General features: G+C 37.4%; 56 protein-coding genes across 56 annotated transcripts; 28 read left to right on the top strand and 28 right to left on the bottom strand.

Moving 5' to 3' along the window:
• Window positions 1-10555: 10555 nt before the first annotated feature.
• Window positions 10556-11149, bottom strand: K444DRAFT_197019 (uncharacterized protein). Its single transcript, XM_024870978.1, has one exon. It carries the CDS (start codon window positions 10950-10952, stop codon window positions 10599-10601), a length of 354 nt encoding a protein of 117 aa, XP_024729940.1. The 5' UTR covers window positions 10953-11149; the 3' UTR covers window positions 10556-10598.
• Window positions 11150-13061: 1912 nt separating this feature from the next.
• Window positions 13062-14015, bottom strand: K444DRAFT_635945 (uncharacterized protein; the record flags this gene model as incomplete). Its single annotated transcript, XM_024883936.1, has 4 exons — window positions 13062-13372; window positions 13444-13595; window positions 13658-13814; window positions 13889-14015. 4 exons carry the CDS (start codon window positions 14013-14015, stop codon window positions 13062-13064), a joined length of 747 nt encoding a protein of 248 aa, XP_024729941.1.
• A 9534-nt stretch (window positions 14016-23549) lies between these two features.
• Window positions 23550-24206, top strand: K444DRAFT_197029 (uncharacterized protein). The gene is made up of 2 exons (XM_024870979.1): window positions 23550-23607; window positions 23712-24206. Exon 2 carries the CDS (start codon window positions 23777-23779, stop codon window positions 24074-24076), a length of 300 nt encoding a protein of 99 aa, XP_024729942.1. The 5' UTR covers window positions 23550-23607; window positions 23712-23776; the 3' UTR covers window positions 24077-24206.
• Window positions 24207-41827: 17621 nt separating this feature from the next.
• Window positions 41828-43776, bottom strand: K444DRAFT_704666 (ClpP/crotonase; the record flags this gene model as incomplete). The annotated part of the gene is made up of 2 exons (XM_024888089.1): window positions 41828-43508; window positions 43602-43776. The coding sequence occupies 2 exons, from the start codon at window positions 43774-43776 to the stop codon at window positions 42052-42054; spliced, it is 1632 nt and encodes a 543-aa protein (XP_024729943.1). The 3' UTR covers window positions 41828-42051.
• Window positions 43777-43962: 186 nt separating this feature from the next.
• On the top strand, window positions 43963-46277 carry K444DRAFT_600420 (uncharacterized protein). Its single transcript, XM_024878618.1, has 3 exons — window positions 43963-44110; window positions 44167-44911; window positions 44959-46277. The coding sequence occupies exons 1-3, from the start codon at window positions 44061-44063 to the stop codon at window positions 46138-46140; spliced, it is 1977 nt and encodes a 658-aa protein (XP_024729944.1). The 5' UTR covers window positions 43963-44060; the 3' UTR covers window positions 46141-46277.
• Window positions 46278-48783: 2506 nt separating this feature from the next.
• Window positions 48784-51240, top strand: K444DRAFT_542827 (glycoside hydrolase family 55 protein; the record flags this gene model as incomplete). The annotated part of the gene is made up of 4 exons (XM_024875907.1): window positions 48784-49427; window positions 49481-49547; window positions 49599-50984; window positions 51055-51240. The coding sequence occupies 4 exons, from the start codon at window positions 48784-48786 to the stop codon at window positions 51238-51240; spliced, it is 2283 nt and encodes a 760-aa protein (XP_024729945.1).
• Window positions 51241-53405: 2165 nt separating this feature from the next.
• K444DRAFT_619714 (uncharacterized protein) lies at window positions 53406-55517 on the top strand. The gene is made up of 2 exons (XM_024881561.1): window positions 53406-54159; window positions 54234-55517. The coding sequence occupies exons 1-2, from the start codon at window positions 53763-53765 to the stop codon at window positions 55295-55297; spliced, it is 1461 nt and encodes a 486-aa protein (XP_024729946.1). The 5' UTR covers window positions 53406-53762; the 3' UTR covers window positions 55298-55517.
• A 1102-nt stretch (window positions 55518-56619) lies between these two features.
• Window positions 56620-57012, bottom strand: K444DRAFT_513865 (uncharacterized protein; the record flags this gene model as incomplete). The annotated part of the gene is given in 2 exon segments (XM_024873523.1): window positions 56620-56852; window positions 56868-57012. Coding segments are annotated over 2 exon segments (378 nt in total), but the record flags the coding sequence as incomplete, so codon positions are not given.
• Window positions 57013-59177: 2165 nt separating this feature from the next.
• K444DRAFT_542188 (HET-domain-containing protein) lies at window positions 59178-61370 on the bottom strand (the record flags this gene model as incomplete). The annotated part of the gene is made up of 2 exons (XM_024875857.1): window positions 59178-60212; window positions 60825-61370. 2 exons carry the CDS (start codon window positions 61368-61370, stop codon window positions 59178-59180), a joined length of 1581 nt encoding a protein of 526 aa, XP_024729948.1.
• Window positions 61371-63059: 1689 nt separating this feature from the next.
• On the top strand, window positions 63060-65891 carry K444DRAFT_197178 (uncharacterized protein). The gene is made up of 6 exons (XM_024870980.1): window positions 63060-63222; window positions 63279-63557; window positions 63619-63720; window positions 63766-63967; window positions 64017-65629; window positions 65681-65891. The coding sequence occupies exons 1-6, from the start codon at window positions 63099-63101 to the stop codon at window positions 65701-65703; spliced, it is 2343 nt and encodes a 780-aa protein (XP_024729949.1). The 5' UTR covers window positions 63060-63098; the 3' UTR covers window positions 65704-65891.
• Window positions 65892-65957: 66 nt separating this feature from the next.
• On the top strand, window positions 65958-68079 carry K444DRAFT_619716 (uncharacterized protein). Its single transcript, XM_024881562.1, has one exon. It carries the CDS (start codon window positions 66065-66067, stop codon window positions 67931-67933), a length of 1869 nt encoding a protein of 622 aa, XP_024729950.1. The 5' UTR covers window positions 65958-66064; the 3' UTR covers window positions 67934-68079.
• A 2551-nt stretch (window positions 68080-70630) lies between these two features.
• K444DRAFT_483956 (HET-domain-containing protein) lies at window positions 70631-71422 on the bottom strand (the record flags this gene model as incomplete). Its single annotated transcript, XM_024873063.1, has 1 exon — window positions 70631-71422. A coding segment is annotated over one exon (792 nt), but the record flags the coding sequence as incomplete, so codon positions are not given.
• A 450-nt stretch (window positions 71423-71872) lies between these two features.
• K444DRAFT_668621 (uncharacterized protein) lies at window positions 71873-74083 on the bottom strand. The gene is made up of 2 exons (XM_024887428.1): window positions 73301-74083; window positions 71873-73250 (listed from the first exon to the last, which is right to left on the bottom strand). The coding sequence occupies exons 1-2, from the start codon at window positions 73965-73967 to the stop codon at window positions 72211-72213; spliced, it is 1707 nt and encodes a 568-aa protein (XP_024729952.1). The 5' UTR covers window positions 73968-74083; the 3' UTR covers window positions 71873-72210.
• A 3988-nt stretch (window positions 74084-78071) lies between these two features.
• Window positions 78072-79218, bottom strand: K444DRAFT_197243 (uncharacterized protein). The gene is made up of 2 exons (XM_024870981.1): window positions 78561-79218; window positions 78072-78504 (listed from the first exon to the last, which is right to left on the bottom strand). Exons 1-2 carry the CDS (start codon window positions 78776-78778, stop codon window positions 78105-78107), a joined length of 618 nt encoding a protein of 205 aa, XP_024729953.1. The 5' UTR covers window positions 78779-79218; the 3' UTR covers window positions 78072-78104.
• An 893-nt stretch (window positions 79219-80111) lies between these two features.
• On the bottom strand, window positions 80112-81080 carry K444DRAFT_668623 (uncharacterized protein). Its single transcript, XM_024887429.1, has 3 exons — window positions 80884-81080; window positions 80531-80811; window positions 80112-80337 (listed from the first exon to the last, which is right to left on the bottom strand). The coding sequence occupies exons 1-3, from the start codon at window positions 81035-81037 to the stop codon at window positions 80221-80223; spliced, it is 552 nt and encodes a 183-aa protein (XP_024729954.1). The 5' UTR covers window positions 81038-81080; the 3' UTR covers window positions 80112-80220.
• A 1578-nt stretch (window positions 81081-82658) lies between these two features.
• On the bottom strand, window positions 82659-86727 carry K444DRAFT_542671 (vacuolar ATP synthase catalytic subunit A; the record flags this gene model as incomplete). Its single annotated transcript, XM_024875895.1, has 7 exons — window positions 82659-82715; window positions 82764-83548; window positions 85545-86318; window positions 86368-86452; window positions 86501-86549; window positions 86600-86629; window positions 86672-86727. The coding sequence occupies 7 exons, from the start codon at window positions 86725-86727 to the stop codon at window positions 82659-82661; spliced, it is 1836 nt and encodes a 611-aa protein (XP_024729955.1).
• Window positions 86728-88098: 1371 nt separating this feature from the next.
• On the top strand, window positions 88099-90126 carry K444DRAFT_647098 (WD domain-containing protein; the record flags this gene model as incomplete). The annotated part of the gene is made up of 6 exons (XM_024885291.1): window positions 88099-88688; window positions 88741-88838; window positions 88883-89286; window positions 89338-89821; window positions 89870-90014; window positions 90063-90126. 6 exons carry the CDS (start codon window positions 88099-88101, stop codon window positions 90124-90126), a joined length of 1785 nt encoding a protein of 594 aa, XP_024729956.1.
• A 616-nt stretch (window positions 90127-90742) lies between these two features.
• On the bottom strand, window positions 90743-91832 carry K444DRAFT_600437 (ribokinase-like protein; the record flags this gene model as incomplete). Its single annotated transcript, XM_024878619.1, has 2 exons — window positions 90743-91598; window positions 91696-91832. The coding sequence occupies 2 exons, from the start codon at window positions 91830-91832 to the stop codon at window positions 90743-90745; spliced, it is 993 nt and encodes a 330-aa protein (XP_024729957.1).
• Window positions 91833-92281: 449 nt separating this feature from the next.
• Window positions 92282-95393, top strand: K444DRAFT_656293 (dynamin-1-like protein-like protein). Its single transcript, XM_024886074.1, has 6 exons — window positions 92282-92650; window positions 92706-92840; window positions 92893-94288; window positions 94336-94606; window positions 94654-94738; window positions 94789-95393. The coding sequence occupies exons 1-6, from the start codon at window positions 92601-92603 to the stop codon at window positions 94955-94957; spliced, it is 2106 nt and encodes a 701-aa protein (XP_024729958.1). The 5' UTR covers window positions 92282-92600; the 3' UTR covers window positions 94958-95393.
• Window positions 95394-97327: 1934 nt separating this feature from the next.
• Window positions 97328-98604, bottom strand: K444DRAFT_647101 (CoA-transferase family III; the record flags this gene model as incomplete). The annotated part of the gene is made up of 2 exons (XM_024885292.1): window positions 97328-98490; window positions 98544-98604. The coding sequence occupies 2 exons, from the start codon at window positions 98602-98604 to the stop codon at window positions 97328-97330; spliced, it is 1224 nt and encodes a 407-aa protein (XP_024729959.1).
• A 667-nt stretch (window positions 98605-99271) lies between these two features.
• Window positions 99272-100646, top strand: K444DRAFT_197524 (uncharacterized protein). Its single transcript, XM_024870982.1, has 2 exons — window positions 99272-99329; window positions 99383-100646. The coding sequence occupies exon 2, from the start codon at window positions 99441-99443 to the stop codon at window positions 100266-100268; it is 828 nt and encodes a 275-aa protein (XP_024729960.1). The 5' UTR covers window positions 99272-99329; window positions 99383-99440; the 3' UTR covers window positions 100269-100646.
• Window positions 100647-103200: 2554 nt separating this feature from the next.
• Window positions 103201-106140, bottom strand: K444DRAFT_619728 (P-loop containing nucleoside triphosphate hydrolase protein). The gene has a single exon (XM_024881563.1). It carries the CDS (start codon window positions 106079-106081, stop codon window positions 103547-103549), a length of 2535 nt encoding a protein of 844 aa, XP_024729961.1. The 5' UTR covers window positions 106082-106140; the 3' UTR covers window positions 103201-103546.
• Window positions 106141-106792: 652 nt separating this feature from the next.
• K444DRAFT_635965 (uncharacterized protein) lies at window positions 106793-108736 on the top strand (the record flags this gene model as incomplete). Its single annotated transcript, XM_024883937.1, has 4 exons — window positions 106793-106869; window positions 106918-107268; window positions 107323-108226; window positions 108323-108736. The coding sequence occupies 4 exons, from the start codon at window positions 106793-106795 to the stop codon at window positions 108734-108736; spliced, it is 1746 nt and encodes a 581-aa protein (XP_024729962.1).
• A 574-nt stretch (window positions 108737-109310) lies between these two features.
• K444DRAFT_647102 (glycosyltransferase family 2 protein) lies at window positions 109311-112476 on the top strand (the record flags this gene model as incomplete). Its single annotated transcript, XM_024885293.1, has 6 exons — window positions 109311-109456; window positions 109519-109762; window positions 109805-109903; window positions 110051-110162; window positions 110198-110416; window positions 112433-112476. The coding sequence occupies 6 exons, from the start codon at window positions 109311-109313 to the stop codon at window positions 112474-112476; spliced, it is 864 nt and encodes a 287-aa protein (XP_024729963.1).
• A 1875-nt stretch (window positions 112477-114351) lies between these two features.
• Window positions 114352-115805, bottom strand: K444DRAFT_668635 (short-chain dehydrogenase/reductase-like protein). Its single transcript, XM_024887430.1, has 3 exons — window positions 115696-115805; window positions 115079-115592; window positions 114352-115028 (listed from the first exon to the last, which is right to left on the bottom strand). Exons 1-3 carry the CDS (start codon window positions 115722-115724, stop codon window positions 114567-114569), a joined length of 1005 nt encoding a protein of 334 aa, XP_024729964.1. The 5' UTR covers window positions 115725-115805; the 3' UTR covers window positions 114352-114566.
• Window positions 115806-120957: 5152 nt separating this feature from the next.
• Window positions 120958-124045, top strand: K444DRAFT_619733 (uncharacterized protein). Its single transcript, XM_024881564.1, has one exon. The coding sequence runs from the start codon at window positions 121203-121205 to the stop codon at window positions 123888-123890; it is 2688 nt and encodes an 895-aa protein (XP_024729965.1). The 5' UTR covers window positions 120958-121202; the 3' UTR covers window positions 123891-124045.
• Window positions 124046-124546: 501 nt separating this feature from the next.
• On the bottom strand, window positions 124547-126772 carry K444DRAFT_600454 (general substrate transporter). Its single transcript, XM_024878620.1, has 7 exons — window positions 126461-126772; window positions 126010-126414; window positions 125587-125957; window positions 125437-125541; window positions 125189-125380; window positions 125036-125136; window positions 124547-124975 (listed from the first exon to the last, which is right to left on the bottom strand). Exons 1-7 carry the CDS (start codon window positions 126505-126507, stop codon window positions 124676-124678), a joined length of 1521 nt encoding a protein of 506 aa, XP_024729966.1. The 5' UTR covers window positions 126508-126772; the 3' UTR covers window positions 124547-124675.
• A 9798-nt stretch (window positions 126773-136570) lies between these two features.
• K444DRAFT_656301 (beta-lactamase/transpeptidase-like protein) lies at window positions 136571-138234 on the top strand (the record flags this gene model as incomplete). Its single annotated transcript, XM_024886075.1, has 6 exons — window positions 136571-136595; window positions 136695-136959; window positions 137010-137184; window positions 137239-137313; window positions 137366-137857; window positions 137904-138234. The coding sequence occupies 6 exons, from the start codon at window positions 136571-136573 to the stop codon at window positions 138039-138041; spliced, it is 1170 nt and encodes a 389-aa protein (XP_024729967.1). The 3' UTR covers window positions 138042-138234.
• A 4380-nt stretch (window positions 138235-142614) lies between these two features.
• K444DRAFT_668639 (uncharacterized protein) lies at window positions 142615-143306 on the top strand (the record flags this gene model as incomplete). Its single annotated transcript, XM_024887431.1, has 4 exons — window positions 142615-143080; window positions 143135-143163; window positions 143225-143246; window positions 143281-143306. Exons 1-4 carry the CDS (start codon window positions 142657-142659, stop codon window positions 143304-143306), a joined length of 501 nt encoding a protein of 166 aa, XP_024729968.1. The 5' UTR covers window positions 142615-142656.
• A 1086-nt stretch (window positions 143307-144392) lies between these two features.
• On the top strand, window positions 144393-144976 carry K444DRAFT_635974 (uncharacterized protein; the record flags this gene model as incomplete). The annotated part of the gene is made up of 2 exons (XM_024883938.1): window positions 144393-144771; window positions 144837-144976. The coding sequence occupies 2 exons, from the start codon at window positions 144393-144395 to the stop codon at window positions 144974-144976; spliced, it is 519 nt and encodes a 172-aa protein (XP_024729969.1).
• Window positions 144977-146148: 1172 nt separating this feature from the next.
• Window positions 146149-147494, top strand: K444DRAFT_635975 (uncharacterized protein; the record flags this gene model as incomplete). The annotated part of the gene is made up of 7 exons (XM_024883939.1): window positions 146149-146197; window positions 146229-146266; window positions 146306-146411; window positions 146451-146517; window positions 146573-146716; window positions 147188-147273; window positions 147484-147494. The coding sequence occupies 7 exons, from the start codon at window positions 146149-146151 to the stop codon at window positions 147492-147494; spliced, it is 501 nt and encodes a 166-aa protein (XP_024729970.1).
• Window positions 147495-148955: 1461 nt separating this feature from the next.
• On the bottom strand, window positions 148956-150786 carry K444DRAFT_647107 (uncharacterized protein; the record flags this gene model as incomplete). The annotated part of the gene is made up of 3 exons (XM_024885294.1): window positions 148956-149799; window positions 149879-150472; window positions 150548-150786. 3 exons carry the CDS (start codon window positions 150784-150786, stop codon window positions 148956-148958), a joined length of 1677 nt encoding a protein of 558 aa, XP_024729971.1.
• Window positions 150787-165369: 14583 nt separating this feature from the next.
• Window positions 165370-166244, top strand: K444DRAFT_704748 (uncharacterized protein). The gene is made up of 4 exons (XM_024888090.1): window positions 165370-165621; window positions 165726-165803; window positions 165984-166039; window positions 166086-166244. Exons 1-4 carry the CDS (start codon window positions 165459-165461, stop codon window positions 166149-166151), a joined length of 363 nt encoding a protein of 120 aa, XP_024729972.1. The 5' UTR covers window positions 165370-165458; the 3' UTR covers window positions 166152-166244.
• Window positions 166245-173767: 7523 nt separating this feature from the next.
• K444DRAFT_572670 (uncharacterized protein) lies at window positions 173768-174786 on the bottom strand (the record flags this gene model as incomplete). The annotated part of the gene is made up of 2 exons (XM_024877363.1): window positions 174476-174786; window positions 173768-174423 (listed from the first exon to the last, which is right to left on the bottom strand). Coding segments are annotated over exons 1-2 (927 nt in total), but the record flags the coding sequence as incomplete, so codon positions are not given.
• On the bottom strand, window positions 174695-176212 carry K444DRAFT_197810 (uncharacterized protein). The gene is made up of 3 exons (XM_024870983.1): window positions 175641-176212; window positions 175353-175567; window positions 174695-175300 (listed from the first exon to the last, which is right to left on the bottom strand). Exons 1-3 carry the CDS (start codon window positions 176039-176041, stop codon window positions 175083-175085), a joined length of 834 nt encoding a protein of 277 aa, XP_024729974.1. The 5' UTR covers window positions 176042-176212; the 3' UTR covers window positions 174695-175082.
• A 162-nt stretch (window positions 176213-176374) lies between these two features.
• Window positions 176375-176712, top strand: K444DRAFT_197813 (uncharacterized protein). Its single transcript, XM_024870984.1, has one exon. The coding sequence runs from the start codon at window positions 176411-176413 to the stop codon at window positions 176660-176662; it is 252 nt and encodes an 83-aa protein (XP_024729975.1). The 5' UTR covers window positions 176375-176410; the 3' UTR covers window positions 176663-176712.
• A 7514-nt stretch (window positions 176713-184226) lies between these two features.
• On the bottom strand, window positions 184227-185181 carry K444DRAFT_197819 (uncharacterized protein). Its single transcript, XM_024870985.1, has one exon. It carries the CDS (start codon window positions 185132-185134, stop codon window positions 184349-184351), a length of 786 nt encoding a protein of 261 aa, XP_024729976.1. The 5' UTR covers window positions 185135-185181; the 3' UTR covers window positions 184227-184348.
• Window positions 185182-186762: 1581 nt separating this feature from the next.
• Window positions 186763-187556, bottom strand: K444DRAFT_197825 (uncharacterized protein). Its single transcript, XM_024870986.1, has 2 exons — window positions 187359-187556; window positions 186763-187306 (listed from the first exon to the last, which is right to left on the bottom strand). The coding sequence occupies exons 1-2, from the start codon at window positions 187454-187456 to the stop codon at window positions 186850-186852; spliced, it is 555 nt and encodes a 184-aa protein (XP_024729977.1). The 5' UTR covers window positions 187457-187556; the 3' UTR covers window positions 186763-186849.
• Window positions 187557-188302: 746 nt separating this feature from the next.
• On the bottom strand, window positions 188303-189126 carry K444DRAFT_619740 (uncharacterized protein). The gene is made up of 2 exons (XM_024881565.1): window positions 188724-189126; window positions 188303-188605 (listed from the first exon to the last, which is right to left on the bottom strand). The coding sequence occupies exons 1-2, from the start codon at window positions 189085-189087 to the stop codon at window positions 188538-188540; spliced, it is 432 nt and encodes a 143-aa protein (XP_024729978.1). The 5' UTR covers window positions 189088-189126; the 3' UTR covers window positions 188303-188537.
• A 2078-nt stretch (window positions 189127-191204) lies between these two features.
• On the top strand, window positions 191205-193508 carry K444DRAFT_600463 (HET-domain-containing protein; the record flags this gene model as incomplete). Its single annotated transcript, XM_024878621.1, has 3 exons — window positions 191205-191306; window positions 191391-191748; window positions 191923-193508. The coding sequence occupies 3 exons, from the start codon at window positions 191205-191207 to the stop codon at window positions 193431-193433; spliced, it is 1971 nt and encodes a 656-aa protein (XP_024729979.1). The 3' UTR covers window positions 193434-193508.
• A 7287-nt stretch (window positions 193509-200795) lies between these two features.
• K444DRAFT_619742 (uncharacterized protein) lies at window positions 200796-201820 on the bottom strand (the record flags this gene model as incomplete). The annotated part of the gene is made up of 3 exons (XM_024881566.1): window positions 200796-201364; window positions 201410-201576; window positions 201739-201820. Coding segments are annotated over 3 exons (603 nt in total), but the record flags the coding sequence as incomplete, so codon positions are not given.
• Window positions 201821-203761: 1941 nt separating this feature from the next.
• Window positions 203762-206774, bottom strand: K444DRAFT_619743 (uncharacterized protein). Its single transcript, XM_024881567.1, has 8 exons — window positions 205582-206774; window positions 205408-205522; window positions 205100-205358; window positions 204955-205054; window positions 204771-204892; window positions 204497-204704; window positions 204269-204419; window positions 203762-204210 (listed from the first exon to the last, which is right to left on the bottom strand). The coding sequence occupies exons 1-8, from the start codon at window positions 206548-206550 to the stop codon at window positions 203927-203929; spliced, it is 2208 nt and encodes a 735-aa protein (XP_024729981.1). The 5' UTR covers window positions 206551-206774; the 3' UTR covers window positions 203762-203926.
• Window positions 206775-206975: 201 nt separating this feature from the next.
• Window positions 206976-208071, top strand: K444DRAFT_197864 (uncharacterized protein). Its single transcript, XM_024870987.1, has one exon. The coding sequence runs from the start codon at window positions 207133-207135 to the stop codon at window positions 207985-207987; it is 855 nt and encodes a 284-aa protein (XP_024729982.1). The 5' UTR covers window positions 206976-207132; the 3' UTR covers window positions 207988-208071.
• A 1544-nt stretch (window positions 208072-209615) lies between these two features.
• Window positions 209616-212489, top strand: K444DRAFT_197935 (uncharacterized protein). The gene is made up of 4 exons (XM_024870988.1): window positions 209616-210236; window positions 210289-210441; window positions 210493-210922; window positions 210979-212489. Exons 1-4 carry the CDS (start codon window positions 209902-209904, stop codon window positions 212389-212391), a joined length of 2331 nt encoding a protein of 776 aa, XP_024729983.1. The 5' UTR covers window positions 209616-209901; the 3' UTR covers window positions 212392-212489.
• Window positions 212490-213904: 1415 nt separating this feature from the next.
• K444DRAFT_572677 (mst3-like protein kinase-like protein) lies at window positions 213905-216755 on the bottom strand. The gene is made up of 5 exons (XM_024877364.1): window positions 216362-216755; window positions 216256-216304; window positions 216040-216207; window positions 215392-215993; window positions 213905-215344 (listed from the first exon to the last, which is right to left on the bottom strand). Exons 1-5 carry the CDS (start codon window positions 216433-216435, stop codon window positions 214393-214395), a joined length of 1845 nt encoding a protein of 614 aa, XP_024729984.1. The 5' UTR covers window positions 216436-216755; the 3' UTR covers window positions 213905-214392.
• A 198-nt stretch (window positions 216756-216953) lies between these two features.
• Window positions 216954-221044, top strand: K444DRAFT_572681 (uncharacterized protein). The gene is made up of 2 exons (XM_024877365.1): window positions 216954-217205; window positions 217263-221044. Exons 1-2 carry the CDS (start codon window positions 217134-217136, stop codon window positions 220725-220727), a joined length of 3537 nt encoding a protein of 1178 aa, XP_024729985.1. The 5' UTR covers window positions 216954-217133; the 3' UTR covers window positions 220728-221044.
• Window positions 221045-221912: 868 nt separating this feature from the next.
• Window positions 221913-224489, top strand: K444DRAFT_198043 (uncharacterized protein). Its single transcript, XM_024870989.1, has 4 exons — window positions 221913-222020; window positions 222075-222118; window positions 222163-222407; window positions 222455-224489. The coding sequence occupies exons 3-4, from the start codon at window positions 222300-222302 to the stop codon at window positions 224267-224269; spliced, it is 1923 nt and encodes a 640-aa protein (XP_024729986.1). The 5' UTR covers window positions 221913-222020; window positions 222075-222118; window positions 222163-222299; the 3' UTR covers window positions 224270-224489.
• Window positions 224490-227202: 2713 nt separating this feature from the next.
• Window positions 227203-228193, bottom strand: K444DRAFT_572685 (uncharacterized protein). Its single transcript, XM_024877366.1, has 2 exons — window positions 227545-228193; window positions 227203-227490 (listed from the first exon to the last, which is right to left on the bottom strand). The coding sequence occupies exons 1-2, from the start codon at window positions 228166-228168 to the stop codon at window positions 227443-227445; spliced, it is 672 nt and encodes a 223-aa protein (XP_024729987.1). The 5' UTR covers window positions 228169-228193; the 3' UTR covers window positions 227203-227442.
• Window positions 228194-228894: 701 nt separating this feature from the next.
• Window positions 228895-230278, top strand: K444DRAFT_635988 (uncharacterized protein; the record flags this gene model as incomplete). The annotated part of the gene is made up of 5 exons (XM_024883940.1): window positions 228895-229210; window positions 229275-229304; window positions 229388-229559; window positions 229640-229967; window positions 230153-230278. 5 exons carry the CDS (start codon window positions 228895-228897, stop codon window positions 230276-230278), a joined length of 972 nt encoding a protein of 323 aa, XP_024729988.1.
• Window positions 230279-231104: 826 nt separating this feature from the next.
• Window positions 231105-232235, top strand: K444DRAFT_704762 (NAD(P)-binding protein; the record flags this gene model as incomplete). Its single annotated transcript, XM_024888091.1, has 3 exons — window positions 231105-231700; window positions 231755-232042; window positions 232106-232235. The coding sequence occupies 3 exons, from the start codon at window positions 231105-231107 to the stop codon at window positions 232233-232235; spliced, it is 1014 nt and encodes a 337-aa protein (XP_024729989.1).
• A 2032-nt stretch (window positions 232236-234267) lies between these two features.
• Window positions 234268-235818, top strand: K444DRAFT_647114 (uncharacterized protein; the record flags this gene model as incomplete). Its single annotated transcript, XM_024885295.1, has 2 exons — window positions 234268-235243; window positions 235295-235818. 2 exons carry the CDS (start codon window positions 234268-234270, stop codon window positions 235816-235818), a joined length of 1500 nt encoding a protein of 499 aa, XP_024729990.1.
• Window positions 235819-236500: 682 nt separating this feature from the next.
• Window positions 236501-237735, bottom strand: K444DRAFT_542905 (malate dehydrogenase; the record flags this gene model as incomplete). The annotated part of the gene is made up of 6 exons (XM_024875918.1): window positions 236501-236777; window positions 236827-236911; window positions 236961-237314; window positions 237364-237396; window positions 237449-237614; window positions 237667-237735. The coding sequence occupies 6 exons, from the start codon at window positions 237733-237735 to the stop codon at window positions 236501-236503; spliced, it is 984 nt and encodes a 327-aa protein (XP_024729991.1).
• K444DRAFT_704791 (uncharacterized protein) lies at window positions 237724-239314 on the bottom strand (the record flags this gene model as incomplete). Its single annotated transcript, XM_024888092.1, has 3 exons — window positions 237724-238942; window positions 238999-239074; window positions 239126-239314. 3 exons carry the CDS (start codon window positions 239309-239311, stop codon window positions 238188-238190), a joined length of 1017 nt encoding a protein of 338 aa, XP_024729992.1. The 3' UTR covers window positions 237724-238187.
• Window positions 239315-239558: 244 nt separating this feature from the next.
• K444DRAFT_635993 (uncharacterized protein) lies at window positions 239559-240772 on the top strand (the record flags this gene model as incomplete). Its single annotated transcript, XM_024883941.1, has 5 exons — window positions 239559-239607; window positions 239696-239777; window positions 239899-239961; window positions 240008-240273; window positions 240330-240772. The coding sequence occupies 5 exons, from the start codon at window positions 239559-239561 to the stop codon at window positions 240770-240772; spliced, it is 903 nt and encodes a 300-aa protein (XP_024729993.1).
• A 570-nt stretch (window positions 240773-241342) lies between these two features.
• On the top strand, window positions 241343-242510 carry K444DRAFT_543020 (putative isocitrate/isopropylmalate family dehydrogenase; the record flags this gene model as incomplete). The annotated part of the gene is made up of 2 exons (XM_024875930.1): window positions 241343-241610; window positions 241663-242510. 2 exons carry the CDS (start codon window positions 241343-241345, stop codon window positions 242508-242510), a joined length of 1116 nt encoding a protein of 371 aa, XP_024729994.1.
• Window positions 242511-242888: 378 nt separating this feature from the next.
• Window positions 242889-244678, bottom strand: K444DRAFT_635995 (sugar transporter; the record flags this gene model as incomplete). The annotated part of the gene is made up of 3 exons (XM_024883942.1): window positions 242889-243571; window positions 243627-244267; window positions 244593-244678. 3 exons carry the CDS (start codon window positions 244676-244678, stop codon window positions 242889-242891), a joined length of 1410 nt encoding a protein of 469 aa, XP_024729995.1.
• Window positions 244679-280794: the final 36116 nt, after the last annotated feature.

Raw genomic sequence — 280794 nt, forward strand, 5'->3', positions numbered from 1 at the left:
CTTTTACTAAAGCTTTAGAAATCGATATATATATATATTATAATAATTCTTTTATTAATATTACTTGCTTTATTTAATATTATATTATTAATAATTAGTAAATTAAAGCTATATATAAAAAGACTAAGAAATATAAGAAAATAGAAGCTAGTCTAGCCAAGTTTATTTCTATTATTATATTTTCTTATATTTTCAAGAAGGAATTCAAAAAGCCTATTTTTATTATTTTTATTAAATATATATCTTTTTATAAATATAAGTAATATTTTATAAAGACTAAAAATCTCTTAATTATTAAGTATTTTAACTATAACGAGTTCGATTATTATATTAAGTATTATCTATTTATATATAATAAGGAAATTAAGATAGCTTTCTCTAGAATTAAATAAGACTTAATTTCTATTTTATTAAAATATTTAGTTTTTATTTTAGTAAAGTATTTAAAGAATTTAGGCTCTAATTCTAATATAGAATTAAAAAACAAGTATTTTTAAAGAAAGCCTTTATTTTAGGGACTTATAATATAAATTTAATAGAGATTAATTTAATTTATCTAATAAGAAGAAATACTTTATATTATTAATATAAATAAATTAGAAATTAAATCTTTTTCTTTTATTAATACTAAAGTAAATAGTTATACTTTTATTAATATAAGCTTATTTAGCTAGTAAAACAATTCTTAAAAATAAAACTATAACCTCTTTTTTTACTCTATATTATATATAGTTTTAATAAAAAGCTAGCTAAGTTTACTAAGAAATATATAAAAGTTTTACTTTTAATTAATAAATAAAGTATTAATATATTTATAATTATAGAAGATATAGGCTTATATAGCCAAAAATAAAACAAGCCCAAATCTATATAATTCGGTTATATTATTAGTATTTTCTAATATTAATTAATAAAATATTATTATAAGCTATTTCTAGAAATCTATTATTTTCAAGTAATTCTTTTTTATTTAACCTAATTAAAGAAAATTATATAATATTATAGAAAAGAAGCTTTTATAGTCTAATTAAAATATAATACTTAAGTAAAAGCCAAAGAAGTAAAAAGAGATCTTTAATAAAAAATAAATACTAGATCTAGCTATTTTTATTTTTATAGTATTTAATTATATATCTAAAAGAAAAAAGAATATTATTAGTTAAATCTCTATTTATAAGATTAATAAAAAGCTTAAAGCTTAAAAAAGAAAAGCTATTTCTGGCCTAAAGAATTAATAACTAAAAGAAATAAAGCTTTAATAACTTTAGAAAGTATTACTTTTAAAATTTAAGAAATATGCCTTTATTTTCTTTAAAAAGAAATCTAATATTCTTTCTTTTTATAAACTATATAATTATAAGATTTAGATTAAAGGCTTAAAAGAAACTAAAAATATTAAATATTAATTTTTCCGGTAATAATCTATTTAAAAGCTTCTGAAAATCAAGTATTTCTTAAAAAATAATTAACTAAGGGCTTTATTAAAGCTAGCTAAGCATTTTTTATTTTACTAATTCTTTTTATAAAGAAAGTAAATAGAAATTTATACTTTTATATTAATTTCTATTATTTAAATAATATTATTTAAAAGAACTTATACTTGCTTTTACTAATTAATAAGACTTTAAATTAATTATCTAAAGCTAAAATTTATAATAAACTAGATATTTACTAAGCTTTCTATTATATAGCTATAAATCCAAACTTTTAGAAACTAATAATATTTTATATTTACTATAGAATATATAAATATAATATTTTCTAAAAAGGCCTTATAAATAGCCCTGCTATATATTAATACTATATAAATAATTTTTATATAATATATTTATATAATATTCTTATTTATTTAAAGAATTTAATAAAATATAAATAATATATATAAAAGTACTAAATTACTTATATTTGCTAGCCTTTAAATAAATATTAAGAAATCGTAATTCAAGATTATATATATAAAGTACTTGAGCTTTATTATCTTTATATTTAATATTAAAATAAATTCTAATAAAATTAAAGTAATATATAATTAGTAATTTCTAAAAATATTTAAGAATATATAGTTCTTTCTTAACTTCTATAACTTTTATAAATACTTTATTAGAAAATATAAACAAATTATTAGATTTCTTATTTTGCTTATAAAAAATAGTATTTCCTTTAAAGAAACTAAGTAATATTAAAAGGCCTTTAATTATTTAAAGAAAGCTATAATTTTTATTTTAGTTCTATAATACTATAATTTAGATTTATTTATAATAATAGAAATAAATATATTTAAAAAAGTAATTATTAGCCTATCTTTTTAATAAGATTTAGAGATAATTATTTAGTATTTTATAGCTTACTTTTCTAAACTATATTTTTAATAAAGCTTAATTATAATCTATATAATAAAAAGATACTTATTATAATATGGGTACTGGGGGGGTAGGGGGCTAGGCTAAGGGGCCTTTGGGATGCTTTCTTTAGGGTCTATTCTGGTTATTAGATTTTAAAGTATTTTATAATTATTAAGAAGCTTTTTTTTTAATAAACTAAATAGGCTAAGCTCTTATTTTACTATTATTTTAAGCTTATATATTATTCTAGAAAATTAAATAAATAATAAATATTTTATTATAAAAATATAATAAAATAAATATTTAAGGTTAAATTAAAAAAAAGCTATAAACGTAAGTATTTCTTTCCAGAAATAAAATTAATTCAGAAATTATTTATAACTTATAGCTTATAATAATATTTTATAAAGTCGGCTTATTTAATTCGAAATTCGGTTCTAAAAATCAAGTATATATTAAAGACTTTCCGGAAGAATATATTCTTATTAGAGATATAATTTTATTAAAAAAAAGATATTTTTTAAAAGCTTTAATAATAACTCTTATTATAATTATTCTTATAAAAGCATTATTAGAAGCTTTTACTAAATATAATAGCTTATAACTAGTAAATAAAATCTTGCAAAATAATTATATATTATTAAATTTAATAAAGCTATATATAATAGCTTAAATTAAAAGTAATATTTAAATACTATAAAATAGTCTTCTTTTATATTATAGAAAATGAAATATATAATAAAAATCTTTCTAAATATTCTAGATATATAAAGCTTTATTAATTATTTAAAAAGCAATATTACTAGCTATTCATAAATAAAAATATTAATTAATACTATAGTAATTACTATATTTATAAGAGATTATATATATTAAAGAATAAGAAGCCTAATTTGCTTTATTTTCTTTTAGTTTTTAATTACTTCTAGTAATATATTACTATAAACTTTAAAAGTTATTTAAAAAGTAAAGCAAGCTATAATATAATTATAGCCAAATAGCTAATATTTTTATTTTTATTTTATATAATATATTAAATAAATATTCTAGAAATAATTATATTAGATTAGAGACCCCAATTTATATTAGATTTTTAAAGCGATTTTTATATAAGAATTAATATTAAGCTCAAGATTTTAATAGCTAATTACCTTTAAATAAATAAATAAATAGAGATTATATTTATATATTAATTATTATTAAAATAACTGAAATAAATAAGTAACTATAATTAATTATTAATAAGCCTTTCTTTAATATAAAACTATTAGCTAGTTTCTATTTATAACTAAAAAAAGGCTATAAGTCTTATATTTCTCTAAACTAGAATTTCTTTATTAAAGCTAAATAGAAATAAAACTAAAGTATTAGTAAATTAATTATATGAATTATAATAACTTGCTTAAGATTATATAAAGTAAATATAGAAATAACATATAGTATAAGCTAATAAATACTATTATTTAATTAATTTTAAAGTCGGAAATAAAATATAAATTACTATTAAATACTAGAAATCTAATTATTTGAACTAGAAGTTAGAGAACTAAATAAAGAATTTATTCGAGATTTTAGAAAAGTATAATTACTTATTTCTTTTAAAGCTATTAGAAACTATAAAGATATATCTAGTTTTCTATATAGAGAAGTTATAAAAGAACTCTTAGAATTCTTTATTAAATTAAGTAAATCCGGAACTGCTTTTATTAATACTAGAAAATAATAAATAAAAATATAATATTAAATAAATTATTATAGTTAAGCTAATAAGAAATAATATAAAATATAAAATTCATTAAATTAATTAAAATAAAGATCTAGTATAATATCTAGCTTTAGTATTAAATAATAGTTCTCTAATTTTATAGTATTTTTATAATAATAATATTAGTTAGATTATATAAAAAATAATACTTATTTGAAATTATAAAAAATAATAATAAATCTTTTTAAATTATATATTAAAAATACTTGCCTTTTATATATAATATCTATATATAAAATACTAGTTTATTTAAGAATTAGAAAGAAAAATAGTATGAAATTAAATAAATTAATAGCTTTTATAAAGCTCGGAAATAAGCTTATTTTAAAAGAGAAAATAATATTATAATTTAGCTTTTAACTTTATTAACTAATATAGTTATTTAATTATTACCCATATTTTATTATCTATATCTTATTATTTATATTCTATTGCCTTCTAAATATATATAATATAGCTATTTTACTAGAGAAATATACTTGAAATATATTAGAAATATTTAGAAAGCTAAGCTTTTTATAAACTAATATATTATAAAATATATATACTTTCTTATAATTTTTTATATTTTAGTTTTCTTTTTCTTAGCTTTAAATTATTTTTTAAAAAAACCTTTTATCTTACTTTTTAAGCCCTAAATACCGTATTTATAATAAAGCTATAAAAATTAATATATATATCTATTATAATAATTCTTTTATTAATATTATTTGCTTTATTTAATATTATATTATTAATAATTAATAAATTTAAGTTATATATAAAAAAGCTAAAAAAATATTTAAAAAAATTAGTTTAGCTAAATTTCTTACTAATAATATATTATTATATTTTCTAAAAAAGCTTAAAAAACTTATATTTATTACTTTAATTAAATATTATAATTATAATATATTTAATTATTTTACTAATAGCTATTTACTTAAATATAATATAAAAATTAAAATAAAAAATAAGAATAATTTAAGTTTTAATTCTTAAAATAAAACTATATTCTTTTTATTAATTTATATTATATATAATTTTAATAAAAAGCTAGCTAAGTTTATTAAAAAAATATATAAAAGTATTACTTTTAATTAATAAATAAAGTATTAAAATACTTATAATTATTTTAAATCTTGAAAATTATAATATTATTCTTAGTAAAAAATAAGTTATATATATTAATATTTTAGTTAATTATAATAAATATAAGCCTAAAATTATATAATATAATATAATTATTAGTATTTTTTAATAAAACTAAAGAAATAGCTTAATAAAAAATATTAAAAAACTTTAATTAATAAAATACTATTATAAGTTATTTTTAAAAAGTTATTATTTTTAAGTAATTTTTTATTTTTAAATAAATAAATTAAAGAAAATTATATAAAATTATAAAAAAAGTTATTATAATTTAATTAAAGAATAATATTTAAGTAAAAGCCAAAGAAATAAAAAATACTTTTAATAAAAAGCAAATATTAAATTTAAATATTTTTATTTATAAGATTAATAAAAAACTTAAAGCTTAAAAAAAAAATTAAATTAAAGAACTAGTAATTAGAAAAAATAAAGCTTTAATAATATTAAAAAATATTACTTTTAAAATTTAAAAAATATACTTTTATTTTATAAATAATATATATTTATAAAATCTAAATTAAGAATTTAAAAAAACTAAAAGTATTAAATACTAATTTCTCTAATAATAATTTATTTAAAAGTTTTAAGAAATTAACTATTTCTTAAAAAAATAACTTAAAAAAGCTTTATTAAAGCTAAATAAACTTTCTTTATTTTATTAATATTCTTTATAATAAAAGCAAATATAAATTTATATTTTTATATTAATTTTTATTATTAATTTTTACTTATTAATAAAACTTTAAGCTAATTATTTAAAGTCAAGATTTATATTAAGCCATTTATTATATAAATATAAATTCGAATTTTAAGAAATTAATAATATTTTCTAAGAAAGCCTTATTAATAACTTAATTATATATTAATATAATATATCTTTTAAATATTTAAATAACTTTTATATTATATATTTTAATAATATTTTTATTTATTTAAAAGATTTAATAAAATATAAAAAGTATTAAATTATTTTTATTACTAATATTAAAATAAATCTCACTAAAATTAAAGTAATATATAATTAGTAACTTTAGAAAAAGTAATTAAAAATACATAATTCTTTTTAAGCTTTTATAACTTTTATAAATTCTTTATTAAAAAATATAAATAAATTATTAGATTTTTTATTCTATTTATAAAAAAGATATTTATCTTAAATAAATTAAATAATATTAAAAAAGACTATAATTTTTTGCTTTAGTTTTATAATATTATAATATGAATTTACTTATAATAATAAATATAAATATATTTAAAGAAATAATTACTAGTTTATTTTCTTAATAATACTTAAAAATTAGCTTTTATTACCTTATAGTTTACTTTTTCAAAATTATATTATTAGTAAAGCTTAATTATAATATATATATTAAAAAATAAAGCTAAAAAGCTTTTAAAATATTTTTTTAGGTTTATTTTAATTATTATATTTTAAAGTACTTTATAATAACTAAAATGCATTCTTTTAAATAAGTTAAATAAGCTAAGCTTTTATTTTATTATTATTTTAAGCTTATATGTTATTATAAAAAGTTTAAATAAATAAGTAAATACTTTATTATAAATATTTTAAATATAGTATTTAAAGCTTGAAAAGTAAAATAAAAGGTTCTTTATAAAAATAATTTAAAGCTAAAAAAGGGAAAACTAGAATATAGAAAGCTATAAGGGAATATATATATCTTATAGTATACTAGTTTATAAGAGGCTTAGTTTTCTAAATATCTCTAGAATATTTCAAATATATTTCTCTAATAAAGCAGCTATATTATATATATTTAGGAAGTAATAAGACATGAATAATAATTAAGTAATTATATTAGCTAATAAGATTAAAAGCTAAATTATAATATTATTTCCTCTTTTAAAATAAGCTTATTCTTAAGCTTTATAAAAGCTATTAATTCATTTAATTTTATACTAGTTTCTTTTCTAATTCTTAAATAAACTAATATATTATATACAAATATTATATATAAAAGGCAATTATCTTTAATATATAACTTAAGAAGATTTATTATTATTTTTTATATAATCTAGCTAATATTACAAATTTTATAAAAGTCTTAATATATTAATATTATTATTATAAAAGTATTATAAAATTAGAAGGCTATTATTTAATACTAAAGCTAGATATTATACTAGATCTTTATTTTAATTGATTTACTGGATTTTATACTTTAGCTTATTTCTTACTAGCTTAATTATAATAATTCATTTAATACTATATTCTTATTATTTTCTAATACTAATAAAAGTAGTTCCGGATTTACTTAACTTAATAAAGAATTCTAAAAGTTCTTTTATAACTTCTTTATATAAAAAACTAGATATATCTTTATAGCTTCTAATAGCTTTAAGAGAAATAAGTAGCTATGCTTTTCTAAAATCTCAAATGAATTCTTTATTTAGTTTTCTAGCTTTTAGTTCAAATAATTAGATTTCTAGTACTTTATAATAACTTATACTTTGTTTCCGACTTTGAAATTAATTAAATAGTAATATTTATTAGCTTATATCGCATATTATTTCTATATTTACTTTATATAATCTTAAGTAAATTACTATAATTCATATAATTAATTTACTAATATTTTAGTTTTATTCTTATTTAGCTTTTCCTTAAATAAACTAGCTTTAGTAAAGAAGTTCTAATTCAGAGAAATATAAGGCTTATAGCCCTTTTTAGTTATAAATAGAAACTAGCTAATAGTTATATACTAAAGAAAGGCTTATTAGTAATTAATTATAGTAATTTATTTATTCTAGTTATTTTAGTAATAATTAATATATAAATATAATCTCTAATTAAAGTACTAATAAATAATCTTTATTTATTTATTTAAAAGTAATTAGCTATTAAAAGCTTGAGTTTAATACTAATTCTTATATAAAGTTTACTTTAAAAATTAAATATAAATTAGGGTTTCTAATCTAAGATAATTATTTCTCAAATATTTATTTAATATATTATATAAAATAGAAATAAAAGTATTAGCGATTTAATTATAATTATATTTTATACGGAAATTATAACTAGGTATTTAAATAAGTAATTTATAAGTATAGTAATTATATTATAACCTATTTTATTTTTTAGATAACTCTTAAAGTCTATAATAATATATTATTAAAAGTAATTAGAAATTGAAAAAAAATAAAAAATCAGGCTTTTTATTTCTTAATATATGCGATTTTTTATAAGTATAATAATTATTATAATATTAAATAATATTCTTGCCTATAAATAACTAATAATATTATTCTTTAAGTAATTAATAGAGCTTTATATATTTAAAATATTCAGAAAGAAATTTATTATATACTTTATAAAAATAATCCGGGAATTATTTTATTTTTTATAATATAAAGTTTTCTATAATATAAAAAAAAGCTATTTTATAATATTTAGATATTACTTTTAGTTTAAGCTATTATATATAGCTTTTCTAAATTCAATAATAAATAATTATTTTATAGAATTTTATTAATTAATTATAAACTATTATATTTAATAAAAGTTTTTAATAATACTTTTATAAGAGTAATTATAATAAAAGCTATTAGTAAAGTTATTAAGAAAATATTTTCTTTTAAGAAAATTATATTTTTAATAAAAATATATTTCTTTAAAAAGTCTTTAATATATATTTGATTTTTAGAACTAAATTTCGAATTAAATAAACCGATTTTATAAAGTATTACTATAAGCTATACGTTATAGATAATTTTTAAATTAATCTTATTTTAGGAAAAAGTATTTAAGTTTATAGCTTTTCTTTAATTTAGCCTTAAATATTTATTTTATTTTATTTTTATAATAAAGTATTTACTTGCTTATTTAATTTTCCGAAATAATATATAAGCTTAAAATAATAATAAAATAAAAGCTTAGCTTATCTAATTTATTAAGAAGAAAGTTTTTTAATAATTATAAAATATTCTAAAATATAATAATTAGAATAAACCTTAAAGAAAATATCTTAAAAGCCTTTTAGCTTAGTTTTTTATTTCTTTAAAACTTATATTATAATAAATATTTCTTTATTATATATATTATAATTAAGTTCTATTAAAAGTATAATTTTAAAAAAATAAGCTATAAAATATTAAAGGCCTATTTTTAGATTTTATTAAAAGAATAAGCCTATAATTACTTTTTTAGATATATTTATTTCTATTATTATAGGCAAATTTAAATTATAATATTATAGAACTAAAATAGAAATTATAGCTTTTTTTTAAATAATTAAAAATCTTTCAATATTACTTAAATTACTTAAAAAAATATTCTTTTTAATAAATTAAAATAAAAGATTTATCTAATAATCTATTTATATTCTTTAATAAAGTATTTATAAAAATTATAAAAACTAAGAAAAAACTATATATTCTTAATTATTTTTGGGAATTACTAATTATATATTATTTTAATATTAGATATAAAAATAATAAAGCCTAAATACTTTATATATATATTTTTAATTTTTAATTTTTTTAATATTTATTTAAGGCTAATAAAATATAAATAATCTAGTACTTTTTATATATATTATTTATATTTTATTAAATTTTTTAAATAAATTAAAATATTATATAAAAGTTATTTAAAAAATATATTATTTATATAATATTAATATATAATTAAGCTATTTATAAAGCCTTTCTAAAAAAATTATATATATATACTTTATAGTAAATATAAAATATTATTAGTTTTTAAGATTTTGGATCTATAATTATATAATAAAAAGTTTAATAAATATCTAATTTAATATAAATTTTAATTTTAGATAATTAATTTAAAGTCTTATTAATAAATAAAAAGAAATATTTTTTTAAATAATAAAAATTAATATGAAAGTATTAATTTTTATTTACTTTTTTTATAAAAAGAACTAATAAAGTAAAGAAAGTTTAATTAGCTTTAATAAAATTTTTAGCTAGATTATCTTTTAAGAAATACTTAATTTTTAGAAACTTTTAAATAGATTATTACTAGAGAAATTAATATCTAATACTTTTAGTTCTTTTTAGGCCTTTAATCTAAATCTTATAATTATATAATTTATAAAAAAGAAAAGTATTAGATTCTTTTTTAAAAAAAATAAAAATATATTTCTTGAATTTTGGGAATAATATTTTTTAGAATTACTAAAGCTTTATTTCTTTTAATTATTAATTTTTTAGGCTAGAAATAGCTTCTTTTTCTTAAGCATTAAGCTTTTTATTAATTTTATAAATAAAGATTTAACTAATAATATTCTTTTCTTTTTTAGCTATATAATTAAATATTATAAAAATAAAAAAAGCTAGATTTAGTATTTAGTTCTTATTAAGAATCTCTTCCCGCCTTTTTAGCTTTTATATCTGCTGAACCACTTGAACGATCTGTTGTATTTGGGTATCTGTAAGGCATCCTTTTGGTTGAATCGCTGAGGGGGTTTAAATCGTGAAATAAGAGAAGTGCAAATCCCAGAGACAGGAACGGACGAGAGGAGACGACGTTCCAGGGGTGTAAGCTCAGTGGAGTACCAGAAGAGAGCAGTACCACGAAGGCAGAGGGGAAAGGCTGTACGAATATCGTCTTGCTGAGTCTCTGCCAAGTATAAGAGCATGTGCGTAAATGCGAAAACGTCTATATAAACCACCGTCTTTCCGGTCGTAGCCACACCTTCTGGATCAAAATATCCAATATGATTGGGGGCCATTCTGGAGGATAGCGTAAATGGGGTCGAGTACTCAATTAAGAGCTCGCAAGGTATCGATAGAGGTCGAGATCTTATAGGTGGGGTATCGATTTGGAGGTCGATTAATTGTAGGATACTAAGGTATCGATATGGAGGTCGAAATCTTAGGGCATTGCTACCATGTCACGTCCTGGACAAGCTGTGGAAGTGGAATGTGGGTGTGTTTGTGTAAATATATGTATGAATGATCGTGCCCTAAGGGCGGTGAAGAAGCTATATATACGCCTGTGCGTAGCACGTGACAGAAATCAACTAACCTTTATTTTCTAATTTCACGCCTCACTCTCATATGCTATAATCCCATACTATAGAAGCCTATTCTATACTTTATATTACTCCGTATTTTATATCCCTATTATACTAGCTAATCTGATATTTATATCTACTTTACTAAACTATTATTAATTAAATAATTCGCCTAATACTATTACCTATTTACCTTTTAACTCTATATAATCTTATAATAAATAATAACTATCCTATAAAATAATATATCTTAAGATAAAGCAATATCTATTCTTATTATATATATATTCTCTAAAGCTATAGATTTATCTAGTAGTAAAGAAATATCTTATTTCCTTTTCGGAATAATTAAGAGTTCCTTTTCCTGAATTACTACTTTAGAGAAGAAAAATAGTACAAGCTAGCCTATTAATAAGTATTATATAAATATTAATAGGATATTATATAAGATTCAAACTCTGAGGCCTATATATTTTTTAGAAGCAGAGCTTTAAAAGGTTATTTTAGTAATAATAGGTTATTATTTAAAGATATTCTTAAGGTTTATAAATAAGGCTCTTAGTATTTTATATAAAGTTCTAATTAAAGAAGACCTAGATATTTAATATATTATATAGCTATATTACTACGGAAATATTACCTTAATAAACCTCCTTATAAGCCTAATCTCCTCGACTATTAACCCGAGTATCCTTTCCCTCCTTACTATATATCCTATCTCCGGCAAAAAGCAGTGGCAAGTAATAATTGGAATAGGTAAACAAATAATATAGCTAATACCAGGTTTAATAGCTAATTCCGTCTACCTATATATATTATATGAGAAGAAATTAGTATTTGTCCGAAATATAGCCCTTGTATTACAGGCTACCTGATATATCTCCCTCTCTAAAGAGTGCCTTATTAGCAAACTCTATATTACCCAAGCCAGTAATTGTATTATCTTTAATATTAGTCCAGACTAGTAATATAGCCTTGGCAGGCCTTTTGCCTCTGTCTGTAATTATCTTTATACCTATATTAGCTCCTCCCTAAGTGCCTTCAAATAGTAATAGGATATTAATAAGTATAAAGTACGATTCTTATAACAAGTTACAGGCTTTATAAAAAATAGTATATATAATATTCCTATAATTATTAAAAATATTCCTATAGTAGCTATCTACTCCGATATAGGGCCTTATAATATCATTTTATTACCTACTATACCTACTAGTATTAAGGCAATTATTGACTGGAAGTTTGTTACTAGTACTCTTTATACCTTACTCTACTATATTATCGAGATGCTTTTTAGGGAATCTGTACCTAACGGGTTTAGTACTAAGTATACTTATACTAATAAGCTATATAATGCTTTTTGGGGTGCAATCCTGGAATAGAGGATATGGAATGGGAGTAAAGTAATAAGGGTGTTTTTAGAGTGGTTCCGGTTTGGGCTATTTATGAAGGCAGAGTGGAGACCGGATGGTTTGGACAAGGAAGCGAAGGAGGGGTACTAGAAGGAAAATGTGAGAGTGGTAAAAGGGTTGTTAGGGAAGTATGGATCTCATGGAGCATCTTGAGTCACAGGACAAATTAGGATGTTAGATTGTATTAGACGTTATATCCACGAGTTATTTCTATCTAGGTTTGAAGGCACTTGAGCTGGCCACGAAGACTTGTATAATCGATTGATGTTAATAGCAAATAATATGGCCAGGGACTGTCCAAATGCTTTATTTTGGAACATTTTCAAGACGGAATATTTCATGACGATAATTTTGACTGTAGAATCCTTCTCATGCTGTGTCTTCCCTCACTCCCTGGCACGGGTACCACGCTCTATCTCTCATCACTCTCAAGCTCATATAGTGGATACGGAGACCATCTCGACTCTGAGGTTCCTGCCTGTGACTTTGAAACCGGATTATATCTTGGTACTGCTTCCAACGCGGTGGCCTTTGCCCTGCGACGTCCAATCCAGAACCCGAAGACACCGAGAGCAATTGTAATAGCGAGGGGTCCGATAACTGCACCTGCTACCCAGGCTTTGCTTGAGGAATGGGGGGTTGGAGTGGGTGTTGGTGTTGCAGCTGGGGAGGAACCCTTTGAGAAGGGAGTTGTTGATGTGACCGAAGAAGCTGTAGGAGTACCTGGTTGCGGGTTAGTATACGAGTGTACGTATTACTTGATCCAATTTTTGGAAACGAAGAATTATACATACTTGACGAACTAGTCGAAGTTGTGGTAGGAAGGTCTTGGAATATTGTATATGCTGACCAGCCGGTAGCGCATACGACGTTTGTTATAGGTATCTGGCCTCCCACTGGTGAAGTTTGGAATATATCTATGGTAGCACAAGAATATGAGGATCCACTGTGTCAACGTATTTGATTAGTGCCTAGTTCACATTGGAGAGTGAGATTTGTAGTACTTACCAGTTGGACGTGGAACCTCCTTGTTTCGTCAAGATGTGTCCTAGACATTCTGTAGCTGGTAGACATAGTCCTGTTGCTACAAGTGCAGTGTCACAACATGTTGCATAGTGAAGGTAGGTGAGGAACGTCTCGCTGGTAGCACAGCTTAATGTAGAAGCTATAAAGCGTTAATCAAGATTCATGAGAGCGGGTTCAATGTAGAAGTGTTTTAGTTGGTAAATAACTACATACTTGTGAGATCATTTTCTATCCAATATCCCTGGAACCACGGAGGTTGAGTAGTGATCGACAGTGCATTGGCACCTGACATAAGAACGGCTGCTGCTATTAGGCGTGTTAGAACTCGAAAGGTATCCATAGTTAAATTTTTCATGCGGTCAGTTTTGACGAGTGTGTTTTTATGGGTGAGAAAGAGTTTAGATTTGGACAGGGCATCCAACATGGAACGAAGTATCTTAAGGGATGAAGGAGGAAAGGCCGCTCGGAAGGCCGCTTGCATCGCGGTTTCCTTTGGGGTCTAGAAGCCTAGAACCGGCCCCTCCCTTTTCGCGGGCTTCGAAGGATTTATATCCCTGTCAAGGTTATTTTTGAAGGATTCTTAGGGACTGGAAAAAGGGCTGACAGCCAGTGAGGCTCTACTATCCCCTCTTCCTTGAACAAAACGCTATCACAATTGATAACGCCACGCCAAGATCTCGTCAATGGCCCCGAATTAGGAAACGTCTAGTGATTTAGAGAGTCCGGACTGGCCAGACGCCCCTGCCTTATTCTGTACCCGTGTGGTGTTATCCAACTAGTGATGAGCGCTTTGTTCAAGGAGGGGAGGAGAACAATAGGGTCTAGCACCATTTCCACCTATCACCATAACCGAAGAACACCAATATTACCAACACCAACTTTATTCGCCCAATTACGGCTCCGACCTTCTGGCGCTTCATCAAACAGCACCCGAGAAGACGAAAAACTTAACCAAATCAGAGGAAGAATGTTGGAAGCTTTCGAAACGAAAATCTATTTCCCATCATGGTAGCGAACCGTCGTCGCAGTTGATACAGCCGCATGCGAAACTAGCTTTAAAATCGATTTTTTAGCGAACACCAAAAATCGTGTGGGGAGCCGCATCGTAAATGAACCAAATATTACTGAATCGCGAATTACTCAACAACCACGACTCCTGATTAAGAAGTAAATTAATCGAATTATAGATAGCCTAGGTATCTATTTATTACTAACAGCATTAATACCCAAGCCCGGTAGTCGTTTACTACTATAAGTAATTGGGTAAATTGATAGTTTTCTACTAAATTCCATTAAAATCACTAACTATACTCCCAAAAATAATTCAAATCATAAACCCTTTCTAAATATTAAAATTAGATATAATATAATTAATTTAAGCTATATGGCTCTTACTCCAAATAAGTTATTAAAAAGTTATTAAGAAAAGGGCGATTTTCCTATATATTTTTATGTGATTTTTACTAAAAATACTAATTATATTCTTAAAAATAATTCAAATTATAAATCCTCTCTGAATATTAAAATTAGATACAATATAGTTAATTTGAGCTATATGGCTTTTATTAAAAATAAGTAATTAAAAATTATTAAGAAAAAGGTAATTTTATTATAAATTTTCTATGGGAATTTCATTAAACCTATTAACTATACTCTCAAAAATAATATATAATATAAAAGCTCTTCAGATATTAAATTCTGTGAGGCACTAATTAATTTAAGGTATATAGCTTATGGTCTAGATTAATAAGTAGAAAGTTATTAGTAAAAATAGTGGTTTTTGTACTTTGACTTGGAAAATCGAGGAGGCGGGGTTATTGAACTGGGATCGATTTATCAGTGGAAAATCGATATATTAGAGATTGACAATCTATAGAATGACTAGTTTTGACTAGATACAGGAGAGTGATTCCATAAAAAACAGAGGGAATGGGTTCCCTAGCTATATTCCTGATTTCCACCCTACCATATAATTTACCCCGCACTTACTTGGTGGTGGGAACGATTTACTAATCTAATTCCTGAATACACGTTTAAGAAACGTAATCGAATGGCAATACTAATAAACAATTAGTGTGTTCGTACATAAGTAATACCCAATAATCGGACGAACTAAATTAGTGGTTGAACCTGGAGTGGAAAGAAAGAATACTAGCCAAGCTAGCTAGTTCAATACGCCTCCTCCTTACAGTCGAGGTTTAATATCAATAAGGCTAATAATACCTAGCTTTAAACATAGCAATTTAAAAGCGGGTCTAGCCAATAGTTTGGTGAGAATATCGGCCGTCATTTCCTATATAGGAACATGCTTGAGCTCAATATCCTTAGTATTAATGTGGTCCCTAATAAAATAATATCTGATATTAATATACTTGGTTTTCTGAGAAAATCATACGTTCGTAGCTAAATCAAGAGCTCCCTGAGCGTCCGTTTTTAGCTCGATTAGTCCCATAAGAATCAATATTTCTTCAAACAATTACTTTAGCCATAGGGCTTCTTTAACTACCGGAATAAGGGCGATATACTCCGCTTCCATAGTAGTAGTTACTATAGTTTTCTATTTAGTACTAGCCCAGCTAATTACTCCACCAAATAGGGTAAAAACCATACCGGAGATTAATTTACGGTCCTATAAATCGCCTCCATAATCGGTATCTAAGTATCTAATAAGTCCTTCTTTAGATAAAGCATCATATAGAATACCCATATTAAGCGATCCCTTAATATATCGCATTATACGCTTCTGTACAGAGCTATAGGAGGCTTTAGGACAGGAATTAGAACGTCCCAAATACCCAGCGGCATAGCAAAAATCGGGTCTTAATACTAGGGATAGCCATATAAGTAATCCCGTATGACTCTAATATTCTATAATATTAATATCTTCCCCTTTTAGAACCGTAGCTTAAGCTATTAGTATGGAAATAGGGGTAGAACCTTCTATTTAATACCTTTAAAGCATATCTATAAGATATCGGTTTTAGTACAGGAACACAGAACCGTCCTAAAAATAAACGATTTCCATGCCTAGGAGCATTTTAATTTCTCCCAAATCAGTTATATCGAATTTCTAATAGAGTTGCTCCTTGATTTTATTAATTTGAGCCATACTTTTACTAATAATAATCATATTGTCTACGTAAATAACAATCAGAAAAAATAGCTAATTAACCTCGTACTCTTGGAATATATATAGGGCTAGATTATAAAGCGATCTCAGGAAACCAATAATACGGAAAAAACCATCGATTACCTAATTCCAAACCCTAGGGGCTTGTTTTAACCCGTAAATACTCTTTCGTAAGTAGCAAATCAGGTTAGTACCTTTAATAAAACCAGGAGATTATTTCATATAATACTCCTCTTCTAATTCCCTATAAAGGAAGGCTATTTAGACGTCTATTTACTAAATATAGAGCCCATATTTAGCCGCTAAGGCTAATATAATACATATAGTAGAAAGCCTAGCTACTAGAGCAAAGGTTTCAAAGTAATCTATACCATATTATTAGATATAGCCTTGTACTACTAGCCTTAATTTATAGTACCCATTAGCCTTAATTTTGAATAACTAGTAATACCTAATAGTTTTTTAGTATTTTCTAATTACTAGATCCCATATATAATTATATATATAGGATTATAACTTCTTCCTAATAGAAAGTTTCCAAAGATAGGCATTAGGACCGGTAAAAGCTTTATTAATTAATATTAGAATTTTGGAAGCTTTGGTATTCTGGTTAATAACTAGCAAAGCACAAGGATTAGGCTATTTCTCGGCAATTCTAGTCAATTTCGGATATCTAGGGATTAATTTACTCCTGACTAGAACTATTTCGGGAGGTATAGGCGCCTCCTAAATCATAGAACCTGAATTAGAACTACTTATAGGCGGTTCTGGTTCTTGGTTATTATTCCCTAATAGGGGTTCAGGAGCTTTGCTTAGACTAGAAGTATCCTTAATTTGGTCACGTGACGCGCTTTGAGTAGTATTCCCTTTAATATTAGAATAATTTTCTTGATTATCTTCTAATAAAATATTAAGCTATTAATTTCTAGTATTAATAATAATAATATCTCTATAAATTATATCGGGATTATACGTATTATTACTAGAAGTATTATCATAATCTTTAGTAGTACTAACTAGTCTTCTATATAGCTAGGACGCTAGATTTAGGAGATATACTCCCTTAACATGTTCTTTAATAGTATAATAGTTAGAAATAACAAATATCTACTTGTGCGGGTTCCAAATACAATATCCGGAACCACTATAGCTAGTAAAAATACCCCTAAAGGCCTTGGCCATATGCTTGTACCATGAGGCTATTTCCTTGGGGATATAGACATACGCCAAGGAACCGAATATCCGTAGGTTAGAAACGTCCGGTTTAACCCTATAGAACGCTTTATATAGAGTCATACCAATTTTAGGCAAGTGGCATTAATTATAGGCATAAATCCCATATATAGCTACTTCCTCCCAAAACTCGTATAGTAAGCCTAATTATTCTAGCTTCATATGCTCCGCTTTAATAATCATATGCATACTACGTTCAGAAACACTATTCTATTTAGGTATATAAGTAGTTATTAGTTCCAGACAAATACTCTTTAATTTATACTAGTTCTTGACTTGACCTAATACAAATTCTGGAGTATTATTAAGGTATAGGCGCTTGACTTTATTCCTAGTTTAGGTTTTAGAGAAGGTTACTTAATACTAAAGATCTGTAAAGTAGCCCTTTCTATCCGAATTATATACTACCATATAATATTTAGTACTCTTACAAGTAGTAAAAAGTATATAGGAGTTCTTACTAAGGGATAGAACCCTTAATAGCCCCTATAAGTTAATTGTAATATACTTCCCTGGGAGTAGTTTTTCAGGGTATAGCTTAGTTATACTAGCCCTAGTAATCTTACTCATATTATATAAATTATAATTAAATAGGTTTTAGTTCTTGAATTAAAGCCCATAAACGTGATTTACTAATTCCAGGATATACTTTATATTCAGATATCTATATTACTAGTACTATGTTTCTAGAGAGGCTAAAGCTTCCGATTTTAACGCTTTTAGGGCATGCCCTAAACCAAATTAGTCAAGCTAATATAGCCCTATAGAGGGGCTAAAAGTACTAGTTATAATAGTTATTCCTTTATTAATAATTCAAATATTTCCTTAAGAAAATATAATATTACCTCTAGCTTATATAATTTTGGGAATTAATAATAAGGAGGTATTCCGGAATTAGGGGCTATAAAGTATATTATTAAGCTATATTTTTAGCTCTAGTTAGGTAGCTAAAAGAATAGTTCCTTTGCCCCTAATAAGAATTATTAATTTGTTACTAAGAATAATTAGAAATAGATTAATCTCTTTATAAGTAATAAAGGAGCTTTTACTCCTTATAAAATAGTTCATAGCACCCGAATTAATATATTAGATATTTGTGGAATTATTATTATATAACTATCTACTAAAAAAAGTACTAATTATTGACTTTATAGCAGTATATGCTTTAGGGTATACAGGTACTTTGGGATTAGAAGACACCTCCTTACTAATAAAATTAGTATCTTTTCCTTTAGAATTATAGAATTCCTGAACTAATTTATAGCTCACATAGTCCTTAATATCGTGCCCTTTATACTTATAGAACATATAGTAGGCATTTGGATCCTTGGGATACTTCGGTTTTTTATTCTTATTTTTGAACTAATTTCCTAATTAATTTCCTTAAGTAGCTAGTGCTTTTAGAGTAAAATTAGAAGTGAAATTAGGGGTTTTACTCCTAAGTTTGTCCTCCTTAGTAAAAGCGTCTGCTTTAAGTAATTCCAGCTTTAGTTTATTAATATTAGCTCTAATAGAATTCAGGAAGGGTTTATAAAGGTCATATTTCTTTAGAAGGCCACAAATCAGATATCCGGATATAGAAACGTCCGAAATCGACCCGTTTATACCCTTGATTTCAGCTACTTTGCGGCTAATATAGTTAATAAAGTCGTCCATTCCCTTATTAGAATTAAACGTAATAGTTTCTAACTATTAAAAATATAGAGCTTCTTTCTGAGCTTTTAGCTAGTTCGCTTTAGCTTAAATCTAGGTCCAGATCTGGTATATAAGCTTAATTTCCTTAAATTATTACCAGGTATTATGGGTAATAAGTAGATTTAGTACTATACGAGCAATTACTACTTAACGAGCAATTATTTTATTATCCTTTTGGGCCAATTCCACAAGAGCAGGAGCTTAATCTGGGTTAATATACTATTATAGATCTTTAATAATAAAGATATTTATGGCATTGTCTATCCAGGAGTAAATATTACTATCTGAGAGAGGTTCGATTTTTGTTCCCTTATAGGTAATATATACTGATTTTTTGCTATCTGGCATAGCGGATTTTGCGGAGAACTTTTACCCAAAAATGGCTATGTTTTTGGTAAATTCTGCTAATACAAGGCTAATGTAATAGGTACAATTCAATAGAATTAATAATTTTAATAAAATCGGAAATAGACAGGTAAATACTAAGTGAGGTCACGTGACCTGAGGATTATGTGAAAGCACTTAGTAGGCGCTATCCGGGCTTATAACCTATTGAACTGGGATTGATTTATCGGTGGAAAATCGATATATTAGAGATTAACAATCTATAGAATGACTAGTTTTGACTAGATACAGGAGAGTAATTCCATAAAAAACAGAGGGAATGGGTTCCCTAGCTATATTCCTGATTTCCACCCCACCATGTAATTTACCCCGCACTTACTTGGTGGTGGGAACGATTTACCAATCTGATTCCTGAACGCACGTTTAAGGAACGTAATCGAATGGCGATACTAATAAACGATTGGTGTATTCGTACGTAAGTAATACCCAATAATCGGACGAACTGAATTAGTGGTTGAACCTGGAGTGGAAGGAAAGGATGCTAGCCAAGCTAGCTAGTTCAACAGGGGTTCTCACGGCCTTAAAAATAAGGCAAAATTACTTTCTTAAATAACTCTACTATTACTTATTTAAAAATAGAGCTATTAGGCTCAAATTAATCGCAATATATCAAACTTTGATATTCTAAGAGCTCTTATAGTTTAGACAATATTTGGTGTCGTGGCCAAAGGGTGGTGGAATCGCGATTTCGCTCCCCACACGATTTTTGGTGTTCGCTAAAAAATCGATTTTAAAGCTAGTTTCGCATGCGGCTGTACTCTGCTCTTCTGGTCGCTTCGCTTCGCTTAACCTGGACGGCCTCAGCCCTCACTTGCTTCGCGAGGCTTGTCCTCACTGAGTCGGCAGAATCCACACAGACAGCGCCACCTACTTGCTTCTGTAACATGCAGACATTCCTTCAGACATGCACTGCACGGTCAGGCGCCTTTCGTCGTCTTGTCCACCCTACCTCCGTGTTCTCAGCCTCATGCAAGTAGGCCCAAAATAGCTTATCCGTCAACGCCAAGGCGGTTCACGAGCGAGTGATCGACGGATTCGGTGCGCCTTGACATTGGTTGTAGTATTGAAGGAAGGAAAAAAGTTGGCCGGCTCCGAGTTGATCTGTTCAGGTAGCAGAGCGACGACGTGGCAATCTTCTCTCATAATTCCATGCTATTGTCACATCTTCGGGCGGGATGATTTAAAGATTTTTGAAAGTGGAAGGGAGCCGTTTTAATTGCAGAGCGATTCGCTCGATGCTTTGCTCTGCTTGCACGTATGGATGGATTATCGAAACCTACGACGAATCTAAGCTTGTGTCCCATGAAAATATTCATTGGTAGTCAATTCACTACTTAAGAGGTAGCTGGAGTCTCGCCAAAATCAAGTCATACATATAAAGGATGCAGATGTCACTCGTACGGGGATCCACAACTTTGGTCAAGCTCTCCATCGAGCTGTTTTCTTTCTTCCTTTTGATCGATCGGTTAGTGCAGGCTGGTCAGCCTTGGCCGGGAGACATCTTCACTGATTTTAAAAAGGACAATTCTAGCCGCCATACGTGCAGACACAAAACGGAAACGTATGCGCAATCCAGGGTGGGCTCCGATAGGCTCGATAATAGATAATAGATCGATCGCACGATAGTGATTAGTTATCGATTATCATGGGCGATAATTTATCGGAGCCCACCCTGGCGCAATCCCTTTTCCAAATCTCAGCGACTCTTGATCCCCCCCCTCTTCCCGCAGCGCTACAGTACATACATTGACAGCTGGGGGCGCAATGCAGATCGCGGTGCTGAAGTCTGTAATTTCGGGAAGCCGTAGTTCTATTAAAGTGTTCGCTTCCACCACACTTTCCACCGGAAACGTCTATTCCCGAACCACGCTTATATATATTATAAGTTCTTATAGAACACTCTATCCTATATATTATTATATTAGTAAAAACTTAAAACTATAAGTCTTTAACTAAAGGTAGTTATTACTAAATATTTACTATTACTAAAAGCTAATATAATCTTCTTCTCTAAGAATAATTATATAAGGCTTAGAAATAAATATATATAATACTCTCTTATATCTAGTATATTAATAAAGAAATAAGAGTATATAAATAAAGCTTATCTTAATATTATAAATAATATAAAGGGCTTTATTTATATATTAAATTAAATAATAAGAAATTAAAATTATATACTTTTATATAAAAGTAATTATTACTAAAAAAAAAAGACTTAAATATATAAATATTAACTTATATATATATTTAATATTTTAGTATAAACCTTAAAAAGTAAATAATAAGATTTATAAATATATTATATTATTTTAATAAAGTTTAGAATATTATATATTTAATATAAATATAATCGTTATTATAAGTAATTAAGTATATTAAAATATAGACTTAATAATTTATATAAGCTCTTAATATAACTTATAAAAATTATATTATATAATTTAAGAATATCTTAAATTATTTTAATAATAATTAAGACTTTATAATTCTAAGATAAAGATTATTATTATTAAAGGTAATCGAGTATACTAAGATTTAATTTAATAATAATATATATAAGCTTTTAATATAGCTCTTAAAAACTTAATTTAAAGATTTAAGAGTATTTTATAATATTTAAATAAAGATTAAGATACTATACTTCCTCTTTACTTAAATCTCTTAATAATAATTAAAATAAAGATCTTTATTTAATTATATATATAGTCTTCTAATATATATCTTATAAAATAAATTATAGAATTTAATAGTATCTTATATTATTTTAGCGAATATTAATATACTATATTCCTTATTTACTAATTTCTTTTTATAAATAATTAATATTCTATTACTCTCATAACTCTTGTATTATTTATAATAATATACTTATATAGACCTTGAGTATTAGCTTATAGAATATTAATACCTGTCCCGTTCGTTTGGGAAATAATTACGAGCAGTGCTCCTCGCCCTTTCAACTAATAATTCTTGCCGGGAGAGCCTATGTATTAGCGAGCGTCATCCAGCATCTAATGGCTTCTGCTTGTGAATTGTTCCTACCTTGGTGGAATGCATAACCGAAGTGTCTTGATCCAGTATTTGAAGTATTGGAGTGTGCACTCGTTGAACTGGGGGCCTTTGCACCTGCCGGAGATAACTTCGCCATCGGTGGGGCAGTCCGCTTAGCTGATCTCTAAGTGCACCACTGCATTCTCACCTACGACTAAATTAAATCTTTATATATGGATTATCATAGTGATTGAAAAGATCGGTATGTATGCACTATACTTGTTGAGGCGGTGGCTAACCACGATTTCAAGGCTTTCTAAGATTTCAATTATGATTGTTTCAACTAGACAAGGATGTTCAAGTACTTTACTCTGCTTCTTAAGGTATTCAGTTGATGCTCGTATGGTGAGGTAGCCGGTAGAATCACACGCACAAAATTCAAGATCATATAAGCTGTTGTACCACCATTTTGAAGGCATGAACCTCTGACTTTCATTGCAATACTTGCTTATATGAGGAGGAGACGTGATAATAGCTCCTACAAGAAGAAGGCTAAGATATTAACAAGTCCTAAAACAGTTATTCCATTGCGTGTGTGCTGTGAACAACACATCAATCACGAGACCTAACGGATTGATGTACGCATGAGCATCCTAGCGTTGGTGCTGCAGGATCAAGGGAAGTACGAGACTGCAGAGGGGATGAGCCGGCAAGCGTTGGAGGTGAGAGAGAAGGCGTTGGGGAACGAGCACCCCTCTTCGCTGACCAGAGTGAGCAACCTGGTTGCAGTGCTGCGGGATCAAGGGAAGTACGAGGCGGCGGAGGAGATGGATCGGCGAGCGGTGGAGGGGGGTCTCAGCATGCAGGTCCTGGTGCCCCCGTTTCCTGCCCCGCTTCCCTGCATCAGGATCGCCGCTCCGTGCCCGGCCTGGTGGAGGCAGTAGATTGACTTCGAGGGGTTCTTGGAGCATGGCAGTGCTCGTCGTTGACCAGAGTCGCTAGATGCTTGGGATGGGCCTCAGACTCTGCTAGGCTCAGGGGGTCTGTAGAAGACACTGTTTAAGATATATTCCGTCAGCAATCAGTTCCTCAAATTTTCCAAAAACGGGGACGCTCGTGGCGTAATTACTTATCTTTAAGCCCAGTAAGTAATATAGAACTGAGTGAGATTCTCAGTTAATCTTCAATAATCCATATAGAGAGCTTATCGACCAAGTACTCGAAAATCTTCTTGTATTTGCTATACCTGCTAGAGCGTCTATAGTAAACACATATAATGTCTCTTTCTACCTATAGGACCAAGTCTTGAGAGGATCGCTTGCAAGGCAGCTATAGCATTAATATCTATATATTGTCTTTATTAACCCAAGAATCAGAGCTATTTGGCTGTTCCCCCATATAACTTAGTACTGGGTTATCTTTATCTGGTATCCAATAAGCTGCCAGATATATATCCCATATAGTCAAAAATAGCAATAGTCAATCTCTAGTTATATAGCTGGCAAAGCCTCAATAACCTCCTTATCTATAGGATCGGTTATATTATCTACTTCTACCTGATTCTGATAATTATCTATAGTTTGCTGCCCTATAAGCTTCCCCTATTGCTATATCTCTAACGCTCCCGCTTCTTCTACTAGCGCTTCCTTATTAAGTTCCCTTCTTTCAAGTAATTCTATAGTTACCTAAGTCTTCTGCTGCTTTTACTCAAGGTCCTGAGCTGAAATACTATATTAATAAGTATCTTGTAGCTTTTCTGGTTAACTACTAGTGGTTTTGCTGTATTCTCGACTCTAGATCTCGTTCTATAGTGCCTCGGCTAATAAAAACTTGGGGAAGTAAATATATAGGCCAATAATAACTCTATTTATATTCTTCCAAAGCCAACCCTAGTTCTTTTTCTAATTCAGCCATATTCTTATCTGTTTATTCATTATTACTGCTATCGGAAAACTTGAGAAGGGAATAGAGTATAGATTCCACTAATATACTTCGAATAATACTGCCGATATCTTACTAGTAGGCCTAAACTTGCAATAGTTAGACTTATATAGAAGCAAAAGGCATACTATACTACTTATAAGACCCAAGTTCCGGGGCTATCTTATTAATATAGTAGCCTTTCACAATGTTATATAATAGACTAAATATATTAATAGACTCTATTAGTACTAAGGCAAGTTCTGAGATTAGAAAAGAGTTATATAGACTTGTATCCAGTTTAATATATCCGGTATTAACTTTACCGGAAATGCCTTTAGCCTGACTTCTAATATATATCTTATTTAAGTTATTATTATTATTAAGAATTACTAGTTAATCTATATATAATTAATAGACTACTTCTATATATAAGAATAGCTAGTATATTTACCTTAACTCTTACCCTAATATTTATCTAATCCTAATTATATTCGGTTAACTTATAGTCTAGCCCTATAAAGAGCTAGCTATTTCAGGTACTAAAGAATAAATCTGATCTTTGAGGCCTTAGTTAAGATCTTCGAACTTAAAGCTATCTGCTTCTCGAAAGATTAAAGATTTCTATTTAATTTACTATTATTATTATTAAGATTATACTTATAATCTAAAGTAATAAATTAGAATAATTTACTTTTAATATAGGCTTTTAATATATCTTTAGCCCTTATTATTATATTTCTATTTGCCTTAATTTAATATCTAAAACAGAAAAGAATAGCCGCAAGCCTATATATCTTCTGGCTATTACTAGAGTTAAATAATAGATTAAATGACTGGATTTAGTAATCCAGAAAGTGTTTTACTTAAAAAGTAATAGATTTAATAGAGAAAATGCAAATAAAACAAATCTTGTACTTTTAAGGATAATTAAAAAGCAAACCAGTTAAATATATATATATATATATATATAATATTTAGTAAGGGAAATTTGGTGGCTTAAGTATAGCCCGTATATATCTTTTTATTAGAACTAGGCTATTGTTATTTATATATTAGCTTTACTATTTATAACTATTATAAGTTATTCTAAAATCAAATAATTCGGTATTATATATAAAATCTTAGCCTCTTTAGGCTTTTGCCAGAACTCATTTATTATACTAATTTCTAGTCTTTCTCGACTTTACTAATAATTAAGAAATCGGCCTATAATTAGTTTAATTCTACTCGAAATCCAATTCATAATACCTATTCTATAAAGCTAAGCCTAAATAGACCTTTCCTTTATAGAATTAAGATATTATAATATAGCTTATACTATACTAATTCTAGTAATAATTATAGTTCTACTAAGATAATATTCTAGAGCTAAATAATTCTCGGAATAGCCTTTAATTACTAGATTTATTATTTCAATATATAATAATTACTAATTAAGCTTTTTCCAAAGTTATATAATATGCCTCTATATTATCTTTTATATTAGTTTGCTATAAGAAGGAAACTATAATAAGACAAAAACCCACATAAAGTATATTAGAATATAAAACATAACTTAATAGTAAAATAATAAATTAGAAGCATAAATAGTAAAGTATAAATAGTATATAGTATATAAAAGCTTAATTAATTAAATACTTATAAGGGATTATTCTCTAAGACTATAGAAAAACTAGCTTTCTTATATAATTTTCGCAAGTTATATATAAAAGGCCATAGCCTTTACTATATAATCTAAACCTTAAAACTACTAAAATAATATGATTTTTAAAGAATATGGCCTGCTATACTATATCCGATCCCCTATTTATTTGTACTTGTTCCCTAAATACTAAAAATAATAGAAAAATCCTATTTAGAGTCTGAAATAATAAAATAATTAGAATTCTTTTTTATTAGCTAATCTAATTTCTTTTTTATATACCTAAAATATAACTTATTACCCTTAAATAGTCTTATTTCATACTCCCAAACTTGCTTAAAGGTAATCCGAACTCGCTTAACCGTATTCTTATATTAAATCTAATATAGTTCTCTATATTAATTAGTATTTGCCTTTAACTATTATTTAATTTCCGCCTTTACTACTAGGTATTAAGGAGGCTTATTATAGTAAATCATATTATAAATTATACTAATATATTCTAAATAAATAGCTCTTTCGAATTTCGTATTATTTATATTATTCTTAAATTAATTTTTAATAAAAGAGAAAAGCTCTAGATAAGAGGCTTTAATAATTTTATAAGAGACTCTATTTTCGTATATTCTATTTTTAATAGTAACTAGGCTTATTAGAATTATAATAAAAGGCCTATTAAGTAGTAAATTATTATTAAGCTATTCTTTAACTTACTTACTATTCGAGAATTATTACTTGTTTATAATTCCAGACTTATAGATTACCTAGTTAAAGGTATTTATTTATCTAGTTAAATATATTATACTCGAAGTCTTTTCTTTTATTATTTTTAGTAAATACTTGCTTATTTTCTTAGCTATTTCTGGCTTAAATTTATCGGAAATAGAGAAATAATTAATGTCTTTAAAGAATCTCTTACTAAAAACAGTAGCCTTCTTACGGTTTATAAAGAAAATATAATTAATATTTTAATACTCTTTACTAAGGTAAAATTTGCTATTTAAAGCTTTAGTAGTAACTAGATCTTTAGTATTTCCTTTATACTAATTATAATTAATATTTCTAGGAATATAGTATCTAGCTAGCTAAAAATAAGTAATTAGGTAAATAGGATACTTATTTAATACCTCGTGAAATCCAAGCTATATTAATAGATCTGCTATTAAGAATTAAAAGACTAAGGTAAAGTAGCTATTATCTAGATCTCTATACTTTAATATATTATTTTTTCGGAAATAGAACTATAATATTTCTATTTCCTTTATTAAGAGCTCTCGAATACTAAGCTTCTTAATCTACTTTAGGTAATCTTTCTTATAAATATAATTATTTATATCTAAATTAGTAATATTAGATTTAGGAATAAGAATTATAGTATTAAATTAGAACTATAAATTTGGGCAGAATTAATTAGAAATATAGTACTTATATTTATATTTCTTAATTTCCTAGATCTTAAAAAAGAAATCTCGTATATTAATAGAGAAAGTATTAGTAAGCTACTAAATATATACTATATAGGAAGCTTTAAGGAATTTATTAGTAATTTTATAGTATTCTCGCTTATAAATAGATTCTAAAATACTACTATATATCCCTTTAAAAATATACTTATCTTACTAAGTAAGTATTAACTTTTATTTAGCTAGTATCTTATAAGTATATTAGATATTTTCTTTAAGTTCCCCGGACTTAATATCCTTAGTTTTCTGCTTCTTAGTTCTGGGTATAAATGCGGGAGTTTTTCTAGATAGTATTTTTCTCTTTAGAGTAAAGAATTTCTTCTTACTTTTGTCTTTATTTTCTCTTATTTTACTAGTCTTATATTTAGACTAGTACTCAGATTTTTATTATTTTTTAGGAGTCTTAGGCTTAGCTTGCTTTCCTTTCTTGCCAGGTTCTTCTTATCTAGTTATACTAGTTCTACTAGTCTTACTAGTAGTTTTCTTACTAGGCTTTATTAAATTAGCTTTATTTTTATTAGCTAAATACGACTGAATTAAAGCTAAAATTATAATAGGAGCCTAAAGAATAAGCTTATCTCGGAAAGCAGGAAAAGGCTTATTACTATAAACTTTCTTAATTAGAATTCCGGAAGTATTAAAAATATACTATCTAGCCTTGAGATTATTAGCTAATAATAGCTTAAAAACTAATTCTCTAGGTTCCGAAATAGCTTTAGTATACTTAAGTACCTTAGTAATATCTGATTTAGTAAATATACTAGTATTCTAATACTTCTTATTCTTAATATACTCTAAAGTAGCTTTATTAATTAACTAAATAGCTTTATATACTAAAGCTTTTATCTTAAAAAGGAAATATAATTTCTTATAAACGTTTTTATTAAGGTTATTATAGATATTATTAATATATTAGCTAAAAGCTTTACTATATAGTATAATTCTATTCTAATTCTTGGTTTCTAGACTATTTACTATAGTCTTAATCTTATTAAGCTTTTCTTATCTGCTTTTAGAAATGCCTTTAATAATATTCTCGAATTCCCTATTATTAGCTTAGTAGTTCTTTAGCTTCTCTTTAGTTAATCTTAGTTTAGTTTTGTCTTTAATAAAGGTTTTCTACTTTAAGAGCTTATTATATATATTACTTAGCTTACTTAGCTTATTTAGGATATTCGTATTAAATTTAGTAATTATAGCTATCTTTTCTAGTATTAGTAAGCCTTCTATAACTACTTATACTTCTTTAATATTCTAAACTTTAATACTATTAATTTATAGGCTTTTAATAATACTATAGTTTATAAGAACTAGCTATTATACTTTACTAGCTTAAGGAATCTATTCTTTAGCTATTTTATTATTTTTAAAGGAATTATAAAGGTATTATTAGTATAATAGTTATAGGTTATAGAATTAAAAGTTCTTAAAATTATAAGAATTTCTTTTAAGTATTTTCTAAAATAAAGAATAAATTAGAATAAACTTGAATTATATAAAGGTATTATATATATTCGAGTTTTTTCTTTCTTTCTAGTAAGAAAATAAAACTAAAATAGTAATATATATAATAGAGAAAATAAATATAATAATTAGGTATATTTAAGGTAATATAATTAAGAATTAGGAATAATTATAAAAGGTAAAATGTGGGATTAGGCTTTTATTATAGAAAATAATATAAATATATATATTTAAAGAAATATAATCTAGGAAATAATTAAGATAGATTAAACTAAATAGTAATAATAGGAAAATAAAAAGATAATATAATAGAAGTATAAATATAGTAATAATATCTAAAGTATTAGAATATAGGAGAAAATAATAAAAATTTCATAATATAGGCATGCCCCGATTTTTTATTTATTTAGAGATATTTCTATTAACTTAAAAAATAGTATAAAAGAAGGAAAATAATATAAGAAATATATAAAAAATAAAATATATAAATATACTAAAGATATTAGGAAATATAAAATAAATATTAATAAAAAAGAAATTAGAATAATAGAATTAAGAAATAACTTAGAATAAGATATTATTTCTTTTAAAACTAATTTATATCTTTTCCGAAAACTAATTATATTTATTTAGTATTTACTAAAGTTAACTTTATATAATATAAAACTATTTAGTTAGTTAGGACTTTAAAATAATATTTATATTTATAAAAGTAATATTAAAAATATTAGGATTCGTAAAAAGAAGAACTATAAAATAATATAAATAAGATTTATAATACTATTATTAAGTTTGAAATAATTAATATTAAAGTTAATATAAAATATAGAAAATTAGATATTTCGAATTAGTATTAAGAATATAATATTAAATGTATTTTCTTAATTATCTAAATAATATTTAATAGTAAGAAATAGATTAATAGCAAGAACTAGTAAATTATATTAGCTTTTTAAAGAAGTAATTAGTTTCTGGTAATGAAATAGTATTATAGTTAAAGAAAGAGTTCTATATAGAAGAAGTTCTCTTTATATAAAAGTAGGAATATATAATATACTAACTAAGCCTTAGTATTAGTTTTAAGTATAACTATAATTATATAGAAAGAAAGGTGAGTTTCTTAATACGAGATAGGCTTTAAATAAGTAGTTCTAGTTTATTTAATATCTAAGAGATTTCCAGAATTATATATTATTAAGTATTTTCGGAAATAACTATTAGGTTTAATAAGGTTTCCCTTTTCTTTTATAAGGCTTCTAGTTCGGCTTTTCTGTCTATATATAACCTCTAATTAGGAAGTTTATTTAGATATTATAAGTAAACTTATAATAGTAATTCAAGTTAAAGTCGAGATTTATAAATATTATAATTAAGTTTTAGACTAGTATAAGCCGCGAGAATAGCTAGTTAAAAAAGTAATTAGAGCTTCTAAAAGATTTCTAGCTTAATAAAAAAAATATATATAAAAGGCTTTTTTTCCTCTTTTTTTCTTTTCCTAATTCCGTATATAATTACTATCTATTATTATAGTTTGGAATTAAGAGTTTATAAGGTAATCTCTTAATTCCTTATTTATTTTTATACTAAAAGAAATACTTTATATTCGATTTCTGAGATCTAGTAATAGAATCTCATATGTTAAGAATACTATTTAGTAATAATAATTAGATAATAATAATTAGATAATAATAATTAGATAATAATAAGAAATAAGTAATAATAAAGTTTATCTAATCTCTAGAATAGTAATCTAATAATAATATTCTCTAAAAGTTATAAATAATAGTTAGAAGGAAAATTTAAAAGATATATAAGAAATTAAAGGTAATAAGCTTTATTCTAGATTAAGAAAAGTTCTTATTATTAAATACTTTCTTTTAGTTTTCTATAAAAGAGATATATTTTACTTTCTCTAATTCTAATAACTTTAGAATATATATAATAATACTAGTAGTTTTCTTGATTTCCTAAATACTATTTCGCTTATAATACTTTATAATTACTTTCTTTTCTAGTTTTATATCTGTTTTAAAATATTTATTTATAGCTATATACTTATTATTAACTTTATCTTTAGGGAAGTACCAGAATTTATTTCTTTTAATAAACTATTTAAGTTAATTCCCGGTATATGTTTTTTAGAATATAGTACTATTAAGCTCTTTTAGTATATAGTATCTTTTTAGTTAATCTATATACCTTATTTTATACGGGTCAAGCTAATAGTATAATAGCTTTATATTTCTTGACTTGTCTTAATTTATTAATTTAATATTATATATAAGAACTAGATCTTTTTTAGAAATAGATTTTAAATAAATCTAGTAAGTAGTATTAAATTATTTCTTTCTTTCTTGGCGTTTTCTATTCTTTTTTATTCTGGCTTCTTTAATATCTTTATCTCTTATTTATATTTGCTTTATATATATCTCCAGAAATATTTCTTTATTATAAACTTTATTTTATCTAAATATTCTTTAGGTTAGAAAGCGTATTTCTATAAGTAATATAGCTTTCTTACTATAGATTATATAAAAGGAAGTAAATCTAGTTAGTTTATATATAATAACTTAGTTAGTAAATAAAACATATAATAGTAAATAAAACATATAATAGTAAATAAAACATATAATAGTAAATAAAACATATAATAGTAAATCTATTTAAGGCTTCTTTTTACTTATTATAAATATAATAAGTACTTAAATAATTAGTTAATACCCTCTTTTAATTATACTATTTCCTTTAGAATTATAGGCTAAAATAATAATTTAATTAATCTCTAGCTTATTAAGTTCCTGAATTATTATTCTTTTAAATTCCGATCTGCTATTTACTTTAAGCTACCTAAATAAACTATATCTATAAATAATTTCTTTCTAGATAAACTTAATAATCTTCTTACTAGTTAGGTTCTTTAAAGGCTTAGCTTTAATCTATCCTAAGAAATCGTTTCTAGTAGTAACTAATAAGTTATATTCCTTATAATTTAGTAGTTTAATTATATTAATTCTAATATAATAAAAAGGAAATATAGCTTTTATTAGATATAAAACTTCTTCTTATTTTCTTTTACTCTTATACTAATAAACTTTATAGGTACTAATATACTTTCGTATATAGTTATAGTAACCTTTCTAATAATAATAGCTAGCTACTAAGTAAAAGGTACTCTTTTTTCTAATATATCTAATTTTATTATATAATTCTTTAATAATAATTTCTTTTTACTTTTAATTATTAATAATAAATTAAGATAAGTATATTTTAGATATAATTCTCTATAGTAATTAATTTCTTATACTATAATTTAAAGCTTCTTTACTTAACTTTCGAAACTCGGCTTTAGATATTTCTTTTAGTCTAGAGAATATTATAAGATATTATATAATATTCTAGTATTATTCGGAATAGCTATTATCTAGGAAATCTAATAAAAATATTAGATTATTAAGTAAAATATAAGAGTTAGTATTATTATTTACTATTTTACTAGAAGTTATATATAAAAGACTATAGCCTTTATTATATAACTTCCGGATATTATTATTTTTTAATATTATTAATTCGCTTTTAGATATAATAAGGCTTTAATTATTAATCTCTAGTAACTAGATACCATTATCTAAATATCTAGTAAATGTCTTAGAAGTCTGATTTCTCAAAATAATATTATATAACTAAACCAGAACTGCTTTCTTTAATTGAACTTTCCGTCTAATAAGTATTATTCTAATAGTATTAAGCCCTATTACTAACTATTTATTAATATCCTCGTTATCTTTAGTATTATCTTCTTACTATAGATATCTTAATAATTTATTAGTAGTAATATATTTAGTTCCTTTAATATACTTGACTTTAAAATCAAATAGTTAAATTTATACTAGCTAGTAAATAACTAGAGCTCTAGGAAAATCCGTAGCTACTTATTTTACTTAGTTATATAACGAGTATATTAGTATCTAGTTTAAGGATAAAGTAAACTTTATATAGCTAGAATTATACTTTTTATAAATACTTTACTAGCCCTTAGTATTCTCTCTTAGTAATATTATATTTCTATTTAGTATTATTTTAGATTCTAGACTTATATTATATAATTTTCTTTTCTCCTTTATTATTATATTAACTAAGAGTTCTGCCTTATTTATTTAGGCTAGTATTTACTATTAATATAATTATTCCCTAATTTTCTAATGAATTATAATATAACTTATAGAATATTAGAATAATAGTAAGCTTTTCTTAAAAAATTTATATAGCTTATACTTATTTATTACTCTAGTTCTATATTATATCTTTTCTTATTAAGTAATAAATAGGTTTAGTAATAATTATAAAGCTTTTAATCTAAATATAATAGTAAATAATAATTCTAATAAATATCTTGCCTTTAGTTATATTATTATAATATTTCTATTTCAAGATCTTAATAATTCCTGAGCTTAAAAAACTTCTTCTAAATACTTTATAAATAAAGCCAATAATAATTATACTATTATAATAGAATTATAATTTTTCTCTAATACTAGCTCTAGTTCTTTTAACTTTATCTAAGGTTATATATAGATTTTAAAGATATTTAAATATAAAATACTAAATACTAGGTAAAATAAGCTATTTATTATAGTTTATATAAGGTCTCTTGACTCTAATATTATTAATAAATAATATAGTAATTTTGGGAAATAAATTCTCTAGAATAGTTATAATAACTCATATAAACTATATAACGGAATTAGTAGTTCCTTGAGGTAATATAGTTATTCTTAGTAGTTCCAGAAGTATTATAAATATAATTAAATTCCTATTACAAGTATCTAATATAAGTTAATTATATTTAGAAAAGAAATTAACTAGAAAGATATAAATATATCTAGTAAATTTCTCTGAGATCTTATTAGTAAATAAAAATAGATTAGTATCTTATAAGATTACTAAATTTATTTTTATAATAGTATTAATTAGTTTATAAGTCCTAGTAATCTTTTTTATAACCAAGAACTATAAATTCCGGTAAGAACTATTATATTTTTTAAGGATTCTATAATTTAGATATTCTAATAGTATTTTTATTATTACTAGTATTAGAGTTTTGGGATATAAGAAATTCTTCTCTTACTAGGCTTTATACTTAATAGTCTTAATTAGAATAAATAAACTAATATTCTTATAAACTTTTCCTATTTCTTTCTAATTAAATATAATTATATTTTCTTAATTAATTATTAATTCTCGAAATATAGCTGGTTTCTTTTCCTAGAACTAGTTACTAATATTTAATTATTTAAGATATTCCGAAATAAGCTATAAATCTCTTAAAATAACTAATATTTTTAATAAAAGATAATTCTTATATTTCCTAGTATATTCCTATAAATATTCTCTAGTTTTAGATTTCTTAAACTAGTTCGGATATTTACTAGAGCCTTTTCTAGTTCTATTATTAGTATTTACTAGTTAAATCTTCTTGTCTTTTATTTTATATACTTTTATAACTAGAAATAGACTATAGTTATTACCTTTTTCTTTAAGAGCTATAGTTATTTTCTCTAGTATTCTTTTTATCTAATTTCCGAAGTTTATAATTTTCTTACTTAGCTTTTTCCTATTTAAGTATAGAAAGTATCTTTTTATCTAGTATTTTAATATATTTTCCTTAAACTCTTATATATTCTAGAATTCTTTCTAGTCTTAAGTTCTATATTTCTTAGCTTCGGGAATATATTTCTTTATTATTAGGAGATATTACTTTATCTTTTTTTTAGAAATATCTTTACTTAATATCCTTTTTACCTCTTTTTCTATTAAATCCGGAACTATTCTTAATAATACTCTAATTAGAGCCTTTTTTATTTTAGTTTCTTTAAAAATATTATTAATTTCCTAAATTCCTAAACCTAAAATGAAACAATTAGTAAGAAATCCCAATATCTTTCTATTTTCCCTAATATTATTACCGGTTATAATATTAGGCTCTATTTTTCTTCTTTATTTTTAGTTTCCTGCTTTATATTACTTAATTCCTTAATTCTAGAAGCTTAATACTCTTAAACTATTACCTTTTTCTATTTCCTAATATTTTTTAAAAATGAAATAATTATAATAATATAGGTATTATAGTTATTTTTAAGATTAGTAAACTTTCTATCTTATAAATTATTATTTCTATATATAATATATATCTTTATCTTTACTAAGAATAGTTAATTAAGCAGGATCTTTAAAGCTTCTTTAACTAGGAAAAATATATCTTTATATTTTACTTTATTTATAACTTTAGCTTTAAGCTTTACTATTTCTGCAAATTCAAATTTTGCTCTAGTAATAGTAAATATTTAATAATCTATAGTATTATATACTACTTTACTAATATTTCTAGAGATCTTTTTAGGAAGAATATTAATTTTAGTTCTAGTATTAATTATTTCTTTATATTTAATACTTTCTTAAGGTTCTCAAAATATAAATTAGAGGTATAAAGATTATATAATATATTTATAAGCTAGTAATATCCGAATATTAATACTATTACTTTTAAATTAAATAATTCTATTAGTATTAGATATCTGAGCTAGTATTTCTAATTTCTTAATTATTCTATTTATTATATAAGCCATAGCCGCTAGCTCTATAAATCTTCTAGTATTTTTAAGATATTAATAAGTATTCTTATTTCTTTCTAAGTCTTTAAAAATAAAATAATTATTTTCTTTAGTAGCCTTATTAGAATATTATTAATTTTAGGAGTCCTATACTTATTATAATTAAGAATATACTAGATTCCTAATTTATTCTATTTATTTCCGGAAGTATTAATATTTATATTCTTAGCTAGGCTATTTCCTTATTTATTACTTCTTAAAATAGTATTTTTCTGGCCTCTTATATAAGGTAGCTTTTCTTTTACTTTAGCTTGTTTTTAGAAAACCTTTTTAGCTATTTCTATTTCTTTTTCCTTTTTTCTTAATAAGAAACCTATTATAATATTAATAGAAATACTATTTATAGCTAAATTTTAATACTATTTATTAATTCCAGAACCTAAAGTATTAGTAATTCTAATATAATTTCCTCTAAAGTAAAGCAGCTATTTAGATTTCCTAGATATAACTTACTTGCTTTTATATATAGATCCCGGTTAGCTAGTTTTCTTTTCTTTTTCTTGCCTAGTAAACTAGATATTCCCTATTAATCTCTGGATATTTTTAGGTCTAGTATTTAAGTTATAATTAAATTTTCTTTTTCGGACTTAGGAAATAATTTAGTTAAACTACTAATACTTACTAGTAAGGAAAAAGGAAATGCTTTCTTACTTAGGCTTAAATAGCCCTTTATATTATCTTCTATTAAATTAGTAAATATATCTATAATTTATAAGCTTCTTTATTAATAAGTAATAGAACTAAGAAATATAAATATATTCTGAATTAATATTATTATTCTTATTCCTATTATAATATCTATAGTAAATTCGTTCTCTCAATTCTAGGTCTATATTATAGGCTATATTAACTTAAGTAATATTCTCTAATTATACTTAAGACTAACTTTTTTTAGAATATAATTATTTAGACTTTTTATTTATTCTAGCTTAATTACTATAGCTATTATAATATTCTTTATAACCTTTATTATAATTTCTAGTATATTTTCCCTAAAGACCCGAATTATACTTACTAGGTTATTAATATTATTATACTTATTATAATTAGCTAGATTATATAAACAGGCTATAAATATCTTCCCGAATTATAATAGTAGCTATATTAAGTTATTTCTATAGGTTTTCTTAAGTTATAATAGTAATAAATAGTTTTTCTAGACTTTTTACTAGCTAATTAATATTATTTTCCTTGGGTTTACTATTTTTAGTAGGTTTTATATAATTAGCTATAGGTTAGATTCTTTTCTTATTTATATCTATAATAGCTTTAGGAAATATAATAAGAGGAACTAATAAAAAATAATTATTTTCTGGCTTAAGAACTATATTATAGACTATTATATTTAAGTATTCTTATCTAAATCTAGATATATTTGGGTTATTAGTAATATTAAAATAGTATTTCTTCTCTTTATACTAATAGGATATTATTATCTTCTTATATATCTTACTATATTTATAAGTAGAAATATCTATAAACTCGAAATTTATATTCTTAAGAATATAATTTCTTATTAGAATAAATAATTCCCTTATAAATTCTTAGTATTAAGTAATTTCTTTTTTTTCTTTAATAACTTCTTTAATACTTTATTAAATATATTAATATAAGACTTGGAAAAGATTTCTTTATTCTGGGCTTATATAATAATCTAATTAAGAAAGTTATAGCTAATTTTAAGTATTTCCTAGTTATACTCTCGGAATTCCTTTAGTAAGACCTTAAAGAACTTAGTCTCCTAGTAATCTCTAAGATTATTAGTATAATACTTTAGTATAGCTTTAATCTAGTTCTTATAAATAGGAGAAATATAATAAATAATTCTCTTTCTTTTAATATTATCGGGAATATAATAGTTCTTATATATATTTATATACTATTTCAAGAATATAGAGATATTATTTCCCTGAAACTATAGTACTTTAGGAGCTCCTATAAATAGCAGGTTTAAACCCGGTACTAGTATATATTTATTTTTAGCTATATTAATCTTAATAATTTCTTCTATAATTAATTATAGAATTTCTATACCTGAGACTTTTACTAATAAGGTTCTTAAAGAGCTAACTTCTCGTTTAAATATGTCTTTTAGTTTAAGAACCGGAATTTGGGAGAAACTAGTTAATAATAATAAATATAGTCTAGGTTCGAGTTTTAGTATTAGTAATAATAATATAATAGCTTTTCTAGTTTTATTCTTATTACTTATACTTTCTTTTCTGTTTTATTAGCTTAATACCTATAGTATTTCTCCTTATTTTTACTAAACTAGATATATTTAATAGTATTATTAAAGGTAATAATAAAAATAATAAATATAATTTCGCTAATTTATTTAATTTTTCTGAATTCTCTTTTTTTTTCTTTATTTAGTATTCTTTCTTTTCTCTAAAAGCTTTTCTAGATTATTTATATAATTTCTTATTTCCGATTTCTTTTTAATTTTTATTTCTAATTCCTATTTATTATTTTATTTGAAATTAAGGGTATTTCCTAATTCGGGTATTCCTTTTAGACTTAGGAATAAGCTTTATTACTAAAATTAAAGCTATTTTAATTCCGGCTTTTATTATAACTAAAAATAATATATAAATTAATAATATAATTTTATTTCCGAGTACTAAAGTCTATTTCTAACTAAGATCTAACTCGTATTATCTTAATATAATTTTTCTTATTTTATTTCCTTTATTTCTTTTTCTTTTATAGTTAGCCTTAGTATATTAAAGAATTATTTAAGTTATTTAAGTTATTTATAAATATTTATAAATAACTTAAATAAAATATAAGTAACGAGTAGCTTAAATAAGTTAAGTAAAATAGAATAATTATATATAAGTTATATAATTATAATAAATTAATATATATTTAAATTTTTAAAAAAGAACTAAGATCCCTATTAAGTAGCCTTATATAAGCTAAGCTAGTACTTATATAAGAGTACTTAAATACTAATTTTCTATAATAATAAACTAGAAATATTACTAAAGTTCAAGTCGCTTACTAAGTACTATTACTATCTAATTAGGTAGTGAAATAGTACTAGATATATGCCCTTCCGGAGCTTTACCTAACTAGGCTAGCTTAATTACGTATATAGATCACGTATATTATTTAAGTTATTTATAAATATTTATAAATAACTTAAATAATATATAAATAAAATAAAAGTAATAGATTTTATATTTAACTAAAATAAGAATAATAGCTATTATTTTATTTTATTCTATTTATTTAATATACTAGTTAGCCTTTATTTCTATTATTCCTATATATTATACTAGTAATTATATCTTATAGCTAACTCGTATTTAAGTTATTAGATATATCGGAAATTAATATAAGATATTAAAATTAATACTTATATATTCTTAATATTTTAGCCTTAGGCTTAAGGTATTATAATAATTCTTTTCTTCCCTAACTTACTAAGCTAATAATCCGCCTTATAGATATCTTTTAGAACTTTATAGAAGTATTACCTTAATTACGAAGTTTTAATTTTTCCTGTATTATTTATTATAAAATATATAAAAGGAAAACTATAATAAGACAAAAACTCATATAAAGTATACTAGAGTATAAAACGTAACTTAATAGTAAAATAATAAATTAAAAGTAGAAATAATAAAGGATAAATAATATTTAGTATATAAAAGCTTAATTAATTAAATATTTATAAGGAATTATTTTCTAAGACTATAAAAAAACTAGCTTTCTTATATAATTTCTGCAAGTTATATATAAAAGGCCGCGGCCTTTATTATATAATCTAAATCTTAAAATTACTAAAATAATATAATTTTTAGAAAGTATAGCCTGCTATACTATATTACCTATTTATAACTTATTTCCCTATTACTAGTATTCTATATTTAGTTTATAGAATACTTAGTAAAAGCTTTAATAATACTATTATTATATAAATTATTATTTACTATAGCTATATTAGATAGAAATTAGTTTTACTTATTATATATTAGTATATATTATTATCTTTACTAGCCTAAGAAAGCTTATTAAGATCCTTTTTATTATAGATTAGCCTAGATTTAGATATATAATATATATTATTTTCTTTATAATATAAAGGAATATACTGAGATTCTTCCTTTAATATAAAATACTATAATATAGTTAGACAGAAATTAGCTATATTATTATAAGATATTACTTCTATTAGCTAAATTATATTATATAAAAGATGCTTCTACTATTATATTTATTAAAAGAGTATTACTAGAAGAATTATAATAGTATAATAGTAATAGTATATTAAATAAATAGAGTAAAATAGAATAATAGTTATTACTCTTATTTTAATTAAATATAAAACCCATTACTTTTATTTTATTTATATATTATTTAAGTTATTTATAAATATTTATAAATAACTTAAATAACGCACGTGATCTATATACGTAATTGAGCTAGCCTAATTAGGTAAGGCTCCGGGAAAGTATATATCTAATACTATCTTGCTATTTAATTAGGTAATAATAATACTTAGTAAGCAAATTAAACCTTAGTAATACTTCTAGTTTATTATTATAGAAAATTAGTATTTAAGTATCCTTATATAAGTACTAGCTTAGCTTATATAAGGCTGCTTAATAGGGATCTTAGTTCTTTTTTAAAAATTTAAATATATATTAATTTATTATAATTACGTGACTTATACGTGATTATTTATAGTTATTTATAGTTATTTATAAATAATTATTCTATTTTACTTAACTTATTTAAGCTACTCGTTACTCATATTTTATTTAAGTTATTTATAAATATTTATAAATAACTTAAATAACTTGAATAATTCTTTAATATACTAAATAGTAAGAAGAGGGAGATAAGCTGAACTTATACTTATACTATAGTTAATATAATACCTTTTAGAGAAATAATTATTATTGCAATAGTTAAGAGAATCAAATTCAGAGTAATAGATTAAGGGTTCTGGCTTTAAACTAGCTATACTATTAAGGCTTTCACTATAGTAAGGCTAGCAAACCAGCTATTATAACCCTTAATATAACTGCTATATCATATCTTATTATATAAGCTTATATAAATAATACTTTACTTTAGGAAAGTATCTGGTAGCATTATATAATAGATAGTATACTTATAAGGAGTATTAAATATTGACTTCCCAGAATTTGTATTATTGTCTTTTAGACCCTTTTGAAACTATATAGAAGTATTGATTCGATTCCTATTGAGGTATAGTATTATATATATTTGAGTACAATGTCTTGTGGCAGATAGTAGTTGAATAAGTGCTAAATAGATCGGTATATGCTTGCATATATTAATATTGGAATTTGTGAGGTTCGGTAAGTTATTTGGTACGGCTCTTTGCAAATAGGGATCTCAAATCGGCCCCGAAAGAACCCCTTGCCTTACTCTTTCCAATTTTAGCCGGCAGCAGTCGTAGCCGAGAAGCCCAAATAGGTCGCCCCTGTCCACCGTGGGCTCACCTCCTTGGCTCGCTTGCTCAGCCTGGCTCAGGTCTGGCTCACCCACAGCTCAGGCTATAGCAGCAACAGCTCAGGTCCAAAGACGGAAATGGAAAATGCTCATGTCGAGATTCCGATATCGAATAAGCTGTTCCAGAATATGATATTCTCGGGTTTGTCCGCAGCTATGCGGACGTTTTCTCGGTTGTGAAGGTTGGGAAGGATATGCCGCACGCAAATGCAACCCTTTTCCAAGCGATCCAAGAACAAATCCAGTGGTCACCAGATTTCTGCTTTTCAATAAAAAATCGGATGGATCTTCCCATTTGCTCGATCCAACAGCCTCATTGGCAAAAGTTCCTCATACACATGCTTCAGCCACTCGGCAACGATCCGCCTGGTCATGGCTGGATCGATGATTTCCTCAACCCCAAATGCGTTCGCTGTACGCACTGGGTTCATGAGTCGGGTATATTCCTCCTCCAGCTCTTTGTATCTCGCTTCACGTTGCCCCATGTCTTTGATCGCTTTCAGCTCCGCCGCGTGGCCAACTTCTATCCCACCATCGAGTGGGAGGCTACCCCATTCGCCACTTGGCCACGCTACCCTCATTCGTGGGTCTCGGCAGTCCAGCATTATCCCGCCAGCAACGCCATATACTCGTCTTGTAACAACACTGAATACCGGTGCTGTAGTAGAGAAATATGTTGTGGCCAGTGCAACTCCATGTCTCATCGTTGCAGTTCGCTCCGCAATCGTGCCTATAGCATATCCTGGCACATCGACAAATTGGAGTATTGGGATATTGAAAACATCACAAAACTTCAAATGCCGAGTGATCTTCTGGCTGCCTGCCGCGTCTAGAGCACCAGCATTTACTTCGCAGTTCAGAGATATTATGCCCACCGAGCGGCCACCAAGTCTTGCGAGACCGATAATGGCTGTCGTTCCCCAGAGTGCACCAATCTCGAACCAACTTCCATTATCCACAACTGTTGTGATGATCTTCCTTGGGTCATACATTCTCGCTTTTCGTCTTGGTATTATGGTTCGCAGCTCCTCGCAGAGTCTGTCTGGGGGGTCTTCAGATGAAAAAACTGGAGGCAGAGAACTTCCCGAGTTTGGTAGATAACTCAAAATATTCCGTAGCTGCTCGAAACACTCTTGTTCGTTCGCGGCGAGGTTGTCAATCGTCCCATTCGTGCAGTGCATACTCGGTCCACCGAGATCTGTAAAGCTCAAGCCCTCCTCAAACGTAGCACCAGCAACGACCTTCGGGCCAGCATTAAACAAAGCTCCAACGTCTGCTGCCATTACCGAGAAATGGCAAGCCACAACCCGTGCTGCTCCAAGCCCAATAGCTGGTCCTAGAACAGCTCCCAAGTTCGGAATTCCAAGATTCAACTGCGCCGTCACTATCTTGAACGACGGCATTGGAGGAATATACGAGAATCCCGCCGTCTTGATCGTCGTTACCGAGCCCCCACCAGAACTTCCGTCCACCAGTTTAACAATCGGAAGCCTCAAGGAAATAGCCAATTTCTCCATGTATAATGTCTTCTCCATCAGGGCGCCATCTGCGTGTCCCGCTCGAATCGAAAAATCATCTGCGGTAAACACCACCCTCCTCCCCCGCAGCGTTCCAAATCCTTGCACATTGTTGCTGGGTATGTATAATATAGGTTCTTCCCGTGTACCTTCAAGCTTCTTCCATTCCACTGTGCCGGAGACGGAGCCTATTTCGTGGAAACTTCCTGGGTCTAGAAGCTCCAGAACGCGTTCTCGGACCCAAAGCTTCCCGGCTTATTTTTGGCGGACGTAGCCTTTGTTGCTCGTGTCTGGTGTACTTGCTATCGTTCGTAGGGAGTCAAGTTGCCCGAGAATGTCGGAGTAATCTGGTGGGAGCTCGTCTTTCGTTCTGGAAGCTCGGCGTCTTTTTGGTGGAGCAACGTGGTTAGCTACTTGGGACAGTCGCCCTGCAGGACTCGTTTTCGAGGAATTGTTCCCATTGTCGTCTGCCATTGTGACATATGGAAGAATGGATGTACGAGGGTGTGTTGGAGGGAAAGGGAAGAATCTGATTCCATCTTGAGATATGTTAGAACTGAGTTGCGGTTGTCAAGTTGCCTCGGCTAGATTACCCCACGTTTTGGCGGGGAAAGTGCCGACAAGGGCCAGCAATATCTCAACCATTCCCCTTTTCAAGTACGCATTTCAAAATTAAAGATTACCAACATGTTGTTTTACTCATTTCGTTAAATGGTGAAACGTGCGGAACAGATCTTACACCTGTTTTTATAGACTCAATGTCTCCCCCACATCAGAGACCCATAAGGCGCCTTCTCGTGGCCAATCGGTGAGCGCGAATCATTATATGTCTCTCTAAATCAGAAGGCAACTTACAATTGCTAGGGGAGAAATTGCTACACGAATCATATCAACAGCCAGGGAATTAGATATTGAGACAATTTCAATCTACACCTCATCTGATGCATCTCACACTTTCGGCTCCTCTCATTCCGTACAGCTCACTTCCCCAGCATCATTTCTAGACATTTCAGAACTCATCACAATTGTCAAGAAGCATAGAATAGACACTGTTCATCCAGGCTACGGTTTCCTCTCGGAATCGCCTGAGTTCGCTAGACGGATGTGGGATGAGGCTGGCGCTCTCGTTATCGGACCTGGGCCTCGTATTCTATCGAGAACGGGTGACAAACTACAGGCCAGAATCCTCGCAGAAGAATGCCACGTCCCAGTACTCCCCGCTCTCAGAATGCCCACTAATGAGATATCTGAGCTTTGGAAATTTGCTTCTTCAGTTGGGTACCCTATTATTATCAAGGCTGTCGACGGCGGCGGCGGACGAGGGATCAGGATTGTTCAGAGAGATGAAGATTTGACTTCGCTGGCAAAGAGAGCGTTGCAAGAAAGTCCAAGTGGGAAAGTCTTTGCTGAGAAAGCTGCCGTTGATGGATATAGGCATGTTGAGGTGCAGATTATCGGCGATGGGAGGGGAAATGTGAGGCATCTTTGGGAGAGGGAGTGCAGCATTCAAAGACGATTTCAAAAAGTCGTGGAATTTGCCCCGAGCTCGATACCAGATCGAAAATTGGTCGGGGAGGTGATCCATGCAGCTTTGAGCATGGCGAAGAAGGTTTGTGTTGTTGTGGCCCACCTTCCATTTCATGCTGACAGAAGCAGGTCAACCATTCGTCCCTTGGAACTTTTGAATTCCTCGTACGAGCATCACCCCCAGAATTTTACTTTCTAGAAGTCAACCCCAGGCTCCAAGTCGAGCACACCATAACTGAGTCCATTGCCATGGGCATCAACCTCGTGAAAATGCAGCTTCTCCTCGCTCAAGGACAGTCCCTATCAGAAATGGGCATCTCCCACCTTTCTGAAAGCCCCGAGACACCTGCGCCAATATACTCTCTCGAACTCAGGGTGACCGCCGAAGACGCATCCAATGATTGGACGTTAAGCGTTGGCAAGATCAACTCAATTCGATTCCCGGCTGGAAATGGCATCAGGGTCGATAGCCATCTTCTCCTTTCACAAGCAACAGTCATTGGAACGGATTTCGACAGTTTGATCGCGAAGATCATCATCACTGCGCCAACTTGGGACGATGTTGTCCGAAAAGCAAAGCGAGCTCTGGCAGATACTCACATTGAAGGTGTCAAGACAAGCCTGGATGTCCTCCGAGGCATCGTTGCTAGCGATGCTTTCGCCGTTCAGGGCTGTGATACACAGTGGCTGGAAGCAAATCTCCAGTCTGCCGTAGAATCAGGAAAACGGATTTCTTCTCAACTAACCAATACTTCTACCGCCACATTGAATAAACCAAGTACTTCAGTACCAGTATCATCAAATGTCCTCTTCCGCAAAGGAGACGCCTGGTCCATCTCCCTCACTCCTGAAGCGTCCCAATCAGAAACAACACTAACACCAGCACCCTCCCATCTCCAACTAACCCGCATCCACCGCAACGAATTCCCAACCTCTCTCACAGCGTCGATCCTCTATACCACCCCTTCCCAACAAACTCCGATCCCGTACACCCTCACCCTCACCCTCGCCTCAACAACCGCATCTTTCGGCTCTCTCTCCAACGCTGCCACACACCGGCGCGGCGACCCGGGGAATCAGAACCATGTCATTACCCCGTTTGCAGGGAGGTTGATGGAGATTTTGGTCGATGTGGGAGATGAGGTGAAGAAGGGGGAGACGGTGGCGGTTGTGAGGCAGATGAAGATGGAGTTGGAGATTAGGGCGAGTAAAGGGGGGCGATTGGGTTGGGTTTACGAGGGAGAAGCGGGGGATGAGGTTGGTGAAGGGGTGTTGTTGGCTGAGATTGAAGGGGGAGGTGCGAAGTTGTGAAGGGTGCGGCATACTTGAAGCTAGATGGCGGGCTTTAGACTCCAAACACCAGGAAATGTTCTAAATAAAGACATCCAATCGATATCGTTATACTGGATACAGTCGAGTCTCCACAATGGAAGATCTTCCTTGACTCCATCCAACACTTAGAGGTTAAAAGCTGTGAACAATTCGGAACGCAACATCAGAGGAGTGTTGAACAGAATGCCACTGTATATGTGGGGTTCTAAGACCTCCATTTGGCGCACAACCAACCACCTTCCCACTAAGAAAGAAGCTTCCAGATTCAGGTGCAATATTGCCAGGCCCTACTCATTTCGGGGAGGGAAACTTCGGCCGACAACTCCAGAGAACAACCCCGGCCACTTCCAAACTTCACTCACGACACATGCAAAGCTCTACGCGACCACTAGGTCAAAAATTAAGACGAGGCGCAGAAATAAAGTTGAACGCTATCAATCACGTTACTACACGTCGGGCACAAGATTGAGTTGATATCCGGAGATTTTCGGAGTGCATTTGAGAGCAAGCGAAACTGTCCAAGAAGTCAAAGGCCGCATGAAGAAGGACATTCTATTTTGCACGGAGTGTTTTTGAATTGTTAGCATTCGATCGAGACTAAAATCGAGGTTTAAAGTTTAATCTCGTCTTTCCGAAAGGGGATGGATATAGGGGAGGCTGCGGGGTTCGGGGGGTGGCGCAGGGCTGGGCTGTGGCTTATAGATCAGAACACACTGATTCAAACCTTATTGGAGCCCTGTCGCCAACAGTACCACATGATGCACATCCCTTGAGATTGCTTCTGCTTGTCATTTACCAACAGAACTCTCAGAATCTTTTCAACAACATGAAAAGCGTAGGCTAAAGTACAAATCGAAACCATAGGGGAAGTAGAAGCAAAAGCTCATTTGGCGAGGTGCCCACTCGTAATTAATATATGTGCTGGAGTGGCACAACCGCTGGGCATTGCGGCTAAGCAGCAATGGCATGGCACAGACCTTGGTGAGAAAAGAAGTCGCGATGCTGGACTCACGACGCGCCTTGAGTCTTCAATTCACTTCTGAGGGCTCTGCTCTCAGCTCAGCCGTGTTAATTCCGTTATTTATGTTAGTGGTTTTAGTGATGAGCTGAAGACCATGACTCGAAGATCTACCGCCACAGTCCCCACTTGGGAAGAAGAAAACAATAACGCGCTGAGAAGCGCAACCAACCTGAAACCCCAATCACTTTAAAAACAAACAAATTGGAACGATGGAACTCTCGACGGCAGCAACTGAAAGCGCTCATCTCGCCACTTGCTTGATATATTTCCAGATGTCAAATTATGCAGGACCCGTCGGCGCGGTCGTTCCTGACGAACGACAGGGGGGCTCGCTTGGGTAGGGGTAAAATCGTCAGTCGGCGGATTATTGGCGCGGGCTGACGGCAAAATCGCAAACCTCAGAAACACGAACAGCCAAGCCAATCTAATCTTAATTTGCACCTCACTTTGAAGAGGGCGTGCCGCAAGCACCCCCCTTGTTGCCCCAGTTGATTGGCGCATCACCTGCTTCCAAACTCTCTCCCCGCAATTCAGGATGCAGAACACTCGGCGGAAGACTCGGATGACTCAAATGAGCCCAGCACAGCTCGAGCAGGAAAAGCCACAGCGGCGCCAACTGCCCTCACGGCTGCGCAAGGACGCAGACGGCGCTTTTTTCGGACATGGCTTGCCATGGCATGACCGAGTAGCCAGCTGTGGTAGGCGCAAACGGCTGTTTTTGGATAGGCAGCGTTTGCAGCTCGTTCTGTAGAAATAGTAGGCCTGCACCCCACCCCCCCAAAGTTTAGCAAGAGGTAGGGTGTGGATTCTTCTATTCTGTGCTTTCTTTCACACACTCGTTCAAGATGCTTCGGCCCTCACTCCAGTCACTCTTTGCTGTTTGCGCTTTCTTTTCTGTGGCCTTTGCCAATGCCTTGCCTAACAATGGCCCGGTCAAGTACGAGACCATGGTTGTGTACGAGACTATAACAACTTGCATCACCACGTCTTCTGTCTATACGATTTCTGCTCCCGCCACGACCTGCAGTCTCAGCTCCAGCGGTGTCATAATTCCTTCTCCTCCCCCTCCCCCTCCCAAAAGTACGAGCGCCCCGAGCCAAGAATACACCACCTCGACTGTCTATATCACCACTGTGAAAACTATCACGAGCTGTGCTTCAACCGTTCAAAGCTGCCCGGCGACCGAAGCAACACACACGTACGTCGTCACGGATACTATCTCCTCGTACGTTACAATCTGCCCGGTCACGGCAACCCAAACGCCTACTGGACCAAGCTCCTCGTCTTATCCAGTCTCTCCTTCTCTAAGCCCGTCAAGATCTGTCTCAAAGTCATATTCAGAGACCAAATCCTATGGCCCGACGGGTCCATCCTCCTCGGCCTCTGCCGGCCCGACCTACCCAGTCAGCACACCAACCGTATCATCAGCCTCCTCCGTGTCTACATATCAGCCAACATCCGGTAGCACGCTTTCTCCAAGCACATCTAGCTCAGTGACCGCATCCGCTTCAAACACGAGTGTCAGCAGTTCGTCGACTGTATCAAGTTCATATTCAGTTAGCAGCCCATCCACCCCGACTCCTACAGCTTGTTCTTATTGGATGGAAAACATCAAACATCAAGGAATCGCACCATTTGCTGGCAGCGGATATCAAGTCTTCCGTAATGTGAAAGATGCAGCTTATGGGGCAAAAGGAGATGGCGTTACTGATGACACTGCTGCAATTCAAAAAGCCATCAGCACTGGCTCGAATTGTCCGCCCGACGGTACCTGTCAGTCTTCAAGCACGACTCCAGCACTGATTTACTTCCCACCGGGTACCTATATTATTTCAACGCCGATCCTCATGCATTATGGGAGTTCGCTCATTGGCAATCCAAACTGTCCGCCAGTCCTCAAGGCCAAGAGCACTTTCCCAATTCCCGGCAATCCCAACTATTCTACATATATCGTGGATGGAAACGCTTACGGCACTACCGGAAACTTGGCGTATGGGGCAACCAATACTTTCTGGCGACAATTCCGCAATTTCGTTCTTGATACAACTGCAGTGCGCGCTAACGCTAATATCCTCGGGCTTCACTGGCCAACAGCTCAAGCAACGTCGGTGGAAAATGTAGTTTTCAAGGCGTCCGACGCTCCTGGCACCACGCAGGGGGGTATGCTCTCTGAACAAGGATCGGGAGGCTTCATGGGCAATTTGACATTCTATGGGGGATCACGTGGGCTCGATGTTGCCAACCAGTACGTACCTGCTGGCACGATATTTGTAGGATTTGGACGGCTGACATCTGCAGGCAATTCACCATGAGAAACCTCAATTTCTACAACGCAGGTGTTGCAATCAAACAGAACTTTAATTGGGTATGGAATGCCACCCGTCAAAAAGGCCTTTAAGCTAATCGTGAACTCTAGGGATGGGTTTACAAAGGAATTTCGATCACCAATTGCTCGGTTGGAATCCAATTTGAAGCAAGTACGGATGGTCAAGTTGGAGTTTCGTCCTTGACCCTCATCGACAGCAGTATTGTAAATACCCCCGTCGGGATCTCGTTGCAACGAGCAAACGAAGACACAACCACACCTAGTGTTGAAAGCCTGATCATTGAGAATCTCTCTCTCACCAATGTTCCAACTGCGATCGGGATATTAGGAGGGACGACTTTACTTGCGGGAACGACTGGAACAAGCAACATTGCTGGTTGGGGACGAGGCCCTTCATATACTGCAACCGGGCATACTAGAATCCAAGGGAATATCACACCCGCAACCAGACCAAGCGTACTCAAAACATCGACCGGCGAGTTTTACCAACGCTCAAAACCTCAGTATGAGACTTCTCAAGCTTCGTCCTTCGTCAGCGTTCGTAGCTTTGGTGCAAACGGTGACGGGGTGACTGATGACACCGCTGCACTCACCTCCGCTATAAACTCTGCACTCAGTTCTGGGTCAATCCTTTTCGTCGATGCCGGCTACTATGTTGTTTCAAGCACCATTTACATTCCTCCCGGAAGCAAGATCACTGGTGAAGGATACCCAGTTATTCTAGCCAGTGGGCCCGTCTTTGCAGATATCAACAACCCAACCGCTGTTGTCAAGGTTGGAAAGTCTGGTGGGGAAAAAGGGACTGTTGAATGGTCCAACATGATGGTTAGTACGAAGGGGGCCGCAGCTGGTGCTATCCTCATCGAGTGGAACCTGGATGCAACAGGGCTCGCACCGGCAGGCATGTGGGATGTCCATACCCGTATTGGAGGCTTTACCGGCTCTGATCTCCAGCTTGCCCAATGTCCAACTGGGACTTTTGATAGCCGGAACGGGAACGTAACCATGACCTCAACCAACCTCCCCCAAAAATGCATCGCCGCCTTCATGTCCATGCACGTTACGAAATATGCTGCAGGCCTTTACATGGAGAATGTCTGGCTCTGGGTTGCTGACCACGATGTCGACGATGCAACGGTGACTCAGATCACCATCTTCGCCGGCCGTGGTCTACTTGTCGAAAGCACAGCCGGTTCAATCTGGATGTATGGAACAGCAGTCGAGCATCATGCTCTGTACCAATACCAGTTAGCCAACACCGCGAATATCTACATGGGTGAGATTCAAACGGAGACGCCATATTATCAGCCTAACCCGAATACGGCAATTCCTTTCCCAGCGGTCGCCAGTCTGAACGATCCTGCTACTGCAAGCGATGCAGTTGGTCTTCGTATTTTGAGCAGCAACAATATCTTGGTTTACGGTGCTGGATTGTACAGCTTCTTCTACAACTATAATGTTCACTGTTCCGACGCTGTACGTTTGCTCAAATCCTCTCTGATGTCCAAGCAACTTTTTATCAAGCAATTACTAACTCTCTCCACAGGGTAATGGCGAATGGTGCCAGCCACGCATCTTCAGCGTCGAGAAGAGCAGCGACATCACAGTGTACGGTCTGCAAACTGTTGGGACGCAAAACATGATTACTGTGGATGGGATGGATGTTGCTTCCTCTGCGGATAATGTTGGGGGACAACACTTTGTTGACACTATTGTCAAATTCACGCAGTAGAAGAGAGGGGGTTATGTTGAGGAATTCTTGTAAGGAGTTGCATCCTTTTAATTCTAATCAATAAATTTTAAGAGTGGAGACTATCTGTGGTTTGCAAGCAGGATGTGAGCTCTTGATCGGATTGAGCGGTTTGGGACGTGGCGTCGACAATTTCAAGCTTTGAAGCCAAGCAGACGCCCAGTAGGCGGCTACATAGTATTAAAAACAATTATACGGATCGGCTAGCTTAAAAATGGAAGCTGACGCAAGGGTATCAATAATGCCAATCTATGAGAGTGTAATCCAAGAATTCTCCACGGCGGAAGGGCGCGCTAGTTGCTTCCTCTGCAAAGCCCCAACTCAGCCCAGCAGCCCCTGTAAACTTAAGCGAGCCACGCCCAAGCCACTTCCAATTACCCCCCCATCCCTTCTTCCTCTCCTCCCCAAACCTCGAAACAACTCTCGTCTCCATCACTTTTTCGCACTCCAAATCAACCCCTTCAAAACCTCTGCTAAACTCACTCCTCCAAAAAGCCACTCGTCTGAATGTCTCCCGCACTCGGTGTGTACATTCGTGTGATCTGGGCTGGCGTGGTGGAGGTGCGTCACCCCATCCTCGTCCACCGTTGTGAAGGTCTGGCTTCTCGCCGGGCTTCCAGGTAGCGATCTCTGAGAAGACCTCAGAGTACGAGTAGGCGAGACGCGTCTTGGTGATAAGGAGCGCAATGGTACGGGAGCTGGTGTTGTGCTCTCACTCGTCTGAGATTGAGTGCTTGATTGAGTGCTCGATCGAGATACTGTTGTTGATTGTGGCTGTGCCATCTTTTTCTTGCCTCTAGGACGTTGGAATAGACTTGAAGTTGATCATGGCCTGTTGCTTTTGGCTTACGATGTAGAAGGAGATCAGGAGATATTTATCTACTTCATTTCATGACGTGAAGGGTTGGTGGGTATCTGGTGCCTACACCGTATACAGAGAAAGCGCGCACTTGGGGCTGGGGTGGAGTGAGGCGAGCGAGCGAGTGCTTTCTTTGGCTGCCCACAAAATGCCGCATATGCGCGAGCCTGCAGCCCTGCTACTGCGCCTTTTATGGGGCCTTTACGGGGGTGGCATGTAGTCACTGGAGGCGTTTCATAGGGCATCGCGGGGTAAATCGGGAGGCTCTGGGTCACCGTTCCTTCGAAATCGTGGCATTGTTCCTGATTGAGAGTTTGAGTTTGTCCGTCTTACGTGTCTTCAGACGTGCTTGACAAGATTTTTGAGTGCCCTGAGTGAAGTTTGTCACCTTTACTACCCCCCATGAATAATTTGCAGTAGGCCCTAGGATAAAACCACTCCTGCACTGGCCAACTCAGGGTGTACAGCCAATAGTGATTCTAGAAAGCACCTGATATCTCCTACCGTAGTTTGGGGATATTAGGGATGGACGAATTTATTTAATTTATGTAAATAATAGTGGTCTAGCGCTAACTTAAATAATATTGGTCTAGCCAGTAATAAATGCAGAATATTTATGCAGAATTTATGGTGTTTATGCATTATTAGTATAAAAATCACGAAGAACAGGGATGAAAACAGAGATACTTAATTGATATTAAGAGAAGTTTAGATAATTGTGCGAAATTCTGTCCGCACGTGACAGCAATTGCAGTAATTCTACGAAGTATTGGTTCAGAGTGGGTTCTAGCCTATTTGGGAAGAATACCTATAAATAGTATCATTTATTATATATTATTGGTCTAAACCCCATAAATTTATCGATAATAATATTGGTCTTCCCAAATCCTTACATATGCCACCCCTGGCGGATATTAACGAGGTTTCCGGGTGACGTTACCCAAGGGCCTACTATCCCTTCGTCCGGTGAGACATGGTCCGTACTAGCGGCCGCACTCGATTATCCCTTGTTAGGTAAGAATACAACCGTCTCCTCCAATCAGGCTATCCGCATGATGCGGCCGCTAGTACGGACCATGTCTCACCGGACGAAGGGATAATCATTTACGGGGTGGAAGTAATACCCATGTATCAGTCAGCATTTTCAGGATCCACTAACCGCTTCCTCGCTGCAGATAATTAGGGGAAAGGATGATGATCAATTGATGAGGTGTGCGAGGAGTGAAAAGTACAGCTACAGTACAGTAGTTCTCCTCACTTCAGGAAGGCACGGCTGCCTGCTCGGCTTCAACTTGATACTTGATACTTGGCGGACCCACGGCACTAATCCCTAAAGCCTCACCTTTTTCTACGAAGTAGAAGCACTTGAGAAGGCCCACGCGGGTGCTGATCGATCTGGTGGATCTTGTTTATTTTTGGTGACAGGTCCCGATCTTCCGGTTTTTGGTTTCAGGACTCAGACGCACGGGCTTCCCGAGGGCTCCCCGATGTTTTGCCGTGAGGAGTCCGGCACGCCGATTCTCCCGTTTACAGCTGGATATGGAGCAATTAATTATTTTATTTTATTCTTAACTGCTAGCTTTTTCGTCTGGTTCTTCTTTCTGCGAGCGAGCATCTCGAACTGCGATCTTTTTTATTCTATGCTATGTCCGCTGGCGATGCAGTCGCGATTCAAGAATCATCTTCTCAAGATGTCTCTTCCCAATCCGACGAGAAGCCACCCATAATGATAGAGAAATCACAGGCACCAAGTACTTTGGATTCACCCTCTAGCGAGCAAGACGGTGCCTCCAATGGGACGGGAGTGACGACGTTGAAAACACCAAGTTTCATGGACTCTCCTTCACCCACCTTTGGGTCGCAATCGAGCTTTCTGGACACTACCTTTGTCCGTCAGAAGAACGGCTGGATACCAAAGGAACAGTACAGGCTCAAGAATAATCTGCTTATTGGCGTAGGACTGCTGGAGCTAGGCAACGCGGGGGATTTCGCGGCCAATGTTTGGAATCAGATTCCCATTCCTCACTTTGCAATGGCGTTGAGTACGTTTCCAACGTTTCTTGGATGCACTAAACCGTAATGTTGTACAAACAAACAAGCTAATTCCTGCTTCCAGTGGCACTTGGTGGCACCCTAGCCCTCACAATATCCATCTTCGCATTCCGCGATGCCTTCCTGAGCCGAGAGAACATTCGAAACCTCCGAAAAGAACGGCGATTCTTGTGGGCACAAAAGGCAGATCTGGGAGCAGAGATCTCTCGAGATTTGGACAGTCAGCTCAATATGAATTTCCGGGAACTGGGCACAGAATATGTGGAACGTCTGGGAATGGACATTGCGATGGGATTCGGAGCCATCATGGTTGGCATTGGTACCTTCCTCGCAATTGGAGGCGCGAACCCGAGGATCTTCAGCGCGAGTAATCTGCTATCTGGATACATTGGCAATGCACCCGTTGCAATTTTTGGTCTGTGCAACACTGGGTTCTCTGTCTATGTTTGGAGGCGAGCTCATCGACACGGCAGGGCAGCGACCAAAGAAGTGAGGTCTGTGGTGTTTCTCCGTCGGATTCGCAGAGTCAAGACACATGCTGCTATATATGCCATCACGGGAGTCACAGCTGGTGCGGCTTCACTGGTTACTGCTACACATTGGGAAGGCTATCCCGTTCTCATTCCCTGCATTATCTCATCTATAGTTTGCAATTACCTGTGGCGGAATAGAATCGGCTACGAACGCCCCTTGATTCAACAAAGGCTTGATATGGACGAGGCGTCTCTCATCAGAGAACTGGAACACACAACTTTGACCCGGGAAATTTTCAGGACAAGAGATCCATCGGAATGGTTGTTGAAGCTCATCCCTGATCCCGACTCTCTCCCCTCGATCTTAGAGTTCCTCAGCGCCAACGATCTATTCGACGATTTCTGTCTGCGCCTTTTGAAAGATAACGCCTTGGCTAGATCGATTTTCGGTCCGCTAGGACGAGAAGTTACGATTGATGAGCAGATGAGTTTGACAGCTGATAAAGAGCTGCATGCGAAGATGGTGAAGGCTGCAGAAGAGACAATGAAGGAAATGGGGCCGTTGCGGTTCAAGTATCGGGAGCGGTATTGTCTGGAAGCTTTAGGGTGTTATTTATGCTCTAAAGGGGTTGTGATAGCGAAAGCAAAGTGTTGAGGTGACTTTCGCATTTGAATTTCAATTTCAAAACAGAGAAGAGAGGAATGTTAGAGTTATTCCAACCTGGAACCAGCTAAATTATGTGCTCTGTTTCTGGGCTGCTTCTCGAGGTCATATTTTCCCCGAAAAGGCCCACAATGAGAATGATATCGTGCTTCCTTTAGTCCCAAATTCGTTCAAACTCAATGAAATTTACTGCCGAGTCGGCAGATACAGCAGCATGGATATCGCAATAGTATATTCATAATATATATAGATCTTAAGACGATATAAACGCTCAAGCGTGGATCTTCCCCTCCCCGACATTCATTGGTTACTTCCTAAACTTCCTTAATTTGCGCCTCATAAAAACTTTCTGTATGGAGTTACAATCTACTATAAGCCAATCAAGGTTTCCAGAGTGGTTAGAATCAACCTCTGCCGAGTTTTCGCATATACACCCCTCCGCCAGTACAACAATCCTTCCCCGAGGTGAGGCAACCCACATACAAACAAAATTTATCCGAAATACACTCTGCGAAGAGCAAAGAGTCAGCCTTCTGCCCATTTCTCTCTCTCCCTCTCTCTTTTTGTAGACAGGTGTACAAAGAGAAAAAAAATCACCAAAAAACATTGAGCCTAAGTTCGTGTTGCATCTCCAACATTTTGGTGATCTAGTAGGCACTGAGTCTGGAGGCCCTCCGTAATCATGCCGTTCCTGCTTCTGTGACCAATGGGCGTGTCCTCCAGAGCAATATACACCTGGGAGTGGCCCGCAATCCGAGCAAAGTCTGAAAGGCTCCATGAAGACTCTGCAGTCCGAATGGGGACACTCTGAGCCGCAAATTAGTTCTTTTGGCCAAAGTACCTGCGGAAGAGTATTGAAGGGAATCAGTCTCACCAATATACGACTCGTCTTCTAATAACTTGTCACAGTGACCGCAAATCTCCAAATAGGAAATAATAGTCCCTCCGAGCAGTTCGTATTTGTGGGCTCGGCAAACGGTCTTGTAGTCGAGGCGAAACTGTGTGTAATCGAGTCTTTTCTGCTCTCTCTTTCTCTCATTTTCTCTTTGTTCTGCTTCCTGGATTCGGATACGGCGCATCTGCTCCTCGAGTTCCTTCATCTCCTTCTCACGCTTAACTTGTGCTTCACGTTGTGCTTGCAAGATCCTTTGTTTTTCTGCTTCTTGTTCCCTGAGCATGAGATCATGCTGTCGCCTCGCTTTTTCTTGCTCTGCTCTGGCTTTCTCCTCTCGTCCACGCTGTAATCTCAGAAAAATTTCTTCTTCCTGGAGCCTAATCCTTTCATTCGCAGCCTTGGCCTTCTCCAGCTCTTCATTGATGGTCTTAGTAGCCGACACCTCATCCAGAGAAAGGCCCATTGTGCTCATCTCTAGTTGTGAGTTGAGGAAGGCAGGGTCTTTCGACGTCAAGTGGAAGATTACATCTCGAGCTGAGTCCTGCTCCCTGGGAATTCGGACGATCTCGGAACCTTTTTGCAACAACGCATGCCAGAATCCTCCTTTCTCTCTCAACTGAGTTTCTCGCTCTTCTCCAATTGTCGTCGCATCTACCAAGTCTCAACAGGTGGTTCCAAGCATAATATTCTTGTAGAACTCTTCCCCGCATAACTGCTTGAAGGTCCCGAAATTCCGAAGCGCAGAGCCTTGCATCCTAGGTGCATCAATTCTATGGATGTAGAGCAGGCTTGGCAAAAATTCCTTAATTTCCGGTATCGATAGGTATCGATGCCAGAATCGTCAGCTATCGAGGGGAATGTCAACCAGAATTTGGTGTTTCAATACTTTCCGACATCCCATCGATTCCATATCGTGCTCACCTCATCCCGGGAAGGAGAGCTTATGCTCTTAGCACGTGATCGGCTCGCTTGAACCCCTTCCCCCCCTTTCACACGGACCGACCCATTGAGAAGAAAGTATTCACCGAGCTAGGGTAGAGGTACGCGTAATCATTTCATTGTTTACGTCTGGGTGTTGTTCTTCCTACTTTTTACCTGCATGTGTTGTGCTCGCTGAGATTGGAGCTGGGATTTAATCATTCCCACTTAAGTTTTCTTCGTCCTTTCCTGTACATCCCGTTTTCAAAGCACCACTTTCTACCAAAGATTAAGACAGACAATTGTGGTCTGTGAGAGAAACATGTCGACCACGTTCTCAACAATTTGTACAGAACTGACAAGCCATGGACTACTGACGACTGCGCTGTTGCACAGAAGATGAATTCGTACTGGGCGAATTTTGCAAAGACTGCAAACCCGAATTTAGGAGGCTCGTATCCAGCCTCTTTGGGAAACTTGACTTACTTTCCCAAGACGACCTCAGCGAGGAATGTGACGTTTCGAGTGGGAAATGGCGTTGATGAGAAGCCGATTGCTCAACCTGCTCAGACTAAGTTGATTGAAGAGTCTTTTGCTGCTCAGGTCCCGTACTAAGAGCGGAGTGGACTGGAAATTTGAGGTGCGACGGATTCATCCCACTTCTCAAGTAGTTCTTGTTATACAAAGAAAGAAAAATTGCTGTTTATAGAAAGATTTGGATGCAAATCAATTGTTCCTCATGAACCCCACAAAATGAAGGAGCCCTTATTATACTTTACATGGCCAGGCAACCTGAAGTTTCGGGGGCTGCGCTGCCTGTGCCATCTCTGCCGAAGCTTGCTGCCATGCCACGCCAGGCGGCAACTCCATCAAGGTCAATCTCACCCATCTCTCGTCATCAAGAACAAAATCATTTATGGCAGAAAGTTCTGTCACGGTTGCGTATGTTCTGTTATAAGTACGAGGTATGCTCCTGATTTCATTGCGCACTGAGGGGTCCGAGGAGGCTCTGGCAGTTTTGGATACTGGAGAGCAGTACCTAGCCTCTGACAAGACTCCTCGCTCCTAGAATCGGGATATAGAATGCATCTCCAATTATCGCATTTTCAAATACCTCCTTAAAATATTTTGTGTCCGCCCAAAAAGCAAAGCAGATCCATGATCTGAGTGTTGGTGTGCTGCCAGAAGAAGTGAGCGACCTCGGGCTGGCGGCGTTCACGCCAACGAAAGGTGAAAGAACAGATGTAATTCATGGCCCAATATCAGTTTACAAACCGATACCACCGGTCGCGCATTAAGTAGAGAATGCAAAGCCTGCTTCCAAACTTAGCATGAGGTTGATTGTTGAAACCCGGGCAAGCATAAGAGCTGTCACAAGAGAGGGTCAATGCGATGTTCAGAATGCATTCCGAACAGAAAGCCTTCAATGAGAATGACTTGATAAAATAATCTTTTACCAAGGGAACCAGCATTGAGTCGCATTACCCCCGACCCTCCCCGACCATGTCCTGTTTGATCCCTATCTTAAACCTCGTTTGTTGAGGCGATAGTCATGAGTCGGAAATCGATCCACGTATCAAGTCAGAAAGGCTCGAGTTCGAGACTTCCTCGATTTTATTGCTCTTTATATTCAATACAGCAATATCAGATGGATGAGACTGTCTACTGTACTGTGAGAATATTGTCAAGCAACCACATGTCATGTGATGACATACATCAAAGACTTTTTCATTCGTCCCGAGACTACTCTCCTTATCCTTGCACGTGCATCACACGCGACGAATTGCCATGAGCTCAGCCCATTCAAAGCGCCTTCTGCAGCTCGAAGAACCTCTGAGAATTGAGGCCATGGCCTGATAGAGGCAGGGAAGGGGAGTGCTAGTGATCTGACCAGCCCAGGCCAAGATTGAGCAGACTGGTCTCACCGTCCCAAGTAACACTTGAAATCCGAGTGAGTATGAGCATGGAAGTGTAGTCAGGATATTCGACTTCGCCATTGGACATGACGATGGTCGAGAAACTCTCAAGCCTTCTGAGAATACAACGTCTTTCGATGTTTCAAACGATTGTTATGGCACATTCCTCTCGCCGCGATTCGAACATCCGGTAGAAGTCATTGCCGTCAACCGCAAGCGTCATCACCCCAATCCTCTCGAACGTCCCAATCATACCACGTTTCCTCCTCAGCACGAGAAAATCATCTAAGCTATTCTCTCTCCTCGGACTATCCGTAGCGATCCGCAAGCAAAAAACGCAGTCTCCATCTTGGACACGGGAGTCATCATCAGTATCCAACCTATAATCCGGGAAGAAACTCATTTCGTATCCCCCCTTGGCGATGCAATGCGACTCATAGCTGCGCGGCTTGAATCTGAAATATCCTGCCAACACCGAACCCCTTAAAACCGCATACCCACTAGAAAGCTCTCCCGTGATGTCGTCTCCAGCTGGAATACAGTTAACATCGAGGACGTCTATGCATGAAGTCATCCTTGGCTCGTCATCATTCCCATAATTGTGTGAAGTGCCTCTAGTCATAACTGCCGAGTCAATAGATGCCCACGACCAAGTAGGCGCTCTCCACTTCTCTAGCCGCGGTCGAAGGCTCTTCTTCAAAATCCCATAGGATTCTGCATGCCAAAGCAGATCGTACACAAAAGAGGACTCCCACAACCCAGCTAGATATATATCTTCAGGGCGAAGTCCTATAAATTTCTTCGTGATGCCGGAAAGTGCTGGCAGCGTGTCTTTGGCATGACTTAAATTAAGTTCCGTATAAGCGTGGACCACATCTCGCCAAGCGACTTGTACGCGATAGGGAGAAGCTGTAAAAGCTTCCAGATAATAGGACTTGAAGGCATTGAAATAGCCAACGGGGTCGCTATCTGTGGTCTCCAAAAGTTTGTTTTCGTTGCATTCACAGCCCATACCTTCTCTGCATTCCCAGATCAGTTCATTGGATGCGAAATGCAGAAAGCGAGGTGACAGGTAGCGTTCCTGGAAGATCCAGCCCCGTTTGTATAATGGCTCGTATTGCATCAAGTGGGGGAGTTGGCGTTGTGCGTACACGATGTATCTTTTTCCTTTTGAAGTCTTACCACGAAGTTCAATGGGATCGTGGATCGATAAGCTTGATGTGAAGAGTCCTTCTGCGTCGGATGCGGATCAGGCTCGGCAAAAATACCTGAGGCATCGATACCGGTATTAATAGTATTAGGTATTTTTCAGGTATCGTAAGAATCGATATATATCGATATCTTATCGATTCTTACCCCTAAAAATTATCTCTTTATTTTATTATTTTATTTATATAAGAATATATTTATATAAAATTTCTTTTATTTCTAGTCTTTCTAGTCTTTCTATTAAAATTTTTATTTACTATTATTAATAAAATTTAATAATATCTTAAATTTAAAATACCTCTCGTATTTAGAGAATTAAGCCCCGTATTTGTATTTCTTATTAAGGTACTAAATATATAAGCGAGCCTTACAAAAATCTCAAAAGCTTATTTTTACTTAAATAGCTATATTGAGATTAGTTTTAGCCTAAAGTATAAAATAAGTAGCTAGATAGAAAGCCTAAATTAAGGAGAATATTTATACTACCAAAAGCTTTCTTATAAGAGAAGTAGTTCGAAAGTTAATTGTAATTAAAGGGGAAAATTAGGTTGAGGGAATCGATACACTATCGATACCTTACGATTCTGGCATCGATACGTATCAATACCGGAAATTTAGGTATTTTTGCCGAGCCTGATGCGGATGCCGTGGCGCCGAGAGTCAAGACGGCGTTTTCGTAAATGTTGGCCATGAGACTTGCTTCGTGGCGCCAGTCGTCTTGATCATCCTGAATGATGCAGAGAGAGTCGATCCATAAGTATTTCAGACCTAGCTTTCTCGTGAATATGATTGCGTCTATAAATGTTCTTGGGAGTGAGGTAAAATCAATATTCTCTAGGCTTGAACTGAGGTTCTCCCGAGTGATTTTGAAAGTCCGTTTTGCAGTAGTCGAGTCTCGATCCCCCCAGCAGTGACTGAGGGAAACGTAGCGGTTATGCATGCCCTTCGTCTCCACGAGACGTAATCCAAATTCAACGTCGATAAGTCGTGTGGGAAGAGAAACATCGAGGCCGATGCTCCCATATTTTGAGTGGGTTGCACTGCAGCGTCGCAACCATCTCTGGACTTGGAGAACAGACAAGACAGATGCCGTGTCGCCTGGAACATGACAAGCCGTCCTAATCATCCTCGGGAAAGGGTTAAAGCTACCTAGAGAAGGTTGTTAGAACACTGACCAACAGCATATGCAAGTAACTAGCTGATACCCAGCTGTCGAGAACATTTACCGGGAGGTACATATGACTCATAAGTTCTATTTCCGGCCACACGAGTATGGATCAACATCCCATTCGGATCCCAAATGAAGCAGTTCCCTCCCTTCTCCACGCCCGTAGCCGACCTGTTCAAATCCAACAAAGGAAGACATTTGAAAATTCGCTGGAGAATCAAAGTGCATACTTCACAGCCTCCACTCGCGGATCTTTGAAGTTTGCGTTGTAAGATATAGAACCCTATCTTGCGTGGTTTGGTACCGTAGCGACACGCTGTGCAAATCGCCTTCTTGGCTTTCGGGGCCATGGAAGCTCGGCACAGGGCTGTTATGCAGGATAGACGTGATGATTGACATTGAGTCCGAATGGAATGAATTTATTAGTGGTCATGTCAGGCTGCGATTGAAAGGAATAATTGGCGTTGACTCAACGGGCCAAGTGCGTGGGGCTGGGTTCAGCTGCTCAGCCTCAAGCGGCCCGCCACTTGGGCAGGTTTTTAGGCGGTAACCTTAAAGGATCAAAAGTTCTAAACGAGAAAAACTGTGAAATACGAAATTACAAAAGCACCTGAATTTGGCACGTAACCATGCCTAAAATCAAGTACTTTGGCAAAGAATTATTTTCGAAATATCTCTATATAGAAAAAAAACCCCCCCCCCTAAATTTTGCTCAAAAACAGTTTGCGACAGGCTTTCCTTTCATGAAAAAGAAATACAAAGAAGAAATCGACGAGAAGATTTTTTTTTCATCTGTGCTCTCGTCAACTGGCTTAAATTTGTACTTTGATAGCTCTTAATAGGTAGATCTTAAGGTAGACCCACTTTATCTGCGCGAGCTAGCTAGCGAGGATTAAGCTGGCCAAGCGACCGGGCACATAAAAAGTTTCTTTGCTTCACATACTCCTTCTTTCTTCTTCATTTTTTTAGTCAAAAGCGATTATTTAATTGGAGAAGTAAAAGAAATCATTCTTTATAAGATACTTAGCTTGCACGTGATTTCGTACTTGAATTTAGGCGTGATTGCGCGCCAAATTCAGGTACTTTTGCATTTCCATTTAGAATTTTGATTCTTTACCGCCTACGAATATTGCGGCATAAAGTCATGCGACTTCAGCGTATGTGCCCTGTAGTGGCTGTGGCTATAGCGCCACGCTGTTGGCCCAGTGACTATAGCGCTCAGACACTGGAACTTTGAGGTCTTATAGGGCCCTTTAGCGATCAAGCCCCTATACTTGCAGGGGCACACCCTAGAATTATCTTTTGATCCCTGAAACTCCTTACATGGCTTAAGCCTATGGCCTTAGTAAACCTCGCTTTACAGGGGCAGGTAGCCTAATTTAGGTACGGACCCACTAAGCTACAGGTGCTTCCAGGGCACTTTAGCGGTGGTGGCTTTACAGGCTAGTTTCACTGATTACAGCGTGTGATTAGTGGCTGGGACATCATGTGCCCTGTAGTCGCATGACTTTATGCCACAATATTCGTAAAAGCCTGCCCTACATTGCAGCAGGTCCCTGCAATCGTGATTTGTTCGCTAGCACATCTTCAGCGCTGTCGGGCGTCACTGACAGGCAAGCCCATCTATAAGAGTGCGGCCGTATCCTTCTCATCAAATCTGTGTTTTGTGATTTGCGAATCATTTCAATGTCTTCAGAATACTCTCGCAGAGAAGGGCGGTCGAAGGTCGAGCGGCTTCCTAAGCGGTGGAGCGAGTGGGAGTGGAGTGAGGAGAGAGAGTGTCATCATCGATATCGCCTCGACAAAAATGGTTAGGGGTTTCGCGTTTGATATTCCCTTCGGTGGAGCTTGCTAACATTCCACAAGGAGAATATGAGTACGAATCTAGCACAGGAGAAACAAGCGAATCCACGGCAACATCCGGTTACCAAGGCTCTGTAGAGCGAGAAATTCCTCGCTATGCTCCAGCCCAAGATACAGCATATGGAAAATCGAGCCAAGCCGTCTCTAACATTCATGGCTCTCAGTCTACTCAGAATCCCGTTACGCTGCCTTACGGGAAGCCTTACTACTCTGAGCAACATCCTCAGAACAAATTTTCATCGTCAATCCAGTATCCAATTTATGATACTCAACCATTTCAAAGTTCGTACGGCCTATTGGTCGGTCCTCCCCATTGCCAACGCTGATGTCCGTATGCTCATAGGCAATGCAAACAAATACCCTACCCAACAAAGTTCGACGGCTCAAATGGCCGAAAACCACATCGGTCTGGGAAGATATGGACTAGAAAATCCACTAGACTTTCGTAAGTTTTTGCAAAATTAACCAGACCAAAGCCTGATTATTCTAGAATTCGAAGTCTTCTCTGGGTCGCACTTTCAAGTTGGACGACTTTTCAAGACCTTGTGGGCAGAGCCAACAGGTATCAATAGAACCCAGTTCTCAGATTCAGAAGCTATAACATCTATTTCCTACAAATTCGGAGAACAATTCTTGCACAAAATTCGGCACTTCGTAGTGGTAAAAACTTTTTCTGCTCATTGTCTTTGCCTGTAAGCTACCCTTGACTGAGGAGACGAACGTTTACTAATAGATGAGAAGGCCAATCCACACTTACAGACGCCAAGATCCACAAAATCCAAGGGCCCAAGCGCACCACTACGCACCCATCTATTCCGATAAGAGAGTTGAGTACAAGGGCGAGAATCCAGCAATCCGGGTTGAAGTGACGTCCCCGAGAGAAAAGCTTCCCGAAGCATCCCGTATCAACTACGGGAAGGTTTATACTATCGAGTATAACGCAAAAGTGTTTTTTATTGGCCAAGTTTACGACAAACATCGACCTCAATTCATTGCTGGCTACCAAAACACAATGACGCGGGATGATGATTCAGCCCCTGTCGATCAATATTCCCCCTCTGAGTCCTCTGCTCACTCTCATAATAATTTAGAGCCACTCTACAATGATCCCGCCTCATCAATATCTTCTCCGATCGAGGGGTTTGAGCTTGCTGATGGATCATCTACTCCACTCACGGGTCTGTCAAATCTGGACCCTATATCCAAAACGCAGAAGCAATCACCCACAATGAATGCCATTGATCCCGTACTACACCCAGCTGGATTCAATGTTGAATCGGCATTCGCACCACCCCCAGGAAGTGACCTCGAGCGTCCCCAACCTTTATTTGAACTGAAATTCTGCTCACAGCCCGTTGTCTCTGAGACCGCCAATGAATCTTCTAGTCCACTACACCAGGCTAAGTCGGACACCATATCAGATGCTAGAAGCTCGGGTCCTTCTCGACGCAGGTCATGTGATTCCATCATAAGCAATGTCGAAAGCGCGATCTTCAGTTATGCCATGTCCACCACTACTACCCCATCTATTGATAGTGGATCCAGTGAAACCCAAAGGTTATGCGGTTTTCTTCTTGATCAGGATTGGTTGCAAACTTTGTCAAAAGAAGCATTGCAAAAAGTCTCGCCAGGTAAGTTCGAGGATAATTTACGGCGGACCCTTATTCAATTCGCTATTCATCTGAATACCGAGGCAACATCAACATCATCGACAATGGCACATATAGCGTGTGTAGTCCGCGGATGTGCAATAAATGTAGCAAGCCTTACACGGAAGTCTCTGGAACTTGTAGCAAACTCTAGGCTTGAAGACAATGGCCTGCAGGGAAATTCACATCAGACCATCAAATCGGAAAACGGCGAGCTGGAAGAGCTTGCTGAAGAAGGCGAAGATGGTGGTGAGGACTGTTTGCTCGAAAATAAAGAGGAAGGAGAAGAAGACAATGATGGTGATGATGACGGTTTGCTCGGATATAAAGGGGAAGTAGAAGAAGACTCAAAGGATCTGGAACTTCTAATGTCAAATTCGATGGCGCTACAGATGCTGAAAGAAAACCTGCACTTATTCGTCCATCCGGATCCTATCAAGAAGGCACTGTTCCAAGTCTGGCCAATCACACACCCAAGGGATTCCACACTTGAGATTACTTATTCTTTGGAATGGGAGGTGCCACATTTTCTTGCGACTTACTTCGCAAAGGGGCAAGAAGTTGGCAAAATTCTAACTATCACTGGAGGGGCAATTAATGCGCAGGCGAAGAGCTGCGGTGATTATCTAGTCCAAACCTGGCCCAAGGTAGGGCCAGCTCTGTTAGCGTCGTTGCAACATGACTTATCGTCCCTCGATACTCAAGGTAAGCCCCCCCCAAACCAAATTTCGGTATAAACATCAATTAAATTTCAAGCCAGGGACTGCAGACACCAATGAAGACATATCTTTCAATATGAAGTTTCGATCGAACCCATATCAGTCTACTCCTATCTCGGATACAGCCGTCGTGGTGTCTGCAAGCCATGCTATCCATGAGCAAATAATATTAGCCCTTTCGTGGATCGCCGCTTCACTTCGGCACTCGCCCACCACTAGCCTTGCTTATTCCTCCGCATCTGTATCGGCGAGTAAATTGCCAAGTTCGCCACGAACTATCGCTATTCGCATTGCAGAACTCGAGGAAATACAGACAGATCAGCTATGCTGGCATCCTTTGCTTCCGCATGCTGTAATAGCAAAAGGATTTCCGATTCGAGATCGAACTGCTGGAAAAGGTCTTGAGATTTCATTTCCAGATATGGCCATGTTGAGTCAAAGCATGAGTTTCACCGAATATGATAATGGTTTAATTGTAGAAGGACTTAGGTCCGTTCTGATACCAATGGAAGCTCTCTCGCAAGATAAAGCCATCCAATGGCATATGGAGCACAAGAGGCAAACAGAGCCACCAGAGTTAAGAACCATATCCGAAATCTTCGCCATGATACCAAATTCCAAGTGGTATAAGTCCCAACAGCCCGACGAATTGTTCCAGAAAAGGTGTTTCCTTGGTTGGGCAGAAGAGGTTGCTGTTATGATTGGGGCCGAGCAATTCTCAACAACAGAGGTATTCCCGTCTCGAGCGAAAAAATGTTCCAAAAAGTACCACATTACAAAATCGCACGCCTTTTCGATAGGTACATCTGGGGTAGGAATTGTTGCCAATGCCAGCATGGCTTGGCAAACTTCTCAACCTTCAAAGATGACATGGAACAGATTCAAAAGTACCCGTGCCACACTGGCTGATGAACATCGATTTAGCCTCCTTATCTACGACACCGATCAACAAATCGGGTGGCTATTACCCCGGTTAAGCGTAATACTCTACTCGGCCTATAAGATTTTCACAAGACGCGAGCAGATCGGGCACCGATTAATTTCAGAAGGCAAGGAGACAGCTTTCAAGCATGCAAAACCTGATGCCGATGGAGCCAGTGCAGCTTTCTCGGCTCTAGATGAACTTATGCTGCTTGAAGCGAGAACATCTCAAGTATCTGACGACAAGGAGAAATTTTCTGATACCATTGAGCAAGTCATTTTTGGGATGGATAAGGTGCGTGATGGGCTGGATTTTGCGAACACAGAGTCTGAACGAATTGGATCTGATTTGTATGGTGTCGAGCTCAACGACTTTCTTGAGTTGGAGCCCCCTATTGATATCAAACACGTACGTGTGAGCCAGCCCTGGACTCGGATGGCGAGATCCAGAAACTGTGGCATGGTTCTTTTCTGCCGCGGATTCGGTCAACCGATCATTCCAACGTCACCACAAAGGTTATGCCCGTCCTATCAGAGCGTTCCGCCTAAACGCTGTCTATTGGCTACCACAGGGACAGTATTGCATACCTTTATGAAGACGCATCATAATGGACCGGAAGGCACAACACTAGGAGACACAGTAGAATGGATGTGCAAAGGAGCGTGCCTGGTCCAATCGCATATGCATGGGCAAAATAGCCCTATTTATCACGAACAAAGCCTTCGCGACGTCAAAAACTGCAGTCCGAATCGTGTACTGCTCGAGTCAGTCAGTCGCTTCATGTCAGGTGGCTTTATATTTACAGACCGCTCCCGAAAGGCTTGTTCGGAGGTTATCGCTCCATTGCAATCAGGATTCCTTGACGCCGTCAGGCCACGATCTTGGGAGAATAGCAAACCTATTCCCCAAGTGCCCGAAGACGATTCTAGCAGCCACATTTCAAACGACAGCGAAACTGGACTTACCACCGAACATTTGCAAACGAGTTCAATCTCAAGTGATGAATCTCCCCGAGTAGAGGAGGAGAATGGCCAGCTAGTCATACAACGCTTGACAAGTAGCACAGCAATCGAGGCTCAGGACATACTAGACAGTCGACAAGATGCTGAGTACGTTACCGATGGTTCACCTTCAAACCAACCATATCCAGCGCCTTTCTCGTCATCGAGCACCCCAAGGGAATTGAAGAAAGATGACTATCTGAAACTGGGAGATTTGATGGACAGAGGCAACAGTCAAGCTCGTGTGAAGACGGTATGTGATGAGCGCGTTCGAGAGATGCCAGCCGATAGTAACATAACACAAACGGTAACCACAAGCCCCAGCGGGCAAGCGCAAAAGAAAGGCAAGCGGAGAGAAATATTGTAGCATGATGTTAGTAAGTAGGCGAAAATTGTTGCATTGCCTTTGGCGGGGAGCCATCTCGTACATTTCTTGACATTCTCGCGCTAGGCGTTTTAGTATTTAACCACTTTATTTAGCTTGCAAATAATTCTCACCAGATTAAAATAAAACGAGCAAAATATCCCATTTCAAGATCAGAACGTATCATTTGAATTGGACCCTGCTAACTTGGCATCAAACAAATAATTCGGCCAAGTAGTACAAGGACCAGCAATATTGCTCGGAGGCATGTGACCAATACCAAAACCCTAATAATTATAGGCATATTAGGAGAACAGCAGCATTACAAGGTAATTATACAGCCGTCTTTTCTCCTTGACTATCTTCTTTATATCTATAATTCCGGCTATACTCCTGCCTTTATAAATGAATAAAACCCTCTTTTATTTAAAGAAGATATTTGTTAGTAAAAGCCTCGACTTATATTAAATTTTATTTCTTATTTTAAAGTTAATAAAATAGTAATATTTATTATATTATATTATATATTATATATTATATTTATATCTTTTTTAATATAACTTTAAATAAGCTATTAAAATTTATATAACTAGTTTATTAATACTTTAGTCTTATTTTATTTTATTTTTTTCTTTAATAAACTGGCTTTAATAAAGGAGTTTTAATTTAAAGAAATATAAGATTTGTAATTCTTTTTTTATTATAAAAAGGTTTATTAATAATTAATATAAGAATATAGTCTTTATTTATAGTATTAATTAAGAATTTTATTTTAGTTATCTATATAAAAGTAATTAGCTATAAAAAGCTTAAATTTAATATTAATTTTTATATAAAACTTGCTTTAAAAACTCGAATATTAATTAAAGTCCCTAATTTAATAGTATTATTTATAAAATACTTAATATATTATATATAAAAATAAAAATAAAGAGTATTAATTACTTAATTATAATAATATTTTAAATGCTTTAATAATAAATTTATAAATATTACTATTATATTATAGCTCGCCTTTTTTTTAAAGGTAATTCTTAAAGTCTATAATAATATATTATTAAGGGCAATTAATATTGCGATATCGGTTTTAACATTCTAATTACTTAGTGATTTAATTTATCGAACCAGCCCCCAGGTGGAAACTTCGACCACTTCCCTCACCGCCTGAACGCATTATCTCTCTCTTCGCCTCAGATAAGTGGCACATAAATGTCGAATATGCTTAGTAGTAAGTACGCCTTGCCTTCTTTGCGTGTAGTATAGCGATTTTCTGCCCACAACAATCACTCACAAATTCCGAATTGAGACAGAGGGGTTCCTTGAAGCGCTGAAACAGCAATCCTCGTTATCCAATGAACTTGCCGCTCTAGCGTTCTCCTACCGCCTAGCCGCTTGCCTCTTTGGGTGAAGAACCCAACCGAACATAGGGAAAGGAGCTCTTGAAGGGTATAATCCGCGTAAACCACCTACTTGCTCGAAAAACCAACTCCCAAGTAAACTCAGAGAACTGATCGTTCGTTTTCCGCTTAGTTTATCGAATCATCCGGCAGATAGACGTAGCAATTAACCGCATCCTGATACTAGCGAAACATAGAGTGAATAGCCTTCTGAAGCTTGACGCTGTTCGATTTGTCGATGCAATATGGGATTGATCCGGCACTGTTGTCCTCAGATGACTCAATGGTTGATATCGTGCTCCAAGTTCGAGAAGAAGACATGGGCTACTACACACTGATACTTTGTGCATATGGAATTGCCCATGTCCTGTTCGCCCTCATAACACTCATCCCCTAGGAAAACAAAATGGCCGTCGATATGGTCACTTTTCCTCCAGTCCATAATCCGGGCAGTCTCCGACGTAGAGCGAGTCTTTAGCTCTTCCCGACCAATTTCGTTTATGTGGAGAATTCTACAAGTCCACCTCTGGGCGTGTCCTTTTTCATCAAGCTGGACAGCAAATAGTAACCCAAGATCAGGAGACATTTCACCTTTGTCGTGACGAAATCGTAGAATTCCATGGGCTACTCCTCCAATATCTTTCTCTATGTGAAGGTCGAATGCGAGCCTCTGAGTGCGAGAAGGGTAGGAGCTAGCGAGATTATAGGAATGTTTTCCACAAGGAAAGGTGACCACAACACCGAGCTTCCCAGCGTTGTTGGCGTTTAACCGAGGAAATTTGTTAAACTCATTATTATAACCGAGAAATATGTCTTGCCCATTGCCGGATTGTTCGCTGATATCAATAAAAATTTTCGAGATATTGACAGCCACTTCATCGACATTTCTGCCCGTGTGCTGGCGACCTAATCTTAACAGCTCTCTCCGGACTTTTACCATGGATTTCGGAAATAGAAGACGGGTGTAATGATGTGCTCTGGCCGTATATCGTCTCAGCGGAATCCAGATATCATTGTCTTCGCTGTCCACACACATTAATATCGCAAACATGAAATGTCTGCTCATAGTTTCCACCAATGAAAAGGAACCGCATAATCCCAGACTAGTAATGGAGTGAGGTTCTGGGATTTCCATGGTTGGCCTCGACCACACCATGTCATCGAAAACATCGGAACTCCGCACGAAGGCTGCGGGGCTGCGTGCCAGGCTTGTACAAGCAACGCCAAGTGAGTCATCGGACGCGTCTTCGTAAGTGAAAAGAGGGGAGACGTTTTCACTGAGGATATAGGGCAATTCGACATCCCAAGCTAATAGGCTCTGATCTGCGCTACGCTTTATAATCTCGCCCTGAAGTCGCAGGAAGGCGTTCTCGCCTTCGCCGTAGAGAAGGGTCATGTGCACATTGAGGATCCCGAGCAAAGAGTATGCACTGTCCTCAATGCGAGTAGTCCTCCGTTTTGACGCCCACGAGAGTTTTGCTGCGATGGAATGGCGCCGAGATTGGAATGGATTAGAGCCTAGACACGAAGTCGGTACTCCTGTGACGGATTTCACGCATTGCGCCAATGACTCTCTCGAGGCGATGAAATTCCAGTCTAAAGAGTAGAAATCTAGATATGCCGGTGCTATCAGCTCTTGCAACGTCCATCCTCTGGTGAACCAGCGGCTACTGCGAAAGGCGCTTTGCCGTGATGTTGCAACTTGCTCGTTCATGCTCGGGACGTCAGCAAGATAGGCATAGCAAACTTTGGCTTTCTGATACCAATTGAACATGGAATTGATGGCTTCCGACATCTCGGATGAGCTACTCTTATCGATGCAGTTTGTGTCCACCCAGATCCATTGGTGGCTGGCGGATCGAGCCTGCTGGCAGGCATTCAAGATTTTCTTGTACCCGGATTTGGCTTTGATACGATCAACTTCCTCTTCAATCCTAACCCAGCCCCATCTCGCAATGCCTTGATTATGGGCATAAATCCACTCCTGATAGGAGACCTCTTCGGCCCCCCAAGTATGGGAAAGGATAGCGTAATTGGGAGTGTTGTCGCCGAAGAATTCCTCGAGAAAGTAAGACGTTGTGTTTATGAGACGCATATTTGCCGAAAGAGAATTAGGCTGTGCCGGGTCTCGCTCAGATTAAGGGGCTGTTGAAGACGAGGTTGTAATGAAACTTCGACGACGTTGGCACTGAGAGTGGGGTTGATTTGTGGCGTCGAATGGATACCGTAATGCCTGAGGATGAAGTTGCAGGACTCTCAGCCACTGTGCGGCTGTAACCTCATGGTTCTAACGAGCCTAGTATCAATAGTCCGTGTTTTTAGCTACATTTTCAGGCATCGCCTAACCAAAGTTCCTCACTTCACTCGACAACTATGCCACAACTATTAATTATATCCTATTATAATTTATGCACACGCGATTAAAGAAGCTAGAGTGTGTTTTAACACTCTTTTAAAGCGATTTAGAAAATAAGATAAAATGTACGAAATTGTGTTTGGCAGTCGCTTCTTAGCGAAATGCCCTAAAAACACAGACTTATGCTAGGCCCGTTACTCGTTAAGTGATAATAGGGATTAGCTAAATAAACGAGCTTATGCAGAGTTTGAAAGTAGGGGACAGCTTAAGCGAGAGTAGGGAACAACCAAAACCTCAGCCTCGCCTCGTCTCAAATTAGGATTCGGGTTTAACAACGATTTATTGTGCTTCGTCAATTCCAAAAATAGCTAGTGTAGAAGAGTCACTATCTCCTACGAACTTGTCCTTCGCGCATTTACAGTATCGTTATTGGTTAGTTTCATATTAAAGTGGTTCCGGATATCGTATTATAGATTAGCAATACGACATTACGCAGTCCTTCATCGCACCGGGGGCAAGTAGGCTCCTTATGCATTCTTCTTCCTCTTTGTGCGTTTTGGTGAACGTTGCGATGACGACGATTCTGAGCCCACGGTCGACGAGAAACTCGCCAGCGAAGCTTTCGGTAGTTGTGAATCGACTGGCGGGATGGGAGACGATCGTTGTGAGAATTGTGGAGCATCTGATGGAACCGGAGGGTCCATTTGGAACACCCCGCTACTGGTGGTCTGAAAACTTTGTGCTGGACCAAATGAGGAGTCTAAGTCGCTTCCAACATCGACTGCGCTACTCAACTTCCGTTTTTTTTCTTGCCTTGTCTGTGGACGCTCGAGGACATCTCCATGAAGTCCTGCATCTTGCAAGTGCGAGTGAATTTCTCCTGTACCTGAAGAGGGTTGGAAACTTGAGTTGTCTTGTTCATGTCCATACAAGATCAATATCTCTCGCGCCTTTTTCTCTGCGATCCGGATCTGCTGCTTCTCGAGGGCCGGGTCAAAGCAAGCTTTCAAAAGATCAAACGGCAGAGCGATGTTTTCTTTCTTGTTGCCAATAGGTATGTCGAGATCATTCGTGGTCACGAATCCTTCCGAAGATGTCCAATTTTTAAACCCGCTCCTCTCATCGAAGATAACAAACTTGGCATCTTGATTAATCGCTTTGGGATTCCCTGGCTTGTGCCGGTACAGATATAGGCTAACATGCATGAGCTTGGCAAGTGCTGTCTTGTCGTCGTACCAATTGTATATCTTCGATGCTATCTCTTTAACCTTGAGGCTCTCAAGGTCTCGCTTGGTGATCCCGTATGGTGGAGCTTCTTGAGACCCTAGTGTGGAAGAAGTCGAGCTCGTAAAAGAACTGGGAAATTCTCCCTTCCCGAGAGTGGTGATATCAATATCAACTAGTATTACCAGTCGTGCGGGGCCTTTCAAGAGCCATTTTTGTGCCTTTTCTACCTGCTTGGCAAAAGGTTGCGAAACTCCCACCTCGATTGCGACAATAGGACCCTCAGTTTCGACTGAAATATATCCATCGGGAGTTAGACTTGATCCGTTCTCGAGAGTATAGTCTGCCACGAAACAAGTCAGCCAAGATCAGCTTCAATTGTGTACAACAGACCTTCGTTGTGTGTGAAGTGCATTCTATCTTCTTGCTGAAAAGTCTCTTGGACCTTCCCAAACCACTTACTGAAAGCTTCGGCAACTCTTTCGTGTATGACCCCTGGTAGAGTCAAGATTTTCAGCTCTTTCCGAGTTGGATCGTATTCGTAACCTCCGAGGTCAGCGAAGTTCTGACTCCACTCCTCGAAAGCTTCTGGTTCAACCTCAAAAGGCAATAGAGTATCACCATCGATAGCTGCTCTCAATCTAGTGAACGTCTCTTCTGTCAAGGGTTTCAACCTCTCGCGGGTATTAAAACCGGACTTTAGACTCTCAAGGATCACTTCAGCCCGATCGAATACAAAGGAAGGACTTGGCATCCGTTTGGGCTTCTCTGGTGGTGCATCTCCAGGCGTGGGAGGAAATTGAGGCCCAAAGGTATGGCCTGCAGGACTCTTCCTTAGATCAGGCGTTTTTGGTTCTGTTTCGTGGGAAGCAAGAGGTGTCGGAATCAAAGACTTCAGGTCTGTTTTCTTCTGCGGGATCGAGATGGGAGGCGAGCTGGAAGGCCCCGAGGCTGTACTCTGGCTCGAAGGCTTGCTGTTCTGGCTTGAGCCCGAAGCCATTGTCTTTGGTGTGAAATAGCAATACGCCGTTGATGGTTCACTTCCGTAAACGAGCGCCATTTCTCATCGGCAAAGAAGTGGTGGCATTTGTTGCCACTTAGGTGAACGCAATCTGTCGCCTCGATGCTGTTCTCTCTCTTTTTTCGGTATGGGCTTGGAGGATGATTTGACTAAAGACTCCATGGCTTTCCCAGTAGTTATCAGCTCCCAAAATAATGTATAGTGCTGTACAGCCAGGTCATTGTGTTACACCTCTCGGGCCGATTCTGGTCATTACTGCGGGGTTACGGCCAACAACTGATGCAACCTCGCCGATAACGGGAATGGCAGCAAGACTATCTTGGGAAGTGATCCTCGCTGTTCGGCTCGCTCGGTGATTCCCATATAATGACCATCCGTCGAAAAAGTTGTCCTAACCATCCGCTAAGATAGAACCAGTACCACCCATTCTCCTAATATAGTGTCAAATCTGTATAAACCAAACCTGCTATCGGAAAACCTTGGCGTCTTGTCTTTGATAAGCAGAACAAAACCTAAGAGGGGGTGGGGGCAAATATACGAGGAAAGTATAGTATTAAGAAATTCGAAGCAAAGAAAAACGCGTGTTATTAAAATTTATATTATATTAAATCGCTTATATAAGTATTAAGGAAATATTATGAATTGGACTTAGTTACTTATTATGTTTAAAATTATTCGAAATTAATAAATAATATAAAGTAATAAAAATAATTTATTAAGTTTTATTAGAAATTAGTCAAGTAAAGTAAGTAAACTTATTTATATATATATATACTAATTTGCTATATAATATATTTGCACTATTATATTAGTTGTAATATCCTTATTACAATTTTAAATTTAATAAATTCCTGTAATTCTTATAATTCGTATTATTTAGAATATTAATTACTTTCTTTCTTGAGCTAGAAACTAAAATAAGCTAATAAAAACTATATATTATAAAATTCCTATATATTTATATAGTAACCCTTCTTTCTTGTATTATATTCCTTTATCTTTTTATACTCTTTCTAATATTGTATTATATAACTCTCCGGTTTGTAAATGAACTAAGCTCTCATCTTCCGAAGCGACGGCGATTCTTTGCTACACCCAGCAATCCAATCCCCAATCTCCAGCAAACGGAAACTAGGCGTTCACGTCATATCTGTGCTCAGGATATTAAACTGTCAGGCTAGTAGCGTCTATCCTTGAGAAATGCAGCTTTTGAGGTCATCAGAATGATATTGTAATACTGTAGAACTAGCCTTAGAAACCTTAACTCCTCGAGCGTATCGCACAAATAATGTTCTAATAAACAGAGAAACCGTACCCTGCGTGTGGGTCCTCTTCTTGCCCAATGTGAAATGAATCTTGAGTTCCCGTGTGTCCCAAACCAAGGTACGCTGCTAAAATCCAATACCGCTCCTGCAATGTCCCAATCTGACGCAAGGCAGAGGGATTAGACGTCTGCCGCAGGGCTACTATAAAGTACATTTTGTTAGCAATAAAACGCCGTGGCCAGCTATCTCTTAGACATACCTTCTAGAAACATGACGACAACTGCAAATATGGCTCCAGCTACCAAGAGTAGTACCACCGGCTCAAAAGAGGACGTATCAGTCTTCATGCTGTCGAAAATATTGCTTGGATTGAGGTGTTGGAGAGGGGTTGCCTCTAGTTGCGATGAGCTCTTAGCCCCCGGATTTCGGTGATCTGAAAACCTGTGTGGAACGTCTTCAATAGGAATCTGGCCAGTTTTAGGCCAACCTTGGTGATAGTGCTCTGACCTCCTGTCACGAGATGCTTCGAAACCGAGTAGATCATTTGCGCGGCCGACCAGAGTTGACGCGAGCTCCTGAAAACGGATCAGGGTATCCTCATCCATGCGTCCTCGTTCTCTTGAGGTGGATTCGTTATACACAACACCCCACATCAAATTCAATGCTTCTTCATAGGCCTCAAGATCCTCCGCATTGTTGAAAAGCTGTCCCCACCGACCTAGATCCTGCTCGAAATCTTCAAGGTAGTCGCAATTCTTCCTGTCCCGCAGCGTCTCCACGATAGCCCTCCCAAGTGAAAGAAATGCGACTGTTTCATAGACACCTCGAGGTGTTTCGCCTCTACTAAGTTCTCGCATTGTTTCGATTCCAGCCCTCCAAGCCTCTCGATAATTGTGAAATTGTCGAGGAAGGTCTCGTAGTCTCGTTTGCGAGTTTTGCGCGGATTTCGTCATCAACATATATTGGTCGACGAACTTGAGGCGGAGATGTCGATTGTTTTCGGACGCATCTGAATCGGTGCTCTGCCAATTTTTCTTTTTGCCAACATTTGTAGCACCGGATGAGGCCCAAGCCACTTTTAACAGCCATTGCATATGGTTCCCACCTTCCCCCTGAAGGTAAAGTGCAGCAGCTTGTACATCTGCTCCTTCTCTGATCAACAATCTGACAAAGTTCACATTCCGCTGCTTCACTGCCATAATCAAAGCTGTGCCAGAGGCTAAGGCATTGATCTTAGCCTCATAAAGCAGCTGCGCTATGCCTTCATGACCCGCCTCTGTTGCTAGGAGTAGTGGTGGATTTCCCAAACCATCTGCTCTAATCACATCAGCCCCACGGTCAAGAAGCAACCGCACGATCCCTTCATGACCCGCCCTTACTGCTAGGGATAGTGGTGGATTTCCAAAATAATCCACATTATTCACATTGGCCCCGCGGTCAAGAAGCAGCCGTATTATCCCTTCATGACCCGCCTCTGTTGCTAGGAGTAGTGGTAGAGTTCCAAAGAAATTTTCTCTATTCACATCAGCCCCACGGTCAAGAAGCAACCGCACGATCCCTTCATGACCCGTCCTTGCTGCTATTGATAGTGGTGGAACTCCCAAGAAATTTTCTCTATTCACATCAGCCCCATAGTCAAGAAGCAGCCGCACGATCCCTCCATGACCCGCCCCTGCTGCTAGGGATAGTGGTGGATTTCCCAAGCAATTTACTCTATTCACATTCGGCCCACGGTCAAGAAGCAGCCGCACGATCCCTTCATGACCCGCCCTTGCTGCTAGGGGTAGTGGTGGATCTTTCCATCGATATGCCTTATTCATATCAGCCCCACGGTCAAGAAGCAATTGCACTATCTCTTTATGACCCGCCTCTATTGCCAGGCATAGTGGTAGATCTTCCGAATAATCTTTATTCACATTGGCCCCGCGGTCAAGAAACAGCCGCACCCTCCCTTCATCGGCCGCCCGTACTGCTAGGTATAGCTCTTTGTTCAACAAGGTTTGTTCCAGGCCTGTTCGCAATTTGCCAGATATCGGTGGACAGAGCGACGCTAGAACATTTTCGTCGCTTTGGTGCGAGGCTCCTGATAGTTGGTTAAAATCGCTAATAGCGCTTGGATGTGAGTATCCATGCGCATCCGGTCCATCTGTCATATGCAAGGCGGTCGAGATGTAGACTTCAGGATTGTCAGTGCCGGCTGGTCGCGAAAATGGCCCTTGTGTCTCATCGATATCTAGTAGAGGCTCCGTCAGGTCTTCGACAGCTCCATCTGCCATTGCTTCTTCCACAAGCGTGGTTGTTGACCTAGACTCAGACTCAGAGGTCGATAACGCTTCCTCATCATCAATTGCACAGAAACTATCATCAAGCTCCGTGATATCCTTGTCGAGTTTCTGCTTCTGGAAGTATTTCCAAAGCTGGTAGTCCATGAATCCGAGTTTGTAAAGGTTCTCATAACCGAAGCTTTGGAAAACCTGACCGTCCCCAAGGAACCCATTCACAAGAAGATCCATCTCCAGAGCCAAAGATTGGTTGGCAGGGTTGTCGCAAAGTGTCGAGCGGAGATCCTTGAGCAGTCTCATCAAGGTATGATAGTGTCTGAGGAGGGCTAGCCCGTTGACTATTCTCGCCGGACAACCCAAACCACTCTCAACATTGCCCAAGGGTATATGAGTAGCCAGTTTGTCATACAAAGAATGACTATAGATGGTGATGTGCATTTGATTCACGGACTTGTAAACCTCGAATGTGAAGGCTTCTTGCAAATGGTGTTTCCGGCAGAAGCAATGAAAAGTGCATGGTCTTTCCTCGTCAACATTGATGTACGAGCCGTATCCGAAAGAGTCCCCTTGATAGATCGTATCACTGCGAGGGGTCAGCCAAGTATACATAGTACTTCTGTAAGGGCAGGCTACTCAGGATATGTCTCAGAAAAGCGAAACTTCTTCGCCCACGGTCGATAAGGGCAGTCCTGCTCATAGGAGCCACCGTCAGGCAGCATATTATGGGGGTCTGGATATGTGTCTGAAACATCCAAAAGCTCGCTGGGTGACGTAGGTGTGGTAGACGTGCTATCGCCAGAGGTGGACAGATTCTGCATTGGTGATATGGGATTGAGAGGAGCCCATGCTTTCCTCCTGAGATATTTTTTGAGTCGTCGCTCGTCTACAGGCCTTCCATGAGGACCCAAAATTGTTGGGCGCCCCGTCGCATCCGATATCGTTTTCTGATCAAGGAGGGGGCATGCAGTCTTGATGGTGAGATTTTTAGCAAAATTCCACAGTTTGAATTTGTCTTTAAACATTTTAGACCTTTCCAAAATTTAGCTAAATGTCCGCAGTGACAAGGGTAGTAGAAATGTGCTGACGTAGGATGGAAATCGTGCTCCTTTGAGAGCATTTCCATAAGCTGGCGCAGCGACTTATTGTCATCGATATAGAACTTCTTAATGAGGGGTTTCATGGCATCCCATGCTTGGGTACTGTATCGCCGACAGCGACTGGGATTATTTTGGCATACAGAGAAGTTGGACCCAGCTACGGGAGGTAGCGCGAGTTCTGACGCTCGACTATGAGAGTCATCCATTGTCGCTTGAACAGGTCAGTCTTGAAAGGCCGCAGGAATGGATGCTTGGAGAGGAATCAAGGGACAGGGCGCAGTTGAAAATGCGAGCAAAGGAAAAGGTGCTTATCAGTAGCTCTGGGGTCGAAAAAAGCCGAAGCTGAGCTTGTACAGGATGGGAAAAAGTGAAGATAAGATGCGCCTCTTGAGCTGGACAAAATCCGAAGTTGTGATGGGTAAGGCTGCCATGACATGAAATATATAAGGTTGTCGGAGAACGCATTACCAGGAAGGATGCTCCATATTTTTCCTCGCAGGGCTGTCGGGCGGAGGACAGGGGCCCAAAAGTCCTTTGCGTCTGGACGGATCAGCTGCTGGCAGGGGTGTGCACGGGTTATGCATGGGCTTTTTGGACTGGGCACTAGTACATTTGGAGCTTTTGGTCGAGATTCAATCAATCAGCAACAAAACCAATGACTCAAACAGTCGACCCAAAGCGCACTTTATCAATGAGATTCGTGAAAATAACTGGGTAGATGATTCCTGCTGCTGCACTGCCCGTTTCTGCGATACCGACTGCCAGCCACTGCCAGCCAACAGGGGTGCTGAAGTACCCTGCATGACTGCAAAGATGGGACGAATAGGAAGCCGCTTTCGATACCGACGACGACGCGATGGAGCATCATGTGCCCGAACAGGATGCAGAAGGCTCCGGTGAGGAGAAAGCGTAGATAGCCGTTGTCGTAGATCCGGCCTATGACGCAGCTGACTGTGAAGACTAGGAGGGCTTGCAGACTGTCGATCCAGGAGATGTTGGAGGATGTTTGGGTGAACAGCTTCCCGAATTCGTAAAAGGTTTGGTTGTCGCCGAAGATCATGACGATTCCTGGTTTGTGTTAGTGGGAGAGGTGGTTTGTGAGATTTATTTTGGGAAGGGGATGCCCAAAGTGTTGAATATCAACATCCAACTTCCTAGCACCTGCAGCCATGCTTTGGCTCCTCCATTTGGGGGAGGGTTACTTGGAGGAGGAGGAAGTGGAGATGCTGCTAACTTAGCCTCGATGTCCTTGGAGATTGAATGGCTATGCCTAGCTTCCAGTTTCTCTGCATCCCTCAACGAGATTGTTGGCAAACGGCTGACTGTTTGATGATCAGAATCCATTATTGAAGGAAATGAATGATCTGGATCAAGTAGAAGTAGGCATGGGAGACGACTAATAATAATTGCGGCAGAAAAGTTTGTGGCAAAATATGAAAGCAGCTTTTTCTGAGTATAAACGAAATACTCGAGACGTAGTAACAACCGATATTCTTACTTAACCATCCTTCAATAGATGTTATATAGCATTGGAATTCGGCGGAGTTAAGAAAGGAAACACTGATCACGATGTTTGGCAGGCAGACAGTAAGATCGTGGTATTAAAAAGCCCCCTTTCTGTCCGCTTACTGTAGTCATTCCTACCTCCCTAACTCGAACCCGAATGCGAACCCATGATCAACGACAAGGGCTTTCGTTCCTCGTTCTTCGCACCCTCGTTCAATTTCTCCTCCCTTCCACACATCTTGTGACACATGCAGCAGCCCTACCGATGAATAGAGCCTCACTTTCCTCCTGCAGACAAAGCCACGAACATCTCCCTGCGGCCATCCTTCACCAGAAAAAAGCAGTTTACAATCTCTAATACCCATTATAGTAATATGAACAGAAAGCTGCGTTCCAATTCCCGCCCATCAAACATCCCAATCATCAAACCCCCTCACCAATCCCCGACAAACCGGACAGCGAACCTCCACTTTCAAATCGCTCTGCAGGAACCCGAACCAATGAACCAAACACTCCACATCCAAAAGATGTCCACAAGGCTGCACGACCCTCGCCTCGCCTCTCCCCTCGCGAAACCCTTCAAGACAGATATAGCATTCTTGCGTTGCTGAAATGTCAGAGCCGAAGAGGCTGTCTTTTTCGGCATCGGCATCGGGATTGGGATCGGCGTCGCTTTTGTCGATGTCATTGTCTTCTTGGTTTAATCGTTGCTCTTGTTCTTGATCCTGATGACCTAGTTAAGCACGGTTAGCAGTCTGTTCTATATCCCAAAGCGAACAAAACGCGATGCGAGAGTACTACTCACCATCAATCTCAATCTCTTTGTCATCGTTATCTCCTGTCTTGACTCGTTTCGGCAGAGAAGGATTTTTCGTCTTCGTATCGGGAGAAGGAGTATCGGAGTCTCGGTCGCGTTTTGTCCCCGTCGGTGGCTGCTGGTCAATGGTTTCCTCATCCATCGTGGCAGATTTCGAGGCGATTTGGTGGGAGGTTGGATAGGGCACGAGATCGAAAGCAGAACTTTGCGAGCCGAGCGGGTTTTCCTTTTCCTTCCACTAGACATTAGAGCGATATAAAGGGGTGAGGGGAAGTAATTTAAATAGAACATGTTGCTAGAATTCACCAGGCCGGGTGAATTTGTTAAGCAACATAGATGGCAAAAGGAGCTTATACGAGGAGAATAGCACACCAAGTTGAGTACACTCAAAGGTTCTAGTCTTGTAAGAGCAATGGACATTTAGGGCTATAGAATGTTCTATGTGAACCAGGTACAATGAAAACCAAGGACTGCAACTATACCCATCAAGCAAGTGCAAGGAAAATCGAAGACTGCATGAGGTTGAATATGAACGAAGTAGAATGAGAATTAAGTCCTGGGCAAGTTTGATGAATTGTAAGTACAATTCAACTCAAACCTTGTCACGTTATCCCTTCGAAATCGGAGGCTCTCAAATGTTCCATGTTAAGCAAGTACAATCAATAGACAGACCGCCAAAGAGGAAAGCGAGAAGAAGATCGCGATTGTTGGGAGTCGGTCGAATTTAACCTAAAAATGAAGCTAGATCCCGAGATCCACCACCTAGAGGCAAGATTGAGTGATAGATTTCGGTGCTCAAGGGCCTCGAGGTGGCAGCAGGGCAGAGGCAAGAAGATCGTCGAGCTACACAGATTGCGGAGGGGGTTACCTGGAGCTCCGAGAGGAAATGAGACGGCTTCATAACCGCGAGGTCAAGTTTCTAAAAGAAAGGTTGAGGGTTTGACAAGCCGGGCCTCGACAGGAGCTGTGGACAGGTTACAACGGGACACCTTTGGGCTTTATCTTTTTCTCTCAGGCGCTCATACTGCCCTTGAACTCAACTCCCAGCCAGGGAGTGACGAGTCCAATGAGATGGCAGGGCAATAGAGGTCTTTAGAGCAATCAGGGTAGCACTGGTCGAGAGCAAGACATGCAGAAGAAACCGGGCCCTTATGGGTAGGCTAAAGTGCTCTATTCCCGGATGCAATGTTGCGTGCTTGGACACGGACGCGGGTAAGCTGGCATTTGTCCAACACGCCCTCTCCAGCCACGCAGGTCAGATGGCCTCCACTAGAAGCAAGAGGAACCGTCCACTGCCCGGTTACAAGCATGTGTCCACCCAGCACGTGATCCCATCCCCCTCCGCAAGGCATTTCGATAGGGTTCGACGACTTTGCCAAAGAGTCAGAGTTGTGGAGGGGAACACAGTCTCACACCAGGGTTGATTACCCTACAGTAGTCTTGAGTGAGCAGAATTGCTCGGATTCGAGAAAACACTACAAGTCTTGGGAGATGATAGAGATACACATCGCTTTGAACCACCCGGCTCAGTGGGACATGATCTATGTGCAGCAGGCACAATGAAAAGCAAGGGCTTTCAAGAATACAATACACGGTAAATACATTGCGGAAATGGGGATCAAAGGGTGCAGGAATGTAGTGAGGATAAACTCATCCTAAGAAATATATACTACATCCACCCATTTCTATCAGCAACAGTACTCATCGACAGCCCGAGCAAGCAATGCAATCACCAATCTTCTTCTCCTCGTCCCTTTCCATATCTACTCATCAGTGACAGAGGCAAACTTGTCAGTCATAGCTTGGACCAAATCCTCATACTATAGCCTGTCAGCGGAATTTCAATCATGGAAAGTGATTAGACATACCTTCTTCGTGATCACCTCCTCACCCTCGCTAGGAACCTCGAATTTCATGCTTCGGAGCTGCGATTGGAGCTCACCAGTAGCTTCTCGAACCTTGTTCCAGTTGGCACCTTGAGCAACAGCCTTCTGTGCCTCATCGTGGAAACCCATCATTGCCTTCATCATCCATTCAGTCTTCCAGATGGGACAGAATTGGTCGTAATCACTATAACCATTCTGTTGCAAGAAATCTTCCTTGATCAAAGCAGCCACATCGAGAGTGATCTTGTCGGGATCGGACAAAGCGGACTTTCCGACCAATTGCACGACCTGGTCCAATTCCTCAGAATCGGAGAGCAGCTGCTTGATACGGTCTCGAAGTCGAGGGAATTCGGGGTAATCCTTCTCATAGTACTTGTCGAGAACGTTGGTGTACTTGCTGTAGCTGACTGAGGTGTTTATTGAGGGGAAATGTTTTCGTTGAGCGAGCTTCTTGTCGAGACCCCAGAAGACCTGCACGATACCAAGCGTACTACTAGTCACGGGATCTGAGAAATCACCACCAGGAGGACTGACGGCACCGACAATGCTGACACTTCCTTCACGATTGGGGCTACCAAGAGCTTGGACTTTTCCAGCACGTTCGTAGAAAGAAGCAAGCTTAGCACCCAAGTATGCAGGGAAACCTTGATCAGCAGGCATTTCTCCCAAACGACCAGAAATTTCTCGAAGAGCCTCAGCCCATCGAGACGTAGAATCAGCCATCATGGCAACGTCCTTGCCTTGATCACGGAAGTACTCGGCGACAGCTTATGAAACGCAATGATTAGTATGTGTAAGGATGAACAGTATGATGCTGAAGCGAAGGTGCAAGGAGGGGGGAGGAGTATCTTACTTATTCCTACATGAAAAACAATGATTAGCTCGTGTAATAAAAGATTAGCGTGTGTTGAGGATGAACAGAATGAAATGTGTGATGAGACAGCGGCCAGAAGCAGATGCCTGATGATACAGCAGCCAGTATGCGATGTAAATGAACAGTGTCGATTGTGCGATGTTTGATGGACGGCGTCGGAACGATGGCAAAACCCAAAATAGCAGGAAATCGAGGCTCCCGATTTGTAGTGATATGCGATAAGAATAAGCAGCAGCACTGAGAGACTTATTGAGAAGCCTGAGCTTCTCGGGCCGCCTTCTTGTGGGATGGAGTGTTCTTGTGACGATTCAAGTCCCACTCAGTCCCGAAGCCTTTGTTGCAGGTGTGGCAATGGTGTTTGCCCTTGGCTTTAGCTTTGGCGCGCTTTGTTTTCCTATTGATGGAGTATTGGGATGTCTCGGACTTCTCGGTTCCGGCCGCCCGATTCGCATGGCTTTCACTCGCCAGATGTTTGTCCAGTGCGGCCTGACTCTGCAAGGGCATCTCGCAGACACCACAATAGAAGCGTTGCTCGGTTTTGGCTTTGGTTTTGACTTTTTTTGCAGTCTTGTTGACTTTGTCTCTGTGCTTCGCAGCCCAAGCATTCTTCTGTACCCGGCCATGTGCACGGAAGGCATCTGGGTCTTTTGCTTTCTTTGCTAGCCGCCACTGTGAAATGCGTTTGGCATCGTGCTCTTTCCTGAGGTGTGCGATAATCTCAAGTTTATCTGGACTCAAGTCTAAATTCCCGAGAATCTTTTCGCGGAGAGGCAGATGTGTGCCGAGAGGCTCCCACTCTACCGTCTGTCGTTCCCAGAGCAGCACATCTTGGTACAACACATCTGAAGTAGATGCACGCGAGGCGTGAAACAGACATGTAAAGATTGCTTCAAGTAGTAGAAACCGAGCTCGAACCCGGGGAACAAGGCCTGCAGACGGTAACGGTGTCCAGCAAAGTGGACCTTGATGTGAAATGTGGTAGCCTTGACGAAATGCTTCACGCACGAGCCGAGGAAGCATGGCGTGACCGGGTCCATAGTTCTTAAGCCTATCCGAAACTCCAAGAGTGGCATCGGTACCAGAGCCAACATACAGCTTGGGGTTGCAGCCAAACTTCTCCATAGTGATGCCATAGATTGCCCACACTTTACAAACAGGCTTCGGCAAAGACTTAAAGAAGCTGATTCCAGGAGGCTCAGAGCGGGTGAGAACGTCTTGCATGTCTGGTGGGAATTCAAGAGGTGAGCATGCGGCTATGCTGTCGTATGCGGAGCGTGTGTCGAACAGAACTTTGAAGCTCGGGTTGAGATACCAATCGGGTGCAGTTATTTGTACAAGCTTCCATGTCATGTCTTCGACCATCCGTTGAACAGCATCGAGGTTGAGGAGATCGCCTTCGTCGATGTCCAGATCGTCGAACTCTTCAGAGCTGTCATCGGTGTTGGAACCGAGGTCCTCGATTTGGACGCCGTCCGAGTCAATTGACTCGGTCTGCTCCGAGGCTTGCTTCATGTCTTCAACCCGTAGGAATCAGGGCTACCGATTCTTGCCACTCGGTGCTGTTAGCGAGAGTGCAGCGATGGGAGCAATCTCGGAGAACTTACCTCTTTGTATAACCTCTTTTAAACGAGACTTCAATGAGCTCAGGTGAAGGCAGCTGGGGAGATCTACAACAAGATACTCCTCCAATGATCTTCTTGCACACAGAGACGTCGTTGAGGTCGATGGTCTGATGCTCGGCGGATGATGATGAAGAACATCTTCTGGGAGGAGGACGACATATCGTCGTCGTATTGAGAAGGCAGGTGCAAACCACTAGGTCTGAAGGCAGGCGCTATATGCAGAAGGACGGTGCTGAAGGGAAGGTGCAGAGAGAGGGATTATCATACCAGTGTAAATAGAAGCTTCTCGAGCAGCAACAGGCATATTCGAGGTATTGGCAATGAGCGTGGTACGCTTCATGATTGGCTCCTTTCGTCCATTAACATCAATGGATAGCTCCGGGAAATCCATCAAGACTTCAGCCATTTCATTGCCACGTTCTCCGCATCCTACGTAGATGATGATATCGCTGTTCGAGAATTTGGATACGGATTGTGAAATGACGGTTTTACCGCAGCCGAAAGCTCCGGGAATGGCGACGGTCCCTCCTTGAACACTGGGGAAGAGAGCATCCAACACACGCTGACCGACAACGAAGGGCTTGTCCGCTGCAAGTTTCTCGGTGGTAGGGCGAGGAACGCGCACCGGCCACTCATGCATCATGCTGAACTCGGTCTTTTTGCCATCGAATTCAACCTCCAAAATCTTCTCGTCGACCTTGTAGCTCCCCTTTTCCGCAATTCGAGTGATTGTACCTCTGGCTCTGGGTGGAAGCAGGATCCTGTGGTCGTCCAGTAGAGAGTTTTCGTAAACAGTACCCCAGATGTCTCCACCAGTGATATGATCTCCGACCTTCATCAAAGGCTTGAAATCCCAGCTCTTTTCTCTGTTCAAAGCTGGCGCAGAAATACCCTTAGGGATGTAAATGCTCTTCGACTTGTCCGCAATGTCTTTGAGAGGCCGCTGAATACCATCATAAATAGTTTCCATCAAACCAGGTCCCAATTCGACAGACAAGGGCTTTCCGGTTCGAACGACAGGGTCTCCGACAGTAACACCAGCTATATTTAATCAGCACTATCCTACACATTTTCCAGAGATATCCCATACCCGTCTCCTCGTATACTTGGATTGTAGCTCTGTCCGCTTCGATTCGAATGACTTCGCCGACGAGGTTATCGTGACCGACTTGAACCTGGGAGATGTTAGCCTTGTGCCACTGACCTCGAAGTTTCGTCCGTACCAATTCGTACATAGCAACACCAATCATGTTCTCTGCCACCACGACGGGCCTGCACACAGTCAACATCGGGGTATCAACTTGCATAAGAGCATAGCATACCCAGAAACCGAGTAAATCGAGCCTGCATAGCTACCATTAGCTTGAGTTTGCACTGCTGGGGGATACTGAGACATGCCATATTGCTCCTCTCCATCTGCATCTCTGGCTACTTCCTTCTTTGGGGCCATCTTGGCCGGTTCCTCTGCAGGTTCTGGATAGATCGAAAGAACCGGAGTAGGAGGGGTTGAGAGGTTCTTGTCGGGGGACAAGGGCAATGGGGGGAGCTCTGCAGGCAGCTCTTCAACGAAGCTTCGAAATGGCTGGACCGAGAGCTGGTCGATGTTGCGATTGCGGACGAGGTCGTATAAGGAAGGACGAGCTTTCAGACGGGGTCTAAGGCCAACGTTCATCAACCCGCACGATTAGGACGTTTATCAATTGGCCAGCAGTGTCGAGCTGGAGCTACGGGGAGGTCGTGCAGGTGCAGGAAGATAGCAGGCAGGATAGGTGCGGGCTTGGCTGGGGACCTTGGCGAGAGCTTTAGCGAGGAGAAGAAGGACCTTCGATTCAAAGCCCCCACCACAGAGCGCGGGCAGTCAGTCAGTGAACATGAATTGTTGACATTTAAGTTTTGGCGAATTCTCCGATCAGAAGTTAGCATGTTCCGAGTGATAGTGAATATCATGTTAGTGAAAGTCAGTCCTGCATAAATAAACACAAACAACACACCTGCACGCCTCCCTCCGAACTTTTCAATCCGCATCATCACATGGCAAGGCAAGGACCGCCTGGCTGTGATAACTCAGCACCTCGAGTTGCCCTGCAGCCAATGAGCACACTGTGCCGTCGGGAGATCTGACCCGCACGGTTAGCCCAAACCTGGACCTTGATAGCTTATGTTATGGCCAGCCCAGCGTTGACGACCTGGCTCAACTGCTGGCACAGACTCGAATGTCCTCGAGAATGACAGCATTCACCACCATCGCGACACGAGTATCGAAGAATATATTACCCGGGATCCACGCACCCATCGACTGACCTATTTGCCTGCCTAGCGCCCACGCTCGAGCTTAAATCGGGTAAATCCAAGACAACGACTGACTGCATCACGACCACCACCACAAGCCGGGTTTCTGCCATCACGTCTCCAGAGACGCCATCCCAGCGAGCTCTCTCCCGGCGGCACTCCCGCAGAAGTCGTCCTGGCTGACGATCGCTCCCAACCTTCTATATCATCCCCATCCACTTCCGACGACCCATCCACCCCGACAACCCCCTCTTTACCTTCCAGCACAGCAATCTCAGCCCCACTCCCCAACAACCAGCTATCACAACAACAACCCACAGCACAAGAAACAGCAAGCTCCGCCGCCAGCACCTCTCGAGAACAGTCCGAGGAGGCCCGACCGTCCCAGAACCAGATCCTCGGTCGCAGACGTCGAGACCCCTCGCCCGATTCCGAGGAGCAGGAAGACATTCACGCGAGTCCCAGGGACTCAGTGGATGTGCAGTCGGCCGAGAACGAGCATCGTCGAAAGCGACAGCGTCAGGGTTCTAGAATGAGATTAGAGGGAGAAAGCAGCAACTCAAACGGTACCTCGAGACCATTCGCAAATGGATCCGGGGTTTCCCCTCTGCATAAAGCTGCCTTGTCGAACTCGGCAAATGGCACGAGACGGTCCTCGGTAGTCATGAACGGGTCATCGACTACAAATGGGCATTCGAATTCGGGTGGCAAGCAGCGGATGTCTTATTTTGGCCACGACCGGGAAGAAGTGACGAGGATATTGATACAGGCTTTGACGGACTTGGGATACAATGGTGCTGCGGGAAGCCTAAGCCAAGAAAGTGGATATGACCTCGAGAGTCCAACTGTTGCAGCATTCAGAAATGCTGTTCTGCAAGGAGAATGGACAGAAGCAGAAGAACTGCTGTTTGGCGGGTCCACGGAGGAAGGAGGCGTCAGTATCAACGGACCTGGGCTGGTCCTGCAACCTGGTGTTGACAAGAACGTAATGCGGTTCTGGTTAAGACAGCAAAAGTTCTTGGAATTATTAGAACAACGTGATACTGGGAGAGCTTTGATGGTTCTTCGCTCAGAGTTGACCCCGTTGGACCAGGATACCGGAAAACTTCACTTTCTTTCAAGGTAAGGATTTGCCAGTCCCCAAAATTTGATCTTGTCTAACATCTCGAATCAGCTTATTAATGTCACAATCAATCGATGACCTCAAAGCTAAAGCAGACTGGGATGGCGCGGAAGGAGCTTCACGGCATCAACTGTTATCTAACTTGTCAAGTGAGTTGTGAAACTTTCTCCAAAAACACAAGCTGACCATTCAGAATGCATATCCCCTTCGGTCATGTTACCAGAACGCCGACTCGCCATTCTTCTGCAACAAGTAAAAAGAAATCAAATTTCGAATTGTCTTTATCATAACACCTCAACGTCGCCATCATTATATCAAGACCACGCTTGCCAACCGGATCACTTTCCCAGGTATCCTTCGAAAGATCTCACCAAGCATACTGGTGAGGTGTGGCAAGTCCAATTCTCACATGATGGGAAACGCCTTGCAAGTTGTGGTGGCGATGGCACAGTCATAATTTATGATGTCGAGTCATGGGATGTCCTTCAAAGTCTTACAAACTCCGAAGGCGGGATATGCTCATTAGCTTGGAGTCCTGATGATACGATGATGGTTACGGTTGCGATGGATAAAGATGCCATTTTATGGAACACGCTGGTGAGTTCAACTCGTCATTTGTAGGGGCATGATGCTGACATCTAATTTTAGACCGGAAACGTCAAAGTAAGACTACCTCGGTTTGGCCAGCCAGTCAGCAGCGTTGCGTGGGCACCAGACGGGCAATCGTTCATCACAGGGTGTCTCGACAAGGAAAAGAATCTTTGCCAATGGAATATCAGAGGCGAGCTCACCTACGACTGGAGAAGAGCACACCGAATACAGGATCTTGCCGTGTCTCCTGATGGACACTTCCTGGTTGCCATGGAATGTGAAACCCACATCTACGTGTACAACTTCGTTACTCGCGAGCTCGAATATGAGCTTGATCTGACGACGAAACTGGCTTCTGTGAGCATAAGTCAGAATTCTCGGTATCTACTCGCCCACAACGTGGCGGGCGATGCTCGAATGATAGATTTGGATACTCGGGAAACGGTTCGAACTTTCAGGTCTGGTGAAAAGGCTGGGCATTTTGTCATCAGAGCTGCGTATGGTGGTGCAAATGAGAGCTTCGTTGTTATTGGAAGCGAAGGTAGGTCCCAACGCCCTTGAATTCTTTGTTCTTTGCTAATATGGTTAGATGGCCACGTCTTCATCTGGCACAAGGAAACCGGTCAGCTGATCGAGAAGCTCGAAGCCCACAAGGGGTGCTGCAACGCAATAGCGTGGAGTCCCACCAACCCATCCATGTTCGCCTCCGCAGGCGACGACCACAAAGTTCGAATGTATGTCCCCTCCGCTCATATTTAACTCCAAAACTAACAAGCTTCCAGATGGACAGACATGGCAGACAAACCATTCAAGACATTCCCCTTCTCGGAGTCCAAGTTCCGGTAACCGGGACGTAACCAAGCACAGCATTCATGTCATGCATAGGTCGGCGCACGGGTACAGACTGGATATTCAGTATTTTCAAGAAATCGAGTTGCAAGCATTCAAGCATTGCTCATACAATACATCAATTAGTTGGTGAATTACATATCAGAATCAATCAGCGATCAATAAGATGAATGAGAAGATCATTTGAACGATCATGGAATCGCACGCATTTGTATAGGAGTATGGGCTCTCACGCACGTCACGGCACGGCAGTGGTGTTTCTCTCTAGCGGAGTGGAGTTTGAATGGGTTGCAATTGGTTCCGGTTGGTTCCAGCATGCATGCACGCGCTGCGTTGTTTTAGACGATAGATTGTCGTGATTGTGGGTTGGTTGGTGGGTGTAATGGATTCGGTGATTTTGGCTGTAGGCCGGGGGCGGGCATGGGATTGGGAGTAGATGACTTGAGATGCGAGTGCAGACATGAAATGGAGTGCAGGCCGTAGCAAGAAGGCCCTTTGTAGGTAACCATTTGATGCGCCGATTCTCAACTCGCCTTGACTCGTACCCTCGGTTCCATTCGCGTGGCTCCTTTTGTTTTTTCCCAAAAAGATATCTTCTACATCTTCACCTATTTTACCTTAGATGTAGCCCGCCAACTTCATCACCCCACGGAATCGCACTTTGCGCACCGCTCTTCTCACATGTCTTTCCGGCTGCTTTACACGCCAGCTTAACCACTTCCCCCATGTCTTCCTTTCCATTAACAACTTGTACACCGTAAGCGCCCACAAACGTGTCCCCTGCAGCAGTAGTATCAACGACTTTTATCTTCTCTGCTTTAATAAATCCGCTCTTACCACCTCCAACAGAAGAAGCGTAGTAAGCTCCCTTGGATCCCAGAGTTACGATCAGGTTCTTCACTCCTCGCTTCAAGAACTCGCGCGCGACGACGTCCCACTGGAAGTCCTCGGCTTCTACTTCTTCCACAGCCCTTCCTGTCAAGATGGCTGCTTCGGATTCGTTGACGATTAAGTGATTTAGACCTTGGAATACCTCCTCCGACAACGGGACAGCGGGAGCTGGGTTCAGAAGCACCGGCACACCTGCTCCGTTCGCGGTGTGAATAATCTGCAGCACAGTCGGCAAGGGGATCTCCAGCTGCAAAATCACTAAATCCGGCAGCGGACTGCCCAGACTCTCTGCACTCATGAAATCATCAGGTTGCAGGGTACCGTTCGCGCCGGGTGAGAGTAGGATGCGGTTTTCGCCGGAGGAGGACTCGACGAGGATTACTGCTACGCCGGTGGACTGGTTAGGGATGATGGAGATGGAGGTGGTGTCGATGAATGATTCTTGCAGGCTGGTGATGAGGACGGGTCCAAATGCGTCTGCGCCTACTGCTCCGATCATCTTCACGGCGATGGAGACGGGTTGAGGACCGGAGGTTGAGGAGGGGTTGGGCCGGGAGAGGCGGGCGGTGGCTACTGCTCTGTGAGAGAAGAGGGGGAGTTAGTTGTTATTGGGGGGGGGGAGTGGAGTTGCCGTTCGGGACAGTCTGGGCTATGGAGTAGAGAGAGGGAACTCACTGGTTTGCTCCTTTTCCTCCCGAACCGGTTGAGAAGGAAGAGGCTGTGAGGGTTTCACCTCCTGATGGGACTCGAGGAGTGACGGTAACGAGATCCGTGTTGAGGGAGCCGATGATGGTGATGGTTTTGGGTGCCATTTTGAGGATGGAATGGGTCGGGAGACAAGGAGAGGCAGTTCTTTGTAGTTGAAAAGAGACCCTGAATGTCCAGCAGCACTTCGGGAGAAGGTGTTTCTTGAGATTGAAAGTAAACAGTAGATTTTCTAGTGCTGGAAAGGGGTTCTCGCTACCACAATTCCTCGAGTCTGCTCACATGGGAAGTATTATCTGGTTGCCTGGTGGCGGAACGGGACGCGTCGTACCCACCCCGTAAGCCCGGGTCCTGATTCTGAGACTTTCAGAGACGAACGGTATGAGGTTTATCTAGTGAGCGTTTAGCCTATGAACGGATCATGCTCAAAAATGAAATAAAAAGTCTTTGTGAAAAGCATAGAAGAAGTGACTTCTGAGACTGACTGCAGTCACGAGATTTTTGATTCTGGGTGTGAATCGCTAAACAGATATTCGGGACCTAAAGTGCAACATACGGAATTCCCAGAGACGTTAATGTACTATGTGCTTTTGGTGACTTTCGATAAAGGGTCAAATTTTTCATCAAAAGCGGAAGGAAGTCGAAGTCCTCCTGATTTGGGTGTGGCAGTGCAAAGCTGTCACAGGCGAGGCAAGCCACACGTTGAAACCCTGCTGGTCCACTCGCGCCAACTTGCGTATGCATCGTCAACAACCACGAATTTCAGCGAGGCAACGGCGAAACGATTCCCATAAACCCTCACCTTTGCTCCACCATCACCCTCACGATATACACACCCGCACCAAACACTGCAACATCCCTCGCACTCTTCCGCCATGGCCCAAGTTCCCGCAGCCGGCGGTATCTCAGACCCTGGTCTCATAACGTCAGAACCCCCCGAAATCCTCCGTTCTGCGCCTCGAAACTAACTCCCTCTGCAGGCTGGTGAACAAGCTCCAGGACGTCTTCACGACCGTTGGCGTACAGAACCCTATCGATCTCCCTCAAATAGTCGTGGTAGGCAGTCAGTCGAGTGGAAAGAGCTCCGTGCTGGAGAACATAGTAGGCCGAGACTTGTAAGCTGCCACATGTCCTGGGTCGATGGCAATATTTAACATGTCTACACAGCTTACCTCGAGGTACCGGTATCGTGACTCGACGGCCGCTCGTCCTTCAACTCATCAACCGTCAGCCTGGAGAAGTAAAGACAAATGGAGTCAAGCAAGAGAGCATATCGGCAGGGCAAGATAAGGAAGCAAATGTAGATGAATGGGGCGAGTTCCTGCATATTCCAGGCCAAAAGTTCCACGACTTCAACAAGATCCGAGATGAGATTGTCAAGGAGACAGAAGCTAAGACTGGCCGCAATGCCGGCATCTCACCCGCACCCATCAACCTGCGAATATATTCTCCCAACGTCCTTACACTCACACTTGTAGATTTGCCTGGCTTAACAAAGGTCCCGGTCGGTGATCAGCCAAGAGATATCGAGAGGCAGATTAAGGAGATGGTGCTCAAGCAGATCAGCAAGCCAAACGCCATCATTCTAGCCGTCACGGGAGCAAATACCGATTTAGCCAATTCGGATGGCCTGAAACTCGCGAGAGAAGTTGACCCCGAGGGCCAAAGAACTATTGGTGTTCTGACGAAGGTGGATTTGATGGACGAAGGAACCGATGTTGTGGATATCTTGGCTGGACGAATTATCCCCTTGAGATTAGGATATGTACCAGTGGTGAACAGAGGACAGAGGGATATCGACAACAAGAAGGCGATCACGGCGGCATTGGAAAACGAGAAGAATTTCTTCGAAAACCACAAAGCATACCGAAACAAGAGCTCATACTGTGGAACCCCATACTTGGCGAGGAAGCTTAATCTGATCTTGATGATGCACATCAAGCAAACCCTGCCAGATATCAAGGCCCGTATCCAGGCTTCGCTGCAGAAATATACCACGGAACTTCAGGGCTTGGGAGACTCGATGCTGGGCAACAGCGGGAACATCGTTCTCAACATCATCACTGAGTTCACGAACGAATGGCGAACAGTGCTGGAAGGAAATAATACCGAATTGTCAAGCGTGGAGCTATCAGGAGGTGCCAGAATCAGTTTCGTTTTCCATGAACTGTACGCAAATGGCGTCAAGGCTGTGGATCCATTCGATCAGGTCAAGGATATCGATATCAGAACCATTCTTTACAACTCTTCCGGCTCTTCGCCAGCTCTCTTCGTTAACACAGCCGCATTCGAACTTATTGTCAAGCAACAGATCAAGCGCTTAGAGGAGCCAAGTTTGAAGTGTGTGTCACTGGTCTATGACGAACTTGTCAGAATCCTCACACAATTATTGGGCAAGCAACTCTTCCGAAGATATCCGCAGTTGAAAGAGAAATTCCACCAAGTAGTCATCAGCTTCTTTAAGAAGACTATGGACCCTACAAACAAGTTGGTGAAGGATTTGGTAGCTATGGAATCATGTTACATCAACACAGGACATCCGGATTTTTTGAATGGTCACAGGGTATGTTTCTTATCTCTATTTTCCTCCACAAATCTAACTCTCAGCAGGCTATGGCCCTTGTCAACGATAAGCATAATGCAGCGAAGCCCATTCAAGTTGATCCCAAGACTGGTAAGCCAATGCCGGCATCAGCTACGCCAGTCCGAGCATCAAGTCCAACCCTCGCTGGCATGTCCGATGATCCAAACGGTGGCTTCTTTGGCAGTTTCTTTGCCTCGAAGAACAAGAAGAAGATGGCCGCTATGGAAGCCCCACCACCAACTCTCAAGGCATCAGGTACTTTGTCCGAGAGGGAAGGGGTTGAAGTTGAAGTCATTAGTAAGTTGAGATTCTGGCCAATAAGAGCCTTCGACTAACAATCGTAGAACTTCTCATCAACTCTTACTACAACATTGTCAAGAGGACGATGATTGATATGGTGCCAAAGGCAATCATGCTCAACCTTGTGCAGTAAGCACAACCCCTCCTTCTTTCCCGATGGCCCAGCTGACCTTCCATAGATTCACAAAAGACGAGATGCAACGCGAACTCCTTGAGAACATGTACCGCACGGACACACTCGATGACCTCTTGAAGGAGAGCGATTACACCATCCGTCGGAGAAAGGAGTGCCAACAAATGGTTGAATCCCTATCACGTGCCAGCGAGATCGTCAGCCAAGTGCAATAGACGCGCCTTCAATAGTACTCGGATCGAAACTGACCGTAAGGACCCATCCAACCGGATGACGGAGGTTGGCTGGCGAGGGAAGGGAGGTGGCATATCCGACCGGATGGTATAGAAACTTTTCACTAGCAAGATAATATGCTTGCACCCTAGACTCTTTCTTCCTAGCATTATCAATTGATACGATACCTCTTCTGGCGCACGACCCTAAGTAATGAATGACGTGGAGGATGGGACACGATAGGTTGGTTGGGTTGATTGGGTGATTTGGGACATTTAGCACGCAAGACAAGGCGAATGGGTACAATGAATGGGGAGAAGAGGCGAGAAGATTGTGATTGTATGGAAGCTTCTGTTTATTTCCGTTTCTCTGCTACCTTTACATTAGATAGTGCGAGCATGAGATTCATTACCTGCCAATCCACTCAACTCGAACGTGAACCTTAGACATATTTTGCTTTACACAGCTCGGCGACCTCGAAAGGCGAGTTCAGATCACAGCATGACGATGAATCATAGGGAGGTAACGTATGCTTTATCTGGTTTTGTGGAGACGGAGGGCATGGCTGGTTGGCATGTTTCATTCTTATTATCTTCCGTGAGGCGACCGAACGGCTCGATACGATGGAGTGAGGAGTGAGCTGTCACAGCGCACAGCGATCTAGATCGGACACAGAGATCTCGTTTCTGCAGCGGCCCTACCTATGCCCTTGCTGCCACAGCCTTGCAGCAAGCCTTGCCGCAGAAGTAAAGGTGGAGGATAGACAGGCCGCCTGAACTTAATCTCCACCGCCTGTGTCCTACTCAGTAACTAACTAACCAATTGGTCTACAGCTTGAAGTCAAGAAAGAGGGAGGAAGCTGGACTGTGTTCTGAACGAGTGACAGGGCTTTGGGGATCGTCCGCAGATCGATCAGCCATTGACTCGCTGGCGTGAGGGTGGTGTTTCCCGGCAAGCAATCTTACGTGGCACTGGAGACGCCTCCCCTTCCATTGGATTGCACGCCTTTCAGGTCCCGTCAAAAAAATAAAGTAGGGTGAGACAGCAGGGAAACGAAACATAAACGGCAGCGAACCGGCTTCCCGGATCCGCACTGCCTGCGCCGGGGCGCGCCCACGTTTGTGGCACATAAGCTTAGCGGCCAAACATGCGGGCTGCCGACGGCAGGAAAGATCTCGAAGCTGTGGAAGCGCGGAGAGAACACCTCCGACGGAGGGCTCTGCAGGTGGAAGTGGAACAGGGGTGACAAGGCAAAGCAATTACCAGGTGCTCGCAGGCTCGGGCCAAGCTGAGAGGTGGAGAAGGGGATGAAACAGAGACGGGTATTGCCTTGGGCGAGGCGTAGGCGTTCGTTCCCTCCCTTCCGCTCGGGAGGCAGAGGCCAGCTGTTTGCTGTGCGACGCTTGTCAATCGACTTGGCTGCTGCGTTGTTCCATCTCCAGTCGAATTACTGGTGTAGAGAAGCGGGAGGCAGGTGGGATGCAATTCCAAGGCTGGAGAAAGAAAGGGGTGGGAACCGTGGGATGCCTTAGGGCTGGGACGGAGCATGGGTATTTAAGTCCTTGAATGGTCGATCGTTTTCCCACTCGAAATTCGAGAGCTCAGCCGCAAAAAGCAGAGTTGCAGGGACGCAGATCCATCGACAGCTGAGAGACATACTGTTATTCCCCGAGTGGCGCCCGCTTAGTTGCTGCTTGCTTTTTCTCTGGGATTTCGGCAAACGGAAACCGAGACGTTTTTTGATTTCTTATTTTTCTGGAAGAGAGAAGGGAAGAATATAAATTGTCGGGTCGTTCCTGCTCTGCTGGGGAAGATGGCTGTTGTTGTACAGGACCTTTTGTCTGTTCGTCCATTGAGACTTCAGAGCGCTGTCGCTGTCCGACGTCAAATTTCGAATTCAACTTCGAATCAGCAACTCACTTTCGTTACCTCGGCCTCAAATTCGGTCGCAAACATGCCTGATGCATCGAGAGGTGACCCTCCTTCTCCTCCTCCCAACCCGCCTCCAAGTCCTTCGAGGACTATTGACAATATCCATAATGATGGATATTTGGGTTGAGGCATGTTAGTCATTTTCAGCCGCATAATGAGCCGAGCTGACATTTTGAGCAGTCATCCCTCCAGCCTTGCCGGCAGCCTCGTTCGGTCATCCATCTTCGCGAATACAACGATATGATTTGGACGACACTTTACGCCCGGCATGGCCTTGAGAAATGAGAGTGCGAACAGATGGGATATAATGGCATGATGGGGCCCGCACGGGAAGGGTGGACACTCGTTTAATTTGGTGAAATGTAGACTGGGTTTGAGGCGTTCCTTAGAAGGCTGGCCAGAGGGATGGGGGGAAAAGTATTGATAGTAAGAACAGCCAATCATAATTTGGAAGATGGTTTCCTTACCAGGCCTCCGTTCTCCACTTCGAAGTCTTTACCTCTTTTCCATCCCAGCCACTCCTTCAGCGTGTCTTCACCACCTTCGCCGGGGGAAAGTACGACACCGCTAAAACTTCCCCCTTCGATTCCAGGGCCTTGCCCTGTAGCAGGGTCTCTCGATAGTGGGCCTTCCGATAAAGCCAAGCCGGGAGTGTCTCGCAGAGTGACTGCCGGCCTTTGATCTCCCTCTCTGGTTGGGTCTGTTTCTAATTCTCGATAGTCGAGAACCGGCGTGCAGCAGGCATCGGTACCGTCGAACACCTTCTCCCACTCCGATCTCGATTTCTGCAGGAAAAGCCTCGTGAAGGCGGCTTTCAGCCCAGGCCACGTGTTTCTGTCGTTTCTTGTCTTCTCAATACCCCGACCAGCCAATCCCAATCCCTTGATCAACTCCGCAAAGAACTGTGGCTCGAGCGCCCCAACAGCCATATATTGGCCGTCTTTCGTCTCATATGTGTCGTAGTATGGGCACCCACTATCCAAGGTGTTCTCTCCTCTTGGTCTATCCCACATCGGCGTCTTCATTAGCATTCTGGGAAGCGTAACAAGATAGGCGCTCCCATCCACCATATTGGCTTCTACCACCTGACCCTTTCCGCTCTTCTCTCTTGCCAATAGCGCAAGTAAGATGCCTTGGAACAATGTCGCTCCTCCACCAGCAAAGTCTCCAAGGATGTTCGCAGGTGGGAGAGGTTTGTCTCCTTTGCGTCCCAGCATTGCCAATGCCCCTGAGACGGCGATGTAGTTTATATCGTGCCCGGCCATATCTTTGTACCTGCCGTCGCGTCTGAATCCCGTCATGCGCCCGAGTATTATCCTCGGATTGAGACTGAGAAAGACACCGGGCCCGAGTCCCAGCTTCTCAAGGACCCCGGGTCTGAAGGGGTCGATAACGATATCTGTGTGTGGGATGAGAAACTTGATGAGGGCGATCCCAGAAGCGGATTTAAGGTCGACAGCGATCGAGGATTTGTGCCGCGTGAGGAGGTCGTTGGTTGGTGGAGGGAGCTCAGAGGAGGATGAATGCGTGAGATTGGTGATCGCACGATCGATACGGAGGACGGAAGCTCCATTGTCCGCGAGGAGGAGGCCAGCGAAGGGTCCTATGGAAGAGCTTAGCTGCATCTTTATTAAGGGGGTGAGGGGCTGAACTTACCTGGAGCTAGGCCAGCGAATTCCAAGACATGAAGACCTGTCAATGGAGGTGGCCCCGTCATCGCAGTGGTTCATGAAGCTGTCTGCAGGTTAATTGGAAGAAAATAGGGGAGCAAATATCATGGCCTGGAGGAGGGCGTGCCATCATGTTTTTAAAACATGTCCTGTGGTGTTGATCTCCAGAGGGGAGAAGGTTGAACCGAGGTCAAGTTCGGCGGCAGGGGTTGAGACCAGTCACGTGCAGATGTCCACGGGAGATGCACATCTAGCTAACTAGATCAAAATGACCTTGATCAATCACAAAATAAGAAATGGGTAGTCTTCTCAGTCCATAAATAACTTGGAAGGCGGCCTCGAGTCTTGGTGCTAGCCTCTTAAATGTTCAATCTTAGCTCATCTCGTCATTAAGGTTAAGCGAGCTGCTCAGGATCTTCATCAAACAACACATCACAAGGCCAAATCGTCGTCATCAACCTCAACCACAGCCGAGCGACGCCACAGAAAGTAACGAGAGGATATAACTCTCAATCCGGCGCTGCGGGAGCCAAACGCGGCCGTTGACGCCAGAAGTTCATCTCCGAGATTTGAGCATCCACTTCGAGCTGGAAGATATTTCAACCTTTCAAGCCATCTATTCATGCTTTCACCACGCCAGTCAAGTTAGCATCGCCGCTCTATGTAATCGGTCTTGGATATATCCTTAAGACTCTTTTGACACTCTGCTTGCAGAAGCTGATCTGTTCCTTTGAACACGACGCGTCCAGGTTCATCACTCAACCACTCTTCGGTATGGCCCTCTCGAATAGAACACGAGAACGAAAAATTAATTATAAATGCTAGGAATTTCCAATTGGTATCCCGTGGCAGGCTTCCTTCGAGCAGTCCAAACATATCCACTATGCTTCAGTCCTCGAGTCGACGGATTAGCGCAACATCGCCCCAAAATCTGATCACGTGGTCTATGTGGATTCCAGGGTACAGGTACCACCGTAGATTCCGTAATGACCCACGGTTTCACCCGAATCTATACCATCCCAGCTTCTCTGTTGGATTCCAGGTGCAAACTTCACCAGACGACACAATCAATATGCTTCGTCAAAAATACGTCCAACCTGGACAACACGTAGATCGCTGGGAACGTTTGAGGGCATTTTCAGCCTTTCCAATGAATTGTCAAGAGTTCTGCGAATACATACTAGCTGAGGTGGCGTCCAAGCAGGACCAATTCAGTCTGACCATTGGGCGTCCTTTCTATTGGAGGCCAACACAACAGGATCATCCCTCTATCATTCGCTTTGCTATAGCTCCATCACCCATTCTCCTGGAGCTGTACGACTTGCTGAGTGATAAGTTTCTCCAGATCCAAAAGCGAATGCTCAAAGGTGGTACTCATCATGACCCTTCGAAGTTACCTTTCCGAACCCTAAATCCATCTCCATGGCGAGCAGGCACATACCTCCCTAGCGTTCGCATTTGCAAGCTTCCGGAAAGGATCCTTTTCAAGGGCCTCAAAGAAATAAAGGAGCAGTACCCAGATGGCGTTGGGGAGGTGAAGATCACTGGATTTGTTCTTAGCCGAGATGCAAGGAAAGAACACTTCCAAAACCTTGGGGATGGAAACGTGCCTTTCAAGTTCTTCCCATTTCGAGAGACCTTGGAAAGAGAGAAAGATAGTAAAATTGCTACCGATCCACAAGTTGGCACCCAGTCCGCGGATGTCGAGTGAGATGCTAGTTGCTTACACAATCGTTCGGTTCGATCACATCACTGCTCGTTCCTCCGCTCAATAAATGTGCGGCTTTCGATTCGCGCACGGTACGCAGGATTGTAGATGACTTTGCATCCCACCCGAAGAGACTCGAGATTCAGCACAAACTCCCCTGATTGGGTCGGCATTTGCTTGCCCTTCCTTCGTGGAAGATGATTCCACCACCTATCATGGGACCAAAGGTGTCAATGGAAATTAATAATCCAAGATTCTGCATCAAACTGGCACCTTAATTTTGTAATTATTGTGAAAAATCCGTTCGCAGAAACCTACCAGGAAGGCTCTCTCTCAGCTTGCTTTAGCTTGGAAGAATTGTTCCGCGGCCTAAAGTGCTGGTGGCAAACCACGCCTGGGCCTCGCGCTGAAGGCATTCAGCGACTTTACTTTTTCTCGAGCCCCGCCACCACAACCTCACCCGATCTCCAGCAATTTGATCCAACTGACGCCATTCAACATCTTCGGACCTGTTCTTGCGTGTGAAGATTGAACCTCCCGGATCCGAGAGAACACTGTTATGACAAGGCGTTCCCGCCTCCTCGAACATCGACGGCTTGTGAGCAGAAACCATTACCACAGATTTGTCTCATACATTTCGAGACGCAATTGCTTTCACTCTTTCATTGGGTCCTGGTGATATATGTATTGATTTCGCTTTGCATCATTCAAGATTCTGAGGACGACTGGCGTGTTGAAGCCGCAAGGATGGGAGACGTCTACAAATATGCTTGGGCAACATTGCCGCAACCGAGGTTCAGGATGACAAGTGGGGACTTTTTACGGATCGTAATCAGAGCCAAGTTGAAGTTATGTTGCCAAAAGTCTTCTGGGTAGAGCCGAAATCGCCCAAAGAAAAGGTAAAGACCACTATGTGGGATATTCGTCATCCCAACCCAAGCCAGCAGAGAGCACGCTTCAAGTTGGCTGTCTCCGAGAAGCTGAACCGGCTTTGACAGTACCCTCTGGGAGCTCAACATCACACACTCCAATCTCCTTCGAAGACGTTGGGTCTTGCAAGAACGCATTCTTTCAGCAAGAGTACTCTACTTCACAGGTTCTCATGCCTTCTACGATTATTAGCAATTTCCAGCCTGCGAATCTTTCCCGAAAGGAACCCCACGCGGGATGCATTCCGCAGCTTTCAATGGACGGGTTGGTCCGCCAACGAAAACAATATCAGGTGCTGATCCATGGCCAAGCGCTTTCATAGCATAGGAGATTATTTAGGGTGGATACATCGAGTTCATACGATACTTGAAAGGGACGAACTGATTGCTATCTCTGGTCTGGCTAGCTGGGTGAAAGAGTTCACGCGTCGATATCTAGCGGGCCTTTGGGAAACCAATCTCATACACCAGCTCCTGTGGACGTTGTAGACCGAGAATGTACGCCCTAGCACATTTCAAGCACCATCTAAGTCATGGGCTTCAACCGTTGGTCCGGTCTTGCTAGGACTTATAGCACTTCAAAGCAACTGGAAGGAATACAGACCTGTAGCTGGCATCCTACATGTCAGCGTGACGACGACCGGTGGAACTGAAATGGGATTTGTGATTGATGGATATGTTCGACTGAAGTCACGAATTATTCCAGGCTTTTTCATTACCTACTTGGACATCCTACGTGGCCCAAAATTCAAGTAAGGGTAGAAAGAGGTAACCCTGACTGTCATATTGTGCACTGGCTAGATATCGAGAAGGATGACACTTCGGGCGCTTCCTACTTGAGTCCAATCCTTTCCCACAACGTCAAACCTGGGGAACGTTCTGTGCATGGCCTTATCTTGAAGCCGGCTGACCGGAGGAGCGGAGAGTTTTAGGGCAGTGAAGTTTTTATCGTCCGTGACAAGGCTGCCATTTATGCCTTTCTTGGAAAAGCTGGCGAGGAAGAAAGAAGTCAGATCAGAGCGCAGGACTTACTGTACGAATCCGCCACTGTTCCTAAACTTGGTGTATCAGACTCCCTTCCGCTAAGATTTTACGACGTCGAGGACGATACGTATACGATCACGATTGCATGAGTTTACCTGGCAACCAATAGGAGATTGAACTCCTGAGAGACTTGGGTTAGAGGACAAATTTTCAGGAGTATTTCAGTAGGTTCGATCAGCAGCCATTCGAATATCTCAATACTTACCCAAAGGTCCCCGTCAACAACGTAATCTTCATGGCTGCCCAGCCAGCCAACTTTATGCAAGCGGATTTCGACGAGCACTGGAGGCATTCACCATTAGTTGGATATCTACGGCACATCCTTTCACCCAGTCTTTCCTCCGTCGCTTGCGAGGAGCTGAAGCCAGTCAAACATCTTCCCCTGCTGTAGTCGACACCCTGAACACCGTCTGCGCCTACTCTCGGCGTTCCCACGTTCTCTTCTTACGGTGCTAGAAAAGCTGTCTCTACACGTTGGTATGAATTCGTCCCCGACAACGTTCCAGAGAGCTTCACCTCCATCCACACTGGAGCAATCAAGACCTCATGGGCCTCAAGTCCGGGCTTGATGGTGTCTTCCCCGGCACAGACTGCAAAATCGGTGGAGACTTTGCGGTATGCCCGGGTATGTGCTGCATTTGAGGAAGCGAATTTCTTGTTTGTATGTCCTACGTGGGGCAACCGGAATATGGTGAGCTGGTTGAGACAGGAGACGAGATTCTCATCGAGGATTTGTATAGAACGTCGTTGACTATTCTTGCTTAAACACGGAGTTGTGCAAGACCTTTTTTAATCTGGAAAAAGGATGAAAAACAATTTTCAAATGCCCATTTGATTTCTTGACAAGACATTCGTGCTCTAAGACTTATAAAGTACAGACGCGTGGACGAATCTACGGCTATAAGTCAATCCGAGTTCGCCGCGCTCCCCCTTAATCCTATCTATTACTTTCCTTCATTTCGGATACTCAAACACATCTCGAATCCCGCTCTACCCTGATCATTCCAGAATATTATTCAACACCTCGGCTTCTCTCCATCGTAAAGTTGCTAATCGAACCCGAGGCAATGGACAGGGCGGAAGTAAGCCCGTTTCCCAAGTGGTATCTGTTGGGAGAATATCCAAACTCCGTTGCAGGAGAAGCGAGAGCAGGCTGCGTCAGTTCGTGGACTGAGACCGGGTTGCTCGACGGTCTCCCCTGAGGCGGGAAACGATTACCGAAGAGGTAGGCTACCGTCCCTGCGTGCTTCCAAAGGCTCAAGTGAGTCAGGCGACTGCGCAAGTGACCAACATTTAGTTGCAAAGGATTCAGAACAGATTCGACTGAAGGAACCTCTGTGAAAGCGGGACCTGCTTCCCCTCTCCCCCATCTTGCTCTTTATCGTCGTGCTCTTCCTGATCGTTCCCTTCCAGATCGCTCTCTTCATATCCATTCGCACTTTCAGCGTCCAAAGCTGCCTGCATCCCGCCCGTCCACATCTCATCCTCCTGACTGACAACCTTCAATGCCCTCGAGTTAGACAAGGTTGAATCTTGCTCTTGAGCCAATAGAACCTTCTCAAGCCTAGTCAGCTCAATGTTTTCCCTATCCTGTACAAGTCGGTCAGCCTCGCCAGCCACCAAGCCATTGCGGTCACAAAAGTCCAAGAAAGCTCTCCAATCCGGATCGAGGAGCAATATCTCCCTCCTCCCAATGACAATCAACCCAAACTTTGCCCTCGTAAGTGCGACGTTCATCGCGTTTGGCATGCCGATGAGACCCCAGTTGGCTTTCTGGTCACTTTCTACAAAGCGCGGCTTGGACCGAGTCGTGCAGATGATGACGACGCCACGCTCGAGGCCTTGGAAGGCTTCCGTGGGCCCGATGTCGACGTCCCAGAGAGAGCCAAACCGCGCCTCCCGGATAGTGCGACGCAGACATGCGACTTGAGCTTTGAAAGGAGACATGATGCACACCTCTTTCTGCGCTACTAGCCCGCTTTGGACCAGACGAGCAGCATAGGCACAGGCAAGTTGGGCTTCGCCAACATTATACCACCCTCCGTTGTTTAAGTCCATATCATCTTCTGAATCGCTGATGTGAAGAAGCACTGGCCATTTTCTTCCCCGCCATTCAGACCAAGACGTCAGACGATCGGTGTCATCAGCCTCGGGCTCAAGGGTATCGAAGTAGAACAACGATGACGGGACGGCGAGAATTGCAGGATGCGACCTGTAGTTGCGGATCAGGTTTGCAAAAGCCGGGCGGGCGATGGGAAGCATGGATTTATTGAGAACCTGTGGCGCTCGCTCTCCGGTCTTCCCCCGTGCAAGTGGGTGGTCAGCATATACCGGTCGGGCGAAGAGTCGTGCGAAGAGCGAGGTCTTTAGCGGCGATGAAGGAAGTGAAGTGCGTGGGCCGAGTTGGTGCTCGTCGCCAGCCATGATAAACAAGGGCTTGAATGCGAGCTTGACAGGTCCCGAGGGAGGTGCCACGATGGAAAGTGGAATCAGAGCCTCTGGCTCCATGGCTTGAGCGGCTTCGTCGATGATGAGTGCTGTCCAATGCAAGTCGACCTGCGAAGGCGGAGCAGCGTATGGATTGATGACCGTGCGTAGCCCATATTCGGCAGCGAAGAGGTCAGCGTTCGTCACTCGCGAGTGAAGGAGCAGCGAGGCGTCGCGGCATGTGGTGATAACGAGTTTACATGACATAAGCTGCTCGAATTTTGGCAGGTCGAATTTATCTTGTGCAATGCAGCAGAAGGGCAGAACTGCACCAGGTACTTCAGCAAATGTACGCGATGGCCTATTTAACCTCAATAGTTCGGTCGAGTTAAAGTGAGAGCTGATGCGTTGAACAATCATATCTGCTGCCGGGTCTGATGGTGCGCAGAACAGAACGTGAGAGACCCCGTCGACGCTTTTAACGAGTTGGAGCGCAACTTCGACTAGAGTCTTTGTCTTGCCAGTGCCGGGAGGTCCAGATACCAAAAACGGAAGAGTCCCATAGTTGTGCGAGCAAATACTCCCGATAGCTTTCATCTGCTCCCAGTTGAGCTGCTGATCGAAGAACGCTTGCTTGAAAGACCCGCGGTTGAGCATTGTCTGCACATCGCAGTCGGCTTCGACAGGGAAAAGCATTGATTGAAGCCAAGGGGTGTTGGGAGGACCTCCGAGGTTGAGGGGCCCACCAGAGCCCGAAGACGGGTTGGAAGAGGAGGCTTGTGACTGGTTGGGGACTCCATTCGTAAGTTGATATCTGGTTATATAGGCATGTCTAAGAGCTTCCTGGATGATGGGCAAAACATGCTTCATTGGCAGGTATCGGTTGCTCGGAACGGGAAACTGAACGTTGAATTTCAACCCATCCGGCCGCGAAAATGAGTATCGCATGTCAGGGCTCCCGTCTATTTTGACCACCAACCTGCTTTCTTTCCGCCGGACAGCCAGAACCCGAGCATTATAAATAATTCCTGTCCACCCAGGTGCTGGTTCGCCTCTCCATCGACCTCCTGGTGCTGGAAAGCCCTGCGGCTGAAGCTGACTCCGATTGAACAGAATAGGTTGAGTCATCCAAAGCTCCATTCCAAGTAGCCTTCCCGCGTGGTCATAAATCAGCTCGCGAAGCTGGATAATATCGTCTCCCTCGACATACGGGCTGTTTTCTCGGAGGCCAGGAACGAGGAAAGAACATGTTGTCTCACTAGTGTCGTGAGTCAATGTGGTTATGTCATGCCCAAATAGCGAGTAAGACTCGTTCTCCAGCTTCTGGGACTGGATCTCGGCCTCAAGGTGATATCGGAAGTACGACTCGTATCCTGTATTGACGGTGTTGTCCACCAGGCTGCAGAATGCATTCATGGGAGGAGGTCCTATAGGACGAGGTATCACCGGTAGAAAATCCCAGCCGATACAACGGCCAACGTATGCTCCAAAATCGATCTGTTTGATCCCTGGAGTATTGACCTCGTGTCCATTCAGCTGGTTTAGGATAGAAAAAGCTTCTGGGACAAAAGGGCGCGCATAGATATCGAAATTATGGCCATGGCCACTGCTTTCTTCTGGAGATTTCCGTTCTGTTCCTGGTAGTGGAGGGAATTCTTGCCTATTTGCAAATGCTGGTGGTGTATTGAGCGGAAGTTGAGCATCCTTCGTGGTAGGGTGAGGTGCAGGCGGTACAATTCTGGCTGGCTGCTCCTTTTGCGAGACGGGAGTAGGACGAGGCTCGCCAGATTCAGGGTGTACAATCAATACTGCTTTCGACTGGGGTTGCCGGGCGAACAGGGGCTGTGTCTGTCGCCTCATGGTGTTAGCATTGTAAAGGCAACGTACAAGGTTTCGCAGCAGGTCGGGCGAGTACAGGTACAAGGCAGCGTAGTCGGAATCGCATGTTGGAAGTGCTTTCTAAAAATAAGACAAGGCTGAGACTCCGTGGCGATATCACGTGCCCTCTCGGTACAGTGCTCCCGTTTAAGCCTAGCCGGCTCAGTGTCTCAACCCCACTTTAAAAAAGGGGATGTCGCGAAATCCACCTCTTCATCTTTAGCAGAAACATTACCGCCCCGCAAAACAATGCTAGACCTCATCCCCCGCGAGATTTTGAGTGCAATTATTGATCAGGTCTTACATCTCACTGCACGCGGTTCTCTGTATGTTTTCTGATGACTCTAGATTCCGCACAACCAAGACCGCAGCAGGATCAGTCGGGTTTCCAAGAAACTCTATGCTCTTGTTCTTCCCACCTTGTACGAGTCAATTACAATAACCTCTAGAGATGAGTCTAATTTGGAGCAAACGGATATTGATAAATTTCTACGTACTGCCAATCGAGACTACTTCAAAACTATGAAAAGTATCTCGTTCCTCGCACCGATACAAACAAACGACCAGTTTCGTTGTATCCACTTCAAACTCCTCGAGACAGATCGAGAGGCTCTAGATGACAGAGATGACTCACTTATGTCGAAAATTGATAGCCTTGGGGACTTGATGCCCCAGATCAGGCCTCTGTTTCAAGGTTTACAAGACAACCTTCTAAGAAGCTTTCAGTATGTTAAGTGACGCAACAAATATCCATTATTACTTCTGATCCATGATGCTAGTTGGCATCTTGGTACTTGCATCCCTAAGGATATCCTTGGCCCAGGTGGATACTTGCCCACAAGGCAACGCGGAATCGAAGACTTGTCCTTGATAACAGGTGATCCCTGCATCCTACCGAAGAAAGATTGGGAGTATCAAATAACTCTCACCGAATTCAAGTCGCTAAAGAAATTCTCCTGGTCTGGTGGGCTTTCGAGGGAATACTTTACTGCCCTTCGAGATATGTTACGCTCTCAATCAACCAACCTCGAAGTTCTCAAAATTGATCTCATTGACTGGTGGGATGCGCAATGGAACTGGTGTGCTGATGACTACGAGTTGCAACTTTGGATCAGAGATCACAACTTCTTCGGAGAAAGAGTGTTGGGACTTGCTCCAGGCGAAACGCCATTGCCATTCTCTACTCTGAAGTCCCTATCATTTTCCTCTGTCAATTTCCACGATGTGGGTCTGGAAATAGCACAACTGTTTAATATAGGCAGGCTGCATTCTCTAAACTTACGGGATTGTCCTCATTCTGGGTCACTGCTCAGGAAGGTAGTGGAGTCGGGCGAACCTATAAATCTTCGTTCCCTCGAGCTGGTAATACAACACAACAGCAATGATTCATATCGTAAAGAAGTGGACGAAGACTGGATTGCTCCCTTCCTCGATTCATTCGAAGGTCTCAGGAAACTTCATCTTCTTGTTTTGAATGGCAAGGGCGTTGCGACCACGCATCGATACTGGCCTTCCATATTCCACCACAAGAAAACTTTGACAAGGCTTGTCTATCACGAGCAACGCATTGATTTCGATTTGTTGGATTGCAACACAGATATGGACAACGATAAGATTCTAGATCTTTTTACGCAGATGAATCTTGCGTGTATCGGACTCTGCCTTTCTCCTCTTATACCGACGGTAACCAATCTCGAATGTCGTCTAATCCCGTGTTTTACATCCAGAAGTAATTGGCTAACTTTGTGCATCACTACATAGGATGAAACCTTCTCGCAGGTTACACTGGAGCAACTCAGCACTCTTAAATTCCTCTGCCTTCGAACCACTTTGAACTCAGAGCTCGAACACCCTGTCGAGTCTATCGTTGATGAAACTAGCACCATTTATGCATTTGCAACATGGGCATTTCATACGTTCCCTAACCTTCTCTTTATCGCATTCGGCGATTTTTCCTATGGCCGTCGATCTGCATTGAATCAAGAGATTCTTCACAGATACCCTTTCCCTGGTGTGGAAAGCAATAGCGAATCTTCTAACCTCCGGCCAGTCGAATCTCAGAATCAAACTCGGTTCCTCGATGGGTTCCGGCAATTGCATCCCAGGGACTTTAGATATTCGGGCCATCTTGAGCAATTCCGAGATGTGCTGGAGGCTTGCCCAGCAGATCCTCTTTATAGGAAAGATTTCTAATAGAAATGATAGGTGGTTTGGAGCAGAACGGCTGGGGCGTGGCCCAGCTTTCTTGACACTGCTCTACTATGGCCCTGGACTGCTAGTTTGAAAGGAGAGAAATTGAAATGGAAGTGCAGATTGATAATTTAAAGAAATGAGAGTCGATAATGAGTCAAAGATTGACCATTTGAGGGTGAGAAGTCGAAAGCGAATCAAAGATCCATATTTTAGGTATGATTCTCTCCAACTTACATCTGGTCTTTCCCTCTATATCAACACTATCCCAAGAGTATCAACACCACAAAATACATAAACATACTTGCTCTCTTCAAAACCGACTTCTAAACGCCAAGTTGACTTTGCAGTTGAAACAAGCTGAAGTATCAACACTACCAACAACCCAAAAATTGTTGCATTGCCTTGAAGGGGGCAAGGGAATTCACTTTAGGAGTGACTCCGACCTTTCGTTTTGACCTTCAATGTCAACTTTGAACCGGGATCTAAGATCTTCGACAACTTCGTTCTTAACGAACAATTCGAACCGGCGGGGCTGTATCCACACACCCCTTCCGCAATGGACACACTCACGACTATGTCTGTAGCAGCCTTTATCTTGGGGATTTTTTGGCTCTGGGGACGCGTGGAAAAGGCCTCCGACGAACGCAAGCTGGCTCTACATCAGCACATGCCCATTCCATCCGAATGCACCTACTCATCGGACCAGGCCAGCGTGATTGTGTGCACGCTTGACACGCTTCTAGCTCGCTGCCTGCACACCTGGCTCGCCAACAACCCCTCAGGGTCCCCACCGTGACAATCCCAGAGCACAAGGACCGAGTCCTCCCCGCCGTGGCCAACACTTCGCTATCGGCTGCCGATTTCGCCAAAGTCACAGTCCTTGAATCGACCCCGAAGGGCAAGAGGGCTCAGCTGAGCTTGGGCATCCGACACGCCAAGGGTACCACCCTCGCTACCTCTGATGACCACATCTCTTACGATCGAAATTTTCTGAATGGAATGCTGCCTTGCCCCGATGATGAGACTGTGGGCGCCGCGGGTCCGACCATCAAGCCTGTTATTTCAAAGGACAGGCAAAGCAGAGACGTTATCACCCCGTGGGAAGTTGCAGCCATGCGCGTCGCCGTCGCCTGGCATCGCAGCTCTCAACTCAAAGCCATGTATGCGGTGGCACGGTAGTGCTAGGTCTTCGCCGACGCGACAGGGGTCTTCCGGGCACGTATTCTACAAGACCCTCTCTTAGAGGGGTACACCAACGACAGCTGGAAGGGGAAGAAGCTGGATGTCGGCAAGGACACTTTCATCTCGCGCTAGCTGCAGTCGCACCGCTGGACAATTGCCATCCAGGCGCTGCCCGAGACGGAAGTGCGCCGTACAGTGAAGATCTCGTCTGATCTTCTCAAGCAGATATTCCGTTGGGAGCGTAGTGCTATCCAGTCGCATATATGCACTGTGCTTGAGGTGCCACATATATACGACAGTGTTTCGTGGTTCGAAAGACGTGGGGACGGCTGTTGCGTCTCGTGCTGACTACCTGCCACATCCTCGCCTGGGTCTTTGCCTTTTTGTCTGGAGATCGGGCTTGCGGCTTTGCGTCGTTGTTGATCGCTTGGTACATTTTCAAGTCGTATCCGAGTTATCGAAACTTCTTTGCTAAATATCCCTATACGCGTCGCACTGGTCGGCCGCCGTGGGTCAGGACTTCTTCTCTGTTGTCCAGGACTATGTGTGCTGGGTGACGCAACGCACGCTACATGATATGCGGTGGCATGCGCGTGAGGTGTCTGTTGAGGATTAACACAAACGATATTAAAGTGATCGATCTGGAACTCTCGTTGCTTGAAGGTTAGATAGAAATGTTGACCGAGCAGTGAAATAACACTGACCAATGAACCCTGGTTTTCCCCACAGGCGACTCCTTTTAACCTCCTTTCCCTCTCTACATTTCTTGAAACCTATAAGATCATCTGGGATACTTACTTCAGACCGTAATGCAAGTAAACAAGCTCTTTTGAACGTGTTGGCGGGTTCTCTGGCTTCTATTGAAGGGAGAAAGACTACTTCGGTCGTACAGATATTCTCATTGAATCACATGATGTACAGAACTTAGAGCGAGGAGTTGGATGACGAAAGAACGCTTTTGAGCTGGCATTGGTCTGATTTAATCTCTGTCCTTCGACCTCAAATCTCTCCATCCACCGATCCCATATGTGAAACTATCAAGTTCTCTATGTCTGGATTCCCGGCTCTTACAGCAATCTCAAACGCAGTCTCCCCATCATTATTCTTGACATCCACATCTATCCCGGACTGCAGAAGCTGCTGCGCGCAATCTATTCGATTCCGTGCAGCTGCTACATGAAGAGACGTATTGCCTTGTGTGTCGAGTGCTGCGAGGTTCGGACCAAGTTCTAAGAAAACCCCAAGTGCGTTAGGAGCATTTCTCGATACCAGCTTGTGCATAGGAGGGGACTCTGACGCTTCAGTCGGATTCAACATATCATTAATTGCGGCTGTGGAGCCGAAGATGGCGGTCTTCAAGATTCCTCGCGCTTGTTGCTCAATGTGGACTCCAGCGAGTACATCAAGAATGAGTTCGACTCCTCTGCCACTGTCGTCCTCATCCAGGAAATCATGCAACTCCTCACGCTCGAATGGGCGCAAGATCTGATTTAAGACTGGCTTTCCTGATGAGGGTTTTTTATCTCTTGTGGAGAGTGCTTTCCCTATGAGTTTGGAGACCATGTCTAAACCCTCATATCTCTCATATTGTCCAACCAAGGCGATAGAGCATAATAAAGAGTGCATATGAGGGTGCATATAGTTATCCAGACAAAGAGTTTCGAGACACTTCTCATGAAGTTCTTGGTCTGAGGCGCGGAAAACAATCCTCAGTACCCGAGTATTGCCAAACACAGTTGCGCCTCTTCTGGTCAACAGCCGTACAATGTCATCATGCCCATTTTCTGCAGCAACATCAAGGGGCGTTTGGTCCGATTCCGCTGGTCCGTTAGGGTCTGCCCCTGCGTTGAGTAAGGCGTCCACGGTACGATAATGACCAGCGCTGATGGCAAAATGAAGAGCTGATTCGTCGAGGTTCGCCCATTCTCCCACTCGACCCTCAATATTCAAGATATCACTGAATGAAGTATCCGGACGAAAGGTCGCATTTTCGAAATGATTTCCAAGTTTCTGGATGAGAGTGGAGTTTCCGAGACGGGCCGCATCGCACAGAAGACCATACATTTCGAAAGAGTGAATGATCTTAACATTTAAAAAGGCTTGGCGATGGTCTGATCGTTCGAGCTCCCACAAAGACACTTCTGCCAATACCGCCCCCAGCTCGTCTAGATTCTGGAGGGGGCCATTGAGCAGCCTAGTGTTGTCGAATTTGGATTGACCTTTCGCAGGAGAGGCGCCATCGCTTGGTTCCAAGCATGGTTCACGCTCGACAGCAGGCGCTGCTGAGGGTTCAAGTCGGTATGGATTCTCAAAAAGTTGTTCAAGGCTGGATTTGATGGCATTCGAGCCAGGAAAATGCTCACTGACAGTGTTCCCTATGAAGATCTTTGCCCTGTAGATCGCTCCCCACATGCCAGAAAGGACCGAAATGAATGTTGCCATCCAAAAGTATGAAGACCCATCAGCGGACTCGGGGCCGTGGTCCAAGATTAATTCAAGAAATGACTCAAATAGCTCGTGCTCTGGCCAGTCGTCTACACTACACTCAACTCGATTAGTGATGGCCAATAGTATGCTCCAGACATTCCGTGGCGAGTCTCGCACTTTATTGTCTCGGATTGACAGTGTAGACAACTGATGGGACGAAGTGTCCAGATATTGGGCTCGAGATGAGCCTTGAAGCCACGCACATCGCACCGGCTCAGCGGAATCTGGCAACTCCAGCAAGCCAGAAATGAGATCGGGCGCCTTCCCGGTCGGTACCTTGTGTAAGGTCAACAACATGATCCGTAGAAGCAGACTATAAGTCGAGCCTGCCCGACATCCCCAATTTTCGTAGAGAAGGAACAACTTGACTCTGAAATGAAATGCTCCACGATGCTCTTCCCCAAAACGCCCTTCGGTAACAGCTATGGCCTCGAGGAGAACTCGTTCGGATTCAACTTTCGCCGCCATGTCATTATTCCCGATGACTTTCAAAGCCATACAGACATGACATTGAGGGAGAAGCGCCGGATCTTCTTGAACAATGACTTGACTCTTTGATTGATCTGAAGTGATAAGGTCGTACACCAGAGAGTTAACTTCAGACATCGCACCCACGTAGTCGGATATTTCGGTCTCCTCCGTTTTTCGGACCGATTCGATCAGTCGTTCATACTTGATTTTGCAGACGTTCGAATCATCTGTGGCTGTGGTAGCTTCACTATCCTCAATAATTCCGTCCATAGGCCCCGTGTTCCATAACGATTCCGGAGATTGAAGCATGCCAGGTGGGGTTTGGAAGGAAGTAGATGCCAGTGGGGTACTAGGTCCATGCCAAACTACTGGAAGAGGGGTAGCGGGTAGGTACCCAGGGGACACCAAAAATGCTTGATTCTGCCATTCGGACGCATTCCATGTTGATTGAATGGGAGCGTGGTTGGCTGATGCATCGATGGATGGGACTGAAGATTGTGCTACCATCTGTTGAACATATGGGGATCGTGGATCGACAGCCGAAGGGGTATCATAGCTTATATCCGATGGTGTGGCTAACCCAAAAATTAGGCCTCAGACCTGAAGATATATCCACAAACAATTAGAAATACTTACGGACATCGGGAATGGCAACAAGATCCTCGTCTGACAGTTTCAGCCGTTTCTCAGCGCGAGCTATCTTCTCAGGAGCGACGTCGCGGCCTCTGACGCGAAAATCGGTGTCCTTGTCCTCGAGAGCACGCTTTGCTTGCTTTTGGGCCATGAATTCATACTCAAGGCCTTTGATATTCTTGTCCAGATGCCACTCGGATATCTTGATCTTGTATTGGCGTTGACTATGAAAATATCAGCTCAACATGACCCTACTCGAAATTCTAGGTTGAGATATCCATACGTAGCTACAAAGCTATGTTCCATTTCCATCAAACCCATCACTTCGCCCAGTGATTTATTTTGCACCGAGTAAAGTTGCGTGATCTGGTCTCGAAGACTTTCCCAGACGAAGGAGGAATGCTCACGGGTTTGTGGGGCGAAGCCCTGCCTTGGAGGAACAGCAAACTCCTCAAACTGCTCCATGGTGCAGGAGATAACCCAGACAACAGTATGTCTTGAGAAGTGAGAGGAATACAAAAGATAGAGATTGCGGGGTTGGAAATGAGAACAGAAATGTTCATCAGCCTCGTCTGGGCCAGGCGGCCTCGCGATTATATGGATCTCGAAGCCGTTGTGTAACCTCCGTTTCGGGTTAGTGTGGTGACCCGGTAGTCTTATCTGTGGTTCTTTTGTTTGTCCAACCAGAAAGAGGGGCTGGCTGCGTGGCTGACGCCACGCTACCAGATTGGGCGGTGCAAAAGTCCACGGTCTTAGAAGGCTGCGCTGCCTGGGACTGGGACCAATCCGATTTAGACCTTAGGCTCTGATGAGTGTGGCAGCGCTCGATACGCCGAAGTGCTTGGAGCCGAAACTCTAACATGGAATGATTGGGACTCGCCTGGAGAAAACCGAACCTGGAATGAGGTGAAGGGAGTAGTTAGGGAACGGACAGGGAAGTTCGGGCGAGAAGGAGCAGCCTTTGTAGGGAAGAAGACCTGGAGGAGAAGTGGATGAGAAAATCTATCGGAGCTTCATTCTTGCCGGATAATTATACACGTACCTTCCCTCCCGACCATCAAATATTTTTTGTTACACCGGGCTCGATCTCTTCCAATATCATGAGCAGTTCTTTATAAACTCTCTGCTGTGCCTCCTTCCCCTCCTCACTCCTAACCCACTTACTCGGCTCACGTACCAAGCAATCCGTCATGTACTTACCGTGGCTCTCTTCACCCGCACTCGCGGCAGTCACCAAGGTCCGGCTTCCCATCTCCGTCGACCTTCCAATCAACCTCTTTCCGACCCAAGCAAGCAGATTCAGCGGGAAAACAGTATGTCTCATTAACTCTGAATAGCAGAATCCAGGCGTTAACGTATTCAATATCACTTTCGGCTTTCTGGAGGCTGTCATGGCGGGAGCAAGCTCGCGGATCGTGAGGATCTCGAGGAGTTTGGAGGTATTGTATTTGTCGAATTGGTACCTGGGGGACTTGAGGGCATTGAAGATGTGAGGTGCCGATTGCTCTCTGAAGACGGCCTAGATGTCTTTAATTAGCATAGGTCATTCGAAGATGGGATGAATGATACCTGTTCATGAGCATCTGAAGCCACGATAGTGAGCCGTGGCAAGATGTTGTGCTTGATGGCATCAGCTCGTAGCTTCGGGAGTAATAACAATGCCATCAAGAATGTTGAGACCACATTGACAGTGATCGTGCTCTCCATTCCCTCCACCTCTTCGTATTTTGGTGTAGCAAGTCCAGCATTCTCGGTCACTATATCCAGCCTCTCCAACTTCTGTGCTCGACTACAGAACTGCTTGACGCTCTCGTACGAACTGAGGTCGACCTGCCAAACCTCCACCACCCCGCTCCGCTTCGTGCTCCCTTCGATGTCTTTCTTTGCAACTTCTCCCTTCTCAACACTTCGACAGCCGATGATCACTTTGGAAGCTCCGAGTCGTACGAAGTGTCGTGCAGCCTCGAGTCCAAGACCTGTGTTCGCTCCGGTTACGATGAGTGTCTTGCCGCTGAAGTCTGTTTCGGGGTAGGGCAGGGTCGTGAATTGGGAGACGAGGAACGCGCCGATGAAGTCTTGAGGACTGGCAGATGGTCAGCGGAAGGTATAGAGGGGTCGCACGGTGGGCTCGGTTCCATCGAGAGATTGAGGGGCCATCAGAGGAGCAGAGATGCAACTGGACTCACAGATTGAAATACGCGAATGAATTCCACATAGCTGAAGATTGGGCAAGGCAATTGCCTAAGGTGCCTAGATGGTTAATTACTTGCTGTTAATTAGTGGTCTGGGGCAATTGTAGAGCAAAAGAAGGCGCGACGACGTTGGTCGCTGTGGCTTGTTTGCTGAAACGCCATCCGAAGTGCGATGACATCTCGACACCTTGTGCGCGGCAGAGCTTTTGCCGTTCGTCAATTCCGCGATTCCCGTGGGATTGAGCGCAACCTGCACTTATTACGGTGAAAATCATACCGCGCGGGCGGAGACGCTGAAGCCACCAAGGTTGTAGTGGAAGTGAAGTTTAGCGAAGCTGACAGGTGGAAACGCGTGAGCCCAGCGAAGGAGCCACCCTTAGTTTAAGTGCCTTTTCTGCCACGATCTCTTATTCAAATCCATTCCGTATCACCGACCCTAATAGGTCGACCTAGTTGCCTTCTGTAATGGTGCATTATGTTTTCTCTTCTGCCTCTTCATTTCCTCCAACAGACGTGTTTGGCTGGGCCTTTTTCACATGGTTCGGGGCAACTTCCTACGCGTCATATCGTGACATTCGTGACATCTTCCTCGCTTCCGATTGTTGATCTTTGCAGATATTTTCTATGGGATGTCAAGATGGATCCAATTTTTTAATATTTTTTTTACCTAGAGAAAGGATGGTCACCATCTGGTTGCTGTATCGCCCCATCCACGTGTTGGCAGCTGTTACCTTGAGTTTAGCGGTTTCCGTTGATTCCCTTCGTTTGCCTCCAATACACTGCCCATTTGAGTCTCGTTGTTTACCTTCTCAGATAACAAGGAACCGTTATTGGAAGGCTTGCATCTGACTCAACCGTTCAATGTCAAGCGATACATGATCCTACTGGTCTCAGCAAGGTACGGCTCGAGAATATGACTCGCGGCTTTGACTTTTCCAGCTGCGGACTTCTCGAAACTCTGATATGCACGAGAAATATTGCATTGTTCCGATGGCGGATACTTTGCGACTTTGCCAACAGCATTTCAATGACCTTATCATTTTTACTCCCTTCCCTTTGTCTTAATTTTCCTCCCTGTTAGTTTTGTCGTCTGCCATGATTATGGAGAAGTGCTTCTGTAAAAGCTTTACACTGGACCGTGCGAGAACCTCGCCACTAAGTGGAATCCAGGAACGGCCTGCTGAATTCTCCTATTGGAGTTAGGGTAAGTCTGTGCTACAGATTTGCAGTTAGGGAATCCGGAGGTGTGCTGTGTTCCATCCACTACAGATGATAAACCGCCGTCTCAACTAAACAAGCTTCAGATCAACTCTTGGCACAATTCAAAAAACAATCTAAAATATAGCGAGATGGATCATTTTAAGGTCTAGCCGCAGCCCTGCCCGCCAGTTTAGTACCTATCCTGTCAGTTGCCATTCACGTGATCTCATCCATTAGGCTAGCTCAGCTGCAGAAGCATAAACGGTCATGTGGGTAAATTTCTGCGGCAGGTCAACATGAGTGGCTTGCAGTATGGGCGATGACGCATTGAATCCCAGGATGCAGGCACCAGAACGACCAAGGGGAGTGCAGAATGGGCCGCCGATTCCGAGAGGGATTCTAGCTACTGTGAAGCAAAGGTGGTAAGACTTCCTGACAGAACTCAAAGTGTGGTATTGGATAACGGCTGAAGGCCATGAAGCGTTGCCAAGGGAGTCCGACTTGATGGCCTGCACTACGATACCATATACTGTTAACCACTTGCAAGGCACCAGTCGCTAAATTTGACCAATTGTACTGCTAAACTCTGGAAGATTCAGGCCTAGCAGCATTGGTGGGAGGTGCCTTCCGTAAATGCGATTATAGTGCAGATATGCACTTAACTGCGCTATCGGAGGTGGCAATCTAAGATAGTTACGACCAACGACAAACGAGCTATCAATGTCTGCGATACCACCGCCAGGATGAAGTTCACCAAGTACTATCAGTCTCTCTAAAGTCCTTTCTCCATTAGTTGGCCATTTCGCTCTCCTCGTGTACGTGACCTCCAGTATTCAATCCCTTTACTTTTCTCCATAACGTAACACTGCACTCCACATTGTGTAATCCAGCACCAGTATACGACTTCCTCATTCGGAATTCGGAAGCCTCCAACTATAGTTCCAGACCTGCCCTAATCCTTTCTTTCCGCAGCATATCCTCCTCCCTAGTGTGAGTGCTTCAGTCCTTCCACAGCGCTCCTCCCCCCTAGTAGATTGCTCCTCCTCCCAATAACCCACCACTTTGTACTCTCTTGGTGTCCGGTGCTCCCAAGGTCCACTCCGACCCCAAGCTTGTAAAATTGTACGTCCGGCTCATGGCGAGAGTGCGTTCTAGGGCATCTTCCCATGGAGAATCTAATGGCTTCCAAATATAGCGAGCTGTTCTCGTCAGGTTAATAATACCAGTCATGAATGAAGGGGTGCCCGCCGCTAGGAACCCATATTTGGAGGGCTGAGAATCTGTCTGGTAGCCCATAATATCATGCGTCGCAGCTCGGTGGTGGATGGTCATTCTGAAGTTGACCCCTTTGCCTGCATCCAAAATAAAGTACAGCAAGTACAAAATTCCGGAGGCAAAACTAAATTCACTAAGTTGACCATATGCCGCGGATGGAGTGAAAGCAAGTAGCCTTTCTTATGTAGTTTTCAGGGCAAAATGTGCTGAGCGGGCCACTAGCCTCATTTGGACTGCGCACGAAAGGGGGGAGATCGCGTAACACTTCGGGCAAAGAGTATCAAGGGGGGACTGGCTGTTCACCGCTTTTAAGTCTTGCTACTGTGGTCGATGCTTTACGGAGAGGTGGCGATGATCGCTTCGATTACCGCATTAGGAAATATTATCGAACCCCTATTCACAACCTCTAACAAAATCGAACAATATTGACGAAAGTGCGCCCCTCGCTTTGGAATTAATTAGGATATATGGAAGCGCACGTTAGCTTGCCGTGCCGTCTGTTCTATCTGCAATTCGCCATTGTGTAGCTCGCTTTGATGTTCCTTGTGTGGTTCATGCTAGCGGACTTGTAATGTGAGAGAGGAGGAACACTTCAAAGAAAAGAAGCAACAAAGCTCATCTAGGTCTTCCAAATATATTGCCGATTAAACTATAGCGTTGCTTTGAGATAGTTTAATAACGTTTTCCCTTTGCCGTTCCTGATTTCGTGATTGGTGGAGCAGTGTCGGCAGTTGGAGGATGGACGCGCACCTGGACTAGCACTCGGTTGCATAGCGAAATAATTTCTGTATCTGGCAAATTCCAGTGCCATGAGCTCCTTCTCCTTCAATTAGCCTGATACGCGCCTCAAAAGGTATGCTGTGCCTCTATTGTTCCCTCCCTTCCCGGTCAATGAAACTAATGAAGTGCCAGCATTATCAAACAACCAAAACAAAGCTTTTCTCCAGCATAGCAACTCCCTCAAACAAAGCAATTGTACGACACTGCTCTAGAATATGGCGTCAAACGGCCCATCAGGCTCTGGTCAGTTCATTGTACACCAGCCAGCGTACTCGTACAATCTCGCTGACATTCTTATACTATAGGCTCCGGCGACGACTCCCAGGGCAACGGTCGCGCTCTTCCTCCCCCATTGCCTCCGAATATTACACTCAGAATCTAACTCGAGATGGCACTCCATGCCCCCTCTCACTCGACCCAGGCCCATGTCTATCGCGTCTATTGCACCTTCGCGGCTCAGCACCCCAATATCCACCCGTACCTGGTATGCCTGCAGTTTATGGATGAGACTGGACTTGGCCGCCTTCCTCTCCCTTGGTTCTTCGCTCCTCCTCTTTTTCCTCCTCCGCCTCCTCAACCGCCAACCTAGAACTAGAATTGGCCATGCGGAAGAGAACCTCGCTGAGTCTGATTTTACAGAGCACGGTTGGGACATTCTATTCTCAATGGTCATACAAACTCGGTGCGGAAAGGGGCGCAGGAGAGGTTCTCTGGGTTTGACTGTACTTTAGGGAAAGGGGCGTCTAGATGCAGGCGAACAAAGATGATATGAGCCCACTTCTCCATTCCGTTGATACCCCCCGAGTTACGAAAGCTACGAACCAGACAGGCTATCCTCCTTTTCAGTGTAAGCCTACCTGAAACTGCAGGGAAACCCTTCCCTCCTCCCTCAATTGCACTACAATTCCTCAGAGAGTAGGATCCAGATAATATTGTTTCACCCCTTCTCTCCAACCTCTCCCCACTCCACTGGATATTAGAAGAGCACTGGGACAAAGCCGAAGTATAGGTAGAAAGAGAGAGAAAAGGTCATAGGGTAGCTGGGCACAGGCTTTCCCGGTAGCGAACACTGGGACATAATCGAAGAGTATAGCAAGCCCGACGATTGCAAAAGACTTGAAGAACGCCATGGTAATAATGATGTCAATATCCACACCCTTGAGGTCATTTTGTTGGTTCCCACCGCGTCTTCACAAGAGATTGATGAAATAATGTAAGATCAAATCGATCAATCCATGAAAGATGCATTACAAAGATTTGGCGAGCGCTCAAGTGAGCTAAATGGAAGGGTCATTGGAAGGATAAAGAGAATTGGAATGAGAAAATAGCAAGCTCCCTCTACAAATATGTATTTTGTCGCCCACGAATATTTGACGAATTCCAAATGTTGCCAACACCTCGTGAGGTGGGAACCTACTCTGGCTTTGACATGTAGGATTTGATTTGTACTGATACTGGTGCCAGTCTAATTCTCGACTGAAAGCATTAGGGGTATCAAGCCACTCTCGAAATTGGGTGATTAGGGAGGAATTCTACCCCAAGATTCTCTACGCTCAGCTTGGGGACCGTTTATTCGACTCGTTAAGGAACGAGCCGTTATTAATACTCGCGTAGGATGCTGTTAGCCTTAAGGAAAGATTATATTGACGCCCTTATACTTGTGTCTTGGCACTCTCACGTCGTCTAATACTTGTGACCGTTCTTATCGCTGGCGCTTTTTCAGACATGATACATGTACAGTACCTACTGGTTTGCTCGAGTTCACGCTTAAATTCTTACTTACCCCAGTGTCACAGTGTCACGCGGTACCCAAATTAGCAAGGCGTAACTTCCATCCAGTCGAGTATCCCACAATTGAGCTGAGTAGGAATCTGCTTGCATGCCTAGAGGTGGGGAACGCTCACACGTGACAAGAACTGATTTTGGTCACGTGGTGGCTGCTGCTGCCTTGAATCTCACGAGTTCCAGCTCCTTCCTTCTGTTTCACTTCATTTCCCTCGACTCCCCTTCCTAACTATTATCCGAATGAGTCTTGCCTACCTATTCAATTGACAAGGAGATGTTGATTTAAGGGCGTGCAAGTGACTCATGTGCCAAATGTCAACTATTATATATGTCTGCCCATCTCCTCAGAGTTTCCAACTGAGCATGCCTATTTTAATTCTTCTCAGCGATCGCCACTCGTTGTTCTTCCGGATCTGAGCCCATAAATCCAATTCTTGCCCACCTTCTAAGAGTTCTCAAAAATGTCTTCTTCCACCGCAGCCCTTTCGAGGACCCTGAAGAACATCACCCTCACCAAAATCCGCGAGCTTGAGAAGCAGCGCAAAACATACGCTCAATCCAAGAATTCTGTTCTCGAAGCTGCTAAGAAAGTTGACGACGATCCTCGAGCAAAGATCGCTCTCTTGCTCAAAGGCGTTGAAGATTTGAACCCATCCTCCTCATCCGAAGTCGACCTCTCGAACATTCGCCGCTGGCTGGAACAATCACGCTTCGACTCTACGATCCCGGAGACAATGATACACCAGTTTGAGGAACAACTTCGCTCGCAGCTGCATGTTCAAACTCGACGATTGGATCTGGGTGCTCTATACTCTCGTCTGTTGACCGAATGGTTGAATCCTACCGAGTCTAGTGACGAGCAGGTTTCCTTTGAGGACCCTGAAGCACTCGACGGGTCCTTTGAGGTTGTTGAGAAAGACAGGCTCAAGCAGCTGAAGGACAAATTTTCCGCCGTGGTCTTTACACCACTGGAGACCGACGAAGTGGAAATCTCTCATCATCTCGAGAGACTTTTTGTTGGAGATGTTGGTGCTAAGGCACTTGAAAGATTGCGTCGCAATATCGAATCGATGGGAACTTATAGGAAGAAGAACAAGGCTCCATTTGACGATCGAACCATCAGATGGTGTTTGAAAGGGTTGCTTGTCAATGATTTGCTGCGGGACGACAAGAAAGCCATCTTGCAAGACTTCCTCCGCGATGAAGTCGCCCGAACGGAAATTTGCGATGTGTTGAATATGAAGATAGCGGACCTTAAGAATTGGGAATGGGATGCGGGAGAGGAGGGCTTGCCTGTCGAGCCTCGTCGACAACTGAATGGGAAGTATAGAATCATGATGGACGAGGATATACTGGACGCGATCTTTCTCCATTACATCGGCATGACTTGGAATGTCGGAATGAAGACTGTGCTTTGTGACGTGGCTCGGGATACCGGTATCTGGAAGCACAATGTCAATGTTCCAGAGGATGTGAAGGATCGCCGGAGATATTTTCTCGGCGATCACAGGTCAAGAAGGGAGACCGGCACGGGAGTCGAAATGGGAAGATTGGAAACGTTCCGTGATGACTTCTTCTTGTCACAGCTTCCTTCGAAGGTCTGGCAAGGAGCTGGAGGTTATGATGACGACGACGAGGTGGACTCGGATGATGAGGCCAATGGAATGAAGTCGCCGAAAGAGGTCAAACAGCAGCTCCTGAGACTGCTGGCGACAGAAGTGCAGCTTCAGAAAACTTTGCATGGTCAAGTTGCTGTTGTGCAGTCTGACTTCCAATGGTTCGCTACCGGCCTTTCGCACAGTACCCTCTTCGCTGTGTTGAGATTTTGCGGAGTTGATGAAGACTGGATTTCCTTCTTCAAGAAGTTTCTTGAAGCACCATTGAATATGGGCCCTGTTTCAGAAGGGGAGCCGGATTCGGATCGACTTCAAATAAGAAAGAGAGGTGTTCCGATGGCGCACGCTCTGGAGAAGTTCTTCGGCGAACTAGTCTTGTACTTCATGGATCTTACTGTCAATCAGGAGGCTAGCATGCTTCTCTACCGGTTCCACGATGATTTGTATCTCGTCGGAGAACCGGAAAAGTGTGCCGTTGCCTGGCAGAGCATGGAGAGATACTCAACACTGATGGGTCTGGAGCTTAACAAATCGAAGACTGGTTCTGTGCTCTTGACCGGGGACGACTTCACCTACGAAGATTCCGAGATCGCCGCAAAACTGCCAACTGGGTCCGTCTCAATTGGATTCTTGACTCTTGACCCTGATTCAGGAAATTGGGTCATCAATCAGAAAGATGTCTTCGCACATGTCTTGCAGTTGTCCAAGCAGCTCGCTGCTGCCCCGAGCATTCTCTCTTGGGTCCATACCTGGAACAGCTGTATCGGTCGATTCTTCAGCCACACCTTTGGTGTGCCCGCCAATTGCTTCGGAAAGGCACACGTTGATGCAATCCTGGAGACATACAAGCATATGCAAGAGTTCCTTTTCCCCGGAAACAATGTCTGCGCATACCTGAAAGGTCTGATCGAAGAGCGATTCGGCGTCTCTGATGTCCCAGACGCGTTTATCTTCCTTCCTGAAGCCCTCGGTGGTCTCGGTGTGCGAAACCCATTCATCGACCCGTTTCTCGTCCGTGACAAGGTGTGCGAGAGCCCAGCCGCGAGAATGAAGAAGTTTCTCAAGGATGAAGACGACATGTACAATAACGCGAAAGCTGAATTTGAGGAACTGACCGAGCAAGACAGGAAGCGCCGCAAACGAGCTATCTACACAGACTCCTACGGCGAGTCTTCCATCTCCTCTGATTTGGAGAAATCTCTCGAGGCATTCATGACCAAGGAAGAGTTCATCGCGTACCGGGAGTCGACGTCCCCAGAGCTGGCGGCGCTGTACCAGGAGCTGATGGAGGTCCCCCAAAAGAAGCGAATTGTTACGTCAATGAGGGTCAGCAACACTGTTCAAAAGCTTGAGGAGAGCATGAACGAGGAAGGGCAGGAGAGCAAGGGAGAACTGGAGTGGTTGCTGCAGTTGTATGAGAGGGAGTTGCTAGAGAAATGCGGGGGGATGAGTATTGTGGAGAAGAATTTGCTGCCGTTGGGGATACTGACGATCTTGAGGAAGAAAAGGGTTGCTTGGCAGATGGTTCTGTGAGGGGTAATTGGTATTATAGGTAGCCATCAAAAAGTTTTCAGTGGGAGAATCGAGAAATGTCCACGCCTGGTTGGTACCTTATTCTGAGAAGTCGTCCAACTTTGCAGCAATGCATCAAGTCTTCACCATGCATTTTCTCCTAATTTCAAGACAAGACACTGGATCTGGTTAACGGCTAGACTCCTTACTTTTCTGATGTTAAATCCCGTTGTCACTCGAGCTCCATGGTGGAGTTCGTCCCGGCTTCTGAATATCCGTTTCCCACATGTATGTGCGGCAATGATCTTTCCCCCGCCCCCCACTTATTAGGATCCCAGCCCCAAGGTTACTTTGCACGCGAACACGGGCATGTCTATCAACGGTGTCCCTCTGTCCCTTCTACCTCTTGCATGTTGACCCGAACGGTAGTACTGTTTCTTCGTATGCATATCAGTCTGGAACTCCCGATATGGCGAAGATCGACCGTATAAATAACTGTAGTAGTATTTTAGCTGTACCTCGAACAAACCATAGCCTGTCAAGACCTGAATTTTCGATAATCGTTCTCAGTGATGTGGCTCTGTCTTTATCTTAGCTAAACTAAATTCAATGTTGAACTTGTACTTTGTTCTCTTTTAGGTATATGAGAATTTGTTGTAGTATTCTTTAGTACTTTACTTAGAAAGGTGGGTCTGTAATTAGATTATATATAACTAGCGGGCTGTATCTTAAGGGTATCTGTCAACCAGAAAGAACTGAACACATGCCGCTGGATTCTCTAAGCCCACATGCCTGGGAAAGCAGCGTCACACAGCCTCCCCTTCAACCTTCGGCTTGGCCTCCGTATCCGTGGCCACAGGACTCGGTTCCATCTCATTGAGAGGCTCAGTAATCGGAGCCTTATGCAAATCATCCGGCAGCGTACCCAACGCCCTCTCCCCAAACAAAAGATCGATATCCTCTAAACTAATCTGTTTCGTCTCTTTAAAGAAGAAGAAGACGATGGGGAAGGTCACGGCGATGTTCCAAGCAACGAACAGGAAGTAAAATTTCCAAGTCAATGCTTTGAGAGCGGTTGGCGAAACTTGTGCCCAGAAGGTGGAAACCTGGGTATTGTTAGGAGATATAGGGAAATGAAGGGGAGGGGAGGGGAGGGGAGGACGTACAAGCCAGTTCCCGATTCCGGTTGCGAAGGCATTCCCGCGGGCGCGGATTTGCATGGGCATTACCTCTGCCATGTAGACCCAGGATATCGGTCCCCAAGAGACTATAAGAGTTATAGTCATTCCGCTTTCGAAGGGTACCCAGGGAGAACTTACGAGAAAATATGACCGTCACACAGAAGAGGAAGAAGACACCGGCAATCGAGAGTCCGTTTTGGGGAGCTTCGGTGTTAATCTGACTGTTGACGATGGCTTCGCAGATCAACGCAATTGTGATGCCGATCGTTCCCCAGAGCAGTGGCTTGCGTCGCCCGACCCGGTCGATGAGGAAGATAATGAAGATGAGATCTGGAAGGATCATGTTAGCGCGATTGACTTGGAAATCACGGATATACAAAACTTACTTGCGAGAGGACCCATGCAATTGTAGATTCCGGCGACCAGCAAATTCCTGTTTCCTACGATACCCAAGGCTTTATACATGCTGGTTTGATAGTATCCGATGACATCTGAAAGGCGTTAGCGGTGATTTTGATTTGGAGTTGAGAACGTACTGATCCCAGTAAACTGGGTGAAAACTTGCACTGCAACACCATGCATCAATCGGGTTCTCCACTGGGGGACCGTAAACATGACGCTCCACCCTGGTACAGTAATTGCCTTCTCTGCAGCAATAGTCGTTTTGATTTCGTGGTATTCGCGTTGGATATACTCCTCATTTGAGCCATTGTAGTGGAGTTTGCGGAGGACTTTCAATGCTTCGTCCTCTCTATCCGTTTCCATGAGATGACGTGGAGATTCTGGGAAGAACATGATTCCCAAAGCTAGAATGGAGCAAGGCAAGACTTGGAATGCGAGAGGTAGACGCCATTGGATGCTGCTGTCAGCCGAGGCAGTTCCAGAACCGTAACCGACCCAGGTTGAACTATGTCTTCGTCAGAAAGGTTACCGAAATGCTGGAAACATAATAATCTTACACGATGAACCCAATGCCGATCATTTGCTGCGAGAGTCCAACGATAAATCCTCGGATCTTGGGATCCGCGCACTCCGAGTTGTACACCGGTACCGCCATGGACAGAAGACCGACAGCCCATCCGGTGAAAATCCGACCAACGAGAATCATGGCAAGATTCTGAGCTGTGCATTGAAGAATAGCTCCAACGAGACAGATGAGGGCTCCCATGAGAATTGTTAATTTTCTTCCGAACCGATCCATCGTGAGGCCCCCTTGAAGCGCTCCAAAAACCGCGCCTCCATTGAAGGTAGAGTTGATAGCTCCGATAATATCAGAATCTGAAGTCGTGTGGAAGAAGGCCAAAAAGTTCTTCGAGGCAATAACATCTGTCATTACACCTGCATCGTATCCGAACAAGAATGATCTAAAGACTGTGAGTATTGGCAGCTCATGGTGGGAAGGTAACTTACCCCGTGCTGGCAAAAATTGCTAGCGAGATCATAAAAACTTTCCCCATATTTCCAAGTTCAAGTTTTCAATGCAGATGTAAAAGCTTGCTGCAAAATGATAACGGTTGAAAAAAGGACATTCAGCCTGTTATTTATAGTCGAATTTTTCGCCGGGGGCAAGAATCTGGGGTCGTCCCGCTCTGGGTTACCCTGGCCTGCAACAGCTGACAGTTTCAAAAACTGGCTGGGGAGGAAAAATTTTGACCCCGCTTTTGGAAATAACGATTTCTCCATGGCTAGAAAACCTCGGAAATCCATAATTGTTCCGCAGAGACCTTTATCGCCCCATCATTTTGCAGAGTACTGGTGAACGCAAGGGGGAATGGGCCGGAAGCCGTAACACATGACACAAGCATAGAAAGATCCAGGAAACAATTAGAGCGCTTGAACCACGATATATTTCTTTGAGGAAGGCCCGCAGGACCAATCCTGCAGTCAAAAAGATCACCTGCTTTTGAGGTTGGTAGCTGACGAGATCAAAATAGACCGCCGAAGGCATGCGCCACTGACGAATGAGCTTCGAACCTGGATCAGCCACTGCTGGCCCGGACGGCTGCCCCATGCCAGCCAGGTTACATACTCACTAGGCGCAGCTGTCGAGGTCTTCTCGCTCCCTTCTAACCCAGTAGGCCGACTCTCCAGCTTGAAACTATGCGCATCAGCGATTCAGCAGCCACGGGTTGCAAAATCAGCTCTATGAGCTACGCGTGTAAACGACTTTCCGATTCGATGTCTAAGCTGTTTGAATCCTTCATATTCTTTAGGCGAGATGCATTTCTGAAGTAATAGTCGGACTTCACGTCGCGACTAGTACCAGCTTCACGGAAAACCCGGGGGAAGCGTCTGTTAGCGCTAGACTATTTCTAGCCTAGACAAGTTCTGGCAATGGCCCGATATTCTACCGAGAAAATAGGGGCAGATAGGGGCAAACAGAGGGTGAAGCGAGCTGGTCTCTCCCAAGCGAGCGGCGCAGTCGATCATCAACATCTCGAGGGCCGTCAACGCGACATCACTTCTCTCAATCCATCAACAGTCAACCTTGATCCTCCAACTCCAACGCATCGCATTGCCTTAACAATGAATTCCCTCGAGCGCGAACTGCGTGTAGCGACCGTACTGAGGCCCACAGCTAGCTAGCGGACAAATCCGAGAAGCGAAAAGTGATTTTCTGATTTTCTGATTTTCGCACTGGCGCCCCCGCACACCCCCCCCCCCCCCTCCTCCCCAAGGCAGAATTCCTAATTAGGGGTATAGCACCCATACGTGACTTTCGGCTTGGATAACGCAATAATAGTAAGGCTGCTTGCTTGTCTAATTAACGAAGTAAGAGCCCATACTACCGCGTAAAATCGTACCAAAATTAGACCGGATAGTATAATATAAAATTAAGTATTTATTACAAATTACTATAGTCAGGTAACCACAGGCTATAAGCCCTTCTAGGATAATGCTATTAACAGGGTCTAATAACTTCCTTAATATTCCCGAGGTTAGAAATAAGAAAATTAAACTATTAAAATAACTAAGAAGCTAGCTAATTACTTTTTTTTAGTAATTAATTAATAAAATCATATAGAAATAATATTACTCGAGTTTTTTAGTACTTATATTACTAGAAAGTATATCATAATAGTAAAGCATATCCTGAACTTAACCTTTATTAAAATAACTTAGTAGATTTTATTAAAATAATACTACGACTTTTAATAAATCTATTACTATATTACAAAGCTATTACTAAATAAGCTTATATAAATATTAATTAAGAAGAAATTGCAAATAGATTAAAAGATTTATATGAAATCTTAGTTAATCTATATATGGTCTAATAGTAACTATAAGAATAAAATATCTAAATATATACTTAAATAGTAAATATGCCTTTTCTTCGTATATAGATTATAATCCTGTATTATCTGGGAGATATAGATAAGGAAATACTTAAGGATCTTGAGGATTATGGTTATATAGCTTTAATTACTAGAGTTATTCATATATATAAGAAGCTTGGTCTTATTTGCTATATAACTATAATAGATAGGCAAGTAGTAGACAAGTAACTATTTATAATACTATAGAGTAAGCTAAATAATAGGCAGATTACAGGTTATAAACGGCAGTATTTATATATATACTTCTATTAATAAGATTTACTAGTAACCCGGTTAGTCTTTCTATACTTTACTATTTTGCCCTAGCTTAGAAAATTAGGGCCTTATTTACTAATATATTTTATTATTTATAGAGAGAGCTTATATATAATATTATAACTTCTAGATCCCGAGGTAATTATACTATAAATATAATAGATATAGTCTAAGAAAAGAGAATATATTATACCTGGGCCAGACTAGATTTAGTTAATTAATAGATATAATAAGCTATTACTATTTGGGATCGAGATATATGTTTATATTAATACTTATTTACGTAATATTATCTAGGTATATATTAGAATCTCTAATTAGACTACTTATTTAGTTATATAATAGTATCTTTAGATTTATACTCAAATAAGCTACTACCCTTACTTCTTTAGGGCTAATTAAGGCTCTAAACTCTCTCTTATTACCGAAACATACTTTATATTCTTATAAATAGCCGATCTATTAGTTATATATATAGAGAACTATTTTATTTCTAGGAAAAGTACTAAGAATTAGCGGATTAAATCCTAGTAGCAAGAGCTTTAAAAGAGCTAGCTATACTAGTAATACGTAAGTAATTCTATTTCCCTATATCTGCCCCTTATTCTTTCTATTATTAGAAGGAAGTATTAGGTACTAATAATTATACTGCTTTTTATTAAGGCTATTAGGTCTAATATTATAGTACTAGATTATATAACTAATTCTAATTAGTATATATAGAACTACTTTCAGGAACTGGCTTATATTAGGGGTTATAATTACTAATACTTATAGGACCGGATTATTTTACTAGTACTTTATATATAGCAGATCCAAAATGAGATATATAAGTTTATAGATTTATAAAATATTTATAGAATTAGAAAAGATAGATCTAGGCCTAATATAGTAGCTAGTAAGTTATTTAAACTATATATGAGGCCCCTAGGCGGGATATAATACTAGGGTTACCCTATAAATATAAAGCTTTATAATATAATCCTTAATAATTACTTAGTTTAAGATAAGTAATATAATCTTATATAGCTCTATATAAATAGTTTACTTATATACTAATATAGATATTAATGAGTTTTTACCGAGAGAAATACTAGAATAGTACTATTAGAAGCTTATATCTTATAATATAAATATAGCTAATATTTATATAAAAGATACTAATAGAAACGGTAACTAACTATATATTTAAGCTTACTACTAGCTCTAATATATAGTCCGGATACATATAGCCTTAGGGTAGCTACTAATATTAAGAAAGTCCGAAAAGCCGACTAGTAGATATAATACTACTATTATATAAAATAGAATCCTCAAGTAAGTTATTCTAATAAATATAGAGTATATAAATAATATATAGGCCAGAAAAATACCCGTATAGTTCCTAATAGTCTAGGACTTTACCTAGAAATAGCCCTTTATTAGTAATACTTCTAATAATATAGGGTAATTAAATAAGCCGGTTATAAAATAACTAGATATATTAAGATAGATATTATTTATTATTAAATATATTATTTTCGAAACTTTCTTTTTACTTTTGAGAGTAGTATTAATAGAATTATTAAGTTTATCTATTATATAAATATTCTATATCCTCAAATTCTTATCTCTTAAAATAGTACTACTATTTCTCAAAACCTGCCCTAATATTATATGTTCTATAGCCAAATACTAATATAATAATATCTAATATTATAAGTTCTATTAATTTACTAATAATAAATATAATATAGAGGCTATTGCTTTACTTACCCAGAGTAGTAATACTAGTAAACTTAAACCTTATAGCTCTAAAATTCCGTTCGTATCTATCTTCCTTTTTATACCTAAAATACTTTAGATCCCTAGCTCTTTTTAGTATCCTTATCCTATATCTTTTCTTCTAGAAATATCTACTATACCTATTCTTCTAGTTATTATTACTATATAGTTACCAGGTACTAGTTCTATTTTATCTCAGGCTCCTCTTGCTCTAATAGCCCTATAACTACTCCCTTCTGTATTTCCTTTTATTATAAGCTATATTACTTGACCTAATTACTTTTCTAGTAATACTTATATTACTATATAAGCTTAACGGGCTATAAATATAAGAGTTATTCAGGCTACTACCCAGGCTATAGCTCCTTATACTAGTAATAGGCTACCTAAAGTCCTTTAAGATCTTATAAATTAAAATATAGCCGGATCTAGTTTTATAGAATTACAAACCGTAATTTTATAGCTAGTTCTCTATAAGTAGGCATTTAATAATATAAAGAATTAGAGAGCTAAGTAAAGAACTATCTAACTTTCTAAAGAAATTAGTAGTAAGTTTTCTTTTATTTCTTTTACTAGATTCTCTATATGAATTCTAATAGATATTTTTTAATAGATAGTTTTTAATTTAAAATAAATAATTAAGTCTTTTCTACTCTTTCTAATATAGTTTCTTAGTAGCTACTCCCTTACTTCTTTCTCTATATTAGTAGACCTACCCGCTATTATTAATTTATTAATAATATAAATAAACTAGTATTCTATACTAGTTCTAATAATAAAAGAGCCCAGGAACTTATAGTCTTACCAGGTTCTATTTAAATTATTTTTAATCTTTCCTACTATAGTATATATCTAGATCCTAAGGGTATCTGGATAATTTTCCTTATTTTATACTAGGATAAAACTTTATATAAAAATATTTATCTTAAAATTACTTATAAAGAGCTAGAAAATACTTAGAAAAAGACTTTATATAAAGATCTCTATCTTAAAATTATTTATAAAGAGCTAGAAAATACTTAGAAAATATAGTAATTTAAGGAGATTAAATAATAAACTAAGGAGGCCCAGAGAGCCCAGGAAAGTATTACCCGCTAGTATAGGTATAAGACTTTAAGAGTAAGAAGAAATCTAATAAACCGGTAAGCAAATAAAGATATATATATAATTCTCTCCTTTAATTCTGGCTCCTATTCTTTATTTCTTTTATAGATTCTTTTTTGTTTTTAGGTTTAATTAACTTATATATACCAGGATTCTTCTCTATTTACTAATTTCTAGGAGCTATAAGATAATATAGAAAGTACTACTAAAAGTATTACTAAAGCTAATCCTAATAATAATAATAATAATAATAATAGTAATAGGCTATTAGATCCTTCTTTAATTTTATTATTCTCTCTTCTAATAAAAGAAACTATAATTAATCTCATAGATTATATAAGTATTACTCTATAATAATAAACATATTAGAGATATAAATATACTATTCCTCTTTCTTATTAGATATAGAGAATTAATAGATATAATATCTTTAGCTTTATAGATAAAACCCAAGGTACCCGGGCTACTACTAGTACTTTACTTATTACCCCGGATAGAAGTCTAACTATTATTATTAAACTCCCTAGGCTAATTAACCTTACTTCTCCTAAGTAAACTCATTATATAAGGTCTAATAAATTATATATAAATATTCGCCGAGGTTAAGATAATTAAGAAAAAATAGGCCTAATATCTAATATATTTTTTCCTATATCTTATAATTAGCTTAGTACTATTTTAGGTCTTATTTCCTTATAAATATATATATACTTGGAATTTATAATTAATACTTTAAAGTAATACTTTTTAATTAGTTCTTATATAATTTAAAAGTCAGGCTACTAAATTTAATACTTTTATAATACTCAAATTTACCCAAGTTTATAAAGTCTTATAATTATTAGGGCCTTTATAATTCTTTACTTTTTGAGTTTAATACCCAAATAGTATTATATACTTTACCTTTAGTATAGAAAAGGCTTCTAAAAGTCTAGGGTTATAAAGGAATTTTTATATTAAGGATATATTAAAGATATATTATATTATAATAATGAAATTATAGGTATTTATATATAGATATATAATATATTAGACTAGCTATACTAAAAACCATACTATATCTATATATAAAGTTACTAATTACTTTATATTAATACCGGACCCGCGTGGTCACGTGACTTCATATAATTAGCTAGCTATAGAAAAGCCCTAAAGCCCGAAACTCACGAAAAGTCTCAAGGGCTTTAGGGCTTCCGGACTATTACTAGTACCCGGTACTTTTTAGGAAAAGAATATAATATATTTCATAATAGGCAATCTATTATAAACTACTTAATCTTTAAGTTAAGCGGGAAATCTGAGGGCCGGGCTCGTAATTCAAGTCTTATTAAGGTTATTAAAGTCTTTACTAGCTAGTACTATAGATTTAATAAAAATATTACGGAAATCCTATAGGTTCTATTCTAATTTATCTAGAAAGCATATATAGTATATCTCTTTATTTATTCCGATATTTAATATAATTCCTAAAAACTAAACTATTATCTAAAAAAGAAATAAAAAGGCTAGACTAATATTTTTAAAAACCAAGGCCTTAATAAGTCTATCTAGAAAAGCTTACTAATTCTTCTAAAAATAACCCAAGAAAAGTTTGAGTTTATTATATATTATAACTCATATAATTAGGGATAGGAATTACTCTAATAGGCCAGAAAGAGTTTCTTATATAGCTTACTTATATAACTAGGGATAAGAACTTAAGTTTATTATATGAAATTACCTATATATAAAGACTCCTACTATAAATTTCTTATTTAGATTAATTAGTTAAATCTATTTTTAATACTAAGTCTTTATTAAGGTAACTTCCTATTCCCAGAGGCTTTAGATAAAGTAGCTAATAAGTTTCTTAGCTATTAGCTAAGACTTATTAGCTAGAAAATCTATAAGTAGTAAATAAGATTATAAAGCAGAACTTTCCTAATTATAATACTAAGATATTTTATTATAGTATAAAGTAATTAGATATAAAAGCCCTATTAAATATAATATATCTCGAACTATAAGTTTATAAGATAAGTATAGGAAGTCTTAGTACTTAACTAGTACTATAGTCTAGCCTAAAGATGCCTGCTATTCTTTATATCTAATTTAATAGAAATAAGAAATGCCTATACTTTAATTCGAGAAATAATTAGGACTTTTATATAGACTTAGAATAATAGTTTACTTTATAGAAAGAGAATAGACCAGAAATATCTATACTATATTAATCTTTAGGAAAGGTTATAATAAATATTATAATTCCTAAAATACTCTCGAGAAAGCTTCCCTAAACTAAAATAGGCTAGTTTATAATCCCGAAAAATCTATAGAAGTCTTATATACCCGAGAATATAAGTACTTAAGGTAAATACTATTTGAGTTCTAACCTATAATAAAAGAAAAATAAAGTATATAAAATAAAATACATAAAATAAAAGTAAAATAAAATACCCGGATATTTAATAAATAGAAAGCCTAATTATAAGTTATAAGAACTAATACTAATTAGGTATATATATAGTAATATTAAAAGAGAAATAAGGCAAGAGAAACTAAAAAATAAGTTAGTATATATTTCATAAAAGTAAACGGAAAGATATCTAAATAGCCTAAAGATAAGAAATATATATTAAAGAAATCGAGATTAGAGAAAGAAAGGCTATTTCCTATAAGAATAAATTAGTATATATTTCAAGATAAAGAATAAGAGTACTTAGTAGCGGCCCAAAGGCTTTTATAAGTATTAAAGAAGAAGAGGAGATATTAAAATTCGGAGAAATCTAAATAGGAGTTAGCCTCTTTTTTGGAAATTCGAGAGAAAGTACTCCTAAAGGGCCTAAAGATATAAAAGATATTAGAAAAGAAGAAAAAAAGATATTAGAGAAAAGAAAAAGAAATCTAAAATTTAGCTTTCTAAGAAGTAAGTAAGTTAAAGACTTATAATATAGAAGTTCTAGATAAAAGTAATCCGGAAATAGTAATTAGATACTAGCTTTTAGTATTATTAGTAGAAGTATTAAAGAAAAAAGGGTTCGGAGAAGGGATTTAGAGGAGTTCAGAGAAGAAGAGAAAGATTATAAGGTAATTAGATACTAGCTCTTAATATTAATAGAAGAAGTATTAAAGGAAAAGAGGTTTAGAAAAGAAATTCGGAAAAGGAATTCAGAGAAGGAGTAAGGAAAAATAAGGAGAAAAAGAGGAAGGTTATAAGATAATTAGATACTAGTTCTTGGTATTAATAAAGGTATTAATAAAAGTATTAATAAAAGTATTAATAGAGAAGGTATTAATAGAAAATAGAAGCTCTTGGTATTAATAGTAAAATCAAAAAAATATAGAAGAAGAATAAAGATTTTAGAATAAAAATAAAATAGAATTATAGTTTTATAAAAAATAAAGTTACTAGTATAAGGTAATTATATTATTATATAATTTCATATTTACTTTTACTATTTATTAAAAATATATATCTCTTAGGAGAAAGTATTATTTAGAATTCTTAAGCCTCTCTAATTTAATAACTATATATTCGAAAAATAAGAAATAAATATAATTATATATACTAGAATAAGGGAATTCTTCTTATCTAAAAATTATAATTATAGTATTACTAAATATAGAAATATAAAAGTTTATATAATAAGCTATATATAAAAATTTAAGGAAATTTAAATTATCTCGAATTATTTATAATTAGCAAAATAAATTAGCTAACTATATAGGTCAAGTATAGTTTAATTATTATTAGTATGTTTTAGCTTTTGCAAATTAGTAAGAAAAAGAATATTTATATCTTTATCTTTATAACTATAATACCTAAAATTATAATTTTTTTAATATTTAAATATACTTAACCTAGGACTATTAAGTACTAATATTTTCATTTTCAGGTATTATTTATTATAAATTTATTTGAATTTAAATAATTATATTAAATATATATCTTTATACCCCAAAAGTAAATAATAAAAATATAGCTATACTAGCTTTAATCTTAGCCTTAACCTTAACCTTAACCTCCTTCCGAAAATAACTTTAATTCCGATATATAATACTATTATTAAAGCTTTTCTTTATTAAAGATATATTAAATATAGCTTTAGGCAATAGTTTTAGTAAAGGCAAAAGTAATAGAAAAGGTAATAAAGCTATAAATAAGCAGAAAGATAATATTTATAATATATCCTCTAATAATCTAGACTCAGTCTATAATATCCTCTCTCGTTAATATATTTAACTAATAAACCCCTTTATTTCTTAACCTCCTTTTCTTCCTCTATAATAATACTTTAATCTCCTTATATTACTTAATACTACTACTAAAGTAGTAAAGCGAATTAATAATAAGGCTAAAATTAGAGAGATAGAGCTATGCTAAGATAGGGAGCTAAAGGAATTAGAGAAAGGTAAGATAAATCTGGAGGCAAGCTTAGTATATACTTGCGAAACCGAATTCTCTTAAGCTTATATTACTTATAGTAATAAGAAGAGACCGAGAGGCCCTTTTAAATACTATATAGTTATGGAAGGCGAATTTAATAATATTTATATAAATTATAAATATAATAATAATAGTAAAGTTTATACTTTCTATTAACTTAATACTAATCTTATCAAGTCTGAAAAGCCTCGCTCCGTATCTGTAAAACCCTTTATACTAAAGCCTCGACTACCTATAAGATATAAAAAGCAAGTATAAAGACAGATATAAGGTCAGAAGGTAATAGGGAAAAAGGTTATAGTAAAGGAGGGTAAGGATACTAGAGGAGAAGGGAACAAAAGAGATATAGATAATTCGAGTAATATAGGTAGTACGGAGGATATAGAGAATAAGGGAGATAGAGATATACCTCGTAATCTATGGGATTTGCCTTACGGACCACGCAAGCTAAGGGGGGGTTAGGAGTAGTCGAGAATAAGGCGTATATGCTGTACTTTTTTTTTTTTAGTGAGGGTGTGGGGGGGGGGGGGGGTGGGCGCGAAAATCAGAAAATCACTTTTCGCTTCTCGGATTTGTCCGCTAGCCCGCTAATGGCCTCAGTAGACCGGGAAGAACAATCTCCCCGGTGTCATGCTCGCAGCTACGAATTATGATGGTATGTCGATGTCGTCTCCCTTCACGCAATCAGAGTCCCCTCTCTGTCGAGATCTTTCGATAAGGCTTTCGCATGCGTAACAAGCTGACTGATCATGAGGAACGTTCAAATATACCAGCTACTTCGGCAACACAGGCCTGAAGCCCGATGCGAAACAAGTATCAGAATCGACGACCTTCTGTATCGCTTCATCCACCAAGCTCGCAACTTCCGTCGCAGTGATGCAATGCGTCGAGCGTGGCCTCATTAGTCTAGATGACGATGTCTCTGTTTTCTTGCCCGAATTGAAAGGTGCCCAGATCTTCACCAAAATTGAGGATGGGAAGCCAGTCATGAAGAAAGCTCAGAATACAATCACATTGAGGTAGGCGCTTCGATGACTATTGTCCACATACTAAAGGATTGGTAATAAAGTCAAATGCTTTCGCATACCAGCGGGCTTTCATCTCTCGAAGACGAGGAGATCATGGGATATTACCAAGCTATTGGGGATTCCAGAGGAACTCTACTCATGCGGTATTTCATGTCCGAGGACGAGGACGTGAGAGCGAAAGCACTCCCCGAAGTCCAACATGTTATGAACAGTCTAGTAACCTCCCCATTCTTAATGGTCAGCCAGGCATCGATTCACTGACCATATCAGGAAGTTGAGCCGCTCCTTTTCGAGCCTGGAACGGGTTGGACTTATGGTCAAGGTACAGATTGGGCTGGACAGTTGGTAGGCGATTAGGACTCAATACATTCCTCATAACTCTTACTGACCGCTGCAGGTGGAAAGGTTGACCCATCAGTCCATCGAGCCCTACTGCCAAGCCAACATTTTTGCCCCCCTCTCGATGAAAAGCACAACCTTTCGCCCAGCAGACCACCCTCACATCCGCGAAAACCTCATGGAAATGGCTTTCCGCCACAAAGATGGCACCATCAAAAATGAAGCCAGCATATATCCCATCACTCCAACGATTGAACTGGGTGGTAGCGGTCTCTACACTTCAGCTCCAGACTATCTTGTATTCCTCACATCTCTTCTTCGCAACGATGGCAAAGTATTGAAGCAAGAGACTGTAAATCTTATGTTCAACTACAAGATCCCCGACAAGGATATCATGAAAAGCGAGAAAGTGATGGAGTTCTTTGAGGACCCGGCGGAGCCTGATATGGCATATGATCATTGCCTTTGCGGGCTGGTAAATTTGAAGCAAGAGAGTACGGGACGAAAGGTTGGCAGTGTTCGTTGGGGAGGAGGGACAAAGAGCTTTTGGGTAAGACATCTTTGCCATTCGAGAGTGGAGAGCTAATACGAGATAGTGGATTGATAGGGCTGCTGGAGTCTGTGGCTTCTATGGCACCCAGATTCTTGGTCCTGCTGAGAAGCTATCTGGTGAGATGTATAGGAAGTTTCAGAGTGCGGTGTATGACGAACATGCTCGCGTTGAAGCCTTGTAGTAGACGTGCACCTGAAGGGTTGAGCTGAAGTTGGATGTGCCAGTGGGAAGCAGCAGAGTTGCACTCCACAAATTTCATTATCTAGTGTCTTTCAAAGAAATATATGTTGTCATGTAATCTCTAATTACTTGTTTCCAATAGCTTGCAAGCCCTCAATTTTGAAACGGATAAAGTTTGGAGGGATAGCACCCCCTGGCAATTATCTCAAAGCTCTCCCGAAGTGAATCCTTTTACTGTAAAGAGAGAAGTTTCGCCAAAAAGAAGATGATATGTCTACACACTGAGAGCAGCTAGCGTACGGGGATTTTTGAGGCCTGAATATTTTGCCCCAACGCTTGACTAACCTTGTGTCTCTTATTAAAGAGCGCACTCAAATGGCAATGACTATTAATAGATATTAAAGCGTGATTTCCACCGTGGAACTGCCATTATGCCTTCGAAGCCCGACTTCACGAGCTAAGATATAAAGATAAATCTCTGCTTTTGGTTTTAGTTGAACAAAGGTTCATGGCACCCTTGCCATAGAGTACAGATTATTTTCGAAAGCTCCCTAACCACCTGCTATAAGTTGTAATTTCATATGAAATTTGGATGTGACTACCCGATGCCGCGCTCTGCTGTCAATGCCTGATTTTGTCGGCATTGATACAATAGCTAACGAAGTTTCCTATGTCTGGAAAGAGCTTATGTTCTCTTGTGAGACAAGTACATCCGCAACTCTTCGAAGGCTATCAGGGCTGTAAATATCTGCACAAAACAAACTCCCTTCACTTCCCCCTAAGAGCGGCACTTCTATTCCAGGGAGATCTACGGGCACTACACACCGTTCTTGACAAACCCCTTCCTCGGCTTCCGCATACTGCATACACTGTAAACTCTGCGGCATTCATCTCAAGACTGGCACAGAGCACTAACCTACAGCAGTATGCCCTTATCCGTCGTCCCGCTAAGGAACTCGTGTGCCGACGCAACTTTCAAGGTTGCGAGCGTGGCTCTTTCCATGTCTCTCAGAGCCACACGACCTGCACACTTCCCAAGCTTTTGCTCATCACCACTTCGTTCCCGCCAATTACTCAGCACCAGAGAGCTAATTGCATGATATAGAACCTCCTACGAAGCACCAGCGCGCTCTCTGCTTCCCTCAATGCCTTCTATACTGGCTCTTTCCTCCTTCTTTACGAGAGCCAATCCCATCTTTACTCGCTGTCGACCCTTCCTTTCCCTTGGGGCCCCGATGACATTCCAACATTCTTTGATATTCTACTTCGAAACCACTTCGAAACCACTCGAGAAGAACACGTCCTATGTTTCCTTGGCACTGCTACGCAAGACTGATGGCGATACAAACCTCAATACTATATTTATATTTACTTCTTGGTAGAGCTAGAGTTCCGGATGGCCATCATCTCGGAGAACTGACGACGGACCTCGACAACGACATTGTTGCAAGGGCTCTCCCTAGAAAGGCGAGCCGGAGGAGCCTCACGGTTCCAGTTGACAAGTAATTGGATAGCGTCGAGGGGTAAGAATTTGCTGACAACTGCAAGCTTGTGAGCATACTCCCAATATAATGCGAAGACAAAAATACACGCTAACCTCATCGTAAGCGCCTATCCTAGGAGGCCCCCGCAGTCCTTCCAGACCAGATTTCACCTCCCAAAACTAGTACTGCCACTTGATTCTAGTAGTTGGATACACGCAAGGTATAGGCTGAGCTGGGATTACTAGGCAAAGAGCTTTGGTTTTAGATCCCTGAGTTCGCTCTAGCGGAATTTCTGAAGAAAGTTCGTGGAGGGATAAGTGCTCTGTGCACAAGAGAATGGACGAAAAAAAAGGATAAGATCAACAACATCGCTTCGAATTCTTGATGGAAATGAAAGCAACCTGCAAAGGGAATGTCGGCAGCAAATAGGGGCCTTCTACATATTAGGATCTTGTCACAACATCACAATCCCCAAGCCCCTTTCACCAGACTTTGTTGCACATCTCTTCTGTCCCGTCTCGCTGGCGAAGCGAAAGGTACTTTGTTAGAGAATAATTCTCGCTTGGCATAGACAATTGCTAACCGCAAATAGAAAAGAAGAAAGAAACTGCCGTATATTACAATGAAAAGAGAAATCATAATGTATCCGCTTATTCTCAAAACTTGCCTTTATATACAAAATGCCAGTTCGAACTTTGTCCAGTATACCCCAGCTGAAGTAGAAGAGTACTACTAATAAAAGCAATAATTTATGACTTACTTGCTTTGCATGAATTTCCTGCGGTTCCCGAGGAGTCACAGGCGCCTTCGATTTCGACACATCTCTCCGACCCTCACTGCTCTAGTGAGTGCCGATGAATTAAGACAACAATAAAGGTCGCTATGCAAACCCATAAACGTGGAAAACCCTTCTATTTAGAGATTCAAACAAATACCTCTGTGGTCCTGCCGTTGCCAGCACATCTCCCCAAACCCTAGACGCTCTCAACTGGTCTGCGCCGCTGTCCAGGCGCGCCTTCTCTCTCATCCGCCAGTAAAAAAACTTCTACTATCCTCCAGGGCAATTTCTTTAATCTACAATCGCAAGTAAGCATGACAATACTTTGCTCCTGCTTTCCATCTCAAGCGCTTCTTCTGCCTACAACATTAGAGAGGAAAATAGCTAATCGATTAATCCAGATCTTTCATCTCATACCAAATCACGTTTCGCCTTTCTCGAGTCCTTCCGAGCCCCATCCTTCCTCAATTGCCACGAAACCCAAATGACCCGATCTCTCCTCACGTCAGTCCCTCCTTCCCTCCGCGTTCGGTTCACCTCTCGGTTTCACCAACATTTCCTTCCCTGGCCTTCCCTCCGATCTCCGCACCCACATATGTATCGCATTCTCTGGGCCAAGCGGAACACACTCTTCTCGTCCATCTAGTTTTCAAATTTCTACATCGCTCCTTCTTCAAGGTCTCAAAGCCAGCTGCAGATTGCTTTCCCGCCAAGGACGTCCATGCACGCTTGGATGCGAGGACGGTGCTGCTTTGAGAGAGATATCGCGAAACTTGCTGTCAAGTATTCCAAAAAGCAGGCGATTCTTCACAACTCTTCTTGTGGACACGTACCTTCTTCTGAGGTATCTACAGGTTACTGATTTCTCCTCTATGGCTCAGAAACGACCACCCGGTGAAAGAGAAGCACGAACCAAGCCAAAAGAGCAGTTGAAGCTGTTCAACTGAGCGCGAATTTTTTTTTTCGCACTCGCATCGAAAACGTCACCCACAAGTATGACTCCCCCACGGGACTTTGACGTAGACTTCGCGGCTAACGATACCTAAAAGGTACAGTGGATTAGAAAACAGTAGACACCGAAAAGTTGCCTCAACGAGCATTATGTGGTCCTCGTCTTGAGAATCAAACCTTACGGATTTGAACATTTGCATTCGAAATTATCATTGCTGCTTCTTTCTCTCAATGGCTGGCATTGAACGCAGTTTTTCAGAGACTTCAGACGCTGGTACACTGAGCACCTTTGAGAGCATGAGCCACGTCGACTCCACGGGGCGGCTCATCGAGCATCCAGGAGTTCAATACAAGGGACAATAAGATGGTCGAAATGAATCAAGGAAAAACACTTTTCATGCTCCCGACAAAGGCCTTTACAAAAATGAATGGAGACCCGGCAAATTGGACGAGGAACAACCCAACCCTGCCGTCTCGAGAGCAAATGGAAAAAGACATCGAGCCACTGATGATCTGGTTGAGAGACGAGCGTTGAATGTGGGCCGTATGGTAGCAATACCCGAATACGGCCAGCACAGGAACATGCATAGCATTTGGTCCCGGGAACACAACCAGCAGCCGACTTCCTCACCTGCTGCTGCAATGCATATCGTTTCTTCAATCACCATCAACTCAGCGAGTGGCTCATCTGCTTCCTAGACATCGAGGGTTGCAAGTACAACAGGCTCAATCTTATGGATGCCAATACCGAGACCTTCGGATAGCTTTCAAAGGAGTATGGCTATACCCTGGTCTCCAAAGAAGACATAAAACTACATTCTGAACAAAGGTCGACGGCATGGTTAACCTCACGATCTCCGCTGCTGCTCCGAACCCGATCCTCAGGATTTCTCCGGTGTTCTCTGAGGGTTCCGACTTAGCTAATGTCGGATCGTTCGTCTTTGAATCTCGAATCTGCGATTACGATGATAACTACTTCGGTGGTGCAACTCAGGGCGGAACAAATCGTGAACCTCCACGTGATGAGAAGGCCATGTCCAACTCGAACGATGTGTTTACTTCAATCTATTCCGTACAGCAATCGATGCAAATCCTGCCCTTACCGCAACCTCCTCTCCTTGCAATCTTCTCTTCGAGACTCTTTGGGCCTCAGGTGCAAGCTTAACGGGTCCTGTCACGACCACAATTACCCTTCCGGCCTTAATTCCAACCATTGACATGTGCTGCTCGGGTATTTATCAGCCACATTTCAACTCTCGAACATCACAGTACTCGATGCATTTGCCAGATCACAAGAGGTATCGCTGTTTCCACCTCGGCCTCCACTTCTGTCTCTCCTTCTGTCTCAACTTCCGTCCCTGCTTCCGCTCACCCAATTACAACATTACTACCCGAAGCGCTGCATGCAACTAGGAGGAGTTCCCCTCGCTTGCGATGATACCGTTCTCGCTCCGCCAACAGTCACCACATTGATTAACGGTAGCGTCATTGACGCCACAAAGAAGAGTGCTGCGATCCTACTTGGTGTAAACAACCTGTTCAAGCCAATTGTTGCTGGTCTCAACTCAGTGCTCTTGCTTGGCAACACATATAACTCGGGAATCAACTTCAATAACATATCAAGCAAGTCAGATACCGGACGTTCTGTGACTGTCTCATCGCCACGTATGCTCTTGTTCTGCACCAAGCCAAGTCCTCCAAAGATTCAGGAAGAAGAGCTGAAGCTTAAGGGACCCTCTCAATCTGATAGTGTGGCAGGCTCCGATCTTCTTTCGGAAACCATATTGCAACGATTCCCGCTTAATCCCTCTAATCTGCGAGTTCTCCGTACGACGAAGGAGAAATGATATCACCTTGAGAATAGAACTGAGAAAAATACAGCGATATCGGAGAAGGGGAAGCTTGGCTGGGTACATCGGAGTATCTTCGCCGCCAGGCGTTGGTGAAAACTTGCTGTGAAGATTGATGCAGTGGGATACGGACCAATACGCTCGTAAGTCAACTCGCCCTGGAACTCTTGGCTTCAGCTAAAGCCACAGACAAGTACCTGTAAAAAGGGCCTCCATCGATCCACCTTCTTTCTATCCTACTCTTTACCGATCTTGCGGTCGCGTGCTTGTCCTCCCCTGCGGACTTCATTGCAAGTCATAGAACAATGCAAAGTCCAAATGCCACCACGCAATCATGACCCCCACCTCATCCATCTTGGATCCGGTCCAGGAGATCAAGTCTTTGCTCGCCCTCCTCACACTCAGAAAGTCCCGCGCCGAAATTTGCCGTTTTCTTCGACCGATCATTTATATCATACAGGATTTCAGCAGAACGAAATATCTTTTCCCCTGTGAGGGCTCGGAGAAAAGACAATAAAGCATTCACCAAGCAGAGCCTTCCAATACTTGATCTTCTCACCTCCCATGCGATTTCCATCTTCGTCTGCCAACGCCAGTTCCTGAATTTCAACTGTCCAGGGCTTTACTCAGACCGAGGAATGGCACCAAATGATCAAAGACAGCTGGATTCAGAAGGACTAATCAGCGCTTTGCACGATACCATCCTTCTTTGACAGAATACGCTTCCTCTGGGGTGAAGCAAGAGCAGAACCCACAGGTTATTATGAAGGTCGCCATCTTCAATGTGGAAAATGTGGAAAGGCAGGAAACGAAGTCTGGGATTTGTTGAGATTGTAAAGGCACCAGAGCTGCTCGTTGGCACTTTGATCCCACTACATCTTTCGCTGCGACTGCTGGATATGCCGAAGTCTGGGTCTGTGACAAAACTTTCAGCAAGTCATTCTTGGACTCTTTGGTAGCTACGAAAGTTGTGGACTTCCATAACGAGAATGCAAAGAAGGCAGGGGATGAAGTTTGGGACAAGCTTGACAACGCATCAGTTGGCTGTGGGTTCTCAAGTCCATCGAGTGGTCTGCGTGTCCGCCGTCCTAACAGCGCCCACAAATTTCGCCTCAGAACCCATGATCGGAATGATACCAACCATGTAAGTGTAAATACACCTTACTGCCTGCTTTGCAGTATCGTCTTGGGCGCAAATCATAATTGCTAATCAGGACCCACAGTCAAAGGCAGCTCTAATCAAGCAAAAGACTTGACCTCACTTATTGCGAATACTCAGGCGCAGATTGATGCCATTGTGGCTGTTCGTCCCGTTGGTCCCGTTGCCCCTCCACCGCTGCTTACAAGTGCTGGAAGGGTTTCAAGAAGTGCACTTTGATGACGGGAAGAAGAGTCCAGCTCCCGAGAACCAGAACGGTGATGCTTCCGATCCCGAGCTGCGAAAGGACTTCGGATTCAGCCTCGAGGATGACGAGTCTGATGAATATGAGGAGAACGACGTTGAAGCCGGTGGCAAGTGGATCCACGAAGGTACCTGCGCTTTAACCCGGATGGGGTGTAAATACCGCCACGAGATGCCGATGGATCGTGAGACCCAGCTCTCCCTCAATCGAAACCATGGTCTGCCGAACTGGTACCATCGGGAGAATGGTATCTTTCATCCTGGAGGTACGTTATTGCAGACGCCGTTGGCTGTGGAAAGGTTGTGATTGAAGAGATACACATGTTGACAGGATTAACTTTAGTAAACCGAAGAGTAGCAACAATATCCATCGCGGATGACGTGGAGAGAGCGAGTATGTTCAGCCACCGCCTCCAACCCGACTTTCCCAGTCTGCAAAGTCCCGGCCGAGCGACCGATCTCTACCAATGAAAACTGCCACAGCTGTGAGAGAGTCCTAAGTAAAATGTCGGCTTCGATTCTGTCCGGTGCTAGAGGTTTGGGCTTATAATAGCCAGCGAAGGATGAAGCAAAGCTGGATTGATGTGGAGGCATCAAGAGCCGTCCACACAAGGTTCTTTTGGAGGTCATCCTAGGATCAAGAGATCCCACACCGACCCTGCTGCCCCTGGCTCCTTCCAGTGAATGAGGTTGTAGAGGTGACATTTGGTGATGGAAGGAAGAGACCGACTATGAAGAGGGCGAGGAGGGAGATGCCAAGAAGGAAGACGGTGAACTGAACAGACCTTGAAATCGTAAATCGCTAGACAAATTCCCAGTGGGAAGCTATTGGCCCAGATCATCCATCGGTCCCACAGTCCGCCAACAACATGGAGAGATATTTGTTGAGAACACCGCGGGGCGAATTTAGGCCAGAGCCACACCCAAAGCATCTTCTCTTCCACCCAGCCCCTTTCCTGGAAGGAGGCCAGATAGTCCTGCTGACTCTGATGAAACAACCTCTTTGCAAACTCTACCGATTGTCAGGATTGGGCATCTTGCAATGTCTCCGAGGTTTTGCGTCTTGAGCCAACTTTCAAATCGAAAGCTTGATCGTGCTGCCTGCCAAGGCTCCAGAAATGCCAAACCCAAAGCCGTCTGGAATCCATTCAACCCGGTCGCGCAAAATCCATATAATCCGGTTGCCCAAGGTCCATTCAACCGGGCGTGGGTGCCACGAATTCAGATGAGGACCTCAGCAGGAGATAATGAGGAGGGCGTTGACAATTGAGGAATGGAACATGATGTGTGTAAGTATTTGAGATTCAGCAAATGGATGAAATTTACCTAATTGTTTACAGACACTGCTTCAACGAGTCTTGCACAATTTTGTAATATTGGTGGAGAAGAGGGGGTCTTGTACTGTACTGTAATAGAATAGAATGCTTCTCCTAAATCAAGATCTTGCCTTTACGGTAACAGAAGCCTTTTGAGTAACCCTCAAACGCCTTCTTCGCAACCCTGCACGTGAACGTTGGTCCGGTACGTAGAATTACTCCCCATTAGCGTGGTTTTGCTCTCGCTTGCCGATTCCGGAGGCAGTATATCCAATAGATGTTGCTTTCCTCGATCCCTTTTCTCCAAGCAAACCAAGAAACTTCAGTATGCCACCACCACCACCACCACCACCACCACCATTTACCCTTCCACCTGGTAATAGCAGTGCTAATTCAAATGAAAATAGACTCCATCTCCACACAAACAAACCTCATCAATCACCTCGTAAGTTTTCTAGATCTTCCAGATGAAAAGGGGTAACAGCTACCACCACCACCACCACCATTTACCCTTCCACCTGGTAATAGCAGTGCTAATTCAAATGAAAATAGACTCCATCTCCACACAAACAAACCTCATCAATCACCTCGTAAGTTTTCTAGATCTTCCAGATGAAAAGGGGTAACAGCTGACTGGAGATCGGTTGAAAGCACCACCACCACCACCAACACCATCATCACCATCACAATGGTTCGGTATGTTTTCATATGCTCTCTGTCATCTGAATATCAAGCTAACGTTCATATAAAGTCCGAATACGGCACGCAACCGCGCCCGGGCTCGCGCTCGGAAGATGATCTTGGAGTCCCCGAACTGCCCCCCGGCGGTTCAAAACGCTGGCCGCGTCACCGCCGCAATGGAGACTGCGCTCCGGGGCGTCATTGACCCCATGTAGTATGTTGAATTTGGCCTTTTTTCTTTGAGATTGTTTGGGGAGTTGGAGGTGGAGGTGGAACCGTTGTCAGGCTTGGCGATGATCCTGGAACGATCCGTATCGTTCCTAAGCGAGATTGTACCTTAGGCCTTAAACTGCCCTATAATTATAGGGAGCTTATAGCGTACTTCCACTTAGACTTATAAATAACTTTATAACTACTAATCGTATAAAAAAACTTTTAGTTACGTAATTACTCTATTTAATCCTAGCTTTCTATTTATATTATATATAGGAAATTTAGATTTAAGCTTATCTCGATGCGGCAAAAAGAAGTGTTTTGAGTTTTCGTGAGGCTCGTTTAATTAGGAAGTACCTCCTATACAAATTTACTATGTAAGGTACTTTGCCCTGGATCGTTCCAACCGTTCCAGGATTATCGCCAAGCCTGACCGTTGTTGATTGCAAGTTGACCGACTAACCCCTTTTAGCGCGGGCAACATTGCCAACACGACGGTCCGGGGTGCTGCTCTCGCGGGAGCACAGGCTGCTGCTGCAACCTGGCCTCCAAATGGCTGTGAGTCTCATCCTTACTCTTCTGTTTGCTCGGGACGAAATCCTGGCTCTCATCATACCCTCTGCCTTTCGTTTGGTGGCTGAATCCTGGTTCTCGTCTCACCTCGCTCTTCCCGTTTCTCCTTGACAAAGATCTCTGTTTTTCGTCCTAACTTTTCCTTTCCCGCAAGGAGAGCTCACTGGTTTTCATCCCATACTGACAGTTTTCTAGTCCAGCTCTGAGACGACGACCTCCCTCGACAATTCTCGGTCTCGTCCCTCCCCGCCCTCTCGTCCGGTCGATCGTCCACGGGACGTTAAACGAATGTTAGATTAGTTTAGTGAATGGAGATTTCTTTCGGGCTTTCGTCTCATACTCTCCTTGGAACATGGTGATTCTGAACCGTGGTTGTTATGCTGAAATCAAACAGGGAAGAATGTGAGGATGGGCGGGAAGAGATAAGTTTCCTTGTCCTGAAACCGTCTGGTTCTCTCGCGGCTCAATGCTTTGCTAACTATTCAATCTCTCAAGATTGCAGTGTTGCAAATTTATGCCAAGAAAGAGTGCAGGAATCCGTTCGGAAAGAAGAGAAGAGGTTGTTGCTTTGAACTGAAGCAGACACAAAGACACGAAGTTGAGGCAGCAATGTAATGAATGGAAAGTGCAAGGTATGGCTATCGGAACTGCGTCTCGGAGAGGGCTGTGCTAACATTCAATCCTCAGGAACTTGCCATTCAAAGGGTTTCCAACCATTAAACTGTTTCCCTTGGAGGAAGTTGTGTGGTTAGCAGCTGCTGCAGCACTTCACAGTGAATGGGGTACAAAGCCAAGGAATGTCAAGTCACTGAAAGAGAGGATGAGGCTGGCTGGGCCGTGGATTGAGGGATGAATCGACATAAAGAAATATTGGAGCGTCAAAAATAAAACATGGAACAAAGGAGGTATGTCAGACAAGGACTACTTTTTGCAACGGGCTGTGCTAACTTTGTAAGTTAGCAGGACCGCCTTGGTGGTTTGAATCTTGATACCTCAAGGCTATGGTTACATTTGGGGAGCAGATACGAACTAGGCGGGACTCCAGACTGGGGAGAACCAACAGGAGGAGGGTTTGATCACGTGGGGCATGGATCGAAGAAGGTACCACAGGCAAAGACTGAATTTGAGAGATGGCCGCGCTAATTTGTCGACCTTCCAGGATCGAGATTAACAAAGGGTGACTCGAAATGACAAAATGGACTGCCTCGAGAGGAGACAAGGGCTGATAGGTGGGAAATGAGACATGGGAGCTAGGTAAGAAGAACTGGAGAATGGGATCTGAGAAACGGGAACTGGGAAACGGGAATTGAGAATTGAGAAATAATGTCGAGGAATAAATACTTCATTAGAGGTACTAAAGACCGAAAAGAATCATTGTATCATATCGATTGAAAACGAAATGTCATCCATAACGCATATATCCATCAAACATAAACCTCAACCCCTCCCTTCCATTCACGACCCCCTCCGCCTCGACTCACGCGTCATAATAATCGGGCTCTTCTTGCTAAAAGTATACGTTGAAGCAGGTGTATACGGCTCTGAAACCGGGCTTCCATGGGTCGTACCCACATTCCGCGCCCTCTTGCGTTTGCAGAAGAATCTGTTTCTCGTTAGCACCCCTCCATTAACTCCCGAACGGAAGTCAAGTGAGGGAAGTAGAGAGCTTACACAAACCCAACAACAACCGCAATCAACACCGGCACACCAACACCAACACTCACTCCAATAATAAGCTTATTATTCACACCCCCTGTCTTGCCGTTTAGAACGCCGACGATCCCGGGACTGGTGGGCGAAGAAGTCGGCACGAAGGATACAGGACTCCCACTCGTGGAGCTAAGGGCTTTCACATTCGTCCCGAAGGCAATGGTGGTCACGGCTGTATTACTCGCTGCAGTGAGGAATGTCGCTTTTGAACCCGAAGGCAGAACGGATACCAGTGTCTTGGTCACGGTGTTATGGGACGTGGATTGGAGAGAGTTAGGGCAGTTTAGCAGTCCGGTTGAGAGGCATAGGATTGCTGTGTTCGTGTATGTTACTTTTGTGCTTGTTGTTGTTGACGATACTGAATTCGGAGCTGGATTGCGGGCTGCTATTGTTGCTCCGGTGGCTGTTGCGCTCACGGTTCCTGTCACGGCGCACGCAGCGGCGAGGGTAGTGAAGAAGAGCGGGACCTGCGTGTTGGGCGTGGGACCCCATGTGTGGCCTCCTAGCGCGAGAGTGGCACCAGCGTTCGCTCCGAGAAGCATGGTGTACTCTTCGACAATGTGAAGATCACACTCGGAACCGCTTCCTGCCGGGGCAACAGTTACGTTGGTGATGAATTGTGCTACGTCCGCAAAAACGGCTGCTACGACGCCGGCGCTGAAGTCGAGAGTGATGTCCGCGATGGTGTCGCTGGGTGTGCTGATGTCGACACCGGCTGTGATGCCGACGCGGAGGAGGGCTGTGAGGACGACGCCGGAGGTTTGGATTGTGACGGGGAGGAACTCGAAATTGCCTCCGTTGCTGGGGGGTGGGTATTAGCTATTGTCAAACGAACGAATTGGGAGGGAAAGATTGGGTTAACGGGAAGGGAGCAGCTCACAAGTTTATACTCGAGACGTCCTGGTCAAACATGGGGATATTGATCGCGATTCCATCGTGCAGTTGGATGTGGAAGCCGGTGCTGATGTCGATTTCAGACTCAACGCTGAGGATCAGATCAATGCCGAAGACGACGCCGACCAAGAGATCGTTGGCAACTGCAAAGCCGATTGCAGTCTCTGATGTGTACAAGTTCAAGGTATAGGTTGCCCCGCTTGATAGGATGGTGTCGATTTCCATATATAGTTCTAATCCGTCGAATTGAAACTTGAGATCGGATGCTGGGACCGCGGGGACATCGACGTCGAAGTCTAATTCGAGTGGCGGGAAATCAATGTCATTGACGTTAAATCCGGCGCTCAAAATTGAGCTTGTAAAATTCTCGGCGAAATTCTTAACATCTTTAACTGCTGTCGTGGTGATGTTGCTGAACTCTGTCTCGATCGAGGAGGTAACGTTGTGAATTGCCTGGCTGGCATTGAGGTTACCATTGATTGTGAATTGCGCCGTCGCTGTGCCTTTAATGTAGCAAGTTGTGCAGACAATTTCTACGCTCGCGGAGACAGAGGTGTTGCCCTTCTGTTTCTCACCTGCGCTGGAAGAAAGTTAGCCACCCAGAATGCCTTCGCCTCGTCTGGTCTGAGCAGTGATACAGGGACAGTGTACATACATGCTGAATAACGTCACACCATCCCAACTGGAATTTATAGATGTGCTGTTCTTGAAAACGGTGTCCCTTTTCGTTGCTGCCGAAGCCAGAGATCGACGAACAGCTCGTAGTGTGTCTGACGATGATGTTCCAGCAGCATTACGAAATTCAATGTTGCTATTCAAAGGAGCAATACCAGCAGCGACAAGGCTGAGGCTCCCTGCCCAACTAAGGATCAACAAGAGATGAGAGAACTGCATCTTGCAAACTATAGCTGAGAAATCCTCAATATCTAATGCGCGGGCTCAATTGAGGCGAAGAAAAGGTCCTGGCTATCCATCACCAACATCCAATGCATGGACGGGATGCTCGTTGTTATACACAGCGAAGGATCGCGGTGCGCGAGACTCCACAAAGTTTCGAGGAGCGACATGCTTGCCTCAAGCACGCCTTCGTGCAACGTGAACATGCAGGAAGGCGATCATACGTTTTTGAGAAAGATCCCGGCCGTCGTTCCCCGAAGTGTCAAATATTCCGTGGCTTGCCGCGATCGACAAGCAGCCGAAACCTTCAAGCCTTGTGCTAGCCATTGATAAAGAGATTATTTTGTTGGTCCTTTGGAAGAATTGGGGGTCATTTCGGACGGCTTGCCATAATGGTACTAACCTTACTGCTTACTGGTGAGTACTTTATCCACGGCTGAGTGGCAGAACTTTCGATGCAGGAAGCACATGCAGCGTGATAGCAAGGGTGTATCTCTCGTACCAGAGCTTTTCGAGGCTTCGAGGTTCGAAGTTTGCGTGCGTGCGGGAGGAGTGCAGTGGTGGGCAGGACAAGAAAGACGAACGTTGCTGGTGAAACACTATCATCTGCACGTCAGGCAAGCTCCCCCGACGCCAGCCCGTTGCTGGCGGCGGCCAAACCCCATGAGCAGGGGATGTTGGCGTTTGAAGGGGCCGTCTGGGGGCCGTCTGGGGGCCAGAGGCTGAGCCGAAATCAAGGAAGGATGAAGCTGAGGGAGGTCGGGAGGAACGACGGTTTGAGTTGGGGGACAAAGCGCGCAGCCGCTGAAGCGAACGGCTCCTTGCCGACTTCGGCTTCGGATGCCCCTGAACCCGAAAATGACCGAGAAATAGGGAGCTCGAGTCATGTGACTTGAGTGAACACTTCTTCTGGCTTGACTGCCACTCGTTTTCTCTTGCAGAACCTAGAGCGTTGTTTTGAAAATGGCAGGCACAAATATATCATAACTGAATTTCACAAGCATAATCTAAATAAGCAATGAAGCAATGAAGCAATGACTTCCTACCAACTCAAACCAGTGCGCCAAATCGGGAAGGGGAATTCCTGTTAAACTGAATTCTTGATTGTGGTGTTTTTCTAGGAAAGCTCCAGCTTCCTTAAAACTCTGGAAATTACGTCCCCACTTAAAAGTGGACCACAGAGCGCACAGCCCCTGATTTTCGACAATTCCAACGCCTCACTTCTCTTTTACATATCTCAAAAGCTAAATTCCTTCTTTTTCTTACATCCCGTCATGACAAACCACATCTATTACATTCCTCCGCATGTGCTACTGAGGCCCACAGCTAGCTAGCGGACAAATCCGAGAAGCGAAAAGTGATTTTCTGATTTTCTGATTTTCGCACTGGCGCCCCGCACACCCCCCCCCCCCCCCCCCCCAAGGCAGAATTCCTAATTAGGGGTATAGCACCCATACGTAACTTTCGGCTTGGATAACGCAATAATAGTAAGGCTACTTGCTTATCTAATTAATGAAGTAAGAGCCCATACTATTATATGAAATCGTGCCAAAATTAGGCCGGATAGTATAATATAAAATTAAGTATTTATTACAAATTACTATGGTCAGGTAACTACAGGCTATAAGCCCTTCTAGAATAATACTATTAATAGGATCTAATAACTTCCTTAATATTCCCGAGATTAGAAATGAGAAAATTAAATTATTAAAATAACTAAGAAGCTAGCTAATTACTTTTTTTTAGTAATTAATTAATAAAATTATATAGAAATAATATTACTCGAGTTTTTTAGTACTTATATTACTAAAAAGTATATTATAATAGTAAAGCGTACCCTGAACTTAACCCTTATTAAAATAATACTATAACTTTTAATAAATCTATTACTATATTATAAAGCTATTACTAAATAGGCTTGTATAAATATTAATTAAGAAGAAATTACAAATAGATTAAAAGATTTATATAAAATCTCAGTTAATCCGTATATAGTCTAATAGTAACTATAAGAATAAAATATCTAAATATATACTTAAATAGTAGATATGCCTTTCTTTTATATATAGATTATAATCCTGTATTATTTGGGAGATATAAATAAGGAAATACTTAAGGATCTTAAGGATTACGGTTATATAGCTTTAATTACTAGAATTATTCGTATATATAAGAAGCTTGGTCTTATTTGCCATATAACTATAATAGACAGATAAGCGGCAGACGAGTAATTATTTATAATATTATAGAGTAAGCTAAATAATAGGCGGGTTATAGGTTATAAACGGCGGTATTTATATATATACTTCCGTTAATAAGATTTACTAGTAACCCGGTTAGTCTTTTTATACTTTACTATTTTGCCCTAGCTTGGAAAGTTAGGGCCTTATTTACTAATATATTTTATTATCTATAGGGAAAGCTTATATATAATATTATAACTCCTGGATCCCGAAATAATTATATTATAAATATAACGGATATAGTCCAAGAAAAAAGAATATATTATATCTGGGCCGGACTAGATTTGGTTAATTAATAGATATAATAAGCTATTACTATTTGGGATCGAGATATATACTTATATTAATACTTATTTATATAATATTATCTAGATATATATCGGAATCTCTAATTAAACTACCTATTCGGTTATATAATAATATTTTTAGATTTATATTTAAATAGGCTATTACCTTTATTTCTTTAGGGCTAATTAAGGCTCTAAACTCTTTCTTATTACCAAAGTATACTTTATATTCTTATAGATAGCTAATCTATTAGTTATATATATAGAGAACTACTTTATTTCTAAGAAAAGTACCGAGAATTAGCGGGTTAAATCCTGGTAGTAGGAGCTTTAGAAGAGCTAGCTATACTAGTAGTATATAAATAATTCCGTTTCCCTATATTTATCTTTTATTCTTTTTATTATTAGAAGGAAGTATTAGGTACTAATAATTATACTACTTTTTATTAAGGCTATTAGGTCTAATATTATAGTACCGGATTATATAACTAATTCCGATTAGTATATATAAAATTACTTTTAGGAACTGGCCTATATCAGGGGTTATAATTACTAATACCTATAGAACCGGATTACTCTATTAGTACTTTATATATAGCAGATCCAAAACAAGATATATAGGTTTATAAACTTGTAAAATATTTATAAGATTAGAAAAGACAGATCTAGGCCTAATATAATAGCTAGTAAGCTATTTAGACTATATATAAGGCCCCTAGGCGGGATATAGTACTAGGGTCGCCCTATAAATATAGAGCTTTATAATATAATTCTTAATAATTATTTAGTTTAGAGTAAGTAATATAACCTTATATAGCTCTATATAAATAGTTTACTTATATATTAATATAGATATTAACGAGTTTCTATTAAGAGAAATACTAGAGTAGTATTATTAAAAGCTTATATCTTATAATATAAATATAGCTAATATTTATATAAGAGATATTAATAGAAATAGTAACTAACTATATATTTAAGCTTACTACTAGCTCTAATATATAGTCTGAATACATATAGCCTCAGGGCAGCTACTAATATTAGGAGAGTTTAAGAAGCTAATTAGTAAATATAATACTACTATTATATAAAATAGGATTTTTAAGTAAGTTATTCTAATAAATACAAAATATATAAATAATATATAGGCCGGAAAAATACCCGTATAGTTCCTAATAGTCCAGGACTTTACTCAGAAATAGCCCTTTATTAGTAATACTTCTAATAATATAGGGTAATTAAATAAGCTAGTTATGAAATAACTAGATATATTAAGATAGGTATTATTTATTATTAAATATATTATTTTCGAAATCCCTTTCTTACTTTTAAGAATAATACTAATAGAATTATTAAGTTTATCTATTATATAAATATTCTATATCCTTAAATTCTTACTTTTTAAAATAGTATTATTATTTCTCAAAACCTATCCTAATACTATATATCCTATAGCCAAATACTAGTATAGTAATATCTAATATTATAAGTTCTATTAATTTACTAATAATAAATATAATATAAAAGCTACTACTTTACTTATTTAGAATAATAATACTAGTAAACTTAAACCTTATAGCTCTAGAATTCCGTCTATATCTGCCCCTCTTTTTATATCTAGAATACTTTAGATTTCTAGCTTTTCTTAGTATTCTTATCCTATATCTTTTCTTCTAGAAATATCTATTATATCTATTCCTCTAGTTATTATTACTATATAACTACCAGGTACTAGTTCTGCTTTATTTCAGGCTCCTCCTATTCTAATAACCCTATAACTATTTCTTTCCGTATTTCCTTTTATTATAAGCCATATTACTTAACCTAACTACTTTTCTAGTAATACTTATATTACTATATAAGCTTAACGGACTATAAATGCGAGAGTTACTTAGGCCGCTACCTAGGCTATAGCTTCTTATACCGGTAATAAGTTACCTAGAGCCCTTTAAGGTCTTATAAATTAAAATATAGCCGGATCTAGTCTTATGAAATTATAGACTATAGTTTTATAGCTAGTTCTCTATAAGTAAGTATTTAATAATATAAAGAATTAGAGAGTTAAGTAAAGAACTATCTAACTTTCTAAAGAAGTCAGTAATAAGTTTTCTCTTATTTCTTTTACTAGATTCTCTATATAAATTCTAATAAATATTTTTTAATAAGTGGCTTTTAATTTAAAATAAATAATTAAATCTTTTCTACTTTTTCTAATATAGTTTCTTAGTAGCTATTTCTTTATTTCTCTTTCTATATTAGCGGACCTATTTACTATTATTAATTTATTAATAATATAAATAAACTAGTATTCTATACTAGTCCTAATAGTAAAAGAGTCCAGGAACTTATAGTCTTACTAGGTTCTATTTAAACTATTTTTAATCTTTTTTACTATAGTATATATCTGGGCCCTAAAAATATCTGAATAATTTTCCTTATTTTATATTAGGATAAGATTTTATATAAAGATATCTATCTTAAAATTACTTATAAAGAGCTAGAAAATATTTAGAAAGAAATTCTATATAAAAATCTCTATCTTAAAATTACTTATAAAAAGCTAGAAAATACTTAAAAAATATAATAATTTAAGAAGATTAAATAATAGATTAAGGAAACCCAGAGAGCCCAGGAAAGTATTACCCGCTAGTATAGGTATAAGACTTTAAGAGTAAGGAGGAATCTAATAAACCAGTAAGTAAATAAAGGTATATATATAATTCTTTCTTTTAATTCTGGCTCCTATTTTTTATTCTTTCTATAAACCCTTTTTTGTTTTTAGGTTTAATTAATTTATATATACCAGGATTCTTCTTTACTTACCGATTTCTAGAAGCCGTAAGATAATATAGAAAGTACTATTAAAAGTACTACTAAAGCTAATTCTAATAATAATAATAATAATAATAATAGTAATAGGCTATTAGATTCTTCTTTAATTTTACTATTTTCTTTTCTAGTAAAGGGAACTATAGTTAATCTCATGGACTATATAAGTATTACTCTATAGTAACGGGTATATTAGAGGTATAAATATACTATCTCTTTTCCTTATTAGATATAGAGAATTAACGGGTATAATATCTTTAGCTTTATGGGTAAAACCTAAGGTATTCGGGCTATTACTAGTATTCTGCCTATTACTCCGGACAGAAGTCTAACTATTATTATTAAACTTCCTAGACTAATTAACCTTATTTCTCCTAAGTAAACCTATTATATAAGGTCTAATAAATTACATATAAATATCTGCCGAGATTAAGGTAATTAAGAAAAAATAGGCCTAATATCTAATATACTTTTTCCTATATTTTATAATTAGCTTAATACTATTTTAGGTCTTATTTCCTTATAGATATATATATATTTGGAATTTATAATTAATACTTTAAAGTAATATTCTTTAATTAGTTCTTATATAATTTAAAAGTTAGGCTACTAAATTTAATACTTTTATAATACTTAAATCTATTTAAGTTTATAAAGTCTTATAATTATTAGGGCCTTTATAATCCTTTGCCTTTTAAGTTTAATACTCAAATAATATTATATACTTTACCTTTAGTATAGAGGAGGCTTCTAAAAGTCTAGGATTATAAAGGGATTTTTATATTAAGAATATATTATATTATAATAATAAAATTATAGGTATTTATATATAAATACATAATATATTAGACTAGCTATACTAAAAACCATACTATATCTATATATAAAGTTACTAATTACTTTATATTAATACCGGACCTGTATAGTCACGTGATTTTATATAATTAGCTAGTTATAGAAAAGCCCTAAAGCCCGAAACTTATAAAGAATCTTAAGGGCTTTAGGGCTTCCGGACTATTACTAGTACCTGGTACTTTTTAGGAAAAGAGTATAATATATTTTATAATAAGTAACCTATTATAGACTACTTAATCTTTAAATTAAGCGGGAAATCTGAGGGCTAGGCTTATAATTCAAGTCTTATTAAGGTTATTAAAGTCTTTACTAGCTAGTATTATAGATTTAATAAAAATATTACAGGAATTCTATAGGTTCTATCCTAATTTATCCAGAAAATATATATAATATATCTCCTTATTTATTCTAATATTTATATATAATTCCTGAAAGCCAAACTATTACCTAAAAGAAAAATAAGAAGGCTAGACTAATATCTTTAAAAATTAAGGCCTTAATAAGTCTATTTAGAAAAGCTTACTAATTCTTCTAAAAATAACCTAAGAAAAGTTTGAGTTTATTATATATTATAACTCGTATAACTAGGAATAGAAATTACTCTAATAGGCCAGAAAAAGTTTCTTATATAGCTTATTTATATAACCAGGAATAGGAACTTGAATTTATTATATAAAATTACTTATATATAGAGATTTCTATTATAAACTCCTTGTTTAGATTAATTAATTAAACCTATTTTTAATACTAAGTCTTTATTAAGGTAACTTCCTGCTTCTAGAGGCTTTAGATAAAGTAGCTAATAAGTTTCTTAGTTATTAGCCAAGACTTATTAGCTAGAAAATCTATAAGTAGTAGATAAGATTATAAAGCAGAATTCCTCTAATTATAATACCAAGACGTTTTATTATAGTATAAAGTAATTAAATATAGAAGCTCTATTAAATATAATATATCTCGAACTATAAGTTTATAAGATAAATATAGGGAGTCTTAGTACTTAACTAGTACTATAATCTAGCCCAAAAGCGCCTACTATCTTTTATATCTAATTTAATAGGAATAAAAAGTACCTATATTTTAATTCAAGAGATAATTAGAACTTTTATATAAACTTAGGGTAATAGTTTGCTTTATAGAGAGAGAATAGACCAGAAATACCTATACTATATTAATTTTTGAGAGAAATTATAGTAAATATTATAATTCCTGAAATACTTTTAAAGAAGCTTTCCCGAACTAAAATAGGCTAGTTTATAATCCCGAAAGATCTATAAAAGTCTTATATACCCGAGAGTATAAGTACTTAAGGTAAATACTATTTGAGTTCTAATCTATAATAAAAGAAAAGTAAAATATATAAAATAAAATATATAAAGTAAAAGTAAAATAAAATATCCGGGTATTTAATAAATAGAAAGCCTAACTATAAGTTATAAGAACTAGTACTAACTAGGCATATATATAGTAATATTAAAAGAGAGATAAGATAAGGGGAACTAAAAAGTAAGTTAGTATATATTCCGTAAAAGTAAACGGGAAGATATCTAAATAGCCTAAAGGCAAGAAGTATATATTAAAGAAGTCAAGATTAGAGGAAAAAGAGCTATTTCCTATAAAAATAAGTTAGTATATATTCCAAGATAAAGAATAGGGGTATTTAGTAGCGGCCTAAAGGCTTTTATAAGTATTAAAAGAGGAAAGAAGATATTAAAGTTTAAAGGAATCTAAATAGAAGTTAGCTTCTTTTTTAGAAGTTTGAGAGAAGATATTTCCAAAGGGCCCAAAGATATAAGAGATATTAGAAAAAGGGAAAAGAAGATATTAGAGAAGGAAAGAAGGAATCTAAAATTTAGCTTTCTAAGAAGTAAGTAAGTTAAAGACTTATAGTATAGGAGTTCTAAATAAAAGTAATCCGGAAGTAGTAATTAGGTACTAGCTTTTAGTATTATTAGTAAAAGTATTAAAGAAGGAAGGGTTTAAAGAAAGGATTTAGAGGAGGAGTTTAGAAGAATTCGGAAAAGGAAAGGAAAGTTATAAGATAGTTAGATACTAGCTTTTAGTATTAATAAAAAAAATATTAAAAAAGAAAGAGTAAGAAAGAGGGATTCGGAGAAGGAATAAGGAGAAGTTTAGAGAAGGAAAGAAAGGTTATAAGGTAATTAGATACTAGCTCTTGGTATTAATAAAAATATTAATAAAGGTATTAATAAAGGTATTAATAAAGGTATTAATAAAGGTATTAATAAAGGTATTAATAAAGGTATTAATAGAGAAGGTATTAGTAAAGAGTAGAAGCTCTTAGTATTAATAGTAAAGTTAAAAAAATATAGAAGAAAAATAGAGGTTTTAGAGTAAAGATAAAATAAAGTTATAGTTTTATAGAAAATAAAGTTAGTAATACGGGATAATTATATTATTATATAATTCCATATTTATTTTTATTATTTATTAAGGATATATATCTTTTAGGAGAAAGTATTATTTAGAATTCTTGAGTCTTTCTAATTTAATAACTATATATTCGAAAAATAAGAAATAAATATAATTATATATACTAGAATAAAGGAATTCTTCTTATCTAAAAATTATAATTATAGTATTACTAAATATAAAGATATAGAAGTTTATATAATAAGCTATATATAGAGATTTAAAAAGATTTAAATTACCTTGAATTATTTATAATTAGTAAAGTAAATTAGCTAATTATATGAGTTAAGTATAATTTAATTATTATTAGTATATTTTAGCTTTTGCAAGTTAGTAAAAAAAAGAATATTTATATCTTTATTTTTATAACTATAATACCTAAAATTATAATTTTTTTAATATTTAAATATATTTAACCTAGGGCTATTAAGTACTAATATTTCTATTTTTAGGTATTATTTATTATAAATTTATTCGAATTTAAATAATTATATTAAATATATATCTTTATATTTTAAAAGTAAATAATAAAAATATAGTTATACTAGCTTTAACCTTAGCCTTAACCTTAATCTTAACCTTCTTCCGAAAATAACTTTAATTCCGATATATAATACTATTATTAAAGCTTTCCTTTATTAAAGATATATTAAATATAGCTTTAGGTAATAGCTCTAGTAAAGGCAAAAGTAGTAGAAAAGGTAATAAAGCTATAAATAAGCAGAAAGATAATATTTATAATATATCCTCTAATAATCCAGACTTAGTCTATAATATCCTCTTCTATTAATATATTTAATTAATAAATCCCTCTACTTTTTAAACCTTTTCCTTATATATAACCTTTTTTTCTTCTTCTATAATAATACTTTAATCTCCTTATATTATCTAATAATATTACTAAAGTAGTAAAGCGAATTAATAATAAGGCTAAAGTTAGAGAGATAGAGCTATACTAGGGCAGGAAGCTAAAGGAATTAGAGAAAGGCAAGGCAAATCTAGAGGCAAGCTTAATATATACTTACGGAACCGAATTCTCTCAAGCTTATATTACTTATAGTAATAAGAAGAGACCGAGAGGCCTTTTTAAATACTATATAGTTATGGAAGGCGAATTTAATAGTACTTATATAAATTACAAATATAATAATAATAGTAAAATCTATACTTTCTATTAACTTAATACTAATCCTACTAAGTCTGGAAAGCCTCGCTCTATATCTGCAAAACCCTTTATACCAAAGCCTTAATTACCTATAAGATATAGAAAGCAAGTATAAAGACAGATATAAGATTAGAAGGTAATAGGGAAGAAGGTTATAGTAGAGAAGGGTGAGGATACTAGAGGAGAAGGGGACAAAGGAGATATAGATAATTCGAGTAATATAGGCAGTACGGAGGATATAGAGAGTAAGGGAGATAGAGATGTGCCTCGTAATCCATGGGATTTGCCTTACGGACCATGCAAGCTAAGGGGGGGTTAGGAGTAGTCGAGAATAAGGCGTATATACTATACTTTTTTTTTACCCAAAACGATTAGCAAATTTAAACTTTCTTATTCGGTAGAGGTCTTTGAAACTTTTGGGCGACGTTCCCTTTTTACCCTAATCCCTAGCTCTTCCCCGTAAAACACGTCGCCGAAGCGTTTGGAAGTTTTCGCCAGCTTAGCCGGGAGTCGGCCCTTGTTCCGCCCTTATGAAGCCTTGGTAACAGCACGAAATAACCTCCTTTCGTTGCTCCCGGGTAAACCTTGCAGGCCTGCATTTACTATAGGAGCGAGCCTCAGGCTTTCATATGCCCTAAACCGTGCCCCCCTCAAAACCATATTCGGGACATGATCGTTCCTCCTGCCTTCTACTCCGTCCTCTTCTGCGGCTCCTCACGTCAGCCCTGGGCTATCCACCCCAACAAACCGAGGGTGTTCCAGACTCAATGACCGTTGTATGACTCCGGTAATCGCCCGGATTCGCCCTGGTTTAGGGGCTCTTCGGCTTTTTCACTAAAAGACTAAAAGACTAAAAGCGCCGGGTATTGGTGGGGTGGGTGGTGGAGTGGTTAAAAAAAAAAAAAAAAAAAAAAAAAATATAAAGATTTGAGAAGATTTAAATTACCTCGAATTATTTATAATTAGTAAAGTAAATTAGTTAACTATATAGATTAAGTATAGTTTAATTATTATTAGTATATTTTAGCTTTTACGAATTAGTAAGAGAAAGAATATTTTTATTTTTATTTTTATAACTATAATACCTAAAATTATAATTTTTTTAATATTTAAATATACTTAACCTAGGGCTATTAAGTACTAATATTTCTATTTTCAGGTATTATTTATTATAAATTTATTCGAATTTAAATAATTATATTAAATATATATCTTTATATCCCAAAGATAAATAATAAAGATATAGCTATACTAACTTTAATCTTAGCCTTAACCTTAACCTTAACCTTCTTCCGAAAATAACTTCGATTCCGATATATAATACTATTATTAAAGCTTTTCTTTATTAAAGATATATCAAATATGGCTTCAGGTAGCGACTCTAGTAAAGGCAAAAGTAATAGAAAAGGCAATAAAGCTATAAATAAGCGAAAAAATAATATTTATAATATATCCTCTAATAATCTAGACTCAGTCTATAATATTCTCTCTCATTAATATATTTAACTAATAAACCCCTCTGCTTCTTAACCTTCTCCTTATATATAATCTCCTCTTTCTTCTCTATAATAATACTTTAATCTCCTTATACTATCTAATAATACTACTAAAGTAATAAAGCAAATTAATAATAAGACTAAAGTTAGAGAGATAGAGCTATACTAGGGCAGGGAGCTAAAGGGATTAGAGAAAGGCAAGGCAAATCTGGAGGCAAGCTTGGTATATACTTGCGGAACCGAATCCTCTCAAGCTTATACTACTTATAGTAATAAGAAGAGACCGAGGGGCCCTTTTAAATACTATATAGTTATAAAAGGCGAATTCGATAGTACTTATACAAATTATAGATATAATAATAACGGTAAAGTCTATACTTTCTATTAACTCAATACTAATCCTACTAAGTCTAGAAAGCCTCGCTCCGTATCTGCAAAACCCTTTATACCAAAGCCTTGACCGCCTATAAGATATAGAAAGCAAGTACAAAGATAGATACAAGGTCAGAAGGTAATGGGGAAGAAGGTTATAGTAGAGGAGAGTGAGGATACTAGAGGAGAAGGGGACAAAGGAGATATAGATAATTCGAGTAATATAGGCAGTATGGAGGATACAGAAAGTAAGGGAGATAGAGATGTGCCTCGTAATCCATGGGATTTGCCTTACGGACCACGCAAGCTAAGGGGGGGTTAGGAGTAGTCGAGAATAAGGCGTATATGCTATACTTTTTTTTTTTGGTGAGGTGTGGGTGCGAAAATCAGAAAATCAGAAAATCACTTTTCGCTTCTCGGATTTGTCCGCTAGCCCGCTAATGGCCTCAGTATGTGCCAGTACTCAGACCTGTGAGCCAACAACCCCACTATCGTCCGACTCACTCCTCGGCGTCTTCTCCTGCTCCATCTCCGTCCTCCTTGCTAGTACAGGCTTATACCAAACTCCCCCGCGTGCAGAATCCCGTATACTTCGACTCCGAGCGAGATATCATTTACGCCGACGTCAATGCCCTCGTTGCTTTCTCAATAAAGCACGACAATGTTCCGAAGTATTCCCGCTTGTCGCTGAGCCGATTCGACGCTTGAGGTTTCGAAGCCTGACAAATGCCTTCTCGATCCTAATCCCATTTCCTTGCAGCGGTTCAAAGTTCTGGAGATGGCTATTCTTCAATTAAACGATAGCAAAACCATTGGCGCGTTTCGGGCCACGCAACAGCTGGTGACAAAGGAATGCAGATGAGAATTCAAGGAGAGGGCAGATCCTAAATGGCTTTTCGTGTCCGGAAACCAGATGAAGAGGCTATCACATCGACCGAGGGATTTGCAGCAAGCGTAAGTTCTCAGCTGCCTTCTCTGAGTTTGGTAATACTCTTGTTAATGCATTGACAGATGTGAGACCTTGACGGCCTAAGTGATGGAGTTATTCACGAAGTTCGGAGGCGGAAGCGAGACAATGAGAAGATGAATCCTGTTGTCAGAGCAAACACGAAAAGGGTAACGAATGATACGATGGCAGCGAGCGGGGACCTAGATCATTGGCTCTCCTCAGCTGGGCTAAAAGGAAACAGTTGAATACAATAGAGCCGGTAGTATTGTACATTTCATGGGATGGTGATATCTATAAAATATTGGCAGGCGCGGGGCGAGATCGTCCTGCCATTCAAGAAAGAACACGTGCGTGCTCTTGGAAGATCTAGTTGACCTCAGCTTTGCCTTAGAGCTCCATCCTTCTCCTGTCACCACCGTAGAACTATATTGAAAAGTGATCGATTTATTGATGGAAAATCGATATATTGGAGGTTGACAATCTGTAGAATGACTAGATACAGGAGAGTGAAGAGTAAAAAAAAGGAGAGGAAGGAATCTAAAGTACAGTTCTTATATACCCACTAGTGGGTGGCGATTTCCTCTAGTATATTATAAATCAGATGACTCATATATATTAGTGAGCGTTCCCTGAGCTTCCATAGTGAGCTATTCCATAGGCTTCCATAGTAAACCATTATAAATGAGAGTGGCGAAGCTAATATTAGTAGTTGAACCTGGTACTGGAAGGACTAGTAAGCTAGTACCAATTCAACAAACTATATCTCAAAGTGAATAAAAGGACCAAGTCAAATAGTGTCTTTGCTCGAACATGCCCTGAGGTTTTAGGCACGCGAAAGCCCCGGATGCTCAGACAACATCTGCATTCTGAGCCTATATCCTGCGCAATCTCAAGCCGACCCCCTTGAGTCTGACTTGGGGTGCAGAGCCCGAGTGCGGAAACTTGAGATTGGTCACTCTGTTTTCTGAGCCGGTTAAGTTTTGCGCTTTGGTATAGTGCCAGGGGGCGTGAACTATCCTAGTAAATAGGATTCTCTAGAATAGATATCTTTCGAATCCTGGGAAGCGTAAGTGCGCTTGCACGCGTCCGTCTTCGTAGAAAATTCTTTAGGTGTTTCCAGCAAACACTTCACTACCACTTATCCCTTTAATAAAGGTTACTCTGAATACTTATTGGGCGAACTTTTGAAATAGATCTTCTAAGCAGCTGAAGACTATCAGACTCTTGGCGATTTCCCATTGGCGATAGAGAGTTCAAGCCCTAGCAGAGTCCTAGAAGTCAAAGAAGAGTGACGTATTTACTGGTTGCATAGGTATCCTAATTGGGCCTTTGCAACTTTTTCAAATAGATGCCAGCCCCCCAGCCATTGTTTGCTGCTTCGCAGAAGTTTTTGCATTTCATTAGAATTTTTGTAAGCTAGTCAATATCAGGTTTCGCTAGAATCGCGGGGTCTAATGTCTCAAGGTCTAATTAGCCGGTTCCCCTCTCCTATCTCGCATCGCTAAAGTGACCCAAGAAGGTGGACTGACAATTAGTTGCACGTGTTATAATAAAGAATTCCAATTCGCTTTAAAAGAACAAACTTTCCTTATCTATGGCCTTTTGTAATAAGGAGGGATCTATTCGCTGAATTTTCTGCGCTATAATATCTTAGTAGTAGTATATACCTTGTAAGAAGACTGTGAATGCCTAACCCTGTAAGTAATAAGACAGATTTTATAGCGAATAGAGCAGAAAGTAACTAAAATACCTTTCTAAATATTTATTTTGACCACATTTCTATACGGGCCATCAAGCACGTTGTTCGTCTTTAAGTCTCTATTGATGGACTTTTCAAATGAATACCTCCTTCCGACGGAAAAATAGGAGAACCCCCACATGGTACTTGTTGCACCTTCCGTCGTGCTAGTAAGCTGGGTTATAATTCTATCATTATAAATAAGAGACCAGCTTTGGGTTTGCTCCAGATTCTATTTGATATTAAATATCCATTATAAATCCATCGACCATTCAAAATCTCTTTAAACGATATCTATCAAAATGCAATTCAACGTCGCAGCCTGCCTCATCTTGCCAATGGTCATGTCCACGGCAATTGCAATCCCCGTTTCTGGCGAAAGCCTTCCCCTTAAGGCTGGAACTTCGGCTGCCGTCGATGACTTGGCGGCCTGGCAAGCCATTGTAGATGAGTACTATTCTGGTGGTAAGTATTTCCCGCCAGATTAAACAAGACGTGGCATTTCTTTGATGTATTCCTTTTGACCTTGTTTTGGGCGTTTTCGAATCACAATTTCTAATAAGTCGTAGATTCATCCGTTGAAAATAGAGGACTTGAGAAGAGATCAAATGTGCCAGGCATGCATTGCGGCTTTGCACGATTCCTACGTATGTACCAATTCGAGCGGAGGCTTAGGTGGGATTGGATTCAATTCTGATTTCGTTACCAGGATGCGCCGGAACCCAGGGTTCCATCATCGTTAGCTGTGGCTTTGCAGCTGCTGCTTTTGGCTCAGGCAAGTATAGAAACCCTACTATTCTACATAATTAATTAATAACCTAATGCAGACATAAAAGAAGATGCGAAATGCGCTGCTGCTATTGAAGTCGAAGTTGTCAACCCGGTAGGTCCCTTTTGATTAGACATAGTCAAGTTTACATTTCTGATAGGAGATAGAGCTCGGATTGCAAGCTGTGCATCTATGGCCACCTTTGAGTAATATGCGGCCTTTGTAATATCGCAATGCTTTTATTTATCGAGAGCGAAGTTCGTGCTATTAGGAGATATTTTGAGAGGTTGCCTTTGCTTGTTCCTTTGTACGATCCGACTACTTGATTCAACATCAGTAGTCTTGATATATTTCAATATTCAATTTGAACAATTTGAACTTCACAATTACGGGTTTATTAGGCTATACGCTATTAAATATTCTCTTTCTCCTCCCAATTACTTGTATTTATAGGGTCATATTCCCTTAATACATATAACTTCTATATTCTAATTTTTATAAAAGCTTCTTATATCTAATATTTATTATATACTATATTATTTTAAAGTCTACTTTATAAACCTCGAGTTCTTTTAAAGAATTTTTCGAAAATAAAAAGCAAATTAAATTATATATATTAAAATAATAAAGAATAATTTATTTTTTAGAAACCCAAAATTTTAATTTAATAATAATTATAAACTATTAGTAAATTAACTTTTATTATTATCTTATAAGTATTATAAATTAAAGGCAATTCTTATTAAAGCTTATTTTATTATTAAAAAAATACAAATTCAAGAATTTATTTTAATTAAATAAAATTAAAAGTTTATTAAAAGTAATATAGCTATTTTTATTATTTTTATTAATAAAGAATTTCATATATTTTTATTAGAAATTATTTAATATAATACTTTATTTAAAGTATTATATATATAAACTTTTTAAATATTTATTATATATATAAGAAAACGCGTGAAAAGATTTAAAAGAAAATTATTTATATAATAATTAAATTAATAAATCGAGCTTAAAATATTATAATAAAGAAACTTTTTAATTCATTAAAATACAAAATTAATTAACTTACTAGTTTTTATTTATTTATTATATATAATACTTAAATAATCTTAAACTTTATAATATATTACTTAAAATATTATTTATATTTTTATTATTTTTATTAATAAAATTATTACTTTTATAAAACTATTAAATATTAGAATTAAAAAATATATAAATAGAATCTTTAATTTTTTATTAAGTTAATAATATTTGAGCTTATATAAAATATAATTATATTAAATAAGTAACTAAATATAAAATAAAAAAGATTATTCTAGAAAATTAAAGTAACTAGATTTACTAATTATAAATAAAATAAAATTATTAAAGCAAATAAAGAATTAGTAATTATTTATATTAAAATATATTTATATAAAAAGAAAAAAAGTAATTAATATAAAAAGAAGAAAATAAGAAAATAAGTAAATTTAATTAATATAAATTATTAAATTAATAGCTAATTATAACTTTTTAATAATTATAATATAAAAAAAACTTAAGAGCTTAAAATATATATTAGTAAATAATAAAAACATTAGACTTTATAGCTTATTTTATAAGAAATATTTATAATATTTAAATATTTAATAAGGTATTATTTTTCGAATTATATTTCGGTTATAATAAAATTTCTATTAAATAATTAGTTAAATCTTTAAAATATAAGTATTATTTCTTTTTTTAATTTTTTTAATTTAGGAAATTAGTAAAGTTTTATTAGCTTTATAGACTAATTCTTTTATTTATTTATTAAATAATTTAATACTTCTATAATAAAGAAAATTAATATTATTATAATATTATAGTTTTTAATAATTAAAATATTAAATGAATCTAAAAAACTTAATTATAATTATTTGAAATTATATATAAATTCAAATAAATAAATAAGCTATTTATTAGTACTCGATTTTATTATAAAATAATATATTATTTTATTAATTTAATAATAACTAGAATTAAAAGTAATAAATATTAATATTAAAATAATATTTTTATTTTTATTTAAAGCTAAAAGTAATTTGTATTTTATTTTATAAATAGCTTAAAGTTTATATTAAAAGTTATAATTATTATATATTAGTTATAAAAATAAAATATTAAAAAAGTATTAATATATTAATATATTAAAAGTTAATAATATATAAAATTACTAGATATAATAAAATAAAGTTTAAAAAATAAAAAATAAAAAATAAAGATTTTTATTTCTATTATTTATTAGTAATATTAATAATATTAAGCCTGCTTTTTTTAATATATTATAAATTAATTATAATAATAAATAAATTATAATAATAAATAAATTATAATAATAAATAAATTATAATAATAAATAAATCATAATAATAAATAAATTATAATAATAAATTAATTTAATATAAAATATTATTAATAAAAGTACTTAATATTAAAAATACTTGAAATTTAAATTAGTTATATTTTTTAAAAATAAAAATAAAAATAAAAATTATTTTATTTTACTATTAAAATAAAATTATATTATTCTCTAATATATAATAATTAATATAATAAAATAAAGTTTAATAAATAGCTAAATATATTTCAAAATATTATTTTAATTACTTAAAAACTTAATATATAATATTTATAAATTAATTTGATTTATATAATTTAGTATTATAATTTTTTTTAAAAATTTAAGTTTTAAAAAATAGAAATTATATTTGCTTTAGCTTATTATAAAATCATAATTACTTTTATTAAAAAATTCCTTATTCTTTAATTAATTAAATAGCTTATTAAATTTAAAAATAATAAGAATAATTAGCTTTATATTTATATTAATAAAATAAGCAAATTGTTTTTATTATATAAAAAAAATTAGTAGATCTAAATATTATAAAAGTAAGCTTTATTATTTTAAGTTATTTATTTTATTATAAAATAAATATATTAGAAGCATAAAACTTTTTTCTATAACTTATATTTTATATTTTTGAATACTTTATTTAATTTCTTATATATTCTAATATTTTATCTAAATTATTTAAGTAATTTAATAAAACAAGATTTATAAATATATTAAATAGCTTTTATTTTCTAATATTACTTTTAATATTTCAAGATTTTTTATATTTAAAATACTTTTATTAAATATTTAAAGCTTATTATTATAAACTTAATAAATAATAAATAAAAATTAAAGTAAATATATTAGCTAGCTTTAAAAAAATATAAAGTATAAAAGAACTAAGAAATATATAATATTTAAGCTTTCTTTCTGAATTATATAATTATAAGTAAAACTAGTTTTAAAACCTAATTTCTCTAAAAGAAAAATATAAAAGCTTTTTAAGAAGAAACTATAACTTTATTATTTATTAATTTCTTAATAATTATATCTTTAAAATAAAAGTATTATAGTTTAAATTAATTATAAATAATTATATTTTAAGTTTTATAAAAGTCTTATATTTTAATTAAGTTTTAAAATTATAATTAATATTAAATAAAAAATCCATTTCTTTTTAAATTAATAAAAGCTTAATACTTCTTTAATTTTATAACTTTAATAGGCTATAATTAATTTAAAATATTTAGCTTATAATAAATATAAAGTTATAAGTAAAATAGTAATTTTAATATTTGTAATTTAAAAAAAATTAAGAAAAATAAGACTCTTATAAATTATTTTTAAAATAAAATAAAATAAAATAATTTTCTTAAATAACTTTATTATTATTTATTTAAATTATAATAATAAAGCCTTAAATTAATTATATAATTATAAACTTTAATTTTATAAAAGCTTTTATTATTTAAATAATATTTAGTATTATAATTAAATAATTATAAAATCGTAATTTTATTTTAAATATAGTTTTTATATTCTTATTAAAAATTAATTTTAAAGCTAGTTTTACTTATAGCTATAATTATAGTTAAATACTTATTAGCTAAAAGCTTTTTACTTTATAATATTATTATTACTTTTATAAAAGCTTGCTTTAATAATATTTTAAAAAATAAAATAGTTTTTCGAGGTTATATTATTATAATTTGAAATAATTTATAAAAAAGAAAACTAATATAAAATTAGAGACTTATATAATTTAAACTAGTTTTTATTCGAATTATTAAAAATAAAACATTTTAATAACTTTATTAAAATAAATTATATAAAGTAATTATATTAAAAAACTAAAAGATATAAATAATAATATCTGAAATAAAAAATATTTAATTAATTAAATTAAATATAAATATAAGAATAGAATTAATATGAAATAAAAATACTAATATTTGAAAAAAAAAATATATTAATATTTAATATAAAAAAATAATATCGAGTAATTTTTATTATATCTTATTAATTAAATATATAGTTTATAAAAGAAAATTTATATTATTTAACTCGCCTAATATAATATAAATAATTCAAATATATTAGAGTAAAGTCTAATTTCGAGAGAAATATTAAAAACAAATTGGGAATTACTAAATAAGTTATAATATATTTAATATTAATAAAGCCCTTAATAGCTTTCTATAAATAAAGCTTTTAATAATAATTAAAAGTTAGTTCTATAATTATTAATTAATACCTTTAATATATATAATAAGAAAAGGCAATAATTATAAAATATATATTTTATAAGAAATATAAGTTTATTAATATATATTATTTTTTTAAAATTTTAAAATTATTTAATTTAAATAAAAATAAAAATTATATATTAGAAATTAATATAAACGAAAAATTAATATAAATAGCTAAATAATATAAATTAAAAGTTAGTACTAATTAAGAATTAATATAAATAATAATTGCGAGATTTATTAATAATAAGAAATTATATATATTTAAATAATTAGAGGTCTTTTAAATAAATCTAGATTATTATAAAATTGTAAGGGTTTTATATTATTTATTATTTCAATAATAATAATTATTACCTAATATTTATATTAAGTAAGATATGTAAAAGTTACGAAATTAAATTAAGATTATATAAATATTTAAATATTTAAATACTTACTAAATTCGAATTATATAAATAAGTTACTGATATAAAAATATATTAATACCAGAAAAACATTAGTATAAAAATAATTAATATAAAAGTTAAGTTAGTACTAAAATATTATTAATATAAATAATTTACTAGTATTATAAAAATAATTATATTAGAAAATAATTAGTATAAATGCATAATTAGTAAAAAGAAATAACTAGTGCTTATTTCTTAGTAATTCCTCTCAATAATTACTCTCTTGAAGCTATACTTCTTGGCCATTGCTTAATTGCATAAATCGCGAGAATATTGGGCTATAGCCAGGCCCGAGGGCAATCTATAGCTAAGTAGCTCGTTCATGCACGAGACCCCTTTAAACACGAGGTATGGGCCACTCCGGTATCTCTATTAGTGTATATAATCAAGAAAATAGTATTATTAGGGGGGTAAATACCGACGAAAGAGTCCTGGTCTAAGGCATAGCGTAATTATATTAATGCCCGCATTGCGTAAGTTACCCAAGGAAGGAACGCAATAGCAGAATCAAAGCCGCGATCTTGAGGATATCGAATATATCACTCTCCCTTTATTTTCTCCCTCCCCCGAAGGCCTATTCTAGCATTATCTTCTTTAGTCTTTACTTATAACTAGTCTCTACTTCCTTGGTTTTACCTGGTGATCTTTACATATCTCATTTTGGCGATATTAAAAGACACATAGTGCATGCTTTGAGAGATATCGAAAAAGGCAAAGAGATTACGAAACTATAGCAATTGGCTCCTCAAGAGGAAGGGCTAAAAAAAAAGCTGAAACCCCGCCCGTTTACCGGAGGCCACATAATCGATTAGGGAAATGTTTCCTTTTGTTCCTGTAACCAGCTTTAACGAGACACACTAGACGGAGAAAATGCTCCGTATATGTGTGTAACATGAACAAGCGCGAAGAGCATTCCGCAAAGTTTGGCATCCCGCGTCATTTTGCAGGTCGTGTGAGCGAAGCCAACTTCGTCTGGTTGGACAGCGCTCCCCCATAACGCTAAGTAATCAAGCCCCGATATCTGCCAACCTCGCTACCCTTCTCCTTCGACACCACCGCATGTTTATTGTTCTCTGCCAGCCGCATCCTCATCCTTTCAACCGCCTAGCTAGATTGGTATTCTCTAAGTCTTTCATAACTTACCAACATAGACAGGCCAGACTTCTGTCTTTCCGAAACAACTACAAGCGTTCTGCTCGCGGGCAGCTTTGTAAGAAACCCTCGAAATTTGCAGTACCTATTTCTAACATCGGGCAGCGCCCAGATCTTCCCACCTCCTAGCTGGATTAGTATTGAGCTATTCTCTTGGCCTTTCATACCGACATATAGTATTGGATGTGGTCTTTGTAAGTTCTTAACCTCCTCTCCCGCTCTTAATTTGTGACCTTTCGTTAGATTTCCTATATAATATATCTGCATCGGTATTACTCCTCCAAGTATTGACGAAAACTGCAGACATGTAGTCAATCGCGCGGCTTCGAGTTTGCCGTTCTGAGCTACCGCCCTGACTTTGTCAGTCGTTTCGCAGCGAAATATCAGCATCATACCTATCACATAGTGCACCATGAGACTTCTCAATACTGCAACTTTGGAGTTTGAGGAGTTGTTTGGAGATAAAGCATTAAAATATGCCATCCTCTCGCATAGATGGGAGACTGGAGAAGTTGCATTTGAGGAATTCCAGTCTCCCAGAGCTCGCAAGAAGAAAGGCTCTGACTCGGATATAAACTTCGTTCGAGACCAATTTTTACCCCTTTTCTTAGATATTTTCACAATAAGAATTGTACAGGTACAGCTGATACGCACTGTCGCCATTGTTGCTAAGGCCCTGTTTCGCTCCGCATTCAGGATCATTGTAAATGAAGACAGCGGTGGCCCCATAAGATTTGACAAACTCAAAATTGTGGGATCCACACTCTATGATTACTATAACCTAACATCTATCGAATAAACGTATCATTAGCAACATTATTCTCACTTTGAACAGGACTACGGGTAGACTCACAATTTCAAAAACTGAATCGCAAGGACTCCCGTAGCAGTGCTTCCACTAAGTCAAGGTCGGGAAATGAGACACCCATTAGTAGTTGCCGGTAGAGGCAGTTGCAAAGATTTATAGAAATACAGCCAATGTGATTCGTACACCCAGCGAAATGGCGTGTCCTCTTCCCCATGACCTAGTCTTCCTCCGTACTCATTTCGTCACCTTCGCGATCAAAACACGCTTCCATCCACTCATTCTCTTTCTTCAGTTCCTCCTCTTTTAACTGATCCATCTTTTCCATTCTTGCTATCAGTAACTGGGCTATTAGCTCATAATCTTGAACTTTTTCTGCTTGGATCATTTCTTCTTCCCCCTGAGTCTCGACTTTTGCCCCATTGTCTAGCATCAGCTTTATTATACTCAGATCCCCGCCCCGCACTGCAGAATCCAGTATTGAGTCATGCATGATGCACCCCTCTACATTAACATCCGCCCCGTTCATGAGTAGTAGTTTTGCAATATTCTCCCTTCTTCCCTCGCATGCTGCTTCTATCGGAAACCAACAGGAGCCGTCTTCGTTGACATCTGCACCTGCATCTAGCAATAATTTGACTGTAGTCTCGTTTCCTTTCCAACAAGCTGCCACCAAGGCTTTCGAAAAATCGTAACCGGAAGGAGTTGTCTCGACTAGTCGTTCAAGCACGGTTTCCAGGTTAAGGTCGGCTGCGTGGTAAAGGGCACAGTCTGCTTGGGAATTCCAAGTTTTCCGCCAGGATTCCGAAATCAGACACCGACAAAGCAGATTTACAGGTGTATTTCCCATAGTTTCACAAGTACCGACGTGATGGGGCCAATATCGACTCGCATATAATTCAAGGGGATAGAGCCTTTCAAGATCCCAATGAGTAGGGGTATTATATTCACAGCGTTCCCTAACAAAGTCAATGTACAGCAAGCAGCTCTCAGCGATAAGCCGCTGAGAAGAGAATTTTTCGATCCGAAAGACTTCCGTTAGTCGCGGGCCCTTATGGTCGGATAATAGGTATTCTTGGATTGAAAAATGAGCAATTTTCACCACTTCACGGTTCAGCCACTTCTCGTCGGGAGACGAGTAGGTAAGATGGTCTTCGTGATATGTGCGGACAAGACCAGATAAGAGTTGGAGAATGTCTGTAGGTGACTCCAATCGGTCATCTCCATCAACTGCAGGGTCGCTATTGGGGTCGATGATCGAGGCTTCAGCAAGCTCTTTGACCGAGAGTGGTCGTTGGGAGAACATCAACCACCTGAGGGCAGACACCGCTCTAAAATGATCTTCCTCGCCGATATTGTCCAGAATGCGTTGGTAAGATTTCTCCAGAGTTTTCGGCAATGTCGCCAAAGCTTGCCGGATCTCGTTACGGGTCTTGCACTTATTCAGCTTCTCTATCTGGCAGGAAACCCACTGAAAGCTAGGAAAAGTAAGTAAAGATATTCTTATTAGAACCAGCGGGTAATTCAAACCTGCCATTGGACCTTGATACCAACGATGTCTCGATATCTTCGATCTTCTGCGTCCAAGATCTCAACTTATTATCATTCGCCATTCGAGACTTTACGTAAAGTCTAATGTCTTCGTCCACAGCAGAGCTTTGAATAGGTACGACACTTAGCTTTGTGAGTTTCGACAAAATCTTTTCAATATCCACTGCTGGTCGACTGGTTGCTATTATCTGCAGCTTCGGGATTGACCACTTCCCGACGTCTACCAAAATCTCATAAAGCTGGTCGCGCATGCCGCTGCTCGCTGGACACTCATCAATAGCATCTAGTATAAGATAAAACTGAGCGGAGACCTGAACGACAGATCTAAAGACCAATATCAAGGCTTCTAATGGCGGTTCATCCTTTCTGTAACTTTCACGCAGCTTTCGAAGAGCATCGGGAACGTCGGGTGTCTGCGAGACAAGTTGGGCAATAATAGATCGCAAGAAATTGGTGGGTTTTTGCTTCTCGCTATCCGAGAAAGAGAAGTAGTAGTATGCAAGATAAGAACTTTGGGTCAAATCTGCTGAGCAATGAGCCTTCGTCTCCTCGATGATTGTCGAACTAAACTGATCAGCCAAGAAGTCTATACTGAAGAGGAGTGGTACCAGAGCACGCTCTTCCCACACCCTGTACTTCCAGATAGCCACAAAACTGAACCAGGGTCACATAACCATTTCTTATAAGCGTCACCTTTGATGAACCAGTTCCCCGTCGTGCTTTCACGCATTTTCTGATTCATGGAATGGTCTGAAAGGGGGTTCGTGTTCGATAACCAACCAATAAGAGATTCTCGGGTCGCGTCTAAACTCCATATTAGCATCTAGTTGCTAGAAAAATCTGATCGTTGACTGACCTTTTTGAGCTTCTTCTTGTTCCATCTTCTGAGCCATAAAAGTTGTGTGAACTTCCTCCAAGGTAGCCTCAGCTCTACTAAAATACGCTCTGGCTTCTTCGCGTTGCTCTCTAGAACTTTTGGCCAAAGATTCCATCTGGTCCTCAGTATTTTGCACCAAAATCAAAATCTCCCCTGTCTTCCTCGAGAACTTCTTGATCTCTCTCATCATCGCGCTGCTTTCCGTTAACAATAATATGCGGCATGCAGAGACACCGACTCCTCTGAAATGCACTCGGGTCTACTCACTGCTGATCAACCTGCAAAATCACCTCAAATAAATCCCTCTCGTCCTTGAGTCGCTCTATACACCGCTTGAATTTGTCGTCAAAGTGGCTTCCTATAATATATTGCCGGACGAAATTCGTATTCTCCAAGTGCTCTCGGATGCATTGAAGGACTAGTTTGCATTCGCGTGCTGGCTGCTCGAGCGATTTCAGCAGAGCTGCACGAGACTCGTCGTGCTCGCTGTATGTCAAGGAATATTCCAGTGATTCGTATACGCCTTTAAATCCACTTGCCAGCGAGAGCAAGCGATTCAGGTCGTGCTTGTTGTGGGCGGACGGACCAACTTTCTTTAACACTGTCTGCGTTATCTGGATAATGGCAATGATGCTTGCTGCTAGGCCCATAGCAGATAACGGTTCCATGGCGTTAGGATGCGTTGGCTATAGACAGAGACGAGGCTTAGGGTGATTTTGATAGCGAGATGGATTCGATATTCACGGATTGTGCTAAATGCCAGGAAGAGCCTTTTTTGGAGGAAGATTCAGTTCGAAATGGAAATAGCCATTGCTCAAATTAATATCGAAGGATTAGAGTAAAATAAATGGCGAAGGGTAGATCAGCTGGAAGCGCTAAAAAGATAGATGAGACTCTAGCGAGGGCGGTTGTGCAGCCCTCACGGCCTGCCGAGGTCTCGACCTGTTTCGTTTTATTTTGTCTCGTCTCAGTCATTGGCACGGGTAAGACAAGACAAGCGCCACAAACCTCTTATTGGATTATTGTACGAGACCTACATGTTGTGCGTTGTGTGTGAGGCTATCTTTGGAATGCTTCCAGACCCCTCTATTCGTCGAATCATCGTTCATTTCTACCTTACCCCAAGAACTACCTGCGTCTTCTCACTAGCTTCCTCCCGAGTTTCAACGTCTTTCCCTTGCCCAAGATCCCCACCGCATTGCCCCTCCTCTTCTCCGCTTCCAACCTCCACGCCTCTCTCTGCGCCCCCCGAAATCAGCAAAACGGCGCCAAGAGCTGCAACGCACTAAAGATATCCCGCTAACCGGTAGTGAGCAGGACAATAGAAATGTAGACCGCGTAGACGCCGGTGAGATTGATATTCGCTTCGTGCAGGGTGTTCAACTTGTGTATTCTGGTGGCGAAGATGAGGATGGAGAGGATGAATGTGGGTGTGCTTGGGCGGAGGTGTTGTGGAATTTCCGTTGTTGGGGAGCGAGCTTACGAGCCTGCGGACACGGGTCTGTGGAATAGGGCATTTTAGCGACCAACTTCCACTAAAGGAAAACTCCAACTTTTTAAAAGATGCTAGTACTCTTCTAATTATATTAAGAGAATAAACTATAGCTTCTTAATGATCGTGATGCTTACCTTTTATATTATTACACTTTGTGGTTATTTAATAGAATTGAATTCAATTGATTGCCTTTCAATTCGCGACGCCTGAAAAGTGCCCTGTAATCCACAGATCCATGTCCGCAGGCTCGTTAGTGAGGTGGACGGGTTGTACCGCAGGATTGCGATGGCGCAGAAGAAGGTTATCACGAGGAGAAGAATTTAGTATAGGAAGATGTAGAGTCTGGGGTACTTTTCCTGGCTTCTAATAGCATTTTCGTTTCTGGGAATTGGGAGGGAAGATGAAGTCGAAGAGGCCAGGACGGTGCTGAAGGTTCTAGGTTTGGGTAGTTCGGGAGGCGGAGGGTTGTGGCTTGATCTTGTGGTCTAATAGTCAGATTAGTAGAAACATTATTCGCATAAAGTCTCTTTATATCTTTCTATCGAGATATTAAATACTAGCCTTATTATCTTAAATACGTACTTACTCCCGTTAATCTAGCTTACTTAAAGTTTCTTAAATATAATTAAACTTAGTTATTAAAGAATAAAATTATATATTATAATAAATAAAATTATAATATTTATATATCTAATTAATTTTATACTAAAAGAATCTTCTTTTTTATAATAAATTTAAATAAGAAGATTTAAAATTTATATTAAACTCTTAATTAAAATATTATATATTAATAATTTTACTTTAAACTTGTTCTAAATAGCTCTAAATAATATTCTTTAATAAAAAACTTTTTATAAAAAAAATGATTTATAAATAAACTAAAATACTATTTTAATTTATATCTTTTATTTTAATTAAATATATAATATTACTAAAATATTTAATAACTTTATATATAAGTTCTTTTAATAAATATAATAAAAATTATTATTTAATATATAAAAATATATTAGTATATTTTAAATTAAATATTTATATTAATTAATTAAAAATATTAAAGAAATATATATATGGTTCTTTTATATAATAATTATAATTATTATAAATTAAATTAGCTTATAATATTCTTTATATTATAAATAAAAAATTAGCTAAAGTTTATAAAAGATTTCTTTTAATTATAAGAGAAATAGTATTACTTTTATAAGTTATTTATTAGAGCTATAAAGCTTTTTATAAGCTCTTTTAAGCCTTATTTCTATTTATAAAGCTCTTTTATTTTTATAAGCTTTCTTATATAAATATATAAGAACCCGAATTTTTAAAGGCTTATATTTAAATAATTATTAATTTCTAAAAGCTATTTTTTATTATTTTTTATAAAATACTTATAATATTTTTTTATTCTTATCTTTTTAAGTTCTTATTTATTTGATTTCTTATTATAGGCTTATATATGCCTTTAAAGATTATTTCTAGTAAATTTATTTTCAAGTCTTAATATTCTTATTTATTTTTTTTTTTTAAAAAAATCCCATATTAATAATTTGACTTTTATTTCTATTTTTAATATATAAAATATATAAAAAAGTATTTAAATTTAAAAGAAAGTTATTTTTAATTATAACTAGAATAATATTCTAAAAAGAAGAATTAATAAATATTTATAAATAGGGTTTTCTATTTATAGGCTATAGGCTTATTTATAAATTAATTTATAAATATTTCTTTATTTATAAGCTAGTTCATAGGTATTTATTTATTTATAAGTTCTTTTTCTTTATTTATAAATTCTTTTTCTTTAATTATAAGCTTCTTTTTCCTTTATATTTCTAAATATTAGCTAGCTATAAGCTAATAATATATTTTCTATAACTTTTATTTATATTTATATTTATATTCTTATTTTTCCTTTTTATACTTATTTATAAACTATTATATATTAGCCCTATTTCTTAGCTCTTTATAAGCTTTTATTAGATTTTTTTTCTATTACTTTTTTTTTATTACTTATTTTTTTATACTATTTCTTTTATAATTAAGCTTAAAGTTTTTTTTATTTATCTTAAGCTTACTATTATATTTTTGCTTTTATTTATAATTTCTTTAAGTTTACGAAATCTTATATCTTATATATTTATATTTATAGCTTTATTTTCTTTACTTATAAGATTTACTAGTTATATCTTTTTTATATAAACTCGCCTATAGCTTTATAATATTAGTTATATTTTTATATAAAATAGATTTTATAAATATAAAATTAATATTTATTCTTATAAAAAGAAAAGCTTATATTTAGAATAATATAGCTAATTTAAAAGAAAATTATTTATTAGAAAGCTTATAAAAAAGAGCCTGAATTTTAGTATTTCTATATAAAATAATTTATATAATAATATTTATTTTTTTCCCGGAAAATAGTATTAATATAAAAGGAGATTTAAATAAATAATTTCTTTAAATATAAAAAGAAAAACTAAAATAAAATAAAAGCTAGATTTAGGCTTTATATAATTATTTATATTTTATATAAAATTATTATTAAAGTAATATAAATATTTATCGGTTCACCAGTAATACATGATATCGTCACGTATTTGTAGAAGTGCTATTTGCATAAGGTTGGTAAAGTTGTTATTGTTCAGAAGTAAGGATTGCAATATTGTGGTATTGATATGCGATCCCCAAATCTGCTAAGCCTAATGGGAACTAGTCTACCGGTCGAGTCACGCCTGTAATGCGAGCTTATATGACTAGTCACATGACCAGGAAATTCGCAGTATAGCTATTCCGATACTGGAACCTCTCTAAAAACGCCAAAAACAGTGCTTCCCTCCCATCGCATACCAATTTCCTAATTGGGCCTAGTCCCAAATTCTCCCAAACGCTCAGTATGTCTATATATATTCTCCTGTCCAATATTCCTATCCAATATTCCTATTTCCCACCGGTATGTCCATTTTCCACCAGTATATCCATTTCTCCCATTCCCAGTATACCCATTCCCAGTATACCCATTCCCAGTATACCCATTCCCAGTATACCCATTCCCAGTATACCCATTCCCAGTATACCCATTCCCAGTATACCCATTCCCAGTATCCCTATTCGCAGTATACCTATTCGCATTCAACCCACTCCCGTTCGCTGTAAAGCTTGGAATTCGAAGCTAGCGGAGGTATAGGTGGACATACTACTTCCATTGGTTGGTTAAAGGGCATGGAATTGTCCAAATCCGGTACTAGGGATCGAACAAAGAGGTAAAGGAGGTGAAACGAGGGTATTGAAGGTATGAACGTCTTCTACTGACGGTTCGGTGGTATTCGCAAGAGGAATAGCCAGTTGGTTGCGTTCGTCAATTTCCACTGGAATAGCTGATTCGTTGGTTTCTATTAGCAAAGCTTCAATTGGAAGAGCTTCGAAACTAGCCATAAAACGGTCAAAATCGACGTCCTTGTCAGTCGATAGTAGACGGTATTCCTCCTTTAGTTATTCCCTGAGCTCCTTCAGGTGGTACTGTCCAAGCCGATTGAAGTCCTTAGCTGTAAAGTAACTGAAATCCTCGTAAAAGAAGAACCAGGTATCGTAGCCATAGCTATTGCAATCGCATTCCATATACTCGTATAGCTTAGCACTCGTATACTCTTGGATCTCACTATCCGTAGCAATCCTTAGGTCAATTGGACTTCTCCACTTCTGAATCTGCTCCCTCCCATATTGCTGATTCTATATATCCCAGTCTATACTCAACCTCCAGTACTAAGCCCCCCCCTAATATGTATATGGTTCGAAGCAGGAGGGGTTCGAAGGTGGGGTGGTTCGTAGAAGGGGTGGTTTATGGAAAGGTTCGTAAATATTTCGTCCGTAACGAGAAATTTAGAAAGTGAAATATTGCGATTCCGAGGGCTTGAGGGTTCTGAAGCTCGAGGGGCTTAACTTGAAGGTGAAATTGAAGTGCTTCAAGGGTATTCCAGAGGGTGGAGTTCCAGAGGGTGGGGTAGTATTCGACAGGCTCCCAAAGGTAAGGGATCGTCGATTCCGGATAGAGGGTTGTTCTAGTGGTTTATAGAGGGTATTCGGTACGAAAGAGCGATTGAATAAGGGTTGCTCTGGCGGTTTGCAGAGGGTGTTCGGCCTTGCAAAAGAGCGATTTTGACGGTTTCCCTAGTGGTTTGCAGAGGGTATTCGGCTTTGCAAACGGGTAATTAAATGGGGCTCTGGTGGTTCGCAGGTTGCGAAAGAGTAATTGAATAAAGGTTACTCTAGTGGTTTGCAAGGTTTAGGAGTTTGTAACCTTGCAAAGGAGCGATTGAGGGGTTGCTCTGGTGGTTTGCAGTGGGCGTTTGGCCTTGCAAAAGAGCGATTGAATAAGGATTACTCTGGTAGTTTGCAGAGGGTACTCGGCGAAAGAGCGATATTAATATAAGAGATAGTCAAATGGCTGACCGCTTATTGATTGGCAAGAACTAGAGTCTTCTCCCTTAGGCTACCGGATGCTTCATAGAGTTGACGAGTAATTCCCCCCTTCGATGGAGTGGTTATCGGTCCTTGGCAAGAGCTAGCTGTTTTCTCCCTTAGGCCACCGGATGCTTTATAGAGTTAACAGGTAATTCCCCCCTTTAATATAGTTAGATCAATATTACTAAGGGCCACCGGATACCGCTTTTAGCATAACTGTTCTATCTCTGATCTATAAGTACTAACTAATTAGTATTGGTTTACTAGTAATATATAGTACTATTATATATTTGTGGAAGTACTATTTGTATAAGGTTAGTAAAGTTATTATTATTCAGAAGTAAGGATTGCAATATTATAGTATTAATATATAATTCCTAAATCTGCTAAGCCTAATAGGAACTAGTCTACCGGTCGAGTTATACCTGTAATACGAGCTTATATAACTAGTTATATAACCAGAAAATTCGCAGTATAGCTATTCCAATAATATTTAAGGTTTTCAAATATCTAATTTCTTTATAAGTTTTAATCTATTATATTATTTCTCTTTTTTGCTTTTTACTAAAAAGTTTCTTATATATTTCTAGTATAAAAATATTTTAAAAAACCGATTTAAGTTTTTAAATAAAATTAATATATTTTATTTATTTTATTAGAATTTAATATTAATAATCTCTTTTTTTTATATAACTATTTTTTCTAAAATCTTTTTAATTTTATATTTTTTAATTTTATTAATAAGTTCTAACTTTAATTAAAAGTCGAATATATATTATAATAATAATAAGTTTATTATTATTAATATAATTACTAAAAATAAAATATATTATAAATTTCTAAAAATATATGAAGCTTATAATTATAAGAATTAATTACTTTAATTATTATATATTTTATATTTTTAGAATTAAACTTCTTTAATAATTACTTTATATAAATATTTTTTAAGTTTAATTAAATTTTATTTCTAATTTTAAAGCTAAGTATTTATTATTAATATAATATATTAAAATATATATTATATATTTCTTTTAAAAGAATTAATAAATTATAAAATAAAGCTTAATATAATAATAGAAATAAAATAATAAAATAAAACTTAAATATTAATAATTTTAATATCTTAAGAATTTAAAGCTAAAATAGGAAATAAGATATAATAGTAAATAAATAAATATAGCTAAAATTACTAAAATACCGAGTTTTAAAATCCGAGCTTAATTTGAATTATAACTTAAAATCTTAACTAAAACTAATTTCTTTAGCTAAAACTAATTATATAATACTAATTAATATTCCTAAAATAATTAAAATATAATATAATTATATAAAAAAATATTATTTTTTATAAATTTATATTTAATTTTATTTTAAGTTATTAAAATAAAGCTTAAATTATTATATATTTCTAGAAAAGCTTTAGCTTTTTTAAAACTATAGAAATTATATTTCCATTTAAAAATAGATTATAAAATATATAGCTTTTGATTTTTAATATAAGTTATATTTCTTATAATTTTTATTTTTACTTATTACTTTTAAATAATTTATATAAAAAGACTTTATAAGAATATTAATTATTAAAAATACTAAAAAGCTTTAAAGAAGTTAAAATAATTTAATTTAAGTTTTAAATATAAAAAAATAAATTAAAGAAAGAAATAAAGCTTATATTAAAATTATATAAATTATATGAAATTATATTTTCTAATTAAATAAAAGACTTTATATATTTGGCTAAATACTAGAAACTATATAGAATAATACTTCTAGTTTTAAAAAAGAATATTAATTAGTTTTTTTATTAAAATTAGTTTTCTTATTAAAATTAATTCTTAGAAATTAATTATATTTATAAGTATTACTTTAAAGCTTATTTATTTTAATTATTTATATATTATTCTATTATTATATATCTTATATAAATATAAGAAATAAAAGAATTAATAAGTTATTTTAAATCTTATTTTTAATTAAAAGAATTTAAGTTTTTATATTATTATTATTATTATTATTATTAAATCCAGTTTTATAATTCGGGTTATATAACTTGAATTATAATATTAAATTTAATTAAAATACTTATAATAGCTTAAGTTTAATTATTGAAACTACGACTTTTAAAGAATTATTTATATAGGCCAAATATTAAAAGAAAAAAAAAAGAAGAAAAAAAGCTAGCTAAAAGAAAAGTAATAAGCTTATATAATTATATTATAAGATAAGACTTTTTAGCTTAAAAATAAGCCTATAAGCTATATATTTAATTTAAAGGCTAACTATTATATTATATATTTCTAATAAACTAATAATTTTTTAAAGCTTATTAATAATATTTAATATTATAATTAATAATTTTAATATAACTAATTTAAAGAATACTTTAATAAAATTTATATTAAAATTATTATAATAAGAAGTAAAAGGAAATACAATATATAACAAGAATTCGACTGGGTGTATTCATGAATCGAGCAGGCGTCGTGCGGGTAAAGTGTGTATTGAATTGCTTAAAGTCCACTTCGTGAGAAGGAAGAAGGCTAAATACAAAAAAGGAGAGAGGAGCTAAGGGATCACGTGAGAACATGTAATCATGCCAACTGCCAGCGCAATCCCCACCACAATAGTGGTAATCTTCTAGCTACGAGAGCAGCCTCTGTGACCCTGGCAGCGGGGATTATCAGGTGCGACCCACTAGCGCGAGAGCCCTTATGACTAAAGCCCGATCGATCCCATAGCAATAAAGCATTTTCTTCTCTCTTGTCTTCAATCCTGATAGTCGGACCGCTATATGGAAGAATATTTGCAGGAAAGCATACACTCGCTGCGTGCAGGAGAAACATGAGGTTAAAGTGACGCTTTATGCTCAGAAGACAAGATGTAGTAAACTTATATCTTTCAATTCTCTCTTCCCCGATCAGAAGCCCAGGAAGTATAAAGACACTTTAACAAGACTGCACGATCGTGTCATTCGTTTCAATCATCTAATGTATGCATGCTAAAGACCAAAAACTCCTCACCCCTGCCCAACCCCGTAAGAAGCGCCCCTCTTCCTACACTGCTTCCTCTCGTGATCATCGCGATTCCTTGCCTGCGCATACCTCGCCCCACAATGGAATCGACAAAAGTGAGGTTTCCGTGCAAGCATCCCCGACAGTGAACCCGTGACTGGGCCAGATTCCTGTGGCAGGCCATCACCTCCACCGGAGCCATTGACAGGTTGGTGCTTATCGTCAACATGACGATTCTTGTTTCCAACTGAGGAAAGGACCAAGCCGCACACCTTGCATGTTCGATCTTCCGGGGGTGGCTTCTTCCGGATCCTATTTGCATGTTTTCTAGGTCGGGGAATAGATATAGCTTTCAGATGCGGTGACGGCTCTTGAGATATTGGGGACTTGCTTTGCGGGACATAGATACTTGATACAGGCGACCAGGCCTGTGGCGGTGAAAATGCTGTCTCGCCATCTGCGTTCGGCTGTACTGGAGACTTATGTTGAGTCATGCTTCCGCTGGTTAAAGGAGTCGTACTGGTGCTGGTAGACGTCCGCGCTGTTTGCTGTGAGACGGGTGTCGAGATTTCACCAATGGGGGAAATGTTGATTTTTTGCAAGGAAGATGACAATTCTCTGAGATCTGTCGCAATTGACGAATTGGGATTGTCATCGATGCAGCTCGTCACGGATGCGAAGGTAGGCTGCAGGCCATGATATACAGTCATGTAAGTGAGACTCTTCCGCACGGTCCAATACTTCAGGGCCTTTTTCAAAGAGACAGAACCAGTCTCAATGATTTTGCGCATCGATGGAGCATCCCATACCTGATGAAAAGGCCTGGATGACAATGACTATCCAGAGAGAGTCAGTATGTCATTTAAAATAAACACCTTATGGCTTACCTTGTAGTACATGAAATCATCAAGACCGGTCACTGTACGAATACTTCCAGCTCGAATCCTACTTCTTGCCTCTTCAACAAAGGATGGGAAGCTACACCAGAACGGAGACTCAAGTTGCATAGGAGCAACATAAGCCGCGTCAATCAAGGAAGAGAATTGTCCAGGAGACTGCAAGACATCTTCTTGCATGGAAAAGCCTTGAAATACTGCGCTCTATGTTAAAATAAAACCATGTATGCAGAAAAGAATTCACGTACCAAGAAGACATGCAATAAAGAAACAAAATATTGCTCCGAATCTAAGATAGGCCGCAATTGTGCATGATAGACTTGTTTTCTGGGTCTCTGGTATAGGAACCGGATCTTCATCTGAAAGTTGAGCTTCAGGTCGGTGGTGTTCACTTGCTCCATTAGAAACAGGGCTATCGCTGTCCTGCTCAGCTCCAGGTATTTCTTGAAAAACAGCACTATCGGCTGTCGACGAGGAATTAGTCATTTCGGCAAATTCTCTGGTAAAAGCACGGAGGAAATTTATGTCCTTTCCAAAATCGTCAATATCTCCCTCAGTAGGATGCATCTCTTGGTCCCAGAGGCAAAAGACAAGTTCATCAAATACGCTTCTGAGAGACTCCTCGACAGCAAGGCGTCTCCACCTTCGAAGATCGAGAAGGAAAGCATCATATTCCCCGAATTCTTCGACAGAGCAAGTCTTGCGCATCGCATTTGCCACAAGAAGTAGGCTAATAACCTGCCGAAAATCTGACGGAGCGCGATCTTTTCGCAGCCGCCGCATAGCTGATATGCCCATCTTCCAAAGTGTGCGGTAATCTTGGAGCTGGTCGCCCAGGTTTTGAAAGCCATCAGATGCTTTGGTGTCCCGACTTGCTTCCAAGAAGGAGTTGTGCTCGATTCTGAGATTTTCGCGCAGAACCTGCATCATTGTAGCAGAAGGTCCGTTGATATCATGACTAGTCAACTTCCTGGGTCCCTTAAGTATCGCTTGTGCTTCCTCCAGGACGCCCTTTCGCAGGGCGAGGCACAGTGGAGCCCGCAAATTGCTTAGGTCGGCGATGTTGCACCGCCCTATCAGATATCGAGCTATCTCCAGATTCCCGTTCATGATGGCTGTCTGGAATGGCCTTTCCATGAAGCAAGGCCCATCGTTTGGGTCGACCCCATAGCAGATCAATCGTTGGACAAGGCCTAGGTCACCGGCCATCACTGCCTCTCTCATTGGAAAGTCGGCTGAGATCAGTAATCTTGCGGTCTCAAAATCCTCCTGTCGAAGTGCTAACTCTACTGATCGCTGTTCGAACCCAGAATATCCATTCCCAGCGAGAAGTTTCTTGGCTAATGTGTCAAAGTTGTTGGAGACAGCGATAAGAACTTTGTTGGCATTTTCAATACTGACACGTTGTTGGTATCGTTGTTCCTCGTCAGGGGTCATGAGTCGAAAGGTGACTGGCGGCGGGTCCAGTACCCACAACCATTCACAATCGTAGCCATCCCGTAGCCGGGGTTGGGAATCAAAAAGATAGCCGGAGAACCTGGTTTTCTCTTTGGCTGCCTTCTCTTTAGCTGGCTCTTCCTCAGCCGCATCGAACGCCCTATCGAGTGTATCTAGGTCTCTCTCAAAAGCAACTTGTTGTATATGCTCCAGTGAGACATGGAGAGGATTTTGTCCTCGTATAACTCCTCGAAGCCGAATGTGCCCAGAAATTTGGCAATGTCCCCGCTCCGGAGGAAGGCGTAGGCAAAGAGTTTGAGTTCTTCGACGACTTGATCATTCGGCGAGACATGCAGTTGTTTGTCGCGTATGTATTGATCCAGCATCTCATAGTTCTCAAGGACTTTCTGAAGGCTGAGAATTGTCTCGCTCTTACTCTTGTAGATGTTCGGACATGCTTCACGGATCGCGTTGCGGAGGGTTGGACTCCAGATGTCGATGCAGTCATCGGCCAGCTTATCAGGATGCCATGCGGTGAAGCTGATCTCTCTGGCAGAGGCTGACCAGTACCTGTCGGGCAGCTGTTTGATACTACCGTCGCTGGTTGAGATATACCAACCGTCGTAGGGTCTTTAGAGGATATCAGCATGATATTGTTCTGAAATACTAGCAGAGAACCCACTCTCGCGACGGCCTATACTGGAAAGGCTTAGCATTTTTAAAATGCCATTGGTCATCTGTGGATATTTCGTCAAAGTTCATAGGTGGCGGATTCTGCATCGTGTCTTTGACGGAGGGAAATAATCGTGGGATAGTTGAAGATTGGGTTCCTGCGAGGATCGTGAGGCTGAGCGTCGACAGGCGCGCGAATCTGCCTTGTGGGGAGCGTGCGATGAGAATTAGTTTGATGAGGGTGACAACAGACGATGTTAGAACAGCCGGGAAGGTGATTGAGAAGAAAAGAGAGGAATAATACGACGATGAGGAAAGGAAAGAGACGAAGGAGGGGAGAGATTCGGGGGATATATCCTGGGCGCAAACAACGCAATGCTGGCCCAGGAGCCATGCCTGCCCCTTCCCAGGTCGTCGCACGAAGCTGCCGTGGGAGAGGATTCCTAGATTGCGCAGCGCTGTGGCATTGTCGACATCGGCCAGTGCCGTGTGTTGGGCAAGCCCAGGACGACGAGCACATCGCTGGTTGGCCTGGCCACCGCTGCTGGGTGACGTGACCGGCTAGGCGTGGAGGTGTTGGTGGTGTTCCTAGAAAATTGGGTCCCCACCCGGGAACAATGCTGGACGTCTCGCTTTTCTAGGAATACGCGAGTGAGGCTGAAGGCTGCGCTGCGAGGGAACAGGGGACGGCCATTCCCCATCAACCTACCAGCGAAGGGGCGACAGTGACAGAGGCGGACGTGGAGTGATGGGAGGTGGAGGGGAGGTGGAGGAGGAAGTGAGGCACGGCCTGATGAAGAACCTCACCCACTCAGATCCAGAGCACGAGGTCGTGCGACCTCCTAGGAATCTAACTCCCAACTCCCACCGCTCCGCCCTCCGCCCTCCCTCCCGCGGACGGTCACTCTCACCATCGACGGCAGAAGACAAAGCTATTGTTTGATTGTTTTGTCCTCGCGTGCCACTCCAGTGGATAGGTCTTTGTCTCGGTATCCATTGTACTAACTGCATTATTCACAGTCTTAACTTTTACACATCGTGAACTACGAGTACCATAGGATTAGGCTGCACACAAGAATAACACGGTCGCATTACAGTACGTTTTCGTTATGTGTGTCGTTCTTCCAACCCTGAACTGCCACCACCTGGAGAGCTTGTCCTCTGTTCCTCACCGCCTCAAGTCACCCCTTTACGAGTAGCGAATGGCCTCCTCGTCTCCCGCACTTCCCGCAGGAGGGCCAGGATTGGTGCAGCGCCCTGGAAAATAACCTTAGCCATCAGCCACAACCACCAAGCCAAAAGACCTAGGAATCCGACACACCTCGCCCCACCATCTCCCATCCCACCACTCTGGAAAAGAAAGGGGTTCGCTCACGGTAGCGGCGCATGCCATTCTGGGCGCCCACCCATACCGCAGCCACTCCAAGCACCGTCCCCAAGATACCGAAGGTGATCGCCATGATGGAATCCTTGCTCCAGCCCGGCTGGTCGTTGAAGATACTGGCGATTCCGGTGACGTTAGAGGCCTTGACATTGACGACGATGGCGTCACCAAAGGCGTCGGCGACTGCAGTTGCACATGTCAGCTCAGCGACAAGGTGACTTTGGATAATTGGCGAAGTGTGATGGATTGCGATGTGACATCTGAGATGGGAAGACGACGTCCCTCTAGACATTGGGAGTTGAAACGTGAGACGGAGACGGAGAGACTCGCCAGTTTGGTTACACAGGAGCTTCATGCTGGACGGTTTGATGGAATTGATCAGGTCAACACCTCTCTTGATGAGGTTGATCAACCCAATTGATCGTCGGATTTTTCTTCTTTTTTTGCGCGTTGTGAAATTCGAAAGGTCGACAAGGAAAGGTTGACAGTTCTCCGATTCCATCAGACCTGTCGTGCCATTAAGTAGCTGGTTGTCGTCGTGGATCTTAGCATTCTAGGAATCCTCACAGCGGCCTGACGTTCGAGCCCCGCGAGCTCGAAGGAAGTTTCATTATTAACCAAGCAGCTCATCGGGTCATGGCCAGCGGAGGAGTATTGCAAGAACATCCTAGGTAAACTCTCAACCGGAGAAAAAAAGCCAGCAGTCGACCGCCGTCATGCTCTAGGAATTCTCGGACATTCGAAGCCCGCGAGCTCGAGCTCGAAGCAAGGCTTATTATTACCCAGATAGGAAAGACTCTCAACCAGGTGGTGAGAAAGCCGCCGATTCGCTCCTGTGCACATTTAAAGGTAAAAAATAAGTAACCTAGCTAGTTGTGAGCTGAAGGTCTCGCTTGTCTAGGAATACAGCCATATGCAAATCAAAGTCGCATTGCTAAGCGAGGCGCAATGAACGCGAAAACGCCAAACTGACGACGCAAAGCTCTCTCGACTGTACCGCTAATTGTTAGTAAAACCCTTGGGTTTTATTATATTATGAAAGGGGGCGGTAGTGCGATTGATTTGAGCTACTATAGCCCTATATCAGGCTTATACTTATAAAGTTATTTAACGAGCAAAAATGCAATTTTCTACCCTCGCACCTCGCCCAGCCCCTTCTTAATCACTCCACAACCACGCTTTTGAACCAAGTCTCATATACCGTTTTATGTGGTTTATAAGGCTATAGTCTTACATTAAAGGGAGTTTAATTCTATGAAATAGGTGTAGAAACCAATAATATAATAACTTAAATTATATAAGTCCCCTCTTACTCTCTATATAAGGAGGAGTCTTTTAATAAAGAATTCGTGACATAGCTATTGAATTATTAAGATTTCGCACTAAAATTCACTATAATTTAAGCTTAAATGCCTGCCATTTCTCTAATTATAGAATTAATATGTCTCTAGCTTATAAGTCCTTATTAAAGAGGGAAGTACTAAACGCCCCAATCAATTTGAGCCCATAATGGCTTTAATTAAGGCTATTCCTATAAGGAGGTCGTAGAAATTGGGTTTCTGGCTGATGCTTTTGCGCTCTCGCTTAGAAAATGCGATTTTGACAATTGATTGGCATATGGGGTGCTCCCCCCCCCCCCCCGCCCTAAATAAACGTAATAGTGGGCCCCCGCAAAACCAGCCTGGCACGGTCCAGTTGCCATACAAAAAAAACCCTGCACTTTGACCCACTGTTACATTTAATTGGGGGGGGGGGGGGGAGTAAGGTTTTGGGGCACCAGGTTGGCTCCTTGCCACCCGCGCGAAACGAGCGGCGGCGGCTACAGCCGCATGCGAAACAGCCTTCGGAAATGGATTTTTTTTTTAGCGAGGAGCACCACCAGGACACCAAAACGTGTTTTGCGCAATAGAGGGCCTGAATTGGTCCCCTTGAATTCAAGTAGTAGGGAGCCGGATTTGGACCCCTTCAATTCTATAAAAAAAATATAAAAAAATAGAATGCTGAGCTCTGTTGGCCCCTTTGTAGTGCCACTTGTTCCTCACGATGTGCCATTCTACTTACTCAAGTAGTTCTTGTTCTTTCCACAAGACTAGACAAGGGTTTCTTGCTTGAGGAATCACTAAACCCCTGCTAGCGCTTGCAGCTCCATTCTGGCAATAAGCCTCCCGAATAGTCAACTACATCAGCCGACAGCTCGATGTTTCGAACGGGAAGATAGGAATATTGTCACTCGCATAACTTGTGGCGGGTGATAGTGGCGCCCTGAAGATTGCCAGATACGCCGCCAAGGTATCACCGTGCAGGAAAAGAATGTTTCTGCGAAACAGCGACCCCCTGTGCTGAGCGGCATATACCGATTCAGGGGAAACCCAAAACGGTGGGCACCTTTCTTATTATCGAGTCCTCTCTCTGAACAATTTTCAAACTTTCCAAAATTCACTCTGTCAAGCTTTCCCCCTTTCGCCATGAAATATGGCACTCTATCAATCTTTGAGCGTTGACGACAATGAAATTCGGCTCCTGAAGTTGCACTTGGGGGTAGCTGACGATCCATTGAGATGCACACTTTTACAAGTCTCGCTCCATCTTCATTACAAATACGAATACAGAGACTGGGGCACCGATCACGAATCCTTCACTCCGGGCGTGGAATTGGAGTCATGTGATGATCACCATCTACCATACGAAGCACTGTCGTACGAATGGGGTGCCGAGCCTTATGAGAGTCCTATCGCAGTCAATGACATTCCTTGGAAAATATCCTCGAACCTCTCTTCAGCTCTGTACCAGTTCAGATACCCTGATCGAGATAGAATACTATGGACCGATGCTCTATGCATTAACCAGGTGGACAGCGATGAAAAGAACGGCCAAATTCCTCTCATGACAGCAATCTACCAACAGGCACAACGAGTTCTCATTTGGCTCGGCGAAGAAGGACATGACAGCGACTTAGCCTTTGACACGCTCAATAAACTTGGAGGTGTTGAGAAACAATTCTCGGTCACTAAAGCACGTGGCATGGTTTCAGCAGGGCCACATTTCGATCCTTTCCGTCATCCATGGCCATACCCATACAGGGAGGAACTCGCTGTCCACAGACTACCAGACTTGACAAGATTCCAGGGACCAGAGTGGGTACAGGAAATGTTCATAGCGAACAGCGTTCTTGCCGATGAACTGGGTCTAGACAGCCCCAACAGCCTCAATTCCCGTCAATGGAGAGCCCTGGAGCACCTTTTTACGGAAAGGACATGGTGGAAGCGGGTTTGGATCATCCAGGAAGTGGCTTTTGCTCGAGATGCAATTGTGCATTGCGGCTCGAAGTCCATGCATTGGGCAACTCTCCATGATTTGTGGAGGCAAGAGTGTTGCCAGAGGAATGCCCGTTTGCATTATCTCCTGGGTGTCAGCGCGATTCCATTGGATATGGTAAGAGGCACGGTCAGGAACCCCATGCGCGCTCAGGGATACGAAGATATTCAATCATCTCTCCTGTGCTTGTTAGCGAAATATCGGACATGGAAGAGTACTAAACATGTCGACAAGATCTATGCCCTCTTTGGGCTTGCTGGAATCTCGAAAGATCTCTCCATCGTACCCGATTACAACAAGCCAACGGCAGATGTGTTCTGTGATGTGGCCTTTGCAATCATAGAGTCGGATTGCAACCTTGATGTTCTCTCGCAGGTCCATCGTGTTGAAGACCGAGAGGCTGGCTGGCCTTCTTGGGTTCCAGATTGGAAAGACGACGGAATCAACTACCTCACCGACATAGATGGCGGACTCAGACCATTTCATGCGGGAGGCAGATGGACGGCTTCCTACGCACAGTTTGCTCCTGATTCTTCAGGAAGGCTACGAGCTGGTTGGAGACAAACGATCGACTATGCACGGAGTGGGGCTTGTGATGGTCTTGTTCGTCGTCCTATTCCATCCAATGAGTTTGGCAACCTGACTAGAAGCGCTCGTCCTGATCCAGCTGCAAGAACTTTGGCAATTGTGATGGTGGACGGAAGAACGGAGCTAAGGAATCTCGACGAGCCCCGGTCCTATGCCACGAGGCTCGAACAGAACAAACTGGAAGTCAGAGGCACTATTTGTGACGTTATCCTCCACGTCTTGCCTCCGATCCCAAAGGAAGAAATTAGGACTGAAGGTTGGCAATACTTCTTCCGACGATGGCTCGAAGTTGCCTTTCCCAGTGGCGATCGACCTTTGCCCAGCTATACGGTCGCAGGCATCCAACTCTTCTTGCTCACTCTCTTCCATGGACAGATGAGATTCCTAGAGGACCAAATTTGGTCCTTGTTAGACCCAAATTTCAAACCCCGCTGTTTAGAGTACTATGCCAGGAGATTTCTGGTTTGGATCGCGTTTCTTTCCGAAAGAGAGGCTGGACCTTCGCCTTACCCTGGCATCCCGGAGGATTTCAATCGCTGGATTGGGCCGAATGTGGATGGCTGGAGCTTTTGCACGACACTCAATGGAAACTTTGGATTGGTGCCACCAGGAACAAAAACGTTTGATACTGTGTGTATAATTCTTGGCTCAAGTGTTCCGCTTGTGCTGAGAAGGTATGATGGGAGAGAGGAGTGGGAGCAGATTGGCACAGGCTACTTTCACCATTTAATGGGAGGAGCAGCTGCTGATCTGCTGACTGATGGAGATGCTCGTCCAAATGAGTTTATACTTGCTTGACCGAGATTGGGTGAGAGTTTGAGTGGGGATAAGGTTTTGGAGTAGATTTGAAATATGGTCAAATGAAAAAAGGGGTATCTTCAGATTTTTGGCTTGAACTTCCTTATTTTGTTGCGTTTCTACGTATATGGCATTATTATCCAAATTGAATCAAATTGTTGAACTAGCTAGCTTGACTAGCATCCATTCCTTCCACTCCAGGTTCAACCACTAATTCAGTTCGTCCGATTATTGGGTATTACTTACGTACGAACATACTAATCGTTTATTAGTATCGCCATTCGATTACGTTCCTTAAACGTACGTTCAGGAATCAGATTGGTAAATCGTTCCCACCACCAAGTAAGTACGGGGTAAATCACATGGTGGGGTGGAAATCAGGAATATAGCTAGGGAACCCATTCCCTCTGTTTTTTATGGAATCACTCTCCTGTATCTAGTCAAAAGTAGTCATTCTACAGATTGTCAATCTCTAATATATTGATTTTCCACCGATAAATCGATCCCAGTTCAATAGGTTATGAGCCCGGATAGCGCCTACTAAGTGCTTTCACATGATCCTCAGGTCACGTGACCTCACTTAGTATTCACCTGTCCATTTCCGATTTCATCAAAATCGTTAATTCTATTGAATTGCACCCACCGTATTGGCCTTGCGTTAGCAGAATTCACCAAAAATACAGCCATTTTTGGGCAAAAGTTCTCTGCAAAATCCGCCATACCGGATAGCAAAAAATCAGTATATATTACCTATAAAGGAACAAAAATCGAACCTCTCTCAGATAGTAATATCTACTCCTGGATAGATAATACTATAAATATCTTTATTATCAAAGATCTATAGCAGTATATTAACCCAGATTAAGCTCCTGCTCTTATGGAATCGGCCCAAAAGGACGATAAAACGACTGCTCGTTAAGTAATAATTACTTATACGGTACTAAATCTACTTATTACCTATAATACCTGGTAATAATTCAAGGAAATCAAGCTTATATACTAGATCTGGACCCAGATTCAAGCTAAAGCAAACTAGCTAAAAGCTCAGAAAGAAGCTCTATACCTTTAATAGTTAGAAACTATTATATTTAATTCTAATAAGGGAATAGACGACTTTATTAACCGCATTAGCCGTAAAGTAGCTAAAATCAAGGATATAAACGGGTCGATTTCGGATATTTCTATATCCGGATATCTGATTTATGGCCTTCTAAAGAAATATAACTTTTATAAACCCCTCCTGAATTCCATTAGAGCTAATATTAATAAACTAAAGCTGGAATTACTCAAAGCAGACGCTTTTACTAAGAAGAACAAACTTAGGAATAAAACCCCTAATTCCACTTTCGATTCTACTCTAAAAGTACTAGCTATTCAAGGAAATTAATCGGGAAATCAGCCCAAAAACAAGAATAAAAAACCGAAGTATTCTAAGGATTCAAATACCTATTATATATTCTATAAATATAAAGGGTATAATATTAAGAATTATATAAGCTATAAATTAGCTCAGGAATTCTATAATTCTAAAGGAAAAGATACTAATTTTACTAGTAAGGAGGCATCTTCTGATCCTAAAGTACCTATATATCCCAAAACGTATATTACTATAAAGTTAATAATTAGTACTTTCCTTAGTAAATAGTTATATAATAATAATTCTATGAATATCTGGTATATTAATTCGGGTACTATGAACCATTTTATGGGGAGTAAAAGCTTCTTTATTATATATAAAGAGATTAATCCATTTCTAATTATCCTTAGTAATAAATTAATAATTCTTATTAGGGGTAAAGGAATTATTCTTTTAGCTACCTAACTAGAGCTAAAAATATAGCTTAATAATATACTTTATAGCCCCTAATTCCGGAATACTTCCTTATTATTAATTCCCAAAATTATATAAGCTAGAGATAATATTATATTTTCCCAAAAAAAATATCCGAATTATTAATAAAGGAATAACTATTATAACTAGTACCTTTAGCCCCTTTATAGGGCTATATTAGCTTAACTAATTTAATTCAGGATATACCCTAAAAGTATTAAAATCGGAAGCTTTAGCTTCCCTAAAAATATAGTACTAGTAATATAAATATCTAAATATGAAGTATATCCTGAAATTAGTAAACTATATCTATAGGCTTTAATTCAAGAACCAAAACCTATTCGATTATAATCCATATAATATAAGTAAGATTACTAGGGCTAGTATAACTAAGCTATATCCTAAAAAACTACTTCCGGGAGAATATATTATAATCGACTTATAGGGGCTATTAAGGGTTCTATCTCTTAGTAAGAACTCCTATATACTTTCTACTACTTATAAGGGTACCAAATATTATATAGTAATATATAATTCGGATAGAAAGGGCTACTTTATAGATCTTTAGTATTAAGTAATCTTCTCTAAAACCTAAACTGGGAATAAAATCAAGTACCTATACCTTAATAATACTCCAGAATTTATATTAGGATAAGTTAAGAACTAGTATAAATTAAAGGGTATTTGTCTGGAACTAATAACTATTTATATACCTAAATAGAATAGTATTTCTAAATATAATATATATATGATTATTAAAGAGGAGTATATAAAGCTAGAATAATTAGGCTTACTATATGAGTTTTGGGAGAAAGTAGCTATATATGGGATTTATATCTATAATTAATACTACCTACCCAAAATCGGTATAACTCTATATAAAGCATTCTATAGGATTAAACCGGACATTTCTAACCTATAGATATTTGATTTCTTGGTATATATCTATATACCCAAGGAAATAGCCTTATAGTATAAATATATAGCCAAGGCCTTTAGGGGCATTTTTACTAGCTATAATAGTTCCGGATATTATATTTAGAACCCGTATAAATAGATATTCGTTATTTCTAATTATTATATTATTAAAGAATATATTAAGGGAATATATCTCCTAAATCTAGTATCCCAGCTATATAAAAGACTAGTTAGTACTACTAAAGATTATAATAATACTTCTAGTAATAATATATATAATTCCGATATAATTTATAGAAATACTATTATTATTAATACTAGAAATTAATAGCTTAATATTTTATTAGAAAATAATTAAGAAAATCACTCTAATATTAAAGGAAATACTATTTAAAATATATTATGTAACCAAATTAAGGGTGTTTCTAGTCTAAATAAAGCTTCTGAGTCTCTATTTGGGAATAATAACCAAGAATCAGAACTACTTATAAGTGATTCTAATTCAGGTTCTATGATTTAGGAGGCGCCTATATCTCCCGAAATAGTTCTAGTCAGGAGTAAATTAATCCCTAGATATCCGAAATCAATTAGAATTACCGGAGAATAGCCTAATCCTTATATTTTACTAGTTATTAATCAGAATACTAAAGCTTCCAAAATTCCAATATTAATTAATAAAGCTTTTACTAGCCCTAATGCCTATCTTTAGAAATCTTCTATTAGAAAGAAGCTATAATCCTATATATATAATTATATATAGGATCTAGTAATTAGAAAATACTAAAAAACTATTAGATATTACTAGTTATTTAAAATTAAGGCTAATAGGTACTATAAATCAAGGCTAGTAGTATAAGGCTATATCTAATAATATAGTATAGATTATTTTGAAACCTTTATTCTAGTAGCTAGGCTTTATACTATATATATTATATTAGCCTTAGTAGCTAAATATAGGCTCTATATTTAGTAAATAGACATCTAAATAGCCTTCCTCTATAGGGAATTAGAAGAGAAGTACTATATAGAATAATCTCCTGGTTTTATTAAAGGTACTAACCTGATTTGCCGCCTATAGAAAAGCATTTACGGGTTAAAACAAGCCCCTAGGGTTTGGAATTAGGTAATTAATAGTTTTTTCCATACTATTAGTTTCTTGAGATTATTTTATAATCCAGTCCTATATATATTTCAAAAGTATAATATTAATTAGCTGCCTTTTCTAATTACTATTTATATAGATAATATAATTATTATTAGTAAAAGTATGGCTCAAATTAATAAAATCAAGAAGTAATTCTATTAGAAATTTAATATAACTAATTTGGGAGAAATTAAAATACTTCTAGGTATAGAAATCATATATTTTTAGAACGGTTCTATATTTCTATACCAAAATTAATATCTTATAGATATATTCTAAAAGTATTAAATAGAAGGTTCTATTCCTATTTCTATACTAATAGCTTAAGCTACGGTTCTAGAAAGGAAAGATATTAATATTATAGAATATTAGAGTTATACGGAATTACTTATATGGCTATCCCTAGTATTAAGACCCGATTTTTGCTATATTACTAGGTATTTGGGACATTCTAATTCCTGTCCTAAAGCCTCCTATAGCTCTATATAGAAACATATAATATAATATATTAAAAGATTACTTAATATAGGTATTCTATATAATACTTTATCTAAAGAAGGACTTATTAGGTACTCAGATACCGATTATAAAGGCGATTTATAGGACCGCAAATTAACCTCTAGTATGGTTTTTACCCTATTTAATAGAATAATTAGCTAGGCTAATACTAAATAGAAAACTATAGTAACTACTACTATAGAAGCGGAGTATATTGCCCTTACTCCGGTAATTAAAGAAGCCCTATAGCTAAAGTAACTATTTAAAGAAATATTGATTCCTATAGAACTAATCGAGCTAAAAACGGACGCTCAGGGAGCTCTTAATTTAGCTATAAACATATGATTTTCTCAGAAAACCAAATATATTAATATTAGATATTATTTTATTAGGGACTATATTAATACTAAGGATATTAAGCTTAAGTATATTCCTATACAGGAAATAATGGCTAATATTCTTACCAAACCATTAGCTAGACCCGCTTTTAAACTACTATATTTAAAGCTAGGTATTATTAGCCTTACTAATATTAAATCTCGACTATAAAGAGGAGGCGTATTGAACTAGCTAGCTTGACTAATATCTATTCCTTCTACTCCAGGTTCAACTACTAATTCAGTTCGTCCGATTATTGGGTATTACTTATATATGAACATACTAATCGTTTATTAGTATCGCCATTCGATTACGTTCCTTAAATATACGTTCAGGAATCAGATTAGTAAATCGTTCCCACCACCAAGTAAGTGCAGGGTAAATCACATAGTAGGGTGGAAATCAGGAATATAGCTAGGGAACCCATTCCCTCTGTTTTTTATGGAATCACTCTCCTGTATCTAGTCAAAAGTAGTCATTCTACAGATTGTCAATCTCCAATATATCGATTTTCCACTGATAAATCGATCCCAGTTCAATACAAATTAAGACTTACTTTGTCCTCACGGTTCGAAGCTCTCAAGTGGTATGGCTTTTGACTTCTCAAGTTACCATATCTCCAGTCTTGGGCGTGGGTATTCAGTGTGTCAAATGAGTAGAGTAGAGTAGAGTAGTGAGTCCTACTGTGATGCGCACATTGACAGCGAGCGTCCAGCTGGATTTGGTAGCCTAATTGGGCTAGTGCTTATGTGGGATCGCATTCCCTAATTGGGACTAGTGCTTCCGTACATCCAGTGGAACGCTAGATTCTATATATGGAGGCATGCGAGCTTTAGAAATGGGTATCGATTAGTTTATTACTGAGAACTAGTTCTTGGAATCAATATACTTCCACGCTTCACTCCATACTTTACCTTGGATTCCACCTACCCTTACCTTGACTACTTGCGTAGCACCCTGCTATTGTGCGCCTTACACCTACTCATACTCTACTCAGCCAAAATATATCCTACTTATATTCTACTCAATACTCATTAAGTATATACTTAAGTAACTTAAGTAGTGAGTCACGTGTAAGCACATATTATAGTACGCAAGTCCCCCGACTTAATTATTAGTTTTAAACTTACTTTAAAAGGCTATATTATATCTAAGAGCAAGCAGAAGTCAAATAAGCCCTATATATTCCTTTTCTCTTAGACTTATTATTTAGAAGTCATATATAATAAATAATACGTAATTATTATATTAAATTTTACTAGTATAATAAGTAGTATTAGAGGAATTTTAAGTAATAAAAAAGATAATAAAGCTAACGAAAGACAATAAAGAGAAGAATTTAATAATATTTGTAATATAAAGAGAGATATTTAATAGAATAAACCACGTAATGAGTAGTTAAACTACTTAAGTAGTCTACTCTACTCTACTTAAGCTTAGTTAGAGGGGCTACTTATACTCTACTCAATACTCAATGAGTATATACTTAAGTAACTTAAGTAGTCTGAGTATTCCTTTGACACACTGTGGGTAATTCGGGTACTACCCGGGACTCCGGGAGGTGCTCTGGCGGTCATTCAAACCGAATCGATCTGCGCGGGTGGATATCCAGGAAATGAAGGGTTACCGGTAGTTATTCGGATACCCTGCACGTGACCCGGAATATAGTTTTTAAGCTCCGGTAGCCAATCAAATTGCTCACTTAAGAGTGTCTCGTATAAACCAAAAACAGTATACCAAATAATCCTTAATTCCAAAGCTAACCAAGCAGAATACCATGAATTGCTCCCTACTCTTCGCTGTATCAAGTTTACTAGTAGTAGGCTTTGGTCCGCTTCCTCCAAGAAGAGTCCCTCTTTTACCTCGTCCAGAGACTTCTCCAAAGCGGCCTAGAGCTGGTGTTGCCTCTGATTCCTTGCCAGCAATACGTCTGCTTGCTCGCCGGAAGGCATCAAAGATTGCTCATAAGCTCCTATTAATATTAAGTGAGAACGTATAATATATCTTATGCTTACGGAGCCAGGTATTAGAAGATGTGGACGATGAGAAAGAGATTATGATTAATAGCCGCTAGACAATCGTCAATCCCACTGATTTACAGCAAAATCAATGTCCTGGAACTACGGGAGCGGTAGATTAGATACTCAGAATATATCCTCAAAAAACCTCTAAATACCCCAAGACTCAGGATTAATTTTCCCTTTCGCTGGTTCCGTTTTAGTATATGGACCGGAGCACCTACTACTTAACCTGAGCTGAGGGTGAGCCTACCTAAGCCGAGGGTGAGCATGCCGGAGCAGAGCCTGAGCAAGCCTGAGCAAGCCTGAGCAGAGCCTGAGCAGAGCCTGAGCCATCTTGACCACGCCCTGAGTCAGCCTGCCCACTATAATGCGGAATCCATTTTGGTCTCCTCTGTGCCCCGGCTACAGTTTCCTTACCGAGTTTTGCCCGGGAATCCGTTTCTGTTCCCTTACAGGGTTCCTGCCGGAGCAGATTTTGGATCCTCTTGTCAAAGAGTATTTCAGCCTAACAAGTCAGAATACGGTGGGCTGTTTTGACCTCTGTGGCATGGCATCAGTTTGAGTCACGACCACACTTCACTATCGCAAAGTATATAATCAGTATTTAATTAGGAGTTGACCACCCGTAATACTATATAAGTATATGGACCCAATGCTCTTGCTTTAAAACTAGCTTATTTATCTAATCTTGTGGTATGCGGTCCCACTTCTCTAAGACTATTACTTCTATCTCAGCCTCCGTAGTGGGTTAGTGGCGCCGTCTGTATAATACCTGCTTAATTCTCCTCTAATACTTCTTAATTGGGTTTATATTAGGGCTTGTAGAGGGATGGGGCATTAATATAATACCATGCTCCGTATACCAGCGAGTATAGTAATTGCGAATAGACTCGTGGCCATGAGCAGAGTTACTATCTTCCATAAATAAAGGCTCGGCAGAGGGGCGAAGTAGGTGAGTAATGGCTGCAAAGGCCTCCATAATACCCTCGATATGCGGCGCAAGTACTTGTGACAGGTAATTATTCTGGCAAAAGGCTCCCTTCTTGCCAGATCCGTAAATAAAGAGTAAAGGACTCTTATAGCCATATCCAATTATACCCCATATATTAACTAGTATCGTATGCCCGCGATGAAACTGGTACTAGATATACGTCGGATGCGTACGTTCGTCTTTGTTTCTTGTTACTCTTTCCTTGACCGTCCTGCCCCCGACTAAGAAGGTAACCTTATTAGACCAGAGGACCTTTAGCCATTCCGTCGTCCAGAATATATGTGTAATTGCCCAGAGGAATCGTGCGAGAACCTGAGCTACTGTGAGGTAGGGTTTCTGGCAGGCCACATACTTAAAATACCCTCGTTATTTGAGCCGGCACTCAAGGGTCTTAATAGTATATTCAAGGTATAATTCGTTATAAAGGAGGCCGAAGTTAAGGATTCGATGCTCCCACGATTCGGATAAGTATTCGATTATCTTATTAGTTTGTATATTGGTAAGAAGAGAGGGTCTCCCGGTACGAGTAATGTGCGAGTACTCGGGAATGTCGTATCGCAATATCTTCTCAACTATTAACCGCACGAGTCCGTATCGTATTATAAGCTACTTAACTAGTATCTTAGCAAAGCCATATAGCTGGCGTATTGCCTCCTTATGTTTAGTAGGGATTTCATCGCCTGGTTAGTGGGTAAAGTCAAGGGGGGGCGTGGCGGGAGGCATTGATGGTGAACGTTGGTGGGGAAAACAATCGCTAAAAACACGGACTTTAGTCGGTAGGCTCGTAAATACAGCCTCAGCCAGGGGATTTGACCAATACAAGAGCGGAGTTTGCACAATTTGTTGGGTCGAAGTGCTAGAAGCAAAGTGCAAGGGATACAATTATTCATCTATACCACCAAGTATAGTATCTGTTCCACTCGTATACTTCAAATGGCCTGAGATCCCTTAGTAGCGGCAACCATTGGTATTTTTTATCATTTCGCGACAGTATAAGAAATAAGTAAAGTAGAGTAGAGTAGTGGGCCCTACTTATATTCTACTTAATACTTTACTTAACTATTCTAGAATATTCTAGAGTAATTAAATAATATATATATAATACTATATATAATATTATATGTAATATACTAGCCTAATATAGAAGGAAAACTATAATAAGACAAAAACCCATATAAAGTATACTAGAGTATAAAACGTAACTTAATAGTAAAATAATAAGATTAAAAGTATAAATAGTAAAGTATAAATAGTATATAGTATATAAAAGCTTAATTAATTAAATATAGAAGAGAAATTAATATCTAGAACTATAAAAAAGCTAGCTTTTTTATATAATTCCCGCAAATTATATATAAAAGGCCCTAGCCTTTACTATATAACTGAAATATTTAAACTATTAAAATAAAGTAATTTTAATAAAATACGGCTTGCTATATTATATCTGATTTTTTATTTATTTATACTTGTTTTCTAAATACTAAAAACTAATAGAAAACTCCTATTTAGAATCCGAAATAATAAAATAGTTAGAATTCTTTTCTATTAGTATTTCTAATTTCTTTTTAATATATTAAAAATATAATCTATTATTCTTAAATAGCCTTATTTTATATTCTTGAACTTATCTAAATATAATATAGTTTTCTTTATTATTTAATATTTGTTTTCAACTATTAGTTAATTTTAGCCTTTATAGCTAGATACTCAAATAGCTTATTATAGCTTATTATATTATAAATTATACTAATATATTCCAAATAAATAGCTTTTTCGAATTTTATATTATTTTTATATATTTCGTTCCAAATAGTAACCAGGTTTATTAGAATTATAATAAAAGGCTTTTTAAAATATAACTTTTAATAATTTTTTAATTATTAATATATTATAAAATTTAATACTTATATATTTAAATAAGAAGTATTATAATATAATAAATAGTTATTAATAAAAGAAAAAATAATTTTAAAGTAAATAAAGCTTTAATATTTTATATATTTAAATTATTAATAAACTTATAATTATTTAATAAAAAATAAATACTTTTTAATTTACTTATTAAAATATATGAATTTTTATATTATATTATCTTCTTTCTTATAATATTCTTATCTTTATTAAATCCCTATAATCTAGAGATATATTTCTATTTCCAGTGTGTCAAAAAAGTAATCAAGGTATTCCGAATATTCATGAATATTCATGATTAGCTTGAATAGAATATAATTACTGCAATGCTTAAATAATTTGATTAGATTAGAATATATAATCATGAATACTCATGAATACTTTGATTACTCTACACGTGACTATAGCATGTGATACGCTAGCCTGATTAAGTAGAGGCCCCGCTCTAGTGTCGCCTTAGCGCCACCTCGCTGCCTAATTAGTAGGCGAAAGGCTTGCAAAGACGATTCTAGATCGGGAGCCATACCTAATTAGGCTAGTATATCACGTGCGACAGTCACGTGTACAGTAATCAAAGTATTCATGAATATTCATGATTACCTTAATTAGAATCTGATTAGAATATAATTAGTGGGTATTTTTGATGAATAGATTAGATTACTAGCCAGTATTCTATTCTATTCTATTCATTTGACACACTGTCTATTTCGGAGAAAAATATCTAACTAACAAGTAGTTTATAAAGCAAAAGGCTTAGAAACTAAAAACATTAAAATGGCAACTAATATATACTTACGGGCCTCATGCAGTTCCCGGCTTAAATGCGGCTGCAATACAGGTCTGACCACTCTTATGCACTCTTTGGCTATGCACTCTTGCTTCAGGACTGTCGCGGGGAGGCCAGCGCGCCTCATACCGCAAATTCCGACCATCAATAATCATCACTAGTTCAAATGTTACCGCCCAGTGATGTGGAGCCTTAGGTCCAGAAAATGTGCTGAAATCCGACGGCGGAACTGGTTGAATATGACCATCATCCCTAAGGAAAGTCATGTCTGCCGTGATTGAGCCAGCAAGTTCGGCGCCTATTCATAATATTTTATTAGCAGAAATTGATCAGGACGGCAAGTGTTATTTATTTACCTTTGTTCATTACATGTGTTTTTCTGTAGTGAGACTCATGCTTGAAGTCAGATACGTAAAGAACCTCCTTGCAGTGGAAATATTTTGCTCTAATGCCGAAAGTGTGCTTCACTGTGATGTAGAACTCTTTATTGTGTGGCAGAGGCTCGTCCTTAAAGGATAGATTACCAGAATTAGCCAAGGGCGAACTAGATCACTTATCCAGATATGGGGTTAGAGTGTGCACACCTTTTGAACGAGCCAGTTGATGGTACCATCAATGTATTTTTCACCGTCTGCTTTGTCTATGATGCATCTGGTATTTCTGTGCGCAGCAAATTCCTCTGGCTCGTACGGTTCTGTTCTCAAAAAACCATAGCTACACGAAGTGATTCGGAGTGGACCATGGTCCTTGTTGAATGCCCGAAGAACAGCGCCTCTCGCTACCACGGTTGAACTTTTCAAGTTTTAGTATAATGTCGGATTCTCTCCAAGATTGTGGCTGAGGACGGAGTTGACTCACGCTGCGCGAGGAGTCAAGAACTGGATTTCTTGATCCAGAAAATTCCTCTCGTTTGCAAGCACGTTTCGGAGATGTGTTCTCAGAGCAGGAGACTGCCCGAAGCCACCGATGAGGATAACTTTCTTCCGAGGGTGTTAGTAGGGGTGACTCCAGCTTTAGCTTGGCACGGCAGATCTAAACTTACTTGTACGGCGAATCCCTTCGCTTTCACTATCTCGAGTTGCTCTATGAGCAAATTGGCAGTCCCATCCAGAGAATATTGGAAAACCCAAGCCATTTCACGCCTGTACATGGTTTAGCGTGTACAATTCAACTTTCAAGGATCTTACTTCGTTATCGCAAGTCGATTTTGAGAAAAACGTTTCTTGGAATTAGCCCTCAGGTCGTCAATGAATATTGGATCAGTCTCGTAATATTCATCAGCCGTGTCGATTAATCTCTTTTCTCCGTTTTCGAACTCTATGACTTTGCCTTCCACGATACTCTTGATAGTTTTCCCATTTTTGACAAGGTAATTTTCGTGCTTCAGTCGCTTCAACAAGAGCTTCTCAAACCTTTCATTGATATAGCTTGCTCCACAGACCTGTGCTAAGTATCGTGAACATCAACAGAAATTGAATGGAGTAGATATACCTACTACCAGGCGAAACAACCTCATCGGACAACCTCAGTGGGTAGGAGTTTGTGACTTTATAGGTAACCGCATCAACAGTTCCACCTCCAGCGTCTAGGACAAGGATTGTCTCATTTTTCTGCCAGGATTTAGGATCAGCATTCTGCCGTCTCGCACGAGGTTTGAGAAGTCTCTTACGTAGATGTCATTGTTATCTTCCGCTAGGACGCATGCAGCTGCTGCTTCTGGCTCAGAGATGATGAAAAGGTTGTCAAGACTGCCATTCACCAAGTAACCAAATTCAGATCTTTTTGCAGCGGTACTCATGGCCGCTTGCATGAAACGACATGCCTTGGATGGCCAAACCGCTGGCACGCATAAAACGAATTCGACAGGTGTACTGTCACTATACTCATTGAGCCTTCGCAGTTCGGCCTTCGTATGTTTGAAAAGCTGCTCCAAGTAGTCACTGATAACATCTGTGTCCTGCTTGACCATTTTCGACTTCTTCAGATTCTTGAGGATCACTGATAACCCAGCGCGAATATCTTCCGTTTCTTTGCTGTTTTCATGAAGCATCAACTTAAACCTAGTAAGTCGTCTTGTCCCGTCCTTTGGAATGTCTATGTTCCTGAGCTGTTTCTGCACTCCAAACCCCCAGAACAAGGAAGCTGATCTCCCGCAGTCCTCTCCAGAGTTTAGCTGTTCATTTTCCAGGTTTTCTGCGTCCTCGGGATACGAGCATGAAAATTCGCTACTTGCGTCAGACAAGGTGGGATCCTCATTCATCGATTCTTCGCCGGAACCTTGCAAAGTTTGATGGCCTGATTTTCGTTGTTTCGGCGGCGGAGGAAGATTATACCATAATTCGGTGGGGACATCTTCCCTAGGTTCCCACGCAAACGTGACTCCGGGCGGTGCGCGATCGTCTGGATATCTGGTGATGCATTTCACATTCGTTATGCCAAGGGTATCTCTTGGCATCCTTTCGCTAACTCGAGTATATGCGACGGACGAGAATGTTGTTCCAAAATCGAATGCAACAATCAAGTGGCTTGGTGATTCAGCTTCCTCCATGTCTACATCTCGATCGGAAGGAGGATCGTCCATTGGCCCCGGGTCGAACCTCTGAAATCTGTCGAACGAGCTCGGAACAGTGTGCGCCATTTGTTTTGCACCGTGGACAGTACCGCAATGATGCAAGAAGATGAATTTCAGAGGGAAGGTATAAAGCAAGAGAGTGGAAAATAGGAGTTTCGGAATAGGTTCCACGTATTCTGGGGTGGACTCGGACCCAGGAATCTACCAACTCTTCAATGGTATTACAGCTAGCTAACTTTTGTGCGTCAGCCGAGTGAGTTGCCAGGGCCCGGGAGGCATAATCACGAAACTGTGAAAGCTCTGAGAGATGGGTGGGCCGGAAGAATGAGACCATTTTCCGTATCCGCGGGCGTAGTAGCCGCTGATGTTACACAGGTTCTCGGAGAGATCCTGGAAGTTGCATATCGCGCCGGCGGGGGCATTTGCAACACCCAACCAAGCCTCACCGAAGCCAACTTAACATTGCACAGCCCAGGCAGCTGCCTGTTAATCCTTGTGAAAAGCCAGCCCACGGCACGGGGAAGTATCCTCCTTGGACCTAGCCTGAAACAAGTAGATCATACTGTGTTGTGCGTACCGCAGCGAATCAATCATGAATCTTTTTGTTAGCCTTCGTGCCATGTGAAAACCGTACCGCTGACCAACCCGATGCGGATGCACGGGTTGTCGGCGGATCCCAAATCATGCCGAAGCTCCTCATCCGAGACACAGCATTGCCTGCAAACTTGGACATCATTCAGACCACCACCGCATCTGCCTAAAAGTCTTCTGTCTTGCACCACATCATTTACCACTCGACGCTGTACAACGCTCTTTGCCTTAAATATTTGGTACAATTCCTCATCTCGAGTGCGCAGCATAGCAACAGCCTGTGCAGACAAGCCACGTACCAAGATCAAAATGGGCCCACACGACATCATAGAGCTATTGGCGAACCTAGACATTGTTGTCGAAAGGATCCGAGGGGACAGTGGCCGGCCTCATAAGTCAGAGGTTCTGCGGAAGCTGCAACCACGTCTCAGGAAGCTGCATACCGAAAGACAGATTGATAACAAACTCAAATCGTTGATTGGCAGCACAGACCCGAAGACCATCGAGGACGTCTATCGATATGGGAGCAGCCGCATAAAAAATCTTGATGTTGACTTAAAGGCTAAGGTCCTGGAGGAATTGAAAACCATCAAGAGTGAGGAAGTATGCGTTGTTGTGTCAACACCACGGCAGCTCAGAAGCGTTTCTCGAAATCCCGTACCTGAAACGAGCCGCTCCACAAGAGGGAGCACCATTTTCGGCGAGTGCACACCGACCAGAAGTGCATCTCGAAATCTCGCAATTGAGACGAGCCGCTCCATAAGAGGGAGGACCAATTTCGGCGAACGCACACCGACCAGAACCGTGCGGAAAACTCAACGTGGAGAGCCACAAACTCGCGCACCCAAGTTGGTCAAGAAAGAGCCTCTGTTAAGCAAAGTGCGTAATAGTTTTGAGATTTGGAAACAATAGCTCGAATATGTTTACTGACGTTGCCCGTTGAAGCAGACACCCCTGAACCGAAATACCAGCACTGTTCCCAGGCAAAGATTCCCCCCTCGGCCGACCACAACGCCTCCTTGCACAAGCATTGCAGACACCGAAGAAAGGATAAAGAGCTCTCAGTCATCTGAAACTTGTATGGAGAGGGGTCTGAATGATGCTCCCAGTCTGCGAAGTGCCTCGCAATCGTTTTTCTACGCGACCGAACTCCAGGACACGCCCACAGTTGATTATGATGACCTTGACACAGTACATCAATTTCCCGAAAAGCCTATCCTAGATCGCAGCCATGAGACGTTACGGGACCTATTCAATGACAACTTGTATTTCCGCAAGAAGTGGTCAGATTCTGAGGAGAGACGGAAAAAGATCGATCGAAACGGGCGTCTTAGCCACAGTTTGCTTGCACAAGGAAGCGCGAATGTTCTTCAAACAATGGCAGACACGATTGAGGCCCAAAACGAAAAAATCAACAGCCTACAGCGCCAGCTGAACAACCAAACGTTCCTCCAACCGTTTCTCACATTGGGAAGAGGGAAAGAAGTGCCTCTAAATCAGGTCCAGATTCGAACCTACCATGCGAAGATGAGGAGGGATTTCAGATCTCTTTCCATCATGAATTACTTCCAGCACCCTGATGGGACATCTACATGTGTCGAGTCTCGGGATCTGAACGAGCTTAAATCCAAAGTTCTCAGCGATGTGAATCATTATCCTGTCGGTCTAGTGATCCAGTCTTTGACTGGAGCTGCAATTTGCGAATGGGTTTTCAATGGGAAGATGCAATGCACCGCCATGATGAACACGCCACTTCTAGAGGGATACAGACATCATTTACACACAATTTGTAAGCCCTTGGAGCCCCTACAACCAGACTGACGTTTGAATTAACGTACTGCAGGCGGTGAACTAGCGCTTCGAAATGTCGACCTTGCTGCCCATCAATGGGTAATTAATGAAGAACTACATTTCCAAGAAGAATTCATCCCTCGAACTGCAACCAAACTCTCTGAGCGTCTGCTCAGCGCTCTTGGCCCATTCATGAAGAATAAAAAGAAGTCCGAGGCAAAACTCCAAATTCGTCTGAAGTCTATCTTCTGTTCGGCACTGAACATCAAATCTTTTGGAATGATTGGTAAAAACGTGTTCGAATTTATCTGGCCAGCGCACAATTCCAGCTTTGAAAGAAATTGTATGGTAGAGGAGTCGCCAGAAGGTACCACCACATGTAATCAAACCCCACCCAAGCAAGAGGCGAAGAAAGTGATGTTGGCACTTGTACCAGGCCTTCGTATTTATAACTATGACAGGAAGTTGGTAGATTATTCTGGCTTTACGAAAGGTGACGAGGAGGGTTTGGAACAACCCAGTCTCGTTGCTCAAGCTGTGGTGTGGCTCAATCACGAGGACGAACAAATTAGAATAGGGAATTGAATGGAAATCCTGAGATGACAATCGACTGCGCCTCCCAATTCAGGCAGACTACCGTTCAGTGGGGCCGCCGGAATGGAAGGTTTCAGCCCAGGCGTACGCCACCCTAGCCACCAGAAAAATCGATGGAATCAAGAGGGCTTGTAAGGGTGTGGATTGAGAATGGTCAGGAAAACTAGCTAAGTAGACTCTTAAGCCTGACAAGGCATCCACGCATCACTAAGACTACTTCCAATTTCGCTCCTTCCACGCCACCCCTACCTTAGTCCTAGTCCAAGCGAGTGTGGTCACTCCGTTCGGGCATGAGCTTCCGGCCGCGCGAGGCGCAGCTCGCACCTACAAAACAGTCTCTCTGCCCGCTTGACTCGACTGCCAAAGGACTGTCTCAGGGAGGGTCGCGCCTAATTTACATTGACCATTATTTATTAACAAAAAGTCGGCAGAAGAGTCACTATGCCTCCGAAAAAAGCCAAGCTTTCGAAAGAACAGTTGAAAGAGCTCGTTGATGATTATGACATCAATTTTGAAGGTCCTGTGCCACCGAGGCAGTGGCCTACCCAATACAGCCACCTTTTCCAGGTTATACGGGACATCTGGGCCAACCGATATGACAAATATATCACAAGAACTGATATAGACCAAAAGACTATCAGGAAGCAGATAGCCCGGGTGAGAGACCTTCGCACCAGAGCTACTAGTCTGAGAATGGATTTCAGTATCAATGAGGATACTTGGAGAAGTTTGATCGAGACACCTGTCATGGGGCGGTTTGACCAAGAAATTGTGTGGTCAGTCTTGTTGATTTTTTCTGGAGGTTGTTCTAAGCTCATGCTCCATTAGTGTTCGTTGCAGAAATGAGAACTGGCAGTCAGAATATGAAGCACACCCCCGAAACGAGGACGACAAGGAAAAATTGGAAATGAAACGAAAGCGTCGACGCCAGTGCACCTGCGATGATGGTGATATTTCTGGTCGAAATCTAAATGAGGATAGGTAGATCTTCGATCACTATAGAACTGGATTTGAAAGCTAACAATCCCCAAGCGATGAAGAAAACCAGACCAAGATTTTCAGCGCAGTATCAAGCGGATTAGTGTCTCATGACCCTCAAGATGGCCTTGAAGACTCTAGAATTCCAATGAAACCCGATAGAGTTATTGGATTAAGCATGAATGATCGATATCGGAGGTACATTGGGTCCTTCTCTGTCAAACTTTCGCATTCCCCTGTCAAGAAACTGCAACTCATGTACCCATTCCTTGTCCTCGAAGCAAAACGTGAGAATGGTGCGCCAGGGTTCAGATCTGTGGAATCGCAAACTGCATTCCCCATACGTCGATTTTTAAGGATCCAAGATGAGCTACAGAGGGCCAGCGAAAATAAAATTGAACTTGATCCATTGGTGTGGTTCTTTGCTTTCCAAGGGGAAGAATGGCGACTCTATTCCGCAGTTCTTGACAAAAATAAAACGGTGGTAAGATTGCTCCTCAGAGGGACCTACTGGCAACAATATTGACAAAGACCTCGCAGCAAGTTTTTCATCTTTGGCAGGGCAATCTGGAGTCGCAAGACGGTGCATTGCAAATATTCCAGATTGTTGATTTCATTTGGACATGGGCCCGCGACGTTTACAGGCCTCAAATTCGAAGGTGTCTAAGTGGACGCGTCACCCACCCTCGCGAAATATCTCCGACTTCAACGAATCCTTTCCCTCGCTCGCAATCGGTATTCTCTGTACTAAGCGTCCGATCGGTTTCTCGAACCGTTCTGGATACAATGCAGGAAGACGAAACAACCGCGTCGGAGGTAGTGAATGATGATCTCCCGGAATTTCAGGACGCAGGCTCTCACCCGTTCCTCAGGTGGTCAGGTCCTCGCAACGTTTCCACACCCTGGGCTCCTCATGCCAGTTTACGACATTCCGATATTGTTGTATTCTCGTTCCGCGTTCTTGAGATCCCCGAAAGTCAAGAGAGCTTTCACGATCTAATCAGCTCTTTACGATATGACGATGAAAAGTCAATAATGATGTTGCACGCTCTAAAAGCTATACAGCAAAATCAATACACTCTACCCTTAAACAGAGGCCAATTACACAATATAGAGAGGTCTTGGACAGGAGTAAACACGCAGACGCCTTACGAACGAAGCACAACGGGTCACCCAGATCAGAGGGTTGAGGCTTTCTTTTTGTTTCGTACATTCTGTCAGCAGGAAGATTGGCAACTCAAACGGGAAATTTACTGCGTCATCTGGTCACCGCAAGCCGCGAGTGTGCTTAACATGTTCATAGAGACCGACATTGATATATTCTTTGACGAAGAAAGTCTGCCATCAATCCAGCACTCCGAATTTATTAAACCGTTTCAGCAACTCCGCCAACTCTCTGGAAGACAATCTGTGGCATACGCGCTGCAAAACACAAGCCTCATCCTATTACCCTGCGGCGATGACAGTGGACGCGGAAAACAGCTATTATGGCGCCAACCTCAACGTCAAGGAATACCAGAGCACGTGATTGCTAAAACCGTCGCTTTATTCGACTCCGCATCATATAGCGAGGATGGAATACAGTCATACCATCATCAGTGTAGCAGACTTCTTTGGGTGCTTCGGACAGAACAAGGGATTGATACTCCTGCAGAACTTGAAACCGTCCCCGATAACGTTGGCAAGGGGGGAGCAATGCTGGCGATGAAGCCGAGCGCCTGGCCCCAACAATGTCCTCGGTTTTGTCTCTTTGTACTCCTCGGCCATGGCGTTTATGATGAAGCCCATCTTGGAAGTCTGCTTCGCTATACGGTCCAAGAGCGAGAGATGTACTGCGTTATTGGAGGTGCTGCTCAGGAAACAGAGCTATTTAGTGCCGCTGATAGACACTTGCTCAGAAGCTGGGAGGATTCCTTCAGCCGAAGAACTATGCCCATAGGCCAACTTAGTTGATTAGCTGCGCGTTTGATCAAGTTTAGAATCCTGAATAGCCACCAACAGCCCCGCTTTTCATGTACTACATTTTCCCCTTAAATTCCCGGTATAGCGTGAACGAGTCAAGTCTCAAGGATTTTTAGTATTTCGTAATACTATCACTTAATGAATCCTAGTAGCATAGGAGCCTTTGTTAGCTGCTTTTCGGCGACACTTACCCATTCTCGCAAACTTTTAGTAACGTGTCTTCAACGAATCTGCGGTAGTTCACTACTGGGATATAAAATCGGCACTTTTTCAAATGCAAGTTGATACTATAACAAATCCTCAGTGAGAGGTGGGCCTCCCCAGTACTTCTTATAGTGGTCCGGATAGATGCCTGCATTAGGGGCGGCCTTAATGTTTCAATTTCACAAAATCATGATTAGAGGTATCCTTCGTGTTGGGAATCTATAGGCGACTACGAAGAACCGATTGCTCTGATTTAGAGAAATACTTGATCGGGACTCGCTCTATAGGCAGAGCTGAAAGAACTCATGGCAATTATTTGGTCTTTCGAGGAGTGGAGAGTCGTACTTGATAAAACAAGAGTCCAAGTAGACGTCGCTACTCTACATTCAACCTCAAACTGGCCTACTGGCCGGGAAAATAAGGAGGCAAGTCTGGCGCCCTGTCTAGACGCCCTGCGGCCTTCCGTGAAACGATGCACTGGTATGAAAAAGCTCTTGCAAGTTTCAACAGCCCTTAGTGATGATATCAGCAGCTATTTGGAGGCCTCCATGTTATATTCAGTAAGGACTTGTAAAAAAAAAAATGAGATGCCAGAATGTGCTAGGTAATTGGATTCAAATGGGTTTGTATAACATAAAGAATGCCATAGAATCCGCTTTGTAATCTTGAAGTTATAACCTTTGAGTTAACAACCATAACCAACAAACCCAAAAGAAGAGGCGAGAGGTTGAATAGACGAAAGGTCACCTTGCTTAAAAAAGCGTCCAAGATTGCAGAATTCTGCGAGGTCATCCTCGTATTAAATCTCCATATTGCCAAAACCGACCGTTACATTACTTTATAAATATGTCGACCTCGAGTCGTGGCCACCGTCGAGGGAGCAAATGGTAATTCTTAACTAGTTTCCCCAAAGGCCTCAAGAACTGCGTACTAAAAGAGCAGCAGTAATTTAGCTATCCGATTCCCATAAACTTGTTTCCATATGATATAGAAACTAAGCTGAGAGTAGTCAATACTGGTCTAGACATAATATAATACGTACCCACGCTTGCTTTTTTTTATTCGGAAGCTGTATGCGATGAGAAGAGTCGATTTGTGGACGGCTTGTTGTAGACCAAATATTCGGGGAAAGCATATGCGTAAATGGAAATCGCAGAATTGTATCATAGGAATCCCGAGGGCATAAAATCAAATGTACGAGAACATGACCAAAGACCATCCTCAGCGCTGTGGAAAGAGGCTTTGCCACTCCGCAGATTGAAACCAGAAAAGATGGAACCTGGGGTAGGGAGACAATGGGGGCAAATATCAATCAACAATGGCAATCGATTACTCATCCTATCTACTCTCTTCAACCCATCACCAAGGTCCAAGTACCATACACAAACATACTATACAACTCAGAACACACCCAGGTCTCTTCTTTCCCCACTCACCCTCACTCAGAAAAGAAGCAAGAAATCCAAGTCCATACAGCAAAAGAAAGACATTATCATCAATCATAATCTCCCCCAGCCCATCTCCTCTCTTCATCTCCGGTCAAATCAAATCGAATCGGTACAGTGAATCTCAAATCCGACAACCTATACAGCCAAACAAACAAACAGACGATGCTCGCGATGCTCGCTCACTCCAACCATGAATGAAAACGATGCCTTCAATCCTCTATATATGCAATTCGAATGTAGACCAGACTTTTGTTTGTGCTTTTATGTTTCAAATGTACGAATCGACCCCGCTATGATATGGTAATCTATGTATGCGCCGAGAATGCTAGAGACAGGTTGCTTATACGGCAGGCCACTTGTTGCGAAGTCCATCTGCCCAGCGGGCATAGAGGACATCGGCGAGTTGCTTGGTGTGCTCCATGCCGGGAATGACTTGACCTGGGAGGTTCGATATCTTCTCTCTGACATCTGCATCGGGCATCATACTTGATTGTCGCTGGCGGTGTGACTTCAGGTGCGGGTTGTTTTGAGCAAGCACTAATTTCTGGCCAGGCTTTTGTGGCGATGGTTGAGGTGTCCCATCTCGGGTGGAGGTCTTGGATGGTGAGAGAACAGAAGACAGTTTGGAATCATTCTGAAGTTTCTCCATCATGACCTTGAGTAACTGGAATTCTCCTTCTGGGTCAATTGCATCGAGAGCGCTCCAAGCATCAGCAAGTCGAGATAGGGCCTCGCGCTTGGCCTGATTTCCGGTTTGGGCATGGAGTTCCTGGAATGCGGGATCAACTATCTTATTGAAAACACGGTGTCCGAGAACTGTCTCTTTAGTTGCTGGTTCTGATAATGGTGGCCTGTTCTCATCCCGTGTAGTCTCTGGAGCAGAAACGTCCGAATTGACCTGGGCCAAAGTGGAGTTGTCCGAGACTCTTCGGAAGAGACGAACAGTGGATCCAGTGTTGCCAAAGCTCATATCTGGTTGAAGAGGCGGTCGCCGCTGACTGCTTGGCTGACGGGACTTGGATGGGGAGGCAAGCTGTGCAATGGAAGGTTGCTTGCGAACGGTGCCTTTCTTCATTGTAATTGGTGGAGGAGAAGAATATTCTAATGGTGAGTCTTTTAAGTCAAGTCGCTTCATTGCATCCTCTGGACCAGCATGCATCCCTTGGCCATTGGCGTGGATTACTGATAACTTTCGTCTCTTGGTAGTGTTCTTTCGTGCTGGAGCAACGGTGGAAACCTTGACTGTATCAAAAACCCATCCATCAGGCTCCTCTTTGGTAATCATTGTATTTCTAATGCCGTTAGTGAAGGAAGACGGGGCCTGGAGCAGTCAACTTACAATGTTTCTTCGTACAAACGGGGGTGAGAGGGTCTGCTTCGTCCACCATCCCATTCCTGCTTTCTCTCAATCAATTCCTGCAAGGCTTCCACTTTCCCTGCGGATCGAATAAACTTGTGCTTGAGAAGTTCCTTGGCCGAGGGGCGTCTGTCGCAATCCTTGACAAGACATTGAGCAACGAAGTCCTTGAAGTCTTTGCTATATTGCGAACCCTCGAGCCTTGGTGCGGGCGCTTTTGGGATGTGGAAGAGAACTTTCATAGGATGTATCGACGCATTTGGAGGTTCTCCATTGATCAACTCTATAGCTGTGATTCCAAGAGACCATATGTCCGCCTTGAAATCGTATCCGTTTTGTTGAATCACTTCCGGAGCCATCCAGAAGGGAGTACCGACGAATGTGTTCCGTTGGGACTTGATATTTGTGAGTTGTGCTGCAACACCGAAGTCCGCCAATTTGACCCTGCCGGCGGTGGATAGCAGAACATTGGCAGCCTTGATATCTCTGTGTATCTTGCCTTCGTGGTGAAGATATTCCAGTCCGAGTAGAAGTTCGCGGCATATTATTGCAATGTGGGCTTCGTTGAAGGGGCCAGGTTTCAACTGATGAGATTAGGAAGATTGCCCACGGAACAGAGGAGTTTCCTACCAGATCCAAGCACGATCCTCCGCCCAAATACTCCATGACGATCCACAGTTTGTGACCTCGGAGGAAACTAGCAATATATTGTGTGACGTATGGACTCGCGCATGTGCTCAGCACAGATATTTCTTGTTGAATTTCGAGAATGTCGTCCTCACTCGACTCCAGGTCAATCTGCACTGAATCAGCCCTGTCTCAGGAACCAAGACACACGGTACGTACATGTTTAATGGCGACGACTTCTCCAGACATCTTGTCAATGGCCTTGTAGCTGTATTACTGTGGTCAGTATTGCCACTGGGGGAAAGAAGTGTATCAAATCTCTTACACAACGCCGAAGCTCCCTGCGCCGAGCTCCTCGAGGACCTGGTATTGACCTGCCATCGCGCCTTCTGTAGACATGTTGCAGAACGGCAGGACAAGATCGTTGAGCCTTTGGGTGCAATTGAGCGGGAATCACACGTAGGCGCACGTTGTGAAAGGATGGATTGTTCTTAATGCGAAGTGGTGTGGAAGGTGTTGATATTAAGTGTGCCTTGTTGCTGCATCAACAAAGAGCTTGGGCCAAGCGGAGCTGCGATCTGCTTGAAAAGTAATTATGACCGCTGCGGGTCGAGTAGAGAATTTGATGATGCGCTGCGACAATAATCAAGCCAGCGTGCAAAGAATATGACTCTGAATGTAATCTGAGTGAAAATGTTCAAGGACGCAGAGAAGCTGGATTGATGAAGGCCGTCCTGCAGGTCGAGCAGGGTCTCTGCTTCTCTGGCCATTGATAAACTGTTATCACAAGCGGACAGGGAGCCCCTGTTCGTAGCGAGCTGCGCTAGTGTTGCTAGGCAACCACCACCGAAACGCTCATTGGCGGAGCACCTTCCCCTCTGTTGTTCTGAGCTCACTCCACAAACGAACATCAAAGACTTCAACCCTTCAATTGCGACGCTGCTGCAAGCCCTGCATTTGATTTAATCCCCCGATATATTTTCTACAACTCTACAGCTATTCTAAAAACCTCCATTCCGCCATTAGATTCGCACGACGCGTCGATGTGTTCCTGGGACCGAATCCTCCAAGGCGCGAATTGAGCGCATCCCTCCAACATGCCAGAACCGCAGAGCCTACCAACGCGATTCCCATGCTGGTGCCGGGCGGTATATAGCTGGGGAGGAGAGGTACAGATCCCATTGATATTCAGGCTTCGATGATTTCAAATGCTGACGGAAACACAGTCTAAACGCGACCTTGGATTCGTCGAAGGAGATCTAATAGAATGCCTCAACGCCGGAGATGGATCATGGTGGATGGGGAGGCTACGACGGGACAAGCGTATGATGGGACTGTTTCCTTCGAACTTTGTGGAGGTCCTTGATGATAGCTTTCGACCAGCGAGCAGGGCTTCGAGCCCAATGCCAGATCGATCACTCAGCCCGAGTCCATTCAACCCACAACCATCAGTAAAGGCCAAGTCCAAACCATCTCGAAAGCCTTTTCAATCATACTCTCAGCCAGATTCTGCAGCCATGAAACGAGCGGAATTACAAAAGCAGGACAGTCTATCGTTATCTCGAGCACCCTCACCGAATCCTATGAGCGTTCACGATAATATTGGCTCAGTACCCTCTCCTCAAATACGTGGCTATGGCTCCCGTGCACCTTCTCCAGCTCCACCAATGCATATTGGATACGGTTCGAGGGCACCCTCACCGATGCCCCCAAGACACAATGGGTATGGATCTCGAGCGTCATCTCCAGCTCCATCCTTCCAATATGCACATCACTCTCGAGCACCATCACCAAACCCGCAATTCGACATTGGTTCCTCTCCTCCACCTCCTCCACCGCCACACAGAACTACATATACCGCGCAGGGTTCCATCAATTCATATGATCCACGTCCCAATGGCTATCACACCCCGCGTGGAACTTCCCCTTGCCCTCCATCACCCGGACCCACGGGGTTGACGCCTTCCCCTCTCCGAGATGCCATGGATGATGTTATGTCCTCGTTGGCAGATATGGGAATACGAAGCACAGAGTCTCCAGAGGTCCCGCTAGATCCATGGTCTCCTGAAGCTTTCGATCAGACATACACAAAGGCGAGACGGGCCGCACCATTGAGACCACAAACAGTAATGGGGATTGGAGCACAGAATGGTTTTGACGACTATGACCCTAAGTCTTATGGTGGCAGTTCCTCTTCTCGTTATGAAGTTGACCAGCCTCCTCCACAATTGAGCAATTACGTCCAGCGTATGGAGAATCGACTGAGTAAAATGCATTCCAGCAGCCCACGGCCTGCCCCGGATGATGACTGTGGCCCAGCTGTTCCTCCAAAGATGTCTTACAATCGACCGAAGTCTTCCATGGCTGGCAGTACACAATCAGAACCAAAACTTCGTCATCGCAAGTCAGCTTATGAAGTCGGGAGATTAGTTCTTGGGCGCACTTTTACAACGAAGACAAATTCTACTACAACTTCATCTGGAAACCGGAGTACGACTACCAACGGCAGCTCGAGTACGAACATGACTGATCGAAGTCTTATGAGCGGACATTCGGCAGGTGGATTTTCAGCTACTAGTGCAGGAAGTTATGCAAGAAAAAAAGAAGCCTCGAGTGGCAGATCTCACAGCGCGTTTGGGTCCAGGAAAGACCACTTTTTGGGCATGAACGCGAGCCAGGCAAGTTCCACTAGCCGACCTCAGACGCCGGTAACGGGCATATCATATCACAGCAGTCATGCCTCTGAAGCGCCACGATCTCAATCGCAAGCGGGATGGCATGGTTCAACGACGGATTCGAGCATTCTGGGAGGACTCATGTCACCGCCAAAACCTAAGAAAAGCGGATTCTTCAAGAAGTTCATCGATTCAGCAAAGACGGGAGCTGCGAGTGCCAGGAGTAGTATTGCCGCGGGTGAAACTTCAAGACCGAGAGTTCCTACGAAGATGCCCAATGGCGTCTCGTCTATCGCTGGCGGTTTCGGCACCCAGCAGCCTGTAAGCAGTGCAGCAAGCGATATGGGTCTTGGGGGCGGGAATGGCGGTATTGATTGGGTCCAAGTACGCCGAGATGTCAACCGATCAAATTCTTTGAGCCGAATTGAACGTATCGAAAGAAAGGACCGATGTCAGATGATGGACTACCCAGCTATCAGCCCAATGGAGGAGCTTTATGAGCAGTGCGACGGCGATGAAGGTACGGATGGAAACCCTGTGGCCGAACCAACGAATTTCCAAGCAGTCAATCTGAGTCTGGTTGACAAGAATGCGAGGTTCATCAACAGTCTTCCCCCGATGACGAACCCAGTCAGTCTAGCTACCGGGTTTGTTTGCAGACCTTACCGAAGCGATGTTCAAAGATTGAGAGCTATTTTCACATGGGTAAGCGAGAAGATTACCTGGGAAGAAGACTTCGAGACGGATGTTGATTCGAAACGACTCATCCAAACCAAGCGAGGTTGTGCTGAAGAAGTGGCTGTTCTGGTGATGGAGATGTGTGCAGCGGTTGGAATTCATGCAGAGATTGTCAAGGGATATCTGAAGACTCCAGGAGAAGTTCCCGAGCTGGGGGTAATGCCTCGTTCGAACCACTGGTGGAATGTGGTCATTGTGGATGGGGAATGGAGAATTATGGACTGTTCACTTGCGGCCCCCTCAAATCCCCGTCGAGGTCTTTATTCGAGTGTTGGAAGCCAGGTTGCCGACAGTTGGTGGTTTTTGACTCGTCCGTCGGAGATTTGTTGGACTCATATTCCGGAACAGCACCAGCATCAACATCTGTGTCCTGCCATCGCGCCTGAGATCCTTCTGGCTTTACCTTGTGCTTGTCCACCGCACTTCAAGAATGGTCTTGCCATGGTCGACTACGACTCAAGTCTTGTTCGAATTGAGGACCTCGAGTTGGTTCATATCAAGTTTACAGCCCCAGCTGATGTTGAATGTGTCGCTGAGGTTGAAGCTCGAGCATTTGAGCGCGATGCAGATGGTGATTTCTTTGAAAGTGGAGAGGTGGTGAAGAAGCGTGCACTCACACAGGCAGAATGGATCGGGGGCCAGAAACGCTACACAGTGAAAGCTCTCCTACCCGGCGACGAAGGCCATGGTATCCTTAAGATCTATGCTGGAAAACGAGGTCTGATGCACTCAATCAAGGACATTCCGCATCCACTTGCGTTCGCCCTTCCCATCATCCACACAGGAGAGAACCCACCGTATGAGTTCTTGACTCGCCATCCAACTCCCCATGCACAACGACACGACTTATACGTGGCGCAACCTCAATGCCATCGCCTTGCTCTAAACAATACCTTCGTCTTCGCGATCCGACAACATCCGTCATCGCTCTCATCCACATCCCCAAACCCTGGAGGCACGTCGCCCATTCCATTCACCCGCCCGACTTCAGCAATGTCAATCACCAATTCCTCGGCCTCCGGGTCGAATCCTGGCACGACAAACGCGTATGCCTCGAAGAAACCAGCGAAACTAGCGATCCAGGCACCAGGTGGCAAAGTCCTGAGGTTGATGCGGAAGGAAGAGAAGATACAGAGTACGAGCCAAGCGCTTGAACGAGGGGATGGAGGGACATGGGAGACGATAATCAAAGTTGGAGAGAGAGGGGTGTGGAGAGGGCTTGTGCTGGCGGATCGGAGTGCGAGGTGGTGTGTTTTTGCGGAGTGGACTTGTGTCTGATAGGAAGCTATTCACAATTGTGATACTAGGGGGGGAGATATCCGTTATTTGAAGACATCGGGCAGGGATGAAACGGGGAGATTTGTGAGTGTGTTCTGCATTGCATTTGCGTGGCGTATTGTCCGAGGTACAGGGGATCTGGGGTTGGGATGTGAAAAGGTCCAGTGTATAAAAATATGCATGCGAGTTGGCGTTCTTTTTCTGGTCCATTTGGTTGGAAAGTTGCAGCTTTGTAGGACTAGGATTCCTGATTCATCTTCAGACGAGGGGTGTGATGAGACGACATCAGATGAATTGAATTGATTTCAAGAATGGCCATCTCCACTGCCTTGCGGGATCAGCCTCTTTGGTGCCGAATAAAAGAAAATAAATGGGCGCAATGATGCAATCCCGAATGCAGCCACTCGCGCTGAAGAATCGGCGCTATTGGCCAGCGGGCTTCATTGCTTGTTTTTCATGCATGTCTCATTTGCTGAAGAACAAGCTCGGAATATCGTTATCTTCCCCACACTACGCCATGGGGTATTCCTCTACTTCACCACCTTCACCCATCTCCAGCTTCTTTAATAGTGCAGCCATTCCCGCACCAAGATAGACCCCTGGTATATTGGTAGGGACATAGGGGCTTTGGTGCAAGTCCTGACGCATAATTACGAAGTATGTTCTTCAACGACTCCTACGATTGTAGTTGGCGGCCGTCGAAACGTCGCACCGCATCCAAGCACCTCGGGCCAACGCTTCCGAGTTTCCCTTCTTACCCTCCTCATCCGGTGCTGTTCCTCACTCGTCCTAGCCTGACGCAGCGCACTGCAAAAATTCCACCAGAGAGCCCCGCCAATCAGTCCGCGCGTCCCGCCCGTCGTCAGCGACGTTTCGGGATTTCCGTCGCAACGTAGCTACCCTGCGGCGCAGTGGAGCTTCTGTTTGCCTGCATATGTAGGGCAACTTTCTTTCAACGAGATCGCATTGCATCGCATCGCCAGAGAGGAGGTAGAGATGCGGATCAACGCAACGAGGTAGCTGGCCTTTGAGAGAGGAGAAGAGAGATGCGCTTCCAGCTGCCGTGGAAGCGCAGCCGCGGCCGCTATGGAAAGCTTATCTCGCCCGCCTCTGCCGCAGCGAAGGATGAAGAGATGAATGATTTTGACGCGGATATGGATGGGATTGAGGAGGATAGCGAGCGGGAGGAAGAAGAGGCTGAGGGGGCCAGGAGGAGCGTGAAGCCGATGGTTTGGATGGTGTTGAGTGTTGTTGCTACGCTGGAGGGGAGGAGGATGTTGAGGGGGGGTTTTGGTGAGTGGCGGATTGTCTGAGATGAGAGCGAGCACGTGCTAATGATGAATGCAGGATATCGTGAGTCTCTTCATCACCGCCCCCATTTCATTTAGATTGTTAGTGAGCAATGGCTTGAGGAAAGGGGCTGATGCGTTCAAAGCATTTTATTACACCTTCCTGGTTCAATTGGCCGCTTACATAATTGTCGCTGTCACGGTCCTGCTGGTCAGATTAAAGAACTTCCGGCGCGCGAAACGGAAACCGGAAGAGCAGTATAATTGGTGGGAGTTGTTTGTCATGGGACTCAGGATCATTGTATCGTCTTGCTTTGCGGGGCCGGCAACCTTGTATGGTGTTAAGGCGCTCATGCTTTATTCGAATTTGCCTGTGTTGGCTATGCTACCGGTACGTATTTTTCAAGGGGGATTGAGGAAAATGGCTGATGAGTATAGATCTTGACTTATGCTTGCGACAGCATATATTTCAGGTTGGCTCATGTTTGCCGCTTGCTGCCTCGAGGACAAAACATCTCCTTCGGGCACTTTCCAAAAGTTATTCTGGTCATCATCGGCGGCGTGCTGCTGGTTTGCCTAGACTATCGTCTCGATATCCAAGCTTTGCTTTACGCTTTAGCTAGCATCGGGCTCTTCAGTCTTGCGAAAGTCCTCTCGAGAATCGGTCCGGAGATCGAATCCAAAGGCACCCAATCCTGGGACGGCCCCTTGCACGTTTATTTACTTGCTGGCATTGCCCCCTTGATCATGTCGGGCCTCGCTACAGCGAAACTCGAGAATCTGGTTATGGCTGGTCATATCACCCAGCCTTGGACAATTCTCTACTGGCTACTCAATATTGGCCCGGCCGTTGTTCTTCATGCTTGTTTCAGCAGCTCCTTGAACTCAGCATACCCGTTCATATCGGACGAGCACATAGGTGGCGCTTTGGAAGAGCCAAGCGAGCCCGCAAGAGAGGCCGTCACCACCACGCTCCAATCCGGCTTCTGGATCCTCATCATCGGCGTCCTATCACAAGAACACAATTTCATCGACTGGCTCCAAGTCCTCGCCTTCACCCTCATCTACACTGTCTGCGTCGGACCCAAACACATCGGCTACTATCCCCCTCGCATCCTAAACCTCCTCCTGCGCCTCTTCCGCCGCCGGCCTTTCCCCATCCACTCCGCCCCCTGGCAATTCCCCTTCTTCCTTGCCACAACAACGCTCATTTTCTCCGTCCTCATCAGCACAAACGTCTTGCACTGGGTTGACACAATCGCCTTTGACCGCTCGGTCCGCACCTTCCACGTCCCGGCTGAACCTAACCTGGATCAGATTTACCGTCCGCCGATAGTGCTTTCTTTTGAAGTGGTGATCGCGCATTCGGCTGGTGATCCAGTCGAGGCCATCACGGCACTCATGAACACGGTGCAACACCACCGGTATCTCAACTTCCTCAAACCCCATATCAAACTTTACTCTAAAGACAGCATGTTCAACTCCTCCACGACGGCACCAGATACCGACGACTTCAGAGGTTTTTTCAAAGGCAACCTGACCGTCACGCCGCTCCCTAACGTCGGCGGAACCACGGCCTCCCTCTTGCATCACATCCTAAACAGCTGGGACTGGCTGCCTGTGCAAACTTTATTCCTCTCCACGAGCACTATCACCAACAACCCCTCTTCTTTACCCCTGATGAGCCAACATCTGAACAAGTACTTCACGCCCATGACTTTCCCCCTCCCGGACGCCCTCCCAAAAACCGGCTTCCTATCTCTCGGGCCACAAGAAATCTGCAATTCATGCGAGCGTTGCTTCGACTCTTTCGGGTGGGAGGACTCGTTCCACCTCTTCCCTTCCATGTTCGGCGCTGCGAACAGGAAGGAGAAGGTCTGCGATTCTGTTCTGCTGACGCACGGGAATAATTTCGTTGCTTCGGCGGCACGGATCCGCGGGGTTGACAAGGAAGTGTATCAGCTCCTGTACGACGCGCTTGTTAAAGCCGACATCAAGAATTCGTGGGCGCACTCTAAAGAGAAGTTGCCGGTCATGCTGGAGGGGGAGAAGAAGGGAGAAGGAAGTAGGTGGGGTCAAGGAGGCGTTTATGGGATTCCCGACTCGTTGGAGAGGCCCTGGTTGGGCATGACGGTCGAGAGGTTGTGGGGTGTGCTGTTGCAGTGCTCGGAGGGCAGGATTGCGTGGGGGTGTGCGGGGTTCGGGAAGGGGAGGTTGCGTGGCGGGAAGGAGGATTGTGGGTGTATTGAATAGAGGCTCTCCCCACTCCCTCACTCCCTCATTTGAATTTGGAATTTATTTGGAATTTGGAATTCGGAAAAGTGGTGAAGTGTATTATATGCGTTCTTAAGATTGCATGGATGGAGTTCTGGGCATTTTGGGAGATTTTGGAGAAGGGGTTGGATAGGCGTAAGATGGAGGGATGGCTAGTAGAGAAGTTTTGGGAAAAGGAGTATGGACGAAGGAAAGAATTCTGAATTCTTGGTTTTTGTTCTCTGACAAGTCCGCGCTGTTTTCTCTTTTTTTCGGCTTTGGGTTTCTAAATGGTGGACTGACTTGAGGCTATGACATATCGTAAAGTGGGGAGGAGAGCAGGATGTACAGTCCCTGTCGCTTAGTTCCCGTTTTTTTACGCGAAAACGCGTAAAAGCGCGTCTCGCGCCCACCCACCCTTCTTCCTTTATTACTAATTATGCCACCAATTCGTACTCCTTTAGCTAAACGCAATGGCAATGGCCACCGGGGCCCTGAACTCTCCGAATTCCAAAGAGGCCGTATTATTGGCATGTATAATACCGGTAAAAAGAATATCGAGATCCACCGGTTCTATTCTCACCCAACTTCAACCATACGAGATACTATCGAAAAGGACTCACTATGCGAAGACGGGCACTCTGCTCCTCGATCTAGCCAGCCCAAATCGTGGACACCTGCTGAGGAAAGACGTATACTACATTACGTATGTCGTTTCCCAAAGGATATATATGCAGAGGTTATTAAGGCATGTAGTATGGGGTTTAAGAAGACTACGGTTAAGAAGATCTTGAAGCTATATGGAATCAAGAATTGGAAGTGCAAGAGACGATCTTTTCTTACCCAAAAGCATACCAATACTCGACTTGCTTGGTACCTAAGATATAGAGGTAGGAGGCCTGAGGAGTGGGGAATAGTCGCATGGAGCGACGAGTATAGTATGGAAAGGGGGCGGGGGAAACGAGACGAATAGTGCTTTCGTACGTCGACAGAGAAATGGCAACTACGAATAGTCCAAACCTATGGAACGAGCAAGAATATAAAGGTTATAGTCTGGGGAGCCTTTTGGGATACTAGGAGGAGTAACCTTTATATTATAGATAGGGATTTTGAGTCGGCAAAGCATGGGTACTCTGCAGAGTCATACCTGGAGGTTTTGGAGGCAGAGGTAGCCCCAATATTTGCAGGACTAGGCCCAGGTTATGAATTTATACAGGACAATGCCTCTATTTATCGTATTAGTAAGGTCAAGACTTGGTTCGCAAAAATGGGGATTATATTGCTTGAAAACTGGCCGGTATACTCCCCAGATCTCAACCTAATTAAGTATATCTGGTAGGCCTTGAAAATACGGTACTATAAGATATTCCCTGAGGTTATAGCTAATAAGTCAGAGTCAGAAGATACATGCCAAAGATTGGAATCTTGTCTACAAGCTACTTGGGATACTTTAGACCAAGAGTTATTTGATAAATTAGGTACAAGTATAAATAATAGAATTGAGGCTATTATTGCGGCAAAGGGGTGGTATACTAATTACTAGGCTCAATTTCTATCGGAATTTAGAAATTTCAATATTATTAAGAAGAGCACATTATGAGGATCAAAATAAGCTATTATACACGTGAATTGAACCGTAATTAATAAAGATATAGAGAAGAGAAGGTGATAATAATGGGGTGCGGGGTAAAAATAAAAAAAACGGGAACTAAGCGACTAGTACTGTAGGTAGGTGCAAGGCACCACGTCTAGGCTCGCGATTGGGGAGCCCAACTGCTGCACGGCGGAGCCCCAATGCTATCCCAAACCCGTTGGAGGCATATCCAAGGTTGCATTGGGGTGGTGTGATTGCATACGGAAGGAAACCCACAAATACTCCAATTGGACAACCAGGTCCGAAGGTGCCCAATCTCCCTGGTGTGGGAAGATGTGATTGGAGTTGCATGCTAGTCGTTGCGTACAGAGGTCCGCACCCCATCATTCTCAACCAACCTTTACTTCTTGATATTTTCATCAATTGCGGTCCAATTCACGTGCATAGCAGCTCATGTTCATCGTCACAAGGTCCACCACAGGGACGGACCGCATCCCTATCACGACAATCTTTACTCCAGCTCCGCCATATTTTGGTACTACATTCATGACCAATTTACTCAACTTCGCAGGCAGGAGATGGGTGCCAGGCCTCGAGTCCCGCCAGTCCCGTCAAAGATTTGTATTCTCCGTCTGGCACATGCACAAGAGCATTCCGGTACACCGAATTACGAACTCTCCCGTGAATCACTGTCTCCGGGGTCTGAACTTGATTTCGGGGTCGGGGCACGACATAAGATAGATCTTAAAGGTTGAGCAGAGGAAGTTCTGACTGGGTGGGTTGCGAAGGCTGAGCTTGAAGCATAGAGAGCCACCCATTGAGATAGGTGGCGTGAGTGCAGACTAGTACCCTCACCTTCATCCACCCAACACAAAATTTCTAGAAAGCTCGTCAGATCTCCAGGATTGCCCGGGCCGAGCAATGAAATGGAGACAATGCTAAGTACTGACGGTGATAAAGTACGGATGTTGGGGATTCAGAGGTTGAGCGAGATGGAAGAGGAGACGAAGGCTGAGATGTTGGCCACGCAGCGGAGGTCTAGGCTAAAGCAAACAATATAAAGATAAAAACAAAACGTAGGAAATCGTCTGCTGGAGTCTGGGCTTCTGGCAACTTCATCATTCGTGGCGTAGGGATTGGAAGCAAGGGCTTTCGCCTGTTGACCGGCTCTAAAAGCAGCGTTGAGCTGGCGAGGTGGTGATTTTGCAGGGTAGTCAAGGCTAGAAAAGAGCAGGCTGGGGATTTTAATGAAGAGAAATAGGGTCTCTGTTCAAACTTACTGCACAACACAAAGATGTCATTGGAATGGGGGTTCGAGATAGGAAGGGTGAATCGTGAGGAAGCCATTGTCATTCGGAAGATGGATCTGCTCTCTTGGCCTAGAAAAGGAAGATTCATCTTTTCTTCTATCAACCATCGCTGCTGTACCCAGAACGGCTCAAATGGGAACTCTTCTTTTGTAGCTTGGAATGCCTTCGAGAAAAGCCGCTGATATACGCTGCCACTACTTCGAAATGACGATCAACGTGGGTGTAGCATCAAAATTTCTTGATCGGCCCAGCGAAAGAACCATCCACGATCATGCTACAGCCTCGAAATCGTCCAGGACTTTGCGTTCGACATGCCACTACCATTTATTAGTTTCCAGATTACTGCTCCGTGCGGCGAAGTGGACACCTACCAATTTGAATGGCGCGTTCCATGCGAACAGTAACGGTATAGCCTGCTTATACGCATCATTCTGCACCGATTGCTCGAAAAGATCCATACTGTCCCATCCCCTGGTAACGAAAAAACACTTGGCCTTCTCATCCTTGATGTCTTCATGCTCTTGCTCTTCCAGCACCCAACCAAACCCCCAACTCTCCCCTCCCGTCGCGCCCTTACGATAGATCTCATCAAACCGTGCAAAATCCGCTTCGACTTGTTTCTGGAACTCCGGCGTCACGCGAGAAGCGGGGAAGTACGTCTGTACATATTCGACCACGTTCGCTGTAGCGGGCCCATCTGCCCCAAATGCCGACCGGTCGAGCGCGACGTGGAAAATGCTGTATGGCTCGCCATAGGTACTGCTCACAGACTTCAAAAAGGACGTGAATTCCGGAGTTGCTGCAAAGTTTGCGTAGTCCTGGATACCATCCCACTCTGACGTGATCTGAACGGCTTCCTTATCTTGAATCTGTGTGCCAAGGACGAAGTGTTGGGGTGATTTTACTCCTTTGAGGGCCTTGACTGATTTCTGGATTGTGTCGTCAACTGTTATACATGAGCCAGCACCAAATTTTATGATCTCGGTAATAGCCATCTTGCAAGATGAGTTTTCTTCTGCTGTGACACTGGTAAAAGTTTGATTAAGAAAGTGATGAGTCTTGTCCGACAGGGGAAAGCCGAATGAATGTGAAGATTTGTCTGACATTGAACTGCTTAATATAACGTACATTCATTGTAGGTATGTTGCACAGACGAGATCCGCTGGCTGGTGGATTGTATTTATAAGCCGGCTTCTGAGAAAAGACCGAGACCGACACACTTGGCTTTTGCGCTTTGTATCATGGCGATCCTGCTGCTTATCAATTACAATATCGCTCCCCGATGAAGACCGAGACCGACGTGCTTGGCCGACATGGTGAGAGAAAAGAGGTGCAAGGGCAATCCTATTCATAAACAGTCGTCTCTATATCACGTGATCTACAGACCCACCTCACAACAGAAATGGCTCAACCAGCTAGAGCTGATGGTGTAAGAATCACATTATTGGTGCCAGGGCGGATTGAAGGATCTCGATTAGCGGAGTCCCGATTTTGTTATTAATGTAAGCAGTAGGCATTTTCAATTCCGCTGATTGGACATCATTTGCGGCTAAGGTGACATTTCAGGGGTAGCGAGATCCGAAGCAATGCAGGACGTCTAATTTGTGAACGATAAAAAGGTTATCTACGTCCCCAGTTCTCAATTTTTTATTATTAAGTTCACTTGACGGGTTTCAAAGTAGACTATCTACTCTCTTAGTCTATTAATAAAAGAGAAAGATATGTCGAGCTATCGACTTGTCGCGCTCGTGTTCTATGCCTCAGGTTCGCTGGCCCAACTATTGCCACGGGCCCCATGTGTTCAAGATGCCTGCCGTGATGCGGTGGACACATTTGTAACGCCCGGTCCATCGCCGTTTTGTACACAGTATGCTCTTGGACATACTGTCCCCCCGTCTCAAGTGCAGAATGCATGCAGCATCTATTCGACAAAGATTCCTAGTGTCTGCTCTTGTATTACCAATGCGCCAGTGACTACAACGAGTTCTTCAGGTACCACTAGCACACCATGTAATGTAGTGACAGTCACGTCTGTCGGTATGTCTACCGTCTCGCGGTTGCAGTAGAATCCAATTGAACTAACAATATCTTCTGGGAATAGTCACAGTCTACGCAAGCCCAACTCCCATTTGTAAGTCTGAACCACTCTCAGAGGTTGCAGCAGCTTGTTTTGTTCCTATGAAAGGACCCCTGACTATGTTATCAGTACTCCAGCCTGCTGTATCGCTCAGCCTACTCTTCTTAATGGAGACTTCGATGACTGCGCAGGCATTGATCCTCCCTGGGGACCATGTCCCCTTCGTTCATGGACCTACACCGATGTGAACAAAATCTCAGTCGACCTCTGTGGTGAGCACACGAACTGCCACACCGGAAATTGGGTCGCGTAAGTCCAACCACAGCCAACTCCATCCTACCTCCTAATAGTAACCTTACCATCCACATTACTCATTCCATAAACCACAGCTGCATGAGCCGTGGACCCGGCGTCCTCTCACAGCCCATCTACGTATGCAGCTGCGGCACGTACCAAGCGACCGCATGGTTCACCAATCCGGGGGAATTCCTCAACCTCTCGGGCACGCTGCCGATTGTGCCCGGTGTCCAATTTGGGCTGGCGGGCTCGTACTCGAAAGTCATGGCGATCCCGTTCTCCCCCGTGGCGTACCCTAACCCCACGTACTACCAGCTCTCGGCGCAGCTGACGGTGATACCCAGGAAGGAAGGCTGGGCCGAGTTTGAGATTATTGGTGTTTTTCATAATAGTTCGTATACGGGGTTTTGCGTGGATACGGTTAGTTTGCAGCGGCTTGATGATTCTTGTGGGTGCTAGACTGGCCATTGGAGAGAGAGGGTTGTTTTCAACTGGACTACTTGAAGCAAAATAAGTCTATTGGCTATAAGTAACGGGAAAAGACCAAAGTTTGGCGACCTGAAATTTCAAAATACACAACATAGGACTCGCTTCATCTTTTAAAGTCGTATATTCTGCAAGTGCTTCCGGCTCAGGAAAAGGGGCTTAAGCGAGGAACTTCTCGCATCTCGCTGGAGCTGACTGACGAGCGCATTGCATTCCACCGAGTAAATACTTCAAGTTCGAGATAATTGGAGGGTGCATCCCTCCTCTTTCCACTACAATTAATGGTATCCAAGCTTATTAAGACCCGAAATCCCGATTACAAATTCGTCCGTGACTTCGTCCGCAACTTCAACCCAGGCTCGGTAGTAATTATTGAATTTTACAATCGATTATTGGGTCGCTAAGTTTTTCGGATCGCGTTCACCTATAAATTTAGCAAGTAACTGCCTAAATTTTAGGGGGTATACGCTAGTAAATTAGCGATGGGCTTATTAGGATTGCAAAAGTCGTGAAATCGCGATGTTCAAAAATAAAGAGCTATTTATTTGAACTTAGTTATTAGTATTATTAATTATTATAAATGTTTAGCTAAAAAAATAATAAAAAATAAAAAATAAAGGTTAGAAATTATTAAATAATAGTAAAATTTGAGGCAATAATCGATTGTAATCGATGAGTAACCGCTCCGAGCCTGCTTCGTCCGATCGGACCAACATTATTTTTCCATACCGTAGATCAAGGAACCAAGGATGTATTTGCAAGCAAGACAGAACAGCGATAGCTAAATATTTTAGTAAAGATATCCCAAGACATAGTTATTCATGCATTTGTCTGTTCGTCCATTGCTTCGTCCGGCCGTGATATTCCTTCGACTTTCTTCGCTCTCAGATTCCGGATTACAGATCTTGTTTCTGGCCACCTTCGACTTCTGCTACTTAGCTACGCATCACTTTCGGCCCTGAATCTTCAAATCCGTCTCTGTTATCCTCCATTCTTCAGATTCTACCTGAACTACCCAGCGCAAGGACCGGAATCAGATACTATCAATCGCTCCATTACAGTTTGCTCAGCATGGGTTGGTTTGCTTCATTCCTCTACTCACAGCTATTTGTCAATCTGCCTGCGCCCACTAAGGATTTCACCGGCCAAACAATCATAGTAACCGGCTCGAACACTGGTCTTGGACTCGAAGCAGCCCGACACCTCTGCCACCTCAACGCCACATTCATCATCCTTGCTGTCCGTAACCAAGCCAAGGGCGAACTAGCAAAGCAGTCTATCCTCGCAAGGACTGGCAATTCCAACACCAGGATTGAGGTATGGGACCTTGACATGCAGTCGTACGACTCCATCAGAACGTTTTGCACCAGAGCCAACGACCTTCCTCGACTTGATGCTGTGCTAGAGAATGCAGGCATAATGACTAAATACTTCAAGATGGTGGCGGGGTATGAGTCAACCATCACCACAAACGTCATTGGCACCTTCCTCCTGGCCATTGGCTTATTACCAAAGCTGAGGCAGTCAGCCGCGAGATACAAAATGCAAGCAAGACTTTCCATCGTGGCCTCCGATTTGCATTTCATTGCCAAATTTGCAGAAGGTCTGGACAAGGATATTTTCGCGGCTTTGAACGATGAGAAGAAGTCAGAGATTGGCATGGAAAGGTTAGTGTCTTTTCACAACACAAGGTATTCTCTATGCTAATACTCCTCGTACAGATATGCTATATCAAAGCTACTTCAAGTCTTCGTTGTGCGCGAGCTTGCCTCCCGCATCACTCATGATCCCAAGTCGTCATCGCCGAGTGTGATCATCAACTGCATGACGCCTGGAGCTTGTAGGTCGGACTTTGACCGCGAATCTACAGGCGTTGGGAGAATTATGAGCATTTTCATGAATATGTTAATTGCACGCACTACAGAAGCAGGAAGTAGAACCCTTGTGGCTGGGCTCGCTGCTAGTGAGGAAAGCCACGGGAAGTACATGGCTGATTGCCGAGTTGCCGAGTACGAGATATCCCGCTGTTTGTATTCTTAATGGAGAAATAGAAATGCTAACGTAGTGGTTAGGCCAGGTTCCATGGTTCGAGGCTCTGACGGAGTGGCTCTGCAGCAGAAAATTTGGGATCAGCTTGTTCATCAATTGGAGGCTATTCAACCTGGTATTTCTCAAAACATTTCACTTCAAAGCAGTGTGTAGATGAGATTGTGGATAAAATGGGTTAAAAGATTGAGTCTTGGCAGTTTACAGGTGTTTATCTGTTGTTAGGGGATCGTTGCTACTGTAACTAGAGAGATGCCTTAAGTATAGGATACATAAATTGCTTTCCTTATCTTGACCAGATATGTATAGGACATGGGCGCGCAAATCGTCGCAAGAACAATCAATGTGCGTGGGAGTGAGTATATACTTTTCAGCTAGCGAGAGAAGAAAGGAAGGAAGCAAGACGGCGGTATAACTAAACGGTGGTCAGGAGTTGGGAATCTTTATGACCAAGTGACATCTAAAACTAAGCTAGGCACAAGTCCTTTCACCCAAGTCATCGGAATTTTTTCGGGGTCGATATGTCCAAGATTGTTGGCGATATCAAACTCTGGAGAAGCCCTTTCAATTTGTACGTTAGCTCTGACTAACCAATCGAGTTAGGTAGCAGTGTTGGAGTATGGCCCAGTACCACGTGCTCATTAGTGCATAAATAAGCAACATGCCACCTTTTAAGGGATAATCGCTCTTGAAAGTACTAATGCAATTAATCAAAGAGGTCAACTTGTTGGATCACCTCCGAATCCAGGATCCGGGTCCCATTCCTGATAAAGCGAGATGCCTTCACTTATTATTCTCGTCACTGCTGCAGGCCCAAATGTAGGTGCTGCTGTCTCCAAAAAGTTTGCAGGTAACGGTCACTTTGCGGTTACAAAGTGACCCTTGCAGCTCGTAGTCTTTCAGAGAGGATTCAATCAAATGGACACCTCTATGTTAAAGCGGATCTATCCAGTTCCGGCACTGTCCCTCAGATCTTTTATCAGGTTAAGAAAAACCATGGTATCCCGAAATTTTTTGGTTACAATGGTCTTGCGTCCCTTCGAGCTTCTCCTATAGTTCTTTATCTAACTATCCCAGGTGCTCATCGCCTTGTTACCTCCCTGATGGCCCAATTTCAGCATCGCTCAAAATGTCCAGAGAGCCCGGCAATGTCAGCCTGGGCGATGCTTATATTGCAACCCAAGAAGCATTGAGAGGCTTCAAGGAACTTCCAAAACTCTTTCCCAACCGCTTTCATCTTCACCGGAAACGACCTAAATCAGATTGCTATCCCGGGCGTGCTGTCTTTTGCGTTGCCAAAAGTGGCCGCTTCAATGCTGATAGAGTATGGCGCTGATGCATATGGTCACATAGGGTACCGGTACGTCAATCTCTCTCCTCTTACCTACTATAGCAGGGGGAAGAGAAACAGGCATTGAATTGATATCCTAACACTTCCCGCAACTAGATTCTACTGCGATGACCAGCGTCAACCTGACGGACGTCCCGCTGCGCTTGCCAGAGATGTCAAGGCAGCCGAGGCACATGCGGGCCTGTATTGGGCACTTGCACAGGAAAAGAAACAGCCTAAATGGTTAGTGCCCTTCACAATGGAGAAAGGGCGCGGAGAATTCTTAGGCATTGACTTTGATGGCAACACTCGTGCCTCATATAACGAACGTTTCGGAAGGTAGGTCCAGCAGCATTCTTGGTCGCTTGCGTTTTGGTATGGACTGGAAAAGGCCTCATTACTAAAGCGATCAGTTACCTAAGAAATACATCCGGTATAGTAGAATCATATTTTCAGCCCGACCATCCCACGATTGCAGATGTTTAAGATGCGCATTGATTGAAATCATACTTTGTTGACAGTCAATATTATGAGGTATTTTTAGAGATCGCTTCGGCGGTACGAGTTACGAGAAAGTGAATATCAAGATGCCAGACCCGAATGATTGTGAGCACGTGGGAAGAAGGTTCGAATCCAACATACAATAGACACTTTGAAATATGGACGAATTCTTCAATAGCGTTCTTAGTTTCTTAAAGCCTAGCAGTCTCCTGACGAATAGGGGCTCGAGAGGGTTAACGGGAGGCTGACTAAGCTCTCGATTTTTCCGATTTTCTAAAATTGGCGGCTTGACGACAATCTCATCATCTCCTTCTCTACCAACCACCCATTTTCACTAATGGACCCCAACTATTCAAAATGGAATCCGGCCCAAGGATTCAAGGTGAGACCAGTCGCAAGCGCAGGAGGAGGTCCAGCCTGTCCGGGACACAGGCAAGCAACTCTGCAAGTCCACAAACCGAGCTGGGCCAAATGAGGTCCGACAACGTCACGGGTTCGACGAGCTTTGTGGGGAGTGCAAGTGGCATCTATTTCGTGCGAACAGTTCGAACAGCTCTGGCTAAGAATCTCAACAACGGGAATGAGGCAGTTAGTGAAATGGTTCCTGGAGAAGATGATCAAGTTCATCCGGACAGCCCGCCCAATTCCCTTTGGAATCGCGACGAAGTCTCTTTCGGCATCGCAGACCAGAGGCAAGATAGTTCTTCAATCACCTTTGATAATCTCGTCCGCTGGAGCGAATCGTATTTCGATATCTGGCATCCGATTTTACCTTTCCTCCACGCACCCAGCATTTTGGAACTATTCGAGAAGGTCGCTTCACACGGGCTTTCGCATTTGAATAGTATCGAAATCATCATCGTACGTTCAGTACTATCCACATCTGTCGCCGACAGAAAGCAGCTCCCTGCGGATCGCGGAAACCTCGTTCCTTCCGCCTTCATTTTCAACTCGATCGAAGAAGCAGTGTCCTGTCTATCTCCCATTCTGCTACAGCCATCAACAACCTCTAGCATACAGGCCGCCGTGGGCATTCAAGTGTTTCTTCTTTCAATGTTGCGTCTCAACACGGCATCAAGATTTAGTGGACTCATTATTCAGATCGCATTTCATCTGGGGCTTCATCGATGCCCAACAAGATACAAGCAGTTCTCAAAATCCGAAGCAGATATGCGTCGAAGATTGTTCTGGTCGATATATTCCCTCGAGAGATTTCTAGCACAGTCTTTAGGACTCCCACTAAGCTTGAAAGATGACGACATTGATGTTTGTCACCCTCAAGATGAGGTCCACCTTGAAGATGACGAGCGTGCGAAGACCACTGAGCCTCATGGTATGATCTTTCCTTTCCATTGTAACTTTCACCTCTGATATATCGCACCAGATGTCCAGCTTTTCCTTCTCCCGGAATTTCTTGCCCGTAATAGTCAAATCAAAGGTTTGATCCTTGAGCTTCGACACAAGAATGTCAACCTTCGAGTTACAGATCCAGACGAAGTCGCGCATATTGATTCTGAAATCTCTCGGTGGTGGAATGACGTTCAAGATTTTATTGAGCCTATATCTATGGACGATGACGATTTGCCTAGTTCAGAGATCAAAACCACTGTTCCTCCTCTAAGACCGTTTCACCGGCTTCTACTCATAGTGCAGAAGCACGAGGCAGTGATCCTTCTGAACCGTCCTGCCATCACTTCTGGTAGCAGCTTCGCAATAGCTGCTGCCATGCAGAAGTGTATTGGAGCATCAAAAGCCATTATCTCAAGCGTTTTTCAGCACCTGCAAGAGAGTATAAGACATGAAGGATCGAGGGATGGCCGGATCCAGTATCCGCTGTTCTGGCCAGGCTTTACTTGGTGTGTCTGGATGAGGTACCAGATCTCCACATGCCCCGAGTATGACTTGTGACTGACAACTTGGGTAATAGCGGCCTTATTATATTGTACGCCGCTTCTGATGGATGTTATTCAGTCCCTGCGGCTGAAAGGTGGGTCTTGTCAGTTGCTCATAGTGACATGCTAATATTTATTAGAGAAGCCAACCGATGCATCCGAATCCTAGAAAATATCTCACTACGGGGTGGCTTCTGGCCTGGAGCATGCGCAGCCGCCATCAGAGACCTACAGCAAGCATTGCAGAAGAAAGTCAAAACCGATGTCTCTGGAGCACGGGACGGAAGTTTATCTAGACGTTATGAGACGCCTCGGCCATTGAACTGGTTGAACCAAGCAAGGCCGCCACCTTCTCGCCAGAACGGTCATATCCCACCACCTCCAAACCCTTCCTTCCAACGGTCGGGTGTTGGCTCTCAGACTTCTGGTGGTTATTCCCAACCTCGGGATCCTCCCAACACGGCAAATTCGGCCCAAGAGCCAAGCTTGGATCTTTCAGCTAATAGAACATCTAATTCTCGGACACATCCCGCCTCACCCTCGCAGAATGCGCTACCATTCAACTACGCTTGGCCCGGCATCGATGGGGGACTACTCGAAATGGACGATCAGTTCAATGGATTCGATGACATTTTTCAACTCATTGACGTGCCGTTCCATCTCAACGAACACAGCTCCCAGACAGCGTGATAGGGTAATTACAACCCTGCAAGCGCAAACGATACGCCTTTGCTCACGTTTCTTTTCAGTTCCTCCACGGCGACTTTCAGCAACTTCGTCTCATAACCTGACAACGGCCCAAGAGGATATGCCTTCACAGCACCAGCTCGCCCAAATTCCACAGGCACCGCGAAATAATCCACACTTAGCTCTGCCGCAATCTCCTTCCCGCCTGGTACGCCTGGAAGATACAAGTAAGTCTCTTCGATCACCTTACTTTCGCTGCCCATCGCCTTCAATATGGAGCTCACAAATCTATAGAGTCAACTGCTTTGTCCCAACTAATTGTGGGAGCTGGTCTTACCTAAATCCAGCGTAGGCCATGCAAGTGGTTGCAGACCCTGCTCCAGCCTTAGCCTGCACAATCTCATCGCCGCCAAATTGGACTCCTAAAACTTCGTCAGCTCAAATCAAACGTTTTCCCGATTTAAGACTTACTATAAGTCACCGCATCTCTCTTCTCTTCTGTCAGCTTGACAGCTGGGACACATTGACTAAGCAACGGCAATATAGTTGCCCCACTGTGACCCCCCACAACTGGAATTTTCAGTGCCTTTGGATCAGGGAGATCTAGTACCTGTTGAACGAAAGTTGAGGCACGAACAACATCGAGAGTTGTAACACCGAATACTTTCGCTGGGTTGAAGACATTGTGTTTCTTCAGCGTCTCAACGGCAATTGGGAGCGTGCTGTTTACAGGGTTGGTAATGATGAGCACGAATGCATTCGGGCAGGTTTTCGCGATTTCTATCACAAGATTTTGGATTACGCCGGCGTTCACTTTAAAGAGATCTGTGAAGTTGTGAGACCATGCTCGTCAATGATTCTGGTCTTTTCTTACCATCGCGAGTCATTCCGGGCTTTCGTGCAATACCTAAACAAAATTTCGGCAAATTCTCGAGAAGTTGGAGCAGAAGATTTCTTACCAGCTGAGATCACAACGATATCTGCTCCTGCAAGCGCTTTCTTCAAGCCGTCGTTGTCGGGCAGGAACCCGGTGACTTTTGAGGGGGTGTCGATGTGGTTCAGATCGATAGCCACTCCAGGAGCGTGGACAATGTCGTACAGAGACAGCTCTGTCACTAAAGGACTCTGCTCATAGCTTAGTCTGGTTTCGGCATGTTGAGGTCACGAGAGGATTTACCATCTTCAGCAGAAGACTGAGTGGCGAGCCGATCTGGCCGGCTGCCCCGAGAACTGCTACTTTCGGCATGTTTGGATGTTTGGTGGAGTGGAAATTATTGTGAGACTTCGGATGGTCAAGTCAAGTGGTGTACAACTTTGAAGGCGCTATGGACTTGTTGTGTTGTTTTATCTCAATGGAGAGAAAATCTACGTTGAAGTCGATCCTCCGTTGATCTCCGAGTTCGCATCCCCGCCGGCAAACGTTCCCCGGGTAGTTTTTAGTCTGCGGAGAGCAGCTAACTTGTGATCATCTCAGTCTTTATTGCGCTTTTGAAGATTGGGGTGGGTGTGTGAGAAAAATCTGACGTGGGGAAGCGGCTAGATTTTGAACATCAAGTGGCTCGAGTCCATTCGCACCATGAGTTTTAAATTCTTCTTGTTCGTTATTGTGTGCAAAAAATATCAGAAAACGTTAAAATATTTCAATTTGTCCAAGAATGGATATTAACAAATGAGAGGAATATCATGAACCTCAACTCATTAATGTTCATTCGTCAGCGCCCCGGCTTTCTCAAGCTGTTCAGCCACAACTGTCAACAGCGACTCCCCCAAACATCCCCTCCTCGCATTCTCCATCGCCAAAGTCTCCATCTTTGCAAGAGTCTCCGTAGTATGAGTACCCAAGTGCGGTATCAACAAAGCACGGCTATTCTTCGCCAGGATTTGGTTGATCTCAGGCTCCCGCTCATACACATCCAACCCCACGGCCGCAATCTTTCCCGCTTCCAAAGCAGCAGTCATAGCAGCTTCATCAATAACTGCACCACGCGCTGTATTCACGATAACAACACCATCTTTCATCTTCTGGATCTCCTGTTCGCCAATCAAGTGCTTGGTCCTTGAATTCAACGGCACATGAACAGAGATGATATCACTCTCCCCAAGCAACCTCCCAAATGACACATACTCTGCACCAGCAGCGTCATCTTCATTCAGTTTGTTCCGATTGTGATAAATCGTTTTCATCCCAAAAGGCTCCGCACGTCTTTTCACTGCTCTGCCGATACGCCCCATTCCCAGAACTCCGAGCGTTTTGCCTTGAGGATCATGTCCGAAATCTATTCCTGTCTTGAAGTTGCCGTTTCGAAGGGAGAAGATTGCTGGATTGAGTTGCCGCAAGGCACCAAGGAGGAGAAAAATGGCGAGGTCGGCGGTCGCGTCCGTGACGGGGTCCGGGGCATTTGTTACTTTGATGCCGCGGGCTGTGCAAGCTTCGATGTCTATGTTGTCGTATCCTACAGTTTATTAGTGCAAGAATAAAGGGATTTGGCAGAGAAATATGTAAAATTACCAGCGCCGTTATGGCAGATGAATTTCAGGGATGGTGGAAGATGCTGGATTAGCTCTTTGTCAAATTTTCCCGCCAGCTTTTTGGAGAATTAGAACTTGTGGGATGTTTTGGGAATGAAAGGACGGACTGCGTAGCTAGAAGAGGTGCTGTAGATAGCTGTTATATTATTATATTTTCCTTTGAAGTCTTGGAAGAGCTCTGCCCTGCTCTTGCTGCTGAGGAGTTCTGGTTGGGTTACTGAAGATAAGTTTTTGTATACAGGATGTGCATGGCGGACTGGATTGAGGAAAAGGATGCGGGGCTTGGAAATCATGATGAATGAATTTGAGACAGAAAATGTTGATTGTATGGGATGAGGAATTGCGTTGTCAAACTCACTGAAGAAACATATGGCACGTGAGAGTAAGTTAAAGATCCATGGCCCATGTATGTAATCATATACATACAAAGGTGACTGCGATGCTTCTACGATGTTTCGGGAATAGCGGCGGAATAAAGAAGCCCGCAGGTGCGGAAACCGGCCAGCCCACCCCGCCAGGAACCAAGCCGCGCACTTCTCAATGACCAGCGGAGAAACAATATATCTGGAGAGAGAACGCCGTCTTTCCGGTATGCTGTGCCCGTGTCTATCATACTGATCGACTCCCAGCGGCAGACTATTACTCCGATTGAGCCGAGGCCTGGCTACCTCTTTTAGATCGAAAGGGAGTCCATCATCACATGCTATGTGGGAGACTCAAGGCGGATCTTGTGAATCATGCAAGAGGAAGAAGTGCAAAGTAAGTGCCAATCATGTTTCGTATGTGGAAAGTATTAACCAAGTACTTAATAGTGTGATCGAAAGCTGTACGAATGCGATACCAGAGTTTGTAGTACTAGGGCTGATTTGCTTGTCTCTAGACCTATTTGTGGACAGTGTGCTTCCTCACCACAACTTTGCAAATACGCCGAGAATAATAAGAGGTGGGTGTGTTGTATTTCTCATCCATTCTTATACTGAAGTTGTTAGGGGGATACCAGGAGGCTATCTCGGTGCTTTGGAGAATCGGCTGAATGAAACCGAGATAGCGCTCTACAACGCTCTGTGCGAGCTTCGAAAACTCAAATTAGAGAGTGCGTTTACCGACCATCCCGACTTGTCTGAACCTCTGCAATCTCGCCAGGCAGATGGAAACAAGTATTCTCGGATGAACGAGTGGGTTCGGTATCCTCTGAAAAGGTCGGACGAACTTGAAATTTGGTGGAATTCGGTGGACAAAAACAAAGTACTTGAAGGTAGGGAACGAAGGGCTTAGGCTGTCTCACCTGCAATTGCTATTGACACTAAGCAGATCTGAGGGAAGAGCAACCTGATCTAAATATGCTCTTTCGCAATGAAGAACCTTTGGACCTTCCCAATGCTGGAAAACAATACCAACAGCAAGAACGGCTATTATCCGAAACTCCTCATTGCCACCAATCTCCAGTTGCAATTTCTTTTGGCTTGGTAGGTCAACATACAGTTCATGATGTTCAGGAAAATTTCCGGCCTGAAATAACAGCTCCAGGAGAAATAACAAGCGACCGGGGGGTACCTTCATCGCACAATACGAGGATACAGCCTCTGGGATATCCAGATACTACAAATGATTTAAGTTCAATTCAAGGCCAAGTCGGGAACTGGACCAGTGATTCAGTAGGAGGTGGCTTGAACCCGGAGGGTGCGACAGTGGCTGGCGCTGAAACGAATCGTTCAAAAGAACTGTCTTCAAGGATGAGATATAAGTATTATTGAATCAATAGAAATGGGATTGTTGCCATAGAGGGACTGCTTCAGAGTGAAAATACCTTCCAAGTCAAGTGAAAGTGATCACTTGATCTTGCTCCTCCGATTTCGAAAGTCATTGCGTGGAGGCCCAGTTGACGATAGAGCAAGAACACCTGATCAGTTCAATTCGGTGAAAATGCTTTAGTCAGAGCTGACAACCCTTTGCTCCCCGCTTCTCCGTTAATTGGACAAATCAGATATGGCATGTCTGAGAAATTGGTTCCGGGCTTCGTTTCCCGGATCTCCGTAGGTAGTAGCCTTTGAGGGACCTTAGCGTCCAAAAGAACTAGAGAACGGGCAAGAGCCCAGCATGCAACACTTTCCGTAAAATTCCATCATTAAACGGCTTTAAATTTAAAAGTTTCAACTCCGGGGCCATATCCTCATTCTTATCCATCTGCTGCAACACTATCTACCTCCCCATCAGCTCTCATATTTCTGTATCTCTTCCATCAAGCATCGGCCCATCCTCCCCAGTGCAAAGAAACTCCTAGCACTATCAAGTTCTTACAGATCACCGCCTCAATTGAGTCAAAAATGTCAAACTCGGTGGCAAAAACAACAAAAAGTCGCAACTACAAAGTTGCATCGATTCCCGCTGATGGGTTTGGTCCGGAAGTTGTGAGTGCTGCCATTGAAGTTGTCCAGAAGCTCGCAGAAATATCGAAGACCTTCACTATCGAGTTTCAACACATTCCATGGGGAACCGCGTACTACAAGCAGCATGGCAAATATGTGGAGGACAACGTGTTAGAAGTCTTGAGACGGTACAACGCTATTTTGTTCGGGTCCGTTGGAGCAACAGGTAAGGTTGTTCTTATAACGATTGATTTCCCAATTATTGACTTGCGATACAGATGTTCCAGATCATATCTCTCTGTGGGGCCTTTTGCTGGCTATCCGTGGACCGCTGCAGTTGTATGCCAATGTTCGACCGGTGCGGACATTTCCTGGGACGTTGTCGCGTCTTCGCGATACCAAGTCCGGAGCTCCAGATATCGATTGGGTTCTGGTACGCGAAAACACAGAAGGTGAATACTCCGGCCATGGTGGGAGATCGCATCGGGGTCAAAAATGGGAAGTTGCAACTGAGGTTGCTATATTCACCTACGTTGGCATTGAACGAATTATGAGATTCGCATTTTCAGTGGCTCAAGCCCGCCCTAAGAAGCTTCTTACCGTCGTCACCAAGAGCAACAGTATGCGGAACGGCATGGTTCTTTGGGACGGAGTTGCTCTCGAAGTGTCTCGCGATTTCCCTGACGTCAAGTGGGACAAAATGCTCGTCGATGCCATGACTGTGAGAATGGTCAACTCGCCAGGATCTTTAGACACAATTGTTGGGACGAACCTTCACATGGATATCTTGAGCGATTTGGCAGCTGCTTTGGCAGGTAGTCTCGGTATTGCTCTATCAAGCAATCTGGATCCCACAAGGAAGAATCCCAGTCTTTTTGAACCAGTCCATGGCAGTGCATTTGACATCACTGGTAAAGGGGTTGCAAACCCTGTGGCGACTATTTGGAGCACAGCGGAAATGCTGGGATGGCTCGGAGAAGGCGAGGCTAAAGACACATTGATGCAAGCGATCGAGAATGTTTGTAATGCGGGAGTGTTGACAGCGGACCTTGGAGGGACCGCAAATACGAAAGAGGTTACACAGGCTATCTGTGAGGAATTGGAGAAATTGGGAACTCGGAAATGATGAATTTTTCACTGACGTATTTTGGAACCAAATCAATTTATTGACTCATGAATACTCCTGCTTGTGGAATTTGAGTAAACCAGGTATATTTCTTGAACTTCTCAATGAGAAGATTGACAAAGGTGTGGAGAGAGAAATTATGGAAGTCATCAAGGCAGTGAACATGAGGTGGCTTTGCTTCCCAGGGGCGGGTTCCACTTACTTTAGAAAGCCTCAAGCTTCGGAAATTGTGAAGTTTAAAGGATCTCTCTTTTCTTCAATCGCTTCCATGAGCTTTCTTGATGGGTTTCATAAATCATATTTGATTGTGAGAACCTTGAGTCACTATGCTCGTTCGAGTTGTCTCCTTGTAAATGGCGGAGAAGGGTTGAGAAGGTACTACTCCTCTTGGCTTTTCTCAACCTGAGAACCTTCCGTCATCTTTTCCTCCATGTTCTCGATGTCTGCCAGCACACCTCGTGGAAGTCTTCTGGCTGCTGAAGTCACCTGCCACCAGTGTTCCGGCTCTGAGAAGACCCTATCCATCTCTTCCAAAGACCAACCATTTGTTTCAGGGAACAGAAAATATACCATCGGAGCTACAGCAATTCCGGTACATGCATACACGATGTAATACCTGTACCCGATACTTGTAAACGCAATTGGAGTGATCTCCGCAATGACGAAATTGAACAGCCAGTGAGACGATGTACCGATGGCTGAGAGATGGATTCGCAGCTCCTGGGGCGCAATTTCCGTCCCGTACAAGAAGTTGGCACCGAGAAAACCAAGGGGGAAGAAAAACATGAACATGAACAGGAAGAAAGTCGCCGCTGCGCCGGCACCGGAGTGTTGAATTTGAGACACCGTGATTGCCAAACACATCATGGATGCACCCATTCCAACCCCAGCTATCATGAACAAGGGCTTACGGCCAGCGCGATCGACAAAATAATATGCCAGCGAAGCAGCCAAGATCTTCCAAGTCAGCAGTCCCGCTGCAAGGACGGAAGCTTGCTGTGGACCGAACCCGAGAGATTGGCGAAAGATTGTCGTTCCGTAATAAGTGATTACGTTTGCCCCTGTTTGATTTTGTAAGTATTTGATAATGCTGCAAGCTTTCGAAGGATTTCTTACCGGTCATTTGAGCGCAAAAGTTAATGAGAATTGAGAGAATGGTGCGATACAGGAGTCTCTGTCGACCGGGCTTGAAGAGATCCACGAAGCCCTGCTCTCGAGCTGATTGTCTAGCATAAGCGTCTTGAAGGCACTGTAGCTCGACGGCAACGTGCTCGGACTCGACGTTTATATCCTCAAGGATAGAGAGAACTGTTTTTGCCTCATCTAACTTTCCCTTTTGTACAAGCCATCGAGGCGATTCCGGAAACAAGAAGGCGGATGAGCAGATGAACGCACAGAAGATGAGTGGCAAAGCGAGCGGCAACCTCCAGCAGACCGAGTTTTTTTGGTGGAAAGACAACCCAAAGTTGACCCAGCTTGCTAGTCCTATACCACTTGCGATGAAAATGCCAAGCACTACTACGTTCTTTCCACGGTTCTTGGGTTTAGAACATTCCGCTTGCCAGACTGGGACCACTGCATTAACCCCTCCAACTCCAACGCCAGATATGATACGGCCGATCACCAATTGGTCGAGAGTGAACGAAGATGCTTGAAGAGTTAAACCGATGGCTGCGATTATAGCGAAAGTAACGAGAGCTCGACGGCGACCAAACGGATTTCCGACCGAGATAGAAACTAGAGCTCCGATTAGACATCTAAGGGTGTAGATTGCTACGACGGTTCCTTTTCAAGGTTAGCTACATGGAAAAAGCTAGAAGTTAAGACTTGTTTGCCTTGGATACGAGAATTCTCTGCTTTCAAAGCTCCTGCGGTGTTTGTTGTGTCGATACGAGGGAAGTATTTGGTAAAAGAGGCAAAACCGAGTGTTCCTCCGATTGCAGACCTACCATCAAGTTAGCAACGTATTTCTTTAGGGAGGAGAGAGCGAGGAGCGAGCCGGGTGCATGAAACATCTTCCCGACCAGTGAGGTAAGGAGCTCGGGATATGGGACAAAGAAATAGGTTGGTTACTGATTGTACCCGAAGAGTAAAAATGATGGAACAACTACAAGGAGGATTCTAACTCTGCCAAGAGTCTCTCCTCGGAGACCTAGGTATTTCGCCATTGTGTGACAACGCGAGGGTTATTGTCTGTAACAAAAGTGATTCAAAAGGTGTGTTGGAAAGAGGAAGGGGAATGAAGGTCAATTGAAGTAAGATTCAGCTGCCAGTAAATCCGATGGCAATCAATTATTACCGGCGATTTCCCCTCCTTTTAAGTTCTCATCGTAGCAAGCATCTTCTGGCGATTGGTAAGGAACAAACCCCGGGGAACATTCCCCACAGCCTTGTTGCCCGCGGCCGACGATACCTAATTGAACCCCCATCTCTGTGGGTTCTCCAGATTTCCCCCGCAAGGAAGTTTCCGGCCTTCGATGGGCGGTTGGGTGGAATGTTTCTCCGTGCGGAGATGGCTATTGCGCTGGGAGCAATATGGAGGTGCAAAACGGTAATATTAATGGTTGACAAGGCCTAAATAACTAAGATACGGGCGGAGTGAGTTCTAAGACAGGAGAGAAGGAGTGCAAAGCTTGGTTTTTATGCCCATCAACTCCAGCGATGTGTATGCTCTAAAGCAAGTGCTCCTATAAATAACAAATTAGGTACCGCGTTTATTACTAATCAGATAATAAAGCAAATAACTATATTAGTGAGCTTTAATAATCTCCGCAAGTGAGGCATTACAAATGAGAGTGGAGAAGACTAAATTAGTGGTTGAACCTGGTACTGGAAGGAATGGTAAGCTAGCCAGGCTAGTGTTCTACCAATTCAATAATGGCCCTGTCATGCAATACCAGCCAAACCAGCCAGTAGTCATGCACTAACCAAACTAGCAACGGATTATACTATACCTCAAAGTATCTTGAATATTTTATTCTTTATAAGGTACCGGGCTTTTGGCTTCTCTCTTTATACCAGCTACTTTGCTATTAGCAAGTCTAGCTAAAAATAAGCAATTTTCGCTTATATTAATAATAAATATTACTCGAAATGTTACAAATACTTTAAATAATTACTAGATTTATAATTAAAGAAAAACAATAACTATAAAGAAAATAATTCAGGAATATATAATTAATATATTTTAAGAAATCTTGGCTTTTAAATAAGCTTATATTCTTGAAGTATTTGAGATAAAATTAATAAAATAATAAAAGCTCGCTATTAGAATACTTAATATAAGAATATAATTATTTTATTTAAAGTAATTTAAGCTATAGTTTAAAAATACCTTCTTTATAGGAATTATTCTTAGAGTTTCTAGTCCCGAATTAAGATTTTATATAATATATTCTTATAATTATTTTAATTTAATTAAGAACTCTTAAAGTTTAACTCGATTTTAAATAAATTAAAAGGATTTCCTTATTAAGTAAAAACAAATATATTATTTCAAGAATATAGAAATATAATTTCTCTAATATTATAATACTTTAAAAGCTTTTATAAATAATAAATTTAAATCCGGTACTAGTATATATTTATTTTTAATTATATTAATTCTAATAATTTCTTTTATAACTAATTATAAAGTTTTTATATCTAAGACTTTTATTAAAAAGGTTTTTAAAAAACTAGTTTCTTATTTAAATATATCTTTTACTAAGGAAATCGGGATCTAAATAAAGCTAATTAATAATAAATATAATTTATCTTATTAAATTAAATATATTTAATAATATTATTAAGAGTAATAATAATAATAAATATATTTTAACTAATTTCTTATTATATATATATAATTATATAACTATACTCTAGCTATTTAACCGTAATTAGTCATATTTACTTATAGTAAATACTATAATTTTTGGGCCTAGTAAACTATAATACGAGCCTAATTCTCACATATTATATTTCTTTAATTTTTTCGAATTCTCTTTTTTATTTTTACTTAATAATTTCTCTTTTCTTTAAAAGTTTCTTTAAATTATTTATATAATTTCTTATTTTCGATTTCTTTTTATTTCTTATTTCCGATTTCTATTTCTTATTTTACTTAAAATTAAAATTATTTTCTAATTTAAGTATTTTTTTTAAACTTAAAAGTAAGCTTTATTATTAAAACTAAAACTGCTTTTATTTTAGCCTTTATTATAACTAAAAATAATATATAAATTAATAATATAAATTAATTTTTATATATTAAAGTTTATTTCTAATTAAAGTCTAATTTATATTATTTTAATATAATATTATTTCTTTTCTTTTTATAATTAGCTTTTATTTTTATTTCTTTTATATATTATATTTTTATTATATCTTATAACTAACTTATATTTAAGTTATTAAATATATCGAAAATTAATATAAAATATAAAAATTAATATTTATATATTTTTAATATTTTGGTTTTAGGCTTAAAGTATTATAGTAATTCTTTTTTTTTTAAATTTACTAAGCTAATAATTTGCTTTATAAAAAACCTTTAAAACTTTATAAAATATTATTTTAATTATAAGTTTAATTCTTTTTATATTACTTATTATAAAATATATAAGAAAAAAATTATAATAAAACAAAAACTTATATAAAATATATAAAATATAAATAGTAAATTATTATTTAGAATTATAAAAAAGCTAGCTTTTTTATATAATTCTTATAAGTTATATATAAAAGGCTCTAGTTTCTATTATATAATTAAGACTTTAAATTATTAAAATAATATAATTTTTATAAAATATAGCTTATTATATTATAATATATAAATAAAAAATATATAAAAATAATAAAATTATAATTTAGCTTTAAATATAATTACTTAATTAGTATTATTTATATTTATTATTTTTAATTACTTTTAAGTTATATAATTATATATATAATATAGTTATATTATTAAAGAAATATATTTGAAATATATATAAGCCTTATATAACTTAATATATTATAAGATATATATTTATATTTATATAGTATTTTATAGTTTAGTTTTCTTTTTTTAGCTTTAAATTATTTTTTATAAAAGATCTTTTATTTTGCTTTTTAAATACCAAATATTATATTTATAATAATTACTATTTATTAAAATATTTTTTTTTTAAAAAAAAAGAAAACTAAAATCTTTATTTTAATTTAAGTATTTCAGAATTATTACTTAAAATAATAATAATTTTTTTAGAAATTAATAAAATAAAACAACTTTTATTTTATTTTATTAAATAGCTTTTTATAAAAGAAATATATATTTATTATTTAATATTATAAAACTTTAATTTTCTTTCTTTTTAATAATCTTTAGAATATAAGATTTTTAAATTACTAAAAACCTATATTATAAGAATTTTTTTTAATATAAAAAAGTATTATATATAGTTTTATTTTTATTAAATATATTATAAAATTATTTTAGAATTTAGATTATATTAGCTAAATTAATTATTAGAATTTAGACTTTAATAATTAATTAATAATTAAATTTTATTATAATTTAGTTTTATTTTTAAATAAATTATTAATAATATAAATCTAAAGAATTAATATATAATTATAATTATAAAGAATTAATTAGTAAATATTTAATAATATTAAGTTTAAATAAAAATAATACTAATAATAATCTTTATAATATATTATTTAGGGCTTAGAAAGCAAAATAAAAGATCTCTTATAAAAATGATTTAAAGCTAAAAAAAAAGAAACCTAGAATATATAAGGTTATAAATATATATATATATATTTTACAATATATTAGCTTATAAGAGATTTAGTTTTTTAAATATCTCTAATATATTTTGAAATTTTTTTTTTAATAAAGTAGCCGTATTATATATATTATTATATAACTAGAAAATAATAAAATATAATAAAATATAAATAATAAGATATAGATAATAAAATATAAGTAATATTAGTTAAATAATTATATTAGTTAATTAAGTTAAAAACTAAATTATAATATTATTTTCTTCTTTTAAATAAGCCTATTTCCTAGCTTTATAAAAGCTATTAATTAATTTTATTTTTGTATTATTTTTCTTAAATAAACTAATATTTTATATATAAATATTATATATTAAAAACAAAAGCCTTTAATAAATAATGTAAAAGAATTTATTATTATTTTTATATAATTTCGAATAAGTATTATTTTTTATATAATCTAGCTAATATTATAAGGTTTATAAAAATTCTAGTAAATTTAATATATTATTATTATTATTATAAAAGTATTATAAAACTAGAAGACTATTATTTAATATTAAAGCTAAATATTGTTCTAGATATTTATTTTAATTAATTTATTGAATTTTATATTTTAGTTTATTTTTTATTAGCTTAATTATAATAACTCGTTTAATATTATACTTTTGTTTATTATTCTCTAGTATTATTAGAGGTAATTCCGAATTCGCTTAGCTTAATAAGAAATTCTAGAAATTATTTTATAGCTTCTTTATATAAAAAACCGAATATCTTTTTATAATTTCTAATAGCTTAAAAAGAAAAAGAATAGCTATACTTTTTAAAATCTCGAATAAGTTCTTTATTTAATTTTCTAGCCTTTAACTAAAATAATTAGATTTCTAGTACTTTATAATAATTTATATTTTATTTCTAACTTCGAAATTAATTAAATAATAATATTTATTAGCTTATATTATATATTAGTTCTATATCTATTTTATATAATTTTAGGTAAATTATTATAATTTATATAATTAGTTTACTAATACCTTAGTTTTATTCTTATTTAGCTTTTTTTTTAATAAATAAACTAGCTTTAATAAGAAAGTTCTAGTTAAAAGAAATACGAGATTTATAATTAATTATAGTAATTTATTTATTTTAATAATAGTTAATATATATATATAATCTCGAATTAAAGTACTAATTAATAATTTCCGTTTATTTATTTATTTAAGAATAATTAGTTATTAAAAGCTTAAGTTTAATACTAATTCTTATATAAAATTCGCTTTAAAAATCGAATATAAATTAGAGTTCCCGATTCAATATAATTATTTCTAAAATACTTATTTAATATATTATATAAAGTAAAAATAAAGGTACTAATAATTAGACTATAATTATATCTTGTTTTACTTTTTAAATAACTTTTAAAATCTATAATAATATATTACTAGAAGTAATTAAAAACTAGAAGAAAATAAAATAAACTAGATATTTTGTTTTTGAATATATATATAATTTTTTATAAATATAATAATTACTATAATATTAATTAATATTCTTATTTATAAATAGCTAGTAATATTACTTTTTAAATAATTAATAAAGCTTTATATATCTAGAATATTTAAAAAGGAATTTATTATATATTTTATAAATTAGAATAATTTATAAAAGTAATTTAAAAGTAATTTTATTCTTTATAATATAAAGTTTTTTATAATATTTAAATAATATTTTTAGCTCAAGCTATTATATATAACTTCTTTAATTTAATTAATATTTAAATATTTTATAAGATCTTATTTATTAGTTATAAGCTATTATATTTAGTAAAAGCTTTTAATAATACTTTTATAAAAGTAATTATAATAGAGGCTATTAGTAAAGCTTCTAAAAAAAATAGTTTTCTTTAGAAAAATTATACTTTTAATAAAAATATACTTTTTTTGAAAAGTCTTTAATATATATTTGGTTTTTAAAACCGAATTCCGAATTAAATAAGCCAATTTTATAAAGTATTATTATAAGTTACAAATTATAAATAATTTCCGAATTAATCTTATTTATAAAAAAAAGTATTTGAATTTATAACTTCTTTTTAATTTAGTCTTAAATATTTATTTTATGTTATTTATTTAATTCCTAAAATAATATATATATTTAAAATAATAATAAAATAAAAGCTTAGCTTATTTAGCTTATTAAGAAAAAAGCTTTTTAGTAATTATAAAGTACTTTAAAATATAATAATTAAAATAAATCTTAAAGGAAGTATTTTAAAAGCCTTTTAGCTTAGCTTTTTATTTCTTTATTATTTATATTATAATAAGTATTTCCTTATTATATATATTATAATTAAGCTTTATTAATAATATAATTTTGAAAAAATAAGCTATAAAATATTAAAGGTTTATTTTTAAATCTTATTAAAAGAGTAAGCTAGTAATTATTTCTTAAATATATTTGTTTTTATTATTATAAGTAAATCTGAATTATAATATTATAAAACTAAAATAAGAATTATAACTTCTTTTAAATAATTAAAAACCTTTTAATATTATTTAATTTATTTAAAAGAAATATTCTTTTTTATAAATAAAATAAGAAATCTAATAATTTATTTATATTCTTTAATAAAGAATTTATAAAAGTTATAAAAGCCAAGAAAGAATTATATATTTTTAATTATTTTTAGGAATTATTAATTATATATTATTTTAACTTTATTAAAATTTATTTTAATACTAGTTATAGAAATAATAAAATTTAAGTATTTTATATATATAACTTTAAATTCCGATTTTTTAATATTAATTTAAAATCTAATAAAATATAAATAATTTAATACTTTTTATATATATTTTTTATATTTTATTAAATTCTTTAAATAAATAAGAATATTATTAAGATATATTATATAAAAGTTATTTAAATATTAGAAAAATATATTATTTATATAATATTAATATAGAGCCGGGCCATTTATAAGGCTTTTCTAAAGAATATTATATTTATATATTTTATAATAAATATAAAATATTATTAGTTTTTAAAAGTCTGGGTTTATAATTATATAATAAAAAGCTTAATAAATATTAAGTTTAATATAAATCTTAGCTTTAGATAATTAATTTAGAGTTTTATTAATAAATAAAAAGAAATATTAATTCTTTTAAATAATATTATTTAAATAATAGAAATTAATATAAAAGTATAAATCTTAATTATTCTTTTTTATAAAAAGAACTAATAAAATAAAAGAAGCTTAATTAATTTTAATAAAGCCTTTAGCTAAGTTAGTTTCTAAGAAATACTTAATTTCTTAAAGCTTTTAAACAAATTATTATTAGAGGAATTAGTATTTAATATTTTTTTTAGTTTTCTTTAAATCTTATAATTATATAATTTATAAAAAGAAAGAATATTAGATTTCTTTTTAAAGAAAATAAAGATATATCCTTTAAGTTTTAAAAATAATATCTTTTAAAACTATTAAAGCTTTATTTATTCTAATTATTAATTCTTTAATTTAGAAATAACTTTCTTTTTTCAAGCTTTAAGCTTTTTATTAATCTTATAAATAAAGATTTAACTAATAATACTTTCTTTTCTCTTAGTTATAAAATTAAATACTATTAAAATAAGAATAGCTAAATTTAGTATTTGCTTCTTATTAAGGATTTCTTTTTATTTCTTTAGTTTTTATTTAAATATTATATCTTAATCCGGCTATAAAAGCTTCTTTTCTATAATATTATATAATTTCCTTTAATTAATTCGAAAAAAGAAAAATTACTTGAAAATAATTAGTTTTTAGAAATAGCTTATAATAATATTTTATTAATTAATATCTTTTTAATATTTCTTATTAGGTTACTTCTTTAATTACTATTAAAAAGTATTAATAATATAACTAAACTATATAGATTTGAATATATATATTTTAAGTTATATAAGCCTATATCCTTTATAATTAATTAAAATATTAATATACGAGTTTAGGGCCGCTTTTTTAAAATTATTACTAGCGGTTTTAAAAAAGTTCCGGGGCTAGTAATAATTTTATTCTAAACTCGTTCCGAATAGCTTTAAATAATACTTCTTAGTAATAAACTTCTTAAAAACTTTTAATAAAGTATATAAGAAAATAGCTTATAAATATATAAAATTATTTATAAATAAGTTAAAACTATTCTTTTAATTTATATTTTAATAATTAAGATTTAAAATTAATATATATAATATTATTACAAAATTAAGTCTTTTTTAATTATTAAATTTTAATAATATAAGTATTTTAAATAAGTTTTATAAAAATCAAAGAATATTAATTTAATATATATAAATTATTTAAAAAAGCAAAATTTATTTAAGCTTTATATAAGATTTAAATTATATTTATATAATATTTTTATTTATTTTAATAATCTTTTGCTTTTAATTTTAATTTCTTTTTAAAATTCTTTTATTAATAAGTATTATATAAAGAAGGTTTTAATAGAAATAATTTATTAATATTAAATAATATTATTTTTTAATTTTAATAAATCTTTTAATATAAAATATTTATATAAGTTTATTTTAAAAAAAGTTTTTAAATATAAAATAAAAATTCTATAAATATAAAAGACTTTAATTAAAAAAAACTCTTTAAAAATATAAATTATTTTAAAAGAATTCTTAAATTAAAATATTTAAAGATATATTATTTAATTTAAAAATTATTTTAATAAGAATTTTAAAATTTTAAAATTTATTATATAATTAAATAATATTTTTATAAATTAATAAAATTTAATTTAATAAAAGAATTTAATTTCTTATATTTCTTATATATTATATTACCTTATTAACTTATAATAAACTTTCTTTTATTAATTTAATTTATAGAACTCTTTTTTATATTATATTATATTTTTAAATAATTAATTTTATATTTTAATTATTTATATATATAAAAACTTATATTTAATATATTAAATTTAATATATTTTTATTTTTTATTTCTAATATTAATTATATAAAAAAAATTAATTAAAATTCATAAAAGGTCTTTTTATTATAATAAGAAATAATATTATTTTTATAAGCTTTTTTAGCTTTTTTTTTTCTCTTATATTCTTTTAAATATTAAATTTAATAAAGTAAAAATTATAATAAATCTAAATTTAAAATATTATTTAATATATAAACTTATTTTGTATTATTATAAAATATATAAAAATATCTTATATATTAAATTTTATAATTATTAAATCTTAATAATATAAGTTTAATAAAATAAAATTTTATAATATAAGTACTTTAAATAAAAATAAAAATAAATAAGTCTAAAAATAATAAAATAATAAAAGTCTATTAAGCTTTATATAATATTTTTATATATTTTAATAAATTCTTTTATTAATAAGTATTATATAAGGAATTTTTTAATAAAAGTAATTTATTAATATTAAATAATATTTTTCTTTACTTTTCTTTAAATATAAAAGTATATTTTAATAAATCTTTTAATATTTTAAGTTATTTATAAGTTTTTAAAATAAATTATTATTAAAAGTTAATAATATTTTCTTAATAATATTTCCTTAATATAAGTTTCCTTAATATAAGTTCTTTTTAATATAAGTTCTTTTTAATATAAGTTCTTTTTAATATAAGTTTTTTTTAATATAAGTTTTTTTTAATATAAGTTTTTTTTAATATAAGTTCTTTTTAATATAAGTTTATTTTAAAAAAAGTCTTTAAATATTAAATATAATTTTTATATAATAATTTTAAAAGACTTTAATTAAAAAAACTTTTTAAAATTTAATATTATTAAATATATTAAAAATATAAACTATTTTTAAAATTCTTTTTAAATTAAAATATTAAAAATATATTTCTTAATTTAAAAGCTATTTTAATAAATAATTTAAGTTATATATTATTTAAATTATTAATTATATAAATATTAAAGTCTTAAATTTATTATTTATATATATATAAACTTATATTTAATATATTAATTTTATTTTATTTTTATTTTTTATATCTAATATAAATTATATAAAATATTAATTAAAATTTAGAAAAATTCTTTTTAATTATAAAAGAAATAATATTATTCTTATAAAGCTTTTTACTTTTCTTTATAAATTATTATAGCTTTATTTATATATATAAAGATCTTTTTTTTATAGGCCTTTTCAAGCCTTATTTATATTTATAGAATTATTTTATAAATTATTTTAGCCCTTATTTTTATTTATAAAGCTTTTTCTTTTTTTTTATAAATTATTATAGCTCTTTTTCTTACTTATAATTTCCTCTAAATTATTTTATAAGCTTATAAAGCTTTTTCTTTTCTTATATAAACCCTTATAGCCTTATTCTTATTTATAAAGCTCTCTCTTATACTCGTAGAACTTCTATTAAGCTCGCTAGGCATTAGGATTACAGTATATAAAAGTTTTAGTATTTATTACATAACCTGTATTTTTTAGAAAATCCTGAGAGCTAGTAAGAGCTTAAGAATTCTCCTTATTTCACTTCTCCCGAGCTTTAAAAAATCGTAATAAAAGCCCCTCGCATTCTAGAACTACTAAAATAAAGAGAAAGGTACTCGAGTATCCTCTCTATTATCCTAAGCTTAGCTCTAAGGATTTGGACGTAATTGCGTTCTAATATGCGATTTCCCAGAAGGGGGAGATTCTGGTATTCCTCACGTGACCCGTTTTTTTTTAAGGAGCCCCGAGAGCCAATTGCTTAGGGTAGTCCGAATATAGGATAATATAGAAGAGGATATAGCCTATTTTCTTTTAAGAATAATTATAAATACCTTAATATTTTATTTATTAATTAGAAATAAGACTTTTAAATATTTCTTAATAAACTTAGCTAGCTTTTTATTAAAACTATATATAATATAAAATAAGAAAAAGAGTTATAATTTAATTTTAAAAAATTATTCTATAAGCTAAATAAGCTTTATATTAATAAAAGTATAATTATTTACTTTAATATTAATAAAAAAAGAAAACTGAATTTCTAATTTATTTATATTAATAATATAAAGTATTATAAAAGTATTTTTTTATTAAATAAGCTAAATTAATTTTTATTAAATTAATATTATAAGTCCTTAAAATAAAGACTTTTTTTAAAAGTATTTATTTTCCGGTTTTATATTAGAATTAAAGCTTAAATTCTTTAAATACTTTATTAAAATAGAAACTAGGCCCGGCTTAATCTTAAAAGAAGCTATTTTGGTTTCCTTATTATATTTAAATAAATAATACTTAATATAATAATTGAACTTATTATAATTAAAAGATCTTTTATTTTTATAAGATATTATTTATATTTTTAAGGAAATTATTAGTATAGCTATAGTTATTAATAGTTATATAATATAGTTATATAATATAAAAGTAACTAGAAGTAACGAGATATAAGTAATAGGTAATAATTATATAATCTTATATTATATAAGTAACTCGACTAATAGACTAGTTCCCTTTAGGCTTAATAGATTTAGGAATTATATATTAATATTATAATATTATAATTCTTACTTCTAAATAATAATAACTTTATTACTAATATAACTAGTATTTCTATACTTATATAATAGTACTATATATTACTAGTAAACTAATACTAATTAATTTATATATATAGATTAGAGAAGATTTTAGATTAGTTCTAAAAGTATTTAGTAGCCTAAGATAAATCTAGTTTATTTTATATTAAAAGAAAGAACTATTTATTAATTTTATAAAAGTATTTAATAGCTTATAGAAAAGATATCTAGCTTTTACTAATTAATAAGTAATTAGCTATTTAATTATCTATTTATTTAACTTCTATTATTTTTTTTAAAACTAACTTCTTTTAGTCCCAAAACTATTTTCTTAAAAATTATCTTTTTTATTTATATAATACTTATATTTATAGGATTCTTTCTCCGGAATATATATTCTATATATATCCTTAAAGCTCTTTAACTACTACTTCGATTTTACTATTAAATTAAGTTCTTTGAATTTTAGACACTTCCGGAATTATAATATTTCACTTCCTAAATTTCTTATTATAGATAAAATATTTAAGAGCGAAATATTTATTTTAATATCCTTAATACTTCTAGATATCTGAGATATCTAATATCTTAATTAGATATCTAAACTAGATGTCTAGTATCTTAATTAGGTATTTAAACCAGGTATCTAATATCTAAATTAGGTATCTAGTATCTAAACCAGGTATCTAGATATCTTTATTACTAAACCCTTTCTATAAACCTATTATAAACTACCTTACCTTTAAACCCCTCCTGCTATAAATCATATATATATACTAGAAAGAACTTGAACTCGGTTTAGTATAAATATTAATAAAAGAAAGAAACTAATTAAGAAATAAAAGAATAGTATTAATCTAGTAACTATAATAAAGACTAATTTTCAGGAATATATAACTACTAGAATATATTAGTATACTTTATATAAAAAGAATAATAATAATCTATAGGATCTATTTTAAAATAATTTTAAAAACTTTAATATTATAATATATAGTTTAATTAACTATATATTTATATAAAATCTTCGAGTCTAACTTTAGTATAGTAATATTTATATTAAATAGAACTATAGAAACCTTATTATTATATAATTCTTTATTAATTTTACTCGAAAAGAAATAAAGAATATATAAAATAAAGCTAATATTATTAATAATAGTCTAATTAGAATAGATTTTCTTTAGGGACCTATTATATTAGTTTATCTTATTCTAGATAAAACTAGATCTAAAAAAACCAGATACTTTTAGTCGAGAAATTAAGCTATTTATTTATTTCTTCTAAACTAAAACTATTTACTATTTCTATCTTTATTATTACTAGTATTACTACCGAATCCGAACTACTATTAATTAATACTTACTATTTCTACTAGAAAGCTTATTAGGAAAGTAATAAAGATATATTCCGAAATATAGAAATATAATAGAACTAATAGTAATTTTAATTATAAACTTACTATTTTCTTTAATATTTACTAATAAGTAAAGCTTCTAAAAGAGGTACTAGTAAGAGCTTTTCCTATTATATTAAAGGAACTAGTATAAGACTACTTCTATAATAACTAGCTTTCGAGTTATATATATAAAGAAACTTATATAAATATTTATAGCTTTTTTAAAGGCCCCGGTTTCTATTATTGAAATTTAGATAAATGAAATATTACTACCTTAATAACTATAATAGTAAAGAATCCTGAAAAAATAATATTTAAGCTTATTTAAATACTAATTAATAATCTATATAAATTATAGTATAGCCTTATTTCTATTTTATAAAGTATTAAATTTCTATATAATAAGATTATTACTTCTTATTAAGGCTTACTAATATATTAATATATAATCTCGGCTAGCTTATTAATAAGCTCTAATTATATATTACTACTTATAAGAAGAAATAATAGATTAATATTTAGATTCTCTTTACTAATTAATAATATTATTCTTAAAACCCTTTAAACTACTATTTATTCGGAAATTATTAATACGAATCTAGCTATAACTTTAGAACCCGTAATAACTATTCTAAGTCCTATAATTATAATAATTATATTCCGAAGTTATATTTTATATATAAAAGACTCGAATACTATTTATAAAAATATATATTAAAGAAATAAGAAACTAAAAAGACTCGATTTAAAAATAGAAATATTTACTAATTTAGATCCCGAAATACTTATAATTTTAATAAATGCTTTAGTAGTATTTATATATAGTATATTACTAAATTCGAAAGAGAAAAGAATAATAAGAATAATAGAAATAAACTAGTAAGTAATATTTTTAAAGTTTTACTAGTAGAAATAAATAAAAAAGAGTAATATTATTCTAATTTCTATTTTACTTTTATTAAGAGCTTTCTAGCTATTCTTATAGCCCCTATTCCTATTATTCTTATAATTAATACCTTTATAAATAATCTTATTTCCCTTTCCTTTATATATTAGATAATAGGCAAAAATTATATCTTAGAACCTATTAAATAAATAGAGGATATCTAGATATTTATAATTAATAATATATTAAGATATAATACTTATTACTTTTATAGAATTATAATTAATACTAGAGCTTTTAGATTCTTAATTACTAGTTCTAATTAATTCCAAGCTTTATAATAGACTAATAATAATATTAAACTTAATAAAATTACTAAGAATTAAGTTAATATCTAGTTTAATATCGGATTTATATCTTTTATTAGATCTATAATAATAAGAATACTAATTAGGTAAATATAATTCTATATTATATCTATAAAGACTTTATTTCTATTTAGCTTAACTAATATAAATAAGTTAGAAGTCTATTTTAATAATCTTATTAATTATTTTATTATTTTTACTAGATACTTTATATTTATAATATAATATTTTGGATATTCTTTCTTGCTTTAAAATATTATTTTATAAGGCTTTATTTTCGAATTCTTTATTTATAACTTCTGCTTTTTTATAGAAATCAAATTATAATATCTATATTACTATTTTAGTTATCTATTTATTAATAAGCTCCGAAATATACTAGAATAAATAGGCTATAATATTAATATAAAAGCCTTTAAATACTTTATAAAGTACTATAAATAATACCAGAAATTCGAATAATTACCGGAATAATTTAAGTTTAATTTAAGAGATAATATTAGCTTTAATTATTCTATTATTATTAATATTTTCTATATTTCCGATAAGCCTATATTTTATATTATTAATAAAGGTATTTAATATTAAACCGGCTAATAGCTTTAAAATATTAGTATATTATATATTTGAGATACCCTAAAATAGTATTAGATTAATATCTATTTAGGCCCTTTTAATTAGATTATAATAGATATCAGAAAGTAGTTTACTAATAAGAAGTTTACTTAACTTATAAATACTATAGAAACTAAGATTAAAATCATTTCTATAAAAGCCTATAATTCCGTCGGAATTATAAAATATTATTATAGCCTGATTTAATATATTTATCTTATTATTATAGCCGAAATTAATAGAATTAATAAGAATACTATATTTTAAATAGCTTTTAAAGCTATTAATAATTTTATTAGACCTAATAGTATTATTTTAATTCTTTTAGTTTATAGTATTTTACCTTAAATAATCGAATATAATACTTTATTACTAATTATATTATAGTAATTAGTAGTATTTAAAAAGGTAATAGTAGAAATTCAGAAGCTTTAAGCTAGATACTAGATTATAAATACCCTAAATACCCGAAATAGTTCTAATACTACTAATATTTATAAACTTTCTTTAAATTCGGATATTCTTATATAATATAAAAGAAATACTAGTTAATCTAGTATTTAGAATAGGCTATATAAGCTAGTAGCCATTAATAGAAAGAACTATATACTAGCTTTACTATATAGTAATACTATTTTCTATTTAATCTCTATAAAGCCTTTTTATATAAGAGATATTAAGATTATTACTAATAGCCCCGAACCTGAACTTATTTCTAAACTTTATAATAAGACTAAAGATAATATAAGTATAATTCTTCTTATTATTTCTGCTATTTTACTAAAATATAATAGAAAATACTTTTATAAGAATCCGGATTTTATAGTATTCCTATAAGATAATAATCTATATAAGAACTTCTATTAAGTTAAAGTTACTAGCCTTTTAGAAAAAGATATATTTAAGGTTATTCTTAGATTTCAAATATTAAAAGAAATATATATCTTTAATTCCCGGTTTATTAATAAGATTAAGAATAAGAATATAGAAAGAAAGCTTAAGAAGTCGAGACTAGTTATCTAGACTCATAATAATAGTAAGAAATATATAGTATTAATATAATTATTTATTATTTAATATATTAGCCAGAGAATTATTCTTAATATTATTACTATAATAATAAATACTATAGAGTTATATTTATATAATATCTCGTAAGCTTATATCTAATTAATAACCTTATTTAATTATAATTTTTATATTAATCTATTTTATAAATTTACTAAAGAACTAAATCTAAAAAATAATTCTATTCTAAAAATTATAAAACTATTATATAATATACCGGAAACTAAGAACTACTAGTTTAAAACTTACTATTTCTATTATATTAATAAGCTTCTATAGAATAATTAACTTATAACTTTTACTTCCTTTATAATAAATAACTTTTCGGAATTATTAGCCTTTAAACTAATAATACCCTATTTATTAGAACTAATAATTTTATAAAAATAGAATTACTAAAGCTTTATAAGACTAAGTTCTTAATTAAGAAATATAAATACTTTACTTCTAATTATAATCTCAAGTTTAATAAAAGTATTATTTATATAAATATTACTAGAATTACTCTTATATAGGAATACTAGTATAAAAATCTCTGAATTATTTCTATAAAAAATACTATTACTATAAGTAATAGAAATACTATTTATTAAGATCTCTTTATTAAGAACTAATATATTATCTAATATACTAGAAAAATATATATTATATTAGTCTATTAACTAGAAGCTTTATATAACCTATTAATTACTATTTAAGCTATTAAATTCTTAGAAACTAATATAAAGGCATTTAATAAGTATATTTAATAGTAAATTAAGAATACTATTAAAGAACTGAAATTTATAAAGCTAGTAAAGAAGTTCTTATATTTGATTATTTTTATAGATACTTTATTTATAAATAATAGAGATCTCTTTTCTTAAATCGGATATATTCTAGTTTTAGTAAATAGAACTAGATATATTAATATTATCTATTAGTTTTCTATTAAATATAAGAGAATTACTAGAAGTATTCTAGCTTCGGAACTTTATAATATGGCATATAGCTTTAATATAAGTACTTTAGTTAAATTTATAATTAATAAAGTACTAGAAATAGAACTACTACTAATAATTTATATGAATTCGAAATTATTATATAAATACCTTATTAAATTAGGAACTACTTGAGAAAAGCATCTAATAATTAATATAATATACTTTTACTAGATATATAAATAATAAGAGATTATAGAAGTTAAATAAATTAAGAGAGAATTAAATCCTACTAATTCTATAATAAAATCGAAATTAATAAATGCCTTTAAATATCTAATTAATATAAATATTATATAATTAGATATAGAGAAATAAATTAAGTATAAATAGGATAGGAAATAGATATATAGGATAGAAGAATATTATAGAAAAAGAAGTTATATATAAAAGGCTATAGCCTTTAGTATATAACTAAAATCTTAGAAATAATATAGATATATAAAGTATTTGGGAAATCTAGTACTAGGCCGGATTAGGGAATTTATATATAATTAGAGGAAAGTACTATTTTTTATATTTTTTTAGAGAGGTTCTAGTATTAATATAACTATAATTATTAATAGTTATATAATATAATTATATAATATAAAGGTAACTAGAAGTAACGAGATATAAATAACGAGTAATAATTATATAACCTTATATTATATAGGTAACTCGATTAGTAAACTAGTTTTCTTTAGGTTTAGTAAATTTAGGAATTATATATTAATACTATAATACTATAATTCTTATTTCTAAATAATAATAACTTTACTAACTAATATAACTAGTATTTCTATATCTATATAATAGTAGTAATAAACTTAGCTAAACTAGCTATAAACTTTTTATATTTCTTGGTTTTCTTATATAATACTTTAATTTATTAATTATTAGTAATATAATCTTAAATAAAACAAGTAATATTAATAAAAAAATTATTATAATATATATATTAATTTTTAAAGCTTTAATAAAAGCTTTTTATTTAGTTTATATTTAATATTTTAAAACCTAATATTACTTTTTATAAATAATTATAAAAAGAAAATATAGAATTTCTAAAATATTTAATTAAAATATATTTAAAGCTTATTAAACTTATAATAAGTATTTTATATTTTATTAGAATTAAAAGATAGCTTTTTTTAATAAAAATATAACTTTTAAAACTAATAATTTTAATAAGAATTATTCTTATTTATATAAGAGTTAATTAAAATAAAAGTATTATTTATAAGTTTATTAGAAATATAAGTAATCTTGAAATTCTTTAAAAAATATAAATTAGTATTACTTTATAACTTGTTTTTAATTTAAATTAGCTAATTATTAAAGTTAATATAATTTCTAATAAAGAGAATTAAATCTGGAAGCTTAATAATTTTAGTATTTTTAAAAGAAATATAAGATATAAAGAATTTTAAATAAAAATAATTCAAAGAATTTAAAAAAAAAGATTTAAAAAAGTAAAAATAATAGAAATAATAAAAATAAATAAAATAAAAGTAATTAGAATTATTATAAACTAATTTATTATAATTATGTAACATTTAATATTATTAAAATAGTCTTTAATATCTTTATAAATATTCTTATATATAATAGCCTTTTAAATATTATTTTAATAACTAGTTATATTTATATTAATATTTTAAAATAAGAAATCGGGCTCTTTAGCTTATTTATATAAGTTTTTAGTAATAATAAGTTTCTAAATATATAAAAGCTTTATAATAAAAATAAAAAGTTTTATTTTTATAAATTTATTTATAAATTCTTTAGAAATATTAATAAGATATTTGGTTTAATAAAGGCTACTAGTAAAATAACCTAAATTAATAAAAGCTTTAAAAGCTTTAGAAGCTTTAATAAAAGTTAATATAATTTCAAGTTATATAATATTTTAAAAAATCGACTTATTATATTTTTTCTAATAATTTTATTACTAGTATATATATAAGACTTATAAGATTATAAAATAAAACTTAAGAATAATAGTTAAATTATTAGATTTTAAATACTTATTATTCTAGAACTTAATTAAAGAATAGCCTTTATATAAAGTTCTTTAATTTTCGGGGATTTAAAAGAAATTCTAATATATTATTAGTATATATTTATAAAAGTCTAAATATTTAATTTATTTAAGAATTCTAAAGCTTTTTGCTTTTATTATTCTAAAGCCTAGTACTTATATTTCTGAGATTTCGTTATTTTAATAGTACTTTTATTTTTAATAATTGTGAATTAATTTATTTAAAATTCTTTATAAAATTAAAGAAATTAAACTTTAAATATTTTAAAGCTATTCTTTTTATCTAGTTTTATATTCTTAAATCGAGTAAACTTTTATAAAATATTAGCTTAATAGTTATAAGCCCAGCTATTACTTCTATTATATTATAATATATTATAATAGTTTAACTATAGTTTCTTTATTTAAATCCCGTTATAATATTAAATATTATATAATCTAATATATTTTTAATATAATAGTCTATATTTAAAGCCAGATACTAGAGCTAGAAGCTAGAGCTAGGAACTAGAACTAATTTAATACGTGTTTTAATAGCCTGAGAAGGCTTTAGAATACCTAAATAATATAACTAACTAAGCTATTATACTTAATAGTATTTTTAGTTTAATATATTAAAGAATTATTTAAGTTATTTAAGTTATTTATAAATAACTTAAATAAAATAAAAGTAATAAATATTTTAAATAATTTGAGTAAAATAGAATAATTATTTATAAATAATATAAATAACTATAAATAATCACGTGGAAGTCACGTGAAAGTTAATTAATTATAATAAATTAATATATACTTAAATTTTAAAAAAAGAATTAAAGCATTTATTAAATAGCCTTATATAAGCTAAGCTAATACTTATATAAGGCTATTTAAATACAGATTTTCTATAATAAATAAACTAATTATTATTTAGGTTTAATTCGCTTACTAAGTACTATTATTATCTAATTAAATAGTAAGGTGGCACTATATAGTACTAGGTGCGGGCTCCTCTAAAGCCTTACCCGATTAGACTCGCTAAATCACGTGCACAGATCACGTGCGTTATTTAAGTTATTTAAGATTATCTATAAATAATATAAGAGAGAAACTATAATAAGACAAAAACCTATATAAAGTATACTAGAGTATAAAACATAACTTAATAGTAAAATAATAAATTAAAAGCATAAATAGTAAAGTATAAATAGTATATAGTATATAAAAGCTTAATTAATTAAATACTTATAAGGAATTATTCTTTAAGTTTATAGAAAAACTAGCTTTCTTATATAATTTCCGCAAGTTATATATAAAAGGCCGCAGCCTTTATTATATAACCTAAACCTCAAAACTGCTAAAATAATATAATTTTTAATAAATATAGCCTGCTATATTATATCTAATTCCCTATTTATTTATATATATTTCCTAAGTACTAAAAATAATAGAAAAATCCTATTTAGAATCCGAAATAATAAAATATTTAGGATCTTCCTCTATTAATTAATCTAATTTCTTCTTTATATACCTAAAGTAAGACTTATTACTTTCAAATAGTCTTATTTTATACTTCTGAATTTGTTTAAAGATAATCTGAATCCGCTTAGCTATATTCTTATACTAAATCTAATATAGTTCTTTATATTAATTAGTATTTGCCTTTAATTATTACTTAATTTCTGTCTTTATTACTAGGTATTAAGGAGGTTTATTATAGTAAATTATATTATAAATTATACTAATATATTCTAAGCAAATAGCTTCTTCGAATTTCGTTTTATTTATAGTATTCTTAAAATAACTTTTAATAAGAAAGGAAAGCTCTAAATAAGAGACTTTAATAACTTTATAAAAGACTTCATTTTTATATATTCTATTCTTAATAATAACTAGACTTATTAGAACTATAGTAAAAGGCCTATTAAGTAGTAAATTATTATTAAGCTATTTTTTAACTTATATATTATTCGAGAATTAATACTTTCTTATAATTTCAGACTTATAAATTACCTAGCTAAAAGTATTTATTTATCTAGTTAAATAGATTATATTTGAAATCTTTCTTTCTATTATTTTTAGTAAATACTTACCTATTTTCTTAGCTATTTCTAGCTTAAATTTATTAGAAATAGAGAAGTAATTAATATTTTTAAAGAACTTCTTACTAAAAGTAATAGCCTTCTTATAGTTTATAAGGAAAATATAGCTAATATTCTAATACTTTTTACTAAAATAAAATTCGCTATTTAAAGCTTTAGTAATAGCTAAATCTTTAGTATTACTTTTATACTAATTATAATTAATATTTCCAGAAGTAAAGTATTAGACTAGCTAAGGATAAGTAACTAGGTAAATAAGATACTTACTTAATACCTTATAAAATCCGAGCTATATTAATAAATCTATTATTAAAAGTTAAGAAGCTAAGATAAAATAGCTATTACTAAGATCTTTATATATTAATATATTATTTTTTCGGAAATAGAACTATAGTATCTCTATTTCTTTTATTAAAAGCTCTCGAATACTAAGCTTTTTAATTTACTTTAAATAATTCTTCTTATAAATATAGCTATTAGTATCTAGATTAATAGTACTAGACTCAGGAATAGGAACTATAATATTAAATTAGAGCTATAAATTAAGGCAAAATTAATTAGAAATATAATACTTGTATTTATATTTCTTAATTTCCTAGTTCTTAAAAAAGAAATCTCGTATTTTCTTATTTACCTAAGTAATAAAAATATACTTCTTATTTTTAGTAACTTTATAAATCTTAGTAACTAGCTTTAGAGTATTCTTAATTTCTTATATATTAATAAAAAGAATATTAGTAAGTTACTAAATATATATTATATAAGGAGCTTTAAGGAATTTATTATTAATTCTATAATATTCTTACTTATAAATAAGTTCTATAATATTACTATATATTTCCTTAAAGATATACTTATTTTATTAAGTAAGTATTAACTTCTATTTAGCTAATATCTTATAAGTATACTAAATATCTTTATTAAGTTCTCTAGACTTAATATTCTTAGTCTTTTATTTCTTAATTCTGGATATAATTATAAGAGTTTTCCTAGATAATATCTTTCTTTTTATAATAAAAGGTTTCTTCTTACTTTTCTCTATTTTACTAATCTTATACTTAGTCTAGTACTTAGATCTCTATTATTTATTAGAAGTTTTAGGCTTAGCTTACTTTCTATTCTTACTAGGTTCTTCTTATCTAGTTATACTAGTTCCGCTAGCTTTACTAGTAATTTCCCTACTAGGCTCTATTAAATTAGCTTTATTTTTCTTAGTTAGATCCGGTTAAGTTAAAGCTAAAATCATAATAGGGGCCTATTTTTTAGGCTTATCTCAGAAAGTAGGAAAAGGCTTATTACTATAAATTCCCTTAATTAGAATTCCGGAAATATTAAAGATATATTATCTAGCCTTAAAATTATTAGTTAATAATAGCTTAAATTCTAATTCTTTATATTTCAAAATAGCTTTAGTATACTTAAGTATCTTAGTAATATCTAATTTAGTAAATATACTAGTATTCTAATACTTTTTATCCTTAATATATTTTAAAATAGCTTTATTAATTAACTAAATAGCTTTCCATACTAAAGCTTTTGTTTTAAAAAAAGAATATAACTTCTTATAAATATTCTTATTAAGGTTATTATAAATATTATTAATATATTAGCTAAAAGCTTTATTATATAATATAATTCTATTCTGGCTCTTAGTATTAAGACCATTTATTATAGTCTTAATCTTATTAAGCTTCTCTTATTTGCTTTTAGAAATGCCTTTAATAATATTCTCAAATTCCCTATTATTAGCTTAGTAGTTCTTTAGTTTCTCCTTAGTTAATCCTAGTCTAGTTCTATCTCTAATAAAGGTTTTCTACTTTAAGAGCTTATTATATATACCGCTTAGCTTATCTAGGATATTTGTATTAAATTTAGTAATTATAGCTATCTTTTCTAGTATTAGTAAGCCTTTTATAATTATCTAAGCTCTTTTAATACTCTAAACTTTAATACTATTAATTTATAGGCTTTTAATAATACTACGGCTTATAAGAACTAGCTATTATACTTTACTAGCTTAAGAAATCTATACTTTAGCTATTTTATTATTCTTAATAAGTTATAAAAATATTATTAGTATAATAATTATAGGTTATAAAATTAAAGATTCTCGAGATTATAAGAATTTCTTTTAAGTATATTTCAAAATAAAAAGTAAATTAGAATAAGCTTAAATTATATAAAGATATTATATATATTCGAGTTTTTTCTTTCTTTCTAGTAAGAAAATAAAGCTAAAATAAATATAATAATTAAATATATTTAAGATAATATAATTATAAATTAGAAATAATTATAAAAAGTAAAATATAGAATTAGGCTTTTATTATAGAAAAGAATACGAATATATATATCTAAGTAAATATAATTAAGGAAATAATTAAGGTAAGTTAAACTAAATAGTAATAATAAAGAAATAAAAAAAAAATATAATAGAAATATAAATATAGTAATAATATCTAAAGTATTAGAATATAAAAGAAAATAATAAAAATTTCATAATATAGGTATATTCTAATTCCCTATTTATCTAGAAATATTTCTATTAACTCAAAAAATAGTATAAAAGAAAAGAAATAATATAGGAAATATATAAAAGATAAAATATATAAATATAATAAAGATATTAGGAAAATATAAAATAAGTATTAATAAAAAAGAAGTTAAAATAATAAAATTAAGAAATAATTTAGAATAAAATATTATTCTTTCTAAAACTAATTCATATTTCTTTTAAAAGCTAATTATATTTATTTAATACTTATTAAAGTTAACTTTATATAATATAAAACTATTTAGTTAGTTAAGACTTTAAAGTAATATCTATATTTATAAAAGTAATACTAAAGATATTAGAATATATATAAAAAAAATTTATAAGATAATATAAATAAGATTTATAGTATTATTATTAAGTTTAAAATAATTAATATTAAAGTTAATATAAAACGTAAAAAGATTAGGTATTCTAAATTAGTATTAAGGATATAGGAATTATTTAAATAATATTTAATAATAAGAAATAAGTTAATAGTAAGAATTAATAAATTAAACTAGCTTTTTAAAAAAGTAAATAGTTCCTAATAATAAAATAGTATTATAGTTAGGAAATAAGTTTTATATAAGAGAAGTTCTCTTTATATAAAAATAGAAATATATAATATACTAACTAAGCCTTAATATAAGTTTTAAAAGTAGCTATAATTATATTAAAGAAGAAGTGGGTTTTCTAATATATAATAGGCTTTAAATAGGCAGATCTAGTCTATCTAATATCTAAGAGATTCCTAGAATTATATATTAGTAAGTATTTTTAGAAATAATTATTAGGTTTAATAAAGTTTTTCTTTCTTCTTATAGGGCTTCTAGTTTAGCTATTTTATCTATATATAACTCCTAATTAAGAAGTTTATTTAGATATTATAAGAAAACTTATAATAGTAGTTTAAGTTAAAATCGAGATCTATAAATATTATAATTAAGCTTTAGACTAGTATAAGCCGCGAGAATAACTAGTTAAAAAAGTAAATAGAGCTTCTAAAAGATTTCTATTTTAGTAAGATATATATAAAAGGCTTTTTTTCTTTTTTTCTTTTTTTCTTAATTTCAAATATAGTTATTATCTATTATTATAGTTCGGAATTAAAAGTTTATAAAATAACTTCTTAATTCCCTATTTAATTTTATACTAAAAAAAATACTTTATATTTAATTCTCAAGATCTAGTAATAAAATTTCATATATTAAGAATATTATCTAGTAATAGTAATTAGATAATAATAAGAAATAAGTAATAGTAAAGTTTATCTAATTTCTAAAATAATAATCTAATAATAATATTCTCTAAAAGTTATAAATAATAATTAGAAAAAAAATTTAAAAAATATATAAAGAATTAAAGATAATAAGCTTTATTTTAGGTTAAGAAAAGCTCCTATTATTAAATACTTCTTTCTAATTCTTTATAAAAGAAATATATTTTGCTTTTTCTAATTTTAGTAATTCTAGAATATATATAATAATACTAGTAGCTTTCTTAATTTCCTAAATACTATTTTACTTATAGTACTTTATAATTACTTTCTTTTCTAGTTCTATATTTATCTTAAAATATTTATTTATAAATATATATTTATTATTAATATTATTTTTAGGAAAATACTAGAATTTATTTCTTTTAATAAACTACTTAAATTAATTCCTAGTATATATTCTTTAAAATATAATATTATTAAGCTCTTTTAGTTAATTTATATATCCTACTTTATATAGGCTAAGCTAGTAATATAATAGCTTTATATTTCTTAACTTATTTTAATTTATTAATTTAATATTATATATAAGAACTAGATTCTTTTTAGAAATAGGCTTTAAATAAATCTAATAAGTAGTATTAAATTACTTTTTTCTTTCTTAGTATTATTTATCTTTCTTTATTCTAGCTTCTTTAATATTTTTATTTCTTATTTATATTTATTTTATATATATTTCTAGAAATATTTTCTTATTATAAACTTTATTTTATTTAAATATTCTCTAGATTAAAAAGTATATTTCTATAAGTAATATAGCTTTCTTACTATAGATTATATAAAAGAAAATAAATCTAGTTAGTTTATATATAGTAATTTAGTTAGTAAATAAAATATATAATAGTAAATTTACCTAAGGCTTCTTTTTACTTATTATAAGTATAATAAGTACTTAAATAATTAGTTAATATTCTCTTTTAATTATACTATTTCTATTGAAATTATAGATTAAAATAATAATTCTATTAATTCCTAGCTAAATAAGTTTCTAAATTACTACTTTTTTGAATTTCAATTTACTATTTACCTTAAGTTACCTAAATAAACTATATTTATAAATAATTTCTTCTTAAATAAACTTAGTAATTTTCTTACTAATTGGGTTCTTTAAAGATCTAGCTTTAATTTATTCTAAGAAGTTATTTCTAGTAATAACTAATAAGTTATATTCTTTATAGTCTAATAGTTTAATTATATTAATTTTAAGGTAATAGAAAAGAAATATAGCTTTTATTAGATATAAAGCTTTTTCTTATTTTCTTTTATTCTTATACTAATAGATTTTATAAGTACTAATATATTTCCGTATATAATTATAATAACTTTTCTAGTAATAGTAGCTAGTTACTAAGTAAAAAATACTTTTTTTTCTAATATATCTAATTTTATTATATAGCTTTTTAATAATAATTTCTCTTTATTCTTAATTATTAATAATAAATTAAAACAAGTATATTTTAAATATAACTTTCTATAGTAATTAATTTCTTATATTATAATTTAAAGCTTCTTTACTTAATTTTTAAAACTCGGCTCTAGATATTTCTTCTAGTCTAGAAAGTATTATAAGATATTATATAATATTCTAGTATTATTCGAAATAGCTATTATTTAAGAAATCTAATAAAATAATTAGGTTATTAAATAAAGTATAAGAGTTAGTATTATTATTTACTACTTTACTAAAGATTATATATAAAAGGCCATAGCCTTTATTATTTAACTTCCGAATATAATTATTTTTTAATATTACTAATTTGCTTTTAGATATAGTAAGGCTTTAATTATTAATCTCTAGTAACTAGATACTATTATTTAAATATCTAGTAAAGGTCTTAGAAGTCTAATTCCTTAAAATAATATTATATAACTAAACCGGAATTACTTTCTTTAACCGGACTTTCTGTCTAATAAGTACTATTCTAATAATATTAAGTTCTATTACTAACTATTTATTAATATTCTTATTATTTTTAGTATTACTTTCTTATTATAAATATCTTAATAATTTATTAGTAATAATATATTTAGTTTCTTTAATATACTTAACTTTAAAGTTAAATAGTTAAATTCACGCTAGCTAGCAAGTAACTAGAGCTCTAGGAAAATTCATAGCTACTTTACTTAGCTATATAATAAGTATATTAGTATCTAGTTTAAGAATAAAATAAACTTTATATAACTAGAATTATACTTTCTATAAATACTTTACTAGCCCTTAATATTCTCTCTTAATAATATTATATCTCTATTTAGTATTATTCCAGATTATAGACTTATATTATATAACTTTTTTTTTCTCTTTATTATTATATTAACTAAGAGTTCCGCCCTATTTATCTAGGCTAGTATTTATTACTAATATAATTATTCCCTAACTTTCTAATAGATTATAGTATAACTTATAGAGTATTAGAATAGTAATAAGCTTTTCTTAAAGAATTTATATAGCTAGTACTTATTTATTACTCTAGTCTTATATTATATTTTTCCTTATTAAATAATAAATAGATTTAGTAATAATTATAAAGCCTTTAATCTAAATATAGTAGTAAATAATAATTCTAATAAATGCCTTACTTTTAGTTATATTATTATAATATTCCTATCTTAATATCTTAGTAATTCCTAAGCTTAAAGGGCTTCTTCTAAGTACTTTATAGATAAAGCCAATAATAACTATATTATTATAATAGAATTATAATTTTTCTCTAATACTAGCTCTAGCTTATTTAACTTTATCTAAAGTTATATTCAGGTTTTAAAAATATTTAAATATAAAACACCGAATTTCAGGTAAAATAAGCTATTTATTATAATTTATATAAGGTCTCTTAATTCTAATATTATTAATAAATAGTATAGTAATTTTAGGAAATAGATTCTCTAGAATAGTTATAATAATTCATATAAACTATATAACGGAATTAGTAGCTTCCTAAGATAATATAATTATTCTTAATAGCCCCAGAAATATTATAAATATAATTAAATCTCTATTATAAGTATCTAGTATAAATTAATTATATCCGGAAAAGAAATTAATTAAAGAAATATAAATATATCTAATAAATTTCTTTGAGATCTTATTAATAAATAAAAGTAAATTAGTATTTTATAGAATTACTAAATTTATTTTTATAGTAATATTAATTAGTTTATAAATTCTAGTAATCTTTTTTATAACTAAGAACTATAGATTTTAGTAAAATCTATTATATTTCTTAAGAACTTTATAATTTAGATATTCTAATAATATTTTTACTATTACTAGTACTAAAGCTTTAGGATATAAGAAATTCTTCTCTTACTAGGCCTTATACTTAATAGTCTTAATTAGAATAAGTAAGCTAATATTCTTATAATTCTTTCTAATTAAATATAATTATATTTTCTTAATTAATTATTAATTCTTAAAATATAGCTAGTTTCTTTTCTCAGAGCCAGTTACTAATATCTAATTATTTAAGGTATTCCGGAATAAGTTATAAATCTCTTAAAATAGCTAATATTCTTAGTAAAAAATAATTCTTGTATTTCCTAATATATTTCTATAAGTATTCTTTAGCTTTAGATCTCTTAAACTAGTCCGGATATTTACTAGGGCCTTCTCTAGTTCTATTATTAGTATTTACTAGTTAAATCTTCTTATTCTTTATTTTATATACTCTTATAACTAGAAATAAACTATAATTTTTTTTTTTTAAGAATTATAGCTATTTTCTCTAGTATTTTTTTTATCTAATTTCTAGAATTTATAACTTTTCTACTTAGCTTCTTCCTAATTAAATATAAAGAATATCTTTTTATCTAGTATTTTAATATGTTTTTCTTAAGCTCTTATATATTCCAGAATTTTTTCTAGTTTTAGGTTTTATATTTCTTAGCTTTAGAAATATATTTCTTTATTATTAGAAAATATTATTTTATCTTTTCTTTAGAAATATCTTTACTTAATATTCTTTTTACTTCTTTTTCTATTAAATCCGGAACTACTCTTAATAATACTCTAATTAAAGCCTTTTCTATTTTAGTTTTTCTAAAAATATTATTAATTTCCTAAATTCCTAAATCTAAAATAAAAAAATCTATAAAAAATTCCGGTATTTTCCTATTTCCTCTAATATTACTACTAGTTATAATATTAGGCTCTATTTTTTTTCTTTATTTTTAGTTTCCTATTTTATATTACTTAATTTCTTAACTTTAAAAGCTTAATACTTTTAAACTATTACTTTCTTCTATTTCCCGGTATTTTTTAAAAATAAAATAATTATAATAATATAAATATTCTAGTTATTTTTAGTATTAGTAAATCTTTTATCTTATAAATTATTACTTTTATATATAATATTTATCTTTATTTTTACTAAAAATAATTAACTAAATAAGATCTTTAGAGCTTTTTTAACTAGAAAAAACGCATTTTTATATTCTATTTTATTTATAATCTTAATTCTAAGCTTTATTATTTCTATAAATTCAAATTATATCCTAATAATAATAAATATTTAATAATTTATAGTATTATATACTACTTTACTAATATTTCTAGAGATCTTTTCAGGGAAAATATTAATTTTAGCTCTAGTATTAATTATTTCTTTATATTTAATATTTCCTTAAGGTTCTTAAAATATAAATTAGAGATATAAAGATTATATAATATATTTATAAGCTAGTAATATTCGAATATTAATACTATTACTTTTAAATTAAATAATTCTATTAGTATTAGATATCTAAACTAGTATTTCTAATTCCTTAAATATTCTATTTATTATATAAGCTATAGCTACTAGTTCTATAAATCTTTTAATATATCTAATTATACTTAATATAATAGTATTTCTTATTTATAAAATAATAAAATAAGAAGTATTATTTTTAACTTATTAGTTCTAAAATATAATAGCTAGATCTAGTATTTTTAAAGTATTAATAAATATTATTATTTCTTTCTAAGTTTTTAGAAATAGAATAATTACTTTTTTAATAATCTTATTAGAATATTATTAACTTTAGGACTTCTATACTTATTATAATTAAGAATATACTAGATTTCTAATTTGTCTTATTTATTTCCGGAAATATTAATATTTATATTCTTAGCTAGGCTATTTCCTTATTTATTATTTCTTAGAATAATATTTTTCTAGTCTTTTATATAAGATAGCTTTTCTTTTACTTTAGCTTATTTTTAGAAAACCTCTTTAGCTATTTCTATTTCTTTTCTCTTTTTTCTTAATAAGAAACCTATTATAGTATTAATAGAAATACTATTTATAGCTAAATCTTAATATTATTTATTAATTCCAGAATCTAAAATATTAGTAATTCTAATATAGTTTCCTCTAAGGCAAAGTAGCTATTTAGATTCTCTAGATATAACTTACTTACTTCTATATATAAATCCCGATTAGCTAGTTCTTTTTTTCTTTTCTTGCCTAGTAAACTAGGTATTTCCTATTAATTTCTAGATATTTTTGAATTAAGTATTTAAGTTATAATTAAATTCTTTTTCTTGGATTTAGGAAATAGTTTAATTAAACTACTAGTACTTACTAGTAAGGAAAAAGGAAAAACTTTTTTATTTAGGCTTAAATAGTTCTTTATATTATCTTCTATTAAATTAGTAAATATATTTATAATTTATAAGCTCTTTTATTAATAAATAATAAAACTAAGAGATATAAATATATTTTAGATTAATATTATTATTTTTATTTCTATTATAATACTTATAATAAATTTATTCTCTTGGTTCTGGATTTATATTATAGGCTATATTAACTTAAGTTATATTTTCTAATTATACTTAAGACTAACTTTCTTTAAAATATAATTATCTAGACTCTTTGCCTAATTTAGCTCAATTATTATAACTACTATAGTATTCTTTATATTCTTTACTATAACTTCTAGTATATTTTTTTTTTCAAAAACCCGAATTATACTTATTAGGCTATTAATACTATTATACTTACTATAATTAGCTAGGCTATATAAGCAGGCTATAAATATTCTCTCGAATTATAATAGTAGCTATATTAAGTTATTTTTATAGATTTTCTTAAGTTATAATAATAATAAATAGTTTTTCTAGACTTCTTACTAGTTAGTTAATATTATTTTTCTTAGGTTTACTACTTTTAATAAGTTTTATATAATTAGCTATAGGCTAGGTTCTTTTCTTACTTATATTTATAGTAGCTTTAGAAAGTATAATAGAAAAAACTAGTAAAAAATAATTATTTTCTAATTTAGAAATTATATTATAAACTATTATATTCAAATATTCTTATCTAAATCTAAATATATTTAGATTATTAGTAATATTAAAATAGTATTTCTTCTTTTTATACTAATAAGATATTACTATTTTCTTATATATCTTACTATATTTATAAATAGAAATATTTATAGGCTCAAAGTTTATATTCTTAAAAATATAATCTCTTACTAGAATAAATAATTCTCTTATAAATTCTTAATACTAGATAATTTCATTTATCTTTTTTTTTTTTAGTAATTTCTTTAATACTTTATTAAATATATTAATATAAGACTTAAAAAAGATTCCTTTATTCTAGGCTTATATAATAATCTAATTAAGAAAATTATAGCTAATTTTAAATATTTCCTAATTATACTCTCAGAATTTCTTTAGTAAAGCCTTAAAGAACTTAGTTTCCTAGTAATTTCCTAGATTATTAGTATAGTACTCTAATATAGCTTTAATCTAATTCTTATAAATAAGAGAAATATAATAAATAATTCTTTCTCTTTTAGTATTATTAGAAATATAATAGTTCTTATATATATTTATATATTATTTCAAGAATATAGAAATATTACTTCTCTAAAATTATAGTATTTTAGAAGCTCCTATAAGTAGTAGATTTAAACCTAGTACTAGTATATACTTATTCTTAGCTATATTAATCTTAATAATTTCTTTTATAACTAATTATAAAGTTTCTATACCTAAAAGTTTTACTAATAAGGTTCCTAAAAAGCTAACTTCTTATTTAAATATATCTTTTAGTTTAGGAACCAGAATTAAGAAAAACCTAATTAATAATAATAAATATAATTAAAGTTTGAGTTTTAGTATTAGTAATAATAAAGTAATAGCTTTTCTAATCTTATTTCTATTATTTATATTTTCTTTCCTATTTTCTTAGCTTAATATCTATTGTTACGTGGCACCAGTCACGTGGTGCCACTATACGTGACTTAGCATATAGCCAGTGCTTTTAGCCCGGCAGACAGCCTTCAGCTCAATTCAAGCTCTTTACCACCACTGCAATATCACCTTATCGTGACATCTATTATATTTTCCCTTATTTTTACTAAATTAAATATACTTAATAATACTATTAAAAATAATAATAAAAATAATAAAAATAATTTTATTAATTTCTCTAACTTTTCTAAATTCTCTTTTATTTCTCTACTTAATATTTCTTTCTTTCTCTAGAAGCTTTTCTAGTTTATTTATATAATTTCTTATTTCCGATTTATTTTTAATTCTTATTTCTAATTTCTATTTACTATTTTACTTAAAATTAAAAATATTTTCTTTTTTAGATATCTTTTCCGGATTTAGAAATAAGCTTTTTTACTAAAACTAATACTATCTCTATTTCGGTCTTTACTATAACTAAAAATAATATATAAATTAATAGTATAACTTTATTTCCGAGTACTAAAGTCTATTTCTAACTAAGATCTAACTTATACTATCTTAATATAATATTTCTTATTCTATTTTCTTTATTTCTTTTTCTTTTATAATTAGCCTCTATTTTTATTACTCCTATATACTATACTAGTAACTATATCTTATGGCTAATCTATATTCAAGTTACTAGATATATCGGAAATTAATATAAAATACTAAAATTAATACTTATATATCCTTAATATTTCGGCCTTAGGCTTAAAGTATTATAATAGCCCTTTTTTTCTCCTAACTTACTAAGCTAATAATCCGCCTTATAAATATTTCTTAGAACTTTATAAGAGTATTACCTTAACTATAAAGTTTCTATCTTCCCTATATTACTTACTATAAAATATATAAGAGAGAAACTATAATAAGATAAAAACCTATATAAAATATACTAGAGTATAAAACGTAACTTAATAGTAAAATAACAAATTAAAAGCATAAATAGTAAAGTATAAATAGTATATAGTATGCAAAAGCTTAATTAATTAAATACTCATAAGGGATTATTCTCTAAATCTATAGAAAAACCAGCTTTCTTATGTGATTTCCGCAAGTCACGTGCAAAAGGCCGCGGCCTTTGCCATGTGACCTAAACCTCAAAACCGCCAAAACGACATGATTTTTGACGAGTACGGCCTGCCGTACCACAATAACTTGAATAATATATGAATAAAATAAGAGTAACGGGTTTTTAGCTTGAATAAAATAAGAGTAACGGCCGTTATTCTATTCTACTCTATTTATTTGACACACTGTCTTACGAGCCTACTAACATAAGTCTGTATTTTTAGGGTATTTCGCTTAGAAACCAGTCCCTATAGCTATTTTGGGCGCTTCAAATTTATATTCAGAATTGGATTTAAAGGCTTTTAAAACTCAATCTGGCCTCTTGTATTATACGCGCTTATGTTATATAAGATCTTAATTTATGGTTGATGAGAAAATGTGAAGTGAAGTGGGCGACTTTGGTTTTCCGATGCCTGAAAATATCGCTAAAAACACGAACTTTTGTCCGTAGGCTCGCTAGCCCTTGCTACTAATTTTGCTAATAGGAGCTAGATGGCGTCGGGGAGCTTGCCTAGGATAGGGACCGTAGTCAAGAATAATGACGGGAGCTACGATATAGGTCCATTCCCAGAGTGGCCCGTTTGAAACAGCAACAGCATTCTTTGAGGCGTGGGCTTCTCATGCTAAATTTCCAATATCAAGGGATGTGACCCAGAAGAGAATGAAGAAGGGCCTTGTAAACACGGTGCTCTTATCAATCGCAGAGTTCCCTTTGAAGCTGGCAATGGCCATGAAATTTGGTGGTAGATGTCAACACATATTGAGAAAGAAGCTCGGCTGCTTCTCATTGAGCGGCATTTGTATATATTTCTGCTCATTCACGTAGCGTACCGTGGTTTAGCTGGATCAAACGCCTCACTCCTTCTGTACAGTACCCCATATTTCCCCCCCTTCACTCTCGCCCCACAGCCGGACAACCATACCTCTTTAAAACATCTTGCCATCCTCAACGCTATCTGGGATCTAGAGTGCCTCGTCTGGGTCTGAAAAACCGCATCAACAGCAATTGCGACAAACGAAAATATTCAAGCATTTCGGAAAGTCACAACATTCTTCCGATTGACGTTTATCAGCGTAAGTGAGTACATCAGCGGGAGCAGCAGCCGCGAGTACGCTCATTCCGAGTATGAGGAGGACGGAGATACGCATCGCTGGGGGGGGTTTTTTTGTCGTTGTACAGTACGATGTGATTGGATTTGGCGAGTGCGAGGATGGTGTACCGAAAGGGATAAGAGGAGAGAACGAGTTTTTGACACTGCGGGGTAGAGGAAGGAAATGAGATAAGATGAATGCTCTTGGCTGTAGGGTTGAGGAGGATTCAAGACAGACTGAGAGAGGGAGCACGCTTTTTATATACAGAAGTACGATAGTACCGGGTGAATGGATAGTACCGGGTTGAAATATATTTATATTGTAACGGCTGGCGGGACGATATAATAGCCGGTGCCCCTCCCACGCGCTTTGCTTGTAGTCGGAATAAGCAAGTGTCTCGTTTAACCAAGTATCCTATCGAGAAAATGCGGGCCCTAAAATTTACGTATAATCCTCACCAAAAAACGTATCTTGCAATTACGCGTTTGGCCTAACTTATTAACTAATTCATTATTTAATTTATATATAAAGATTCCAAAAATAGGTATATCTTTATTTAATTCTACCAGAATTAGGAAGATATCCTGGAAGTATTTCTATTATTTATATACTATAGAAGCTAATTATTACCGTATCTTTAATAAGGCCTGCGAATAGTACCTTGAGAATAATAATAATTTAGTAATTACTACTACGAGAATATATTACATTAAAGAAGCTTCTTTGCGAAAATTAGTATTCCGCAAGTATAATAAGAAGAGAAACTCCTAAGGACTCTATTATATATATAGTAGTAATAATAAGATCCTAAATAAGGTATAAGAGGAGATAATTAGGCAGTATTACTACAAGTAGTAAGAGGCTGGTTTAGGGGCTATATATTAAATGGTTTAAGCTATAATTATATATTTAAAAGCTATAAGTATATTTTCTAAATCGAATTATTTAGCTAATATAAATAGACTAAATCTCTTCCAAAACTATTGCCTTTAGCTAGCTAGTTTAGTATATGAATACGGAACTATAAGATACTTTATATAATTAAAATAAAGCTAATTATATATATATAACTCGAATCTTATATAGAAAAGAATATTAGAATATAATTTCAGAAATATTATACTATTCTAGAGAAGCTTTATATTATAAAGGGAAAGAATATTCTAAATATAAATAAGTCAGGAATATATATTAGTTACCTTACTAGCAAGTATATAATTATATCTATAGAAGTAAAAGAGCTATATATAGCCAGTTCTGAGAATTACAAATTAGTTATAATAATTAAGACTATTTATATAAATAGTTATAAACCTCTTTTACTATTTGTAATTATTTCTAGAAAGAAGATTATAGATAATTAGGTATTAGAAAACCTAATCGAAATAAAGTATATTAAATATATACCTACCGGATATATAAATAATAATATAGCTATAAAATACCTCGATTATTTAATTAAGTATTTAAGAGCTAGGCTAGATAAATCTTAGAAAATCCTTTTCCTAAATAGTTATAAATCGCATATTTATAAACTATTTTAATTAAAGGCCGGGAAATATAATATTAAGCTATTCTGGTTTCTCTTTTACTTAATATATATTCTTTAATTACTTAATATTAGTATATTCTACCCCTAGAAGTACTATTATAAAATGGCAATTTATATAGCCCTCTATTTCTTTAATTCTAAATATATAATTATTTCCTTTTTCTGTAATCTTACCCTAATTTATATATAAATAATATAAAAGTATATAATTAAGAATACTTTTAAGAGCTCTAGTATATAGCCCGTTAGTTATAAAGCTAGAATTAAAAAGATATAATTATATAAAAAGAAGAAGAAATTAATTAAGAAGATTAAAGTAAAGAAAAGCTTAGATCTTTTTCTTTTATTACTTACTTGCCCTAATAAAATATAGAATATAGCTATATTTCTTAGGGTACTTATAGATTATAATCCTATTATATTTTCAGAAAATTCAAAGGAAACTTGAATAGCTATAGTTAAAAAGATTAATATCTAATTATAAAAGAGTTATCTCTAGATAATAAAATACTAGGCTCTCTAAATAAAGCTTTATAAGAAGTATAATTATAAGGCAAAGTCCCGTAAAAGCTTATATAAGAGAAGGCTATTTACTAGTATAATAGAGCTTTATATAGAGATTAAAGAGAAAAAGGAGAAAGATAATAGAGAAGCTCTTTATAAGGCTAAAAAAAAAGCTTGCTACTATTATAAATTGAGCTAAAAATTAGCTTAAGAATACCGGGATTTAAGCTTACAAGAATAAGAAAGCTAGACTAGCTAGAATTATAGAGTATTAACTAAAGAATAAGCTA

This window comes from Hyaloscypha bicolor, assembly GCF_002865645.1.
Source record: "Hyaloscypha bicolor E unplaced genomic scaffold K444scaffold_165, whole genome shotgun sequence".
NCBI classification, from domain to species: Eukaryota; Fungi; Ascomycota; class Leotiomycetes; order Helotiales; family Hyaloscyphaceae; genus Hyaloscypha; species Hyaloscypha bicolor.

Excerpts from the sequence above, each read along its gene's own strand:
- K444DRAFT_197825 (XM_024870986.1), bottom strand. The coding sequence starts at position 187,456 with ATGCAGAATCCGCCACCTATGAACTTTGACGAAATATCCACAGATGAC. Across the intron at positions 187,307-187,358 it reads CAGTATAGGCCGTCGCGAGA|ACCCTACGACGGTTGGTATA; the intron begins GTGGGTTCTCTG and ends TATCCTCTAAAG.
- K444DRAFT_197864 (XM_024870987.1), top strand. The coding sequence starts at position 207,133 with ATGCGGATGCACGGGTTGTCGGCGGATCCCAAATCATGCCGAAGCTCC.
- K444DRAFT_197029 (XM_024870979.1), top strand. The coding sequence starts at position 23,777 with ATGAGCATCCTAGCGTTGGTGCTGCAGGATCAAGGGAAGTACGAGACT.
- K444DRAFT_619743 (XM_024881567.1), bottom strand. The coding sequence starts at position 206,550 with ATGGCGCACACTGTTCCGAGCTCGTTCGACAGATTTCAGAGGTTCGAC. Across the intron at positions 205,523-205,581 it reads AAGATAACAATGACATCTAC|AAAAATGAGACAATCCTTGT; the intron begins GTAAGAGACTTC and ends AAATCCTGGCAG. Across the intron at positions 204,893-204,954 it reads CGAAGGGATTCGCCGTACAA|AAAGTTATCCTCATCGGTGG; the intron begins GTAAGTTTAGAT and ends CACCCTCGGAAG.
- K444DRAFT_619740 (XM_024881565.1), bottom strand. The coding sequence starts at position 189,087 with ATGAAGCTCCTGTGTAACCAAACTGGCGAGTCTCTCCGTCTCCGTCTC. Across the intron at positions 188,606-188,723 it reads GAATGGCATGCGCCGCTACC|GGCGCTGCACCAATCCTGGC; the intron begins GTGAGCGAACCC and ends GTTATTTTCCAG.
- K444DRAFT_619728 (XM_024881563.1), bottom strand. The coding sequence starts at position 106,081 with ATGAATGCATTCTGCAGCCTGGTGGACAACACCGTCAATACAGGATAC.
- K444DRAFT_668635 (XM_024887430.1), bottom strand. The coding sequence starts at position 115,724 with ATGTGGAATTCATTCGCGTATTTCAATCT. Across the intron at positions 115,593-115,695 it reads TCATTCGCGTATTTCAATCT|TCCTCAAGACTTCATCGGCG; the intron begins GTGAGTCCAGTT and ends ACCATCTGCCAG. Across the intron at positions 115,029-115,078 it reads CTTCAGATGCTCATGAACAG|GCCGTCTTCAGAGAGCAATC; the intron begins GTATCATTCATC and ends AAAGACATCTAG.
- K444DRAFT_619714 (XM_024881561.1), top strand. The coding sequence starts at position 53,763 with ATGTCCGCTGGCGATGCAGTCGCGATTCAAGAATCATCTTCTCAAGAT. Across the intron at positions 54,160-54,233 it reads TCACTTTGCAATGGCGTTGA|TGGCACTTGGTGGCACCCTA; the intron begins GTACGTTTCCAA and ends TCCTGCTTCCAG.
- K444DRAFT_197810 (XM_024870983.1), bottom strand. The coding sequence starts at position 176,041 with ATGGAACCGTTATCTGCTATGGGCCTAGCAGCAAGCATCATTGCCATT. Across the intron at positions 175,568-175,640 it reads ATTTTGCAGGTTGATCAGCA|CGCGATGATGAGAGAGATCA; the intron begins GTGAGTAGACCC and ends AACGGAAAGCAG. Across the intron at positions 175,301-175,352 it reads ACAAGAAGAAGCTCAAAAAG|ACGCGACCCGAGAATCTCTT; the intron begins GTCAGTCAACGA and ends TATGGAGTTTAG.
- K444DRAFT_197019 (XM_024870978.1), bottom strand. The coding sequence starts at position 10,952 with ATGGCCCCCAATCATATTGGATATTTTGATCCAGAAGGTGTGGCTACG.
- K444DRAFT_198043 (XM_024870989.1), top strand. The coding sequence starts at position 222,300 with ATGGGACTCAGGATCATTGTATCGTCTTGCTTTGCGGGGCCGGCAACC. Across the intron at positions 222,408-222,454 it reads CTGTGTTGGCTATGCTACCG|ATCTTGACTTATGCTTGCGA; the intron begins GTACGTATTTTT and ends TGATGAGTATAG.
- K444DRAFT_619716 (XM_024881562.1), top strand. The coding sequence starts at position 66,065 with ATGGCCATGTTGAGTCAAAGCATGAGTTTCACCGAATATGATAATGGT.
- K444DRAFT_656293 (XM_024886074.1), top strand. The coding sequence starts at position 92,601 with ATGGCCCAAGTTCCCGCAGCCGGCGGTATCTCAGACCCTGGTCTCATA. Across the intron at positions 92,841-92,892 it reads AACATAGTAGGCCGAGACTT|CTTACCTCGAGGTACCGGTA; the intron begins GTAAGCTGCCAC and ends ATGTCTACACAG. Across the intron at positions 94,607-94,653 it reads GGTTGAAGTTGAAGTCATTA|AACTTCTCATCAACTCTTAC; the intron begins GTAAGTTGAGAT and ends TAACAATCGTAG.
- K444DRAFT_197819 (XM_024870985.1), bottom strand. The coding sequence starts at position 185,134 with ATGCGCAAAATCATTGAGACTGGTTCTGTCTCTTTGAAAAAGGCCCTG.
- K444DRAFT_197935 (XM_024870988.1), top strand. The coding sequence starts at position 209,902 with ATGCCTCCGAAAAAAGCCAAGCTTTCGAAAGAACAGTTGAAAGAGCTC. Across the intron at positions 210,442-210,492 it reads CGAAATCTAAATGAGGATAG|CGATGAAGAAAACCAGACCA; the intron begins GTAGATCTTCGA and ends ACAATCCCCAAG. Across the intron at positions 210,923-210,978 it reads TTGACAAAAATAAAACGGTG|CAAGTTTTTCATCTTTGGCA; the intron begins GTAAGATTGCTC and ends AAGACCTCGCAG.
- K444DRAFT_619733 (XM_024881564.1), top strand. The coding sequence starts at position 121,203 with ATGTCTTCTTCCACCGCAGCCCTTTCGAGGACCCTGAAGAACATCACC.
- K444DRAFT_572681 (XM_024877365.1), top strand. The coding sequence starts at position 217,134 with ATGCCAGAACCGCAGAGCCTACCAACGCGATTCCCATGCTGGTGCCGG. Across the intron at positions 217,206-217,262 it reads TATATAGCTGGGGAGGAGAG|TCTAAACGCGACCTTGGATT; the intron begins GTACAGATCCCA and ends ACGGAAACACAG.
- K444DRAFT_197243 (XM_024870981.1), bottom strand. The coding sequence starts at position 78,778 with ATGGATGACTCTCATAGTCGAGCGTCAGAACTCGCGCTACCTCCCGTA. Across the intron at positions 78,505-78,560 it reads GAGCACGATTTCCATCCTAC|GTCTAAAATGTTTAAAGACA; the intron begins GTCAGCACATTT and ends AATTTTGGAAAG.
- K444DRAFT_197178 (XM_024870980.1), top strand. The coding sequence starts at position 63,099 with ATGTCTTCAGAATACTCTCGCAGAGAAGGGCGGTCGAAGGTCGAGCGG. Across the intron at positions 63,558-63,618 it reads TGATACTCAACCATTTCAAA|GCAATGCAAACAAATACCCT; the intron begins GTTCGTACGGCC and ends GTATGCTCATAG. Across the intron at positions 63,968-64,016 it reads TCTGCTCATTGTCTTTGCCT|GCCAATCCACACTTACAGAC; the intron begins GTAAGCTACCCT and ends ATAGATGAGAAG.
- K444DRAFT_197524 (XM_024870982.1), top strand. The coding sequence starts at position 99,441 with ATGCTTCAGTCCTCGAGTCGACGGATTAGCGCAACATCGCCCCAAAAT.
- K444DRAFT_668623 (XM_024887429.1), bottom strand. The coding sequence starts at position 81,037 with ATGGATGAGGAAACCATTGACCAGCAGCCACCGACGGGGACAAAACGC. Across the intron at positions 80,812-80,883 it reads CAAAGAGATTGAGATTGATG|GTCATCAGGATCAAGAACAA; the intron begins GTGAGTAGTACT and ends GTGCTTAACTAG. Across the intron at positions 80,338-80,530 it reads AAGTGGAGGTTCGCTGTCCG|GGCTGCTGCATGTGTCACAA; the intron begins GTTTGTCGGGGA and ends ATTCATCGGTAG.
- K444DRAFT_668621 (XM_024887428.1), bottom strand. The coding sequence starts at position 73,967 with ATGGCGCTCGTTTACGGAAGTGAACCATCAACGGCGTATTGCTATTTC. Across the intron at positions 73,251-73,300 it reads GCACTTCACACACAACGAAG|ACTATACTCTCGAGAACGGA; the intron begins GTCTGTTGTACA and ends GTTTCGTGGCAG.
- K444DRAFT_572685 (XM_024877366.1), bottom strand. The coding sequence starts at position 228,168 with ATGGCTATTACCGAGATCATAAAATTTGGTGCTGGCTCATGTATAACA. Across the intron at positions 227,491-227,544 it reads GGAACGCGCCATTCAAATTG|TGGCATGTCGAACGCAAAGT; the intron begins GTAGGTGTCCAC and ends AATAAATGGTAG.
- K444DRAFT_572677 (XM_024877364.1), bottom strand. The coding sequence starts at position 216,435 with ATGTCTACAGAAGGCGCGATGGCAGGTCAATACCAGGTCCTCGAGGAG. Across the intron at positions 215,994-216,039 it reads GAGGATCGTGCTTGGATCTG|TTGAAACCTGGCCCCTTCAA; the intron begins GTAGGAAACTCC and ends TAATCTCATCAG. Across the intron at positions 215,345-215,391 it reads CGTTTGTACGAAGAAACATT|AAATACAATGATTACCAAAG; the intron begins GTAAGTTGACTG and ends TAACGGCATTAG.
- K444DRAFT_197813 (XM_024870984.1), top strand. The coding sequence starts at position 176,411 with ATGTTGTGCGTTGTGTGTGAGGCTATCTTTGGAATGCTTCCAGACCCC.
- K444DRAFT_600454 (XM_024878620.1), bottom strand. The coding sequence starts at position 126,507 with ATGGGGAAAGTTTTTATGATCTCGCTAGCAATTTTTGCCAGCACGGG. Across the intron at positions 126,415-126,460 it reads GCAATTTTTGCCAGCACGGG|ATCATTCTTGTTCGGATACG; the intron begins GTAAGTTACCTT and ends CACAGTCTTTAG. Across the intron at positions 125,542-125,586 it reads CACCCAGTTTACTGGGATCA|ATGTCATCGGATACTATCAA; the intron begins GTACGTTCTCAA and ends AACGCCTTTCAG.
- K444DRAFT_600420 (XM_024878618.1), top strand. The coding sequence starts at position 44,061 with ATGTCTCCCCCACATCAGAGACCCATAAGGCGCCTTCTCGTGGCCAAT. Across the intron at positions 44,111-44,166 it reads CGCCTTCTCGTGGCCAATCG|GGGAGAAATTGCTACACGAA; the intron begins GTGAGCGCGAAT and ends TACAATTGCTAG. Across the intron at positions 44,912-44,958 it reads CTTTGAGCATGGCGAAGAAG|GTCAACCATTCGTCCCTTGG; the intron begins GTTTGTGTTGTT and ends TGACAGAAGCAG.
- K444DRAFT_704748 (XM_024888090.1), top strand. The coding sequence starts at position 165,459 with ATGCAATTCAACGTCGCAGCCTGCCTCATCTTGCCAATGGTCATGTCC. Across the intron at positions 165,622-165,725 it reads AGATGAGTACTATTCTGGTG|ATTCATCCGTTGAAAATAGA; the intron begins GTAAGTATTTCC and ends AATAAGTCGTAG. Across the intron at positions 166,040-166,085 it reads AAGTCGAAGTTGTCAACCCG|GAGATAGAGCTCGGATTGCA; the intron begins GTAGGTCCCTTT and ends CATTTCTGATAG.